Source organism: Esox lucius, chromosome 3, assembly GCF_011004845.1.
Source record: "Esox lucius isolate fEsoLuc1 chromosome 3, fEsoLuc1.pri, whole genome shotgun sequence".
NCBI lineage: Eukaryota > Metazoa > Chordata > Actinopteri > Esociformes > Esocidae > Esox > Esox lucius.
Genome location: NC_047571.1, coordinates 20,369,649 through 20,636,694, shown reverse-complemented (window position 1 = coordinate 20,636,694; position 267,046 = coordinate 20,369,649). Strand labels below are relative to the sequence as shown.

General features: G+C 43.2%; 6 protein-coding genes, 1 long non-coding RNA gene and 1 pseudogene across 16 annotated transcripts; 4 read left to right on the top strand and 4 right to left on the bottom strand.

The window, feature by feature from the left end:
• The first annotated feature begins 13,467 nt into the window (after positions 1 to 13,467).
• LOC105007213 (integrin alpha-6) lies at positions 13,468 to 49,782 on the top strand. Of its 3 annotated transcripts, none has more exons than XM_029118542.2 (25): positions 13,468 to 13,784; positions 22,747 to 22,874; positions 23,876 to 23,955; positions 24,103 to 24,361; positions 25,701 to 25,817; positions 26,311 to 26,521; positions 27,175 to 27,368; positions 27,593 to 27,809; positions 27,940 to 28,029; positions 28,170 to 28,231; positions 28,363 to 28,532; positions 42,860 to 42,991; positions 43,152 to 43,267; positions 43,351 to 43,501; positions 43,594 to 43,677; positions 43,759 to 43,838; positions 43,919 to 43,993; positions 44,113 to 44,215; positions 44,341 to 44,517; positions 44,674 to 44,775; positions 44,964 to 45,074; positions 47,281 to 47,379; positions 47,462 to 47,587; positions 47,728 to 47,807; positions 48,616 to 48,687. In XM_029118542.2, exons 1-24 carry the CDS (start codon positions 13,606 to 13,608, stop codon positions 47,800 to 47,802), a joined length of 3,138 nt encoding a protein of 1,045 aa, XP_028974375.2. In that variant the 5' UTR covers positions 13,468 to 13,605; the 3' UTR covers positions 47,803 to 47,807; positions 48,616 to 48,687. The 3 variants fall into 3 exon arrangements, with proteins under 3 accessions (XP_028974375.2, XP_028974374.2, XP_028974373.2); XM_029118541.2 differs by having other exon boundaries at positions 13,469 to 13,784; positions 47,728 to 47,830; positions 48,616 to 48,711; XM_029118540.2 differs by lacking the exon at positions 47,728 to 47,807 and having other exon boundaries at positions 13,469 to 13,784; positions 48,616 to 49,782.
• Positions 49,783 to 78,260: 28,478 nt separating this feature from the next.
• Positions 78,261 to 98,509, top strand: LOC105007219 (integrin alpha-6). Its single transcript, XM_029115370.2, has 22 exons — positions 78,261 to 78,752; positions 78,876 to 79,134; positions 80,124 to 80,240; positions 80,700 to 80,910; positions 81,564 to 81,757; positions 81,986 to 82,202; positions 82,333 to 82,422; positions 82,563 to 82,624; positions 82,756 to 82,925; positions 84,353 to 84,484; positions 84,645 to 84,760; positions 84,844 to 84,994; positions 85,087 to 85,170; positions 85,250 to 85,329; positions 85,410 to 85,484; positions 85,566 to 85,665; positions 85,972 to 86,148; positions 95,466 to 95,567; positions 96,421 to 96,531; positions 96,925 to 97,023; positions 97,106 to 97,231; positions 97,800 to 98,509. The coding sequence occupies exons 1-22, from the start codon at positions 78,708 to 78,710 to the stop codon at positions 97,818 to 97,820; spliced, it is 2,739 nt and encodes a 912-aa protein (XP_028971203.2). The 5' UTR covers positions 78,261 to 78,707; the 3' UTR covers positions 97,821 to 98,509.
• Positions 98,510 to 99,457: 948 nt separating this feature from the next.
• Positions 99,458 to 114,461, bottom strand: LOC105007214 (neurabin-1). 4 transcript variants are annotated; one of them, XM_034291591.1, is made up of 19 exons: positions 114,344 to 114,461; positions 110,627 to 112,677; positions 109,704 to 109,836; positions 109,428 to 109,548; positions 108,465 to 108,569; positions 108,292 to 108,388; positions 105,475 to 105,621; positions 105,330 to 105,383; positions 103,669 to 103,769; positions 103,423 to 103,551; positions 102,950 to 103,046; positions 102,797 to 102,869; positions 102,583 to 102,719; positions 102,053 to 102,300; positions 101,442 to 101,516; positions 100,965 to 101,166; positions 100,645 to 100,755; positions 100,216 to 100,401; positions 99,458 to 99,976 (listed from the first exon to the last, which is right to left on the bottom strand). In XM_034291591.1, the coding sequence occupies exons 2-19, from the start codon at positions 112,544 to 112,546 to the stop codon at positions 99,731 to 99,733; spliced, it is 4,182 nt and encodes a 1,393-aa protein (XP_034147482.1). In that variant the 5' UTR covers positions 112,547 to 112,677; positions 114,344 to 114,461; the 3' UTR covers positions 99,458 to 99,730. The 4 variants fall into 4 exon arrangements, with proteins under 4 accessions (XP_034147482.1, XP_012995325.2, XP_012995320.2 ...); XM_013139871.3 differs by having other exon boundaries at positions 114,340 to 114,457; XM_013139866.3 differs by lacking the exon at positions 114,344 to 114,461 and adding an exon at positions 113,521 to 113,922.
• Positions 114,462 to 120,093: 5,632 nt separating this feature from the next.
• LOC105007217 (rap guanine nucleotide exchange factor 4) lies at positions 120,094 to 147,283 on the top strand. 5 transcript variants are annotated; one of them, XM_013132867.3, is made up of 30 exons: positions 120,094 to 120,282; positions 128,069 to 128,211; positions 129,745 to 129,833; positions 131,697 to 131,843; positions 136,281 to 136,353; positions 136,781 to 136,845; positions 139,078 to 139,184; positions 139,278 to 139,399; positions 139,943 to 140,126; positions 140,377 to 140,461; positions 140,574 to 140,634; positions 140,722 to 140,798; positions 141,054 to 141,200; positions 141,287 to 141,467; positions 141,609 to 141,687; positions 141,989 to 142,139; positions 142,220 to 142,308; positions 142,433 to 142,457; positions 142,840 to 142,915; positions 142,993 to 143,139; positions 143,234 to 143,331; positions 143,978 to 144,103; positions 144,191 to 144,267; positions 144,694 to 144,795; positions 144,902 to 144,992; positions 145,092 to 145,142; positions 145,239 to 145,326; positions 145,429 to 145,493; positions 146,090 to 146,144; positions 146,227 to 147,283. In XM_013132867.3, the coding sequence occupies exons 1-30, from the start codon at positions 120,215 to 120,217 to the stop codon at positions 146,352 to 146,354; spliced, it is 2,997 nt and encodes a 998-aa protein (XP_012988321.1). In that variant the 5' UTR covers positions 120,094 to 120,214; the 3' UTR covers positions 146,355 to 147,283. The 5 variants fall into 5 exon arrangements, 4 of the variants coding, with proteins under 4 accessions (XP_012988321.1, XP_010864359.1, XP_019900887.1 ...); XM_010866057.4 differs by having other exon boundaries at positions 142,837 to 142,915; XM_020045328.2 differs by lacking the exons at positions 120,094 to 120,282; positions 128,069 to 128,211; positions 129,745 to 129,833; positions 131,697 to 131,843 and adding an exon at positions 135,656 to 135,852 and having other exon boundaries at positions 142,837 to 142,915.
• Positions 147,284 to 147,349: 66 nt separating this feature from the next.
• LOC105007216 lies at positions 147,350 to 152,346 on the bottom strand. Its single transcript, XR_827527.4, has 3 exons — positions 152,263 to 152,346; positions 151,388 to 151,521; positions 147,350 to 147,436 (listed from the first exon to the last, which is right to left on the bottom strand). It is a non-coding gene; the product is annotated as an uncharacterized LOC105007216 (long non-coding RNA).
• On the top strand, positions 147,694 to 158,403 carry LOC105007215 (mitogen-activated protein kinase kinase kinase 20-like). Its single transcript, XM_010866056.3, has 11 exons — positions 147,694 to 148,030; positions 148,821 to 148,908; positions 151,116 to 151,217; positions 151,828 to 151,893; positions 152,203 to 152,231; positions 152,334 to 152,471; positions 152,587 to 152,673; positions 154,445 to 154,519; positions 154,726 to 154,832; positions 156,938 to 157,076; positions 157,193 to 158,403. Exons 1-11 carry the CDS (start codon positions 147,872 to 147,874, stop codon positions 157,994 to 157,996), a joined length of 1,794 nt encoding a protein of 597 aa, XP_010864358.1. The 5' UTR covers positions 147,694 to 147,871; the 3' UTR covers positions 157,997 to 158,403.
• dnah9l (dynein, axonemal, heavy polypeptide 9 like) lies at positions 158,402 to 192,078 on the bottom strand. Its single transcript, XM_034289346.1, has 90 exons — positions 191,358 to 192,078; positions 190,598 to 190,756; positions 190,287 to 190,430; positions 189,970 to 190,160; positions 189,536 to 189,731; positions 189,368 to 189,467; positions 189,070 to 189,281; positions 187,799 to 188,032; positions 187,239 to 187,406; positions 186,773 to 186,889; positions 186,320 to 186,457; positions 186,075 to 186,199; positions 185,786 to 185,981; positions 185,484 to 185,588; positions 185,172 to 185,363; positions 184,879 to 185,079; positions 184,404 to 184,739; positions 184,185 to 184,318; positions 183,673 to 183,793; positions 183,133 to 183,302; positions 182,491 to 182,713; positions 182,259 to 182,375; positions 181,634 to 181,720; positions 181,337 to 181,495; positions 181,157 to 181,240; positions 180,885 to 181,043; positions 179,949 to 180,194; positions 179,513 to 179,737; positions 179,330 to 179,421; positions 178,992 to 179,118; positions 178,686 to 178,871; positions 178,482 to 178,607; positions 178,277 to 178,384; positions 178,013 to 178,144; positions 177,754 to 177,914; positions 177,411 to 177,567; positions 177,184 to 177,329; positions 176,623 to 176,739; positions 176,396 to 176,534; positions 176,223 to 176,315; positions 175,579 to 175,773; positions 175,421 to 175,498; positions 175,157 to 175,289; positions 174,926 to 175,056; positions 174,693 to 174,841; positions 174,434 to 174,584; positions 174,200 to 174,331; positions 173,837 to 174,010; positions 173,515 to 173,719; positions 173,113 to 173,278; positions 172,797 to 172,899; positions 172,416 to 172,553; positions 172,236 to 172,337; positions 172,004 to 172,165; positions 171,684 to 171,877; positions 171,378 to 171,540; positions 170,460 to 170,583; positions 169,978 to 170,120; positions 169,640 to 169,801; positions 169,299 to 169,358; positions 169,008 to 169,181; positions 168,768 to 168,914; positions 168,051 to 168,164; positions 167,479 to 167,622; positions 166,872 to 167,054; positions 166,647 to 166,652; positions 166,429 to 166,530; positions 166,154 to 166,288; positions 165,855 to 166,028; positions 165,592 to 165,724; positions 165,378 to 165,480; positions 165,160 to 165,282; positions 164,854 to 165,058; positions 164,519 to 164,683; positions 164,217 to 164,357; positions 163,828 to 163,998; positions 163,612 to 163,734; positions 163,340 to 163,533; positions 163,041 to 163,189; positions 162,807 to 162,934; positions 162,525 to 162,662; positions 162,117 to 162,206; positions 160,897 to 161,088; positions 160,637 to 160,756; positions 160,040 to 160,282; positions 159,778 to 159,960; positions 159,588 to 159,703; positions 159,364 to 159,476; positions 158,972 to 159,112; positions 158,402 to 158,888 (listed from the first exon to the last, which is right to left on the bottom strand). The coding sequence occupies exons 1-90, from the start codon at positions 191,454 to 191,456 to the stop codon at positions 158,641 to 158,643; spliced, it is 13,485 nt and encodes a 4,494-aa protein (XP_034145237.1). The 5' UTR covers positions 191,457 to 192,078; the 3' UTR covers positions 158,402 to 158,640.
• A 44,668-nt stretch (positions 192,079 to 236,746) lies between these two features.
• LOC105007597 lies at positions 236,747 to 237,482 on the bottom strand (annotated as a pseudogene).
• Between the last annotated feature and the right edge of the window lie 29,564 nt (positions 237,483 to 267,046).

Genomic DNA, 267,046 nt, shown 5'->3' with positions numbered 1-267,046 from the left:
ATTTAATCCAATGTTAGTTTTATTTAGTGCTAGAATGGTTCAATCAATCAATCAAAATGTATTTATAAAGCGCTTTTTACAACAGCAGTTGTCACAAAGTGCTTTACAGAGACACCCGGCCTTAAACCCCAAGGAGCAAACAACAGTAGTGTTGAATTTCAGTGGCTAGGAAAAACTCCCTAAGAAGGTTGTTTGTAAACCGTGTTGGTTCTGTTCAGTACTGTTGTTTCTATTTAAACTATGTTGGTTCCATTCAATGTCTTTCTGTGGTACCAGGTTTATGTAAGAGCCTTTTCTTTCAAATAGCAACATCCAGATCTGTACATGCTCAGACATGATAGGCTGTGAGGAATGTAGATGATATTAACAACACGTGTGACCGTCTCCTTGGGAATTAGCCTTTCTGCTCATCAGCACATCGCAGACAAATGTTGAAATATCAATCAGAAAGAAAGGAAAGAAAAAGGTGCAGTGGTCTCTTAATTTTTCTTCCAGGGCTGTATATCTGACACTTACAGTCCAGGATTTATCACATTAGTGTATGTGCCTGAGTGTGTCTAAATGTGTGGGTGTCTGTGTGCGTGTCAGTGTGTGTGTTGGCCCACCTGTGATGTCACACCTACCTGGGACTGCCTTACCCTAGAGCTCAGGAATCCGTGCTCTCCATGGCGACCTTTTGAATCCTTGGTTGTTGTGGTGACACTGCATTCTGGGAGATGTGTGCAGAGAGAGTGAGTGTGGACGTAGAGCCGTAGACAGGCTGTAGGGGGTTGCTGGGACGTGACTCGAGTGAGTGCAGAACATTTGGGCAGGTTGATGCAGGTGTGAGGGTCTGACCGTCGGCTGATACACCCTCAGTCACCACCTCCACCAGAACACACCACACATGAACAGCCAAGGCCAAGGGGAGTGCCCAGCTCGTTACCAGTGTGTGTTCCAGTTGTACTCTCTCAGTTAGGACCAAAGGAAAACAAGGAAAACAATTGTCTGGTCTTCACTTTAACAACAGGCTTTATCTGACACGGGGTTAGGTTCATAATTAGGCTTAGAATTTGGGTTAATTAGAATTAGGCATTGACGGTTAGGTTTAGGAATTGTGGTTAGATTTGAAGGTTTGGTTATTGTGTTTAGGTTATGGTTAGGTTTAGCATTAGGGCTGAGGTAAAATCTTTTTTTTTTGTGGTATTCATTGCCAGTCCTCACCTCGGTACTAAATCGTGTGTGTGTGTGTGTGTGAACACAAACAGAAGACAAGATAAATCCAGTTGACTGTTTCTGCCCACAGCGTTTATCCTGCAAAGAGTCTGTTTTAAGGGTGTGTCCAGACCACAGGGGTTGTCATTGGACCATTAGAAGTGAGAGTGTTGTCATTAGTGAGCTCAGAGTAAGTGCATCACAGTGAGTTACATAGGAGAGGAGACTGGAGTTATTACAGGGTGTGGTTAGAAACAGTGAAGATTTACTTGTTTGGAAAATAAGTTAGTCATAGATTTATGAAGGATTGGGTGGTGGGGGGCGCAAATATGAGGAAATGCACAAAAAACCCATGCAGAGCCACACATACAGACAATACATTTTCCTATCCCTGCAGTGACACCAATCCATTTAAATCCTATTTTCCCTGACCACTAAACCTACCTGTATTCCCTAACCAAACCCCCAAAACCAAACCTAACTACTAACCCTAAACCATTCCCAATTCTGACCCTAACCCCAATTCTAACATTAAACCCAATTGGACATTAGATCATAAACCTGTATCCCCTAACATTTTGGCTAAACTTAACTCATAAATAGTATCTGTTTATAGTATAGTATAGTTGACCCTTTACATATCCCCTTTATGAAAGTAGACAATGTATGTTCGCGTGCATGTAGTGTAATGTGTAAATTACCAGATCAGAGTCAAAGGAAGATACAGTTAAAAAAAATTGGAACTAGGGGAATTAACAGTTACCTTGTACTTATTTTTCTTACAGACATTTTGGAGAATAAAATAGAATGTAAAAAAAAAAATATATGTGATAGATTTGATAGTGACCTGCAAGTTGTAAAATACACTAAACAATGTGATTTGTATGGTCATTATATTATTATTTTTGGACATTCAATGGACATGTAAACAGCTTTTTGTTGTGTATTGAGAAGTGAAATCTAGCCTATAGTGGTTGAAATAATGATTGCATACCCAGTCGTCAAGGGAGAAGAGTAATTCAATTATTTATTGCATTATTTGATAGTCTATTGTTCATGATGTTACAGACTCGGTCTTCATACACCATGTCTTACAAACTCAATCTCATCTCAAAGAAACGTCCTGTCGTACCTCAGCTTTATTGACATCCCAACCTGCAATACGCATCCCAGTACTGTAAGCCCATTGGCTAATTACTGTCACGGTTTGAATGAACGTGACTTCCTGTGTACGGATAAACAGATGTTCTTTTGTTATCTAAAAAAAAAAAAAAAAAATACAGAAAATGCATGTCAAAACATTGATTTGCATTTTAATGAGTGAAATAAGTATTTGATCCCCTCTCAATCAGAAAGATTTCTGGCTCCGAGCTGTCTTTTATACAGGTAACGAGTTGAGAGTAGGAGCACATTTAAAGGGAGTGCTCCTAATCTCAGCTTGTTGCCTGCATAAAAGACACCTGTCCACAGAAGCAATCAATCAGATTCCAAGCTCTCCACCATGGCCAAGACCCAAGAGCTGTCTAAGGATGTCAGGGACAAGATTATAGACCTACATAAGGCTGGAATGGGCTACAAGACCATCGCCAAGCAGCTTGGTAAGAAGGTGACAACAGTTGGTGCGATAATTTGCAAATGGCAGAAACACGTTTCAGTCTCCCTCGGTCTGAGGCTCCATGCAAGATCTCACCTCGTGGAGTTGCTATGATCATGAGAACGGTGAGGAATCAGCCCAGAACTACACGGAAGGATCTTGTCAATGATCTCAAGGCAGCTGGAACCATAGTCACCAAGAAAACAATTGGTAACACTATGCCGTGAAGGACTGAAATCCTGCAGCGCCCGCAAGGTCCCCCTGCTCAAGAAAGCACATGTACAGGCCCGTCTGAAGTTTGCCAATGAAAATCTGAATGATTCAGAGGAGAACTGGGTGAAAGTGTTGTGGTCAGATAGGGGTTGAGGTCGTGTTTTGCATAGGGGTCGAAGACTTATTTCACTCATTAAAATGCAAATACATTTGTAAAAAAATTACATGCATTTTTCTGGATTTTTTTGTTGTTATTCTGTCTCACTGTTCAAATAAACCTACAATAAAAATGATGGACTGATCATTTCTTTGTCAGTGGACAAACGTAAAAAATCAGCATGGGATCAAAGAATTTTTTCCCTCACTGTAAATAGTAGACATGGGAGCCATACTGTGGTAGGTCAAAGGACAGTTGCTGTTTAATGCCTTAAGATTTTGCCAAAATGATTTAATATCAGACTGCCTGTCTATAAGTATGTTTTCTATGCAATAGCTCTTTTTGATTAGCAGTGCACAATGCAGCAGCTGGCAGGAGGCAGTTGGTAATTCTTGGGAAGTAATGTTAGCTAGCTTGTAATGAATTAGCTAGCTAAAATTTGGTGGAACATATTCAACGCTGTGTGTGCTGCACTGGTTACCAGCTTTCTTCACTTTGTGTCTATTTTGTCTGTTAATGTCTGTTAATATTAGGTTGGACTCGCTGGCTCAGCCACATCGTTAGATAGCATTGTAATTCCCATGACTGTCAAATTTCGCTAAGAAATGTACCTCATTGATCCACCAAACACTGTGGCTATGGAGCAATTGGTTTGTTGCGTGTCAAAATTACATTAACATATTACTATCTGTGTAGTCTAATAGCCATCAAATTTTTTATGTGTCAAATCAAAAGTGTTATAGAATGTTATGTGCTTTTAACTTAAGATAGCTTGCATTAGCGTTAGCATTTTACTTGAAAGTGGTCTTCAGAAACAAATTTGATATTTTTTGGATTGCTTTATTCTATATAACTATAATTACTTGTGGTTCTATTGAAATCAAATTTCAGTTCATGAAAATAATGAAATAGATAATGAACTAGACAAGCTAGCAAGCCAGCTATATAGCCCTATTGCCTAAAGGAACAGATCATATTGTGTCGATCCTGCACTATGGACATTTCGAGATTGTTCTAGAGCTGGACTTACCTGGGAGGGGACAATTATGCGGGTGGGACGTCCTGCTGCTAGGTGGCGCTCTGGGTGGGAGTTTTGGCAGAGAGTTAAGTAGTCTTGGGGTTCCTCAAGTTGTGTGAGTAGGTTCTGTGCACCTGCGACAAGCAATATTGTGTAAGCATCATCCTGATGTGTCCCGAGTGTGAGTATTCTGTCATTTAGTTTGGTGTATGCACCTTTGACTGGCTGTTGTTCAATCCACAAGGAAGGTACTTCTGAACAACAATAGCCTCAAAGCACAGTGATTTCGTGTTTAGTGTGTGTGTTTGTAGTTGTTGCCAGACAGAGTGCCATTGATAATAAGGGAAGGAAACCCTCTCCATGGTGCCTGGATGAATAGCAAATGGAGGAAATTGCAAACACAAAGGCTCGGAATCGTTACATGTTTCAAGGTTTCCTTGTTTTGGAATATATGGTTGATAACAGTCAGCTAGTATGCTTTCAGTGCAGGGATAGTGCAATTTTTTAAAACACATTTCACCACTATATAGCTACTCATTGTAAGTACTAAGTAGTGATGGCCATTCGAGGCTTCATTACCATTCTTCTAGCAACAGGATATTATGCTAGCAGCACTAACTCAGATTTTGTTTTTCAAAACAAAAGCCATCATTGAAATGTATAAGGCAATAGTTAATCTAGTCAGAACATTTTATGTTTAAAGTCCATTCCAATGTTGTTCTTGTCTGTTCTTTTTTACAGACTAGATTGTTTCTATAATGCCTTGTACATTTCAATGATGGCTTTTATTTTGAAAATCTGTGTTGCCAGCATAATATCCTGCTGCTAAAATAACCCTAATGAATCACTACTAACAAGTATTTTTCCATTCAGTATTCTAGTTTCCCTAACCCTAAACCACACACCAACCCATAATCTAAACCTAATCCAAAAACTAACCTGAACCCTAATTCCTAATCTTAACTTTTCATTGTTAATTTCACCTTATTCCTAAAAAGTAAAATGGAATTTCCCCTTTTCCTCACAGGGATGGACTAAGTGTGAATGTTCCTAGTTTTATTATCTTTACAGGAACATTTGGTCCCAATCAGGATAGTAAAACATGTACACACACATTTCTGTGTCCTTGTGGAAACCGAAGACCTAACTCCGACCAAGAAATCCAAGTTCCTGTTCCCTAACCCCAATAACCTAATCTTTATGCCTAAACATAACACCAACTCCTTACCCCTAATGCCTAAACCTTAAACCCTAATTCAATCACTGACCACCATTGTAAGTTTTACCCTAAACCTAAACCCTAAGCTAGAAATAGGCTTTTTTCTTGTAGGGATCAGCTAAAAAAAAAACATGTTCAGTAAACCACGATCACACACAGAACCTTGGCAGCTATGTGAGCAAGCAGATCCTATTCATTAGTGGTGTTTTGATTACTGTCAACAAAGTAATTGATGTCTCCTTGCTGTGTCACCCAGCAGAACATCCTGGGGATGGATACAACAGTGTTCATGTGTGCAGGTTTTACCACCATGGCATGAACAGAAATCCATTCAAGGATAGTAAAACAAGGAAGATTTGCTTTACTGTTAGGATTGGGTCGGGTTTAAGTGTTCGGGTTAAGGTTAGGTTTATGGGATACATTTTATTAGTGTTACGGTTAGGGTTCAGTAATTGTTAGGAGATTACGAAAATAGGAAATATTTTCCCCACAGCATGTGTGTATGCTTGTCAAAACTGCTTATTTTTGATAAAACCACTTTGACATGTCATTGTTGAACACAATGACACACACACTGCTGTCTTTTTGTTAACGTGTGTGTGTGATACAAACACTATACTGTACATTGTATTGTGGGGACCCACAAGGTTGTTCTATAGGTCTCCATGAGGGAAAAACTGTTTTAGGGAAAAACATTTGGGTTTGCTTGTTGGTTTAGGAATTATTGGGCAGGTTTATGTTCAGTGTTAAGCAATAGGGCTAGGTTAGGTTAAGGTATAACAGTTTGCTTGTTGGGGTTAAGATTTGGTTTAGATTGGGGTTAGGGGTTAGAAATAACATTTTGAATGGGAATAATATAGTAAAGCAGAAGATGTGGGTTAGGGTTCCCACACAATCTTCTGTGTGGGTATCTGAAACGTCCTACTTTCTCAGGACATATTCACCAAAATGTCATGACATTACACATCTTACACACCCCCACTACAGGAACTCTGAACTCAATTCTCTTGATTGAGACTACGTATGTGTTAAAGCATATCAGACTGAGACAATCTCATGTGATGGTCCGAGTACTACATGAAAACGGCATGAAAAACACTATTGTTATAGTGTTTGGTGTTAGCCTTTCCCCCAGTTTCCTCCACTTCTCCTGTATGATTTATGGTGAAACATGTTTTGCATACCTATCGATAAACTCCAAGGTAGCAACTTCCTCACACAGATACACAACATCTCAAATTCAATCTGACCTTTAAGACAGGTTAAGACAGTGACTATTGCAGTCGTCCAGGTAGGTAATATTTACTGTTTCTGTCTTCATTGGCCTGTTTTGGTCCTGTTTGTCATGCTTTTTGTATGGAGGCAGGACACGAGTGCAGAGGTTTTCAAGGGCAAACATAGTTTAATGAACAGAACTCCCCAAAAACACAGTTGTCGTAAGGAAACACACACACAAAACGACCAACAAGAAACTCTGGGGCAGGAGGAAATTATATAGGGACACAACAAGGGGCCTAACAAGGCACAGGTGTAAACAGTAGTACAAAAGGACAAGCAATGTTTGAAATCAAAAGACTAAAACCAAACAGAACAGTTCACCTTCACAAACAAAAGTAAAAACTAAACAGAACAAAAACAGAACCTAACAATGTTGTGCTGACCTCTGAATTTACAGAATGTACTCAATGTTCCATTCCTTTGAAAACACAAACATACTATTCTTTATTACAATTGTGAAAATGTTTTGGGACAAAAAAGTAAGTCGTCCCCAAAACTCCTAACCTTAACACCGAAATACTAAAATCGAATTGAAGTCCTACAGCTAAGACTCTGAGGGCTGGATCAGGCCCTCTATTTCAGTCTGTTCCGCGGTAGGTTTCGAGTGAACATTTTAATAAAATATTTTTAGGGGGGCGGGGGCGGGGGGGGGGGTTAAAAACATTCTTAAATGTGTAAAAAGTATGTCAAAATTATAAAAGACAAAGAAATGTATTAATTACTGCCATTTTCTGTCCCTCTCTTGAACTTCAACATTTCTGTGGCCCTCAAGCTAAAACCTTTGCCCACTCCTGCTCTAACCCATAATTTCAAGCCTAAAAGTGTAGTTTTTATAAGAGAGGTCTGGCCAGATGTCCTTATTTATCCATATTCTCCATGGGTTTCAATTATTTATTTATTTTATAGTTCTGGTGCTCATGAGTATAGTACAATATGTGTAAACACACACACACACACACACACACACACACACACACACACACACACACACACACACACACACACACACACACACCACTCTGAAATCTCCACACGGTTGCTTCCCAGCAGGCCATAACTCCACAACTAACAGAATAAACAAAGACAGGTTGCCCATAATGCTTTGCACTGGCAGCTAGTGCCTATTATTTAGATGGGACTCGGAATAGAACCACTCAGGGCTGTAGAGAGAAGGGGCGTCTTTGTGTGAGCGTGCAAGATATGTGTCAGAAGGGGATCACCCAAGGCACTAATGCCTAATGGTGACCCAATCTTACGTGTACACACCAGACCAAGGTTAAAAGCATTTGTATTTGAGCATCTGCTATGTCTATCTGTGTTTGTATTAACCATGTCTGTCTATCCAGGTATTAACCATGTATGTTTGTCTGTCTGTCTGTACATTAACCCTGTCTGTCTGTCCGACTGTCCCTGTATTAACCCTGTCTGTCTGTCACTGTATTAACCCTCTATGTATGTCTCTACTTTAACGCTGCCTGTTTGTCTGTCTCTCTCTACATTAACCCTGTTTGTCTGTCTTTGAATTCCTATAATATTCAGTGTTTAATCTTTGGTAACTGAGATGTGGCCTATAGGTGATGCCTGGTGGGTGTGTATGTGAATGAGTCTGTGTGTCTTTGTGTGTGTGGGTGGGTGCATGTATGCCTGCTGATCTGTGTCAGAACCTGTATGTGGGTGATGCTGTGTGTTCAAACGGTGCCCTCCGGCTGCTTCTTATTACAGTCCCATACAGAAACACACCCTGACAACAGAACTCTTTTGTAGTGCTGCAGGTGAGTTGGCCCAGGGCTGGGGATGGGCCGAATCCAGGTGTGGCTCGTGAAGGTGTGTGTGGAGAGAATGTGGAATGTAGCTTCAGGGGCTGTTTTTGTACTCCACGCGTTGCGGAGGAGTGAGCTTGAGTAGAAGGGGGAGGAGTAAAGGAAGTGGAAAAAAAGGGGTGGAGTTAAAGGATTCATTTTTAAATGTTTGAAGTCTAGCACTGTGATGACAGGGAACCTAGACACTCACGGTGTGCTTGGATCAAGGTGTGTGCTTTAAATTCTGGGGGAGTGAGGTGAATGCCATCTGAGTACAAAACACTCAGGGAATTAATTATTTTCTGCCCCACCCTTTTCTGCGAGGCAGTACTGCGAGATGTTATGTGTCATATAGATTAAGACAAGTGGGTACATTTCCTCATAGTGAGATGGAGAAAACCCCAAGGAGACAAGACTTTCTTCTCAGTCTCTCCTCAGTAAAATGTACCTTTTTTTATGAAACTCTTCTAATCAGACCCCGCCCAGATACAGAGGTGAAACAGCACTCGCTGTCTGCAATGTGCTACGTCTCATTAATGATTTGATTGAATACTGGCACTGTTCCTTTTTTTTATTCAACGGATGACTCATTTTTACTGTACAAGTAACAACTAGGCATGGGCCCTGACTCTACGCCATTATCTGGTCATACAGATTCACACCCGTGATTCATTTAAGGAACAACTAGGCATGGTCCCTTACTGTGTCATTATCTGGTCATACAGATTCATATCAGTGATTCATTCAAGGAAATTCAACTTAGAGAGCTATAAAATTTAAAAACTAAATCAAAATAACAAGTTCCAGTCTCTTGCTGTAGAGTTTGGGAGATACCAGAAGCCTTGGAAAGCAGCTACTTACTGTAATGTGAAGTGAAAGTGTTGGAGTGAGTGGATGAACTTAGATCATGACTTATAACACAAACATATCACCTCTTTATCTCTCCCAGTCATCTTCCTTCTGCTGTATGTGACTCTCTGTGTCTCCCACTGTATTTGCTCTGCCCCTCTCTCTGTTCCCCCTCTTCATCTCTGGCATGCGGGCAGTGACTCCGCTGTTTCAGGCCAGGACAAAGCCTGTGTTGTCCTGCTGCTGGGTACTGAGAACAGGCTTTGAGTCAGTGTCTCATGGAATGTCCTCAAAGCAATCTGGTGTGTGTGCGTGTGTGTGCGTGAGCGTGTGCATGTGTGCGTGTGCGCGCACGTGTGTGAGCATGTGTGCACGTGCGTGCGTGTGTGCGCGTGCACTTGTATGTCTGTGTGTGTGTGTGTGTGCGCATGCTTGATGTCCTTAAAGCAAAGGGCAGAAGTACAGTCTATCCCTCAGTCTCACACTCTGACTGATGTAATAGTGATGATGAGTCACCATGCTGGCGCACCCATTGACCAGTTAGGACACAGCACTGACTGAGATGATTGGCATACTAAGATCAAGCCTCTTTAAAGAACACACTGGTCTTTCCTTATCTTCATGTCCTGAATTGACTATGCCCTTCCCATGATTTCTAATATGTGTTGACTGCCAACCCCTCTATCTCTAGCCCAAGGCGGTGTGAGTCATCATGCTATTGTTGTCTGTAAGTCTTGGCACCACGTCCCCGGCCTGGCATCCCAGGGAAGCAGAATGGGATGTGTTTCCTCTCCAAAGAGGCATATAGAGCTGGAATGCCTTACCCAAGGTCATTGGTGACCAAACTGCCCTTTTAAAAAGTTGATATACAATTGCAGTTGCTTAACAGTTTGGAGTCTCCTTTGCTGTATTTTTCAAATGTTTTCAATAGTGTACAGGTCTGGACTGTAGGCAGGCCAGTTTAGCACCCAGACTTTTTTTCTACAGAGCCATGCTGTTGTGATACATGCAGAATGTGGTTCGGCATTGTCCTGCTGAAATAAGCAAGGCCTTCCCTGAAAAAGAAATTGTCTGGATGGCAGCATATGTTGCTCCAAAAGCTGTCTATGTTTTTCAGAATTAATGGTGCCTTAACAAATGTGCAAGTCATCCCTGCCATGTGCACAAATGCACCCCCATACCATCACAGATGCTGGCTTTTGCACTGTGTGCTGATAACACGCCGGATTGTTCCTCTCCTATTTAGCCCGGGGGATGCGGTGTCCATGATTCCCGAATACAATCTCAAATTTGATTAATCAGACCACAGGACAGTCTTGCACTTCACCTCAGTCCATCTTAAATGAGAAGGTGCTGGCGTTTCTGGATCTTGTTTATGTATGCTTTCTTTCTTTGCATGGTAGAGTTTTCACTTGCATTTGTGGATGCTGCGATGTACTGTGTTCACAGGCAATGGTTTTCAGAAGTGTTCCTGAGCCCATGCATTCATGTCCACTACAGAATTGTGTCTGTTTTTAATGCAGTGCCATCAGAGGATCCAAAGATCCCGGCCATCCAATATTGGTTTTCGCCCATGTCCCTTGCATACAGAGATTACTCCAGATTCTCTGAATCTTTTAATGATATTGTGGAGCATAAATGATGACATTTTACCCAGTGTCACAACTTTTATGGAAATGGGGTTGTATGTTGTACTTTAGTACACAACATTTGTAATAATGTAATATAAGTATACTAAAGTAGGAACTAAGTGGGTTCATTTTAAAACACTAAACTATACCTACATTGCTGTGAAAAAGTATTTGCACCATTCTTGATTTCTATTAATGTGTATTTGTCACATTGAATGGTATCAGATCCTCATACAAAATGTACGTCGAAGAGAACCCTAGTAAACACAAAATTCACTGTTGAAATTATAATGGTATTTATTTTAGGAAAATAATTATCCAACACCAAAAAAAGTGATTGCCCCCATGAACTAAACAACTGCTTTCACCACTTTTAGCAGCAACAAATGCAACCAAACACTTCCTATAATTGGAGATCAGTCTTTCACATCGCTGCAGAGAAATCCTGGCCCACTCTACTTTACTCTAATTTCAGAACTTTCTGGTAGAAAGCAGAATTCAATAATGGAAAGCCTTCAAGGCCCAAAACATCCCCACACCATCACACTACCACCACCATGTTTACATTACATTTTTGCTCAGTCTCTTTCTTATGGTAAAAAATGAACGCTAATCTTAGCTGAGCATAAAAAGAGGCCAGCAGTTCCTTAGATGTTGCCCTGGATTAGTTGCCACAGAGCCCTTGGAGGAATTTTGGTAGGCTGGCCATTCCTGGGAAGATTTACCACTTTTCCAAGTTTTCTCCATTTGGACATAATGTCTCACTGTGGTTTGCTGAAATCCCAGAGCCTTAGATATGGCTTTGTAGCTCTTTCCAGACTGATATATCTGAACAACGTTTTTTCTCATCTCTTCCAGAGTCACAGCATGGTGTGCTGCTTGTTGAGACCTTGTGACCTATTTCACATTGATGGTGAGGTTCTAGATTGAACAATTAAATATAATAATAATTTGTTGACCGAGTAACTAAGAGGGCAAACCTTTATTTTTTGGTGTTGGATAATGTTTTTCCTTAAAAAAAAAAAGTATTAGTTTACCACTGAAGTTTGTGTTTTCTCGGGTTCTCTGCATCTTATCTTACATTTTGCATGAATATTTAAAACTATTCAGTGTGACCTTTTTTATAGCGCTGTATTAATATTAAGTACTTAAATACTATTTTTATACTATTCAGTGTGACCCCGTTTCCAAAACCATTGGGACACTGTATCAATATTTTTCAATATCGCACATCCCTAATGGACAGTGGTTTAGAAAATAAAACACTTAAACTTAACTGATTTTATGACTTGGGTCTTCCACCTGAACCAGCAACAGACCAGCATTCTCCAGGTTGGACTAGGTACTGACTGGCTTTAAAAAAAAAATCTAACATCATTGAACACTATTTTGTAGATTACCTTGGAATTTCTGCTAGATTACCTTGGAATTTAAGCAGTTTTGTTTTCAGCCGGAAAGCTGGTGCCAGCTATTTGTGTTTTCTGGAGATACCGGCTTCTCAACTTCGCCATTCTTTCAATGTGCGTGATTATTGATCTGCTGACTCTGCAGACACACTTTCCATAAGTTGTCAGCATGCTGGTCTTGAAACCATGGCAACCCTTCCTGGTATGACCCATATTTATAATCCTGATAACCTCTAGTGATGAGATCCTGAAAACAGATGGAAAACATCTGATCCTGTGTCAGTTGTTATAACATACAGTGATTATATAGAAAGTCTACACCACAGTTGCGTCAGCATCTCCTAGTTTCATGATTTTTGTTTTTTATTTACTCACCATTGTTTTACAAAATAAATGTATTTCTTAAAAATACTAAACAACTCATAATTGGATTAGTTTGTAACCTTGTTTGTTAATAATTACAACTGTGTCTGTTATGATAGGTTTCTACCAGCTTTGCAATCCAAGATGGCCATATTTGAATATAGTAATTTACAAAACTTTACTTTTATTCCTTAGAAACTTAACTGAGTTTGACGGTTTGCTTCAGTTGTCATTCTGAAAGGGGAACATCCATCCCAGTTTCAGTTTTTTCTTGCAGAGGGCTGCAGGTTTTAGTCCTTTTGAAAGCTCATTGTTGGTCATGGTTGAGCATTTGCTTTGCAGTTCAGTATCTTAACCAACACAAAGAGCCTTCTGTAATTGAATTGCATGAAACTTTGAGGCATAGCCACAACATTTTAAAACGTTAAAGGGTGTGTCGACTTTCTAAAATCGCTGTACTTGCCCAAGGCTATAAAATAGTAAATCTAAATTGTGTTTGATTTTCATAATTCTACTGACTAACAAAAGCTAACCAGCTCAATTTCAATATTGTATGTTGCTTAACACTTCGGCTAATATTGCCACCGGCTGTAGAAAAGTACAATTTTAATTGTGTTCTGTTCATTCTAACAATGTCGACATGTTGAAAGTGGGATGGGTAGACGCTGCCTATTGCTCAACATCCCAGGTAAGAGAACTGAGATGGAAGGGAAAGGGAGAGTGGAGGAGGGGCGTCGCACAAGCTTCAAATGGTCACCATCCCAATCAAAGCTCGAGCGACTCAAAAATTACTGCACTTACGCCTGAGTTCTCTAATACCACGGACAAACCGACTGAGTTAACCGGAGTAATAACGGTTCTCACAATTAAATCATTTTTCCGCCATGGGAGATCGATTGCTACAATTCCTTTCTTTAATATCGCTTCTCTTTCTGCTGGAATGGACCCAAATATCGTCTTTCAACCTGGACACAGAAAACGTTATGATAAAGAAAGGGGACTCCGGGAGTCTTTTCGGCTACTCTCTCGCTATGCACCAACAATTACATCCTGATAAAAGAAAGTAAGTCTCCTTATTTTATAAATTGGTAGGCCTATGTGAAACTATAGATTTGTTTTATTGTGTTTCTCTTCCCTGCTGCGCGGTTACCCGCTTAACAGGTTGTTGTAGCAACTATTGTAGGTGACTTCTGAGGCTTGTAGATCTTTGCAGGAGTTATTGACTTCCTTCCAACCTTTAAAAAATCGATTTCACTCCATTTTCGGTTGTTTTGGAGGTGTACATTCCGTTATAGACATAACAGTATGTTATATTTCTATGTCAAGAAGTACTGGTGAGTTTTAGCATACCGCTTTCCGACGACTGCCCTATACTGCCCTGTACAATCCCTTCGCGCGCCGCCTATCTGATACAGGACATTCATTTGGCTAGTCATCTGACTCCAAACCATGTAGCCTACTTTACGGATTTATTCTAGTTCCAGACAGAAATGGCACATGGGCAGTTTAATCTAGTTAGGACAATTGAGTTATTTAGATAAGTTATATTCTATTTTGTTCAGCCATTCATGTCATGTGCACCTTATCCCTCGGGTCCTCAAAGTAGAATAAAAACAGGTCGTTACTGTACAGATTGAAACTGGGGTGTGGCATCATCAACCGGGATTTGGTAATCACTGATGGACATGTGGAGGGAGTCATACAACCCACCAATGGTTTTTGGTAATCTGAGCACCAGGTCATCATTGTTATTACCCACAAGTAGAGGAAGCCCATTGCCCTGGCAGTAGAAGCCTGTGGGGTGAGTTTGAACTGGGCCAGCTCTCTGACGATATTTTCTTTGATTTTACTCATGATCTCAATACAATTTCTGATTGCAACGTTAGAATGCAAGAAACTGTGTGCAAAGACTTTTGTAGACTACTTGGCCAAATCTTTTTGAAATTGTGTTTGTTAGGGAGTGCATGGCACATTTGGTTTTGCACATGCACAAAGTAGGCGTTTTTTAACAGAAAAATGCTAGAATGTACTACGATTTCCCAGTAGGATCTAGGTAGCTCATGTTTTGTTCTACCCCCTTCTTTTCTAGTTTCTGCCCACTTTACTTCACTAGGCTGAATTTAGAAAGGACAGCTTATGTTCTATCTGGGTTTAGTTCAAAACATCTTTGGTGTAATTGTGTCAGTCAGAGTCTCAGTGGTTTTAATTGGTAAGAACAAGTATACTTGATGTTACTGTTTAAAACCTGTAAATGCCTTATTTCCCAGACAGTCTAGTTAAGATGCTTCTGGCCAAGGGAACTTTGTGCAGTTGACTAAAATGCCCAGCAAAGTCTTGTCTACCAGTGGTAATCAAAGTGACACGCTTCTTCAGTCCTCTCATTTATATAATTCCTGGTTCCACTTCTCTACTTTTTCCTGGTTCCACTTCTCTACTTTTATCTACTGATTTGGGATCAGCTGTCTGTTCTCCAGACATATACTGTACCAACATAAGCTCAATGACAATTGATCCTTGAGCTTCTGTTATGGACAAACAGCTTGTGTTTAGAATAGATTTCCCACTTTTAGGTCTGGAATGTTATAATGTTAAGTCATTATACAATACAAGGCCTGTAACTTCTGAATCTGAACTGAACTTTACTGAAAACACAAGTAAACACGCACACACAGTTATGCTCTAGTTTGGACTGTGTCTGTATAAGAGGCATGTGGTGTGCAGCCCTGTGAGCTGTCAGGGGGTAGACAGCAACAAACATGTTCTAATTTACTGGGAGATTTATTTAATGAGTTCGCTCATGTAGATAACCTGACAGCAATCACAAATGGAAGTTGGACTCTGTCTCTTTTAATTCCTCACATTGCGAGAATAACAACACTGAATTAAATGGATGTTTTAGAGATTGGAGAACACTAGGAAAGATCCTAGACCATTTGTCACTGATGTCTCACTGATGGACTGCCAGTTTAAATTGAAACCATAGGAAGATGGCCACCGGAGACCTAGATGGCCACTGCTAAACGATTCTGTGGTTAATTAACCATTTATGTTTCCGATTTTAATTAGTACTTTTGTCATTGTTTTGCTGGAAAATCCACTCATGTTCAAGTTTCAGACTCTTGGCAAATTATACTTTATTTGTGCTAAAATATCCTGTGCTGGCGTGATTCGTTTGACCTAATGTAAGATGTTAACGTTTCCTATCCAGTAGTTTGGTCCAATAGTAGGACCATTGCAAAGTAAAGGCATATACACATTGATGGATGGGAGAGGAATGCCTTGTAATACTGATCCACCTGGAGGTTACATTTATAACACCATAGCTGATATTGCTGCCCTGGGGTTCAGCATGGCCAGTGACCTACATGACGAGTTCAGGACCCGGCAGGAAAACAACTCAGGCCAGTCGGTGTTCTGAATGTAGCCAGTAGACCTAACTCAAAAACAAATTCATGCAGCCAGAGGCTACATTTCTTACCTGCCTGTCTGCCACAGTATTACACATATCATTTCCTCTGGTGTGTGTGCATGTGGCATGAGCCCAAGGGTGTGTCACCTGGATGTGTTTCCGGCATCTAGGATATGTGTGAAAGGTGAGTCGTAGCCCTTTGCCACGCCCCACAGGTGTGCCCACTTAAGTGAGTTACAACCCCATGTCTCAAAGGTGTCTGAGAGTGTGTTTTAGATATCCGCGGGCAAGGGAGGGACCTCTGTGTGTGTATATGTCTGCATGCGTGAGAGAGGTCTTTCGGACAGCAGTCTTTGGACTCCGATTTGTCCCCCACATATCCCTCCCCCGAACATATTTCTACCTCTGCTCCCTAGCATTCAGATCAAGGCTAACTCAGGCTACCCAACATCAAAGGCTGTGGTACGGTGGAAGGATGTCTGAAGGAATGCCGACCTTGTAAATCACCTTTACAGCTGAACACCAAACAAGCTCTCATTCAGTTGCTGAACCTCTGCTGTCTGTCTTCCATACACACATCTGCTATTGTTTTAACTGGGCTCTGAGATAAAAAAAGAGAAAACACAGAGGGACTGCTTGAACTTGTCCGTTAGAAACCACACACATTTTTACCACTGTGTACACCTATGCGCAGGCACAAGAGGCGGTTGCTGTATCTTCAATACAGTCACAGGGTTAATGGGAAGGGCCAGTCATTCAATTTACCTGTGACTGTATAGCACAGGTGATACAGCACTGAATTAGGTGCCTTACTGATTTTATAAAACATTACCAACATATTAAAATAAAAGTTAAAAACATCTTGATTATACCATTCAATTCTTCCACTAGAAACATTTGTGATGTGATGTTGCCACAGACACAACCCAGTCATTAGTTCTTTTTGCAAAGTTGTCATTTGCATCTTTCTAACTCAGTCACATAAAAAAGAACTGAAATGACTAGGTGCATTTGCAGTGACTAACAGCTTTTCCACTGGTGTTATTTTTACAATGTATACAGCCAATTAAACATCAATGCCTGAACATAATATTGTCTCATTTGCAAAGTCAGTGCTGGTGACTCATGGTTTTCTGCTACAGTTAGGCTAGATTGCATTTTAGTTTATTTGTGTTAACTGTTGTAGTTTGAAAACAAACAATGGATAACATTATTGTCCCAGAGTTGTGCCAGTGTATCTATCCACTCAGCTGAAATATCTACAGCCTCATAAAGTTGGTGAACATTTGTTGTAATATTATACGGTTGGGTATTAACTATCAAATTTAATCTCTGCAAGCATAAAAAACATATAAAAACAGCACATTGAACGATGACCTCTGCTGGTGAACAGCCTGTTCATGGGTTCAAGAGAGTTGGTTAAAAGGTTCCCCAGTCCAGGAATGGCAACACGCTAGGCACATTTCCATCCTCTCTGTGAAACTTTGTGATATTTTCACCCAGTGATCATCCCGTGCCAGGACCTCAAATTCACAGAGGCAACTACAGCCATGAGTCTCTACAAGCTTTGAACATCTGCAACTTTGTCCCATTCCAAAATTGTAGTTGTGCAATTCAATCCCAAGTCCCAGGTCTCTTGCAAACCTGCTGAAGTTTTCTTCTAGGATTTCTTTTTACTTTTTCTGCATCTATTTTGCCCTTCACCAGTTTCCCAGGCCCCAACATGGAGAAGCATCCCCCTATCTTTATCATGCCACCACAATGCTTCACATTAGGGATGGTGTTCTCAGGATGATGTATGGTGTTGGTGTGTGGCCAAACTTAGCGCTTAGCGTTGATGCCAAAAAGCTCTACTTTGCTTTCAGTGGACCATAGAATCTTCTTCCACCCAGTCTCTCTCCCCAATGGCTTCTGGGAAACTCGAACAGAGATTTGATGTGTGTTTTCATTTTGCCAAACTCTCATGAAGGCCCCTTTTGTGAAACACCTGGGCTATTGTTGCAGTATGCACAGTCTCCCAGCTCAGACATGGAAGACTGGAACTCCTTTAGAGCTGCCATGGGTCTCTTGGTGGTCGTGCTGCCATGGGCCTCTTGGGGGTCGAGCTGCCATGGGCCTCTTGGTGGTCGTGCTGCCATGGGTCTCTTGGTGGTCGTGCTGCCATGGGTCTCTTGGTGGTCGTGCCTGTGCCCTTTGAGTCTGGATACTCAGTTTTGAGGACAGCTGGTTCTAGACTGATTCACAATTGTGCCTTATTTAAAACAGCAACAGATTTGATCTGCTGTGGTGGGAGAAAGCCGAGGATAGATGAATCATTTCTGGAGAACATATCGATATCATATCTCTGCCTTATTGGGCTCCTGTAGTCTGAGGTGTAGTAATTTGTAGCTGCTCCTAAGCGTTTGTGTGTTATCTGAATTTAATGAACACAGCCTTTTTCAGACTACAGAATGGGATACCTCTTCTTTCTGCCTATTCCCCTGACTTCCTGTCATTGTGTTTGCACGTGTTTATGTGTATGTATGGCAGGAGGCAATATAAAGGCAGGTGAACACACATTCACCTGGGCTGAATTTCATTTAGTTATCTTCATCACTTTAAAGGCTTTACCCAAAATATACCTAAATAAATGAATGTACTATAAGGGTTACACCTTGTGCCCTTTGCCGGGTCAGTATTTCAATGTCAAGTTCAAGTGTACATGTATTAATATACACGTAGTGTCACGATTCATGGAGATGGAGGCAAAAGCAGAGTTGAAGGGTCGCAGGAATGAGCTTTTAATAGAAACAAAAGGAAAACAAAACCGGAGTGCTGTGCACTGCAAAACATAAGAAGGAGACAGGAACACGAAACGTGACATGAACAAGACAATGACCGACCAGGACAGGGAGAAAATGGCTGAACGAAATACACAGACTAAAAAGGAGAACAGAAACAGGTGGGGGCTAAACACAGGTGAAAGGAATAAACCGATGAACTGAAACGAGAACAGGAAAGAACAGGAAGATCGCCTCACAAAAAGATCCAGGGTGTGTATGTTGTGTGTGCGTCTGAGCATGTCCCGTACATAGAGCATGTGTGTTTGTGTAATTCGCGCTACCATGCCGCCTTACTCACAAAACGTGTCCTCAATAAAATCTGCCTATGCAAAGACAGTTGATTAGCTTAGCTTAGCTCTAAGTGTCAGGGGAAGGCACATATTTTACACAATAAGTAGTCATGGCTAGATGTTATCTGAGTCCTGTCTACAACATTTAGTCTGGCTGGCCTCCCATGCAACCTATCTTCCTTATCTGTTTTACAATTCCAAAGTCCTCAAGAAATGTCTCACTCTTTCTCCTTGAGCCACAACACACTTGCGTATTGGTTTTTGGAGGGAGACAGGGATGGAGGACTTAAGGATAGATATTCCTGATTTCCATCAACTTGCAACATCCATTGAAGATCCATGCACATTGCACCAATCAGAAAGTGTTATTAGGTGCATTTGATAAATAAAAGACTTTGACGACTTTCTTCCTTCAACTACCATGAAGCAAAGCGGTTAGTTCCTACATTCACCCTGCTCACGTGTTGCTATGTCTGCTATATTTCCAAAATGTGTTTTTCAAGCCTTTTCATTTTATCTTAATCTGGCAACCGAGCCCTGCTTTAAGACTCACCCTGCCCGTTGCCATAGCTACTTGATAAACACAGACTTGAGGTAGAAAAATTATCTTTACCGAGTTGAATAGATAGTGTATATTTTTATAAAGATTTTAAAATGACATACAGTGCTTTTCGGAAGTATTCACCCCTTCAGTTTTTCCAAACTTGGTTACGTTACAGCCTCATTCTAAAATTGATTCAATAGATTAGTTTTTCGACATCAATGTACACACAATACGCCATAATGACTAACAAAAAAATATATAAAAAATGCACAGGCATTTTCAGGTCTCTCCAGAGATGTTCCATTGGGTTTAAGTCTGGGCTCTGGCTGTGCCCCACAAGGGATTTCACAGACCCAAAGTCACTTCATCATTGTCTTGTTGGAAGGTAAATCTTTGGGCTCTGGGGAAGGCTTTCATCAAGGATCTGTGTGTGCTTTGCTCCATTCATCTTTTCTTTAATCCTGACTATTCCCCCAGTCCCTGCTGCTGACAAACATCTTGACAGCATTGCTGCATGCTGCTACCACCATGAGGTTGATGAGTGGTTCCTGGTTTTCTCCAGATGTGACGCTCGGCAATTAGGCTAAGTCAGACAAACCATCAGGTTTTTGGTCAACTCCCTGATCAACGCCCTTCTCGTCGATTGCTAATTTTGGCCGTGTGGCCAGCTCTAGGACGAGAGTTGGATTTTTCACACATCTTCCATTTTAGAATAATAGAGGCCACTGTTCCTGGGGACCACGTTGTAGAAACCTCTCAGGGATGATCAGTGGAAACAGGATGCAGCTGAGCTTCATTTTGAGTTTGATGGGTCTAAATACTCATTTAAATTTGATATTTCTATTTTGTATTGTGTAATACATTTGAAAGAAATTCTAAAAAACATTTGTATGGGGGTATTGTGTGTATATTGATGACTGACATTTTTTAAATCCATTTTAGAATAAGGCTGTAACGTAACAATGTGAAAAAAGTTAAGGGGTCTGAATACTTTCAGAATGCACTTTAAGTACTTTATATCCTGGTAATGAAATTGTTGTTATCATGTAGACTGCTTTTTTTTAACTACCTAGCTGCCAATTGAAATTAAGCTAGCCAGCTAGATCCTGTCTAGCAAGAGCCTTGAAGTCTGGATTATGTAGTTGACATTAGTCTCAACAAATTTCTTCAACAAATTTCACATGTTGGTTTGCTAAAAAATGACTAACTATGAAATTGACAAACAATTTACAACACACACGTGTAAATCCTCTGTGTGTATATGTGTCCTTGAGCTTTCAATGAACCTGAAGCTCATCAATTGGTCTAGGATTTATTGCTCTCACTCTTCCCAGCCTTTTCTCTGCACACAACACTTACATTTCTTTGTAACAGAGTCTTCAGTCCACATTCTCTTTCTGTCCACCCTTTGGTGAATGGTGAATGTTTTTGCTGAGTTGCCATTCTGTCCTATCACAAAAGGGCTTTGACTGAGGGTGTGCACAGTGTGGGAGCAGCGGATTGGTTCAGGGTGTGTGGGCGTGTGACATTTCTGATATATGTTTGAAGGGAGACACATTGTGTCCTAGTGGAGAGGTTTCTGGCGGACGGATTGAACCAGGGTCTCTCTGAGTGACAGTGTGGAACTCCACTGTGGAACACATCTATTGGCTCCATGACAGCAGCTTCTGTTAATAAAGGCTGTGTGTTGTGTCTGAGTCTTTTGAAACTCTAGATTGACCAAGGACAGGGAGGGATATTTTAAATGACTATTAATATGTGTCAGTGGTTTTGTGATTGTTGCTGCCTAATCCTCAGGGCGCCTGTGTGTGTAATGGCAATGTGGTTTGTGTGTAATAGCAATGTGGTTTGTGCGAATATAGTAATGTGGTTTGTGTGTAATAGTAATGTGGTCTGTGTGTAATAGCAATGTGGTCAGTGTGTAATAGTAATGTGGTTTGTGTGTAATAGTAATGTGGTTTGTGTGTAATAGTAATGTGGTCTGTGTGTAATAGTAATGTGGTCAGTGTGTAATAGTAATGTGGTCAGTGTGTAATAGTAATGTGGTCAGTGTGTAATAGTAATGTGGTCTGTGTGTAACAGTAATGTGATCTGTGTGTAATAGTAATGTGGTCAGTGTGTAATAGTAATGTGGTCAGTGTGTAATAGTAATGTGGTCAGTGTGTAATAGTAATGTGGTCAGTGTGTAATAGTAATGTGGTCAGTGTGTAATAGTAATGTGGTCTGTGTGTAATAGTAATGTGGTCAGTGTGTAATAGTAATGTGGTCAGTGTGTAATAGTAATGTGGTCAGTGTGTAATAGTAATGTGGTCAGTGTGTAATAGTAATGTGGTCAGTGTGTAATAGTAATGTGGTCTGTGTGTAATAGTAATGTGGTCTGTGTGTAACAGTAATGTGGTCTGTGCGTAACAGTAATGTGGTCTGTGCGTAACAGTAATGTGGTCTGTGCGTAACAGTAATGTGGTCTGTGCGTAACAGTAATGTGGTCTGTGCGTAACAGTAATGTGGTCTGTGCGTAACAGTAATGTGGTCTGTGCGTAACAGTAATGTGGTCTGTGCGTAATAGTAATGTGGTCTGTGCGTAACAGTAATGTGGTCTGTGCGTAATAGTAATGTGGTCTGTGCGTAATAGTAATGTGGTCTGTGCGTAATAGTAATGTGGTCTGTGCGTAATAGTAATGTGATCTGTGCGTAATAGTAATGTGGTCTGTGCGTAATAGTAATGTGGTCTGTGCGTAATAGTAATGTGGTCTGTGCGTAATAGTAATGTGGTCTGTGCGTAATAGTAATGTGGTCTGTGTGTAATAGTAATGTGGTCTGTGCGTAACAGTAATGTGGTCTGTGCGTAACAGTAATGTGGTCTGTGCGTAACAGTAATGTGGTCTGTGCGTAATAGTAATGTGGTCTGTGCGTAATAGTAATGTGGTCTGTGTGTAATATTAATGTGGTTTCTGTTACAGGTTGCTAGTTGGTGCTCCAAAGGCCAAAGCTCTAAATGGCCAGAAGTCAAAGATCACAGGAGGACTCTACGACTGTGATTCCCCTTTAATTTCAACCAGCTGTAACCGATTGCAGTTTGACAACAGTGGTGGGTTCACTACTGAACACACAGACACACACGCACACAGACACACAGACACACACACACACACACACTTCCTATACTTGTGAGGGGTTTTTGGGACCAAAAGGCATTTTTGATCATCAATGAGTGTTTTTTGCCATCAATCCACACATAATTACCCATAATGACAAAGTAAAACAACATTCTAAAATAATCTTGCCAATTTATTTAAATAAAAACGGATGTACATAAATATTCAGACCCTTTACCCAGACACTCCAAACTAAGCTCAGATGTATCATGTTGTAATGAAGTACCCCACAGAAGTTGGTTTCATGCACAGGGCGCAGCAGGGATATCCAGAATCTAGATGGAAAAGGTCTGAGATGAGGGAGTATCTATTAAATAACTGTAAGCATAGGCTTGGTAGATTGCTCATAGAAACAACAATACCTCACAAAAGAAACAGTGCACGGAACTGAACTAAATGGTGGAGCTTATGGGAAACAGGTGAGTGTGAACAGGTGGTTAGGCACAAAGGCAAGTCCTATTTTTGCCAAAAACACGGTACTGCTCATTGCCTGGTACTGCTTAACACGATCCATACAGAGAAGCATGGTTGTGGGGGCATCATGCCATGTGGATTACTGCTGCATTACTTTTTTACACATCAAAGAACTGTGAATGTGAGTCTGTGTTTGTTATGAAAGAAGAGGGGTTGTTAAGGTGTTGGAAGATGCAGTGTTGATAGCGTCATGCAGAACTGTAGGCTGGGTAGGAAAACTAAACCAGTGGGATAGGCAGTCATAGTTTTGAAACTGGACAGGAAGACTAGGCCTCCAAAACCTTTTCATGATGGTGAGGTGAGTGTTACTAGTCTGTAGTTGTTCAGACAAGGACGCCTGTTAATTCAGGAGATGATGATAAGTAATGATTTAATGTGTGTGTAGAGGATGTGATGATGCAATTATTTTCTGTGTGGAGCGTGTGATGTAATGATGGTGTGTGTGTGTGTGTTTGTTTAGAGGACTTAGAGTCTGAGAGTAAGGAGAACCAATGGATGGGTGTAACAGTAAACAGCCAGGGACCAGGAGGGAAGATTGTGGTAAGTTTGTGCATTAATGCGTGTGGTTGTGTGTGTGTGTGTGTGTGTGTGTGTGTGTGTGTGCGTGTGTGTGCTTAAATGATTGGATTTCAACATGGCCTCTGATTGACAGCTCTGACATCCAATACCTTTCCTCCTGGTGCCCAGACATGTGCCCATCGCTACCAGCAACGTAAACGTGTGAACTCAGACGATGAGTCTCGTAATATCCTTGGCCGGTGTTACGTGCTGAGCCAGGACTTGACCATCAAACAAGAACCTGGTGATGGAGGCGACTGGAAGTTATGTGAAGGGCGTAAAGCTGGGCACGAGCTGTATGGCTCCTGTCAACAGGGAATGTCTGCCACCTTCACCCAAGACCCTTACTACCTGGTATTTGGAGTCCCTGGGGCATTCAACTGGAAAGGTAAGAGGATTCCTAAGGTTCAAAACCATCCTCCTCACTTACAGTAACTGTAAGCAATATGGTGGAAAGTAGATCATGTCCATCTGACCTCATCCTTGCAGATCAATGAGGTCTGGCTCAGAGGCTAGAGCAAGAGATCAGAGGTCAGAGATCAGAGGTCAGGGGAAGGTGAGGGAAGAAATGGTTAGTCCAGAATGTTCTATTATTATATTTCATACATTTTGTTGATGTTGTTTTAAGCATTTTCAGGCTCTATTTGACATGAAAGTGTGGACAGATAGATGAGAGAGTTGTGGGTCAGATTCAAATTCATGAATAAGCTGTGCATCATAACCAACAAGACCAACACATGGGAGTGGTCATCCTAGGCCAATAGTAAGGCCCCTCTTAGCCTTTATGATCCTGTCATTTGCAAAAGCCTACAAGGTAATCAAATTATTTCATGAAATTGTAGTGGTGCTTTTTAGGCTTTTAGACAATTTAAAAAATAAAATGTATTACATTGGTTTTGCTATTGTTTTCGGTAAAAATGTATTCTCAGATCCAAATCACTTTATTCACTTTTTATTTACTCTATAATTCATGGAATATCTTTATATTTTTAATGAAAACCTTGTGCTAACACCGTGTTCTTTTTACTTGTAAAGCACATTGGAGTGCATTTCAATGTAAGAATGGTGCTGTATAATTATTTGTAATTAGATAGGGTTCAGGTGGAATATTATAACATATGACCCCTTTATCGCACATCAATAATTTACCTATGTACCACAGTGACCTCTGGTGGTAGCAAATTATTAATAAATTATTTTGGGGGGGAATTTACACTAACCCTAACTAAAATATAAATGCAACATACAACAAGTATTTTCCTGAGGTACAATAACATATTTGTCATATAAGCCCTAATCAATGGATTTCTGGATATATATGCATCTATTATTCACAGATACTTAGAATTAAAGAGCACAAGGGGGATAAAGAAATTCAGTCAATGGAGCACTCTGTTCATCAACACAACACCATACCCCCACTAACATGGAGCACTCTGTTCATCAATACAACACCATACCCCCACTAACATGGAGCACTCTGTTCATCAATACAACACCATACCCCCACTAACATGGAGCACTCTGTTCATCAACACAACACCATACCCCCACTAACATGGAGCACTCTGTTCATCAACACAACACCATACCCCCACTAACATGGAGCACTCTGTTCATCAATACAACCCCATACCCCCACTAACATGGAGCACCCACTAACCTGTCTTTCTCAGGTTCTTATTTGGTTGTTGAGATTTCTTTTACCATCACTGTCCTTCCTTCAGGTGTGGTAAGAGTGGAAAACAGCAGTCTGTTGCAGTTGGGTATCTTCGATGACGGGCCCTATGAGTTGGGTGAGGATAACCCTGCCAAGATCCCTGTGCCTGATAGCAGCTACCTGGGTAGGTACCTCGTCCTTCTTTCAGTCCCTCCTCTGTGTTCAACTGTGCACTTTGTGACCAGCGGTTCCCAATCTGGCATTGAACAACTGTTTCAATTCACTTCCTTCTTCATATCACTCTATGTAGCCATAGTGAGACATGGTGCTCATCCATGAGGAATAGGCCAGAGAAAGGCACTGTTCAGAGAATCAGATCTATAGATGTCAACTTCCAACTAAGCGGGTTTGAACTGATCTGCATGATGGAGAGATCAGTGAATATTTACAGTACACATTGCTCATGTGTTGATAATGTGTTGGTGTAATGCCAAGTCCAGGTTCTTGTGTATTTCTGTTGGTTTCGGTCCCTTTGTGTTGTCATGCATGATCATTAAGACTAGAATGTGTATCCAACCTTTAATAAAGCACCAGCTCCTAATTTGAAGTATATCTGTATTCATGTGGGACATTAAGCTCCCGATACATTGATTGGCTAAATATATGTCTCCTGTCAGGCTTCTCTCTGGACTCAGGAAATGCCATTACTAAGAAGGACCAGCTGACAATAGTTGCCGGGGCTCCAAGAGCCAATCACAGTGGAGCAGTGGTGTTACTGAAGACTGTGTTGTCAACTAACTTACTGGAAAAGGAGTACATACTGGAAGGGGAGGGGCTAGCCTCATCATTTGGCTACGATCTGACTGTGGTGGATCTCAATGCAGATGGGTAAGAGATGACATGATGCTTGCTAAATCCCAGTGGATCCCTTCTGTTCCGCTCTTGGCCCTCCTTTTGTGTGCGATGCCTGCCTCCACTATTGTAACTGAGGATTACTTTTAAAATGACAGGAGCGAGCTGTTCCTTTGAATTACATGCTTATAATTATGTAGGTGTTTTATTAAGTGGGGCATGAATTGCATCTTTCAGTTGAAGTGTGACCCAAAGTTGATCACTAGGCAACACGTAACAATGGAAGTCATCCACATAGCAAGTTACAATGGAGTTCACTGCTATCAAGTCCAAAGGGCAGAGCGGCTGGTTTGGGATTTCACTGTCACTTTCACTGTAATTTCTCTCATTTCCCTTCTTCTTTTAATTAATAAGGTATATATACAACACATCCTATGTCCACCTGTCAGTAAAAAGGCAGTTTCATAATATTTACATTGGAGAATATTTTTGCAAGAAGCCACGAGAGTGTGTGGTTTATGGCCATTATACTATGGCTAAGTGCTGTTCATATGTATGATTGAACACGTAACACCTCAGTTTTAACATAGTTGTTGTCATACCTGTAGCATTCAGGTTGATATACCAGGGATATTATTCAGTGTGCTAATCACCCATCTTAACATATGCTTTTTTTAACCTATCTGTAGGTGGCAGGATATTGTGGTTGGAGCCCCTCAGTATTTTGAGAAGGACAAGAAGGTGGGTGGAGCTATTTATGTCTACATTAACAAGAATGGAGACTGGAATATGGTCAAGCCCACCAGGATAGACGGAACTGAGGACTCCATGTTTGGACTGGCTGTAGAAAACCTGGGAGATCTCAACATGGACAACTACAATGGTGATTTGTGTGTGTGTGTGTGTTGTTGTTGAGAAAAAGGGCAGAGTGCAGATGAGGTAAGTTGATCAGGTGATCCCAGAGGTTAAGGCCGCAAAAGTGTGTGTGTGAGATACTGGTTTCGCTATTCATGTAGGGACCCAAAGTCCCCAACCCCACAGTTTTTTTTATGTCTGTCTTTGTATGTGTGTAGACAGTGTGTGATCCTGTGATCCTCTCTCTGTTAGACATTGCTGTGGGAGCACCATACACTAAGGAGGGAGGGAAGGTGTTCATCTACCATGGCTCAGCTGATGGACTCATTACTACACCTACCCAGGTCTTGTCAGGGTCAGCAGGGACAAAATTGTTTGGTTATTCTCTAGCTGGTAACATGGACCTGGACATGAACTCCTACCCAGACCTGGCTGTAGGGTCTCTGTCAGACTCTGTGTTTGTCTACAGGTAACTATGGCAACAAGCTGTCTACTTGTCATCTACCCTACAATAATATTTATATATATTTCAACGATTCAAATGTTTTTGGTACCATGTCCTTGACCTTTACACCTTTGACCCTGTGATGTCATTTTAGGACCCGGTCCGTTATCAACATTGAGACAAATATTAGCACAACCCCTAATGAGATTGATCTAACTAAGAAAAACTGTGGCAACAGCATCTGGTGAGTGTGCTGTGTGTTGTTGATCAGCTACATCTGTTGACTGTGATTTGTGTGCTGTTTCATTTGCAGAATGTGGAAGACTTATGAACCATATCAACTAGCTGAAAAATGTAATAATAAATGTAAATGTGTGTTGTTAGTATGAACGTGGAAGCCTGCTTGTCATACACAGCCCTCCCTAAAACCTACAACCCTACACTGAGTAAGACAACACTTTATGTATCAGTTGTTAAATTCCTTTAATCTGCTTGTTATGGATCAGTATTCAAGTGTAGTGGTGCCCCTCCCTCTATAACACTCTCTTTCTCCATCTTGTTTTCTCCCTCTTTACAGGAGTGAAGTACGCCATTCAGGTTGAAGAGGAACGTAGGAAAAGGGGTCTACCTTCCAGAGTGACCATCTCCACAGATTCCATCAACGAACAAGACTTTAATGTCACTGGGGTTCTCAGTCTCACTGGACAGGGCAACATGAAGTGTGTCAGCGCCAAAGTCAAACTACTGGTACTACATAACTCACTTTACTAGTGTAGCCTACTACATACCTCACTTTACTAGTGTACTACATAACTCACTTTACTAGTGTAGCCTACTACATAACTCACTTTACTAGTGTAGCCTACTACATAACTCACTTTACTAGTGTAGCCTACTACATAACTCACTGTACTAGTGTACTACATAACTCACTTTACTAGTGTACTACATAACTCACTTTACTAGTTCAGCCTACTACATACCTCACTTTACTAGTTTAGCCTACTACATAACTCACTTTATTAGTGTACTACATAACTCACTTTACTAGTGTAGCCTACTACATAACTCACTTTACTAGTGTACTACATAACTCACTTTACTAGTGTACTACATAACTCACTTTACTAGTGTAGCCTACTACATAACTCACTTTATTAGTGTACTACATAACTCACTTTACTAGTGTAGCCACTACATAACTCACTTTACTAGTGTAGCCTACTACATACCTCACTTTACTAGTTCAGCCTACTACATAACTCACTTTACTAGTGTAGCCTACTACATAACTCACTTTATTAGTGTACTACATAACTCACTTTACTAGTGTAGCCTACTACATACCTCACTTTATTAGTGTACTACATAACTCACTTTACTAGTGTAGCCTACTACATTACTCACTTTACTAGTGTAGCCTACTCCATACCTCACTTTACTAGTTCAGCCTACTACATAACTCACTTTACTAGTGTAGCCTACTACATAACTCACTTTACTAGTGTACTACATAACTCACTTTACTATTGTAGCCTACTACATAACTCACTTTTCTAGTGTACTACATAAATCACTTTACTATTGTAGCCTACTACATAACTCACTTTACTATTGTAGCCTACTACATAACTCACTTTACTAGTGTACTACATAACTCACTTTACTAGTGTACTACATAACTCACTTTACTAGTGTAGCCTACTACATAACTCACTTTATTAGTGTACTACATAACTCACTTTACTAGTGTAGCCACTACATAACTCACTTTACTAGTGTAGCCTACTACATACCTCACTTTACTAGTTCAGCCTACTACATAACTCACTTTACTAGTGTAGCCTACTACATAACTCACTTTATTAGTGTACTACATAACTCACTTTACTAGTGTAGCCTACTACATACCTCACTTTATTAGTGTACTACATAACTCACTTTACTAGTGTAGCCTACTACATTACTCACTTTACTAGTGTAGCCTACTCCATACCTCACTTTACTAGTTCAGCCTACTACATAACTCACTTTACTAGTGTAGCCTACTACATAACTCACTTTACTAGTGTACTACATAACTCACTTTACTATTGTAGCCTACTACATAACTCACTTTTCTAGTGTACTACATAAATCACTTTACTATTGTAGCCTACTACATAACTCACTTTACTATTGTAGCCTACTACATAACTCACTTTTCTAGTGTACTACATAAATCACTTTACTATTGTAGCCTACTACATAACTCACTTTACTATTGTAGCCTACTACATAACTCACTTTACTAGTGTAGCCTACTACATAACTCACTTTACTAGTGTAGCCTACTACATAACTCACTTTACTAGTGTAGCCTACTACATAACTCACTTTACTAGTGTAGCCTACTACATAACTCACTTTACTAGTGTAGCCTACTACATAACTCACTTTACTAGTTCAGGCTACTACATAACTCACTTTACTAGTGTTGCCTACTACATAACTCACTTTACTAGTGTTGCCTACTACATACCTCACTTTACTAGTGTAGCTTACTACATACCTCACTTTACTAGTGTAGCTTACTACATACCTCACTTTACTAGTTCAGCCTACTACATAACTCACTTTACTATTGTAGCCTACTACATAACTCACTTTTCTAGTGTACTACATAAATCACTTTACTATTGTAGCCTACTACATAACTCACTTTACTATTGTAGCCTACTACATAACTCACTTTACTAGTGTAGCCTACTACATAACTCACTTTACTAGTGTAGCCTACTACATAACTCACTTTACTAGTGTAGCCTACTACATAACTCACTTTACTAGTGTACTACATAACTCACTTTACTAGTGTAGCCTACTACATACCTCACTTTATTAGTGTACTACATAACTCACTTTACTAGTGTAGCCTACTACATAACTCACTTTACTAGTGTAGCCTACTCCATACCTCACTTTACTAGTTCAGCCTACTACATAACTCACTTTACTAGTGTAGCCTACTACATAACTCACTTTATTAGTGTACTACATAACTCACTTTACTAGTGTAGCCTACTACATACCTCACTTTATTAGTGTACTACATAACTCACTTTACTAGTGTAGCCTACTACATTACTCACTTTACTAGTGTAGCCTACTCCATACCTCACTTTACTAGTTCAGCCTACTACATAACTCACTTTACTAGTGTAGCCTACTACATAACTCACTTTACTAGTGTACTACATAACTCACTTTACTATTGTAGCCTACTACATAACTCACTTTTCTAGTGTACTACATAAATCACTTTACTATTGTAGCCTACTACATAACTCACTTTACTATTGTAGCCTACTACATAACTCACTTTTCTAGTGTACTACATAAATCACTTTACTATTGTAGCCTACTACATAACTCACTTTACTATTGTAGCCTACTACATAACTCACTTTACTAGTGTAGCCTACTACATAACTCACTTTACTAGTGTAGCCTACTACATAACTCACTTTACTAGTGTACTACATAACTCACTTTACTAGTGTAGCCTACTACATAACTCACTTTACTAGTTCAGGCTACTACATAACTCACTTTACTTGTGTTGCCTACTACATAACTCACTTTACTAGTGTTGCCTACTACATACCTCACTTTACTAGTGTAGCTTACTACATACCTCACTTTACTAGTGTAGCTTACTACATACCTCACTTTACTAGTTCAGCCTACTACATAACTCACTTTACTAGTGTAGCCTACTATATAACTCACTTTATTAGTGTACTACATAACTCACTTTACTAGTGTAGCCTACTACATACCTCACTTTATTAGTGTACTACATAACTCACTTTACTAGTGTAGCCTACTACATAACTCACTTTACTAGTGTAGCCTACTCCATACCTCACTTTACTAGTTCAGCCTACTACATAACTCACTTTACTAGTGTAGCCTACTACATAACTCACTTTACTAGTGTACTACATAACTCACTTTACTATTGTAGCCTACTACATAACTCACTTTTCTAGTGTACTACATAAATCACTTTACTATTGTAGCCTACTACATAACTCACTTTACTAGTGTAGCCTACTACATACCTCACTTTATTAGTGTACTACATAACTCACTTTACTAGTGTAGCCTACTACATAACTCACTTTACTAGTGTAGCCTACTCCATACCTCACTTTACTAGTTCAGCCTACTACATAACTCACTTTACTAGTGTAGCCTACTACATAACTCACTTTATTAGTGTACTACATAACTCACTTTACTAGTGTAGCCTACTACATACCTCACTTTATTAGTGTACTACATAACTCACTTTACTAGTGTAGCCTACTACATTACTCACTTTACTAGTGTAGCCTACTTCATACCTCACTTTACTAGTTCAGCCTACTACATAACTCACTTTACTAGTGTAGCCTACTACATAACTCACTTTACTAGTGTACTACATAACTCACTTTACTATTGTAGCCTACTACATAACTCACTTTTCTAGTGTACTACATAAATCACTTTACTATTGTAGCCTACTACATAACTCACTTTACTATTGTAGCCTACTACATAACTCACTTTTCTAGTGTACTACATAAATCACTTTACTATTGTAGCCTACTACATAACTCACTTTACTATTGTAGCCTACTACATAACTCACTTTACTAGTGTAGCCTACTACATAACTCACTTTACTAGTGTAGCCTACTACATAACTCACTTTACTAGTGTAGCCTACTACATAACTCACTTTACTAGTGTACTACATAACTCACTTTACTAGTGTAGCCTACTACATAACTCACTTTACTAGTTCAGGCTACTACATAACTCACTTTACTAGTTCAGGCTACTACATAACTCACTTTACTAGTGTTGCCTACTACATACCTCACTTTACTAGTGTAGCTTACTACATACCTCACTTTACTAGTGTAGCTTACTACATACCTCACTTTACTAGTTCAGCCTACTACATAACTCACTTTACTAGTGTAGCCTACTACATAACTCACTTTATTAGTGTACTACATAACTCACTTTACTAGTGTAGCCTACTACATAACTCACTTTACTAGTGTAGCCTACTCCATACCTCACTTTACTAGTTCAGCCTACTACATAACTCACTTTACTAGTGTAGCCTACTACATAACTCACTTTACTAGTGTACTACATAACTCACTTTACTATTGTAGCCTACTACATAACTCACTTTTCTAGTGTACTACATAAATCACTTTACTATTGTAGCCTACTACATAACTCACTTTACTAGTGTAGCCTACTACATAACTCACTTTACTGGTGTAGCCTACTACATAACTCACTTTACTAGTGTAGCCTACTACATAACTCACTTTACTAGTGTACTACATGACTCACTTTACTAGTGTAGCCTACTACATAACTCACTTTACTGGTGTAGCCTACTACATAACTCACTTTACTAGTGTAGCCTACTACATAACTCACTTTACTAGTGTAGCCTACTACATAACTCACTTTACTAGTGTACTACATAACTCACTTTACTAGTGTAGCCTACTACATATCTCACTTTACTAGTGTACTACATAACTCACTTTACTAGTGTAGCCTACTACATATCTCACTTTACTAGTTCAGGCTACTACATAACTCACTTTACTAGTGTTGCCTACTACATAACTCACTTTACTAGTGTAGCCTACTACATAACTCACTTTACTAGTGTAGCCTACTACATAACTCACTTTACTAGTGTAGCCTACTACATAACTCACTTTACTAGTGTACTACATAACTCACTTTACTAGTGTAGCCTACTACATAACTCACTTTATTAGTGTACTACATAACTCACTTTACTAGTGTAGCCTACTACATACCTCACTTTACTAGTTCAGGCTACTACATAACTCACTTTACTAGTGTTGCCTACTACATAACTCACTTTACTAGTGTTGCCTACTACATAACTCACTTTACTAGTGTAGCTTACTACATACCTCACTTTACTAGTTCAGCCTACTACATAACTCACTTTACTAGTGTAGCCTACTACATAACTCACTTTATTAGTGTACTACATAACTCACTTTACTAGTGTAGCCTACTACATAACTCACTTTACTAGAAGCAGAAAGAAGCCCAAAATATTGTCACTCCTTAGGATTTAAACAGACAAGTTACATAGTGTGTCTTGCTTCTCTGGTGTCATTTTGTGAAGCCATAAGCAGATGTCTCTTTTTTACTGGCTATTTCTCCACGACCAACCAGCCCTCTGCAGCACTTGGCATGATCAGTAACTTGGCATAGAGAACACATGACTAGAATAGCTCTCCTTGCATCATTATACATACCACTACAGTACATAATCGTGACAGTTTTCATCCCATTCATGGACTCTTTTAATGGAGAAGTCCTGCTAGGTTGGTATCGGAACGTAACGACTTGTTTGTGTACTGCTTATTATACAATGTTGTCATATAATGAGGAATAAGGAGATATCCAGATTTTCATACCATAAACATTTTTACATTAAAAAAGAATGTGGGAATTTAAATATATATGTAATATTATCAAGATGTTTAAAGACTATGCAACTGTACCAAACCTCCCGTAAGAGAAAACTTGAGGGACGATTGTGAAAGCAAATGATGGAGAAAGCATGTTGATCAACTGCCACACAGATTCAACTTTTGGAAATCAACATACTGTAAGATAGTTTCAGCTTGCGCCATCCAACACCAATTCATTTAAACAGTGTTGGATGGTAGGACACCAATTACTGAGAGAAAAAATACCAGTCTGCGATTTGTTGCGATCTGTTGGGATTAAAAAATCGAAATCCTTCTGGGACAATCTCCCGTGGAATAAATTAGAGATTTTTGGTGAAGCACAATGTTGTGTAGCTGTAGCGTTTACTACGTGACGGGTGTTCAACAGCAATGTAACGCAGGTAACTAGGTGGGAGGTTCACTTACCTGATTAGAGCACGGGCCAGTCAAGAGTTGAAACGTGGACCAGTAAAATCCGCGTTTCAACTCCAGTACTGAATAAGCACGGGCTATAAGCGGGAGCGAGCATTGGTTTTGACATGTCTCGTCAGGAGAGGTGCGCCACCGGTAAGCTGTTGTTTCTCTACATTGAGCTACGTTTTAGGTTTATAACCTGCTATTTGTGGACTGATTAGCTGTTTGTGGAAAATCAATCCGTTTAAATAAAAAACCACAACGAGTCATAACAACGTGTCCTCTCCTGATGCCCTGTTCGGTGGGGAGATTCTTAAAGAACCGAACAGTTATAAACCGCGGCCCACTGCACTGGATCAAGTGCAGTGAAAATCAGCCACAGACTGCTTCATTAAGGAAGCTCAATCAACCCAGGATCAGTCGGCCTCTCATTTCTCTTCTGTGACTGACTCCCAAGTTTATCATTAATTAAACTGCCCGTTGATCAAGGTTAAAAGTGTGCACACGAAGTGACAGCTCTCCAGTCAACATAAAGGGATTTACAATGGCAGACTTGGAAAAGCTTAAAAGTGTGCGATCAAGAGCACAGGCTTCATTCACAAAAAGGTCTCATACTCTCACCAAATCGGGACTTTTGGAACCGATTGAAGTTCTCGAAGAATGGAAGATTTTCAGGGTGGACTTTTCTAAAGTCACAGATGCGGGACATGAGTATGCTGAAGCCCTGAGGGAGTCGACAGATAAAGAGGTTATAGATTCTGCAACCCAAATCGATGTAAAGACGGCAGAGTGTGAGAAAAGGTTCCTTGAGGTAAAGAAAGTCACCCAGGAAACCTTTTGGACCAGTTACGCAGGGGAAATTTTCTTCAGGCAGGCTGAAACCGCTGAGTCGGCTATCACTCAGGCAGAGGAAGAGGAAGTTAACCCTCGGACGCCAATCAAGGATCGCAGGCTAAGGAATAGAGGTCTTGAAGGAGAGGTCATCGAGCTCGGAGAAATGCTGGTAGAGTGGAAGGAGTTGGTTTCTGGTCCGAAGGCATTAGATCTCAGGACACGCCACAAGACACTGAAGAAGAGGGTCCTGGCACTGTCTGATAAACTGGAGGACGACGAAGCAGACCGAGTAAAGGGTAGAGAAAGAAACTTGGGAGATTATGGCAGCGCGGTTGGTGATCCGAGACCAGATGCTGCTTCTCTTTCTCTCCCTGACATGTCTGCTGATTTCAAGTTGAAGCCCAAACCGTACACGGGGGCATCAGACATGAACACCCGACCCCTTTTACAGCAAAGCAGCCCAGATAGGACCAAAGGAATCCTTAATTTCCAGCCTCAAATCAGCCTTGAAAGAGCACGGCTTCCCACTTTCTTAGGTGACATGAGGGACTATTATCGCTGGAAGACTGAGTGGTTGGACCTAGAAGAATTGGGTAACCCACAAGGTGTGGAATGTATAAAAAAGTTCCACTTATTAAATAGTCTCCACGAAAAGGTCAAGAAGGATCTCGTTCTATCTAGCTGTGAATCTGCCGACGATATGTTCAGGCTGCTGGACAGCAAATACGGGAACAAAGCGAAAATAGTCCTAATGATCACCAACGAGGTCCAGTCTCTTCCACCCGTCAAAGGAAACAATCCAAGAAGAACTATTGAATTGATCCAGGCTGTGGAAAGGGCACTGTGCAACCTCCAGATTCTTGGTGAAGAGGATGCTGTGAAGAACCGTGTTGTTGCTCAATCTCTTGAAAGCAAGCTTCCCAGTTCACTCAAGAAGGATTGGATTATCCACAAAACTGACCCAGCAAATAGGTTCTCTCCACGGCATCATTTTGATTGCCTTCTAGGATTCTTGAAGAAGCAGGAGGAGATTCTAGAAGAGTTGGATCAGTTGGAACCAAGCCCTGCAGATAAAGGCCCTGCGGAAAGGGGTGCTGCAGACTACTCAGATAAAAGAGGGAGGATGGCTTTCACAAAATCCACCGCAGGTCAGAAGGATGACTATCCCAGCTGTACTGTCTGTGGAGATGACTCCCATGCCGGCAAGCTATTTGCCTGCAAGGTCTTCAGAGAGCAAGATCTCTTAAGAAAAAGGGCCCATTTGAAGAAGCTAGGGTTGTGCTCCAAGTGTTTGCGGCCCCACCCCAAGGATGGGAAAGGATGCACACCCAGATACCTCTGCCCAAAAGTAGACTGTCGGAGAGGAGGGGTGTCGGACCACAATTACCTTCTGTGCCCAAAGCCACCGACTCCAAAGAAAGACCGCAGCAGTGAGGAGCAGAGTACCATAAAATTTGGAGGAAAGAAACTTGGCTTAACCAACAAACAAGAGGAGTTCCTGGCTGAGCTTACTCCAGAACAAAGAGAGCAATACAAGAATGCGTTCTCAAATAAGATCTCATCAACTGTATGCGGCAAGGCTGGAGATGGACTGCAAGAACATCCAGTGGTGATGATGCTGATGGAAGTAACGACAAACTCGGGTTGCCTTGTTGGCTCCCTAATCGACCTTGCATCTGACACCAATTATATCACAAATGAAACAGCTGATCACCTTGGACTGTGCGGTGAGAACATCAGGCTTATAGTCCATGGAGTTGGGGGGATGAAAAAGACTGTCTTGACCAAAAGATATTCCCTGCGGCTGAAGGTAAAGACATCCAAGGGAAAAGTGGCAGAGCATAGAATTCTCTGCTATGGCCTGGAAAACATTGCGGAGGTGACTCAATCAGTCACTGCCGAACAACTGCAGAAATTCTTCCCGGATGTACCCAGAGACGAACTTGTCCGTCCCACAAAGATTGACCTCCTTATCAGTCACCGGGAAGGTCGTCTTGTTCCCCAGCCAATCAAGATTGTGGAAGACCTCGTTCTCTGGGACGGCCCGCTGGGAAAGACTGTTGGGGGAACCCATCCCAATCTCATTGAGACAGTCGACCTGGCCGTGTACCGCTCTGAAACTCACCTAGCTAGGACCATGAGATCAGCCTCGATGGCGTATAAAGAGACCATCATACCTCAAGAAGATGAAAGACCTGAGTTTGTCCGGAGCACCGCAACAGCCAACAAAGAGGTCTTCGAGTGGTTCAGGTGGGACAGCATTGGAGCAGCTTGCAGTCCTCAATGTGGCGGCTGCAAGTGTGGTAGGTGCCCCCCTGGTGGAAAAGAAATGACCCTCAAGGAAGAGCGGGACCTGGAAAAGGTAAAAGAGTGCTTAACATACGTGCTGGCGGACAAACACAGCAACTCTCCCCACTGGGACGCAGCTTATCCCTGGAAGACAGACCTCACAAAACTGCCAGACAATCGGCAGGCAGTGGAGGCAACCTTCAAAAATACTGAGAAGCGTCTGGAGAAGGAACCTGTGTGGAAGGCTGCATACAAAAAACAAATACACGAAATGGTTTCAAGAGGGGCTGTTGCAAAACTCACAAGGGAGGAAATTGACAACTGGGAAGGACCTAAATGGTACATCAGCCATCTGGTTGCACCGAACCCTCACTCCTCCTCAACCCCTGTGAGAATTGTGTGGAATAGTAGCCAAGAATTCAGAGGCATAAGTCTAAATGATCTCCTTCACAAGGGTCCAGATGTACTCAATCCCATCAGAGGTGTCCTTCTGAGGTTTAGGAGTGGACTCCATGCTGCACTGGGTGACGTGAAAAAGATGTACAACTCAGTGTGGTTGAAAGATGATGAAGTTCACCTCCACCGCTTCCTCTGGAGAGACAACCCTGAGGACAACATTGAGGAGTTTGCAGTCGTCAGAGTCAACATCGGTGATAAACCTGCAGGATGTATCGCTCAAGTTGCAATGAAGGAGACAGCCAATCTTCCTCAGTTTGCTGATATGATTGAAGAACGGCGAGCTCTAACTGAGGACAGCTATGTGGATGATATCCTGACCTCTTACGATGACCTCAAGACGCTGGAAAGAATCACCAAAGGGGTGGAGGAGATTTTGAGAGCAGGAGGCTTCTTCCTCAAACCATGGGTTCTGTCACGCCAAAGTGGGAGGAGTGGATCCCCTACTGAGACAATTGTACCCAGGACCCTGGTACTGCCCAATCAAATGCATGATGGTGAGAATAAAGCACTTGGGGTCGGCTACGAACCTGAGACCGACAAGCTTCGGTTGCTGACTTCTATCAACTTCTCTAAGAAAAGAGGGAAAATGAGGACAGGAGTTAATCTGAGCATGGAGGATGTCAGGGAAGGAACACCAAATCCCCTTACCCGACGCATACTACTTTGCCAGATTGCCGCATTATATGACCCGGTTGGTCTTGCCTCACCAGCCAAGCAGAAGGGAGTGATGTTGGTACGAGAATCATTCCAGGAAGCTGGCAAGGACAGACCATCTAAAGACACATGGGATGCCCCTCTCTCACTAAAACTTCGAGAAGCCGCAATAACGCTCTTTGAAGAATTCGTGAGGCTTGGCCAGGTAAGGTTTGAGAGGAGCCTAACACCATCAGGAGCCATAGGCCCACCAACAGGGATCACGTTCTCAGATGGAAGTGAATCCTCCTATGGAGCTGTACTCTACCTGCGGTGGGAAACTCATGATAAAGTTGTTACGAAGTTGGTGGAATCCAAGGCTAAACTCACCCCTCTGGACCAAAAGGGAGATGTGATCAAGGCGGAACTCTGTGGCGCGGTCTTCGCTACCCGCCTAAAAAAGTATTTTGAGAAGCACTGCCGCATTAAAATAGACAAATGGATTCACTTTGTGGATAGCCAAACAATCCTGGCAGCCATCCAAAAGGACAGCTACGGCTTCCAGACCTTTTTCGCTAACCGAATCGGTGAGATTCAGAAAGCCGGACATGTAGAAGATTGGAGGTGGATTGAAGGCAGACGAAACATTGCTGACATACTTACCAGAGGTGCGACTCCTGAGGAACTTAACGAAGGGTCAAGGTGGCAGCAAGGCCCAGAGTTCCTGAAATTACCCAAGACGGACTGGCCTATGAAGATGGCCAGTGAGATTACACCCTCTGCAGCTGAAGATGTGGGAAAACTTCAGCGTAAAGCCTTCTCAGCAGTGGTCACCAGGGCCCAGTTAAAAGGAAGAACTGGCCTCAGTGGGCCTAATATCAAGGCGGACCTCAAGAAGGGGGACCTTAAGCACGATGGAGTCAACCAACCGACTTCACCAGCTGTCCCGAGTGCAACAGCAGCGACAGACAGACGGAGAAGGTCCTGGGCAGTTGGACTGGTGCGCCTTGTGGAACCTCAACGCTTCAGTTCTCTGTCCAAGCTGTGTGGTGCCATAGCCTGGACTCGACGGGCTTCAGAAACTTGGCTGGGAAAACGCCAGGTACCAGACTCCTCAAAGTGGGAGGCAAACCACTCTATCCTGTCTACTGAGGAGAGAGCGCAAGCCTTCAAAGACCTGGTCCTCGCAGCCCAAGATGGCAGTCAGTTCCTGGACTCAACACTAAATCGCTTGGTGGTCCACAAAGACGAGCGCACAGGAACCCTTCTTTGTGGAGGACGAATCCAGTCTTGGAAAGAAGATGGAACAGCTGTTCCTTTAATTCCGTTTCGTTCATGGCTTGCAACGCTACTGTCAAGAGAAGCTCATAACGAGAACCATGAAGGTGTTGCTGCCACGCTTCTGCGCACCAGGAGGAAAGCATGGATTGTGCAAGGTCGAAGAATAGTAAAGAAAGTTGCGAATGACTGTATTACATGTCGCAAACTGAAAGGGAAGATGTGCAAGCAGATGATGAGTGATCTGCCGCCAGAACGCTCACAGCGTGCTAACCCATTTGAGTACACCACACTTGACCTCTTTGGCCCCTTTGAAATCAAGGATGCTGTCAAGAAAAGAACAGGAAAAAAAGTGTGGGGCATAGTATTCTGTTGCATGGCATCAAGGGCAGTTCATGTGGACCTCGTTGACGACCAATCATCTGAGGGCTTTCTCCAAACTTACTCTCGCTTTGTGGCATTGAGAGGCCATCCCAGAAAGTTGTGGTCAGATAGGGGAACCAATTTTATTGGAGCTAAACCTGCCCTACAAGACTTACAGAGGTACTTGGCTACCTTACAGGAAGCATCCATAGAGGATAAAGCCGCCAAGAATGGGACAGTGTGGGCATGTAACTTTCATCCGGCTGACTCACCTCATCGCAACGGGGCTGCGGAAGCTGCAGTTAAGCTCATAAAAAGGGCTCTCACTAGCCTCGGAGGGACAACAAGCTCACTTACCTGGGGTGAACTCCAAACCCTCTTCTACCAGGCAGCTAACCTCACAAATGAAAGGCCGATTGACGCCAGGGCACAAGAACAGGAAGACTCTGTAGAGTACTTGACCCCCAATACTCTACTTCTCGGGAGAACCAGGCAAGGGGGAGATACAGGAGGAATTGATTTATACACCCATCCCTGGCGCCGTCTCAGAGCCATCCAGATTGGTGTGGATATGTTCTGGAAGAAGTGGAGCGAACTTGCTGGACCTAACCAATTCGTTCGACCAAAGTGGCACCGGATCCAAAGGAATGTAGCAGTCGGTGACATTGTTTGGATTGCTGATCAAAACGCACTGCGAGGGCAATTCCGGCTCGGACGGATCCAGGCCGTGTACCCTGACAAGAAATGACTTGTGAGAGATGCTGACGTTAAGACGTGTGTAGGCCTCCCTGCCTCCCTTATGGTTGGGCAATTTAGGAGGAACCCTCAGCAGCTGACGTCAGTCATCCTACGGAGAGACGTGAGGAGACTGGTAGTTTTCATCCCTGTGGAAGACCAGTAACTCCTAGACTGCGCTGCCTAAGCGCCCAGACCTCCAATACTGAAGGCATTACCTCAGGATCTTTCTCTCTTTATCTCTCTAGCTTTCTTTCTCTCCCTCGCTGGTTGGTACGTATCTATGCTGCCTTTGGCACCACTTGCACCATCGTTCATGAACAATGAAGAGCACATACCCTATGTGACCAAACCTGGCAGAATACCAGGGGAGATGTCTGGACGGGGTCCTATTCTTCATAATCAAGATGTGGAAAAAAAAAAAATTGTATGTAATGTTTCTCTGTGACCGTCTTAAATCACATGATCAGTCGGTCAAGTGGGAGGTGTAGCGTTTACTACGTCACGGGTGTTCAACAGCAATGTAACGCAGGTAACTAGGTGGGAGGTTAATTTACCTGATTAGAGCACGGGCCAGTCAAGAGTTGAAATGTGGACCAGTAAAATCCGCGTTTCAACTCCAGTACTGAATAAGCACGGGCTATAAGCAGGAGCGAGCATTGGTTTTGACATGTCTCGTCAGGAGAGATGCGCCACCGGTAAGCTGTTGTTTCTCTACATTGAGCTACGTTTTGTGGACTGATTAGCTGTTTGTGGAAAATCAATCAGTTTAAATAAAAAACCACAACGAGTCATAACAACGTGTCCTCTCCTGATGCCCCGTTCGGTGGGGAGATTCTTAAAGAACCGAACAGTAGCCGTTTGCATAAGAAGAGTGGGCCAAACTGTCAGTACAGTGGTGCAGGTAGCTCTTCCATGGCTATAGGAAGCTCTTGATTGCAGTTATTTTGGCAAAAGGCTGTGGAACCAAATATTGAGCCTAGGGTTTCAATTATTTTGTCAACACCATTTCTGTTTATTTTCTGGTTTAAATTGATATATTAGATTCTGAATCACAAACAAAGAGTATGTAATATTTACAGTAAAATAATGAATTGTGGAGACCAAATATGTTGGTCAATTTGAAACTTATTTTTAGATACAATGTGAGTTATTTGAAGAAGATTTTGGGCCACAGCTGTATAAAGTATATACACCTACTCAAGTACAAATGCATAACTCTCATGAACCATGAACATTATGGTAAGTACTGTATTAATATCTGCATCTATTGCATTAAATACTGCAGTATGCTACAGCAAAGACTACAATGTATAACACAAAAATACTGCAGTGAATACTATAGTATTCATATAGACACAATTAAAAACACTACAGTGAATATTATAGAAATATTATAATACTATTTAGTGCATAGTTGGTACCATGGATCTTGTGTCAGTAACTCTGGGTAAGAAGTCAATACAGTGGATCTCATATCAGTAACTCTGTGTCTGTCACCAACAGGAGAACATTAAGGACAAGCTCAGGGGAATCCCCGTCCAGGTTAATGTGGAGATAGAGAACCCCAAAAGAACAAGACGACAGATTCCAGGAATATCGCCCATTCTCAACCCCAAACCCCAAAAGCCTGTAATGGTATGGTAATATTATTGTAACAATATTATATAATAATTATGGTAGAGTATTAAATCAGTCTCCAATGTGTTAGATTTAGGTCAACTAAATATGAAATTGTGCCTGTTCTCTCTGTTCTAGCAGGAGTTTGTCTTAATTGCATGTTCTTCCATGTGTGCAGGTGAATTTCCGGAAAGAGGGCTGTGGCAGTGATAATGTGTGTCAGAGTAAATTAAAGCTCCAGCATCGCTTCTGCTACAAAGAACCCAACACGGATGAATTTAGTCCTTTAAAAGTGTGAGTATAACCCCTAAACCTAACCATTCATCACATGTCATTGGAATCAGTTCTGACATCATCATCTGCTGTTGTCTTTGCAGGACGGATAACGTGACAGTGGTTTCCCTTAGCGTCCAGAAAGACATCGCCCTGGAGATCACAGTGACCAATGAGAATGGAGATGATGCTCATGAGGCAACACTGGTTGCCTCCTTACCATCAACTCTCACCTACTCAGCCGACTACTCTGCAGTAAGTTCCACCAATCGTCTTCTACCTCTCTTTCTCCTCCTCCATCTGGCAGACTGGTACTGAGTTGTGATTGGTTGTTGGTATGATTGTAGGAAAGGCAGGTGATCTGTAAGGCCAATACTAACGGCTCTCAGGCAGTGTGTGACCTGGGGAACCCCTTCAAACGAAACTCATGGGTGAGACACCAAAATCTGATCACAATCGCTAAACAGTGTGCATGTGTGTAAATGCTAACCTGTGTGTGTGTGTGTGTTTAGGTGAAGTTTTACATCATCCTGAGTACAGCAGGCATTCCCCTGGACACCACAGACCTGGAGATAGACCTTCAACTAGGAACGTGAGTATACACTCCAACTCCCAGCAATGGCAGTACAACCACACTGACCATATTTGCTGATTTGACCTACGACTTTTCAGGACAAGTGTCCAGGACCCAGTCGAAGTCAAGGCCAAGGCTAAAGTGGAGATCGAGCTGCAACTCTCCCTCACAGGGTAGAACAAAATATTTTTTACTTTAATATATGTTCAAATGTTCTGTTACCTCCCAGCATCTGAGAATCAGCAAGGTTTTTGGTGTGTTTGTACTCACTGGGTGTTTCCTGTTTCCCAAGGCTGGCCAAGCCCTCCCAGGTCTATTTCTCTGGAGAGGCTAAAGGAGAGAGTGCCATGAAGACCGAAGGAGACGTCGGCAGTCTCATCGAGTTTGAGTTCAGGGTTAGTCTTTTTATTTCCATATTTTAGGAATCTTATCTTATAGGCATGTTCTTATCAAACAAGTGCATTTTGTATTTTACTGTAAACTGAACTTACCTTTCCTTTACCTGTCTTTTGATTGACAGATGATCAACCTGGGGAGGGCCCTGAAAACGTATGGCACCTCCTATCTGATTATCAATTGGCCAAAGGAGACAATGGAAGGGAAATGGATCTTGTACTTGATGAAGATGAACGCCCAAGGTCTTGGACAGATCACATGCTCCCCAGAGAGCGAGATAAACCCACACACACTCAAAGAGGTTAGCAAACACTTTACGCAATTTTGTCAATGTGTAGTCAAACTCCTTTGACATGCAGCCTTTCCCAATGCAGTTAACTCTGTTGATGGGTTCTCAAAGTGCTTACAAACAAACGCTTTGTTCCAAATAATAATATCTATGTAACTCTCTTTCCAGGAGTCTAGCAACTCCAGGAAGAGACGAGCCACCAAAGAGACCAAGCCGTCAGAAGGAACAATCTCAGCACTACTGAACAAAGAGAGAAAATCCGCTACTCTGGTAACAACTATCTTATACCCCTAAACTCAATGTTTATGTTGTTTTATTAGGTCATCAGGTCTCTTACCTCTACACTTTATCAATGTTTATATGTTGAGTTTTTAGGTCATCAACTCTTGCCCCTACACTTTTATAATTGTAATATGTTTATGTTTATTTACCAGCTTAACTATAACATGTGTTTACAGTCGTGTGGTGATGGGGCAAAGTGTGTTGAGATTCGTTGCCCTCTACATGATCTGGACAGTAATGCAGTCATCCTGCTCCGTTCTCGACTCTGGAACACCACATTCCTGGAGGTGAAACACACATACATGCGATTGTTTTACTGTATTGATGAAACACCTTAATTGCTATGCAAAGAATGTGCAACCTTGTTTCCAAAAAGGTTGGGACACTGTGTAAAATGTAAAGAAAACTAAATGCATTGATGTGCAAATCCTTTAAACACTATATTCAATAGAAAATAGTACAAAGACAACAAATGTTGAAAATGTTGAAACTGAGAAATGTTATTGTTTCTTGAGAAATAAATACCCACTTTAAATTTGATGCCAGCATCACATTTCAAAAAAGAACATCTCACTACTAATTAGGTTGATTGGCAACATCTCAGTAACATGATTGGGTATAAAAAGTGCATCCCAGAGAGGATGAGTCTTTTAGAAGTAAAGATGGGGAGGGGTTCATCACTCTGTGAAAGACTGTGCAGGCAAATAGTGCAACCAATTAAGAATAACGTTTCTCAATGTAAAATTGCAAAGAGTTTGGGGATCTCATGATCTACAGTATATAATATCATTAAAAGATTCAGTGAATCTGGAGAAATCTTTGTAGACAAAGGCCAAAAACCAATATTGGATGGCTGTGATCTTTGGGCCCTCAGGCGGCACTGCATTAAAAACAGACATGATTCTAGGAAACCAACAAGATCCAGAAACACCGCCACCTTCTCTGGGCCAGAGCTCCTTTTAGATGGACTAAGGTGAAGTGGAAAAATGCCCTGTGGTCTTATGAAACAAATGTGAAATAATTTGTGGGAATCCTTCACGCTACGTCCTCGGGACTAAAGAGGAGAGGGACCATCCGGCTTCTGATCAGGGCACAATTCAAAAGCCAGCATCTGTGATGGTATGGTGGGGCATTAGTGCACATGGCATGGGTGACTTGCATCTGTGAAGGCACCGTTAATGCTGAACAATATATACAGGTGCAACTTATGCTGCCATCCAGATTATGTCTTTTTCAGGGAAGGCCTTGCTTATTTCAGCAAGACAATGCCAAACTACATTCTGCACGTATTACAGCATGGCTCTGTAATAAACGAGTCTGGGTGCTAAACTGGCCTGGCTACAGTACAAATCTGTCACAAATTAAAAATATTTGGCGCATTATGAAACGAAGAATTTGACAAAGGAGTCTCCGAACTGTTGAGTAGCTGATATCCTATATCAAGCAAGAATGGGAAAACCTTTCACTTTCAAAACTACAACAATTGTTCTTGTCACAACCTCGGCTCAAAAGCCATGATAAAATGGGAGTCCACAAGTTGAATAGAAAGTAATCAAATAATTTATCAACTTCATTAACCAAAAAGAAAGGTCTATGAGGTGTGATATTCAGTATATCAGTAATATAGTGGGTTGATGAGTGGCATGATTGGTTGAATGTATGTGTTATATGAAGAGCAAAAGATTAACAAACAAAAGTCCAAAATAAGTTAAGTGCTACATGGAGCACTCTGTTTCTTTCCTTTCTTTGTCTGGGAAATACCAGCCACAGGTGCTCCCAATCAACAACAATGACCCTCTCAACTCTGCCTACTAAACTGCAAGGACTAGAACAGACACAGTAAGGCAGAGTGAGAGGGCCGTCACAGTCTCCTCAGTTCCCAAATGCTTACAGAGTGTTGTTATAAGAAGAGATGCAATACAGTGGTAAACATGCTCCTGTACTAACTATTGGGAAACATGTTTTTGGCATCAAATCCAAAATGGGCATGTATTTTTCCAAAAACTCAGTTTCAACATTTGATATGTTTTCTTTGTACTATTTTCAGTTAAGTACGGGGATAAATGTACATCATTGTATTCTGTTTCATTTGAATTTTACGCAACATCCCAACTTTTTTGAAAACAGGGTTGCATTTCCATTAACATAATTATATTTTTCCTAACCCTAAATAAACCCTAAATCTAACCTTAACCCACAAAACAATAACCTAACACCTAAACATTACTCTAAACATAACAATAACCCCCAAAACCATAATATCTAAACCTAACCCGTAATCCCTAAGATTAACTCTAATTCCAACCCTAAACCTCAATATAACCCTAAACCTAACCCCACAACAAAAATAGATTTGAATACTGGCAAAATGTCCTAACTTTTTGCAGATTTTACATGTTTTTTTGGTTCTCACAAGTGTAGGTGTACACACACACACACACACTTGATGTCTTTTCTGTGGGTCTCAATTTGTCCTTATACTTCCTTCAACAGGAGTACTCCGAGCTGAACTATCTGGAGGTGATAGTGACAGCCTCTCTCAAAGTGGACGGTATAGCTGAGAACATGATCCTGAAAAACACAGAGACACAGGTACTTCATCAGTTTTACATTGGAAACAGGAATATTTGACTGTGACTACCTATTAATTTTGATGGATGCGTTTTCTCCTCAGATGAAAGTAACAGTGTTCCCAGAGCGTCTTATGGCCCAATACGGGGGAACGCCCTGGTGGCCCATCTTGTTAGCCATCTTGTTAGGGCTGCTGATGCTTGGCCTGCTGGCCTTCCTGCTCTGGAAGGTAAGACTAAAGGAGCACCGATACATCTACAGCATCGCTGTCTGCAGTACATTATACTACACACGTATTAAAACACACAAACGTACAGACACATGCCCCTACGCACACACAAAAACACTAATGCAATTAATTATTTTTAGTGTGGCTTCTTCGGGAAAAACAAAGACGATGCCTCAGCCTCTGAGAAAGAGAGATTGACATCGTCTGACCCGTAAAGAGAGTGAGAGAGACGCTGTCTCGGGGGTAAACACATCTATACCCACCTGTACATCCCAGGGGGCACAGAGTGGCATGCAGGAGGGACGGGCGCGGTGCAGACTAACTCTGTATCGCTAGGGGCAACATGCTGTGGCTAATTGACAGGGTGGAAAGAGGCTCAGAGCTAAGAAATCAACTGCAATGCTGTTATGATGGAATGGGTAGAACTTGTTCCTTCTTTCCAACTGTTATTGAGTTATGGACTGTTGCATGGCTATGGGATGAATGCTTATTTTGGTAGAAAATCATGATGCCATATGTATGAATCAACAGTTCTCTTATTATGCCAAAGACCCTCTGGGTTGGATCTTTGTGTTCTTCATCTCTTTCTGGTGTCTGCTTCTGTGGTTGCTGTTGGAACTTCCTCCCTCTCAGCCTGGTTTTTAGGGTAGTGCTACTGTATTTCAGCTTTCTGCAGCAACGGCTCAGTATTTCCTCCTACTGTTCAATCATATCTGATCTTAATACACAGTTGTTAAACTCCTTCCATGGACTGTGATGTCAGCTGGTCTCTTGTTCTTGATTGGTTAAGGTCACTGATTAATGAGGAACTCCCCTCACCTGGTTTTCTAGGTCTTAAGTGAAAGAAAAAACAAAAACCAGCAGACAAATCTTCTCTCCATGAGATTTGTTTGGCACACTGCTTTTAAGCAATAGTTTCCCTCGCCACCAAACATTGTCCGATTTGATATAGTTTGATGTGAGGGTAAACTATTCCTTTAATGTTGTTAAAATGTTTAATAATTACAGTTTTTTGATTTTTCCAACAGTGGGGTTTTTTCAAACGCTCCAAGTATGACGACAGCGTTCCCAGTTACAATGCAGTGCGTATCAAAAATGAGGAGAATGATCATCTAGAAAGCCTGGAAAAGAAAGCTTGGATAACAAGCTGGAATAAAAACGAGAGTCACTCTTAACAATGGTGGAAAGCTGGAGCTCCCATTCCTACAGACATTCCCAGACACAGAATGTCCACCTAACATTCCATTGTCTTCCTCTGACCATACCTAGGCCTGAATCCAGTATGGACTTTTGATTGTACGTAGAAATACAAAGAACTATGTGGAAAAGCTTTGTGTACTTTAAAGACTGATGCTACAATAGCAGACTAGATACTCTAAGGTAAAATAAGACAGCCCTTTATTAAATTGTCCCTTTTTGAGGATCAATATAATTATTATTACTAAGTATTTGCTTGTCTTATTTCATCATGAAAGTGACATTCATGGTGACCACTGGTCAGATACAAACGCTTTTTGGGGTGTGTCCATTCTTCTTGCACATTCCGGTCAAGAACCCCAGTTTTCTCTTTTTGAACTCTGGACATTTTGTAAATGTACGCTTTTTGTTTAGGTTAGAACGTTTTGTATATTTGTGTGTATTTATTTTGTTTGTGGAGAATGTTACCTACACAATACTCCACTGGACAAATAAAGTTTTCCAGGAAGGTTTTTCAATGTATGGAAGGATGGATGCCTCAAAGCACACTGACCAATCATCTCCAAATAACTTGAATTAACATCTGTTAAATTTGACTCTCTTCAAGTTTGTGATTAAGTGTGCATTTTGCACATTAACTAGGGTCATTTTTAAGTTATAGTCCCTGCTACTTAATGGCTTTCTTATCCTATTTGTCTATATCATGTAAATGTTATCATGTACTTATCTATTAACATTATACAGAACTGAAAATATTGTGAACCTCTACATATGACACAATTGGTTTTTTATTTTTGAAATAGACCAGAGGAGTGAATCGAGGAATGACGTTTTAGTTCTCTTCTAGTCAGTTGTTCAATCTAGAAATCAAACATTCTAAAACAGGGCCCAGTCAATTCTCTAGATACATACATTTTCACAGTAACAGCTGTAGATTTTGTTGAAGTAACATGCCAAAAAAGCCATAACTTCATAAATGTTTTACATTGTGTATAAAATCATGTCTCTTTGTACTTTTTTTTAAAGTATTACATCAACTTTAATAGGCCTATTGCAGAAAGTATGACACACTGATTCAGGCATCATTAACAACACATTTTATTTTCTTTATCTAATGAAATGTTCATTGTAATTCACAAATGATTATTTTGTAAGCTACTGGAGGTGAATTGCAACAGCGTAGCATTCACACCAACTCTTCCACAATCCAATTACGTAAAGTATGTTTAAATTGGACATTCAGTGAACATGTACTGTAGTGCTGAAATTTATGAGAGGAATTGGATATTCAGCCATTATAAAACTTAATTGCGGTTCCATTTTTCTTTTGGTCAAACGGCTTATAAAAGCTGTAAAAACAGCATTAGTTGGTATTTTACAGATATTTCACAGTAATTTAAAAGCATAAATATTCCCCTACTTTTCTCAGTAGTGGCTTTCTCACATGAACAGTAATTGAGTGAACTGTGTAGAATGTTAGCAACCAAGTTCACTTGCCAGATGGAGAGGTTTCCCGCATAATTGGGCTATTTTTAATGACAGTGTGTGAGTAGGGTTGTATAGAAAAAATTGCGCTCAGGCAGTTTTATTGTGGAGTCTGTGGGTGATTAGGTAGTTTACAGTCAATGATGTTTGGCAACACTATTTCCACTAGCTCCGGTGCAACGTGGTCTCATGTATTGGTATCACATAGTAAACACCTGAGACAATACATTTATACATTACAATACATTATAATTTTACATTAGGTGCCATTTAATTAGAATGAATGTAATGTATGATAACATACAGTATCTCACAAAAGTGAGTACACCCCTCACATTTTTGTAAATATTTGATTATATCTTTTCGTGTGACAACACTGAAGAAATGACACTTTGCTACAATGTAAAGTAGTGAGTGTACAGCTTGTAGAATAGTGTACATTTGCTGTCCCCTGAAAATAACACAACACACGGCCATTAATGTCTAAACCGCTGGCAACAAAAGTGACCTCTTAAGTGAAAATATCCAAATTGGACTCAATGAGCCATTTTCCCTCCCTGGTGTCATGTGACTCGTTAGTGTTACAAGGTCTCAGGTGTGAATGGGGGAGCAGGTGTGTTAAATTTGGTGTAATCGTTCTCACACTCCCTCATACTGGTCACTGGAAGTTCAACATGGCACCTCATGACAAAGAACTCTCTGAGGATCTGAAAACAATAATTGTTGCTCTACATAAAGATGGCCTAGTCTATAAGAAGATTGCCAAGACCGGGAAACTGAGCTGCAGCACGTTGGCTAAGACAATGCAGTGGTTTGATGATTTAAAATTGTTTGAAGTAATTATTGGACACTATGTCAGCAACTCTCAATTTTCTAACATATCTAACAAAAGATATTTTAAAAAATGTAAACGTTAAAACCCACGACTGACATTAATCTCACAGAATGTACAGTGGGGAGTATAGTATATGATACACTGCCGATTTTGCAGGTTTTCCTACTTACAAATCATGTAGAGGTCTGTATTTTTTATCATAGGTACACTTCAACTGTAAGAGATGGAACCTAAAACAAAAATCCAGAAAAAAAACTTTTACATAATTAATTAGCATTTTAAGTATTTGATCACCTACGTTGGTAAGAATTCCAGCACTCACAGACCTGTTTGTTTTTCTTTAAGTAGCCCTCCTGTTCTCCACTCATTATCTGTATTAACTGCCTCGTTAGCTGTATAAAAGACACCTGTCCACACACTCAATCAAGCAGACTCCAACCTCTCCACGATGGCCAAGACCAGAGAGCTGTGTAAGGACATCAGGGATAAAATTGTAGACCTGCACAAGGCTGGGATGGGCTACAGGACAATAGGCAAGCAGCTTGGTGAGAAGGCAACAACTGTTGGAGCAATTATTAGAAAATGGAAGAAGTTCAAGATGACGGTCAATCTCTATTGGTCTGGGGGCTCCATGCAAGATCTCACCTTGTGGGGCATCAATGTTCATGAGGAAGGTGAGGGATCAGCTCAGAACTACACGGCAGAACCTGGTCAATAACCTGAAGAGAGTTGGGACCACAGTCTCAAAAAAAACATCAGTAACATACTACGCCGTCGTGGATTAAAATCCTGCAGCGCACGCAAGGTCCCCCTGCTCAAGCCAGCGCATGTCCAGGCCCCTCTGAAGTTTGCCAATGACCATCTGGATGATCCAGAGGAGGAATGGGAGAAGGTCATGTGGTCTGTTGAGACAAAAATAGAGCTTTTTGGTCTAAACTCCACTCGCTGTGTTTGGAGGAAGGAGAAGGATGAGTACAACCCCAAGAACACCATCCCAACCGTGAAGCATAGAGGTGGAAACATCATTCTTTGGGGATGCTTTTCTGCAAAGGGAACAGGACGACTCCACCGTATTGAGGGGAAGATGGATGGGGCCATGTTTCGCGAGATCTTGGCCAACAACCTCCCTTCCCTCAGTAAGAGCATTGAAGATGGGTCGTGGCTGGGTCTTCTAGCATGACAACGACCCGAAACACACAGCCAGGGCAATTAAGGAGTGGCTCCGTAATAAGCATCTCAAGGTCCTGGAGTGGCCTAGCCAGTCTCCAGACCTGAACCCAATAGAAAATCTTTGGAGGGAGCTGAAAGTCCGTATTGCCCAGCGACAGCCCCAAAACCTGAAGGATCTGGAGAAGGTCTGTATGGAGGAGTGGGCCAAAATCCCTGCTGCAGTGTGTGCAAACCTGGTCAAGAACTACAGGAAACGTATCATCTCTGTAATTGCAAACAACTCCATAACTCCAAAAGCCCTACTTTGATATTATATTTATTTGTGGGGAATTGGTAACATTGTACGTAAATCTGACAAATATATGTTACATTAGGGTATACTACAATCCCCCACCAAAACCAAAATAAAGTAGCAAAAAACATATGTTTCAAATCCTAATAAATCTAATAACTTAAACATTTACAAAGGTTAGGTATAACAGATTTAAGTATGTTTTGTTATCACAGTACTGGGGTTAAGGTTAGGGTTGAGGTTATGTAAGGTTAGATATCACAGTACTGCCGTTAAGTTTAGGCAAGGTTAGATATCACAGTACTGCCATTAAGGGTTAGGTAATGTTAGATATCACAGTACTGCCATTAAGGGTTAGGTAAGGTTGGATATCACAGTACTGCCATTAAGGGTTAGGTAAGGTTAGATATCACAGTACTGCCATTAAGGTTAGGAATAACAATACTGCTGTTAAGGTTAGGTAAGGTTAGATATCATACATAATGCTGGTGTTAGGGTTAAGGAAGGTTAGGTATCAGAGCACTGGCATTAAGGTTAGGTAAGGTTAGATATCATACATAATGCTGGTGTTAGGGTTAAGGAAGCACTGGCATTAAGGTTAGGTAAGTGACTAATATTTGTTCCCCCTCGGGACAGACTGCAGGGCACATTAGCACCATACCAACCATACCACTCCTAGAACGATGGAATATTGGTTTATCAAGAGAAAATTACAGAGAGTGGATTAAAATACATTAGCAAGAGTGTATTGTACTTGTTTCACTTTCATCATATTTATGTCTCAGTAAAATTATGTAAGGAAACCAAATTACCACCAGGTGGGATCCAAGTTCCCTAAAATTGAATCTTCTAGGTGTCCCTAGACTAACTCTGCAATCCTATAATATAGATTGAATTGTCTACGTGTCCCTAGACTAACTATACAATCCTATAATATAAAGTGAATCTTCTAGGTGTCCCTAGACTAACTATACAATCCTATAATATTAAGTGAATCTTCTAGGTGTCCTAATCCTAAATCTACAATCCTGTAATATACACTCACCTAAAGGATTATTAGGAACTCCTGTTCAATTTCTCATTAATGCAATTATCTAATCAACCAATCACATGGCAGTTGCTTCAATGCACTTAGGGGTGTGGTCCTGGTCAAGACAATCTCCTGAACTCCAAACTGAATGTCAGAATGGGAAAGAAAGGTGATTTAAGTAATTTTGAGCGTGGCATGGTTGTTGGTGCCAGACGGGCCTGTCTGAGTATTTCACAATCTGCTCAGTTAATGGGATTTTCACGCACAACCATTTCTAGGGTTTACAAAGAATGGTGTGAAAAGGGAAAAACATCCAGTATGCGGCAGTCCTGTGGGCAAAAATGCCTTGTTGATGCTAGAGGTCAGAAGAGAATGGGCCGACTGATTCCCAGCTGATAGAAGAGCAACTTTGACTGAAATAACCACTCGTTACAACCGAGGTATACAGCAAAGCATTTGTGAAGACACAACACGCACAACCTTGAGGCGGATGGGCTACAACAGCAGAAGACCCCACCGGGTACCACTCATCTCCACTACAAATAGGAAAAAGAGGCTACAATTTGCATAAGCTCACCAAAATTGGACAGTTGAAGACTGGAAGAATGTTGCCTGGTCTGATGAGTCTCAGTTTCTGTTGAGACATTCAGATGGTAGAGTCAGAATTTGGCTTAAACAGAATGAGAACATGGATCCATCATGCCTTGTTACCACTGTGCAGGCTGGTGGTGGTGGTGTAATGGTGTGGGGGATGTTATCTTGGCACACTTTAGGCCCCTTAGTGCCAATTGGGCATCGTTTAAATGCCACAGCGTACATGAGCATTGTTTCTGACCATGTCCATCCCTTTATGACCACCATGTACCCATCCTCTGATTCTACTTCCAGCAGGATAATGCACCATGTCACAAAGCTCGAATCATTTCAAATTGGTTTCTTGAACATGACAATGAGTTCACTGTACTGAAATGGCCCCCACAGTCACCAGATCTCAACCCAATAGAGCATCTTTGGGATGTGGTGGAATGGGAGCTTCGTGCCCTGGATGTGCATCCCACAAATCTCCATCGACTGCAAGATGCTATCCTATCAATATGGGCCAACATTTCTAAAGAATGCTTTCAGCACCTTGTTGAATCAATGCCACGTAGAATTAAGGCAGTTCTGAAGGTGTAAGGGGGTCAAACACAGTATTAGTATGGTGTTCCTAATAATCCTTTAGGTGAATGTATACTGATACAGATTCCAAATCCTCTAAAACCAAGACTCCAAATAAACATTCAAAACAAAAAGATTAATAAGTGAAATATAGTGTTTAAAAATACAAAATAACTGCTATAAATAATCCACACTGAACACCATACAAAATCTACCTATTCTATAATAAGAAGGAAACAAGGAAGGATCTATGGGCAAAACTGAGGATTTGTAAAACCATGATAAAAAATGACAAAAAAAGTTTTATTTCCGTCCAACTTGTGAAATTATTTGGATGGTTGCTGTGAAGGACTGAGAAAGCTGTATTTACATGAGCAGTTTAATTTAGAAAGACCTGGAGAAGAAGCTGTTTTGAAAAATCAATCAGAGACTGCATGTCAGAGCCTTATCATGTCAAAAAAGTTAAATCTTCATTGTGGAACAAAACTTTTTTTGTGGAACCATATATTTTCCAAATCCTCCACCATATTAAACAGTTGGCCACAGACATTGTGTGCTAAGGCATCCTCTGGGTTTCTCCAAACCAAACCTGTCCGGATGTAGGAAATAGACTGAAAGATGATTCATCCAAATAAATAATTGTTTCCACTGCTCATGGGTCCAGGGTTTGTGCTCCTTGTACCAAGTTATACATCTTTGTGCGTTGACCTTGAATATAAGATCAATGCACAGTTTTTGTTTAGACTGGGTCTGTGATGGTTCCTCCATATGGTGCTACATGCGGTCTCCCTCTCTGCCGTTCCACCTCACTGGCATACGCTCACAACACACACACTTCATTAGTTATGTGGTTATTTAAGTTCCTTGTTTGTCACTCACACCTCACGGTTATTGTGTCTGTATGTTGAGACCGTGTGATGTGGTTTTGCATTTAAGAAAAGACCAGACAAGCTGTTGATTCTGTGTTGTTACCTTTTGTTTTTGCCTCCTTTTTACGCGCTCGCTACCCTCGAACCTCCCAGGGTCACAGGGATCCTGTTGAGTGCATGGCCATGAGATGTAATGACTTTGAGTTTTGAACCCTTACTTTCCATGGCTCTGCTTGATTATCCGTGTTTCTCTGTCCAGGTTGCCAATGCATTTTTCCCCATGTTCGGGAATACGCTGTGATGATTTTTGAGCCTTGAATAATTTTGTAATCCTGCAACAAATGTTTGGCCTCAAGTGTTAATTGTCAGACCTGCAACAAGTGTTAATTGTCAGACCACTATTATTGGTCAAACAAATGTTTGTAAATTGGTAATCTATTTAAAGTGACCTCTGCAGCTGGGTTTGAAATTGTGCTTCAGTCATTTTCCATTATTTTGTCCACCCTTGTATGTTTTTACTTATTATCCCTAATCTGCCTAAATTTACACTGGTGTTGAATTACAGAGTGATATTGCAGTTTTATAGGCCTCATTGATGATCATGGTTGAGCGTTTGCTTTGCAATTCATTACTCCACTGAGGGAATGTAGAAAAACTGCAGAATTTGTACTGAAATTATTCGGTGAATAATTATAATTTGACACTGGTGGAGGCCCGGTTTGTAGTTTCAGTATATAATTTAATTTAACAAACATAAAATAAAAAGTATAAAGAATTGTAAATGAAATCCTACTTGGAATGCTTACAGCACTTAAGCTGTGACACAACAAACTTTGGTAAGTTTCAAGGGGATGTAAGATTTCTATCCCGGTAAATGTTGCTCTTGACTGTGTTTCATTAATTATAATTCTACTGAATTAGAATGCTGATTGTGGGCTAGCTAATTTCTGTATATTGCTCAACAACACCTCAGGTAAGACATCTAAAAGAGAAGGAGGGAGAAGGATTGTTGAGTAGGAGAGGCACAGCACAAGATTTAAGTGGGCAACATCTCAACTCAAAGCTCAGAGATAACGAGGTCTAGATGTGGGACAATCCAACTGAAAAAAAATATGCGTTCATTTTCACACAGACTTTTGCTGCTATGAAAGGGCGATTGATCCATCTACTTTTAGATTGTTTTAGACCAGCTGTCGTTTGCAAGAATATGCTATTGTATTAATACATGTATTTAATACTTAAGTTAGCTCCATCTCATTGCTGAACTTTAAAAAAATGTATGTCTAAGCCGAATATAATATAAATAACCCAAGATAGGCAAACAAGTATTTTTTTTCTAGGTGTGAAAATGTTGAACTGTTTAGATTCCTAATAAAGAATGATTCCCTTTCATTCTTTATTAGGAATCGCTTGACTGTGTGTGTGCATGCAATCCTAAATTCTCTGGAAGTCAATACATTCTGTTGAAATGTTACTGGCATCTAGGGCATGTGTGAACGGTGAATTAAACCCCTGTGCCATGCCCTACAGCTGTGCTACATTTCACCAAGTTGTGACTCAATATGCTGCCTTAAACACTATGAACCATCAGTCTCCACCCTTTCTGGGCGGGGCATCTCAAGTTCTGCACACTCTTAAATTGCATCTTACCTGGCAGGCCGCTCCTAGCAGGTGATGGGCAGTGGGTCAGTATCTGTCCCGTATCCACTGGTGGTAGTGCTCTGGGTGTGTGCCACCAAACCCCTGCAATTATCTAGAATGCCACGTCCGCCTGGTGTTCAACCAACTTAAGTTGTCACATATTACCCCGTTCCTCTGCCCACTCAACTGGCATCCGTTTAAAGCTCAGGTCCAGTACCAGTGTACGGAACAGCAAGGAGAGCTTCTACCTTCCTACCTTCTTGCGATACATGGCCCCATCCATCCTCCCCTCAATACGGTGCAATCGTCCTGTTCCCTTTGCAGAAAAGCATCCCCAAAGAATGATGTTTCCACCTCCATGCTTCACGGTTGGGATGGTGTTCTTGGGGTTGTACCTGTGTGGACAGGTGTCTTTTATACAGGTAATGAGTGGAGAACAGGAAGGCTTCTTAAAGAAAAACTAACAGGTCTGTGAGAGCCAGAATTCTTACTGGTTGGTAGGTGATCAAATACTTATGTCATGCAATAAAATGCAAATGAATTACTTAAAAATCACCTCAGGTAAGACATCTAAAAGAGAAGGAGGGGGAAGGATTGTTGAGAAGGAGAGGCACAGCACAAGATTTAAGTGGGCAACATCTCAACTCAAAGCTCAGAGATAACAAGATCTAGATGTGGGACAATCCAACTGAAAAATACTGGGAAAAATACACTTTTACTTGCACACAGACTTTTACCGCTATGAAAGGGCAATTGATCCAAGTACTATCATGTCTATTGCTTCTATTTCTTCTGGAAATGAGAGAAATATCGTCTTTCAACCTGGACACAGAAAACGTCATAATACAGAAAGGGGACTCTGGGAGTCTTTTCGGCTACTCTCTCGCTATGCACCAACAATTAAATCCTGTTGATAAAAGAAAGTAAGTCTCCCTGTTGTATAAATCAAATGTATTACTTGTGTGGTATTATTCTCTTTCCTGTCTTGGCTGCAGAGTTACCCTTTAAACAGGTTGCAACCATATATGCAACTTCTGAGGCTTGCAGATTCTTGTCAAGAGATATTGACCTTCTGACCTTTATTTGGAAACTCATGAGTTCTTTCCTATTACACTTGTTTTGATGGTCTATAATTATTATAGTTTCAGAATGGTTAACTATATTTTGTAAAACATGACTTTTAGACTGTTTTGGACCAGAATTGCAAGAATTGCAAGAATATGCAATTGTATTTATACATGTATTTAATACTTAAGTTAGCTCCATCTCATTGCTGAAGTTGTTAATTATTTTACTTGAAGCACCAATGTTTGCAAATAACATTTTGGATGTACACAGATTAATACAACTTTTAATTTTTTTTATGTCTAAGCCGAATATAATATAAATAACCCAAGATAGGCAAACAAGTATTTTTTTTTCTAGGTGCGAAAAAGTTGAACTGTTTAGATTCCTAATAAAGAATGATTCCCTTTCGGAAGCATTATAGCCTTGTTGAGGCCAGATTTTCTTTGGCCAGACTCTCCATTGTGGAAATAAAAATCTATATATTTTTACCAATTTTGAAGCTGGAGTGCACTTCAACTCTGGTTTGAGTTTTTCCAGGCCATATTTCATCCTCAGTACCATGAGAGAGAGGTGGATCGGCCACGGTACCCCTCTGCTCTAGGTCCTCACTTTACACATCTGTCTACTGAATACAATGTTATTCTCACAGACATTTATGACACAAATAGGCTCTAAAGCACAGATTTGTCTCTGGGGAATTCATCAAGGAACTGTCATATTTTCTCTAATTACTTGAGACTATAGTTTCTAGGTATTGTTCCAACAGTGTGAGACTGTACCCAGTTAATGTTCAGAATTTAGCTGGGAGAACTCAAACAAATCTGAATGTCTGAAGCTATACCTCTTACCTGCCTGTCTGCCTCAGTATTACACAAATTATTGTCTCAGCGGTTATAGGCGTTTGCGTGTGTACGTTCATATGTGTGTGTATGCGTGTGTGAGCCTCTGTTTTCTGGGAGTTATATCTCTTGACTGTGTGTGTGTGCATGCAATCCTAAATTCTCTGGAAGTCAATACATTCTGTTGAAATGTTACTGGCATCTAGGGCATGTGTGAACGGTGAATTAAACCCCTGTGCCATGCCCTACAGCTGTGCTACATTTCACCAAGTTGTGACTCAATATGCTGCCTTAAACACTATGAACCATCAGTCTCCACCCTTTCTGGGCGGGGCATCTCAAGTTCTGCACACTCTTAAATTGCATCTTACCTGGCAGGCCGCTCCTAGCAGGTGATGGGCAGTGGGTCAGTATCTGTCCCGTATCCACTGGTGGTAGTGCTCTGGGCGTGTGCCACCAAACCCCTGCAATAATCTAGAATGCCACATCCGCCTGGTGTTCAACCAACTTAAGTTGTCACATATTACCCCGTTCCTCTGCCCACTCAACTGGCGTCCGTTTAAAGCTCAGGTCCAGTACCAGTGTACGGAACAGCAAGGACAGCTTCTACCTTCCTACCTTCAGGCTATCCTCAAACCCTACATATTTACAAGTGCTCTTTACTTCTGGCCTCTCGGCTGTCCTGCTCCTATGGGAGGGTAGTGCCCCCTGTCCATTAACTCTTGTCTGTCCTTTCTCTATCCTGGAACCAGCTTCCCCTTGAGGCAGAATCTGTGGCCATTTTTAAGAAAGAAATGTAAGATGTAGGAAGTATTTACTACTGAGTTGTGATGTCCTCCCACCTAGCTATCTTACAATGTATGAACTAGCTACTGTAGAAGTTGCTCTAGAGAAGAGCTAAATTACTCGTAGTAATACGTAGTGGGATTGTGTATGTACAGTGGGGAGAACAAGTATTTGATACACTGCCGATTTTGCAGGTTTTCCCACTTACAAAGCATGTAGAAGTCTGTAATTTTTATCATAGGAACTCTTCAACTGTGAGTGACGGAATCTAAAACAAAAATCCAGAAAATCACATTGTATGATTTTTAAGTAATTAATTTGCATGACATTTTATTGCATGACATAAGTATTTGATACATTAGAAAAGCAGAACATAATATTTGGTACAGAAACATTTGTTTGCAATTACAGAGATGATACGTTTCCTGTAGTTCTTGACCAGGTTTGCACACACTGCAGCAGGGATTTTGGCCCACTCCTACATACAGACCTTCTCCAGATCCTTCATGTTTCGCGGCTGTCGCTGGGCAACACGGACTTTCAGCTCCCTCCAAAGATTTTCTATTGGGTTCAGGTCTGGAGACTGGCTAGGCCACTCCAGGACCTTGAGATGCTTATTACGGAGCCACTCATTAGTTGCCCTGGCTGTGTGTTTGTGGTCGTTGTCATGCTGGAATACCCAGCCACGACCCATCTTAAATGCTCTTACTGAGGGAAGGAGGTTGTTGGCCAAGCTCTTGTGATACATGGCCCCATCCATCCTCCCCTCAATACGGTGCAGTCGTCCTGTCCCCTTTGCAGAAAAGCATCCCCAAAGAATGATGTTTCCACCTCCATGCTTCAAGGTTGGGATGATGTTCTTGGGGTTGTTTTCCTACTTCTTCTTCCTCCAAACATGGTGAGTGGAGTTTAGACAAAAAATATCTATTTTTGTCTCATCAGACCACATAACCTTCTCCCATTCCTCCTCTGGATCATCCAGATGGTCATTGGCAGACTTCAGACGGGCCTGGACATGCGCTGGCTTGAGCAGGGGGACATTGTGTTGCGCTGCCGTATTTTAATCCATGCCGGCGTAGTGTGTTTTCTTTGAGACCAGAATATTGCAGCCCTGGTTTGTATTGATCACAAATGGCTTGTCCAGTCTGACTGTAATTTGTGTTAACTTTGGAACAATGTTTTATATATATAATTAACCTTAATAGTAATGTGGTCAGTGTGTAATAGTAATGTGGTCAGTGTGTAATAGTAATGTGGTGTGTAATAGTAATGTGGTCAGTGTGTAATAGTAATGTGGTGTGTAATAGTAATGTGGTCAGTGTGTAATAGTAATGTGGTCAGTGTGTAATAGTAATGTGGTCAGTGTGTATTGGATAATGTGGTCAGTGTGTAATTGTAATGTGGTCAGTGTGTATTGGATAATGTGGTCAGTGTGTAATAGTAATGTGGTCAGTGTGTATTGGATAATGTGGTCAGTGTGTAATAGTGATGTGGTTAGTGTGTAATAGTAATGTAGTCAGTGTGTAATAGTAATGTGGTCAGTGTGTAATAGTAATGTGGTCTGTGTGTAATAGTAATGTGGTCTGTGTGTATTGGATAATGTGGTCAGTGTGTAATTGTAATGTGGTCAGTGTGTATTGGATAATGTGGTCAGTGTGTAATAGTAATGTGGTCAGTGTGTATTGGATAATGTGGTCAGTGTGTAATAGTAATGTGGTTAGTGTGTAATAGTAATGTAGTCAGTGTGTAATAGTAATGTGGTCAGTGTGTAATAGTAATGTGGTCAGTGTGTAATAGTAATGTGGTCAGTGTGTAATAGTAATGTGGTCTGTGTGTAATAGTAATGTGGTCAGTGTGTAATAGTAATGTGGTCTGTGTGTAATAGTAATGTGGTCTGTGTGTAATAGTAATGTGGTCTGTGTGTAATAGTAATGTGGTCAGTGTGTAATAGTAATGTGGTCTGTGTATAATAGTAATGTGATCTGTGTGTAGTAGTAATGTGGTCTGTGTGTAATATTAATGTGGTTTCTGTTACAGGTTGCTAGTTGGTGCTCCAAAGGCCAAAGCTCTAAACGGCCAGAAGTCAAAGATCACAGGAGGACTCTACGACTGTGATTCTACTTTATCTTCATCCAGCTGTAACCGAGTGCAGTTCGACAACAGTGGTGGGTTCACTACTGAACAGACACACACAGTCACGCAGAAACACAGACACACACACACAGTCACACGCACACACACACACAGTCACACAGACACACGCACAAAAGATTATCTTTCTATCCTTGTGGGTACCTGAAACCTACGGGAGAGTACTATCACAACGATGAACGGGTGGGGACCCAAATGCGGACACAGAGGCAGAGGAGGGCGGTCCAAAGTATTTATTGAACAACCAGGCAGTGGGCAGGCTCGTAGTGGTGGACAGGCAGGGTTCGTTATCGGGCGTTCAGATGGTCGAAGGTACAGGAGTGGGCAGGCAGGCTCGTGGTAGGGGACAGGCAGGGTTTGTTGTCGGGCGGTCAGATGGTCGAAGGTACAGGATAGGGCAGGCAGGCTCGTGGTGGGGGACAGGCAGTGTTCGTTCTCGGGCGTTCGGATGGTCGAAGGTACAGGAGAGGGCAGGCAGGCTCGTAATCCGGAAAACAGGCAAGGGTCGTAACCGGGGAATAGAAGGACAGGTAGACTGGCTGATGAACACATAGAACGCTAGAAACGACTGTACGGGACAAGACGATCTGGCAACTGCCAAACAGAGAACAGGGTTTAAATACACGGGGCTAATAGGGAACCGGGAACACCTGGTGAGGGGCGGGGACAAAACAACAGGTGAAACACATCAGGGTGTGACAGAACCCCCCCCCCTACGGACGCCACCTGGCGGCCGACCCGGGCGCACACCCGGCTGACCGGGACACCGACGATGGAAGTCAGCGATGAGGCTCGGGTCGAGGATGTCCCTAGCCGGCACCCAGGAGCGCTCCTCCGGCCCGTAGCCGTCCCAGTCAACCAGGTATTGGAAGCCCCGGCCCCGGGCCCGAACCCCCAGGAGACGCCGAACAGAAAAGGTTGGGTGGCCGTCCACGAGACGGGGGAGAGGAGCAGGCCTAGGGAGAGGAGACAAAGGACAGTTAGTGACGGGTTTGATACGAGACACGTGAAAGGTCGGGTGGACACGGAGGGAGCGGGGCAACACTAAGCGAACAGCCGAACGGCTGATGACCCGAGAGATCTGAAAGGGCCCGATGAAGCGGGGAGACAGCTTGCGGCTCTCCACACGAAGGGGAAGGTCCCGGGCGGACAACCACACCCTCTGGCCAACACGGTAGCAGGGTGCTGGGGTCCTGCGGCGGTCGGCCTGTCGACGGTACCTGGCGTTGGTGCGCAGAAGGGCCGCACGGGCCCGCTTCCATGTCCGGCGACAGCGCCGAACGAAGAACTGGGCGGATGGAACCCCGACCTCCTCCTCCTGCTCCGGGAACAACGGAGGCTGGTAGCCCAGAGAGCACTCGAAGGGGGAGAGCCCAGTAGCGGAGGAGGGTAGGGTGTTGTGGGCATACTCAACCCATACCAGTTGCCGGCTCCATGTGGCGGGGTTGTGTGAAACCAGACACCGCAGCACCGTCTCCAGGTCCTGATTGGCCCTTTCCGATTGGCCGTTTGACTCGGGGTGAAAACCGGAGGAAAGACTGAGGGAAGAACCAATGAGGGTGCAGAAAGCCCTCCAGAACTGGGAAGTGAACTGAGGACCCCGATCGGAGACGACGTCAACCGGCAGACCGTGGATTCGGAAGACGTGCTGTACCATCAGTTGGGCCGTCTCCTTGGCCGATGGCAGCTTGGGCAGGGGGATGAAGTGTGCCGTTTTGGTGAACCGGTCCACCACCGTGAGGATAGCGGTGTTGCCGTCGGAAAGAGGCAGGCCCGTGACGAAGTCCAGGGAGATGTGTGACCATGGGCGACGAGGGACCGGAAGCGGTTGCAAGAGACCGGCTGGGGCTTGGCGTGACGTCTTGTTTTGGGCACACACCGTGCAGGCGGATACGAAAGCGGGGACGTCCACCCCCATGGTGGGCCACCAGAACCGTTGACGGAGGAAGGCCAAGGTCCGTCGGGCGCCGGGGTGGCAGGTAAGTGTCGAGGAGTGGCCCCATTCCAGGACTTTGGACCGGACATGGTCAGGCACAAACAAGCGGCCAGGCGGCCCCCCCCCAGGATCCGGATTTAGCCGTTGCGCATTCCGTACTGCCTCTTCCACCCCCCAAACCAACGACGTAGCCAGACAGGAGGCAGGAAGGATACGCTCAGGCTCTTGGTGGTCCGCAGCAGGCCCGAACACGCGGGAGAGCGCGTCCGGTTTGGTGTTCTTTGAGCCAGGCCGATAGGAGAGGGTGAATTGGAAGCGAGCAAAGAACAGGGCCCATCTGGCTTGGCGGGAATTGAGCCTCCGGGCCGAGCGCAGATACTCAAGGTTCTTGTGGTCAGTCCAAACGAGAAAGGGCTGTTCCGCCCCCTCCAGCCAATGTCTCCACTCCTCCAATGCAGCCTTGACCGCAAGCAATTCCCTGTTGCCCACGTCGTAGTTGGCCTCAGCAGGTGTCAGGCGGCGGGAGAGGTAAGCACAGGGGTGCAGTTTCTGGTCCTGGTCCGATCTCTGTGACAGAACGGCCCCTACACCGACGCTGGAGGCGTCCACCTCCACTACAAACTGCCGGGCCGGGTCCGGGTGAATCAGGATGGGGGCCGAGGTGAAGCGCTGCTTGAGGACCGCGAAGGCACGGGATGCTGCGGGGGACCATTGGAAGGCCACTTTAGTGGAGGTCAAGGCGGTGAGCGGGGCAGCCAACTCACTGTAACCCCGGATGAACCTCCGGTAGAAATTGGCAAAGCCAAGGAAGCGCTGTAGGTCCAGGCGTGAAGAGGGCTGTGGCCAATCCGTGACGGCTTGGACCTTGCCGGGGTCCATCCGGATGCTACCCGCAGCCACTATGTAGCCCAGGAAAGGAATGACGGAGCGGTGGAACTTGCACTTCTCAGCTTTAACGAAAAGACGGTTCTCCAATAACCGCTGAAGGACCTGTCGTACGTGGGAGGTGTGTTCCTGGGCAGAGCGGGAGTAAATCAAAATGTCATCCAGATACACGAAAACAAAGCGGTTAATCATGTCCCGGAGCACGTCGTTTACCAGAGCCTGAAAGACAGCCGGAGCGTTGGTCAGCCCAAACGGCATTACCAGGTATTCATAGTGTCCACTAGTGGTGTTGAACGCCGTCTTCCACTCATCTCCCTCTCTGATCCGTACCAGGTGGTAGGCATTGCGGAGGTCCAGCGTCGAGAAGATCGTGGCACCCTGGAGCATCTCGAATGCGGAGGCAAGCAGAGGGAGTGGATAACGGTTCTTCACCGTGATGTCATTCAGGCCCCGATAATCTATGCAGGGACGCAGGGTCTTATCCTTCTTGGCCACAAAGAAAAACCCCGCACCAGCAGAAGAGGAAGACGGTCGGATGATCCCGGCCCTGAGAGAAGTCCCCACATACTCCTCCATGGCCTTTGTTTCAGGTCCGGACAGGGAGTACAGGCGTCCACGGGGGGGCGACGTGCCTGGGTGGAGGTTTATGGCGCAGTCATATGGCCGGTGTGGTGGTAGGGAGGTGGCCCGGGCTTTGTCAAAAACCTCCTTTAAGTCCCAGTAGTCAGTTGGGACGGATGACAAATCGATGTCCGTGGACAGGGGGGTGGTCCTGGTCAGAACCTGTGGAGCGGCCTTCAGACAGTGTGCCAGACAAAAGGGGCTCCAACCTGTAACCGAGCCAGTAGTCCAGTCAATGTGGGGGTTGTGTTTCACAAGCCATGAGTGGCCTAACACTATGGGAACATTAGGGGAACGTAAGGGCAGGAACTGGATCTCCTCACTGTGGTTACCAGATAGGGTCAGGGTAACAGGAACTGATATCTCAGACACCCGCCCAATAGAGCGGCCGTCCAGGGCTGTGGCCTCTATGGGTGGGTGTAAGGGGCTTGAGGGGATGCCCAACTGCGCAAGAAGGGAGGTGTCAATAAAACAGTCATCAGCCCCGGAATCAATAAGAACATTGACACTCAGGGTTTGGGAACCCCAGATAACAGTGGCAGGAAAAGGAAAGCGCGCAGTGGGTGCCCACCGTGTCTTGGTCTGACTCACCCGTATCCCTGCTGTTACGGGTGAGCCCGTCCCTTTTGACGGACAGCTGGCGGCATAATGTCCTTGCCCTCCGCAGTAGAGACAGCTGTGACTGAGCATTCGGCGTTGACGCTCCTCCGGAGTCAGACGCGCCCTGCCCAACTGCATGGGCTCAGGTGTAGGGGCTTCGGTTAACCTCGTTGAGTATCGGAAGGACTCGGGTGGTGTCGTCAGACCCAGTGACGCTCCACCGCCCAGCCCGCCGGGATGCGGAAGTGCCTGGGCGGGTTGACGGTGTCCTCTCTCCCGGTCCCGTTCCCGCAGTCGGCAACCTATTCGAGTGGCCATGGACACGAGACCATCCAAACACGTGGGCACATCTCGGGCAGCAAGCTCGTCCTTGATGGGGTCACACAAGCCGCTGTAGAATGTGTCGAGTAGCGCCTCAGAACCCCACGAACACTCCGCTGCCAGGGTACGGAATCTGATGGCGTAATCCGGCACGCTACTGTTGCCCTGCCGGAGTCGTAGGAGCTGGCGTGCCGCTTCCCTGCCGGACAGAGGGGCATCGAAAACCTTCTTTACCTCCGCCGTAAAGGCTGCTAGGCTGTAACAGACGGGCAATTGTTGGTCCCAGATCGGCGTGGCCCAGGCTAAGGCCCGCCCGGACATCAAGGCAATAATGTAAGCAACCCGTGACTTCTCCGTAGGGAACAAGGATGGCTGGAGCTCGAAGATGCGCGAGCACTGGGACAGAAAAGGAACACAATAACTGGAGTCACCAGAGAACCGTTCGGGGGCAGGTAAGTATGGTTCCCTTTGGGGTATCGGGGGGGGCGTTGGGAAATCGGGAGTAGACGGGGCAGGAGGCAGGTGGGGAGCTACCTGTGCGGGCAGGGCCAGGGTTATTCTCTCTAGCCTTCGCAGCAGGCATTCGTTGGCCTCCTGTTGGCGCACTCTCTGCTCACGGAGTTCCTCAGCGATGCCGTGGAGTGCCTCCTCGTGTCGACCCACGACGACCCCTTGGCAGGCCACTGCGTTGTGTAGATGTTCCAACTCCGCTGGGTCCGACATGGCCAGATCGTTCTATCACAACGATGAACGGGTGGGGACCCAAATGCGGACACAGAGGCAGAGGAGGGCGGTCCAAAGTATTTATTGAACAACCAGGCAGTGGGCAGGCTCGTAGTGGTGGACAGGCAGGGTTCGTTATCGGGCGTTCAGATGGTCGAAGGTACAGGAGTGGGCAGGCAGGCTCGTGGTAGGGGACAGGCAGGGTTTGTTGTCGGGCGGTCAGATGGTCGAAGGTACAGGATAGGGCAGGCAGGCTCGTGGTGGGGGACAGGCAGTGTTCGTTCTCGGGCGTTCGGATGGTCGAAGGTACAGGAGAGGGCAGGCAGGCTCGTAATCCGGAAAACAGGCAAGGGTCGTAACCGGGGAATAGAAGGACAGGTAGACTGGCTGATGAACACATAGAACGCTAGAAACGACTGTACGGGACAAGACGATCTGGCAACTGCCAAACAGAGAACAGGGTTTAAATACACGGGGCTAATAGGGAACCGGGAACACCTGGTGAGGGGCGGGGACAAAACAACAGGTGAAACACATCAGGGTGTGACAAGTACACAATATATGATTAGGGATACCCAGATGTTGGAACTTCCTGAAATGAAAATGGATGACCATTCAGCCAAATATATTTCCTTAACGTATCCTGAGCCTTAATGTATCCTGAGTGACCCTTCACTAAATCCAAAATAATGCTTAATTTATCAATTGGAACAAGACATTTGCACAAAACAGTTAGTTAAATAACAAAGTTACAGTCAAGCCATGCATGCATATCATTGCATTCAAAGACCTTCTGGTAGGAGTATCTACCAGAAGATGCAAACAATGCGATTTTCTTTGGTCAATATTTTGTCAATATAATCTAGGGAAAATGGTGGGAATTTTTACTTTATTTTACATAACTGGATTATCATAATTTTTAAATACATAATCTTAATTTAGCCCTAATGCCTAAACCTAAACCTACTCTAACATTATGTACCCAAATGTATGTTTTCCATAAACCTTAAAATCTAACATATCTTTATGGGGACTTTATTTATAAAGCACATTTAAAACAACTGTCCTTGACCAAAGTGCGGTACAGGAGAAAATATCAAAGTATACAAAATATATGAAATTTGCAGGTAAGAAATTACGTAGATAAACATAACAAGACACAGTCAAAATAGCAGCACAGAAATGTAATGCCAGCTAACGCAGCTAAGATTAAAAGCCAGAGTAAAAAGCTGCGTCTTTAGCAATGATTTAAAAGTGTGTATAGTCCGGGCATTTCGAATATGCAGTGGTAGGCTATTCCAGAGGATGGGACCATCCACCGCGAAAGCTCGATCCCCTCCAGTTTTTAGCCTGGCTTTTGGGACAACTAGAAGTAACTGGTTAGATCACCTCAGTGCTCAAGCTGAGCATGACGATGTAAAAGTTCAGACAAATATAAAGGGGCCAAACCATTTAAAACCTTAAAGTCTAGTAGTGAAATGTAGCTTCTTTCAGCTAAGACTTTTGGCAAAGGTTAAGTTCTATCTTCCTCCGAGGGATTTTGAGAAAGTTATCCATGCATTTATTATGTCTCGGCTGGATACTGTAATTCCTTGTACCTGGGGGTAGATCAGAAAACCCTAAATCGGCTCCTGTTAGTACAAAATGCCGCCACTCGACTGCTTGTCTTAAGCATTAAAATCTTTAAATCAATCCTGAAACGAATAGAAAGCCAATGGAGGGAGGACAAAATTGGTGTTATGTGCCCCCATTTTCTTATACCGGCATTTTGGCCTCCCTCGGCTTCCTGTTTGTTTCAGGATTCCTAGGGAAACCTGGAATTTATCCTTCTTCCATTTTATTAGGGAACTGTGACAGTGAACAAAACAGGCAGGTGATCTGATATACAAATATCACACATTTCAGTGATGTGGACAAGTAAACCGTAAGACAACACAAGGCCCTTTTACATGTGTCGGACTAGTCACCGACTGAACGAGATTGAAGGAGTCTATAAGACTCGTAAAATCCTTGACCAAAGGCCAATTTTCACAGCAAACGCATATTTAAATCACTAACAATTAAAAAACTATCGTAATCCAACATAATCGCCGTAAAAAAGTCAGCGAAGTCCGTCATAAAATCCTTATTGACTTTAGGTGGCCGATACACCACCGCGCACAAAACGGTAAAAGGATGGTTGAACTCGAACAGTTGCAGTTCAAAACTAACAAAACTGTCAGAAGGAGTCTGCCGGCATTTGAAAGTGTAAGTGTAATACATATGCTAGCCCCCTGCCAGTTGTCCTAGGGGAGCTGAGGAAATTACACTGGAGGAAGAAGTTCGGAGAGAGGAATAAACTCACCAGCACGGAGCCAGGTCTCCGTCAAAAACAAGAAGTCCAGCTCACAAGTATAGTAAAAAAGTAATTGAGCGGTGTTGAAGTCTAACACTTCCCCGAGTTGGTTTGTTGGAAAGGAGAATAACACACCAGGAGTCAGGTCAATTACTGTACCGCATATTCCGTTTTATTACAAAAGCTTTTGGAGACAAGTGTCGCCGCACATTGTCTGAACATGTATCGTCATAACAGCATTATTTATACTTCAAACACGCCTAATAATGGGGGGCGTTAAGGTAGCCAAGCAGTGTGCCATTGGTCCAATTTATGTTCTATACCTTATTTGTGTACATGCAGCACAAGCGTCATATTTGTCCTTATGTCTTCAGGTTTGAAGTTCCTCAGTATGTGTGTGCGTTGTCCATCTGTGTCCTGTTTGCCTAAGACACCCAAGCTAAATCTACTTCCTCTTCCTAGCAACCGTCTAAATAAGATTTCCTGTTGTTCTACTTGCATCTTTCAGTTTCAGCATTTTGCTACAGACATTCAACATTTGGCCTTAATGCTTACAACAATTTATCAGCTTATACATTCAGTATATCCACAATTCCCCCTTTTGATCTCTCCCCAGAGAGATCACCCCTATTCGCCCAGCTCCAGTTCTCCCGGGTCGTGCTGTTCCAGTAGAGGCATCAGCATCCCCGGTGGCGGTCCTGGAGCCTTCTCAATGGCTGTAGAGATCACTCTCATATCGAGCCCTCTTATGCATGGGATACAACAACACCCACAAGTAACCATTATAGCACAAAATGTAGCAAGCGATAAAGGAACAGACATTATCAAACCTTTCCACTGGCCAAACATCGAGGTCATCCATTCCTCCAGCTGATTATCTACCCCATACCCCATGCTCGTATGCGACCCCTTGACATAGTCCAATTCAATGCCCCCAAATTTCCTCAAGCAGGTGTCCTCAGGTGAGGTCGAACCTCTTCGCTGGGGGAATGAAGACCCGATGCCAACCTGGGAAACCTGTAGCAACATACAACACACATCATTATTCCACCAATGTCCATGTACCACTTCATTCTATCATCATCTCCCCAGACCTTTCTCTGTAACCCTGTCATCTTGGTATGAGTGGTAGGAGCCACTCAGTGTCCTAAACCCCCTTTTGTTACAGTATTCTTCAGTTCCTTCCCCTAAAAGTCTATTCCCCTGGCGCCGTCCTTTGTCTCCTTCTCTCGCTCGTAGTCCCGCAGTATCCTGGGGTCCGCTCCAGGCACCGGTCCGGCTGGTTTTGGTCCTCCTTCCGTCCCCACTGGGGCAAGCTCCTCCTTCCCGGTTTGGATGAGGTCCGTCTGTGATCAACCTGGCTCCTGTGCTGGTGTACACTGGCTCCAATGGTACCACGTCTCCCCTTTCGTCCCTCAGGCGGACCGCAAGGCTCGTTCTCTCCACCACCTGATGAGGACCTGTCCACCTTGGCTCCGACCACTTTCGTTTGATGACCTTCAGCAGCACCCACTCCGCCTGTGGCAGGTTCTGGTCCAGCGGGTGCAGGTTCCTCCGTTCTCCAACTCTGTTGGTGAATTCTGAAACGAGAGCTCGCAATTCATCAAAATACACTCTGTGATCTTTGGGCCACTTTTCCCCTTCCGGGACCGCAGGCTGGTCCTGGAAACTGTCTCCCCGTCAGCAGCTCGTATGGGGTGAACCCAGTGGTCTGATTTAACGAGCATCGAATCATCATGAGTGCCAGTGGCAGTGCATCTACCCAGTTCAATTTAGTCTGTGCACATATCTTAGCCAACTTGTTTTTTAAATTTTGGTTCATCCTTTCTACCTTTCCCTGGGACTGTGGGTGGTATACAGTGCCAAAAGCATGTTTTAGGCCCAATAAGCTCTCTACCTTCTGTAAATCACTGTTCTTAAAGTGAGTCCCATTGTCTGACCTGATTTTCTCTGGGAAGCCGTGTCTGGGAATGTACTGGTTCACTAAACACTTGATCACTGTCTGACTGTCCTCCCTTCTTGCCGGCCAGGCTTCTGGCCACCCTGTGAACATGTCCACACACACTAACATCTAACAGCACCCCCTTACTGTTTCCCCCATATCCGTGTAGTCTATCACTATCTCTTGTCCAGGTCTCGTCGTCATGGGGAACGCCCCCATCTCAGGTTCAATCGTTGGTTTTGGATTGTGGTGAGTGCAGATGGTGCATGTCCTAGTGTAGTTGCGTACCATGTCTACCATAAACGGGTGCCGCCAGTGGCACAAGTTTCTTAAAATTTGAGCCGGCCCTACATGGCCCAACCCATGAGCTTCTGCAAATGTATCACCTCGCATGGCTGGTGGAAGTATTACTCTACTGTCTGGCCCTCTCCAGAGCCCTCTCGTCTCTGTTGCTCCTCTCTGTCGCCAAATTGTTTTCTCTTGTGGGGAAGACCCCTTTTGATGTCTCACTAGCTCGTCTCTCTCAGGGCCTTCTCCCCACCCCACTTCCTCTTCTGCTCTTACCATCATTACTCACGGAGTGTACCCTGCTGCCTGTTTCGCTGCTGTGTCTGCCACTTGATTTCCCTGAGCTACTGCACTATTTGAGCTATCGTGTCCTTTGCATTTTATGATTGCTACCTTTTCGGGCAGGTCCAGGGCCTCGGCTAGTTCTCTCATCTCCGCCTCGTGTTTAATCGGTTTGTCCCCTGCTGTTCTAAACCCAGCTTTTAACCACTGTCCTAGCTCCATGTGCGCTGCGCCTACCGCATATGCCGAATCTGTGTAAATGTTTACTCTCTTCCCCTTGGCCTGCCTGAGTGCCTCTATCACTGCTCTTACTTCTGCTCTCTGGGCTGACTGCAGCCCTTGAAGTCTCTCTGCTTTGACCGTGACTAGACCCTCTGGTGTTAGTTTCACCACCGCAAAGGCCGCCCTCAGCCCATCTTGGTCGTGTCTGAAACAACACCCATCAGTGAAGAGGTCCTCTGCCCCTTGGAGGGGTTCTGACTCCAGATCAGTTCGTGTCTACCTCTCCCTCACTACCTCTTGCGCGCACTCATGTGGTAGCCCTGTCCCCATCCGGTCTGCCATTTTTATCCCCACGTGTGTGAAAGTCAAATTTGGAGCCCCGAGAATTTTGCTTAGGTGTTGTTGCCTGAGGGAAGTCATAGTGAACATCTGTGAATTTACATATGCCACTACACTGTGTGTTGTAAGTATCTGAAGTTGATGTCCCATTACTATGAGTGCGCATTTTTTTATGAGTCTCGCCACCCCCGCTGCATGCTGTGTGCAGGTGGGGTGCCTTTTTTCGGTTTTGTCAAATCCTACACTTATGTACATAAGGATGTTTCTATCTCCCCCTTTTTTCTGAAACAGGACCCCGTTCATGACTTGTCCTGTTTCAGAAACATTTTGGGTTTTGTGTAGTCGGAAATTGCCAAATCAGCTGCGGTGGCCAGTTGTTGTTTCAGCATTCCCTGCTCTTTAACTAGTGCTCTAAGTGGCCCTGTGAGCCCTGAGTAGTTTGGGATGTAATTGCGGCTTTACCCCGTGAGCCCCAGGAATTATAGCATTTCCTGAACAGTAGTGGGTTTGGGATGGTGGAGGATGGTTGTGCGGTGTGCCGGTGAAAGCCCTGCTCCCTTCTGCAAGATTACTCTGCCCAGAAAGGAGACCTGTGTTCTTACCAGCTGTAGCTTTTCTTTCGACACCTTGAACCCTTTCTCAGCCAGTCTGGTGAGGACCGTCATTGTAGCTTGAATGCAGGTGGCCACAGTCGGGGCCGCCAGCAGCAGGTCATCTACGTACTGGACCAAAGTTACCCCTGTCGGCAGGCAGCATCCCTGCAGCGCTTCTCTCAGTACCTGGTTGAATATGCCAGGGGAAAGCGCGAACCCCTGTGGTAGTCTCGTGTATCGCCATTGTCGACCCTTATGTGTGAAAGAAAATATGTCACGAAGTTCCTCTGCTAGTGGGAGACAGAAAAAAGCATTAGCCAGGTCAATGCAGGTGAACCAATTTTCCCTCCCATGATCCCGGGTTATCTCCCTTCCTCTAAATATACCCAATCCCAAACCATGGGCCCCAGGTCTTTTGCTTGATGTTTAGGATGCAGGGCCAGTGACACATGCGGGACGGACTCCTCCGCCATCATGTACCACTGTTCCTGCTCGTCTGTCAACTGTACATCTGCCGCAACCCCTTCAGGGCCTACATATATGAATTTAGACCCGACCTGCCACGTGTCCCCACACACTACATCCCCAAACCCCTCTCTATACACCTCATCGCCCTGCCGATCATAAAATAGGGTTACATGTGGGGGGTCTGGCGGAGGAAAGTACGGATCCACGGCCTCCCCTTGAAGTACTGGGACAAAATGCCCTGTTTGTTTTGGCTCTTCCAGTACCAATAGTCCCCAATATATTTCCGCTATTTCACCCTTCACTGGTTGGACCAGGTACTGCCCTTTGCGTGTGGTTTCAGGTCCGCACACCGCCGATGTCCCGTCTGGTAACGTGACAGTTAGTCCATCTGGAGAACATAAGATATTAGCCCCCAGTTTTATCAACAAGTCTCTCCCCAATAAGTTCACTGGTGTGTTTGCCGACACCACTTACGGATGGCTGAGGGCCTGTTTACCCAGTATCGTTTAAGAGGAAATGTCACAGGCAAAGTCTGTCCCACCCCTTCAAACCCCACAACTTCCACTGTCTTGGAGGATAGTAGTCCTGTGGCGGGAGGGGCGGTGATGGTGGAAAAAGTGGCACCTGTGTCAACCAGAAAGGAGAAGTCCCTTCCGTCGACATTCAGGGACAACATAGGATCTGCCTTTCCCTCGCTGTCCCCTCCCCTCCCTGTAGACTGTGATTCCTGGTCCCACCCTCCGTCATAAGAGAGTGGGTACTGGCCAGGTGCACTAGGTGGTGGGACGGCGTGTGGGTTGGGAACTGGAGCTGCCCCTTGGTTTGGGTATCCTCTGCCCCTCCCAGCGTTCTGTGGGCACTCTTTGGACCAGTGGTTCAGGTCCCCACACGTAAAACAGGCTCCGTATGGGATTTGGGCTCCTGGAGCACCTCTGCCTCTACCCCGCCCCCTCCCCCTACCGTAACCTCCCCTCTGAGTCCCTGGTCGATAGGGCGTGGTGAATGCCCCCCGGCCACTGTGAGGTTGGGGTGCCCATGTGGGAACAGGGTATAAATTGGGTGTGTCAGGTTCTCCCGAGCCTAGGGCTGCCATTTGTCTATGTTTCTTTTTAAACTTGTTTGCCTTTACCTTGGCCTCCCCCAGCTGTAAGCGCAGCAGTTCCTCTTTTAGTTCCTCCATCTGTTTATCTTTTTCTGACTCCTCGTCTTTAGCCCTCTGTAAATGATGCACTACATGTCTTTCCCATATGTGTGATTCACTGCCCGGCAAGTCAGGATTTGCCATCATTGCCTCTTCTATTTTCTCTGGAAGTCCCTCTAAGACCGCCCTTCTAAACCACTCCTGCTGCAGACCTCTCTTCCCAGGGTGGTGCCCTGTGTGTTTGGCTCATGTTTCTTTACATGCTTCTAGATATTGTCTAGGGTGTTGGTCTTTTTCCCAAGGTAACTTGGGCATCGGGGCCCCAGCCGGCAAGGGAAATCGTTCCCTCAGGGCCGTGGCTATACGGCCGACCACCTGACTGAAAGGGGTGTCGTCAGGGCTCCGCCTAGTGGCGGCCCCTTTTTCAATCTCAGTCATAGCCTGGGCGGACATGGATCGGGCAGCTACTGCCCTCCAGTCCCCCAATGCCAACATTTGACCAGCTGTGAGTTTATCAAATTGTGCCAACCATAGTCCACCTCCCTCTCCCATCGGGGGTAATTTATCTACCATCGCCTGTACGTCTCCCAGCCCCAGTGGTTTATACCGTGCCTCGCCGCCTCCCACTCTAAAGAGAGACAGCTGAAACCCAGCGCAACTAGTTCCCCCTGCTTGTGATCGCGTATACATTTTATGTTGAGTCCTTTGGGCCGATTCTACTGCGTCATGGTGTAGTTTTTGTTCTGGTGGGGGCGAACGCGGCAGAGGTTCTACATCTACGTCTAACTCCCCCCAGTCTCTACGGTCTGATTCGGTGTCTTCATCTGAGTCAGTCCATCTCCCTACTGCTTTCCCCGTGAGTATCACCCGTCCTCTATGTGAATATCCCTTTTCCTGCTTATTTTTTGTCTTTCTCACTGTGTCACTCCCATCAGACCCCGACCCCGTGTCCTCACCTAACCTGCCTTTAGCACTGCCTTGCCTTTTCTTCCTGATTCCTTGAACCTCACTTTGTTTGTTTAGTTTCTTACTCCTCTCCTGATACGCTCCGTACTCTCTCTCTGCCCTTGCCATAAACGGTTTCACTTCCTCCTCAGTGTCTGTCTCGCTCTCTGACTCTGCCTTCCTACTCAACTTCCTCTTGTCTTGCTTCCCTGTGAACTGAGGTACAGGCTCGCTGTTCTCTGTGTCTAGGCTCAACTTTCCTTGTTCTGGTTACAGTGGTGCGGGCGGTGCACTAGGCGACACCGGGTCATCTTCATATGCTGGGGGTGCTATCTCTCCTTCCTTCCTCTCCTCCTTTTTCTCCTTGTTCAAATGCTCTACTCCCAGACACCACACTGGTAACTTACACCATTCTTTTCTATCATTTTCCCATGCCTTTTCCTCATCTTTATATCTCCCTATCTTGACCAAATTTGCTGTTTCCCTCTTGTCCCTAACTCTATCTCGATTCTTAGCACAATCCTTCTCTCTATCCCACAAAATTACATGTAATGGTCTCCTTTCATCCATCCTTAGTCCTGCCTCACTCACCACTTGTCGCAATTTCTCTTCTATCTTTCCCTTTTTTGTAATGACAGTTGTAGGCAGGACGAGTTGGGTCCATCCTGCCTACAACTGTCATTACATTTGCCACCTGTATTCCCAATTTCTTCCATCTCCCGGAAACTGGACCCCACCCATCGTCATCTACTTCTCTCTCAAACTCCCTGTCCATTTCCTTACTAGTGTTTATCTATATGTGAGATCCTATCTCACCCGTTATGTTCGAGGTGTCCCTATCTTCTTGGGCCGTTCACCCGACTGATTGTCAAGTCCCTTACTTACAATCTCCACCGTCCCCGTTGGGAGGTGGGGGGGGTAGTCAACCCGAGAACAAATACCAATTGCCTCACCCTCCTGAATTCAAACCAGTACCACTACGTTCTTCACAGGTTCACAATTTAGTTCACAGCCAATACGCAGATTTAGATATAACAGGCTCTGCTTACCTTTTTTATGATGCACCGGTGCTGGAACCTGTGAGTCCCGTATAGGTCAACTGGACCGAGTCGAATTCCTTCTCCTTTTTCCAATCCCGGACGAGCCCCCAAAATTGTTGAAGTCTAACACTTCCCCGAGTTGGTTTGTTGGAAAGGAGAATAACACACCAGGAGTCAGGTCAATTACTGTACCGCATATTCTGTTTTATTACAAAAGCTTTTGGAGACAAGTGTCGCCGCACAATGTCTGAACATGTATCGTCAAAACAGCATTATTTATATTTCAAACACACCTAATAATGGGGGGCGTTAAGGTAGCCAAGCAGTGTGCCATTGGTCCAATTTATGTTCTATACCTTATATGTGTACATGCAGCACAAGCGTCATATTTGCCCTTATGTCTTCAGGTTTGAAGTTCCTCAGTATGTGTGTGCGTTGTCCATCTGTGTCCTGTTTGCCTAAGACACCCAAGCTAAATCTACTTCCTCTTCCTAGCAACCGTCTAAATAAGATTTTCTGTTGTTCTACTTGCATCTTTCAGTTTCAGCATTTTGCTACAGATATTCAACATTTGGCCTTAATGCTTACAACAGTTTAACAGCTTATACATTTAGTATATCCACAGCAGGAACGTCTTAATTATTTGCTAGCGATCTATCATTAATCACAGCCATGCGGAGCACACACTCCCCACTGATCAGTGAATGGGCACGGTTCAGAGGGCGATCGGTTCCCATGATTCACGTCGCCTCTGCTGGCCCGTGTTCGCCGGATTGGGGAAGTCTCAGTAAACACGGAATGACAGGTCGGATCCAGCGACCTCTGAAATCCGGTAGACACCTGACTGCAGGAATACGGTAGCATCCACCGGCAGGATCAGTCGCATATGAGAACATTGGGTAAGCGTTTAGTCTCGCCAGCACACTTCCCCGCTTTCCCTGTCTCTTGAGGCGTTTCTTAAAACGATTTTTACGAGAGTAGGCACTGGATAGACGACGCAGGTCAGTACAGGTAATTTAGATGAGAAGGGAGGGAGATCTGTAACCTGCTCTCCCAAGTCGTGCTTTAGCAGCAGCAATTCAACTGTATCTCGGATGCTAAATAGAGCTTGGCGATCATAAATGAATAACGCAGAGACATTACAACGAAAATTCATAAAAACAAAGCAAAAGCTAACACAATACTAGGCTGACGATTCGCCACAAACACTGGCGCCATCTTGCTCGTGACTGTCACACACAAACACTCACACATGTTCAATCAACTTTCAACTCTTATTCTTAAAAGGAATGGTCTCTTAAGAATCATTACATATGATGCGTTCAAAGGATCATGTATAATACACAGCACATTAATTTAGAGTTAATGTACACATTCACAGATGTTCCAGTATATGCAACGGTCTTTGGAGGCAGCGAGATGGATAGTGTTGGAGGGCAGTATGGTGCAGCTACAGTATATAGTTAACAGTTTGGAGGGTTCATGTGTAGAACGTGGTCTTATTACTGTGTCTGGGAAATGTGGTCGGTTGTTAAGGATTATTCATGATGAACCTTTATTACCAAGAATTTCTGAACAGAATGTTGGCATCAGAATGGTGTCATCTGTAAATGTGAGTGATTTACAGATCTATTGATGGCCCCCAAAACTAGGCCTCCAAAACCTTTTCATGATGATGAGGTGAGTGTTACTGGTCTGTAGTCGTTCAGATAAGGACGCCTGTTAATTCAGGAGATGATGATAATAATGCTTAGTAATGATTTAATGTGTGTAGAGGATGTGATGATGCAATTATTTTCTGTGTAGAGGATGTGATGATGCAATTATTTTCTGTGTAGAGGATGTGATGTAATGATGGTGTGTTTGTGTGTGTGTCTGTGTAGAGGACTTGCAGACTGAGAGTAAGGAGAACCAATGGATGGGTGTAACAGTAAACAGCCAGGGACCAGGAGGGAAGATTGTGGTAAGTGTGTGTGTGTGTGGGCATGTGTGTGTGTGCGTGTGTATGTGTGCTTAAATTATTTGTTTTAAACATGGCCTCTGATTGACAGCTCTGACAACCAATACCTTTCCTCCTGGTGCCCAGACATGTGCCCATCGCTACCAGCAACGTAAACGTGTGAACTCAGACGATGAGTCTCGTTATATCCTTGGCCGGTGTTACGTGCTGAGCCAGGACTTGACCATCAAACAAGAACCTGGTGATGGAGGCGACTGGAAGTTATGTGAAGGGCGTAAAGCTGGGCACGAGCAGTATGGCTCCTGTCAACAGGGAATATCTGCCACCTTCACCCAAGACCCTTACTACCTGGTATTTGGAGTCCCTGGGGCATTCAACTGGAAAGGTAAGAGGATTCCTAAGGTTCAAAACCATCCTCCTCACTTACAGTAACTGTAAGCAATATGGTGGAAAGTAGATCATGTCCATCTGACCTCATCCTTGCAGATCAATGAGGTCTGGCTCAGAGGCTAGAGCAAGATATCAGAGGTCAGAGATCAGAGGTCAGGGGAAGGTGAGGGAAGAAATGGTTAGTCCAGGATGTTCTATTATTATATTTCATGAGGCCTACATTTTGAGGATATTTTTTTTGGCTTTCTCGTGCTCTGTTTGACATGAAACTCTGGAAAGATAGAGGAGAGAGTGGTTGCTGAAAGAGCTGTGGGTCAGATTCCAACTGGGGGCACACAGGCAACAATATAACACATGCCCCCTGTCCTTTTCAGGCTCCAGACATCCATTGGTAAGCCTTTTTAGTATAAATTCGCACCCTCACTGACACCTTCTCATTTAATGTCCAGGAGGGGATTTTCTTGGCTTTCTCCCTGGAAATCAAGCTGTACCTTGAGAGGATCTCCTCCTTTGAGGAGTTGAGTATGCATCTACTCTACCAGTAGTGATCCTCCTGAGTAAATTACACACGGTCAGGGGACTTTATTAAAGAAATTAGGTTGTCAGGGGATTCAGTTTACAAAAATAAGTTCTCTGTAATATTTATTGGATCTACATCCTGTGGCCTGTGTCAAATAAGAGATCAAATCAGCTCTCCGGGAGCACTATAAATCCCAGGACACTTTTTGTGTGAGTTTACCCGTTCTCTCCTTCCGTGTCTTACTGACTGCAATAGTTGATGCGTTATAATCCCCATGAATCTCTGTTCACCCAGACAACACCATTCATTAATTTTTTTCTGTGTAGATAAGTGGCATTTGGTTCACTTTTACTTACAGCTCAGCAAAACGTGATACAGTTTTTATCATGTGTGTAAAATGTTGTCTTTCTCAGGTTCTTATTTGGTTGTTGACATTTCTTTTACCATCACTGTCCTTCCTTCAGGTGTGGTAAGAGTGGAAAACAGCAGTCTGTTGCAGTTGGGTATCTTCGATGACGGGCCCTATGAGTTGGGTGAGGATAACCCTGCCGAGATCCCTGTGCCTGATAACAGCTACCTGGGTAGGTACCTCGTCCTTCTCTCAGTCCCTCCTCTGTGTGTTCAGCTGTGCAACTGTTTCAATTCACTTCCTTCTTCATATCACTCTATGTAGCCATAGTGAGACATGGAGCTCATCCATGAGGAATAGGCCAGAGAAAGGCACTGTTCAGAGAATCAGATCTATAGATGTCAACTTCCAACTAAGCGGGTTTGAACTGATCTGCATGATGGAGAGATCAGTGAATATTTACAGTACACATTGCTCATGTGTTGATAATGTGTTGGTGTAATGCCAAGTCCAGGTTCTTGTGTATTTCTGTTGGTTTCGGTCCCTTTGTGTTGTCATGCATGATCATTAAGACTAGAATGTGTATCCAACCTTTAATAAAGCACCAGCTCCTAATTTGAAGTATATCTGTATTCATGTGGGACATTAAGCTCCCGATACATTGATTGGCTAAATATATGTCTCCTGTCAGGCTTCTCTCTGGACTCAGGAAATGCCATTACTAAGAAGGACCAGCTGACAATAGTTGCCGGGGCTCCAAGAGCCAATCACAGTGGAGCAGTGGTGTTACTGAAGACTGTGTTGTCAACTAACTTACTGGAAAAGGAGTACATACTGGAAGGGGAGGGGCTAGCCTCATCATTTGGCTACGATCTGACTGTGGTGGATCTCAATGCAGATGGGTAAGAGATGACATGACGCTTGCTAAATCCCAGTGGATCCCTTCTGTTCCGCTCTTGGCCCTCCTTTTGTGTGCGATGCCTGCCTCCACTATTGTAACTGAGGATTACTTTTAAAATGACAGGAGCGAGCTGTTCCTTTGAATTACATGCTTATAATTATGTAGGTGTTTTATTAAGTGGGGCATGAATTGCATCTTTCAGTTGAAGTGTGACCCAAAGTTGATCACTAGGCAACACGTAACAATGGAAGTCATCCACATAGCAAGTTACAATGGAGTTCACTGCTATCAAGTCCAAAGGGCAGAGCGGCTGGTTTGGGATTTCACTGTCACTTTCACTGTAATTTCTCTCATTTCCCTTCTTCTTTTAATTAATAAGGTATATATACAACACATCCTATGTCCACCTGTCAGTAAAAAGGCAGTTTCATAATATTTACATTGGAGAATATTTTTGCAAGAAGCCACGAGAGTGTGTGGTTTATGGCCATTATACTATGGCTAAGTGCTGTTCATATGTATGATTGAACACGTAACACCTCAGTTTTAACATAGTTGTTGTCATACCTGTAGCATTCAGGTTGATATACCAGGGATATTATTCAGTGTGCTAATCACCCATCTTAACATATGCTTTTTTTAACCTATCTGTAGGTGGCAGGATATTGTGGTTGGAGCCCCTCAGTATTTTGAGAAGGACAAGAAGGTGGGTGGAGCTATTTATGTCTACATTAACAAGAATGGAGACTGGAATATGGTCAAGCCCACCAGGATAGACGGAACTGAGGACTCCATGTTTGGACTGGCTGTAGAAAACCTGGGAGATCTCAACATGGACAACTACAATGGTGATTTGTGTGTGTGTGTGTGTGTGTTGTTGTTGAGAAAAAGGGCAGAGTGCAGATGAGGTAAGTTGATCAGGTGATCCCAGAGGTTAAGGCCGCAAAAGTGTGTGTGTGAGATACTGGTTTCGCTATTCATGTAGGGACCCAAAGTCCCCAACCCCACAGTTTTTTTTATGTCTGTCTTTGTATGTGTGTAGACAGTGTGTGATCCTGTGATCCTCTCTCTGTTAGAAATTGCTGTGGGAGCACCATACACTAAGGAGGGAGGGAAGGTGTTCATCTACCATGGCTCAGCTGATGGACTCATTACTACACCTACCCAGGTCTTGTCAGGGTCAGCAGGGACAAAATTGTTTGGCTATTCTCTAGCTGGTAACATGGACCTGGACATGAACTCCTACCCAGACCTGGCTGTAGGGTCTCTGTCAGACTCTGTGTTTGTCTACAGGTAACTATGGCAACAAGCTGTCTACTTGTCATCTACCCTACAATAATATTTATATATATTTCAACGATTCAAATGTTTTTGGTACCATGTCCTTGACCTTTACACCTTTGACCCTGTGATGTCATTTTAGGACCCGGTCCGTTATCAACATTGAGACAAATATTAGCACAACCCCTAATGAGATTGATCTAACTAAGAAAAACTGTGGCAACAGCATCTGGTGAGTGTGCTGTGTGTTGTTGATCAGCTACATCTGTTGACTGTGATTTGTGTGCTGTTTCATTTGCAGAATGTGGAAGACTTATGAACCATATCAACTAGCTGAAAAATGTAATAATAAATGTAAATGTGTGTTGTTAGTATGAACGTGGAAGCCTGCTTGTCATACACAGCCCTCCCTAAAACCTACAACCCTACACTGAGTAAGACAACACTTTATGTATCAGTTGTTAAATTCCTTTAATCTGCTTGTTATGGATCAGTATTCAAGTGTAGTGGTGCCCCTCCCTCTATAACACTCTCTTTCTCCATCTTTTTTTCTCCCTCTTTACAGGAGTGAAGTACGCCATTCAGGTTGAAGAGGAACGTAGGAAAAGGGGTCTACCTTCCAGAGTGACCATCTCCACAGATTCCATCAACGAACAAGACTTTAATGTCACTGGGGTTCTCAGTCTCACTGGACAGGGCAACATGAAGTGTGTCAGCGCCAAAGTCAAACTACTGGTAGTACAAAAGAACTGACATTACTAAAATGGTATTCACTCTGGGACGTTTTCATATAATCATGAAAGATGAAATGAGTTTCTGCCACTGATAAACAAAAAGATTCTATGTCAAGATAAAAAATTAAATCTACAAATTGTTCTAAATTTATTACAAATACAAACGATTCACCCCCTTCACCCCCTTTAAACATTTGGCAGTAATTACAGCCAGGACTCTATTTGGTCTTGTCTTTACCAGCTTTGGACACAGCAATTTCTGCCATCTCTTCGCTCAACCTCCATCCATTTAGTGAACACATTTTCAACTATTTCCATATTCTCAATTTGATTGAGGTGCGAGCTTGACTTAGGTCACTCCAGGACATTTATGTTTTTGAGTTACTCCAGCGAGGTTTATACCGCACATTTGGGGTCATTGTCCTGCTGGAAGATAAATCTTCTCGCAAGTCCCAGGTCTCTTGCAGACTTCAGTAGTTAGTACTTTGCTGCATCCATTTTGCCTTCTGTCTTCACAGCCCCTAATACACAGAAGCATCGCTATAATATGAAGCTGACCTCTCCCATGAACTTAACACTGCTCATCATCCTGAGAACACATGCCCCACTGTACTACTGTGTCTTTTAAATGTTATTTTTAACTTTGAAATTAGGGGCTTTTTGTATTGATTAGTGTCAAAAACTTTGGAATAAATCTATTTTGATTTAATGTTGTAACCCAGTGAAGTATGGATAAGTCCGAGGGAGTGAATACTTTCAAAAGCCACTGTAAAAGAGAGTGGGGAAAATTAAACATTTCTTCCAGCCTAAATGTAGGTCATGTATAAGTCAGTACCATCCCACATTTTGTAAGTACAGTTTACAGTAGAATACTATATTACTGACAAGTATGATCTAGTATTCTGTTGTAAACTGTGGTATATGAAGATCAAGAACACTAATGGTAAATATTATATTAATATATATTATTTTAAATAAACACTACAGCATATTACATTATAAACTACAGTATAATACATTACATACTACTGTAAACTACAGTAAATAATACATTAATGAAACATTACACTGTACAACATACCGCATTACATAGTACAGAATACTACATTAAATACTACAGTATACTACACTAAATACTGCCATATATTCCATTAAATATTACAATATGCTACAGTATACTGCATTAAATACTACAGCATAGTGAACAACAATTACTACATTAAAATGTGCTAAAGCATTTGGTCCCTATAAGCATTTTATCATATAGGATCTTCTGTATGTCATCAGTAATATCTATGTTAGTACTATAGATCTCATATCCATAACAGAGTAATATCTAATTCAGTACTAAAGATCTCATTGTGGATACTATGGTTAGTAAGTCCTCTGTGGCTCTTGTATCAGTAACTCTGTGTCTGTCACCAACAGGAGAACATTAAGGACAAACTCAGGGGAATCTCCATCCAGGTTAATGTGGGGATAGAGAACTCCAAAAGAAAAAGACGACAGGTTCCAGGAATACCGCCCATTCTCAACCCCAAACCCCAAAAGCCTGTAATGGTATGGTAATATTATTGTAACAATATTATATAATAATTATGGTAGAGTATTAAGACAGTCTCCAATGTGTTAGATTTAGGTCAACTAAATATGAAATTGTGCCTGTTCTCTCTGTTCTAGCAGGAGTTTGTCTTAATTGCATGTTCTTCCATGTGTGCAGGTGAATTTCCGGAAAGAGGGCTGTGGCAGTGATAATGTGTGTCAGAGTAAATTAAAGCTCCAGCATCGCTTCTGCTACAAAGAACCCAACACGGATGAATTTAGTCCTTTAAAAGTGTGAGTATAACCCCTAAACCTAACCATTCATCACATGTCAATGGAATCAGTTCTGACATCATCATCTGCTGTTGTCTTTGCAGGATGGATAACGTGACAGTGGTTTCCCTTAGCGTCCAGAAAGACATCGCCCTGGAGATCACAGTGACCAATGAGAATGGAGATGATGCTCATGAGGCAACACTGGTTGCCTCCTTACAATCAACTCTCACCTACTCAGCCGACTACTCTGCAGTAAGTTCCACCAATCGTCTTCTACCTCTCTTTCTCCTCCTCCATCTGGCAGACTGGTACTGAGTTGTGATTGGTTGTTGGTATGATTGTAGGAAAGGCAAGTGATCTGTAAGGCCAATACTAACGGCTCTCAGGCAGTGTGTGACCTGGGGAACCCCTTCAAACGAAACTCAAGGGTGAGACACCAAAATCTGATCACAAGCGCTAAACAGTGTGCATGTGTGTAAATGCTAACCTGTGTGTGTGTGTGTTTAGGTGAAGTTGTACATCATCCTGAGTACAGCAGGCATTCCCCTGGACACCACAGACCTGGAGATAGACCTTCAACTAGGAACGTGAGTATACACTCCAACTCCCAGCAATGGCAGTACAACCACACTGACCATATTTGCTGATTTGACCTACGACCTTTCAGGACAAGTGTCCAGGACCCAGTCAAAGTCAAGGCCAAGGCTAAAGTGGAGATCGAGCTGCAACTCTCCCTCACAGGGTAAAACAAATATCCCAGCATCTGAGAATCAGCAAGATTTTGGGTGTGTTTGTACTTACTGGGTGTTTCCTGTTTCCCAAGGCTGGCCAAGCCCTCCCAGGTCTATTTCTCTGGAGAGACTAAAGGAGAGAGTGCCATGAAGACAGGAGACGTCGGCAGTCCCATTGAGTTTGAGTTCAGGGTTAGTCTTTTTATTAAAAATGTTTTTACATATTAATTTACATATTTGTACATAAATATTTTGTATCTTTTCGGCATGTTCCTATCAAACACGTCAGGGTTGCCTAGTGGTCAAGAGCATGGGTCTAGTAAGAAAAGGGTGCGGGTCCTGATCTTTTGCCAACAAGATAAAAAATTGTGTTGTTCTGTCCCTGAGCAAGACAGTTCCAAGTCATTGCTGTAAATATAATAAACCCCTGGTAAGAATGTGCATTCTAATTTTACTGTAAAGGGAACTCTCACCTTTCCTTTATCTGTCTTATAACAGATGATCAACCTGGGGAGGGCCCTGAAAATGTATGGCTCCTCCTTTCTGATTATCAATTGGCCGATGAAGACGATAGAGGGAAATTGGATCCTGTACTTGATGAAGATCAACTCCCAAGGTCTAGGCCAGATCACGTGCTCTCCAGAGAAAGAGATAAACCCGCTAAAACTAAAAGAGGTAGGCAAACATAAGCCCTTTTTTACATCCGCAGTGGTCACAAGTGTTACCACTTAACTGCAACTTACTAGATTCAATGTGCGGGCTCACAGTCCGTATCACCCCCATAGCTACTATGGATGAATACGAATACCGTTTGGCTCTGCTTTAATATTACTTATGTTAGTAAGCCTGACAAAATGAATGAGTACTGTAGTAGCAGCACACAATCTCACATGGCCAGCTAACATAAGGTGACCAGATTTCTGAAATGAAAACCGGGCAGTTTTCCAATGCGGCCGTCAATATATCATTAAAATATCCAATGTTATTATCTATTAAATAAAAAAAGGGGACAATTCAGTATAATGTATTTAATTTAACAGGCACACTATGATAGACAGAGAAAACAACTATATTACAGAAACACCACAGACATGACAGAACTGTCCGATCTGAACAGCCATTCAGTGGTACTGGTAGTCTGGGTAGAATAAGAACAAAAGAGAACATGAGCAAAATTTAAAAGACACAGTAGTACAGTGGGGCAAAAAAGTCAGCCACCAATTGTGCAAGTTCTCCCACTTAAAAAGATGAGAGAGGCCTGTAATTTTCATCATAGGTACACTTCAACTATAAAAATTCAGAAAATCATATTGTAGGATTTTTTATGAATTTATTGGTAAATTCCTCTGTAAAATAAGTATGGTCACCTATAAACAAGCAAGATTTCTGGCTCTCACAGACCTGTAACTTCTTCTTTAAGAGGCTCCTCTGTCCTCCACTCGTTACCTGTATTAATGGCACCTGTTTGAACTTGTTATCAGTATAAAAGACACCTGTCCACAACCTCAAACAGTCATACTCCAAACTCCACTATGTCCAAGACCAAAGAGCTGTCAAAGGACACCAGAAACAAAGTTGTAGACCTGCACCAGGCTGGGAAGACTGAATCTGCAATAGGTAAGCAGCTTGGTGTGAAGAAATCAACTGTGGGAGCAATTATAAGAAAATGGAAGACATACAAGACCACTGATATCTCCCTCGATCTGGGGCTCTATGCAAGATCTCACGCCGTGGGGTCAAAATGATCACAAGAACGGTGAGCAAAAATCCCAGAACCACACGGGGGGACCTAGTGAATGACCTGCAGAGAGTTGGGACCAAATGCTAGAGAGCATTTGGATGGTCCAGAAGAGGATTGGGAGAATGTCATATGGTCAGATGAAACCAAAATAGAACTTTTTGGTAAAAACTCAACTTGTCGTGTTTGGAGGAGAAGGAATGCTGAGTTGCATCCAAAGAACACCATACCTACTGTGAAGCATGGGGGTGGAAACATCATGCTTTTGGGCAGTTTTTCTGCAAAGGGACCAGGACGACTGATCCGTGTAAAGGAAAGAATGAATGGGACCGTGTATCATGAGATTTTGAGTGAAAACCTCCTTCCATCAGCAAGGGCATTGAAGATGAAACGTGGCTGGGTCTTTCAGCATGACAATGATCCCAAACACACCGCCCGGGCAACGAAGGAGTGGCTTCGTAAGAAGCATTTCAAGGTCCTGGAGTGGCCTAGCCAGTCACCAGATCTCAGCCCCATAGAAAATCTTTGGAGGGAGTTGAAAGTCCATGTTGCCCAGTGACAGCCCCAAAACATCACTGCTCTAGAGGAGATCTGCATGGAGGAATGGGCCAAAACAGTGTGTGAAAACCTTGTATAGACTTACAGAAAACGTTTGACCTCTGTCATTGCCAACAAAGGGTATATAACAAAGTATTGAGATTCACTTTTGTTATTGACCAAATACTTATTTTCCACCATAACTTACCAATAAATTCATTAAAATTCCTACAATGTGATTTTCTGGATTTCTTTTACTAATTTTGTCTCTCATAGTTGAAGTGTACCTATGATGAAAATTACAGGCCTCTCTCATCTTTTTGAGTGGGAGAACTTGCACAATTGGTGGCTGACTAAATACTTTTTTGCCCCACTGTGTATGTGAAATACTTCACAATATAATAAAGAAATATGATATTTAGTATATACTTAATATACTTACACCAATGTATTTTCGTCAGGATTGCTTGTGTCACTCTTACTTTTTCTCCTACAATCTTTCCCCACCTCTTTTTCCCTTTCCTTCCCTTTACCTTTCCACCTAACTCTTCTACACTCTCCTCGCTTCACTCTTTTGACTCCCTTAACTTATTCCTCCTCACTGTCTTCTCCTTCCTCAAATCATTAATAAATAGTACACTATTAAATACTTTGGTTAACAGATTCCCATTGCTTGCTTCATTTTTGTATTTAATCTCAAAAACACTGTTTGTAATAATAAATTGTCAGGCTGTGTAATCACATCTTTAATTACCTTTCCTCCTCTATCTCCTTCACTCATCTTCCTGTCCAGTCTTCCTCCTCACCTTCCTTTCCACTTTCTAACAAAAATCATTATGCTAATGTTATTCATGAAAATTTCAAAATATATTTTCACACTATTTATTATATTGCCAAACTATTAAAACTGTAACCTACAAATAAATATGATCATAATTGTGCATTAATTTAATAATCATATTACATGTTTACCTATGAACGTCTTTTAACCTAGCTACCATGACAGTAGCTAGCTAACTTGTACTAGCTAACCTATATCTGGGATCTTGTCCTTTCGGTCATGACCCAAAGCTCATGACCATAGGTGAGAGAAGGAACGTAGATTGACCGGTAAATCGAGAGCTTCGCCTTGCGGCTCAGCTCTTTCTTCACCACGACAGACCGATACATCGACTGCATTACTGCAGAAGTTGCACCGATCCGTCTGTCAATCTCCCGTTCCATCCTTCCCTCACTCGTGAACAAGACCCCTAGATACTTAAACTCCTCCACTTGAGGCAGGCACTCTCCACCAACCTGAAGTGGGCAAGCCACCCTTTTCCGACTGAGGACCATGGCCTCGGATTTGGAGGTACTGATTTTCATCCCCACCGCTTCACACTCGGCTGCAAACCGTCCCAGTGCATGCTGAAGGTCCTGGTTAGAAGGGGCCAACACGACAACATCATCTGCAAAGAGCAGAGACGAAATTGTGTGGTCCCCAAACCTGACACCCTCCGGCCCCTGGCTGCACCTAGAAATTCTGTCCATAAAAATTACGAACAGAACCGGCGACAAAGGGCAGCCCTGCCGGAGTCCAACATGCACTGGGAACAAGTCTGACTTACTGCCGGCAATGCGGACCAAGCTCCTGCTTCAGTCGTACAGGGACCTGACAGCCCTTAGCAAGGGACCCAGGACCCCATATTCCCGAAGCACCCTCCACAAGATGCCGCGAGGGACACAGTCGAATGCCTTCTCCAAATCCACAAAACACATGTGGATTGGTTGGGCAAACTCCCATGAACCCTCCAACACCCCGTAGAGGGTATAGAGCTGGTCCAGTGTTCCACGGCCCGGACGAAAACCACACTGTTCCTCCTGAATCCGAGGTTCTACTATCGACCGTATTCTCCTCTCCAGAACCCTGGCATAGACTTTCCTGGGGAGGCTGAGAAGTGTGATCCCCTATAGTTTGAACACACCCTCCGGTCCCACTTCTTAAAAAGAGAAGGATGGATATTTTGTATCCACGTTGTTCCAAATAAATCATTTCGGAGAATTTGTGTTTGTACATAAGTAAGCAAATCATAAGAGTCTGTGTATGAAAGTTGGATAGCTTGACTGGTATCTTATTAATTGAGAATGGGCATTGGGGCAAGAATGTAATACTTCCAAGTTTTTCAAAGATATAATACCTTTTAAGTCAACTCATTTTTAAGATCTGATTGAAAAGTGAAAAGTCCATTACTGCTATGCCCCCATCCTGAATTGTATTAGAAAATGTTTCCTGATTTTGTGAGGTCTCTTCCTCCATATGAAGTCGTTTGTCTAGATTGGAACAAGTTAATATTGGGATTTCTATTGACGTAAATAGATATGATGCTCATGAGAGGCCTTCATCTTTAGAAAGGAGAACTCTGCTATAAATAGAAAGATCTCTTGCAAGCCAAGAATCAAATTTGTTCATAATAGATTCATGTAGCACAGCGACATTCAATTCTGTCATCAACTTGTGGTTAAGACAAATTTTTATTCCATAGTAGGTAACTAAATCCTTAAAATGTTTCCCCCATATTTTACCAGATTGAGTGTTTTTAAAAACAATTCACATTTTGAGAGATTTAGTTTCAAACCTGAGCATTTTGAGAGTGGATTTTACTTTGGTTTAATTTTAAAAATATAGTGTTGTATCATCTGCCAATTGTGAGATTCTTATTTCTCTTCTGCTAATAGAAATTCCTTTGAATTAACTGTTTTGGACTAATACACACAATATTTGTGCTACAATTAGAAATAACAATGGTGAGGTGGGTCAGCCTTGACGCATGGCTTTATTCATGTAAAATCTAGGAGTTCCATGAGCCAATTTGACACAGCTATTTCCACCATTATAAAGAGTTTTCACCACTTAAGTGAAGTTATCACCAAATTTTAAGAGAAATATTGTATCATACATAAATCTGTGGCTCCCTGTGTCAAAAGCCTTTTAAAAGTCTAAAAACAGGCTTGAACTGTCATCTTCTAAAGTGTCAGAATAGTTCAAGTCCAAAACCAAACGTAAATTATTGACTATATGGCGTTCTTTCATGAAGACGGATTGGCATTCAGTGATTAATGTAGACAATTTATATTTTAGATGTTTCGCCACAATAGCTACGAGAATCTTGTAATCATTGTTTAATATAGTAATGGGACAACAATAATCAATCAGTAGAGGGTCTTTGTGAGGTTTTGGAATAAGTGTTAGAACGACTTGCCTCAGAAAAGGAGGGAGTTCAACACACTCCAAAGATTCTTCGAAAACAGCTAAAAGAAACTTGCCTAGTGGCTCAGAGAAAAGCTTATATAGTTCTGAGATCAAACCATCACAACCTGGGGATTTATTGTTCTTTAATTGGGTAATTCCATATTCAATCTCCCCAAGAGTTACATTCTGACAGCATATTTTGTTGTATTCTTCCTCAACAGTGTTTGGGAATCCAATAGAAGTGAACAGATGAGTCCATGACATTTAGAGATAACTGTGACATTCTCACTAATCTGTCCACCGACGTCAAGTATTTTCATTTCTTCATATTAACCCTTTGACGCGTACGATCACACCGGTGTGATAAAACATATTGTTATAACGCACCATTAGAACGTCTAGGTACGAGTGACGTAACAATCACTGGTCAGACCGCACCTTTATTTACTCACATTTAGCTCAGTATTTATAACTTAATTTCCTGATTGTAATTGTTTGAAGAACACACTATGATATTAACCAGGTAGCAAGTTCAAATCAGGACAAAAAGGGTTACTTACGTACCATGTTCTAAAATAAACGTAATACGTCTCACAAAAAAAGGAATTATATTAATGACTACTGTAGAGCATCTTACAATTTCCTGGAAGAGCTGAAAACTGGTCAAAATCATTGTGTAAAAACTTTCAAGATGCTATGCTACCCATTTGTGGGCGACGCTATGCTTGTTTATCAAGCAAAAATAAATAAAGGTGAGTAACTCTGAGACCTGATGGTCATTTACATTTGCCATCCTAGGAAAACTATGATTTGTCCCTCCCCAATATATCACTGTAAAAATAACTGTAATTTCAATAATATTTAAACACGCAATGAATGCACTTGGATATATTTTTAAGTTTCAAATGATTGACACCAACCGCCATTGGTTCACAATAGTTTGATCCAGTCCTGAGCAGTGGCACATCATGCAGATACTACATAACTACAGTGTGTGTGTGGGAATCTGAGGGTGGTGTTGGTGGCTGACTTTCAGTAACTAGTTCACAGAAAGGATATGCTAGAGATGTTACTTCTACCGCTCAATACAATAACACACATTTATAACCATCACCAATCTTTGTTTTTGCTGCACTGAATTACAGGTCACACTTTGTTAGCTAGTGCATAGCTGATGTTTGCTAGCTAGCTACAGTAAAACATCAACCAGTGTTTCCAGCTGTTTGAATTTGAGTCAATGAGAGAAGCTTGCAATGCAATGTATGTAGTGTTCCTTACCTGGCAAGGTGACTGTTCATGTCAACCGTCTGAACGGCACTCAATGCATGTAGCTAACGTTGGGTTAATCCAGTCAGTTTGTTTTTATATTGATTGGTAAGGTTCACACACAATGGCTCAATTGGCAGATCTAGTAGCGAACCGATGGCACAAATTAAAACAGTATTGCAGCATTACTTTTTTTTGTCCCATCAAGGATTGCTCTTGAGAAAAAAGCTCAACGTAATCTTCAAAAATACATTTTTGCACTGATCGTATTACTAATTGCAAGAATCGGAATCCATAATTTGTCAGAAACCTCAGAGTGCTTCTGAATAATTCATAAAATAAATGATTTACACACCACCTATTGCCTGATAGTTAGCGTGTTTTATTGATACAAGTAATGCAGTATCTTTTGTGCCCAGATCTATAGAAAAAGGACAACATTTTTAGGATTGGTCAATAATTAGATTTTTAACAGTTACTACCGGTAGAGGTTTGTTAATATAATTGAAATAAAAAATTAGATGCATAACTACTATGCAGCGTGGTATTTTTGGGAAGCTGCGGATGAAATGCATTGTGACGTCAAAAATTCTGGAACTCTGAGTGAGTACTGAAATCACGTGCAAAAAAACTCACACTGGGGGGTGATTAAGGGATATTTGAAACTCACGTGTAAAAAAGTTAAAGAAATATCTGCTATAATTCTCTCACAAAAGCCCATTTTGCTTTTTTTTCATATATCATATCTAATTGACTTTGCAATACTTAATTTTTCAGTGTCTTCTTGGCAAAAAATCTTTCTACCTAATTTTTCCCAATTTAGAACAAACAGAAAGTATTTAAAATTTAAGAAGTTCACACGATTTCCCAAAATGTCAATTTGAGTCTTTAAAGGTTGAGATAATAAGGATAATTTCCAGTTACCTTCTTCTATTTCCTTCTATTTGCACAGGCTGTATATTTAACCTGGATAATTAAATATACAGCCTGTCAAAACAGCAGGACAGACAGTGCAGGATTCAGTTAAAGATTCAAGCTCAGCTGAGATCAACCAAAAGTCAATTCTAGATTTGATTGCTCCACGTGTATTCATTCCTTTTTACCCTATGTCGATAAGATACAAACTTTTTCTAAAACCAATCATTATTTTTGTTTTAACCTAGGCGGGAACCTGTCCAATTGATAATCCATGACCATATTAAAGTCACAACCCAAAATAATTTTAGCTGAAGTATATTTTGACATCTATCTGTAAAGCATATAATATTTCTAGTAAATTATTATTACATGAATTTGAGCAATACCCATATATGTTGCATAACATTTTAAGAATGTAATCCAAGCAAATAATAAGAATAATCAAATGACCATTAGTATCCACTGAGGTAGTGAGAACCTTTCCTTTAAAATTATGATTGAGAACAGCAACCCCCGCTGAGTGACTGGAGCCATGTGCCATCCAAATGTCACCTCCCCACTGATTTTTCCATATTGTTGTGTCCTCTCGGCACAAATTATTTTCTTGCATAAAAATGAAATTAGCATTACTGTCTTTACAAAAATAAAAAGTGCTTTTAGTAACGCAGTTACTACATTAGTCATCATAACCAGAAAATATACCTCAGGAAGTTCTCAAAATTCACTATTAAGGTGTGAGTACCTCTGAAGATACCCGCTTTCGAGCTTCACCGATCCATGGCCATAGCCCCTCTCTGTTTTTTTTATTGGTCTGGGAAAGATCTTTGCCAAAGCGCAGCCTCTTCCCCCTTAGGAATGTGTGATTTCGTGCCAACCTCCAAAATTCGTCCCTCGCCGTGCGGAAGGCAAGAAGGATGATTTCAGGGCGGGCGTGCATAATGTTGGCATCCTTCCTTTCCGACCCAGTGTACGAAATTAATGGCCTGGTTCACAGCTTGGTCGGGGTCAATTCACTGAGAAATGTCAGCCAGATTTTGTTTGATATATTCCTCCTTTTCCTCTGGTAGTCCATACAGTTTTAAAGCCCATCTCAGCTTATAACGCTCTGCTTCAAGTAAGCTGATTCTTTATGTTTTTCATTACTTTCTCATGGCTGTTGCATAGTTCAGACTTTTTGTTCCGCTTTTTCAGAGCATCAATTTCACCAAAGGCAAAAGTTAAGGAGGTTTTCAGTTCTTCAATGCCTGATTCACCATCGTTTTAAGGTTCAGCTCTTTGGTTAATACCCGCCAAAATGTATGCTTAAATGTTTTCAAGAGACAGGACATTCCTTTCTTTAGTCCTATTAAGCCTACTAATGCAAGTTCTTGTCATTTAAAAAATAAATTTACATGTTTAAGTATTTTAAATACAAAAAATACAATCCCTCAAAGTATTTTGTTACAAATTAAATCTTATTATTTTCCATTCAGTTAAATACAAATTACAAATACATTATTTAAATTAATTATAGAGCAGATCATCTATCTATTTAATTAACTGTGACATTATAACACTAGCTAGTATCTCAAATGCTTGAAAAGCCGAGTTTTCCATAGCTGTTTTCTAAAACTAGCACGAGCAAATAGTTAGTAGAAGAAGAGTGAATGAAGTTACTACAAACCTGAGATGTCAATGGGTAGGTTTTCACTTTGCAATCTGTTTTTAACACAGTTAAACACAGTTAAAAACAGGGACATTTCCGGGGACAGCTCTACCTGTGGAGAAGCCACCAAAAACAGGGACTTTCCCTGGAAAACGGGGACGTCTGGTCACCCCAACAATCAACAAACATTACTTGGTTTTTACAGATCAGTAAAACAAGTAGCACTCAAAGAAAATGGAGTACACACAAGTTAAAAACTTTTGTGAAACAAGCAGTCACTATTTAAACCACACTCAGGGACAGCAAAAAAAAACCTGACTCTCTACCCAACCGAAGTAGGTTGGTCCTCCATGGGAACACACAAACCTCAGGCTACACCAAATAATAAATCCACTGAAAAGATTTGTCTTCAGTAAAGACCTAAAGATAGAGTCTGGGTCTCTCATTTTAATCAGCAGACCATTCCACAATAATGGAGCTTTATGGGGAAAATTCCTGCCTACAGCTGTTTGTTTAGAAACAGCAGATGCCTGCGTCTTGTGACCATTGCCTACTTGTAGGTATGAATGGCTGGACCAATTCACTCAATGATGTCAATGCCCAGTCAATCTTCTTGTCAAATAATATCTATGTAATTCACATTCAACAACTCTGTCCAGGAGTCTGGCAGCTCCAGGAAGAGACGAGCCATCAACGAGACCAACCAGTCAGAAGGAACAATCTCAGCACTACAGAACAAAGATAGGAAATCCGCTACTCTGGTAACACAACTATCTTATACCCCTAAACTCAATATTTGTATTATTAGGTCATCAAGTCTAACCCCTATATTTTATCAATGTTTGTATGTTGTGTTATTAGGTCAAGTCTTACCACTACACTTTATCAATGTTAATATGTTGTGTTAAGTCAACCCTTGCCCCTGCACTTTATCAATGTTTATATGTTGTATTATTAGGTCAAGGATTACCACTACACTTTATCAATGTTAATATGTTGTGTTAAGTCAACCCTTGCCCCTGCACTTTATCAATGTTTATATGTTGTGTTAAGTCAACCCTTGCCCCTACACTTTATCAATGTTTATATGTTTTGTTAAGTCAACCCTTGCTCCTACACTTTATCAATGTTAATATGTTGTATTATTAGGTCAAGGATTACCACTACACTTTATCAATGTTTATATGTTGTGTTAAGTCAACCCTTGCTCCTACACTTTATCAATGTTAATATGTTGTATTATTAGGTCAAGGATTACCACTACACTTTATCAATGTTTATATGTTTTGTTAAGTCAACCCTTGCTCCTACACTTTATCAATGTTAATATGTTGTATTATTAGGTCAAGGATTACCACTACACTTTATCAATGTTTATATGTTTTGTTAAGTCAACCCTTGCTCCTACACTTTATCAATGTTAATATGTTGTATTATTAGGTCAAGGATTACCACTACACTTTATCAATGTTTATATGTTGTGTTAAGTCAACCCTTGCCCCTACACTTTATCAATGTTTATATGTTGTGATTTTAGGTCATCAACTCTTGCCCCTACACTTTTATAATGTTAATATGTTTATTTACCAGCTTAACTATAACATGTGTTTACAGTCATGTGATAAAGGGGCAAAGTGTGTTGAGATTCGTTGCCCTCTACATGATCTGGACAGTAATGCCGTCATCCTGCTCCGTTCTCAACTCTGGAACAGCACATTCCTGAAGGTAAAACACACATACATGCGATTGTTTTACTATATTGATGAAACACCTTAATTGCCATACAAAAATGTATTTATAAAAAAAAAACATTATTCATAACCCTAAATAAACCCTAAACCTAACCTTAACCTCCAAACCAAAACGATAGCCTAATCCATAAACATAACTCAAACCATAACATCTAAACCTAACCCCTAATGCCTAAATGTAACTCCAAATCCAATCATAAATCTGAATATAACCCTAACCTAACCAATTTTTTTTTTTACAAATGAGGACTGGCAAAATGTCCTACCTGTTTTTTTGGGTTTAGGTACACACACACACACACACACACACACACAAACACACTTGATGTCTGTGGGTCTTAATCTGTCCCTAAACTTCCCTCAACAGGATTACTCCGAGCTGAACTATCTGGAGGTGATAGTGACAGCCTCTCTCAAAGTGGACGGTATAGCTGAGAACATGATCCTGAAAAACACAGAGACACAGGTACTTCATCAGTTTTACATTGGAAACAGGAATATTTGACTGTGACTACCTATTGATTTTGATGGATGCATTTTCTCCTCAGATGAAAGTAACAGTGTTCCCAGAGCGTTTTATGGCCCAATACGGGGGAACGCCCTGGTGGCCCATCGTGTTAGCCATCTTGTTAGGGCTGCTGATGCTTGGCCTGCTGGCTTTCCTGCTCTGGAAGGTAAGACTAAAGGAGCACAGATACATCTACAGCATCGCTGTCTGCAGTACATTATACTTAGGGCCCTGAGAAAATCGCAGATTATAATTTCTTTAATAAAAATCATGGCAGGTTTGTGGGTAAAGTATAATTTTTCATGAACTATGCACAGAGCTAATATAAAGTTACAGGAGGTACAGAAGAGCTTACCTTCGTGGCTATGCAATATCCTGTTGGATATTGCTTTGCATGATCGACTGCAGACATGTTTGAGCGCTAGTCATATAACAATAATGACTGTTCTATGCTGCAGAGTCAAAGTCACATAACACAAGGGCTACTGTATGTTTCAGTGCCATACACGGTACATATGTTACTGCAGAGTTTGTAGGTATAGTGTGTTAATATGAAATAACTTATAAGTGGAAATAGATAAAAATGCTGCATTTTTTAACACAATCAAAATAGAAAAAAATCAGTGTTTGGCTAATTTCACAATTTCCTCACATTACACAAAATCATGATTTTCTCAGGGCCTTGATACTACAGAAGTATTAATACACACACTAACGCTATTTATTCTTTTTAGAGGGGCTTCTTCAGAGAGTGAGAGAGACACTGTCTCGGGGGTAAACACATCTATACCCACCTGTACATGCCAGGGGCTCTGAGTAGCAAGCAGGAGGGACAGGCGCGGTGCAGACTAACTCTGTATCGCTAGGGGCAACATGCTATGGCTAATTGACAGGGTGGAAAGAGGCTCAGAGCTAAGAAATCAACTGCAATGCTGTTATGATGGAATGGGTATATATGGGTAATATGTTCCTTCTTTCCAACTGTTATTGAGTTATGGACTGTTGCATGGCTATGGGATGAATGCTTATTTTGGTAGAAAATCATGATGCCATATATATGAATCAACAGTTCTCTTATTACGCCAAAGACCCTCTGGGTTGGATCTTTATTTTTATTTTTTTAGCTTTATTTTGGCTATGTATCTGATCGATTTATTCTGATTAATCTAAATTATGATCACCAGCATGACTTGGATTGACACTTTCTTGTCCTTGTTTACACCAGAAATGTACTCCAAATGCAAATACAACACACAGAATCTCAACTAAACAATGACAGCTCTCTTGTGTATGACGCAAACAAACACAACTGCCTAAAAAGAGAAGGCTGCAAAGCCAATTGTCCAAATGGTTTAGTACATAGTCCTCCATTTAACTAATGTTTTATTTGTAAATTGTTCATCAGATGTGGATGAAAATGCCCTCAAATTAAAGCTTTACTTTAGCCCCATTGTCATTTTCTAATTTCAGTTCCAGAGTACTAAAGCTAAAAAAACAAAATATGTGTCACTGTCCATTCACTAATGGACGCTGTATCTTTTTCCTAATTTCAACATGGGTAACTGTTGTGAAATAATCCATCGGACACATTTTTGTTTCATTTTGTTGTATGGAAGTGATGCAGAGAAGTGAGTAGATAAATCAGTGTCCTCATCATTGTTACTAGAAGTTTTCAAAAAAGACGCAATCAATGCTATGGATGATGAATTTGTACAGTGACAGCGATTTACTTCAATTTAACATGACAAAAAATGCCATGACTTAGAATTTTCTATTTTCTTCTGTAAAACTTGAGATAATATTCCTTGCATTAGTTGTAATTCATTTCATTTTATGAAAACCATTTATTTTAAGTTGTAGCTCCACTCTCTCCTACGTGGGGAGAACCCATATGTCCACAACACCTACACCACTAGCCACAGCCAAAATCCAAGAAAGTCTGGTGAAACAAAACCTTATGATTTTTACCTGTCTTACACTTCAGGAACAACCGCCAACCCATTGCCAATGTTCTCCCAATTACAGTTTATTTGTAATTAATTGATGAAACTGTGAACAAGGTTAGTTTTGCAGAACAGCTGTAATGAGCCATATTTTTCAATTGTGCATACATCTCGATAGGGCAGGGAATTGCCAAGAACCTTAGAATTTGATACCAAGATATTTAGGTATCGCTGTGATAGTTTGCATAATGTCAAAAAGCCCTTTTTAAACAAAATTAAGTTGGCGGCACAATTAGCAAACCAGGTTGGGAACCAGCATTTTATAATCCCAATCTGTTAATTAGGTCCTTAAAAAGGGACATTCATGTCTATTCATACCCATGTAGTTTTCCCCATTATGAATATCATTGCTTTTTAGTAAAAAATAAAAGGCCGTATTTACAGTCAACTAGAAGATAAAACATTTATTTATGCAAATAAAACACTCAGAGCTTAAAATACAATCTAGTGCTTAAATTCTATCAACTGTATTACATTTATACAAAAGCCTGTACATAGCAAGATATATCTTTACAAAATAGATACAAATTATATTATGCCATTGGCTGTGAAGACACAGTAAGACTGATTTGTGCTGGTAGAGTAGTGCCTTTAGATAATCCTAGAAAGTTGACACTGAAGATAATTTGTGGTATAAGGGGTTGGAGTTCCGAGCCCAGACTTCAGCAGAGGGACTCTGTTCTGACCTTTTTACCAATATGCCTGGCTTCCATTCCCTCATTCCCTGTATTCAATCTCTCCTGCTTCTCCTTTTCGACACTCTCCTTCCTCTTATTTCTCTCTCTCAGTCTCTCCTCTTTCCTCCTGCTTTCTGTCTCCTTGCTCTTTTCTCTCTCCAGGGTCTTCCTCATCTCCTTCAGCCTTTTCTTTAAAGCAGCACGGTCACTTTGACTGCACACACCAAGAGCCTGAAAATGAGAAAACAAGTCACAGTGGGATGATCTATACTGTATGGAATTAAATTGATCTCTGTCTAGGGTTTAGTTTGCAATACTCTTCACTAGCTTAATTTCCTCCCCTCCTTTCGTCAACATTCACTGATTGGGCAGGAATATCAACAACTAGTTCAGTCCTTTTTAATGTAAAGGCAGGTAGTGAGGGAGGTTATCAGTACTGAGACACAGTGACTTCCTTTAGAACAACCTACCTTGAGTTTGTTGTTATCCAGACTGAGTAGTTGCAGCCCATCCACACCATTGGCTGTAAACTCTGCTGCGTACTGGTCCATGCTCATGCCCATCAACCACAGGCAAACCTGCTGATTGGTCCATTGGTCCAGGGGTCGGCTTTGACATTGATTACTGTCAACTTGGACAGAGTCATCGTCCAGAGTCTATACAGACACCCAAAACAACCAGTATGTTTATAATGAAACCTATTTTAAATCAACAAGGAACCAACAACCTAATCACATTCTGGGACATTTGGAAGTAAACGACAATCCAATGAGCGAGAAATAGGAGAAATCTTAATCAGGGCAGGCAAAAAAGTAGATCAGAAATCAGGTCAGGGACATGGAAGAGGGGAAGAGAGAGGTAGACCATGTGATTCAGAAGGAGGAAGACAACAGACTCACCTCTAAAGAGGAGAACGTGAGAGTTTGAGAGCGTGCAGACAGAGACAGATCCGATAGCATCCCTGATAGGAGGGCAGAGCTGGTACTGTCTGAGTCTGCGACATTCATTCTCTAGGATGACCAAAGACATTTGTGACCTACACACTCAGACATTAAAGTGCATGACAGCACACCCACATAACCAACCCCATACAGTCAAGATGGGGTAAAGGACCTTATTAAATGCAAGGCAACAAGCATACAGGCATACAAGTCAAGTCTCAAAGCTTGAGTGTGTTGAACGTCAATTAAGACAAGGCCTATGGTGAGCCCCTGCTTACCTGGCAGTCTCTTCTGCCCCCGGTGGTCATGTAGGGTAGACTGCAGCTGGAGACAGAGTGAAGCTTCTCTCTCTCCTTCTTCTCTCTCTCCCTTCCTCGTTCCCCAAACCAGGAGAACGGTAGGCAGGAAGGGATGGATGTGACAGAACCAGAGATTGACACACCACTGCTGGAGTCATCTACGAGGTCACCACATGATCCCCTGGGGAGAATTATTTTTTTGTCACATTATACTCCGTAAACCAGAGAGCCTGTAGTGCGTAAAAATTCCAGGAGGTCAGCAGTTTCTGAGAACCAGCCCATCTGGCACCAACAATCATATTGCAATCGGATCACACATCACCGATTGAACAACAACGAAAACGTTTCACCATGCCGGCATGCTTTATATGCCGGTGAGTGAATGTTTCTGGACGAGACACCATGCTGCCTTATTGACAACATCCACAATTTACCAGTTTCCTCTGCTTGTTTTACCTGAGGTCCTGGGACCTTCCTATGTTCTTCTCGTTGTCACTTTTCCGGCCTCTGCTCAGAGACTTGCGGAGGCCACTAGAGGGCAGAATAAGAGTTCAGAGGACTAGCAGAGTGGAAACAGGTTAGGGAACAGTGAGAGTTCAGGCTGGAATGCATGGCACAGATATTGGTTATTTGTGTAATTTTCATCACCAAGTGCCTGAAGGAAAAGGGGTACATATGAAATGAGCTTGTCATACTTCACAACTACTTACATTTCCATTTAAGTAATTTAGCTGACTATTAACTGCATACGTTCAGGACCCATAGTCTTTATTATTGGGGAGGAGAGGGAAATAAATAATTACATGGCCATGATGCAATGAGGGCCAGATTGGATCTTTATCCCAGACACAGTTGTCTACTCTTACGATAAATTCCATGAGATTTTTTAATTTCACAGGTAGTCAGAACAATGTCTTGTTCACTGTCCTGGGGCGTTGGGACTTCTATCTTTAGACCAGACAGAATTACCCCTCACTGACTAGGGCTGACCCCATTAACCTCAGAGTCAAGACAGTCTGAGTGCTGGCATGGCACTCTACTTCCAAAGGATCATGTGAGTGCCCTACCTGAAGTCAGGGAATTTCCTCTTCGATTTACATGTGGTGGAGCTGGTGTGGTCTTGAGGGGGGGACAGGCCGGGCTGTGGGGTGAGGAGAGTGGATGGGGGATGGGACTGGAGGGTGGGGGCAGACAGCGAAGAGGTGGAGTGTACACGATGACATCCTGCTGAGAGAGAACGTCCTGTCTCTCTGGGGGTCGACACGGTCAACGATTGGCTCTTCACCTCACAACTCGGTATCTGCTCATCTTCACTCTACATTGATAAAACATCAGTTGAGAGAATGTGTCTGATGAGGGTGTAATAGTGTGTCTGATGGGGGTGTAATAGTGTGTTCCTGAGTACCATAGTAAAACATGGAAAATCATCTGATGGGGTTAGAATTAGGGTTGAGTTAAACTAAAACTAATCCTTTAATGCCTAGACTAAGTTTACTGAGGTAACATTTTTAAAAGGTCCAAAATGGCCGGTCCTCAACTTGATCGTAAAACCTGTGTGTGTGTGTGTGTGTGGGGGGGGGGGTGGAATGTGTGTGACCTGTCTCCTGAAGGACCCTCGTAGTTTGTTTCGTGAGGGAGGATTTCTTTTTGCTTTCTGGGCCAGCTGGGCTCTGGCCCTATGAGCGCTGGTGTCTAACCGGCAGGTCACAGGCACTGCAATGCTCCAGTCTGCACCTGAAACACACACACACACACACAGTTGGCAGGCATAAAAACCACAGATACACACACAATATTGAGGGTTGTCTTACCTGAGGTAAATGAGGTGTCCAGTGATTGGTTGTCGCTTTCTGGAACTGTCTCCCCTCGCTCCAGGTGAGCTATCTGAACACATACAGTAGGTAACACCTTACTTCATAAAATCCTTCCAGTAGTCTTCAGTTGGCAGTGTCTGTCATTCTCACCCGTTTCTGAAGTCCCTCCACAGTTTCTCTGTTTCTCCTCTCACTCTCCTCCATCTCGCTTCTCAGCTCCTCCTCCCTCCGCTCACTCTGCTTCTCCCTACATGTGGGGCATTAGACACTGTTCTCCACTAGACTAGTCTTTGGGTTCAATGGCAGATTTTTCAACATAGAACAACATTATGTCATTGCCCTATCAGCTTAAAAAAAACATCTTGCATGGAGAACACTGAAGTTGTTTTTGGTGAGTACATTCCACAAGAGCCAACTTCGGCTTTGGCAAACTACCTTCACTAAAACCACTACAAGGTTTAGGCTGCAAACTTAGTGTTCTGGCATGACTGCCACATAATGTATGGCGATAACTGGAGAGGACCCAGACAAACACCTTGGTAAGATTAATTGAACAGGCAGGGAATAGCTGGAGGTATTCTTACAGCAAAAATGTTGACTGTTAACTGCTACCTATAGCTCACCTGTGTTGAAATTCCCTGAGTAGTCTCTTAGCCTTGCTGTATTTGACTTCCAGGCTGTCTAACTGGCTTTGAGTGTCAGACAGCCGTTGGTTAACAATCCTGCACAGAGCCTGGGCCTCCTGCCAGTACCTAGAATCATTACATTCATCATATTCTCCAATATCATCACAAACATCCCCACATGGAATTGGGATTTAAGTTCCAAGTGACTAATTCAATAGATATCATCATCATCATCATCCATACTTGTCTAATTTGTCAGCTTTCTCCTCTCCATCCTGGACACTCTGCTCCAGCTCAGCCAGACGACTCTCCCACAAGGCCTTCTGCTCCTCAGATACCCTCAGCTGGAGGACAAATGGACATAGACCAGTCTGGGCCCAATTCCAAACCAAACTATAGACTGGTGTGGTGAATGGGGCCTTATGACTAAACAGGGAATATTTATGGTTGACAAAATTAAACTCTGCTGACTTCACTTAGTCGGGGTGGGGAGGGGTTGCAGTTCGGTGTCCTGGGGATCTCATCGCTGCTTTTTGCGGATGATGTGGTCATGATGGCATCAACTGTCTGTGACCTTCAGCACTCACTGGACCGGTTCGCAGCCGAGTGCGAAGCGGTTGGGATGAGGATTAGCACCTCTAAATCTGAGGCCATGGTTCTCAGCAGGAAACCGATGGAGTGCCTTCTCCGGGTAGGGAATGAGGCGTTACCCCAAGTAAAGGAGTTCAAGTATCTCGGGGTCTTGTTCACGAGTGATGGGACAATGGAGCGGGAGATTGGCCGGAGAATTGGAGCAGCAGGGGCGGTATTGCATTCGCTTTACCGCACCGTGATGAAAAGAGAGCTGAGCCGGAAGGCAAAGCTCTCAATATACCGGTCAATTTTCCTTCCTACCCTCACCTATGGTCATGAAGGCTGGGTCATGACTGAAAGAACAAGATTGCGAGTACAAGCGGCTGAAATGGGTTTTCTCAGAAGGGTGGCTGGCTTCTCCCTTAGGGATAGGGTGAGAAGCTCAGCCATCCGTAAAGAACTTGGAGTAGAGCCGCTGCTCCTTTGCGTTGAAAGGAGCCAGTTGAGGTGGTTAGGGCATCTGGTAAGGATGCCCCCAGGACGTCTCCCTAGGGAGGTGTTCCAGGCACGTCCAGCTGGGAGGAGACCTCGGGGTAGGCCCAGGACTAGGGGGAGAGATGATATTTCGACACTGGCCTGGGAACGCCTCGGGATCCCCCAGTCAGAGCTGGCAAATGTGGCTCGGGAAAGGGAAGTTTGGGGTCCCCTGCTGGAGCTGCTGCCCCCGCGACCCGATACGGATAAGCAGATGAAGATGAGATGACTTCACTTAGTCTGTATCTAGCTAGCTAACATTATACTGCTTCTAAAGTAAAGTGACAATGATGACATAATATTTACTAACTATGTGCCTCCTCTAGAGATCGTATCATGTTTTCAAGAGCCTGTAAAACACTTCAGTGCCCATTAAGGATGCATTGAGAAGAATGCTGACCTGGAAATTGCCCCTAAATGAACAATACTGTGACAAAAAAAAAAGACAAAAAAAAACATGTACCAGATGTACCATTATATGGACCCCTGCTGGACACAGGACTGAGTTAGAGGACCAGGGAGAATTGTAAAAAAAAAATTTGATCATTTCTGCTTAGTTTCAAAACTTTCAAGGAATTCCTATTTCCTGTCTAACTTAAAGTAATTACTCATCCAAAACAAAAGAACAGGTAAAAGTTGGGGCTCCGCAACAATTTTGAAAAGACCGGACCCATCAAATCAGGTTTTACAGGAAACAACACAAGTCATATATTGAATCACATAGCGCTACATGGTAATGGACTGTTCCGTGATGTATGTTAGTGTGTGAGTTTGATACTCAGGTCAGTGTGACCTACCTTCTCCCGGGCAAAGCGGAGTTGGTCAGATTTGGTCCTGAGTTTTAACTGGAGCTGAGGGGAGACCATTTCACACATTACCACCAACGGCCATCTGTCAAAGACAACATCTAACACCAGAGACACACACAAACACACTTGACACCTCTTGGTATTTCAGGCAGAGCTGGGAAGTGTCCAAGCTGTTGATATCCTCTTCTTGTTGTCCGTTTTCATCCTCTGTAGGGAGGTCTTCCTCTACCTCACTCACCGAGCTCAACCCCACACCATCACAATTATCCACATTTGACACCTAAAACACACACAGTAAAACACCTCTGCTCGTTCAGTAATACATTATTATGCATTAACACATCTACCTCTACTCAATTAGCAACACTTCATGTTTTTTACCTTTATTTTGCTACGTCAGAATGGTAATAACAGCTTCTTGTTTATAGCAATGACAAGAAAACATTTATATTTTTTTACTTTGTCGGCTCAGGGATGTACAAAAACCTCTCTAGCCCCATATACTGAACCAGAAAAGGAAACGGGCAAGCCTAGTTTAGTCAGCCCACGATTAGAAGGAATGAATGTTGTTGTCCCTGGCTGGTTTAGATCCACAGCTTTCTAAGTGGCAAACTGTCTTTTACCATGATGCTATTTAAACAGCGAGAATGCAACGTTTTCCTCAGCCATTACATTTTTGCTGAAATAACGTGGACGACAGAACGTTTTACGGGACTACAGTGGGCTCTTTTACCAAGATTACTGTAGATGGCTAGCTAATAGCTATACAGCCTACCTATAATGAAAACAATGACTCCAATTACTCCATGGCTGGTCTGTTTCTTTAGAAAAAAAATATATATTTAAAAGGGCCACATAATACAATTATTCCTTTAAATATATGAGATTCATGGTATTACAGAGTGGATATATATTGTTGTGCGACAGCTGAAAAGTACAGAGTAGATAAATTAGCGGACTAGCGTACTCTTGTACAAAGATTACTGTAGATGGTCGTCCATACAATAACAGCTGAATAGCTAACCACTACACTATATGAACTACGAGGAAATCAAAAGCATTGGCTGAATATTTAGCTAAACACCATTAAGCATTGTGTTAAACTGACTAACATTTTTTATAAAGTTTACCTCTACCACAAATAGCATCAATGAACTGTATGGCTTTTATTAGCCAGTAATAGGCCTACTAGTACCTACTTACTACTTGGAATAGTCACAAGAATTGAGCAATTGCTTGCGAGACTGAAGACAAACTTTACACTACCAAATCTATTTAATTTCATGGCACAACAGCGTAAATTTTTCTTTCATTCGTGAATGACATCGATACAATAGCTATCAATATACACTCACTTAAAAGAATTATTAGTAACACCTATTCAATTTCTCAATAATGCAATTATCTTATCAACCAATCACATGGCAGTTGCTTCTATGCATTTAGGGGTGTGGTCCTGGTCAAGACAATCTCCTGAACTCCAAACTGAATGTCAGAATGGGAAAGAAAGGTGATTTAAGCAATTTTGAGTGTGGCATGGATGTTGGTGCCAGATGGGCCGGTCTGAGTATTTCACAATCTGCTCAGTTACTGGGATTTTCACGCACAACCATTTCTAGGGTATACAAAGAATGGTGTGAAAAGGGAAAAACATCCAGTATGCGGCAGTCCTGTGGGCGAAAATGCCTTGTTGATGCTAGAGGTCAGAGGAGAATGGGCCGACTGATTCAAGCTGATAGAAGAGCAACTTTGACTGAAATAACCACTCGTTACAACCGAGGTATGCAGCAAAGCATTTGTGAAGCCACAACACGCACAACCTTGAGGCGGATGGGCTACAACAGCAGAAGACCCACCGGGTACCACTCATCTCCACTACAAATAGGAAAAAGAGGCTACAATTTGCATGAGCTCACCAAAATTAGACAGTTGAAGACTGGAAGAATTTTGCCTGGTCTGATAAGTCTCGATTTCTGTTGAGACATTCAGATGGTAGAGTCAGAATTTGGCGTAAACAGAATGAGAACATTGATCCATTATGCCTTGTCATCACTGTGCAGGCTGGTGGTGGTGGTGTAATGGTGTGGGGGATGTTTTCTTGGCACAATTCAGGCCCCTTAGTGCCAATTGGGCATCGTTTAAATGCCACGGCCTACCTGAGCATTGTTTCTGACCATGTCCATCCCTTTATGACCACCATGTACCCATCCTCTGATGGTTACTTCCAGCAGGATAATGCACCATGTCACAAAGCTGGAATCATTTCAAATTGGTTTCTTGAACATGACAATGAGTTCACTGTACTGAAATGGCCCCCACAGTCACCAGATCTCAACCCAATAGAGCAACTTTGGGATGTGGTGGAACGGGAGCTTCGTGCCCTGGATGTGCATCCCACAAATCTCCATCAACTGCAAGATGCTATCCTATCAATATGGGCCAACAATTCATAAAGAATGCTTTCAGCACCTTGTTGAATCAATGCCACCTAGAATTAAGGCAGTTCTGAAAGCGACAGGGGGTCAAACACAGTATTAGTATGGTGTTCCTAATAATCCTTTAGTTGAGTGTAGGTGAAGATAACTGACTATTTCATAAAGTGAATGAATGAGAGAATTGTGGAAACTTTTACTGCGCAAAGGGTTGTGAGTTATTTTACCGTAAAAAGCATGCACAGATGCATACTTTGAAAATCCTCCAGAAATAGTCACAATATAACCGTAAACAGTTCTATTTCAGATTTATTATAACATAGCTACTACGGAGGTTGTAGCCAGCAATGTTTTTGTCTATCTTGAACAAATCCTAATGTATAATTTGTTCTGTCTACAGCGAGACTCTTACACCAGTCGCTTGCATGTCAGTCCGCTTCTCTAACAACTACACTATTCAACAAGGGGTAGTCAGTCTTCTTGGCCGGCTCAGCTTATGCGGTTCGGCAGAAACCTACCTTTATTGTAGGCGGATTCCTGTCCTGTTCCAGACTCTCAGTTATCAGACGAGCCACCTCACTCTTCGCCCCCTGCTTCTCCCGGCCAATCAAAAACCTGCAGTTAGGTATAATATCAAATCAGGAGTCTGCGTTAAGTGTCACCACCATTGTGCGCATGCGTGTTTGTATACCTGACAGTGCCAGATGTGTTCTTCAGCACAGTAGCAGCAAACAGCTGTGTGACTCCAACCAGACTGGTTCCATCTACCTCCACGATCTGGTCATTCACCTGGATACTGACACACACACACACACACACACACACACACACACACCTAGGATCAGCTTCCAGCTAACATTACACTCACATCCTAACTATTTCAATGGTATCTTTCCAGGCTCCCCAGGTGGCGCAGCCTCGACTGCTGTTAGCCCCATGGAAACCCCACGGGTGATATCAATTGTCCACATCTCCAATAGAGAGGCGAGGCCTCAACAGGACTTTTCTGCACAACGGCAACTCCTTCAGGATGTTAGAAATCGGCGGTTTCCCTATAGTGGTCAAATAATGTAGAACCTGTATCAAATCAAGGGAGAAGTTTGCTCAAGTTTATTGGAAAATTGCAACACAGATGTCATTCAGTGAACGTTCCATTATCTTCTCACTGTAATGTTAGTTGCCAGCTAGCCTATACATTAAGGGCATTTCTACATAGCAAAGATCATGTTTCCAAGACAGTAACCCCCATGCCAAATGGTCAATGTGAACATTCCTGGGGTTATCAGAGCGCATCCTACAGAGAGAGAATCTAAACAGAGAGGTTTCTGCTGTTCTCGTTATCTAGGCTCATTCACGTCCAATGAAACGTACATATTGTAATTGTTAATGCTCAGATTCCACAAGGAGGACTGGGCACCTGCAAAGCTAAACGACATAGTCAGGTGATGTATTCTACCCTTAAACCTGTTGACCCAGGTGACTTACTGTTTGGAAGAGCAGTGTGGGGGAAAAGCAGCATGGCTTGGCGTGGATGCATAGTAGGAAAGCTTTCCCTAACCCTAATTTTGCAATGAGACAGGACATGTAGATGCAATCAGATATGATGGGACACAAACAGACAGACAGACACCATGACCTCAGATTGGATGCTTACCGTCCGTCCTTTTGTGTAGCTCCGTTGTGTGTGATGGTCTTAACGAAGATTCCCAACTTCTCAAGCCCCATGTCAGCCCCCACGCCCATTCCAATGATACTGATCCCTAAACCCTCCTCTCCTACAGGAAGGCAGAGGGAAAACTGGTGAGACTGAGACTGAGGTGGATAAACGGACAGTATGTTACAACAGAGTGCGAGAAACACTGACTAAAGACATGAGATGAGTAGAATACATGGAGATGGACGTTGGGAGAGTGTTAAGAGGAAGACCAACCTTTCTCTACCTGGACAGGGAAGACATCCATCTGGTCCACCCTCTTCTCCAGTTCGTACTCAGCAGAGGCAGACACTGGGTCAACATCATCATTACGCCGGTCATAGTCTGCATTAGAGTAGGTGAGGAACACCTGAGAAAACACCAAATCCTCATTATGTCTCCTATGAAAGTGTGTGTGTGTCTCTCTCTCTCATCTTTGGTCCTCCAGGCCATCGTCCCTCCCTCTCTCCCCCTCTGCCATCTGTGATTACAGAAGCCTCACAATACTGTTTATCTTGTCAGATCCTCCAATGTGATGGGGTGTAACATGGGACTGAATGAACAAGCGGTGGCAGATGCTTAGTCTTAACATACACAGACACACTGCAAATCTATGTACTGTACAGCAATCTGTGGCTTTGAATGTCTTGGACAACAGTCCTGTAACAGTTTTGTGGACTTGTTCATTTGCCGGTTATTTAAATCCTGAACACAGACACAAACTGACCCAGTGAAATGTGTGCAATTCGAGTTGGCAGCAACATAAGGAAGGACGTGTCCAGGAGAATTTTACAACTTGACTGGTCATAATTAAGGCCCTAAAATAACATAACTTGAGAATATTAACACAGGGGAGCTAGCTAAAAAAGAACCTGGCTGGAGGAATGCTCTGCTATTGCTACAAAGTCAGGTGTTCTGACTTAATACCTCACAGACATTTTGAGATCTCGTCTCAGTCTTCCCTCAACTTGATACTCCATACATATTTCTACAGTTTGGATTTAAAAACCTCTCATCTAAGTTAATTGTTCTAGCCTTTTGATATTACCGTAACTACAGGACTAGTCCTTACTTCTGAATCACAGTGTGGTACACCATAATCAATCACAGTGTGGAAATAAGGAAATGTTTTTCTATTTTTAATAGATAATGCAGTTTACCTTAATTGGTGCTGTGGAGAATTTGATCTTCCTCCTCCTAGCAATATCATCCTCATCATCACCATTTTCTTGAGGAAGACCGGGAATCTCCTCACATTCAGTAGGGAGATGCTCCTCCGGACCTGGAGTTGGACAGCTGTCAGAGTCCTCTCCTGAATCGTCATGAAAACAATCCAAATCCAGTTCTCGGTCTTCCATGAAGGCCTGGTTTTCAGGGCCTGGGATAGGCGCAGACACGCTGTCCTCTTCATCAGCGCATCCCCTCCCTTCTCTCTTCTCTTCCTCCCCCTCTCTGGACTTCCCCCCTCTCCCCTCTCCTGGCTGCAATTTGGCCATCTTTTCTCCTTCTTCCTCTCCTCTCCTCTCACTATCCTCTTTACACAGGCCTTCACTCTCCTCAGCTTTGTCCTGCAGCCCTGCCTCAGCTCTTCGTTCCATCAGTAACCCTCGGTTCACTATATCATTTCCTCCCGGTGTCACCGCCTCTCTGTATTGTCCGTCTTCTCCCTCCATTTGCCCCTCCTTGTGTTGCACCTCCTGTGGATACATGCCTCTCTCTGACTCTTTTTCCTGCGCTTTCACCTCAGGAGCGTCAGTGAAACCCTCAACACACTCTCTTATCAAGGGTTCTACAATTCTGGGTTCTACTGGAGGTTCAACCGTTCTCTGTTCCACCATTTTCTGTTCTGATGTAGATTCTACAGGTTCCACTCTGATTTCTTCAAATACGTCATCAACCAGGCTCTTCTCATTGCACTCCTCCCTCCTGCGATTTTCCACATCCTTCTTGATGGTGTTCTCCTCCCCTTCATTCCCTTCACTCTCAGATGACTCATTCTTGACCTCCACTAGCTCCGCCCTAACAGTCTCAGCCCCTGACGCTTCCGTGTGGGACAAAGGGTCACCTTGGACCATGTAAAGGTCATTAGGGTCATTACACACAGACAAACTCCTATTGTCTGAAGGGTCAGCATTAGGACATCTAGGACCATAGAAGTCAGTCTGGTCAGAACAGAGGGACACTGGAGTGAGAGGACTGAGGGGGTTAGAAGGGCTAAATGGTGGGCTAAATGGGTTGGATGTGTGGGAGCCCACGGAGTCCTCACACACACTTCCATCTAATACCAGCCTGTTATCTGACGGGTCAGGTGTAGGACTTGGGCCATCAGAGGTTAATGTCTCACGGGAGAGATATTTTACAGGGTGTAGGGGCATAGGGCTAGTGTCCACTGATGAAGGGTATGTATGGATTTTTATGTAGGGAAGAGAAATGTGTGTATGCATTTGGATTGGTTTACCAGCCTCCATCGCTTTCCTCATCTCCACCTCTCCTTCACTTTCTGACGTGGACGTCAGCTCCTCTCTATCTAACCTACACCTAGCGCTCTCTCTCCCCAACCCCGCTCCCTCCCCTGACCCTCTACTACCTCTGCCAGGACTGACCTTTGAATTATGACCCACGCTGACAGTCTCAAACAACTTCCTGGTCACAGAGAATTTCTGAGCTAGAGCTGCTCGGTCCACCTCTGCCATATCCTCTGCCTTGGATGGTTTATCTAGCATAGATGGTTCAATGCAGGACACACGGCTTGGGAAAGTGCTGGGGCTGTTAGGGTGTTTCGACAGGACCTGAGACGACGGAGAAATTAGGTGCTGCTGGCTATCCATCTGGAGGAAGATGTTGTCTCTGATCTTCGTCCCTCTAGGGCTGACCGGCCTACCCCTTGTACCCTCCCCAGGGTCACTGCAAGGCCTTATGTGAGGGACTGCCAAAGGGCCAGGTGAGGGGATGGAAAGGGCCAGGGAAGTAGGTCTAAGCCTGGTCCCCGTGTCCAAGGAGCATTTGATAGTGTGGAAGTCAGACTTGTAGGCATTCCTGTGGGGGGAGGCGCTCCGGCCTTTATTGTCTGTCCGCATCATCTGGAGTGGGATGATGGCGGGGACGTATGACGCTGAGGTATATCTCACTGGACAGAAGAGTCAAATTATATTTGAAATTGCTCACTAGGTACCTCTGTTTTTAAATCCAGTTTGGCTTGGGATTCCACGGTCTACAGAAAAACACACAAGGAGACGTGAGTCAGTTAACAACATATAGGAATGGCAGTGGTGCTTTTGGCTTAAAGGTGCACCAGTCTGTTCATCAGACACCTCAGCCTTTTCATGGACACTACCTTTAATGTCTACTCAGTAAGGGTAACAGCCCCCAACACTCAATGTTAACATGATTCACTTACATAAGGAGCATATCTTGACTTGTATCAATGAGAGAAAATAGGTAACAAAATGTTTAATTGTTAAACACCTTCATAAGGTCAGGTAAGTGTCGGCCACACTTCCATGTTCATACAGCACTTAGACAAGAGGTGCACTGGTGTGGTTCAGACACCTGTGTATATAGTTGAGGAATAGTTGTAGTGGAATTGTTTTTCTATAGTTGACTGGATGCCCCTACAGCCTATACATTTGTGAAAATACATTATTCTTAAGTCTATCTTATTTGAAAAACGACTCTCTAATCTGAACAATATAAACCATACATTTCGATTACACTATTACAAGTGACAGTTCTTAAATTCAGCGTTGGGATTTGAATTCGTTTAACAGCTGGGAAACCTAGGGAATACGCAAAATGGCCTCTTGGCCTCTTATTAAAAGCAACTGTGCAGTTAGCTTGCTAACTTAACATAAAATCTGTAAAAAAAAATAAAATCATGCCATAACCATAATATATAAAAGTTGTACTAAAATTGAGATTGGGGAAAAACAAGGAAAAGCAAATTGCAACGGGGTTTGTAACATGCCTTTTTGCGAAGATGAAATACAACAACGCATTTAAAAGAAGTTACAATTGATTTATGTCTGTTATCAATTTCAATAGCATCAATATTCACCAGTATTGTCCCTGCGTCCACTGCTTTAAAATTTGAATTGTCCTCGCTTCAATCACAGTGAAAACGCTCAACTTGTCACTTTGCCACACCTAGTGCAATCAATTACCACGCGAAGACTCTTAAATGAACACCTGGCGCGTTACCAGAACCCTGCAAATAGAAGTGCGCGTACACGAAAGAATGTTCTGTCAGGTTGCAGTTGGTAGATTCTTCTGCCTGTAGTCCTGTCTCCATCCTGCAGGAACGTCTTTGAGAAGGACTTTGGCTGGCATAAGCCTGTATTCTCAGTATGCTAACAGAGGACAGATGGCGGCTCATGTCACTAAATACTGAAAGTGGATTATCTCACTGTAATCTTGTGGAAACTACCTCTGTGAACACTTAGGATACATAAGAGAGAGAACCGGGTGTAGGATACGAATTGTCCAGCATCTCCAAGAGGGAGGGAAGGCATCAGCAGGACGGACCAATGATAGGATACCAAAGTGGCAAGAATTAACACAAAATGAACTGCCTGTCCAGAAATGTTAGTGATAAAGCTGTGATTTAAAAATACATGAACTGGATGTTCATGTTCGCTCAATGTTCTGGTCCCACTGATTAGACATTATATGTTCCATGCCAACCTCTTAGCTAGTGAGTGTGGATAATTCAAGTGGAAATAACTATTAGTCTATCAATTAATATTATTATATAATCAGTCTATAAATCAATTACTGTCAGCCCATACATAATAGTTCCCTAAGTATTATTTCCACATTGAAAAGTACAGTACAGTGTTCACCATTCAGAAAAAGAGATGAAAGTGGAGAAGCTTACCTACAATGCGCCAGCAAGGCAGGCATGCATGCATCTACTCCTGGCAGGCGGAGAGTGAAGAGTCGAAGAGAACACTGGACTGTATTGGGGCTATGGTAAGTTCTGACCTGGATATGGACCATTCTCCCAGGTGGCACTGGGACCTAGATTATATAAATATCGCCCAATCACACAGCTACTGTACAGAGGGAGTTAAAGAGGGGGAGATAGGCTGAGGGATAATGAAGGGAGAAGAATATGGAGGTAGGGGGCAGAGACAGGGAGGAGGGAGGAAGAGCAGAGACAGATGGTGGTTGAGGAGCATTGTTCTCCACAAACCCATTCATACACTTACTGAGCCCTCCTGTAGTCGTCTGTTTGTCCCCTATCACTATCACTCCAGTCCCACACCTCCCTACATATCTCCCTGAGATGGTTGGAGTGTTCATGTTGGTTCAAGACCTTTTGGCCTTATGCCCTCAATTTGTTTCCTTCTGGGTTAACCTTGTGACATTGCTGTCCCACAGCAATGTCACAACGTAGTGATTGGTGCTTGGGTGCACATGTCGGGGGGGTAACAGGCTGTGGGAAATGATTGGTCAGTAGACTAAAGCAAATTAAAGCTATGCCTATTCCTGTAGGAGTTATTTGCAAATTTTTTATTGGCTAGTGAAGGCCAGGTTGGTCAAAGTCTTCCACCAGACTTTTGGCCAATTTGCACAGAAGTTTCTGGTAACAAGATTACTTCCGCCCCAACTGTTAAGTGAAAGAAGCAGTCAGTTAGAGCCCCCAGAAGTTAGTGGTAGTGATCATGAACACTAACCAGACTGGCTGAGCAGGTGCCCATGTGAATTTGTGTTTTTGTAATTTTAATAAATGCATACAATTAAATTCTTTCACTAGAAAATATAGTCTGGGCAAAATCTGGTTGTTTGTTCTTTTTTTCATGTTACCGCAGACGTGAACCAGTTATTAGTTATTTTTGCATAGTTGCAAACTAAACCACATAAATCTCGTCAAGTCAACATATTTGGTTAGTGGAGTTAATGGTAGGGTTAAAGGTTAGGGCTAGGGTTAAGCTTAGGATAAGGGTTGGGGTTAGGTATATGGCTATGGGATAGGGAACATAGATTTCTACGTTAGTGTTAAGTTTGAGGTCCCTACAAGGATAGAAATCCAAAAGTGTGTGTGTGTGAACTGTGGGACAGAGATTGGCAGCCAATCGTGACCCAGATGGAGCGCTCTTTTAGACAGCCATATTTAGAGTTTCTCACATCCACCAGGGTATCACACAGCTGACATATTTTGTTACTAGCACATACAAAAACACTCTTTATCAACACCCAAAGGCTGGAACACAAAAACACCTCTTATTAAACAGCCTTCTACAGGTTCTCTAAAACATACAGACTTACTGCCACCTACAGTTCAGAGATACATACTGCTGGTCTGGTGCACGTAAAGTGCTTTTAGTGAAGGTGATGTTTTTTTAAACAATGTGTTTTTGTTGGATCTTGGTGGTTTCAATAAGGTTACCATTAGACGTTTTGGCTGATTATTAGGTTTACATTTTCAATCAGTGTGGCTTCAGCCTTTGTAAAAACAAATGAACATTGTCCCTCAATGTATGATTTCCAATGAGGAAGCATTGGACATCACCAATAAGGATGAAATCAACATGTTAGTGAGGCAGCTCCCAAAATCTGCAAACAAGGCATTAACGTCATACGTAGCTTGAACCTGTCTGATTCCTTCAAATTTGCCTAACCGGGTGAGTACCGTGTATTGTAAGTAGGACACCTTTTGACTAGTTTGAAATTGGGGCAAATTAAACGATTTACTTTAAAAAGCTTTAATGTTTATTTAATTCTGCTTATTGTCCTATTCTCCAATACTCAGCCACTGTACAGACACACGTGCTTTCACGTGTACCGACACTTAGCACACACATGCATTCACTTCACATGTGCATGGATGCTCTCCGAAACACACATCAAGGCACCCTTCAGGGATCCACTGGATTAGGTGCAACTAACGGCTCTGACTAGCATGGAATCCCAGCGGACATATCTAGTCCGTCAGTGTGAGGTTGTGTGTGTTGCTGTTGTGTGTTTTCACCAGCCCTGCACACAGCCGCTCTTCCAATTACCAGGCCATTGCAGATAGTGCTTTGAGTTCCTCGTCGCGTGCTTTAAGTGTGCACGTCCGTGGGGACCTGAAATGGTCCAACCACACTGACAGCATGGCAAAATGGGGAGTGTAGTCAGAGGCAGAATCACTGCCTGGTAGGCCCACTGTGCCGCTTGATATCAAATGGCTATTATACAATTAGGTCCGGAAATAATTGGACACTGACACACGTTTTATTATTGTGGCGGTATACCCAAATATATTAAAGTTACATGAATAATGAATATGGACTTAGCGTGCAGTCTCTCAGCTTTAATTTGAGGGTGTTCACATCGCATCCGTCCTGTTGCTTCTTGATCTTAGTGCTGCTTTTGACACTATTGATCACTCCCTTCTCTTAGAAGGACTGGAAACCCATATTGGGCTACGTGGACATGTTCTAGCCTGGTTTAAATCTTATTTATCTGAAAGATATCAGTTTGTTAGTGTGGATGGCATATCCTCTGACAAGTCAAAGGTATGTTTTGGTGTTCCTCAAGTCTCGGTTCTGGGCCCATTATTGTTCTCACTATATATGCTGCCTCTGGGTGATGTAATCCGGAATCACAATGTCAACTTTCACTGTTATGCTGATGACACACAGTTATATATTTCAATGAAGCATGGAGAAGCCCTAAAATGAGCTACTTTGGAAGCATGCGTTTCAGATATTAGGAAGTGTATGACAGAGAACCTCAACGGCTGCATGGTTGTATCCCGAAAAACTGTAAGAAACATTGGCGTTACCCTTGACCCTAAAATCTCATTTGATATGTCTCTAGAGATGCTTATTTTCATCTTCGAAACACTGCAAAAATCTGAAACTTTTTATCAAAAACTGATGCAGAAAAACAAATCCATGCTTTTGTTACTTCTAGACTAGATTACTGCAATGCTCTACTTTCCGGTTACCCTGACAAATCAATAACTAAACTTCAATTAGTGCGGCACACGGCTGCTAGAATCCTAATTAGAACAAAAAGATGTGAACTCATTACTCCTGTACTAGCCTCTTTACATTGGCTGCCTGTTAGGGTTAGGGCTGATTTTAAGGTTTTATTGTTAACCTACAAATCTATACATGGACTTGCTCCTACTTACCTCGCTGAAATGAACCAGCTATACATGCCTACACATAACATACGATCGCAAGATGCGGGCCTTTTAATTGTACCTAGAATCTCTAAACAAACAGCCGGAGGCAGGGCCTTTACTCATAGAGCTCCTCAACTGTGGAATGATCTGCCAATTAAGGTTAGAAATGCAAACTCAGTGCAAACTTACAAGTGTCTACTAAAGTCTCATCTCTGTAGCACGGTCTATGATTAGGTGTAGCCTGGCCCAGGGGCGTGAAGGTGACCAGAAAGGCTTGATACTGTCCACCCTTGCTGTCTTGCCAGGTGGGCTCTCATCGCCATTGGGATGCCCTTCCTCCAATGACTCCTGGGGGTGGAGTCACTGGTTTGTTGTTGTCTCTCTGTTGCGCACTTGTGCAATTGGGCTGTACTCTGCTGGCAATACTCATTCAGGGTGGTTGCGATTGGTGGGTGTCCCTTCGGTTGATGCTTGGCAATGTGGGTGGATTGATTTTCTGCTTGTTGGGCCCTGTCAGGGGCCTCCCCCAGATAGGGCCACATTGTCACCGGTCCCCCATGTCTCAGTCCCAAGGCCTTACGCTGCTATATTATTGTGCTGAGGGAGTAGGGTCAATTCAACTTCTCTACTAAGTTCTCCCTTTCTCCACTATAAATTGTTGATATGAGGTATGCATTTTCTGAATTTTCCCAGTCTCCTACTGTTTTGTATTTAGGAGGGCATGAGGTCCTGGCCCACATCTGCTGAGTACCTGGCTTGGGGGACCCGTTGCTGTCCCTGTCCAGAGTCCTCCTGGTTGTGTTGCAGATCAAGACGATGCCTGACGATTTCAGCTGCCACTGTGCTGACACCCCCCCTCTCCCGTGTTGTCCCTGTCCTTGTCCATCTGGTCATGCTTCCGACCTGGACTAAGTTTAAATAGACTCTAGACTCAGCCCACATGTATTTATTAATTATTACAATTGTAATCTTAATATGTTCACCTGGCACAGCCTGAAGAGGACTGGTTACCCATTTGAGCCTGGGTCCTCTCTAGGTTTCTTCCAAAATGTTGGCATTCTTAGGGAGTTTTTCCTAGCCACTGAAATGCAACACTACTGTTGTGTTTATTAACGATGTGACAGAGGACAGAAGACAGAATTCTGAAGTGTATAGAGATATATTGTCTGCTCAGATTCAGCCAAATTCAGCAAAGTTGATTTGGATTCCATTTAGATTCTCAATTTGATCTTTTTGGTATATTCTACAATTTTTACAAATACTTTTATTTTAGAGTTATTCTATTTAATTGATCTGGTTCAAAGCTAATTTAAAACACTTAAGGACAACAAAAAGTATAAATTCAATGTAACACAATATAAAAATGAGGTAAATAAAAAGCGACATAAACTTGAGTAATACCTGAGCTAAGCTGAAGGGGAAGGCCAGACTGCCGTTTTGAGGATTTTTGAATGTGGGTATGTGATTCAGAATTGGGGATGGCAGTGGAAAGAGTTGCAGAGTGTAGTGCTAAATGCTCAAAACCTTATTGTGTGCAATCTTGTTTTGGGGATTATTAGTCCAGTCAGAGGAGCAGAGACAGCCAGAGTGTGAGTGTGGAGGAGGTCAGAGCCGTGTAGGGCTTTGTACAATGGGTGAAGTGTAGGATCTTGTAGGTAATGAAGAATTTGACTGGGAACCAAGCAGCGTGACCAGTACAGTTAAGGCATGCAACCAATACAACAATGTGTCTATTTCTTTCTCCATCCACCGCTATGAGAGCGACTTAAGGTCTCCTTCTGTTGCTCCCACTCCCCCCTAATCTCCTTATCCCTCTATGCAACGTTTTTCCTCATACCCTTTACCTCCTATTCTCCCATTCTCTCACCACATCCAAGCTAGCTAAAGCTCAAATACTTCCTGTTTCTTCCCCATCCCTCCTGTCGCCTTGGAACTTGTCGTCGTGGTGAAGACTATCCCCGGGGTGACAGCCCATCACAGCTCATTTTCCTAATCCACCGGTAGATTCACACGGTGTTTTACAGTAGAATACGATTGCAATTTGTAATTACATTTCAGCAGCTGTTCATTGCATTCATATGCAATAGTGCGCCTGAAAAATCATTGTTGGTATTCTGTATACAAGGTTATGAAACTAAAAAAATATTCTCACGGCAGACCTGTACGGTGATTGATGTTTGGTCAAGTGACTATTCTCCCTTCTTCCTTAATTTTTTTATGTTGTTTTAAATGGCATAATAAATGAAGAAAACATGATTTATTTAATAGTCTATCATTAACTCATACAGAGGTTTGTCAATCTGCATTCTTAATTTTTTACACATTTCGTTACCCGAAACCTTATTTATTATATCACCTTGAATATTATTATTTTATTATATAATTTGTTATAATAATGTTTTTGTGAAATCACTAAGACGTGTGTAATGCCCTGGCTGGGTAGCATCGTGTTTTCATGAATGTATTTGGGAACCCCAGCTCTAGGCAAACATCCCACAGGAGGGGCGGGGGCGCAAGCTCAGCTCGTAACGAGGACCGCACGGAAAACCACGCTGAAGCCGCCCTCCTGTAGCATCTCCAGTTTTTTATTATCACACAACCAACACTCTTAACACACCCATTCTAGGCAAAGATGGTCGCAGTGGAAACATCCCCTAACTCGTCTCCTTCGGCGGAATGGGTCAGCTGCCTGGATAAAAGGTGCGTAGAATGCATTCCCGCCTTTCGGTCATGGCATTCCCGTGACATTCTCAACAGCTGAAAAAAAAGAAATTCGGGTTTTAGTGATGCTCATAATAGCGTAATCAGTACCGAATTTGTGCTTGTGTGTGAGAGAAGCGCTTTGTTTTTGCGTTTCAAATATATTAGACATAACCTCGGTTGCACTGATGACGGACTGATGTCTAGTCTACCACTCATTAACATTCTCTGTCTATTTGCTTGTCGTTCAAAAAGACGTGGAAGGATCATGTCTTCTAGTTCACCGATAGGCTATATCCACCGCGCCACCGCGGCGTTGTCACATTTTATTGTCCTCTGCTTAGCACAACTCAGGCTATGCGGTATGTTTTTAGAGTAGACAGTCTGACTGTTGCCTAGGGAGAATGTTTGTGCCTTCAAAGAATATCCGTGTGTCGATTTGGTTTTATACCGGGCATCAGGCAGGCTCGCGATAATCCAGTCTCCTCATTGCAGGGTCATTTGTCAGCCGGCTTCTTGTGTGGACTGTCTACTGCCGGCCATTCAACGCGCACGCACGCAATTGCATATAAGAATTGGTGGCATCTGCAGGTTAATGTAGTTTGTACAGACCGCAGTTCAAAGATCCCATGAGTACATTAGCCTTGATTTGGTTGGGAATAAAGTATTAAAGGCTCGATGAAGAAAAAAAATGCAATATATTGAGAAAAAAATTCTACCATACACACACCCCGTTCCCACGTAGCATTGCCACATATGGTACAACCTAACCTCTAAACCCTACACAGGTAGTAGAGTACCATATGACGGTTTTCAACCATGTCTGCACCAATGATTGGCAAGGCATGACCCTGACCTTTTTTAACCAGCTCATGTTTAAAACATGAAACAACATTTTTTTTAAAACACAGCTGGAGTTGGAATTCACCACTTTGACATTGCTTCTATTCCAGCAATGTTGTGATCTACCCTTTTGCCCAGACTACTAGTCACTGCATCTTCTCTACTGTACAGTAGTTCTTTAAGTATCAGCATGTCTGCATAAGCCTTCTACTGTATACAGTAGAAAAGTGAAGCTAGCTTAGGCAACTGTATTGCAGATATGTTCTCTTGAATATACATTTACCTGAAATGTGCCTTAGTGTTACACGTCTCCAGGCTAATATTTATTCCTGTTGTCCTTTGTGCCTTCAATGTTTGCACTTGGGGGCACCAGTTCATTATTTGGTTGGACCCAAATAATTTTAGTAACTAACTGAATAACTAACTAACTGAATAACTAAAGCAGTCATTGCCATCCATTTCGGTTTGCCCATTAGACTATATACCGGGTACTTATGGGCAATTTTTGTTTGATAGAGATTAGTTACATACATCTTTATGTGTAATAATTTATATTATAGGCTAATTTGGGGTTCAATGCACTATAATGTGGAAATTCAAAACAGATTGACTAGTTTGCTTAATCTTAAATATAATGCCCACTGCTAGGATCTGTGTATTCATCCAGCAGTAAATGTGATGTCCTCCTGTTTTTCAGTTGTATTATGCTTTCACATGCTACAGAAAGCAGCATTTCTTACAATCCTATTAAGTTATATTTACTTTTCAATGTAACTTTCTTAAAATGTTGCTTATTGTTGTATCATCTGCCCACTTTGAGATGTCGAATGTGTGCTCATGACCAAGCCTACAATGCAGCAACACAGTTGTGTGTCTAACAAACAAATTGCCCAGCCCATCTGCTTTTTGCCAGAATTGCCAGACTGCTAGTCCACCCATGGAATATAATGATATGAAGTCAGAGCAATTAGAGCATAGAATACTGTAGGCCTTTTATCCATTAGGAAGGCTTAGGAAGGATTGTATTATTTTGTTTGATGTTTCATCGGTATGGATACAGGAGAATATAAAATAAAAACTCAGATCAATGCCGTACTGGCTCTGGCAGCAATGTATGTGACATGCTTTCACGCAAGCACGTGTACACATCTTAACATTCCTATTTCTATCCTCATTATAATGAGATGTCTACAGGTAACCATTGGCAACTTGATCTCGTTCTCTCTATTTTGTGATGCAGTCAGAAACAATAGAAAATCTTTGTGATGGGCATCATCAGGCTGCATCCTAAAAGTCTAAATTGGTGTCCTTTCCTTGGAATGCTCGCCGAGCATTTAGTGTCACCTGATGTCCTGTTCATTTAGATTTGTGGAAAGGCAGCCATGTTGCAATATTGAGATACAGTCCATATCTGTTTAATAGCCCACTGTTTTCATCCCATCCCCCAGATGGTGAAGATGAGGTTACAGTAGACATGATCCACACACACACACACACACACACATACACACACTTTACTAATCAATAAGCCCAGGCAGCCATGCTTACTCAGCTATCGGTTACTGACAGCTACTGCATGGGTGTGTGTCTGAGTGTGTGGACAGTAATAAGTGTTTTTATATCTTTTATATCTTATATAATGCTTTTATATCTGATCTGATGATAGTTAACTTGATTACAGCTGATCTGTACTACAGAAGGTGCCCACTGATTCAGGGCTTGACAGCAATCCAACAAAAATGGAGATGAAAACATATATATATATATATATATATATATATATATATATATATTAGCGTTAACTGCATTTAGGAAAAAAAAAAATGAATGAATTGGGAAAGCTATGCATTTTGATACAATAGTAAATACAGACATTGTGTTACGCTCTGGGGCTGCAATGTAGAGGAAGCTTCTAGAATCTAGATCGCCCTGTCCTCTTCGCTTTGCTTCTTGCTGATATGTACCACTGCTAGAATAGGTTAGCGATCTCTCACTGTGGCTCAGCTGTAATCAGAGCTGTGTGTGTTGTGATGATTTCACTGTAATACGAGGTAGCAAAGATGGCTTTCGGCGTAGAAAAAGAGATGAAATGGTGAGAGGGAATCAGGGCATTGAATAATGTGACTTTGAGGTGGAGGGTGATGTGAGCTGGTTTTAGACCACATCAGCTACAGAGAGAAACACATTGAAGTGGACAAGCATGATCCTGGAGGGAGAGATGGAGATCCATGTAGACAAAAAAGAGAGGTTGTAGAAGACTTTCTGCGTTCGAATTAAACAGGATAAGTTTGATTTGTTTTAATAGTTTTAACAGATCCAAAAGTGTAACAAACCAACTGTGGCCCTGCAGTGGCCAAGACTCAGAAATGTTATCAGCTAAAACCAGATCAGTAGTATATAGAATACTGTAGATAATAGACCTATGTTATTTTCAAGCAGTAACCCCTTAATTAGTAGGTTCATGTATGACCAGGTATGTATTTTAGTACATCTATGTTAAAATATGTTAATATGCCTGTATATTCTGTACTGTAGGTAAGTATTAACGGTTCTATGTATTAACGGTATAGGTATTAATGGGTCTAAGTATTAGCAGGTCTAGTTATTAGGGGGTCTGTGTATTAACGGGTCTATGTATTAACGGGTCTATGTATTAACGGGTCTATGTATTAATGGGTCTATGTATTAATGGGTCTATGTATTAACGGGTCTATGTATTAACGGGTCAAGGTATTAACGGGTCAAGGTATTAACGGGTCAAGGTATTAACGGGTCAAGGTATTAACGGGTCTATGTATTAACGGGTCTATGTATTAACAGGTCTGTGTTTAGAGGGTCTAGGTATTAGCAGGTCTATGTATTAACGGGTCTATGTATTAACGGGTCTATGTATTAACGGGTCTAGGTATTAACGGGTCTAGGTATTAACGGGTCTATGTATTAACGGGTCTATGTATTAACGGGTCTATGTATTAACGGGTCAAGGTATTAACGGGTCTATGTGTTAACGGGTCTGTGTTTAGAGGGTCTAGGTATTAGCAGGTCTATGTATTAACAGGTCTAGGTATTAACGGGTCTGTGTTTAGAGGGTCTATGTATTAACGGGTCTATGTATTAACAGGTCTATGTAGTAACAGGGTCTGTGTTTAGCGCGTCTAGGTATTAGCGGGTCTAAATATTAACGGGTCTATGTAGTAACAGGTCTGTGTTTAGCGGGTCTAGGTATTAGCAGGTCTATGTATTAATTGGTATAGGTATTAATGGGTCTATGTATTAAAGGGTATAGGTATTAGCGGGTCTAGGTATTAGCAGGTCTATGTATTAACGGGTCTATGTATTAACGGGTCTATGTATTAACGGGTCTATGTATTAACGGGTCTAGGTATTAACGGGTCTAGGTATTAACGGGTCTATGTATTAACGGGTCTATGTATTAACGGGTCAAGGTATTAACGGGTCTATGTGTTAACGGGTCTGTGCTTAGAGGGTCTAGGTATTAGCAGGTCTATGTATTAACAGGTCTAGGTATTAACGGGTCTGTGTTTAGAGGGTCTATGTATTAACGGGTCTATGTATTAACAGGTCTATGTAGTAACAGGGTCTGTGTTTAGCGCGTCTAGGTATTAGCGGGTCTAAATATTAACGGGTCTATGTAGTAACAGGTCTGTGTTTAGCGGGTCTAGGTATTAGCAGGTCTATGTATTAATTGGTATAGGTATTAATGGGTCTATGTATTAAAGGGTATAGGTATTAGCGGGTCTAGTTATTAGCAGGTCTAGTTATTAGCGGGTCTATATATTACCGGGTCTATGTATTACCAGGTCTATGTATTAACGAGTATAGGTATTAGCTGGTTGAGGTATTACCGGGTCTATGTTTTAACGGGTCTATGTATTACCGGGTCTATGTATTAACGGGTCTATGTATTACCGGGTCTATGTATTAATGGGTATAGGTATTAGCTGGTCTAGGTATTACCGGGTCTATGTATTAGCGGGTCTATGTAGTAGCAGATCTAGGTATTAGCGGGTCTATGTAGTAACAGGTCTAGGTATTAGTGGGTCTATGTAGCAACAGGTCTATGTATTAATAGGTCTGTGTATTAGCAGGTTTATGTATTACCAAGTCTATGTGCTATAAGGTCTATGTATCTGTACGTCTGTATTAAAATATATTAGTAGGTCTGTATCATTTGTTATGTAGATAAGTATTAGTAGGTCTATGTTTTTGCAAGTATATGCAATAACAGGTCTAAGTATTAACTGGTCTATGTACTAGTAGGTCTGTGTATTAGTAGGTCTGTGTATATGCAGGTCTATGTGCTAGTAGGTTTATGTATTAACTGGTCTATTTGTTAGCAGGTATATGTATTTACAGGTCTATGTACTACCAGGTCTATGCATTAACAGGTCTATGCATTAGCAAGTCTATGTAATATTAGGTATATGTATAAACAGGTCCATGTATTAGCTAGCTGGTCTATACATTAGCTGGTCTACAGTTACAGTGGCTAGAACAAGTATTTGATACACTGCCGATTTTGCAGGTTTTCCCACTTACAAAGCATGTAGAAGTCTGTCATTTCTATCATAGGTACACTTCAACTGTGAGTGTCGGAATCTAAAACAAAAATCCAGAAAATCACATTGTATGATTTTTTTAATAATTAATTTGCATTTTATTGCATAACATATACCTATAATACATATTCCTATTAATACCTAGACCTCTTAATACCTAGACCTGTTAATACCTAGACCCGCTAAACACATGACATAGTAATTGGAGACAATATATATACAGCTCTGGAAAAAATTGACCACTGCAAATTGAATGCTTCTGTTCCTCACTCAAAACCTGAAAGAAAAAGGTTTAGTGGTGTCTTAAATTTTTCCGGAGCTGTATATATATCAAAATATATTCAAATGACAGTTAAATAATGAATACAGGCTTAAAGTGCAGTCTCTCAGGTTTCATTTCAGGGTATTCATTTCCAAATTGGAGGAAGGGTTTAGGAATTACAGCTCTTTAATATGTAGCCCCCTCTTTTTCAAAGGAACAAAAGTAATTGGACAATAGACTCAAAAGCTGTTTCATTGGCAGGTGTCAGCTATTGCTTAATTATTTCTTCATCAATTAAGCAGGTAAAAGTTCTGGAGTTGATTCCAGGTGTGGCATTCACATTTAGAAGCTATTGCTGTGAACCCACAACATGCTGTAAAAGGAGCTCTCAATGCAAGTGAAACAGGCCATCCTTAGGCTGCAAAAAATAAATCTATCAGAGAGATAGCAGGAACATTAGGAGTGGGCAAATCAACAGTTATTTACATTCTGAGAAATAAAGAATGCACTGGTGAGCTCTACAACACTAAAAGGCCTGGAAGTTCATGGAAGACAACAGTGGTGGATGATCGTAGGATCCTTTCCATGGTAAAGAAAAACACTTTCACAACATCCAGCTAAGTGAAGAACACTCTCTGAAGTGTATAGGGATATATTGTCTCCTCAGATTCAGTTGATTGGACGGTGCTTCACTTTACCGATGGACAATGCCCCAAAACATACTGCATTTTTTTTTAAGGCAAAGAAGTGGAATATTCTACAGTGGACGAGTCAATCATCTCAAAATTATGAATATTGTGTCAGTGAGATGAGATGAGAGATGAGATGTGTCAGTGTCCAAATATTTCCAGACCTAATTGTATGTGTTAGCAGAAGGGAGATAGAGAGAACTAGAGAAAGATGGGAACAGACTGCTCTGTTTCTCTGAATGATTTAGTCTTTGCAGTTTTTCTTCACTTCAGAGACATCTTTAAGATTACATCTGGTGTGTGTGTGTGTTGAAGAGTGTCAGGAATAGCACTACAAACAATCTCTTCTATCCACAATCTGTATGCGTTCCGGAGCTTAAATGGCATACATACACTACCGTTCAAAAGTTTTGGGTCACTTAGAAATGTCCTTGTTTTCCAACATGTATGAAATTTGTTTGAATAGGAAATATAGCAAAATTAATAGGAAATATAGGCATTGACAAGGTTAGACATTAAGATTTTGAATTTAAATAATATTTGTGTCCTTCAAGTTGGATTGGTTTGATGGGCACTTACGTACCATATGGTCAAACTGCTCCCAGAACAGCTCAATAGGCTTGAGATCTAGTGACTGTGCTGCCATTCCATTATAGACAGAACACCAGCTGACTGCTTCTTTCCTAAATAGTTCTTGCATAGTTTGGTGCTGTGCTTTGGGTCATTGTCCTGTTGTGGAAGGAAATTGGCTCCAATCAAGCACCGTCCACAGAGTATGGCATGGTGTTGGAAAATGGAGTGATAGCCTTCGTTTTAATGAAGCTGCCAGTTGAGGAGCTGTGAGACGTCTTTTTCTCAAATTAGACACTCTAATGTATTTGTCTTGTTGCTCAGTGGGGCATCGGGGCCTCTCACTCCTCTTTCAATTCTGGTTAGAGACAGTTTGCGCTGTTCTGTGAAGGGAGTGGTATTTTACGAGATCTTCCTTTTCTTGTCAATTTCTGGCATGGAATAGTCTCCATTTCTCAGAACAACAATAGACTGACAAGTTTCAGAAGAAAGTTATTTGTTTCTGGCCATTTTGAGCCTGTAATCAAATGAAAAATTGCTGATGCTTCAGATATGCAACTAGTCTAAAGAAGGGCAGTTTTATTGCTTCTTTAACCAGCTTATAATTGCAAAAGGGTATGCTAACATAACTGCAAAAGGGGTTTCTAATGATTATGCTAACATGATTGCAAAAGGGTTTTCTAATGACTTGGATTAGCAAACACAACATGCCATTGGAACACAGGGCTGATGGTTGCTGATGGGCCTCTGTACACCTATGTAGATATTAAAAAGTTCCCAGCTACAACAGTCATTCACAATAATAACAATGTCTACACTGTATTTCCCACATTTCCCTGTAGGCCTGCGGAGCGTTCTGGAGAGGACGTGGATATTATCCTGACCAGACTAAAAGGAGTTAAAGCCTTCCGGAGATTCTGCCCCTCCCTGTTGCTGCAGATCTGCTCCTGTGCCTTCTACGAATACCTGGAGAAAGGCATCACCTGTAAGTATAGTGTACGCAAACAAACACTCCCTGGTCTGGACAAACGACTTTCCTGTCCCTTGTTGGCTTTATCAGAATAAATATCAATCTGATTTACTATTACTGTTACTACATTGGTTATGAATGGTGTTGCCAAAGCACTGGATGAAAAATCAGATTGGCTTTGTTTATTGACCTGTCAATGGCTGTTGATACCTTTGATCATGCCATTTTGATGAAGAAATTGACCTTGTTGGGCCTGCCTGTGGACACCTGCTTATGGTTTAAGAATAATCTTAGTGATGGAACCCAGGAAACTGATGGGGTTGAATAAAACGTTTCCAGTAGTTCACAAAGGAGTTACCCAGGGTTAAATGTTGGGTTGTATAAACAGTATTTGTAACTCTGTGGGAAACTGTCATTGTCAGTCTTATGCTGATGACCCGGTCCTGTACATTGCTGCCCTCTCACTTGCCCACACATTTGCATCCTTACAGTCTTATTTCCATCCGCTACAAAATTCCCTTTTAGATTTTCACCTGGGTGCTGTAAGAAAATAAAAAAGATACATTATTCTCTATGTCCCGAAGTCAGCATTTAGATGATTTAACACTCCTTTGAAGGTTATGTTATACCACAAGTTCCCTCCTATAAATACTTTCCAGGGATGTAAAGAAGCAAAGGGGTCAGAATTGATTTATTTTACAGAAACATATCATGTTTGTCTTCTCTGCATAGAATGGAAATTGTACCAGCCACTTTTATGTCAGTCCTACAATATGGCTTTAGCCTCAGTACTAAAACATCTAGATTCAGCTTTGCATTTTGGCTGGGACTTTCTGGTTTCCAGAAGTGCTAGACATTGGTTGATTTTGGTATGTAAGGGTTCAATAAAAAAGTATTTTAAGGCAAAAATACATTGGAAAATCAGCACTTATCAAAGTTGCTCTCATGACTGGTTAGTCTTAGATATACCACTGGTTAATTCAGTTAAATGTTGGACTGTCTTTCTATGCACAGACCTCTGTGACTCAGGGAGAGCAGGCTGGAGCTGGTGCAAGTGCAGTGTCATCTGGTTTTATTGTTCTCCCCCCACTAATATAATTTGTGAAATAAAGATTATCTACATGAAAATCAAATATTCCGTCACAGTGAAAACACAACATTTGTGAAACCCAGTCGATTGTGTTACCTACATTTTATGTGCTAAATGTCTGTCGCGGGGTTTAAAGTTGACCTTTTCTAACATATCCAAATACGTCTGGTTGGCTTGTGCAGTGGCTGTAGTGGGGGAAGAGAGCACAGTAACAGATGGGCTGCACTCACGCAAGCCAGACAAATACTAGATATTCATTATTATTTCCCTTTAATATTTGTACTGTATGTTTTTATGCTTTGTATGTGTGTCTTCATATGCTGTAACGCAGCTATTTGCTGTAAAAGAGACCTAGGTGTCAGTCTGTCACTTCTAAAAATAAAAGTAATAAAGAGTAATGTCTGCATCATTTAGACTTTTTATGAATGTTTATAAGCAGTTATGTACACTTTGTGTAGTGTTCCGCCAGGGTGATATAGGGACCAGCTGGTATGCAGTTCTGTCTGGCTCTTTGGACGTAAAGGTATCAGAGACTGCCAATCATCAGGTAAATCAGGACTGCTTCATACCTTTAACGACAGCTATGTGTGGCAGCTCTTTCTATTCCTGTGTGTGCCTTGTAGAGCAGTTATCTCTTTGTCTGATGTTCTGTGTTATCCATTCTCTTTTTAAGTTTCCGTCTGGACTTCCATTCTCTAATTCCAGTGCTGTAATCAGTGCTGTAATCTATTCCTAAAGTGTCTGTGTTCTCCCTATAGAGTTCTGTTTTGTGTCCTGTTCTACTTATGTAGTCCCATGCAGCCTTGTATAATGCTTTGAGTGCATTAGTTTCAATACACCACGCTAGGCTAGAAACCAGTGTGCTCCAGTTTTACCTCTAAGCAAAGCTGCTGCGTCTCAAATGTTCCACAGAGAATTGATCTTGTTACAGCGTGGCGGTTCAGAACAGACAGACTGACTGATGGGGGATATGTAGAGCAAGATTGGTTTTGTTGCTAGAATCTGAAATGTAAAACAAAAGATCCTGTTAAAAATCCCTGTGGCCGTTTAAGATCAGCAACAGAAATGTTGTTTTATGCATGTCTGTGGGTTTAGTCTGACCTAGTTCTGAAATGTCAATTATGCAAGTAGAATAGCTTTCCTTAGGATGATGTTAAGTTTGCTTTCTTAATCATAATGAGGAAGAGAGAGAGTTTGCATACAGTCATTTTGTATGTGTGATCTTGTCTGTGTGGTCAGATTATGGCCTTCCCTGGAGTAATCTGTTAACGGGAACATCTCTCCGAAAACCTATTACAAATGAATATATTAACATGTATTAACATATAGTATGCCTGTCATTTCCCCCTCTTACTAGGGGAACATGATCATATGATCCTCTGTATGTGGGGCACTAACCCTGCCAGAAAAGGCAGAAGAACAGCACGCTCTATTTGGCCATTCCGGGAAAAGACACAAGAATAGCACCTTCTCATCAAGTAGTAGGCTTTTAAATACTGGTCTCACATGGCATCAAGTAGGCTTTTAAATGCTGGCCTCATATGGCGTGTAGTAGGCTTTTAAATACTGGCCTCAAATGGTGTGAAGTAGGCTTTTAAATACTGGTCTCAAATGGAGTGAAGTAGGCTTTTAAATATTGACATCATATGGCATGTACAGTTGTAGGCTTTTAAATGCTCGCCTCATATGGCGTGTAGTAGGCTTTTAAATGCTGGCCTCATATGGCGTGTAGTAGGCTTTTAAATGCTGGCCTCATATGGCGTGTAGTAGGCATTTAAATACTGGCCTCAAATGGTGTGAAGTAGGCTTTTAAATACTGGCCTCAAATGGAGTGAAGTAGGCTTTTAAATACTGGCCTCATATGGCATGTACAGTTGTAGGCTTTTAAATGCTCGCCTCATATGGCGTGTAGTAGGCTTTTAAATGCTGGCCTCATATGGCGTGAAGTAGGCTTTTAAATACTGGCCTCAAATGGAGTGAAGTAGGCTTTTAAATACTGCATTATATGCCATGTACAGTTGTATGCTTTCAAATGCTCGCCTCATATGGCGTCAAGTAAGCTTTTATATACTGGCCACATATTGCATGAAGTAGGCTTTTAAATACTGGCCACATATTGCATGAAGTAGGCTTTTAAATACTGGCCACATATTGCATGAAGTAGGCTTTTAAATACTGGCCACATATTGCATGAAGTAGGCTTTTAAAAACTGGCCTCATATTGCATGTGCCCTTAGATAAACAGCTGGTCTGGTTCAAAGCATTGTTCTGTCTCTGTGTATTTAAATGTATCTATTGTAAATGTATGAGGTGGTTGTTCGTGTTCTCCAAATGCCCTTTATAGACAAAGAATGAATATAATGGAATCTAAATCAAGTGAATTGAGTGTGTTTTGTTTGCGTGTGTCTAGGATGCTGTCACTATCTGCACACTGGGAATTGGGACAGCATTTGGAGAGTCTATTCTGGATAATACACCTCGCCACGCCACCATCGTCAGCAGAGAGACCAGCGAACTGCTCCGCATCGAACAGAGAGAGTTCAAGAGTCTATGGGAGGTGAGAGAGGCTGTGATATCCATAAGATTGGAAACATATACAATTTACATTTTGAATTGTTCTTACTATAGCCACAGGAGGGCGGTCACTGTCAACCCCTGGTCTCCACTGTCGTGGACTGTTGTGTGTGAGTGTGTCCTTGTATCCTTGTAGTGTGCCGGAGGGCATTGAGATGACGAATGCTGCAACTGAACCAGTCATCATGTGTGTGGAAAACGTGTCTCTGAAGGGTTTAGAAGTAAGAGGAGTAGGGGCAGCATTGGGCAGAGAGATGTTTTGGATGTGTGCTAAGTGCACTCTCCACCTCTCTTTCACCAGCTCTCAGTTTTTCTGTCTCTACGGTATCTATTTTAGGAGGAGAGAGAAAAGAGATAAGCGAGAAGGATAGAAGAGAGAGCCTAAGGTGGTAGCTCTTAGAGTGGACATTAGTACCTCTGTGCTCTGATTTTGTGTGTGTGTGTGTGTGTCTGGCAGATGGATGGACGGTTGACAGATGAGCCAGAATACATTGAGTGCTTTTGGAAGTATTTGCACTATACGTTTATAAGTGAATAAATATATTTTGTTGCCACCCTTTACACAATACTCCAGAAAGTGAAAACATGTTATTAGCAATGTGGGCCAAATTAAACCTGAAATATATTCAGACCCTTTTCCATGTCACTCCAAATTTAGCTCAGATGCATCCTGTGTCCTTTGATCATAGTTGAGATGTCTCTTGAAATTTGTTAGAATCCACCCTTTGCAAATTCTATTCATTTGACATGATTTAAAAAGGCACACACCTGTCTCTAGAAGGTCCCGCAATTCACAGTGCTTGTTGGAGCAAAAAACAAATCCATCAACTCCAAGAAATGAAATCTCTGTAGAGATATCTGGGGAAGGTTCCACATAAAATAGTTGCTAAAGCATTGAAAGGTCCGAGGAGCCTACCTACATCATTGTAATATGGAAGAGGTTTGGAACCACCAAGACTGTTCCTAGTCTGTCACAAAGTGCTTATACAGATACCCAGCCTGAATCCTAAAAAAGCAAGAGACTACAAATTGATTCACCGTGGCTAGGAAAAACTCCCTAGTTGGGTCGGAACCTAGGAAGAAACCTAGAGAGAGCCAGTCCTCTTCTGGCTGTTCTGGGTAAAGATTATAAGACTCCTTTACCTATTTGCGCCACAATAATATTTTCCATGTTCAGATGACCTGCAGGTCCATAAATACAGATGGGCCGTATCCAGAGTCATTAGGCAGAATCCAGATCCACTGCACAACCAGGTGGACAAGGACAGGGACCACCAGGTGATTCAACTGGACATCAGACAAATTAGAGGGAGCATTCTTTGGTTCCATAAGGATACCTCCTCATTTAATTCAGGCTCACCCTAGTCCCAAATTTCAACATAGAAATGTAGGACTGAGACAGGACAGACTGACATAAGTCCCAAAATCCAACATATACATTTGGGATTGGCAGACTGGCCCTAATCCCCCAACACAAACTATTGCAGTGTTAAACTACCGGGTTTAGATGGGTTCCAAAGACACCGTGGCCCTGTCCAAAGATGACCAATAACAAGTCCTGGCCAGGCAGGCCTTTATGCTGCATGGAAGCCTCCTGGGTAAAAGGCAGAATGCCAAAACATACCAAAGAAGACTTTAAAGCTGTGATCACAGCTGAATGTGCTTCTACAAAGAACTGAATTAATGGTGAATACATATGTACATAAGATTAATAGTTTAATATATATATATATATATTTTTTTTTTTTAAATGTACACACATTGCTAAAAAATAAATAAATACTGAATACATCCCAATACATTCAGATATATATATATACACTCACCTAAAGGATTATTAGGAACACCTGTTCAATTTCTCATTAATGAAATTATCTAATCAACCAATCACATGGCAGTTGCTTCAATGCATGTAGGGGTGTGGTCCTGGTCAAGACAATCTCCTGAACTCCAAACTGAATGTCAGAATGGGAAAAAAAGGGGATTTAAGCAATTTTCAGCGTGGCATGGTTTTTGGTGCCAGGCGGGCCTGTCTGAGTATTTCACAATCTGCTCAGTTACTGGGATTTTCACGCACAACCATTTCTAGGGTTTACAAAGAATGGTGTGAAAAGGGAAAAACATCCAGTATACGGCAGTCCTGTGGGCAAAAATGCCTTGTTGATGCTAGAGGTCCGAGGAGAATGGGCCGACTGATTCAAGCTGATAGAAGAGCAACTTTGACTGAAATAACCACTCGTTACAACCGAGGTATGCAGCAAAGCATTTGTGAAGCCACAACACGCACAACCTTGAGGCGGATGGGCTACAACAGCAGAAGACCCCACCGGGTACCATTTATCTCCACTACAAATAGGAAAAAGAGGCTACAATTTGCATGAGCTCACCAAAATTGGACAGTTGAAGACTGGAAGAATGTTGCCTGGTCTGATGAGTCTCGATTTCTGTTGAGACATTCAGATGGTAGAGTCAGAACTTGGCGTAAACAGAATGAGAACATGGATCCATCATGCCTTGTTACCACTGTGCAGGCTGGTGGTGTAATGGTGTGGGGGATGTTTTCTTGGCACACTTTAGGCCCCTTAGTGCCAATTGGGCATCGTTTAAATGCCATGGCCTACCTGAGCATTGTTTCTGACCATGTCCATCCCTTTATGACCACCATGTACCCATCCTCTGATGGCTACTTCCAGCAGGATAATGCACCATGTCACAAAGCTCAAATTATTTCAAATTGGTTTCTTGAACATGACAATGAGTTCACTGTACTGAAATGGCCCCCACAGTCACCAGATCTCAACCCAATAGAGCATCTTTGGGATGTGGTGGAACGGGAGCTTCGTGCCCTGGATGTGCATCCCACAAATCTCCATCAGCTGCAAGATGCTATCCTATCAATATGGGCCAACATTTCTAAAGAATGCTTTCAGCACCTTGTTGAATCAATGCCACGTAGAATTAAGGCAGTTCTGAAGGTGTTCCTAATAATCCTTTAGGTGAGTGTGTATATATATAGTATTGGACACATTGTAATGTTTGTGGTATATTGGCAATTTACAACAAACTCTCTGTCTGTGCCTCTTTTTAGTGTAAACGCTGAAGTATTTATTAATAATAACAATCTTTGCTTGGTGATTGTGCCTTGGGACTTTTGTTTCTTCAGACTTCCTCTCACACACACTCACCTACTCTCACCTACTTTTCTCCACTTCGTTCTGTGTCCTCCCGGATAATTTCCCCCCTTGGTAAAGATGAACAAAAAAGGCTATGAAAAATTTGAATCAGCTTTATCTTGAACTCAGAATATGACAGAAACCATTGATTACTGCAAAACTGTACAGAAAGTCAATAAGTACATCATTATAAAGCATAGAAATGTTTCTGAACCCAATCTGAAAGAAGTATCTTCCCATATTCAAGTTTATGTGAATCATTAGACACTCTTGAGTTGTCAGCCACAACTTCATGTCACACAGGGTATAAATATCAGGTAGCACAGTTTCAGTGTCAGATTCAGCTGAAAAAGTATGACATTTGGTCATTGTAATTCTGGAGGGCACTGTACGTTCTATCATCCTCTTCTACTATTCTTTTATTACTATTATTTTTCTAGATCCTCCTACTTCTTGTCCTCAGCCACCTCTCCATTTCCCTCTCTACCTCTCTCTCTATCTCTCGCTCGCTTTCTATCTCTCTCTCGCTCGCTCTCTGTCCTAGTGAAAAGCTCTGATTGCCGTGGCAACCTGTTCTTGGTCGGGTGCTTGGCTTGTTTTGAGAGAGACGCTGAGAACTGGAGCACTCATTCAATAAGGACTGCGCGAGAGAGTGTGTGTATGTGTGTGTTAAGAGACCTCTGGTATACTGAGGATGCTAGCTTGTCCTTCGGGTTATGTGTGTGGATTACAGGAGCAAAGAGCACCTAGGGGCTCCTCTCAGTCGTAGAGTGTAGAAAACACCCTGGGTGAGTTAAGTCGCGTGTGATGTGGTGCCGGGTGAGTTCAGCTCGTTTGAAGTTATGCTACGCTCATTCGTGAAGTCAAACACCCAGTAACCTGATTGTTAGTTGTGTGTGTTGGTTGTGTGCTTTGACATACATTTTTTACTGTGTGTGTTGAACATTCTGGAAATAAAGCAATTGGCGGTATTAGCTTTTAAATCTGGATGTGAACATTAGGGAGTGACTGTCATTAACCGACCACACTGTGTATTACTCTGTTCTCATTGACCCTGGTTAGAATGCATGTGTGTGTGCTTGTGTTTGTTATGTAATGGAGGATGTTCCATATGTAAGTGGTCCCTGGCTAACCAAGGGCTTTGCTTTGAGGGAAGGGTGAACGTGTGTATGAATTCTTGTGCATGCGTAATAGTGGTAGTAGAGAATGAGATTATGAGTTCTGATGAAGCCTGTGTTGTGTTGTAGAAGTACCGTCAGTCTATGGCTGGACTCTTGGCTCCTCCATATGGAGCCATGGAGAGTGGATCCAACAATGACAGTGAGTATACGTACCATCAAGTTGTCTGTAGAATAACGGAATATTCAAATGTCCTATTCCACATCACCATGGTCCTTACTCCCTGCCTTCACTCAGCACTCCTTCACGCCGACCTGTCCTACCACGCCCCTCATCACCCGAATATTGTTCACCTGTGTTTGATTACCACCTGTACCGTGCTACCCTTTGTATTCTGTCTTGTCCTTAGTTCCTTTGTGAGGTATTGTTTGTTTCCAACAATCTCTTCTGTTTGCAACTCCTACTATTTCGCTAAGTGCATCAGACCTTTTGCTAAACCTTTATTTTCAACTGCCCGCCTTTTTGTTTTTGGATTTGTGGATTGAGTGTTTTATATGAAACATTATAGCGCTCTGTGCTTGGATCCTCATCCTGTGTCATATGTTTGTGACACTAATTCTTCCCTCAGGGCTGGCAGACAAAGACAGCCTAGGTTCGGATTCTCTCAGCCTCATGAACAAGTCTCTGAACAAGGTAAATATATTACTACACAACTAACCCCATACTACTGTCTATTTAAAATAGGCTATATACCTTGGAAAACTGTTAAACGAGATTGTGTGTATTCTGAAAGACAGCACAGTTTACACTTTTTTCAGAAATACATGAGGGAACTGAATCAACCCTCTGTAGTTATGTTAATGTGTGGTAATTCATGCTCACAGAAAAAGGTTACAACTGCCCAATTATGATATCCTTTGTAGTTCCAATCTGCAACTGATTAGGGTGTGTTTGTCTGTGTGTGTGTTTGTCTGTGTGTGTGTGTGTGTCTGTGTGTCTGCACAAGAGATATGTGCAGGTGTGTGAGAGTGTGATTGTGTTTTTCTCACCTTTCATTCATGTCTTTATCATCCCTGAAAGCAGTTGTGTGGTTGCTATGACTACTGGGAGTGATAATATAGGTTTGGTGGTTATTTACAGCTTAGTGAAGTACATAGTAAAAGAAGTCCCCAGGCTTATTATGTGTGGAGTTTTAAAAAAGCAACCTGCTACGAGCAACCTACTATGAATATCGCTTTAAGTCATTGTTGGTTTGACTGACAATGTGTGCAGCTCTCTCTCTGTAGGTAAGTGAGTTTAAGCCACAGTAAGAGGATAGTGAGGTCGAGCTACCGTGATAGGAAAGTAAGGTAAAACTACATTGACAGGAAAGTGAGGTAGAGCTGCAGTGATAGGAAAGTGAGGTGAAACTACAGTCATAGGAAAGTTGGGTAGAGCTGCAGTGAGAGGAAAGTGAGGTAAAACTACATAGATAGAAAAGTGAGGTAAAACTACAGTCATAGGAAAGGTGGGTAGAGCTGTAGTGAGGAAAGTGAGGTAAAACTACAGTCAGAGGAAAGGTGGGTAGAGCTGCAGTGAGAGGAATGTGAGGTAAAACAACAGTGGGATGAAAGGGAGGTAGAGCTGCAGTGAGAGGAAAGGGATGTTGAGCTGCAATGAGAGGAAAGTGAGGTAAAACTATAGTCATAGGAAAGGTGGGTAGAGCTGCAGTGAGGAAAGTGAGTAAAACTACAGTCATAGGAAAGTGAGGTAAAACTACAGTGAGAGGAAAGTGATGTAGAGCTGCAGTGAGAGGAAAGTGAGGTAGAGCTGCAATGAGAGGAAAGTGAGGTAAAACTACAGTGAGAGGAAAGTTAGGTACAGCTGCATTGAGAGGAAAGTGAGGTAAAACTACAGTCATGGGAAAGGTGGGTAGAGCTGCAGTGAGGAAATTGAGGTAAAACTACAGTCATAGGAAAGTGAGGTAAAACTACAGTGAGAAAAAGTCAGGTAGAGCTGCAGTTAGAGGAAATAAGGTAAATCTACAGTGACAGGAAACTGAGGTAAAACTACTTTGAGAGGAAAGTGAGCCAGAGATACAATACAGTGAGGCTTAAGAAACAAGGTCATACAGGTCCTCCTTCCTGAACAGCTAGATACAATTATTTTTTTTTTTTATAAAATTGGCAAACTAGGTAATTTCTCAAATTAAAATGAATAGATTATAGAAGCCCTATCAGTTTTTAGGTATGGAATATAGATTAAATGTGATATATTTGATTTGTGTGTGCGCCATTTTCTGACATCTCTGACATTAGGACATTAGGAAATACCACCCAGTCTGTGGTCTTCATCTCTAAATGAGCCAGCATCATAAGGTGCAATTTCTTTGAGTGGTCAGACTCTGATAGCTGTCACTAATGATGAAGTAGTCCTATCATCAGGGTCACCTGTCTGTGACAAAGTACTTCCATAGTGTTTTGAATGATGCACAGTAATCCCACAGGTCTGCTGTTTCCCTGTGTCTTGCCAGAGATGTCATAAAAGTAACATTGTAAAATATAATGTAAGAAATTGTACTGTAGCTGTGACGTGTTCTTCTAGAGTGAGTGACCTGAACAGAGAGAGACTGTCTAACAATTACTTTAAATGGGGCAGGACACAAGAAACATTTAGAGAGCGCATTCCTTAGATTTACAAAGGAAAAAGAGAACTATCCCTACTCCCCCGGCACAATAATATAGTGTTTGTGTAAAACATTGGTGCTGAGACGGGTGGGGGGGGGGGGGGGGTCCAGTGACACTGTGGCCCTATCCGATGTTAACCCCAGACAGGGCCCAACAGGCAGGAAGTCACTCCACCCACCTTTGCAGTTATTCCATGTTGGAGGCTGACGTCTCACTATGACTGTATGTAGCCATGCTAGCGTGTGATGTCCCTGTCTAGGTTCCATCAGAGAAGCTGCAGCGAGGGGGAAAGGTGATGCGGAACGCCATCCTCTCCAGAGCTCCCCACATGATCAGAGACAGGAAGTACCACCTCAAGACCTACAGGTGTGTGTGTGCGTGAGTGTGTGAATGTACGTGTATGTACCGTGTGTGTTGTGATTGGTGCAGACTCACAGTGTGTATTTGGGTGTGTTGCAGACAGTGTTGTGTGGGTACGGAGCTGGTGGATTGGCTGGTGCAGCAGAGTACCTGTGTCCACACCCGGTCCCATGCTGTGGGGATGTGGCAGGCTCTGCTGGAGGAGGGGGTCCTCAACCACGGTGAGAAAGCCAGGCCCTTTCCTCACAGGTAGAATCCCTTCCTCCTTCTGATTGGATATGACTAGTAAAGGGCAGGGTTTTTCAAACTTTTTTTGTGTCAAGGACCCCGAAGATATGAGCCACTAGGTGAGGACTCCCTATTTATGACACAAATGAGGTTTCCGAGAGCCAAATGTGGCTAACGAGCTACTAGATTAATTCCAGTGGTAATCCTGCCATTCTACACATTTTGCCACGGCTGTAGAAATGTTTATGTTACCTGAGCTGGGGACAGTTCTATCCTTTATGCAGTACGTTTTGGTGGGTGGGCTCCCGCCAGAAATAATCGGAATTAGGTTGTGCGCCCTCTGAAGCCCCGGCAGAAAAACGTCCCTGACTCCAAATCCCATGGAAAAATTTCACTAGAATTGTGGATAAACAGGAAATACAGGATTATATCAAATACATGTTCTTTAGATATCACATAACCAATAATGAATTTAGGGAAAAATAAATTACTGTGCTACATTAGATCAGTAATAATGACCCTGGGTGTGTCTCCAGTGGACCAGGAACTGGGTTTCCAGGATAAGTACCTCTTCTACCGCTTCCTTGACGACGAGGAGGAGGACACACCGTTGCCTAGCGAAGAGGAGAAGAGGGAGAGTGAGGAAGAGCTGCCTGAGACCATCCTCTTTCTCGCCCAGATAGGTCCAGATGCCCTGCTCAGGATGATACTTCGCAAACCGTCAGTATTACACAGACACACACACACACACACACACACACACACACACACACAGACACACTCATACAATCATACACATTTTAGAATGTCTTTCCTTATGCTTTTTTACTCGTGGGGATCGTGAACAGTTTCTGTTCATAGAATAGTAAAATGTGAACAAAAACACATACTATACACATGCGCACTAAACACTCAAACATTATATCCCAATTAAGTCACTTTGTATGGGATTGTTAATCTGTGTATCTAGTCCTGGTCAGAGGACAGGTGATGATCTGGAGATAATCTATGACGAGTTGCTTCACATCAAGGCCTTATCCCAGCTTTCCAACACTGTGAGTCTGGCTGACTGCTCACTGGCTGTAATGTTGCTGTGATGTTGCTCAAACGTTTCAGTCCTCTGGGCTTCTGTTAACATGTGCTGATCTGTAACCATCTTGCTTGCAGGTGAAGAGGGAGCTAGCGAGTGTCCTCATCTTTGAATCTCACGCCAAAGCTGGAACTGTGTGTAAGTCTATACGTGTGTGTGTGTGTGTGTGTGTGTGTATGTGTGTGTGTGTGTGTGTGTAATGACACGGTCGTGTTCTCCTTCCAGTGTTTAACCAAGGAGAAGAGGGGACATCATGGTACATCATCCAGAAGGGCTCCGTCAATGTGGTAATCTATGGCAAGGTAGGACTTCTGAGTGCTGTCATCTATTTTATTAATGAAAATGGTTTAACTTCACTTACATTTTGGGCCAACAATAGCTTAGATACAGTAGTTATAATAACACAAAATGAAAAAATTATTATGACCCAAATAAGTCATCTCACTGAGTGACTAGCTTAAGGCTCTCTGAACTCACACACACACACACAGTTTGATTGGTCACAGTGTTCATTCATGCACTGTGTGTGTGTGTGTTTTTTAACCTTGTGTCACCAGGGTGTAGTGTGCATGCTACATGAGGGAGATGACTTTGGGAAGCTGGCACTGGTGACAGACTCTCCGCGTGCTGCCTCCATCGTCCTCAGAGAAGACAACTGTCATTTCCTCCGAGTGGACAAAGAGGACTTCAACAGGATACTCAGGGTAGAGCTTTATGCACTGTACAGTACTACACTTAAAGCCATTGAGTGTAACGTTGCCTTACTCCATTGTAATTCACTTGGCTTTAGGATGTGGAGGCTAATACGGTGCGTCTGAAGGAGCATGAACAGGCTGTGTTGGTCCTAGAGAAGAGTCCCAGAGCCTCCACTCTGGGAAACATCAAGTACACTGTGATGTCTGGAACCCCAGAGAAGATTCTGGACCATTTCCTGGAGACGATGAGGATGGACACACACCACTCTGACCCAGGTACAACACATACACACACACACACACACACACAAGGCTGGTACTATATGGGAACAGTGAATGAATGTATTTTGTGTGATACTATTCTGTTTCTTCCTGTCTTTTTTTTCTCTTTCTTTCACTACTGTCCCTTCCTCTCAGACCCTGCGGTGGATGACTTTGTCCTCATGCACTGTGTCTTCATGCCTAACAGCCAGCTCTGCCAACTGCTCATGGCACAATATCCTTTTCTCCTTTAAACTCTTCTCCTTTTCTCTTTTCCCTCTCTTTTTCTCTCCCTTCAGGTTCTCTTTTCAATTCTGTAGCCTAGGTTACATGGTGACAGTTGAGTTAAAGTAGTGTTAAATCTTTAACCCTTTGTGAACCTACCATCATGTGAAGGTTAAAGTAGTGTTAAATCTTTAACCCTTTGTGAACCTACCATCATGGGAAGGTTATAGTAGTGTTAAATCTTTAACCCTTTGTGAACCTACCATCATGGGAAGGTTGTAGTAGTGTTAAATCTTTAACCCTTTGTGAACCTACCATGCGGTGTCCCCGCCGGGCTCGGAGCAGGAGCGGATGGAATATGCTGTGACCTGTAAGAGACGCGTTCTTAACCTGGCCATGCGCTGGGCTGCAGTACATACGTACTACCTACAGGAGGAGCCAGCGGCGCTCACATTCCTGGAGGTAAACACAAAGGGGTGCACAAATGGACGCACAAACACACACCTAAATCTTGTCCTCTGAGTGTGACTGTCTCCCTCTAGGAGCTGTATGGGAGTGTGTCCAATGACTCACGGATCCTCAGAGCTCTGAAAGACTTTGTACCTGATCTGGAGAAGGTCGTCAAACTACAGTGTGTAAACCCTGACCTCTAGCCCCCACTATAACCCTAACCACCTCACCCTGATCCTCGGACCTAACCAGTTTAAAAACAATGCTCTAATACATGCACATCTTCTCTTTCTTCTATTATTCAGTTCAGGAGAGGCCAAGCTAAGAAAGGTATGCAGAATGTGTTGGAGTGGAGAGGGTGTATTTGAAGGGGTGTGCTGTGTGTCATTGAATCATTGTGTATATACAGATCCAGTAAAGGTTTGGATGCACCGACTCATTTAAGGGTATTTCTTTCATTTTTATATTTTGCACATTGTAGAATATTAGTGAAGACATCAAAACTAGGAAAGTACACATATGGAATCATGTAGTAACCTAAAATGTGTTAAGCAGATCAAAATATGCAGATCATATTGTCGATTCTTCAAAGTAGCCACTCTTTGCCTTGATGACAGCTTTTGCAAACTCTTTGCATTCTCTCAGCTAGCTTCATGAGGTAATTACCTGGGATTTTATGGTCCAACTCATTTATGTATATCTGTTTCAGCAGAAGGTCCTTCTCAGACAGTTCAGCAATGGAGACGAGAGATTAGCAAAGAAACAACCCATCAGGAACAGTGATGACAGTAAGTGAGCGTGTGAAAGAATGCGCTTTCTTATATCTATCATCAAGACTCTATAAAACTTGAGTGTGTGTGTGTAGTCCTGTTGAAGGTGTACTGCAGTGACCACACCTACACAACCATCCGGGTTGCTGTGGCAGCCACAGGGAGGGAGGTGACCAGTGCCGTGGGCGACAAACTGGCCTCCAATGAGGACCTGCTTTTGGTCCATCTTAGCTCTGCGGGTGGTGAGGAGACACATCTATCAATAGACACATTGACCGGGATTCTAGAATGTTCATGTAGAGTTTATATTGCTACCTGTGTGTTGTCCTGTCACAGAGAAACATGTGCTGAAACCCAGCGACGTGTCCGTTTTCTCCACTCTGAGCATCAATGGACGTATGTTCGCCTGTCCTAGAGACCAGCTCAATGCTCTGGTGAGACACTCAGGAATTGGAACTGAACACTGTTGTCCTCCCAGGCCTCATAGAGAAGTTGTTGTCTGTCAGTCCCCTTAACCATGCATCATAGAGATGTTGTTGTCTGTCAGACCCCTTAACCATGCATCATAGAGATGTTGTTGTCTGTCAGTCCCCTTAACCATGCATCATAGAGATGTTGTTTTCTGTCAGACCCCTCAACCAAGCATCATAGAGATGTTGTTTTCTGTCAGACCCCTCAACCAAGCATCATAGAGATGTTGTTGTCTGTCAGACCCCTCAACCATGCATCATAGAGATGTTGTTGTCTGTCAGACCCCTCAACCAAGCATCATAGAGATGTTGTTGTCTGTCAGACCCCTCAACCAAGCATCATAGAGATGTTGTTTTCTGTCAGACCCCTCAACCAAGCATCATAGAGATGTTGTTGTCTGTCAGACCCCTCAACCATGCATCATAGAGATGTTGTTGTCTGTCAGACCCCTTAACCATGCATCATAGAGATGTTGTTGTCTGTCAGACCCCTTAACCATGCATCATAGAGATGTTGTTGTCTGTCAGTCCCCTTAACCATGCATCATAGAGATGTTGTTGTCTGTCAGTCTCCTTAACCATGCATCATAGAGATGTTGTTGTCTGTCAGACCCCTCTCCCAGACCAGGAGGGACCGTCGGCTGGTTCCATGTCCAGTTTTGAGCTGATGAGTTCTAAAGACCTGGCCTACCAGATGACCCTGTTTGACTGGGAGCTCTTCAGCTGTGTACACGAGGTACAGACACTGGCTAAACACCGTGTTAGTCTTTAACTCTCCACGCACCTGAACCCTAATCCGTGCTTCACCCTCCTCGCCTCGCAGCACGAGCTGTTGTACCACACGTTTGGTCGTCTCAGCTTCAGGAGAACCACGGCCAACCTGGACCTGTTCATTCGCAGGTCTGTTTCATTTCGTTTAGCAATCTTTTGGGGGCATGTATATTTTGTTGAGGACCTAAAGCAGGGAATTGAACCCAGGTCTCCAGTGGGGAGAGTGGTTGCATGTCAGAAGTGTTACCAGCTCTACATGGCAGGTTGGAGTTTAATCAAACATCACTCCTGAAAAACTTCTGTACCATTTCACCAGGTAGGTTGTAGGTTGCAGTATGTTATCTGATTGTGATGTGTGTGTGGTCAAGTTCAACCAGGTGTTGTCTGATTGTGATGTGTGTGTGTGTGTGTGTGTGTGTGTGTGGTCAGGTTCAACCAGGTGTGGTCTGATTGTGATGTGTGTGGTCAGGTTCAACCAGGGGTTATCTGATAGTGATGTGTGTGTATGTGGTCAAGTTCAACCAGGGGTTATCTGATTGTGATGTGTGTGGTCAGGTTCAACCAGGTTCAGCTGTGGGTGGTGACAGAGGTATGTCTGTGCGGCCAGCTCAGCAAACGGGTTCAGCTGCTCAAGAAGTTCATCAAGATCGCTGCTCAGTGAGTGTTCACACATTGAACCTGCAGATGATCATACCGACCCAGCACATCAGGGCTGGTACTGACACTTTTCAGCAATCCCTCATCATAGTGTTGTTTTCTCTAGCTGTCGGGAGTTTAAGAACCTGAACTCATTCTTTGCCATCATCATGGGAATGAGCAACCCTGCTGTCAGCCGACTGACCCAGACCTGGGAGGTAAGCCACACAGATGACAGATACCTTTAAAATTCTACCTGAACCACAGATGTCCTAAAACAATACCACTTGATCCTCTATCCCCCTCTGTGATGGCAGAAACTGCCCAGCAAGTTTAAGAAGTTCTACGCTGAGTTTGAGAGCATGATGGTATGTTGGCAAATAATGTGCGTTGTTTCCATTTAACCCTTAAATGGACCGTAAAGTTTTTGACCTTTGAACTGTGATATGTGTGTGTGTTTCCAGGACCCATCCAGGAACCACCGTGCATACCGGCTGACTGTCACCAAAATAGAACCACCAATCATCCCCTTCATGCCCCTCCTCCTCAAAGGTAAGTTGCACCAGCCAGGATGAATGGACATGCAAAACAGTTGTGCAACGAAATAATCACTGAAGGTTGTCGTTTCTAAAGCGTGCTTTTACAATTTCCCAGACATGACTTTCAGTCACGAAGGAAACAAGACGTTCATAGACAACATGGTGAACTTTGAAAAGATGGTGAGTATACAGGCCATAAGAAATTGTGTCAACTGTTTAAATAGTGTAATCATGACACTAATTATAGAATTATTGCAAAGTTAAAGAAACGTTACTACTTCATTCAAAGTAAAAAATAATATTTATTCAGAAAATGAACACATTTAATTGAATAACTGTAGGTAGGTATATGTGGAACTTGTAAAGTGAAAAGTAGGGCTTCCAGGTGGTGCAGCAGTCTGAGGTGATTTTGGCATTACTAGATTACCACCAGACTACAGTCTCGCTCTGAGACAAATTAGCAAGCATTAATCCAGGAGGAGAGGCGTTTCCCTGAGATCTGCTGGTCTCTTTGGAATGTGAATGGGTTGGATGAGCAGCTTGAAATTAGTAGAATGGAATGGGCACAGGTGCCTAGGAGGAAGACATGACACTATATTCAACTCTCCCAAATCTGTTGGGTGTTGTTGCAATGAGACAGGACTGTTGATAATTATGGATATGACAATATTGGGGGAGAAACACATAAATACAAGAAACCCAGTATCGACAAGTGCATAGAATAATGTTCCAACGTCTGTCTGACATATGGCACTGCCTGTCGATGTGTTTTCCAGCGGATGATCGCTAACACCATCCGGGCCGTGAGACACTGCAGGAGTCAGCCGTTCAGTAAGCATCTGATCTATCATATAACAACAGACCCATAACAACAGACATTAACAATACACCTCTGTCTCTGTCCCTCTTTCAGACCCTGACGTCTGTCAGCCCAATAAGAACCATGCTGAGGTGAGGGGTTACGTGAGGAAGCTGTGTGTGATTGACAACCAGCGGACCCTAACAACGCTCTCCTATAGGCTAGAACCCCGCAGGACCTGAGACCTCAGCCCACCCACCATCGCAATGATTACACATGTGATATGCTGAACCATGAGCCCTTTCAGGGTTTTTTTGTTGTCCAGAAACACCTGCTCAGTCCACCGAGCAACCCAGGAACCCCCATCATATTTCAGCAAAAAGATGATAAGAACGAGAAGTAATCACCTTTTCAAAAGGAATAGATTTGCTGGGTAGGTTTCTTCATTCTTTTGACCTCCCCCCAGGTTATAATTGGATATTGAAGTTTTGGTAGAAAGGTAACAAGAGACATTAACATTCCCACAAAAATGTGAAGACCTCTGCTCCATGACATCATGAACTCAGCGTCTGTGTGAGATCTCAAGAATTCTTAATTGCTATGACATCACATGGCTTTAACTGGCTTCTATTATATCTGACAGTATGGAAACTCACCTCTGTGACATCACAGGACAGATGGCTACAGAGAACTCTCTATGTTAAATGTAGGGTTACTGTAAATGTAGATAGAACACTGCAAGTACTTAAAAAGTAACTAAAAAAATCCAATATTTTTAGTGATAATCAGTGTCCCTTATTGTAAGATGTAAAAAATATGAAGAAAGAATATTGTGCTGGTTTTACAAATACCATGATCTATTACATAAAGCGTTATAGAAAGACAACCCCCCTAGCACTAAAATACCAGTGTTAAGCACTGTTCTTAAATCTGTCCTCAAAATGTTGTTTATTTTTGCATTAAAGCACAACTCATGTAGCATATTGTTATTCATGTTGAATCGGTTGTCTTCTTCAGTTTTTCTTAAACTTTTGTAAATGTGGGTGCAGTATATTTGCCTTGTTTCCTAGCTCTTGTTTTACCTCAGGACCTCGTTATGATGTCAGTGTGTTGAGAGCGTGTCTGTCCAAACTGTAAATAAAATATCTGATAAAATAATCAAAACATTTGATGCTGGCAGTGCGTATTGTTTATTTGGGGTAAGTTGTCTCCCTGAAACTGATATCCCCCTGGCTGTCCCAAGTAGATGATGTCATCAGGGTAATTCCTGGTTGGTGGTGTCACCATGGTGATCCAAGAATGGTGATGTCACTGTCCCCTGTTCCTGTTGAGTGAGTGAGACAGACTAGAGAGTCAATCTGTGTGTGTGGGTGTGTGTTGTAAAGTGTTTTATATAGAAGCAGTGATCCCATGCATACCCTGGATGCCAGTATCCATATTTAAACTGACGGGCTAGCACAATGTGCTTTCTTTATCAAATGTGTGTTCTGTAGTTTCACCACAGTGTGGCGCCACATCACCTGGCCTGAATGAGAGTGTGATCGAGTTCTGACTACATTTTGCTATCAGTTCTCTCGCTCTCTCTCTGTTCTCTCATTCTGCTCTCGCTATTTTCATTCTCTTCCTCTTTCAGAGTCCACTCTGCTGTCGCGTGTATGTGATCAAATTGATTCTCCCTACTACCCTCTGTTTGCTCTGTTTACTCGGAGCGGTCATCTTCAAGAGTGTGTGTTTGTGTGTGTGTGTGCGTCAGTATGCCATGTCGTCTCTGAGTTCGTCGTTTGTCCAGATAAAATATGACGACCTGCGGTTCTATGAGAACTGTGGAGGGGGCAGCTTTGGGAGTGTGTACAGAGCACACTGGATATCTCAGGATAAAGAGGTGGCTGTGAAGAAACTACTCAAGATTGAGACTGAGGTAAGACAAACACACACACACACACACACACACTTGAAGAAGAGTGTTTGGAGATTTGGTATTGGAGTATGAACCTGTCACATTTTGGTTTGATTTAGTCTGCTCTCTGCTTGTCTCTGTGGCGTGTCACGGTCATAGCGCTCTTTTCAAACGGTGGCTTTGTCAATGAACAAAACACTTTCTTGCCACCTCCCAGTACAAAGTTGTGTCCCAGTATCAATTTATTCCGGATGCAGCAGAACTCCTGATGACCTGGCCGTGACACTCATAATAGCCCTGATTTCCTCCCTTGAGGCCTGAATAACTGTTGGCACATATATTCTGGCATGGCCTGGGTTGTTGCCAAGCCCACACACACAAACACACACACACGTGCGCTTGCAAACAGACAGGCATTAATTCCCATTCGGCACAAATTTCATTTTGTGAGACTTGGTGTTAGATTAGAAAACAGTGGGATTCTGTAACAGTCTCATTTTACATGATAGTCTAGCGGGAGGTTGATAAAAATTGTTTGTGTTCTAGATATGGCCTGTTAGTAAGTTGATTGATTGCGTGTTTTCCATGTTGACGCTGTGTTGCTAGGTGCTCTGACCCTAACCTTAGTCTGTGAAACAATTCATACAGTACACAGTCGCAAGGCAGAAAGAGATTCTGTACAACCCCTCAGATTCCTCATCAATTTGCATGTCATAGAATTAGGAATGGAAGTACTGTTAATTTTAAATGTTAGCATGATCGCCTAAGTTAGGTGCTGTACATAAGCTGTCCTTCTCTCTCTCCATCCCAGGCTGAGATCCTGAGTAGTCTAAGTCATAAGAACATCATACAGTTCTATGGAGCCGTGCTGGAGGCCCCCAACTATGGCATCGTCACGGGTCAGTGTTCCACCGTGTTCCCTCAAACATGACCATGGATCTAGAACAACAGGTCCCTGCCTGGCCTGTGTTTGTGTGGGTCTGCTGAGCTTCCTGGCAGGACATTTGTAACTTAACCCAGGATGTTGTTGTGTCCACTTCATGTGTTGAGATAAGCTCTGTGACAGCCCTGCCTATTATAATGACTTAAAGAACCTCCTAACCTGTGTGTGTGTGTGTGTGTGTGTTTGTGTGTTTGTGTGTGTGTGTGGGTTAGGTCTTACTGAACGAATGGGCACCAAATGTCCCAATGAGTATAGTAAAACCAGAAAAAATTTACCTCATTGGGACCTTTTGCCGGTCCCCGTGAGGCAAAAGTCAATTTCCGGCTCAGGGTTTAGGTTTAGGGTCAAACTTACAATTGATTTTATAGTTAGAGTTGGGGTTTCTTTAAGGTCCAGGCGTTGTTGGTTAAGTTTAGGGTTAAGGTTAGGCATTACATCTAGGTAAAGTTTAGGCATAAATGTTACTTTATAGAGGTTAAGGTTAGGGTTAAGGTTAGGGTTAAGTTTAGGGTTAGATTAGGGTTAGGTTAAGGTTAGGGTTAGGTTAAGGGTTAGGTTTAGGGTTAAGTTTAGGGCAAGGGAGCATGCAATTAAATTTTTCTGGTCCCCATGAGGGTAGCTGTACAAACTTGTGTGTGTGTGTGTGAGTTAGTCTATGGTGCTAAGCTGTTTTTGACGTTTCTCAAGTCGTTGTGATAAATGAGTTCAGGTTGAGAGTGACACCTGGATGACTGTTGGACCAGCTCAAACCTGTTTTCTGTGTATTCATGTTGTGTGTTTTGTGTGTATCTGCATGGTTTCGTAAATTATTTTCTAAAAGTAATTACAGTTACTTTTTACCTGTCCAAAAATGTATCAGTAATGTAACTTGGAAAGACTAACATAATCTGATTAATTTACCTATTAATAGGTATTAAAGGAAAATAGCTATATTTTACTTTTTGGGTTGGGTATGTTTTGTAACCCATGGAATATTTTATATTCATATTTATGTAGCTGTAAACTATGCATTATTGACATTATTGAGGTTCACCTTGCTGCCTGATGCTAACACATCTTTCTTTGTCAAACATTGAAATACATTTCCTATCTTATAGTATAACCAGCCCCAAACCAGACCACGTCTAAATAAAAAATACACAAACATCAATAAAACTAGGTAGGATGAACTATTCTTCACCAAGATGTATCCTTAGTAGATTGATATGTTTAATTTTATTTAATAATTAAAAAATTATTGATACTCTGTTGAATGCCAAGCGATACTAAAGAAAATAAAACCCTAATCGGGATATGCACAGTATATATAACCTGGTCAATAATCTGGTCATACAAGCCCACCTTTTCACAGTATATATAACCTGGTCAATAATCTGGTCATACAAGCCCACCTTTTCACAGTATATATAACCTGGTCAATAATCTGGTCATACAAGCCCACCTTTTCACAGTATATATAACCTGGTCAATAATCTGGTCATACAAGCCCACCTTTTCACAATATATACAACCTGGTCAGTAATCTGGTCATACAAGCCTGCTTTTTCACAGTATATATAACCTGGTCAATAATCTGGTCATGCAAGCCCGCCTTTTCACAGTATATATAACCTGGTCAATAATCTGGTCATACAAGCCCACCTTTTCACAATATATACAACCTGGTCAGTAATGTGGTCATGCAAGCCTGCTTTTTCACAGTATATATAACCTGGTCAATAATCTGGTCATGCAAGCCCGCCTTTTCACAGTATGTATAACCTGGTCAATAATCTGATCATGCAAGCCCGCCTTTTCTCCAATGCTGATCATTGATCAACAATCAAGTGCACAACTTTCAATTAATAAGATGATATGTCTTTTTTTGTATTTCACACACATCCTTTAATCAAATTAGTTATCTATTTTTTCAAATCTGATTAAATATTCTTTCAACAAAAAAACACTAAGGCCACAAGAGTAGCTACAAATGTCAAATGTACAAAGACGACAAAATCTGTCAAAAACGAATTTCTATACTGAAATACACGGGTCATTTCCAGTGTTCAAATGGATGGTTTTGTAAAGTAAATCAGGTGTAAAATGAGGTAAACTCTACACTGGAATAGTACTTTAATAAAACATGTATAATCTTAATTATTTACAGTGTGTTATCATCTACAGAGTATGCGGGCGGAGGTTCTCTCTATGACTACCTCTCCAGTAAACAGAGTGAGGAGATGGACATGGAACAAATAATGACCTGGGCCATGGAGATAGCAAAAGGTGAGGACAGACAGTTATACCAGTGTCATTACCCACAGGGCACATCATGCTATTTCATGGACGTTGATTCAAATGATTTCAACCCACTTGAAAAGAGGTTTGTGGAATTCCAATATGATTCAAATTTAGTATTGCTTTTTGTGTGGATTTTGCTTGTGCGTTTTGCTTACCCCCGTCTGCCACTGTTCATCGATGTGCCAGGCTGAGGATGTCGTGACCACGTCTCTTAGTTACACGATGGAGGAGAGGAAAGGAGCAGCTCTTCTACTTGTCAGCAAAAGTCTTCTGTTGTCCAGCTGAAAGACTGCATTTTAGATTACGGAAACAACAGATGTTGTGGGTGTTTGATTCATCAGTCATGGTTGCATATCATTTGCTTTGTTAAACCTACCCTTTGGAGTAAAACTTCCAATGGACACCTAGGTTACATTTTATAATACGTTGACACATTTGAAGAAAAAAGTGTAACGCTGATGTTTGAGAAGGCAGTAGGAGCAAAAAGATTTATGACTTGATTGGAGGCTGGTAGACATTGTTTAGCGGTGTTGTAACATTTTGCTGGTCTATTATTGGTTCATGGCAGAGGATGTTTAATTTTTATGTCCAATAGGAATGCACTATCTTCACTCAGAAGCCCCAATCAAAGTAATTCACAGAGACCTCAAGTCACGAAACGGTAACCAAGTGCACACACAAATGCACACAAACACCCATACACACACACAAATGCACACAAACACCCATACACACACACAAATGCACACAAACACCCATACACACACACAAATGCACACACACACCCATACACACACACAAATGCACACAAACACCCATACACACACACAAATGCACACACACAGACACTCTCTCACACACACTGAAACCTCATTACCGCTGCTTTTCAGATGTGAATTAACATTGTTATGAGAAAGCTGGTAGAAAGAATAGCGGAATTTCTGACTAATCTCTGTGTGTCTCAATGCAGTGGTGCTGACAACAGACAAGGTGCTCAAGGTGCGGTAGTCTCACAGTTTTTTGTACCTACCACTTCTCCATACTGGAACATTCTGTGGCTGCGTGTCTCAATGCCCTCTCCCTGTCTGGTACGTTGGCCAGATCTGCGATTTTGGAGCGTCTAAGTTCCAGTCCCACACGACCCACATGACTGTTGTGGGCACCTTCCCCTGGATGGCTCCTGAGGTCATACAGAGTCTGCCTGTGTCAGAAACCTGCGACACGTACTCCTACGGCGTGGTGAGTTTGAGTGCGCGGGGGCGAAAAGGCGTCGCGTTTCAGCACAGCATACAGTTTGTTGGTCAGAAAGCTCTGGCGCATGTGTGATCTGGCTAATTACTATATGTGCTACCAGGTGCTCTGGGAGATGCTGACACGGGAGGTACCTTTCAAAGGCTTTGAGGGGCTGCAGGTGGCTTGGCTGGTGGTGGAGAAACAAGAGGTACCCACACACACACAACCAAAGACGCATTGCTCTGAGTCAGAACTAGATTCAAGTGGCTACTTTTCACTCACAAGACAATCTGTATAGGCACTTTCAAACATAACACAAACTACACACTCAGATCAAACATGGAATAAACTATATACACAATAAACCAATTACACACAATAAACCAACTAGACACTCTAAACACACTAAACCAACTGCAAACATGAAACACACTGAACCAGCTACACACTTGGAGTTGGAGTAACAATGTGATGCTCTCATGCTTTCCGCTGAGGGGAGGGTATTTTTAGGGCTGATGTCAGCCCTCTGCTCTTGTAAGGCATGGATACTCTGCTGTGGAGTAAGGCCAGGTTCTGGAGGGTTTTACTGTGTCTGAGTGTATGTGTGTATAGAAGGGGGTTCTATGACTAAATGTTGCTGGGAAAATTTTTATAACAGTTGTATTCCCACTAGAGAGAACTCTTTCCATTTCCCCTGCCCCTCTCCAATAACCTCCTGTTGCTTTGTACAGCCCATTCCCCTCTTTGCTATACATCAACTAATGGTTTACTGACCAGGGACTGAGCACTCTCTAACACTACATTAATTGATTGATTACTTACCAGGGTCTGAACATTCTCTAAGACTACATTTAACTGATGTGTTACTGACCAGGGACTGAACACTCTCTAAGACTACATTTAACTGATGGGTTACTGACCAGGGACTGAACACTCTCTAAGACTACATTTAACTGATGGGTTACTGACCAGGGACTGAACACTCTCTAACACTAACTGATCGGCAGGGTTGGGTGGGTTACTTTTTAAATGTTATTTGTTACAGTTACGAAGTAATGAAACATTTTGATTACTCAAACTCAGTACTGAGTTACTTTGAGATTTACCCGTGCAAACGTAACCGGCGATTATTAGGGCCACCAGCGATGCAAATGAAAGAAATAAACTGTGATTATACACAAGCACTCTTAGCTTAATGTCGTCAGCAGCCAATGATAACCAATGAACACCATTTTCTGAGATGCAAAGCAAGCAGAATCACATGGCCTACCTGTATGTAGTAATCCCTTAACTGATGGGTTACTGACCAGGGACTGAACACTCTCTAACTCTACATTAACTGATGGGTTACTGACCAGGGACTGAACACTCTCTAACTCTACATTAACTGATGGGTTACTGACCAGGGACTGAACACTCTCTAACTCTACATTAACTGATGGGTTACTGACCAGGGACTGAACACTCTCCAACGCAACCTTAACTGATTGGTTACTGGTTCAACTCCCTTCTGGTCACAGACAGCCCTTCCTGTTACCTCTACCTCAACTGTTATATGCTTATCTCAGTCGTGCCCTATTTTTATTGTCTGGTCAAGAAACAGTCAACCCACCATTTTGAGTAGGATAGAATTTTTCCCTCAGCAACTCTCAACCGTCTCATCCTAATTAATAGACTCAGTAACCTAGGGTTTCATAAATCTAGGTTTCCATCGAGGACCTCGTTTGAAACCTATTTCTCTGATAACATAGAAATGCACATAACATCTAAGGTATTGCAGTCTAAACCTCTGGCTGTATCTATGGTTCCTCAAGGTTTGATCCTGTTCTCTTTGTATAATAATAATGTTGAGCTTGCTGATGATAATTCTCTCTCCTCTACCTTCATGGAGACACTAGCCATGTTGCCTTAGTTGTGTATATTCCTATGAGTGGTCTATGAATGTATGAGATTCCTCTGTGCGTGTGTGTACGTTCCAGAGGCTGACCATACCCACCAGTTGCCCGCCGAGCTTTGCTGACCTAATGAGGAAGTGCTGGCAGGCCGACCCAAAGGTGAGAGGACAAAGGTCAGGGCCACCCACACAATAATATCCAATCATTTAGAATCCAGATCCTGCTCCCGCTGGAGTTGGACACCCCAGCAGCTGGTCACCACACCATCAATGAAGTCCTAATGTGCTTACAGTGTGCACGCTACAATTCAAAATAAGGCGTTGCTGAAACGTTGCAGTTGACTTGTCTGTCTGTGTGTTCTCCAGGAGCGTCCAGTGTTTAAGCAGGTTTTGGGGACTCTGGAGACCATGTCTAAAGACAGCAGACTACCAGACCAGTGTAACTCCTTCCTACACAACAAGGACCAGTGGAGGTACACTAACTGGTTCAACCAGTTGTCTTTATCACGTATGAAAACTATGGTAACAGTGGCTCTCAAAAGGATTCAGCTCCCTCAGATTTCTCTTGATTTTCTTCGTGTTACAACATGAAATCACCATGGATTTAATCAGGTTTTTTTGGGACCGTCCATAATGTGGAAAGGGAAAAATAATAACCGCAAATTGTTTTAAATTAATTACAAATGTGAAACTGAAAATAATTGATTAGATAAGTGTTCACCCCTTGAATGAACTGTGGTTCAACCAGTTGTCTTTAGAAGTCACGTAATCCGATGAATCTGTGTGCAAGGACGGTCTTAAACAAGCTTGTCTTTGGGCCCACCGTTGGTTAGTGTCATTTCTACATCATGAAGACAAAGGAACCTTCACATCAAATCCAGAATAAGGTTATTTTCAAAGCACCAACCAGGGGTAGGATATAAGAATGTTTCCAAAGCATTGAATGTCCCCTGAGCACAGAGAAGTCCATTATTAAGAAGGTTTGAGAATATGGCACAACTGTTAATCTGTCTAGAACAGGTGTCCTCAAAAACTGAGCATGTGGGTGAGAAGGGCACCAATCAGTGAGACCGTCAAGAGGCCTGTGGCAACTCAGGAGTTCCAGTCTAGAGAGAAGGCAAAATAGATGCAGCAACATCCAGGGAAATCTTGAAAGTAGACCTGCTAAGTCTGCAAGAGACCCGACACTTGGGAGAAGATTTATCTTCCAGCAAGACCCTGATTAAATTGTTGTCTCCAGAGGTGCAAACCAATTATTGAATAAATGGGTTGAATTCTTAAACAATCAATTATTTTCTGTTTTGTATTTTAAATTAATTCAATTGTTTTTCTTTGACATTGAGGACTTTCGCTTGTTGATCTGTGGCAAGAGATTCAGGAAATCCATTTTGATTTCATGTTGTAACACAATAAAATGAAGAAAAAGTTCAAGATGGCTGAATACTTATTGTGAGACAGGTTATGTTCAGTAACCTAAACCTAACCCTAGGCAATCAACTTTATTGTCCTTATTTGGGTAACTAAGTAAACGTGTGAGAGCCCTTGTTGGGGCTGTGTTTCAGATGTGTGTGTTATGTATATTATATACAGGTGATACATTAAGCACAGTCTAGATTGTTTAAGCTCTATCTCTGCAGCCCAACATCGGAGAGAGAGCAGGTCTCATAACCTAACCAGAGGCCCCAGTGTGTGTAAGTGTGTGTCTCAGGAGGGAAGCTGAATGCATGACCCTGCTGGCTCGTTGGCTTTGGTCTATAATAAGACTCCCTGGAAACTATCCATGTAGGAGATTTCTCTGCTTAACCAGTTTCCACCAGAGAGAGAGAGAGAGAGAGAGAGAGAGAGAGAGGAAGACGAAGAGTTCACAAAAGAAAGATATGAGGGCAGCTAGAAGTCAAGTGTAGGAAAAACAGGGAAGGGGGCTGTTGTGAGGAAAGAGGCAGAAATGTAGAAGGCTCTTGTGGAATATAGAACACTGAGCAGCATGGGAGAAAGAGAAAGTAGAGAGAAAGAGGAGGAGTGAAGAAGAGGGAGAGGTGGTGGAGGAGAGGGAAATGAAAAGGGGGAGGGTGACAGATTCAGTTCGTGTTTGACATGAGTGTGGCAAGATAATCAATTATGAGGGAAGTTGGAGAATGGGTGGAAAGATCTGGTGTAGAGAGGTGTAGAGAGGGGGTGGGGCTGGAGGTTTAGTAATAGTGGGATGGTAAATGTTGTAAAGAGGGGCCTTGAGAAAAAGTGAGATAGAAAAAGAGTGGGGCAGGGGTTGGAGGGAGGGAGGAGTTTATGGGAAGGGGGAGGGAAATATGTCTGGGCCAGATGTCTATGTATATTTAGGTGCTGTGAGAGCTGTGTTTGCCCCCCCTCACCCCCCCCCCCCCCCCAGACCCCAGAGAGAGGTAGGGAGGAAGACAGAGCATTAAGTTATGTCCCTTCATATCAGGCTAAATAGTGCCACATGCTGGAATAAATAGGAAGTACGACACAACTGTCAGGTTTCAGTTTAGTTTAACCAGAGAAGAATGGAAGTGAAGGGACATGGGCATAATGAGGAGCCATAGCTGTGCTCTCTTTGTAGGTGTGAGATAGATGCCACGCTGGAAAGGTTGAGGAGACTGGAGAGAGACCTGAGTACCAAGGAGAAGGAGCTGGAGGAGAGAGAGAGGAGACTCCGACTGTGGGAGCAGAGACTGATGGAGAGGTCCAATGTCCCCCCGGTGACTAGTGATTCCCTCACACACACTCATGTACAGTGGTCCTCATGTGTAGTGTCAAGGCCCTGCGTCCTGCGGTTCAGGAACCAGTTCAGTGAATCATCTTTCCTTTCTTTCAGTTCTTCTCCCCCATGGCTTCAGCCATCACCTCAGACTCGTTCTTCCGCTCTCAGTCTCAGGAGTCCAACAGCTCCAAACTCTCCTGCCTCATCAGAACCCTGAGCAACGGGGAGAGGGCCGGGGACGGAGGTTTAGGGGGCTTCCAGTCCATAATGAGGGGCTTCTCAAGCGGCCTGGGTGAAGCCGATGGGGATGGAGGGATTGACGTAGCCTGGGGGGAGAGAGAGAAGGAGAGGGGAACAGACGCACTGATCAATGGGGGGCGGCTACAGGTCATGCTGAAGGGTTTCCAGGGCGGGATTGGAGAGTTAGAGGGGGAGACCGAGAGAGAGGAGATGGGATGGGGGGAGAGTGGGAGAAAAGAGGGATGGAGAGAAGTAACGAAGGAGGAAAGGGTGTTGGACGGGGGAAGTTTAGAGGGCGGGAGAATCCAGTCCATGTTCAGGGAGCTGAGTGGAGGTAGTATGGGCGGCTTCGGAGACATGATCTCCCTGGACGACATTGTGGGGATAGAGAGGATAGGGGACATGAATATGGACATCGGGGAGATGGGTGACCTGGGGATCATAGGGGTCAGAGATGATATAGCCAATGTTTTAAGTCACAAGGTCAGGAGTGAGTTAGGAGTCAGAGGTCATGGGGTGAGGTCAGGAGTACAGGTGAGCATGCGGACAACGTCCAATCAGAACTCTTCGAAAACGTGCAGCGTGCGACAAGGATCCAAAATCAATATGGCCGCCACTGCCGCGGCCCTGGACGTGAACATGATGGAACTGGGCTGGTCCGATGACGACAGTGACTAGCACACCACAGGATACAGGATAACATCTTGTGTTGTCATTCATTTCTTTTTTTTATTGAAGACAATTGTACACCTCCCTTTTGTGAAGACTGAAGGTTTTACTGTCCCGAAGTATTGTGTGAATTTCCTCCTGTCATTTAGTTCTGGTGTATTGAACATTTTAAACGTGGAACTGATGTGCCATATTAACAAGTGTTGCATAGACCACTTGAAGACCACCCCTTTGTAGAGGCTAGGACTACGGAAACAGTACCAACCAATGTCTTCTGCTTTTAGACCATTGATACAGTTGATTTGTCTAAAAACTAAGCTTTGAATTAATGACTTCTTACTGTGATCAAATGTGTGAAACTATTTTGCAGCTCTCGTCTGTATATTGTCTTGTTTTTCAATAAATTCAGAAAGATTCATTTTCTTTTTATTTATCATCATATGGAGAAGATAAGAATTTCATATAGTTAATAGTCCACAAATCTCTTCCACCTTTAATTAGCAGCATCCATTCCGGTTTGAAAGATGACAGTGACCCAAGTAGCTGACCTATAGTAACATTTTTCAACATTGACCAAACACACTGAACAACAAAAGAAAACATTGAAGCGGAGGTTGTGTAGAGCAGCACACTGTCCTTCCTGCCCCGACCTCTCACACACTAAGCAGCAGAGCCACCCCGGCCAAGACCCACTTGGCAGGTCTCTCTCTGGTCTTGAGACTGAAGGTCCAGACGTAGGTGGTTCCTCTCAGCTTGGTCTTGTACAGCGGACACTCGTAGATGTTCCGCGTCTCCTGTCTGTCGTTAGGTACTGCTCGGACGGAAATGACCGGCATGGGGGGGGTTAGCTCCTTCAGACAGGCCTCTGTGATCACCCCGCCTTGAATGTCCCACCTCGCACCTTGACGAGGAAGAGGAGGGTAAAGATGATGACATTTTAACCAGTAGGTACGTGTGCGTTAACAGGGAGGAGTGTGTTGGTACCTTCCATGTATAGTCCATACACATACGCTCCCTCTCTGGCAGGCTGGTTAAACTCTTCCTTAAACTTCTTAGTCACGTCCACAGTCAGGTGCATTTTGTCTAACGGCCATTCATTCTTGCGAGCTAAAGACTGCATCACCGCTGGAGGGAAAGAAGGTAGTTGAGGAAATCCTTCCACTGTACAGACAGGACTATGAAAACCTTTTCAGCAGGGGTCCTATTTTTTCCACAAGAAAAAAAAATTCAACACTACTGTTGTTTGCTCCTTGGGGTTTAAGGCCAGATGTTTTGTAAAACCAATTTGTGACAACTGATATAAAAAGGGCTTTATAAATAAAACTGATTGACTGAGTTTGGAATTGGTCTGTGTGCGGGGGGGGGGGGGGTGCAACCTGTAAGAAAGGACTGTGGGTTAAAGAGTCCAGAGAGCCAGACCACGCAGGGCAGAGTCAAGTCCTGTGTCCAGCTGTCCAGCTCTCTACAGCGCAGTAACACATCACTGTACCTGATCAACACACGGACACACAGAGCACGGCAACACATCAGAGCAGCTTCACAGAGGATAAGAGAGGATAATAATGTACACACAGTGACAGAGGAAGCGCCAGAGACTGACCACTGGGCCAGGCTGTATGTGGAGGGGTAGGCCAGTTTGGTCCAGGTGTCCGGGACGTTATCCAAGAACAGAGCCGACTGTAGCTGCTCCATCTCTGAGGAGATGGCTAATTCACCCTGAGAGAGAGGACACCAACATCAGAGCGCTTCTATCAGTGCTAGTCTCATGTCCAGGCTGACCCATGACCCACCTTCAGCCCAAGGTCCAGCTCCTTGAGTGAGCGTCGGATCTCGTAGAGGAGCGTGTTCATACGTTCGCACTCCTGGAAGCAGACCACGATGTACGGGGATCGCTCCGTCGTCTTCGACGTGATGTCTGACATGTTGTATTCCTCCGGAAGCTTCTCCAGCACCTCGTCCAGGATGGTCTTCACCTGCAGGGAGGGAGGGAATGTGTGTGTCCAGTGTTTGTGTGGCTTTGTCTGGTATGAATACCCCCGGTGTGGTTCTCACCTTCTCTTCCACGGTCTGGGAAGCCCCCTCACCCATCACTGAGTCAGGTGACTGCAGCCCCAGCAGCGTGTGGAAGAGATTATCGGAGGTCACCGTCAGAAACTCGATCTCCGCGTTGGGGTGTAACCCATAATGCACTGGGCTCTCGTGGGGAAGCATCTCATTTATGTAGCTGTGGTAGCCCTGGTAGTCCAGGTTGGAAGGAACCACAAAGCCAGGAGCCAGAGATAAATTCCTGTCAAACTAGTGGGAAACAGGAAATTAAGGATGTAGCTTTTTTTTTTTTAAAACACATTATTATTACAATTGTAACACACACATGCACGCACACACACGCACACACACACGTTTGTTTGCAATCCTTTATATGTTTTTTTTTTATTCAGATTTTTAAATAACTGATTCAAGGAGACACATTGGAAACAGGCTTTAAAACTGTGCCCTGATGATACATTAAAAAGAGATCATCATTTAAAACAGTAGGGCAATGGTTTAAAATAGCCATGAATAGACTGGCTAAAAAAGGTTTTACTATCTTTGTGAGGACCTCCGGTCCTGTCGTTGCACCTGGATCACAGACACACAACAAACGGACACCTGGTTGGGTTGCATGTATTCCTCCAGGTAGGTTCTGCAGAGTCGTCTGTCCCAGTCATCTGTGATATGTCCTCCATACATGATCTCACCAAACAGATAGCGCAGGTCCTCCCACGGCACCTATACACACACAGGCCATTATGCAATCACAGAAACCATGAAGCGACTCATCACGTCTCTCGCTAACACGAACATCATCATCACCACCATAATTATCATAATCTCCATGCCGACAACATAATAAGCCAGTAGACAGGGACCTGAGAGTTGGCCTCCAGGTAGTTGTAAAGGACATTGACGGAGATGGTGAGGTCCCCAGTGTTAAAGGGGTACTTCCGATTCCAACCCTGGGGACCGAACTTGCGCCTCTCAGCCACACAGGCATGGAAGTAACACAGAGAGAACAGGATGGTCTTAAACTCCTGCTCTCTGCTGCACTGGTCCAATATGTCCTGCAAAGAAAGAAAGAGATAGTGAAGTTAGGGGAGGAGAAAAGGACTACAGGTGCAATATTATCGGTGCATGTTACTGGTAGCTGGTATTACTGATAACACTGACATAGAAGAGGCAACACCCTCCACACAGACAATCCACAGTAAATTACATGAAGGAAATCACAACCGCATATTGATTTTATTTTGAGATTTTGGTAGAATATGAGGCACTGTTGGACTGTCTAAAAATGTCCACCTTTATGGAACAAATTACAGAGGTTATTAAAAAACATGAATACAATTATTGTAACATTTTTTAGAGTGCTTGCTTCAAATCTTTGAACGGTTCATTTGGTCTGTAAACATAGCAGTAATCTGCTTTGCCAAAGAACTCAGAGTTTGTTTAATTGGGCAACAGCACACATTCCCTGAAGATTTGTGCCTTGTTTAAATATGTTTTGTGAAGTCCAGCCAGGCTTTTCTTGTGTTTTAGCAGTACGGTCTTACTTCCTACCATTGAACCCTTCTTGGTAAAGTGTGCAGTGGATAGTGTGGGCTAAAACCCTCCTTTAGGTCAGCTTGTAGATTTTTAGCAGCTACAGTGGGGAGAACAAGTACTTGATACACTGCCGATTTTGCAGGTTTTCCTACTTAAAAAGCATGTAGTGTACCTATGATAAAAATTACAGACTTCTACATGCTTTGTAATAAGGAAAACCTGCAAAATCGGCAGTGTATCAAATACTTGTTCTCCCCAATGTACATATTCCCTTAACATCTTGTGTTGTGTACTTTTTCTCTCACTACAAACACAGCAAGGTATGGGATCTTGATATATTAGTGTTTTTCAAATTTTTTAATTTACAATGAAGGTTTATGGACAGTGACAAATTACGAGTTTGGATTTGAAATGATAAAAATACTAGAGTTAAAGTGAAGACTTCAAGCATTCATTTTGAGGGTATTCTCCTCCCTACTGGAGGAACCAGTTAGAAATAACAGGCCGTTTTGCACACGGTCCCTCGTGCCCCAGCACCTGGTGATACCTGGTCAAAGTTGTCCAGAGCAGCATGGAGGTTGGCATGCATTCCGGTCGGAGGCTCGTTGGTGATCTTGATGGCATTCTCCAGGATGCCCTGAGGGAGGAAAATCACACACTTTCCAAATAATAAAACACACACTGTGTGGTTATGAAAACATTCATATTTTGGTTGAACAGAAGTAGGACTAGAAGTTCTCACAAAGATAGTAAAATTCAAAATCTGATCTAAGTAGGACCAATTGCCTAAGTCAGTGAAAATGTAAATGTCTCTTCAAGGAAAATGTAAATGTCTCTTCAAGGTTTAGTGGTAGGCATTAGGGCAAGGTTAAATTTAGGCAGGACAGTTTGTTACTGATGTTATGGGTTTAGGGTTAGGGTTAGGTGTTAAGAGAACATAGATTTTTCGGAGTACCTGAGGGATGATGTGCTCCTGCGGTGTAGGGGCTGGTTCAGCACTCATAAACACTCTGTAGTCCTGGTGACTGCCCTCACAGCAGCGTTCCAGAAGATTCTCCAATGAGCCCAGCCAGCGAGCAACTAGATGAATGTTCTAACAGAGATAGACATTCGTGGGACATAGCATATATTATACAACACCTACCAAAATGAAAAATAGATTGAGGAAAAAAGAAATGAACGGATGAACAAATTAATACATTTTATTCATCTGTCAGGAGTAGTTGGGCAGCCATACCTGAAGGATAACCCAGTGTCCCTCCTTAGCAGCCTTCTCCATGGCAACTTCAGCTACAGCCTCCTGCCCCTGTCCCAGAGACACATTGTGGAGTTTTCCCAGATCAATGGTGAAGCCCAACTTCCTGCCTGTTAACACGGAATCAATAGTTTCTCAATGTGTGTGTGTGTGTGTGTGAAAGAGACATTTAATGTTTAACTGATGTTGACTCTACAGAACGTTTGTTAGTGTTACCTAGTGACTCAACATCTTTGAGTGGGTCAACTCCAGGAGAAAGGATGAAGAAGACGGGAGAGGCTGGACCACTCTCTCTGAAGGACTTAGAAAACTCGGTCTTCCTACCCTCTGTATACTTGACCCCCAACTTCTCCTCCACAAAGTTCCTACAGACAGACAGATTGTTTATTTGCCAGAGACACGAGTAAGGTAACAAAGACGATGAGACCAGGGAAAGAGGAGAGGAAGGTCTGGGCATAAAGAAAAGTGGTTGAGAAAGGGAGTGAATCTTTTCGTGGGTGTGTGTATGTGGTCACCTGACAGCATAGGTCATCCTATCGGATCTGAGTGCCCTCATCATGATCAGTTTCTGGAGGGAAGTCTTCGTCTTCCACTCCTGAGGAAACTTCTCTTTCTCAGGACATTCGGACTCCACCACCTTTTTCCAGCGTTTTGGGGAGCCCTCGATATCCCGGTCCAAACCACGGAATTCCTCTGTGAAACTCATTGTCTAGACAACGGGGGGGAATACTGAAAATCTTTGGAAGTGTGTGTGTTTAATAGTGCACGTGTGTGTCTGTGTGCTTACCTTAATGGCGCTCCAGGCCTGGCTGGAGAGGAAGTCTACAGGAGAGGTGTAGCTGTGGTCGATGTTGAAGCGGAGCAGGAAATCAAGTTCTCGTGCATCAATCTCCTTACTCATCAGCAACAACTGAGGTCATGGAACACCCTTTTAGAACTAGGACACACACACACAGAGTCCCCCTTACACCCCCCCACCACCACCACCACCATACACACACACCTGAAAGGTGAGCTGAGCTGTGAAGGTCAGTTTGTCTCTCTCAAACAGACCTCTGCTGATGTAGTTGAAGGTGGAGTAGGTGATACCATCTATCAGAGTGTTGACTCTGCTCCTCACGTCCTCACAAACCTCCGCCTGCTTCACTGCCTTGTGGAACACCACATTAAAGGCCTACAGGGACAGGGGAACCGAAAGAATGATCAGCAGCCTGTAACAGCTAGTGCACCACCGCCAGTATGGATACCGTCTAAACAACAATGGTTACGACATTCTCACTGGCTGCACGACATCTTTTGATGAATGATGCTAAGCAAAAAGTGTTATCCTGTCTATATCTAGCTGAAGAAATAGGTTAAGAAATAATAACCTGTTTAAATGTAAAAGGTTACCTTGAGTGAGAACTGGTACATAGGGTTGATCTTGCTGAGGTCGTTCATGATGAAGTAGAGAAGAGAGGATCTGACCGCTACAGGACGATAGTGTTCCCTGGCCTCGTTGATCTTCACCTCGTTCACCTTCGCCTCCAGAACCTAAAACCCAAAATAGTATACTATCAGTAGCAGGAGATACAGTATAGCACAGTTCAGCTGTTTATGTTTAATTTCTTTTCTTTAACCCCTAAGTATCTGCCATTTTTGCCTTTTTTCTCACGCACGCACACACGCACGTACGCATGCACGTACGCACGCACCTTCATCTCGATTTCTGCAGCCGTGTGCTTGGTGGTCTCTAGTTTTTCAACCAAGACGTTATCTCCCAGGAAGTTGCTCTCAGCAGCGGAGAGACGTCCTAGCAGCTCATCTTCCAGCAGCTTCAGCTCGATCTTAAACAGGTTCTGCTGCTTAGTCAGGTCACTCTGCAACCATAACACAGATATTACCAAACCAAAACACAACCAGTAGAAAACCACCTTCATCTCTATGTTCAGGCATCATTTTCTGACCAGAAGATGGCCGTATGAGGTCAAGAAGGGAGAAGCTGAGAGACCCAGTTCAGACAGGGGAAAGCGCCAATCATCCGTCCCACCTTGAGGTGTTCCAGGTCGGGTCTCTCCAGATTGACCACCTGGGCGAGCAGCTGGTCCTCCAGGCCGTCTCTTGTCACTGTGAAATTGATTAGGGTTGTCTGGGCCTGGATCTCAGGTTTATAGTGGGGGTTAGCCAGCTTAGTGTGGAGGATCAGTCTGAATGCTGGGTTGAACAAACACTCTTTATCCCCCACCTTTATACAACTGGGAGAGGGATGGGCAGTAGGGGAGAGAGGCAGGAGTTAGTGCTCTGTCTTATCTATTATCTTTCATGAAGATGATGATGATGTGGGTTTGTGTGTTACCTGCCCTTCTTGATGGTGTGTCGTCCCAGTAGAGGGTCTATGACTGGGTCGATGGACTCCTCCAGATTCTCTATGAGAACAGTGTCTCCTGTCACCACGGCCTGCTCTATGACATCCACATACCTGGGGATTTGGGCGACAGATTTTGGCAACCTGTTCAGGAGATGGAATTAGGATGGAGGGATGACAGAGGAAAGGGAGAAGAACGGTGATCTCACCCTTTCTGTCCCAGGCTGACCACCTTGAGGTTGTTGCCATAGTGAATCTTGATCCACTTGATGCCCTGCAGCTGGGGGTCGATAAGAAGAGGCCAGCGTTCACCTAGGTCACACAAACAAGTAGGGAACATCCGTTCAGGTTGCCAGTGCTAGATGTTTAGCATGGATATTCAAAACATACAGGGCTAAAGCAGAAATCATTCTTCCCGCGCACAATTGGTGAGGATGGTGCCGTTCTGAGTGGACATCTTGTCACCCGGCAACCCCTCGTTGTTCCACTGAGCCACGGTAGCATCATCAGTCACCATAACAACTGGATCCAGCCCCTCGGTCATGGGGATGGGGGTCTAACAGAGGAAGGAGGAGAGAGGTCAGTCACCATAACAACTGGATCCAGACCCTCGGTCAATGGGGATGGGGGTCTAACAGAGAAAAAATTGGAAGAGGAGAGGAAATTAGAAGAGTGGACAGACGGACCTTCTGGCCACGCAGGAAGGGCATCCAGAGGTTCTCCAGGAGTTCCCTACGATACTTCTTAGAGAAGGACCCAGCGTAGGAGATGAAGGCTGCAGTCAGCAGAATGTCTCCACACAGAGTCTCCTCCTGCTCATGGTACCCGGCTACAGAGTGGGCCCAACGCACATTCTCTGACTGCAACACAGACACACAAAGATATTGTCCATCCGGTCGAAAAGGTTCCCGTTAATGTTTGGAAGCTTTCTGAAGTGACACGACAACAAACGAACCGAGCTCCAAATGCTCAGTCAGTCACACACCTCAAGTCCTTTGACCAGGCGATTGGCCAGTTCAATGGTCTTGTTGGTGCGGTTCACCTCGTCCTGACAGCGAAGCTTCTCAGACGTCGCCTTCTCAAACGCAGCTGTCAGAGTGTCCAAGCTGCTGTCCAGCTCCTACAAAGTTAGGAAAAAAAGAGAGGATCTGTGAGACAGAGATAGAACCAGAGATGAAGAGAGTAGGAGAAAGAGTGAACAAAAGGAGAGAAAGGAGAGAGGGAAACAAAGGTGGAACGAGAGGAGAGGAATAGACTCACGGCTAGTTTCTTTCTAATGGCTTCTAGTTTGTCTGCAGCCTCTGCCAGATCAGCATTAGCCTGAGACAGACAGAGCTTCTTCCCCTCGACCTCACAGAACACCTAGGGAGGAGACTCACATGGCAACAATCCCAGCACAGACACATGCTATCACCTTGACAGTAGAAACATTCACCGGGGTAACGGTTTGGAGAAACTCAGGGCGGACAGGTACTTACATACATCTACGAGCAGCATTAGGAGAGGAGGGGAAAGGACACTGTGAGAAGAATGACAGGGGCTAAACAACACCTAGTCTTCCACAGCTTTGCTTCGGCATATCGAACGAGTGCTTGGTTAATATATATATATATGTTTAGTTATTACTGCGTGTCTGTGCGTATTAGTTTGTGTGTGTACTGTAAATCTGGTATATATATGTGTGTGTGTGTGTGTGTGTGTACCTCATGAAAGCGTATGATGTTAATGACCCAGGCACAGAGGCCAGCGGCGGCGGAGGACTTGAGTCTGACAAACTCAGGGTTGAACTCTGGGTCACTGAGGTACTCATCTCTGACACACTTCACCGTCGCCTCTGGGATGTGCTCCTTGTCAAAGTTCACAAGCGCCTGCAGGAAGTCATCCACCTGGGCAGACGGGTACGGAGATGGAACATACTGGGAATCCCAAACCAGTGTCTCTGCCATACACTCTCCATCTGAGTGACCTACACTGTCATGTGTTGCTGAGGGAACTGAGTGATTTCCAGAGAGTGGCAAGGGGATCAGTAAAGTTAGAAAGGATACAACTTATGTTCCACTTTTAATGAATAAAGCATGCATTTAGTTCAAATATACAAATACCTCTTATTGTTTAGGAAGAAATACATTTTAGTAACAATTACAGGTATTTTGTCCTTTACATGTGGCTTGTAGAACTGCACATTTACTGGAGGTCTGATTAGCCCCTCCACCCTTTTCCCTCATAACCTAGTTAGAGGTTTCAAGACGAGCAGACTGACAGACACCGCACCTGTGGAACAAGTTCCCTGGACACACAGACAACACTGACCTTGCTCATGACTACTTTGGCAGCTTTCCAGCTGCGGTCCTTGGGTATTTTACCATGAGGAGCCAATAGCACCAGGACAGCAGCCGACACGTTAGTTACTATGACTGGAGGGTTGGGGAACGTCCTCAGCTCGGTCAGGTTTAGCTAGGAGGAGGTCAGCAGCAGTTACCATACATTACAGAGGTCATGTATTAGGTTAGATGTTGCCCAATTGAGGTCTGGGTTACCTGCCTGGAGAGTTTAATGTGTGTGTGTGTGTGTTACCCAGTTGAGGGCTGGGTTAGCTGTCTGGAGAGTTTAATGTGTGTGTGTGTTACCCAGTTGAGGTCTGGGTTAGCTGCCTGGAGAGTTTAATGTGTGTGTGTTACCCAACTGAGGGCTGGGTTAGCTGCCTGGAGAGTTTAATGTGTGTGTGTGTTACCCAGTTGAGGTCTGGGTTAGCTGCCTGGAGAGTTTAATGTGTGTGTGTGTTACCCAACTGAGGGCTGGGTTAGTTGTCTGGAGAGTTTAATGTGTGTGTTACCCAACTGAGGGCTGGGTTAGTTGTCTGGAGAGTTTAATGTGTGCGTTACCCTGTTGAGTGTATTCAGGGCTGCGTTAGCTGCCTGGAGAGCTGGTTCAGCCTTAGCCAGGTCTTCTTCACTCTGCTGTTGCTGCATGGTCACCTCAGCCTGGATGGCTTCTACCTGTGGAGAACCAAACTGACAGACGTCACCCAGCTCCATCCAAAATTCAATAACTGAAAGAGTTGATGATAACTGAAAGGGTTAATAATGGATGAAAGAGTTGATAATGGAAATGGGGTAGAGGGTTGTGTTGATAATGGATGGAAGAGTTGATGATGGACCTGGGGTAAAGGCTTGGGTTGATAATGGATGAATGAGTTGATGATGGACCTGAGGTTAAGGCTTGGGTTGATAATGGATGAATGAGTTGAAGATGGACCTGGGGTTAAGGCTTGGGTTGATAATGGATGAATGAGTTGATGATGGACCTGAGGTTAAGGCTTGGGTTGATAATGGATGCAGGCCCTACAGTTAGTCCTTTCACTTGAGATTGTTTGAGGAATACATTTTGCAGGCAATCAATTTTAAGTGTGGGCCTGAATCGCTGGTGAATGTGGCCCTAGCAGCAAAAAAGTGTTTGACAACCCAGCGTAACACACTTACCAGTTACATATTAACATTTTTGAAATTACACAACAAAAACGTAATAACCCACCAATTACAGCCAATATCGGTACGATCTCTAAATCCTGCTGAAACTGATCAACACACATGAACACCTACCCTTCGTTCCTCTGCATCAGCCACAGCCCTTTCCTGGTTCAGTCTGTCTGTCTGCTGGCCGATCTTGGCGATCAGAGCCTCTGTGTCCATGTTCCTCTGCCACAGCTCCACCTCCTGCGTTGCTAACTTAGCCTTCAGATCCTCCACCTGAGAAAAGCCGTTGACAGGGATGGAAGGAGTGAAGAGAGAGGAAGAAAGGGATCGTGTGTGTGCTTGAGACCGGCTGTGAGTCTAACTAACCTGTGAGGCTGTGGTCAGTAGTTTCTGCAGGCCATTCTCCAGTCTGTCTACCTTCTGGCTCAGCTCTCTGCGTTTTGCCCCAAGCAGGTTACTGTACAGCTTAATAAACTCCAGGAAGCTCTTGGGGGTGGTGTAGTTGAAGTGCTTCTCATTCTGCTGGTACTTCACACTCACCTAGAACAACACATTAAGACAACATACTTTCAATACATTATTCAAATGATCTGTCACATGATTCACTACTCAAATAATCATAAGTATAAAATTCCAGTGATTTTATCAGTCACTCACCTCATTAACACTGGTATGGGCATAGGAGATGAACTCACTGATGGAGGCACGTACATCTGGCTAAAGAGGTCAGAGAAGAAACAAGAAACATGGCTGCAGTCAGGAACCATCATCCAATGTGTGTGTGTGTGTTGTCAGTGACCACCATCCACTGCCAGGCCATAGACAGTAACCATCATCCAATGTGTGTGTAGTCAATAAACATCATCCACTGCCAAGCCGTAGCCAGTAACCATCATCCACTGTGTGAGTGTTTTCAGTAACCATCATCCACTGCCAGGCTGTAGCCAGTAACCGTCATCAATTGTGTGTATCTGATGTGTCTTCGGTCTGGTGTTTACCTCCAGGCCAGGTATCTTCTCTATGAAGGAGATGCTGACAGAATGTAGAGCCAGCTGAGGCCAGGAATGGAACCAGTCTATGGCCGTACAGTTGACCAGGGCTGGGAATTTCCGAGCACGGGTACGCAGAGTGAACCCTACCGGGGAGAAACACAAGACCACCTGGAGGACAGAGAAAGGAGGAGGGAGAGACTATTAGCCTATTTCTTGCAGATAGCAGCACATCTTCTGCTCTAGGAAATAAATATTTCAGCCTGTATTTAAAACATAGCACAGTATTTCTTATAAAGTCCTGTTGTAAACTGAGTGATGGATGTCACTGAGCCCAGCAACCAGACCTTAAGTTGTCGTCGTATCCTCTCAATGAAGAAAAGCCAGCAGTTGTCTCTGTCATCCATCAGGCCCAGGCCTCTCAGCTCCATACGGATGGATGTCACGATCATATCCACTTCCTCCTCACTGAACAGGTCTGGGATGTCCCCTAGGAGATAGGGTGCACACTTACACACTCCTTCGCACAGGTCTGGAATGATTGGAGTGTTCATGTGCGGTGTTGTGAGTGTTGAGGTGTGATGTTGGTGCATGTTGAGGTCTAATGTTGGTGCATGTTGAGATGTGATATTGGTACGAGTTGGGGTGTGGTTTCGGTATGTGTTTAGGTGCGGTGTTGGTGAGTGTTGAGGTATGGTGTCGGTGTTTGTTGAGGCGTGGTGTCGGCGTTTGTTGAGGTGTGGTGTCGGTGTTTGTTGAGGTGTGACATTGATACGAGTTGGGGTGTGGTGTCGGTATGTGTTGAGCTGTGGTGTTGGTGCATCTGTACCTGATGCCAGCATGTCATTGATGAGGACCAGGAAGCGTTCGTCAGGGATCTGAGCGTCTGTGTGAAGGAAGACTGTCCCAATATTCTTCACCCCCACCTTGATGTACAGTGCTGCAATATCACTCTACAGAGATGAAAAGAGAGGGAGAGACACAGTGAGAGACACAGTGAGAGACACAGGGAGAGACACAGGGAGAGACAGAGAGACACAGGGAGAGACACAGGGAGAGACAGAGAGACACAGGGAGAGACACAGGGAGAGACAGAGAGACACAGGGAGAGACACAGGGAGAGACACAGGGAGAGACAGAGAGACACAGGGAGAGACACAGGGAGAGACACAGGGAGAGACACAGGGAGAGACAGAGAGACACAGGGAGAGACACAGGGAGAGACACAGGGAGAGACAGAGAGACACAGGGAGAGACACAGGGAGAGACAGAGAGACAGGGAGAGACACAGGGAGAGACAGAGAGACACAGGGAGAGACACAGGGAGAGACAGAGAGACACAGGGAGAGACACAGGGAGAGACACAGGGAGAGACACAGGGAGAGACAGAGAGACACAGGGAGAGACACAGGGAGAGACAGAGAGACACAGGGAGAGACACAGGGAGAGACAGAGGGAGAGACAGAGAGACACAGGGAGAGACAGAGAGACAGGGAGAGACAGAGAGACAGGGAGAGACACAGGGAGAGACAGAGAGACAGGGAGAGACACAGGGAGAGACAGAGAGACACAGGGAGAGACACAGGGAGAGACACAGTGAGAGACACAGTGAGAGACAGAGAGAGAGACAGAGAGAGACACAGGGAGAGACACAGGGAGAGACACAGGGAGAGACACAGGGAGAGAGAGGTTCCTAACTTTCCATCCAGTCTACTGTATACAGCTGTGTGTGGTGGACACATCCTACCCGTAGGTCATGTATTCCATAGCCGTTCCTCAGTGTGATCTGGAACACCTCCAGGGTACTTATGAAGGCCGCCAAGCGACACAGACTCTGCTTCCCACTGCCCCCCACCCCCACCAGCAGGGCGTTTCCATGGGGAGCCTCCAGGATACGACTGATTCGACATCTGCAGACAGACACAGGAACTTTGTCTTTGGGGGTCACACATTCACATGTATTTCACCTGTGATCAATAGTCCTGCGGGTAAACAAAACTTGTGTTTGGAGGGAACAGAGGCAGCCAGGCAGGTGTGTGTCCGGGAATCTCACACATGTTGAATGGCCTCCTCAAACAGCACCAGGTTCATGACGGCATGCAGCTCGTTGTAGTGTTCCAGGGCATCAGCCAGGGTCTTGTACAGCTTGTCCCAGTGTGACACCTGGTGGTACTTGGGCTCCCCCAACCCATGGGCAAAATGAGAAAACACCAAGGGCTGGTGGATGAAGACAGACTCGTCTATTCCCTGGAAGTGGAGGGGGGGGTTGAGAAAGATGCTGCACTTCCAGCAAGTGTTTATGTGAAGGCCATTTTAACCACTTGACTCTAAGCGCTCTGAGACAGAGAGACAAAGCCTAAATATGTCATGCACCTCAAAGTATCTCTTGCCAGTGTCCAGCAGGATCTTGTTGAAGAGTTCCACATCCTTCTCCTCCATCAGTTTGTCAGAGTAGACCCTGGAAGACTCATGGAGCCACAGGTGGACCAGGTCGATGGGGTAACGCACACACTCCGGCAGAGCAAACAGGATACCCTGCAGAGGAACGGGAGCTAGGAATACTTACGCTGGTGATTGGGATTATTAACGGTCTGTCTGTGCTAACCTGGAAGATGTTGGAGAGGTCCCTCAGGTTGAAGATATAGTGAAAGCGTATGGCTGTGGGGAAGAAGTTCTGACTGATCTTCTGATGGAGACAGATGACTGCCTGAGTGAACAGAAAGACGAGAATGGATGGAGGGAGTACATTAACGGACAGACAGAGAGACAGACAGAAAGTCAGTACCTGTATGAGTGTTCCAACAGAGCGAGAGACGCCGTAGCTGAAGCCCCCCTGAATGAAGTGGGCTGACAAGATGCTAGTGTAGATGGTGGCTAATGCCTCAGCGCTAGGGAAATGAACTGCAAACACTGAGAAATGCCTCTGAGGAGAGAAAGAGTGGTTAGTCTGTGTGTGTTACTATTGTCTAGAGTTGACAGTTTGTGTGTGTGTTACTGTTGTCTAGAGTTGACAGTGTGTGTGTGTGTGTTACTGTTGTCTAGAGTTGACAGTGTGTGTGTTACTGTTGTCTAGAGGTGACTGTGTGTGTGTGTGTTACTGTTGTCTAGAGTTGACAGTGTGTGTGTTACTGTTGTCTAGAGGTAACTGTGTGTGTGTGTGTGTTACCTGTAGTCTGGGGTGGACTGAGAAGCTCCCCGCTGTGGGATTCATACAGGTGATGTACTGACAGTTATGGATCTCTTTCAGGGCCAGCCTCTGTCTGTCGTACCTGCAGGACCCCCCCCACCCCACACACTTATTGGAATCTCTATCCTAAGTGTGAACACAAAGTTATTTTTATTACCTCAACCCTTAACCTAACCCTAAACAGAAATCTAACCTTAACCACATAAACATAACTTAACCCCAACCCTAAGTGTGATCCCTAACCAATCCCCTGTGTTACCATCCTGGTGGAGATCTCTGCACAGTGTCCTGTTACCAGTGGTTGTAGTCCAGGTGCTGGCGTATGAGTGTGTGAGGTTGGACAGTGCCGTACAGGTCCACCTCTGGCATGTTGAGGTCATCAATAAAATAGATGAGCTTCTTGGTTCCAGGAGGAGCATAGTTACGCCCGGCCTTCTTCTCCAGGGGCTTCTCCAACACACCTACAACGGTCACACGCACGTGCGCGCAAACACACACACACACACACACACACACCCGATCTCATTACTTTACTGTAGACAGAAGACCAAATCCTCAGTAAAACACACAACGAGTGAAGTACCAGACCAGAGACAGGCCTGGTTAAATTCCTGGTTTCTATCTGAGGAGAGGGTCAGGTAACTGAAATGGAACCAGGCCGGTATAACCCTAGCTACAGGACTGCTCAGGGACTGACGCTGGAGCATGGCCGAGGTGGTGTAGTAGTTGAAGGGGACTTTAGCCACCATGTAGTCCTCCTTGAGCTGGGCTACTTTATCAGAGACCAGGATGGTCTTCCCCACTCCAGCGTTCCCCACCAACATCACAGGCTTCCCCTTCTGAAGCAGCAGGTCTATGAGGTATGTCAGACAGGTGGTCTCGGCAGAGTGGACCAGCACCGTCTGGCAACACACACACACACACACACATACGTTTGATATGAAGGCACACCAGTGAATCCTAGTCATGAAGATGATATTCTCATGCGGTTAGACTCAGGTGCCAGAACGTGTAGAGACCTGTAATGGGACATCGGGCTCTAGTTCAAACTGGGGCGTCCGCTCACTCCAGGGAGTGAACTTCTTAGTGTCTGAGTCTATGAAGTAGTCGAACACTGTGCCCTGTGAAGGGAACTTCACTGCTCTCATCTCCTTGGACCACCAACGGCTGAACTCGGCACGATGGTCTATCAGCTGGGGAAGACATGAGATGAACAGAGGAATCTAGTGGCAGAGGCAGACTTATACGATATGCTGGCACTGACAGTGAGCATACACACATTTTATGAATCTCTGTCCTTTTTATTCTAAAAATGAAATTCAAATCATCCATTTTTTGGTCCTTAAAACGTAGTGTGATAAATCGTGAACTCGCACACTCACATGGTCCTGGAACAGAGCACCTCCAAAAGCCCAGACACAGGCAAAGACAAAGTAGATCTCATAGAGTTCTCTGGGAGAGTCAGGAGGCGTGTTGTCTTCTGTCAGCAGGCAGTCCAACAAGGAACACAGTGTCTGATTGGATAAAAGAGAGAACACTGCTTCTGATTGGAAAGCGGACTGAGAACACTGGGTTTGATTGGACAACAGAAGACATGCTGTTTTTCTGTGAGTTACCTGCACCATGCTGTTCTCGGGTATAGGAGTGATGGTCTTCAGGTTACAGCGGACCTGCTCCAGGCAATATGGGACATACTTGTCAAACAGAATGGTAAGATTGGCTCGCTCCGATTGGGCCTCCCGGGTGTCAATCCAACTTGTCACATAGCTGGAGGCAAACACCATCCAGGGAGGAAAGACAGGACCTTCATTACAACGTGTACAAAGGGTTATTATTTGTAAAACAGTGTATGTGTATGAATGTGTGTGTACTGACGAGCTCCAGCCCAGGTCTTGTGGGTTGACATAGAGTATCCCAGCACGGGACACAGTGGCAGGGGTGGCAGCTCTCAGATGACTGATCTCAAACAGCAGACGCATGGAGGGAGACAGACTGATACGCTCATTACTGGCCAAGGTTAACACCTGCAGAGACAAGGATTGGGGTACAGTGTTACCTCAGAAAACATGGAAGAGACACACACACACACACACACACACACACAGTACCTTGTTATCGTCCATGACAGTGTTGAGGGATTCTATCCACATGGGGTCTATGTCTCCATCCAAAACAATCCACTTGGGTCCTTCATGGCCAACCTGCCTTGTCAGCTCCCTCATAGTAAAGGAGAACAGGCCTAAAATAGAGGGCAGAAGTCAACTTTTGACCAGGTGATTTCAAACCATCAGGCATTTCTGCATGTATTACTGAGTGTTTTCATGTGTGTGCTCACAGACCGTCCTTCCATTCCCTGGTCGCAGGGTGCAGGAAACCAAACAGCTCGTCCGTGGTCACAGCTTTAGGGTTAATGTCGTGCCACACAGGCTTCAACCTCAGGTTGGCATAGGTTCTGTGGAGGGTCTTCAAGATCTGAGCACCAGTGACCGCATGTTAACAACCTCAAAGGCAGAACGCTGTCACATGCCACTTCAGAGTAGAGAGGCCAATGATTTAATACCTGTTGGCTTTGTTTTGGATGAATGCGTTTGTTGTGAGTTTACCTGACTCTTCCCAGTCCCAGCTCCTCCCACTACAAACACAGAATGTCTGACAGCCAGAAGCTCCTCCAACTGTGTCACCTGGTGATATAAAACATACGGAATATAATTATAAAGGCAAACGGTGTTCAGTGCTTTCCATGCATTTTCATTCATGCTACCTTGAGTATGAAGTTTTCCTCAGGCTGTAGATGTAGTTGACCGACTGACTGTCGTACAGCGGCCTCCAGCTCTGGGTCTCTCTTCCTGGGGACATCCAGCAGGGGAAACAGGTCACTGATCAGACCCAGGAATATAGGGACATCACTGGTCACTATCTTAGGAAGGTTAAAGTCCCTTAACGCTCGCATCAGGACCTAAATAGACAGACAGGAATACAGGGACATTTACCAGGACCAGATACGGGGTCATTATCATGACAAAAAATACAGAACCATTATCATCATCAGAAACAGACAGGAATATAAGGACATTATGACAAGCAATACAGAACCATTATCATGATCAGAAACAGGAAGGAATATAAGGACATTATGACAAGCAGTACAGAACCATTATCATGATCAGAATCAGGCAGGAATGAAGGACATTATCTTAATCAGAAACAGACAGGAATATAAGGACATTATGACAAGGAATACAGAACCATTATCATGATCAGAAACAGGCAGGAATATAAGACCATTATCATGATCAGAAACAGGCAGGAATATAAGACCATTATCATGATCAGAAACAGACAGGAATATAGGGACATTATCAGCGTTATGGGATAGAAACAGAGACCTGGTTAACCGTGTGTTACCTGTTCCTCTGGTCTGCTCCTGTCCTCTCTCTTCAGTGATCCAGCAACCACCAGCACTGACTTGATGGCCCTCAGGCCCCAGTCATAGTGGTCCTACAACACATGAGCAGTATTACCTACCGTAGCATTAGAGTGTTTTGTAAGTGTGTTAGCGTGTGCGTGCGCGCACGTACCTGTTTAGAGAGCAGCTCCTTGCAGAGCGTGTACAGGCTGATAAATTTGCGTGCGAGAATGCGAGCGTCGATGAATCCCTCAGCCACCAGCATGATCTCACAGATCAACTCAAAATCAGGGATCACCATGGCACACGGCCTAGGTTGGAGAGGATTAATCAGGTTGAAGGAAGACAGAGGGTTGATGAGCATTTCAGTGTGTGTGTGTGCGTGTGTTTGTGTGTCACCTGAACAAGGCCTTGAGGTTCTCCGGCAGTTCGGTTCTGCCAGCGTAGCCTGGGTTCAGAGTGATAAAGATCCCTACTGTTGGCCTCAGCTCAATCTCCTCCCCGAGGAAAAGGAACCTAACAGGAACACAAACAATTCTACCTTAATAAAAGCTTAGATTTCTCTCCTGTTTGAAGTTTAACATCAAGTTGATGAACGGATATCTCTTTACCGAGGTGTCCAATGACTCTGTAGGGCAATCTACATGCTTTTCAAGTTCCCTAACTCGCGTTGCCTATAATTACAACCCTGGATATGTCGGGTCCTGTTCATAGCATTTAGAATGCCGTAGTATGCGCTCACGCTGCCATAAACAATACTGTTTAATGCTGTCCTACTGAAAGGTGAATTCCTCTTCCTGGGTCACTGTCAAAATACTTGACATTTTACTGTATTCAACCATGAAACCTGTCTGTAGCGGACTCCTCAACACTGCAGGGCCTTAGACTGCTGCGCCAGCCGGGAGAACCCCAGCTTTTTAACTTCTGTGTAGGATTGGTTGGCTTGCTGGGAACCCCCACCTCTGTCTTCTGTTCCGGATGGCGTCCTGGATGGTTTTCACCTGCACGGCCACCACAGACAGCACCTCCACAGAGATCCGGTTGAACTCATCAAAACAGCCCCACACGCCTGTCTGGGCCAGGCCCTTATATATGTTCCCTATGGACTGCAGAAGCCGGGGGCAAATGTATGGGTATTTTAGACAAACACAGGTTATTATACCAAAAACACAGTATCCCCACCCCACCTTGTAGTCCATCTGCTCGGAGCAGTTGAACACGTAGACCATGATGCCCAGGGAGCGGCCCAGGTCCTTGGTGGTTTCCGTCTTCCCGGTGCCCGCTGGACCAGACGGGGCGCCACTCATCGTCAGGTGCAGAGACTGGGTCAAAGTTATATAACACCTGCGGAGGAAGAAGAAGAGGAGGAGAAAGAATTTGGAATGAGTGAATCATGAGTGAATCATGAGTGAATCATGAGTGAATCATGAGTGAATCATGAGTGAATCATGAGTGAATCGCAGAGACCAGAGCAACGCTCCCTTCCCACTTGATGTAGCAGATGGAGAAAGGGTGTGTGTGTGTGTGTACCTGTCAGTCAGTGGAGTGATGACCAGTCTGTTGGTATTCCCCAGGTACTCATATGAGTACTGGAACTGAGCGTCACAGATGTTGACGTAACAGTGTTTGGTCACATCATCCCAGCGGTGACGCAGCTGGGAGAGCCATGCAAACGCCTGTCCTGTCACCACCTAGGAAACCCAACCCCCAACGTCATCTCAGAGCAGTGGTTACGTAACGGGCAATGGCGTTCAGAGATTTTCCCTACAAGAGTGACGTGTCACCTCACCTTCTGCGCTATGAGTTTGGCGACCACGTCGCGAGCGTGCACGTCAATGGTGCATAGGGTCATGACCTTCTGTCTGTCGCCAGGGCTCAGATCTCCTAGTAGCATGTGTATCAGGGAGTTCAGCTGGGTGACCTGACCACAACCATTACACGACACACAAACCCAAATAAATTAAAAGCACCATCATGGCACCTCCATCTCTCACCGGGGATCAGACGATGGGCACAAGAGGTCACCTGAGTGATCTGTAACAGGTGTGAATACCTGTTTTCTGTTGTAGTCTTTCAGGGCGGTCTCAAAGCCCTCCTCCACCCTCTCAAAGGCGATGCCTACGTCTGTCGCCCACCACACCTGACTGCCTGTCAGACCAACCTGGACAGAGGAGAACACACACTGAGGACGCAGGCCCATTCCTGTGTCCAGATATCTGGAACTAGAGCCTGTTTGGGAGTGTAGTTTGGTGGATTACCTGTGCCGGGTAGTCAAACAGCCACTGGTCTCTGGGTTTGTCCTCATAAGCAGAGACAGCTTCCTGGATCTCCTTCCGGACAGTAGAACGCATGGTTCTCTCCAGTTCACTCAGCCAGCACTCTGCCTACTCACACACAAACAGGCATTTCAGATAGGAACAAATGTTCACACACACACACACACACACAGACAGAGTTCCCACCTGACCCCTGCAGATGCAGGGTTCGGAGAAGGATACGTACTCCCCCTCTCGACTATACATTCCTATGGCAACCGCCTCCCGTTCATCATCCTCTCCCTCTTTCTTCTCCCCCTCTCCCCCTCCCTCCGAATCTTGGAAGTGAAGATCTGCCACATTATCAAACAGCTTCAACAGGTGCCTGGTAACCTGTGTCACACACACACACACACATCATCCTCTTCATCATTATTTTGACCGCCATCCTCATCTTCCCATCCTATTTACTGCAGTATAATGTTCATTTATGTTAACACTAGTGTTGTTGACCTCTTTGGGTTGTGTCCCTTTGGAGACGATTTCCAGCAGGTCTGTGGCAGAGACAAAGTAGAAGCGAGGGAAGGTCAGTCTCTTGGTTTCCAGATACTCAGCCAGGGCCTTCTCACACACCGACAACCTGGGGGAACATGACAAAGGTAAGTAAACACACAGACACACACAAATATATAATTATATTGAGATACATATTCTTAGGCATCCTTTGCTTTATTGGTGTGCAAAATGTCCCCAGAAGACAAACTGTCCTTGCTTAACTTTCTTTTCTGATCATTCCAAGAGGAAATTAAAACCTGCAGAACACACACACACACAAGCAAGCACACACACGCCTTTGCTGTAGAGTCTCCAGCTTCTCCAGGAAGCCAGGGTGGTTGGTGACCTCCACCACGTTACTGGTCTGGACAACCTCTGACATCATGTCCTGTTCCATCACACAGACAATCATATCGTTAACCGCTTCACAGTGGTGTAACACGGTAAACATCGGTTCTACCGCAGAGTGTGGCTGTCACCTGGAAGTCTGAGTGTATGCTCTGGAATCGCTCGGCATCATGGGCCAGCTGAGAGCGGATGTCATGGCTGTTGGTGAAGATGCTGTTGAGGTGGGCCCATGTCCTCTGGACAGACATCCAGGAGGAGATGACCAGGTCAGCCACCATCAGTCGCTTCTGCCAGCCGCTCACCTCCGTCTGGAAGTACTCCACATACTTACTCATCAGGATGTTCTGCAGCTGGACCTGGGAGGGGAAGACAAAGACGAACACGTAGTTGTACTGTAGTTATAGAACACAGGGTTTCAAAGGAGTTTTAAGAGTTGCTTTAATGACTTTTGGGGTGGATATAATAGTGTTTTCAACACGGATCACTTGGAATGACACTGAATGAGCAGACAGAGGGATTTATATCTATATGGGGAAATCTGTATTGGGTATTTGGGTGGTAGGTCACCTGGTTGTCTTCCAGTGTCTCAATCAGGTTTTCGTCTGACTTAAGCAGTGGAGTTCCAGTACTGGGGTGTTTCTCATAAGACAGGGCCATCCCACTCCATGTCTGACCGATCTCAGCCAGCACCTTTTCTATGGCCATCTCCTTGACAGCCTTGTCCACTATGTTTTTCACCTCGTCCTCCACTCTGTGGAGCTGCAACTCCAGGAGGTCTCCCAAAGTGGTTCCATCCCACATCACAAACTGCACCTGGGGTCAGAGGTCAACAGCCAATGAAAGCGATTGTCATTTCTCTCTGACACTAGACTTTTAAAGGGGGACAATGAGAGTGCGAGTGAGGAAGGTGTGTGGAGAGAGTGCAGGAGGGGAAAGGACAGACGGTTGTACCCCAGTGGTGACCATCAACAGGAGAGGAGAAGAGAGACGGTTGTACCCCAGTGGTGACCATCAGCAGGAGGGGAGAAGAGAGACGGTTGTACCCCAGTGGTGACCATCAGCAGGAGGGGAGAAGAGAGACGGTTGTACCCCAGTGGTGACCATTAACAGGAGGGGAGAAGAGAGACGGTTGTACCCCAGTGGTAGATATCAACAAGAGGGGAGAAGAGAGACGGTTGTACCCCAGTGGTGACCATCAGCAGGAGGGGAGAAGAGAGACGGTTGTACCCCAGTGGTGACCATCAGCAGGAGGGGAGAAGAGAGACGGTTGTACCCCAGTGGTGACCATCAGCAGGAGGGGAGAAGAGAGACGGTTGTACCCCAGTGGTGACCATCAACAGGAGGGGAGAAGAGAGACGGTTGTACCCCAGTGGTAGACATCAACAGGAGGGGAGAAGAGAGACGGTTGTACCCCAGTGGTGACCATCAACAGGAGGGGAGAAGAGAGACGGTTGTACCCCAGTGGTGACCATCAACAGGAGGGGAGAAGAGAGACGGTTGTACCCCAGTGGTGGACATGAGTTGTTGCCAGTGTCTTTCCCTGACAGCAGGGTTCTGCAGCTCATTGACGGCTCTGAGAGACGTCAGTAGGTTCTTGACCGTCGACTCCAGACCCAGATACACATCCCACACACGCACCTCCTTATCCAGGGTCTTCATTTCCTACACACACACACACACACACACCGTATATAATGTACACACGCCCAAGAAATATAACGGCCTCAGATTTCAAGCTCTCAGATTAAGGATGTATTAGGATGACCACACAGCACCTTGGCGAACCTCCTCAGTTCAGTGTCCATTTGCTCCACGTTGATCTGTTTCCACGGTGTCTTAGTCCAGTCCTCTATACTGGTCTGGGTTACACAAGACAAAACCATCTGGTGAGCATGGGCCCGAGAGTCACTACGGAACTACACTCTCATCAGCAACACTTAGAGCTGCTTTTGCACCTTGACGAAGATGACCATGTCCCAGACGGCTTTGACCAGGATGATGTCGGAGCGACACTGGCGAAGCTGCTTGTAGTCCGGGAAACTGACCTCAAACAGATCGGCGGTGTCCTGGAGCTTCTGCATCTCTGCCTCCAGCACCGCCACGACCCGGTTAGACTGTATACAGACAGAAACGTTTCAAACGCAACCCTGCTTATAGCTGCAGTTTCTCAGGTCAAAGCTCCCAAATTCTCCCACGATGCCCTGTAAGTCTTTGTCCTTCAACCTCCTACATTATGCAGACGAGCTACTGACCTTATCAATTAGCCTGTAAGGCTCATCTGTGTCAATTCTGAAGATGACCTCGTGGCGAAACAGCTCTCGGAACTCATGCTGCTTGATCTGAAACATTATACATCTGCGATTATAACTGGAGGTCTGGGCTATACAGTATATGTACATGCAGTAGAAACTGTATAAATACAGCATGCTTTAATTTTTCTTTTATAATTTCCAACAACCATAACCAGCTTGATAACTGTACATTTTCTATCAGTTACCAAAAATGAAGGCATTTAAAATACGCCTTCACAGGTCCCAAGACTTGGTTTGTCCAATGACACAATCATAGGTCCTAATGAATTGGTGAACCACGGTTCACCCACCCCAAAAAAGTTTGATATATACACACCTAATTCTTTCCGACATACGGTGCAGACAGAGGAGGCGCCAGCAGGCAGTGAATAGGATATCTGACCCACAGAAGTGGTGGTCAGGTCAGGGTTTATATAACATGTATAATTCAGAAGAGCAGCCAGATCAGTTGCTTTGCTAAGCTCCCTCTATGGGCTCTGCATTATAGTATTATGTGTGCCTTTGTGAGTGTGACATATTACACCCCTGACACACAACTTCACTGGACACAAACACACACACACACCTCAAAGCGGACACATTTCCTGCGTATGACGGAGACCTCGTTGGACTGCAGAGGGGCGACCTCGTGTTTCACTGTAAACGCAACCTTCTTTAGACTCTTCCACTTCTCTGGCAGTTCCTGCACAGGTTATAAGACCTTATAAAGCATCGCAGGCATCCTAGAATGACCATGGGTGTCATGTGCGTATCTGTGGGTGTATCTGCGTGTGTGTGTGTGTGTGTGTACGGTCTACCTCCAGCTGTGTATAAACCCTCTCTGGTAGCTGCTGTCCGTAGGTCTTGAGTAAGTTTGAGGTGGACTTGAGGGGTTTGAAATGTTGCTCGTCACTGATCTGTCTGTCCCGCATCGCCATCAGATAACCCATCATTTCTACCAGACCAGCATAGTCCCCGTCCGACACCTTCTTAGACAGACCTGTGGATGTGTCCTGGACAAACGAGGCCAAGTCCATCACACTGGGAAAAAGACAGATGAAGACAGACAGTTAAACAGGGGATATCGGGTATGTTGGAAAAGAGAGACACGTTTATACCTGGGTGTGTGTGTGTGTGTACTGATCTGCACTCAGTGGCCGAATGACAAGCTACACAGATCTAGAACCAGGTTGGACCCGTTTTCCTCCAGAACAGCCTGAATTAGACAGGGCAAAAATCCCACAAGGTATAGGGAAAGTTCCATGAGGATACTGCCCCATGTTGATACTCGGTCATTCTTAGCGGTCACTCGTTTTGCCTATAGCTTCAATTTCAGTAACTGGATGCCTCAATGACCTGATCTATATAGCAAACCATTAACATGTATCTAATAAACTGGCCACTGTGTGTGTGTGTGTGTGTGTGTGTGTGTGTGATGTTGATCTGTCTGTGTGTGTCACCTCTGATTGACATGGTTGAGGAGGTGCTCTTTAAACATCCAGCTCCACCTCTTGATAACATTCATCAGAGCCAGTTTAAAGGGTTTGATGTCCAGCTGTAGCCAGCCATAGAACACCTTCTTGTCATCCAATTTACTAACCCGCACATACAGAGACTCAAACAGGCTGATCTGGAACACAAAAACATTAAAAACCACTCAAACAGACTGACCTAGAAGGCAAATATTACAGGTTCTTACCTGTTCTTTATAGTTGTCCAGTGTGGGCGGGTTCTTACCTGTTCTTTGAAGTTGTCCAGTGTGGTTGGGTTCTTACCAGTTCTTTTGAAGGTGTCCAGTGTTTGGGTTCTTACCTGTTCTTTAAAGGTGTCCAGTGTGGGTGGGTTCTTACCTGTTCTTTAAAGTTGTCCAGTGCGGGCGGGTTCTTACCTGTTCTTTGAAGTTGTCCAGTGCGGGCGGGTTCTTACCTGTTCTTTGAAGTTGTCCAGTGCGGGCGGGTTCTTACCTGTTCTTTGAAGTTGTCCAGTGTTTGGGTTCTTACCTGTTCTTTGAAGTTGTCCAGTGTGGGCGGGTTCTTGGTCAGTTCATAATCTGCATAGAGCTCAGCCTCCTCTGTGCTCAGGACATGACCATACAGAAGAAACTGTCTCATAAACTCTGACCTAAAATCACATCACAAATACTGTATCAGGATCCAGAATAAGACCTACAATCACATTTAAATACTGTATCAGGATCCAGAATAAGACCTACAATCACATTTAAATACTGTATCAGGATCCAGAATAAGACCTACAATCACATTTAAATACTGTATCAGGATCCAGAATAAGACCTACAATCACATTTAAATACTGTATCAGGATCCAGAATAAGACCTACAATCACATTTAAATACTGTATCAGGATCCAGAATAAGACACATTCCACATTTTCAATAGTAGTAGATCCAGAATAAGACCTACTTCACTTTCATAATACTGTATTAGTATCCAGAATAAGACCTACTTTACATTTATAGTACTAATTAGAATACAGAGTAAGGAATCTGACCTGTCATCTGTCCAGAGGTAGCGGTAACTGGCAAATGACCCCTGGTATTCCCTGACCTTAGAGATGGTAGATCGAGCACGACCTCTGATGACCTGGCATAGGTCTGATAGGTCAACCATCCCATCTATGTCAGGCTAGTGCAAGGGGTCAGAAGTCAGTAGTGAAAGGTTAAAAAGTTCATTGCAATGTTTCTGAAATTGTGTGCGTAATCCGTTCTACCTGATAGTTGTCCATCTGTTTATGCTTGGCCACCCGGGGTATAAATGACGCCATCCTGGTGATGTCCCTCACCATCTTGTCAATTATATCATAGAAGTTGCTCTTGTGACTAATATCCAGGGAGGGTTCGAAGGTCATCTCATTGGTGTTGAGGACCAGCTGGATCTCAAAGAGTGGGGCAATGGGGAGGTCTGGGTCAGTGTTGTCGATTAGGTACTGTAGGGAACAGCGTACTGCACTGGAGAACCCTGCAAGAACCATGCTGTCTACATACTCAGTGTAAGACCTCCACTCTGCACAGTCTGGGTCTGAGACCCCTAACAGAGACCGGTTCTCCTGAGGGACAGAGCATGGGGGAGGGGGAGAAAGAGATACATCAAACAAGGTCATGTCATTTGTCTTTAGTTACAGTATGTGTGTGTGAATGACTGTACAGGTTTTGCGATCATGTATGTATATATGTGTGTGTGTGTACCTGTAACAGTGTGTGTATCTGTTCCCCTGTGTTGGTGATGAGTGTGTACTGTCTGCGGATACTCTCCTCCATGTCAGCGAGGATGAGGAGGGTAGAACCCCTGGTCTTCCTGGTGATGAAGGCCTGGTGACTAAACTTCCCCATCAGAGCCTGAATGGACTCAACATTAGCCTTGCTGGACTGGACCCTAGAGGACACATCCTGTATCGAAGACAGAGATGAATGGAGAGATGTGGGACTCGGTGAGAAGGGATGTATGAAGAAAAAAAACACAGTGTGTGTGTGTGTGTTACCTGCACCAGGTCTCGCGTTGTCTTGATGTATTCCCATAAGTCATCCCTACTCCAGGTCAGTTCTCGGAGGGCGGGATCTAGCTGCCGCCTGGTCCCGCCCATCTCATCCTTAACCAATCCCAGCTCCACAGCCAGGATGGTGCTGTGCAGGCGGTTGTACCAATGGGTTATCAGGGCCAAGGTCTGGGTGTACTGCAAGAACCACATTACAGTAATATAACACACTCCAGAACATGTGTGTGTGTGTGTGTGTGTGTGTGTGCGCGTTTAGGAGACGGAACCATTGGCTCAGTACATTTCTACAACACCCACCATGCAGAGTGTCTCTTGTTTGGAGTAGAGGTGTAGCGCAGCTTCAGGGATGCTGTGGCTCTTCAGCATGTCCAGGTACTTGACCTCCCTCAGCACTGAGGTCAGCTAGGAGAGACAGAGTCACACTGAATGCAGCACAATGTCTCCGGCAGCAGGCTAGGATCACACTGAAGACGGGGGTTAGTGATCAGGGAATGGAGACTTGGAGATTTAGCGGTACAGGTTAGCATCATTGGTTGGGAGTTGGTTGAGGGGGTCAAATCCTCTGAGCAGGTAGGGATCAGGGCACCAGGACGACTTACTGCAGGGCTGAAGTTGACCTGGAACAGACCCGTCTCCACGTCTGCAGTGAGTAGGGGTTCCTGGAGGTGTGTGTTACAGAGGTCCTCCAACCCCTCTGTCCACACGGAGAATAGCTCTTCATCGTGCTGGTCTAGTACCTCTAGAACCCGTTCACACTTCTGGAGAACATCCTGTGCCTCAGCAGAATGCAGCGGCCTGGGAGATGGACAGGAATACAGAATTACAGAGAGAAGCCGTGAGACTGGATGTGTGCGTGTATATGTGTGTGTGTGTGTAGACCAGACCTACATGTGAATGAGATGGTTGAGGTTGTTGCGGTTTAACAGGATGCGGTCACGTAGCTCCTGCGACCACTTCAGGTTCCCCGCCACTGGCGGCATGTTCTTATGGAGAACCACACAGCCCGACCGCACCTGGAACACACACACACACACACAAAGAACCGCTCTGGAACTGGAGAGAAAAGCATCTCACAAAACCTCCCTCCATCTTATACCTCCCCTCCTCTCGCCTCCAATTCCCTCTCCTCTCACCAGCTCCTTCTGTTGATCCAGGATGAGCTGACATTGGTCAATCTCTGTGTTGAACATGCCCAGCAGGGTGCTATAGTTTGGGGAGAACAGCTGGTTGATCCTGGGTCTCTCCAGCAGGGTCCCGAAGATCTGGAGGAGCTGGAGGAGTACAAACACATAGAGAAAACCGGCAGTCACACAAACAAACGGAAAACAGTCGGTCACACATACAAAACAGAAAACACTTAAGGCTTGTTCACATAATGAGAGAAGAAAATTCTAGATGGACTTATCCTATTTTGCATAATCATTATTGTGTGCGTGCTACACAGGAACTTGATAGAATTCCGAGACGGTTGTCTTCACGCCTACAAAACTCAGGGGATCACTATTGAAAATGTGGTGCACGCTACCTTGGAAGGTGGTGTGTCGAGCTATCGATATCAGCAACATTATTTTCCAGGAGTGTCTCACCTTGAAGGCAGACTCCAGGCCTTTGGAGTGCTGGAATGCCAGGTTGAGAACGGCTCCAAGTCTTTGGTCAAAGTCCCTGTTCTGCTCCATGAAACCCCTGTAGTCCATCAGGAAGTCCTAAACACACCAGCAAAAAACATCACACACTATGAGTGGTTAAATATAGTTGTAACTGTTTATTTTAGTCCATCTGGTGGTATCAGTTAACCAGCTCTATTCACCTGTTTAGTGTAATCCATCTGGTGGTATCAGTTAACCAGCTCTATTTACCTGCTTAATGTAATCCATCTGGTGGTATCAGTTAACCAGCTCTATTCACCTGTTTAGTGTAATCCATCTGGTGGTATCAGTTAACCAGCTCTATTCACCTGTTTAGTGTAATCCATCTAGTGGTACTAGTTAACCAGCTCTATTTACCTGTTTAGTATAATCCATCTGGTGGTATTAGTTAACCAGCTCTATTTACCTGTTTAGTGTAATCCAGTGGGTCGTATTTGCTCTCCCTCAGAGTTCTCCAGCTGTCATGGAACTCCTCGTTCATAGTGAACACCATCTCACTGAGCATCTTCCCTCGCACCCCTCCCAGCTCCACCTTCTCCAGCTTCAGGAAGTCCAGCGCTGATACAAACAGCTCCTGACAGATCCATGAATTGATAAATCGATAGATGAAGGGATTTCATTTGTAATAGTTATTTAGACATGGACAATGTCCAACAAGAACAAGTGTTGCGTTGTACCCGATTTAAGTAATAGCTCATCTCCATTCATAGTTGTGGTAGATGAAAACAGACAATAAACATTATACAATGGGTCAACATTCTTGATTTAGGACATATTGAACGCACTGTACACAGTAGACAGAAAACTGAAGTCAATACATTAAACATCAAATTGTGGCTGTTGAACCAGATTCAGTTCAGATGGAAAAAACAAAAACACAGTAAAAATGAAAATAAGTCTAACATTGCACATGGATGGATAAATGTACGGATTTATCAAACGCAGGATGCACACACAAATACACACCTCGATCATGAGCAGCCTCTCCAGGATGCGGTCAGTCCTGTGGAAGACGAGTGTGGATGGGAAGTCCCAGTGTTGGACCTTCTCCCCGAGGCGGTAGTACTGGGGGATTCGCAGGCGGTGTGTGTGGAACAGACACTTAAAGCTCTGCAGAACACTGATGGTCACCTGGACCCTCTCTACGCCCTCCTCCAGCTCCATCTTAAACAACTCTTCTGGGATCAGATATGCCACTGTCTGGAGACACACACACTCACAGGTGATACACAAAATAGACAGCACACACACAAACATGTAACACACATTTCAGAATGCTCACACACACACACACTTTTTTTTTTTTTTATCCTTGTGGAGACCTGAGACCTAATCCAGTAATCAATTTTTCCCTTTCCTGGACCTAAACCAAATCCTACACCTTAACCTAACCCTAACCATATCTTCCTCCTAACTATAACCTGAATAACTCCACATGTATTCCTAAACACATATCAATAAAGCCATAACCCTAACCAACACATATCAATAAAGCCATTACCCTAACCAACACATATCAATAAAGCCATAACCCTAACCAACACATATCAATAAAGCCATTACCCTAACCAACACATATCAATAAAGCCATTACCCTAACCAACACATATAAATAAAGCCATAACCCTAACCAACACATATCAATAAAGCCATAACCCTAACCAACACACATCAATAAAGCCATAACCCTAACCAACACATATCAATAAAGCCATAACCCTAACCAACACACATCAATAAAGCCATAACCCTAACCAACACATATCAATAAAGCCATAACCCTAACCAACACACATCAATAAAGCCATAACCCTAACCAACACATATCAATAAAGCCATTACCCTAACCAACACATATCAATAAAGCCATTACCCTAACCAACACATATCAATAAAGCCATTACCCTAACCAACACATATCAATAAAGCCATAACCCTAACCAACACACATCAATAAAACCATAACCCTAACCAACACACATCAATAAAACCATAACCCTAACCCTAGCCAGTAATGCCTAAACCTAAAAGCAACACCAATAGTAACACTAAGACAATGTTTTGTTTTTTCCCTACACCTAACCCCTGAGCCAGAAATCCCATTTTCCCAAATGGGGACTTGCTAAATGGGGACTTCTCCGACTTTTGTGCACCTATGGGGATATCAGGTGCATACCGTAGAAACAAACCACACTCAAACACACAAGTAACACAAAAAAATGACATCATACACACACCTTCTCTATGAGTAAGTTGCAGAACTCCTGCAGGAGGACCACCATGCGTTGAGGGCAGCAGTAGTACCGGGAGCGACTCCAGATAAGACACAGTGTGTGGAAGAGAGGAGGCAACAGCATCTCTACCTGGGTGAAACTCCTCTCTTCCAAACTACTAATCAGTCTCCTCAGTGGTCTTAGGAACAGGTCAATGTCCTCAGCCTCCAGGACCGCTAGGAGAGACACACAGCTGGCTCAGTGATGATCAGGAGAAGGATGTTAATAAAAGACTATGTTTCTGATCTTTTCTTCTGTCTACCCTGGTTGACTTTGAGGCAGATGTTGTTGAAGGAGTCATAGTAACTGCTGTTTATCCTCCTCAGAATCTCCATCATCTGTGCCACCTTAGGGTCCTGGATCTGAAAGAGCACAGACACTTAGAGAGAAAAAACTCAGACGCACTCCCACAGCCTCTATTACAGGCTACCTGCGAATGGATGCCTAGCAGGTTGTCTCTCTGAGTGGCCCAGAAGTGGAGCTCTGCTGTGGGGCCTGGGTGCGCCCCCTGCTGCAGCACCAGGCCGGAGTCTCTCTTCAGAACGCTCCAGATCTGACCAGACCACTGGATCACCAAGGTCTCTATGGAGTACAGCAGAGCCCGGTCCACCAGCCAGCCAGTGGAGCTGGGGGCAGAAGTTACCACCACGTACACAAGCTTTAACACACAAGCACACATATGCACATACATACACACAGATCCCCCACTGTCCTGACACACACACTGACCTGACCGTTACGTTCTGGGACTGAGCTCTCTACACACACACTGACCTGACCGTTACGTCCTGGGGCTGAGCTCTCTCCACACACACTGACTTGACCAAAACATTCTGGGGCTAAGCTCTCTCCACACACACTGACCTGACCGTTACGTCCTGGGGCTGAGCTCTCTCCACACACAGTGGGAGTGGCAGCAGGGTGCGTCCCTCTGCCCTGCCTCTCAGGGTCACCACACTGCTTCTCAGCTGCTCCAGGTGGCGGTGGATGTCCTCAGACACCACCCGGGGCCACCCTCCGTGGTTCAGGGAGTTAGACAACACCGAGACCAGAATCTAACACCGCGACCATTCAGAGTTAGAGACAAAGGACTGATACCAGCACCAACACAACCACACAGACCCACAGCCACATCTTGCCCCCAACCAGGCACACAAACCCACCTCTCCCCTTTCCCTCACCTCAGAGATTAGTAGTGGCATGTGCTCCATGGGGTGTCCAGAGACCTCCCCCAGCCACAGCTGAGTCCTGTAGCCCTGTCTAGAGATTTTCAGAACCCCCTTCTTCAGCACACACAGTAGCTTAGTCTTCCATGGGCCGGATGTCTTCAAAGAGGCAAACATAGTGGGAATGCTTTCTGTTGTATTGAAAGCACTAGAAATAAGTGGCAACTTATTTCAACAAGAGAGTTGTTAGATGGGTGTACATCACAACTGGCAATGCCTTAACAGCCTAATTCCAAGCCGCAATAGTTTTCCACACTGTGTCTCACCTGTGCATCCCCAGCATGTAGTGTTCCCCCAGGGCCAGTGAAGAGCAGTAGTCTGTCACTCCAGACATGGTCCAGGAAGTCCAGTAGAATCTTCTGGTTCTCCTCTGCCCCAATGAAACGGTTCCATTTGTCTGTCTTTACACGCAGAATGCAGAACACCTGGAAATGTTGTATTAGATGTTTTTTGCTGTCTGCTTTGCGAACATAGGATGCTGGCAGGAAGTTAGACATAGGGCTTCTTTATTGCAGGCTTTATGAAATTAAATACTTACACACATACTAAAATTCAACTACCAATACAAATACATAAACGTTACACACCGTATAGTACACTGTACATTGTCCCAAATTAAGTTAGCAAGCTAGCCTAACAGTGAAAATGGTCCAACTAGCATTATCCATATTGAATGTAATTCTCAAAAACTACTTCTCAAATGAGCTACCGCAGATGCGTATTTTCATCGTCTTCTCAATCAGACGTCTTTTCAACGTCTTCTCAATAAGAATGACGCATTTTCAACGTCTTGGGCTAGTAGGACTTAATCCTGCTGATACTATGCGGTCGAATTATTTAACTTGAAGCACTTTTTAACAATCCCATGAGTTTCCAACGTACACTTTAACTCAGCCTGTCTCAATCTGCCTCTTCACAGCAAGGTACGATTAAAAGAAACACCAGCAATTTCATACTTAATTCTCATTGTATTGTGTTTTTCTGTGTTTGTGATATGGTATATCCATATGTATACTGTAGGTGTACCTGCTCCCGGATAAAATCAACCCTCTCATCTGCCAACGCTGCCACTGTCTTGGTGTCTTGGGGAACGCGCACCCCTACATTAGTGCTGCCCTCGGTCATGGGTCTGGAAGGGAGGTTGGATTTTAGTAGAGAAAGGCTACAGTATTAAGTCTGCATCGGTGACGGACCAAGGGAAGGTTAGAGTGAGAGTACTGTAGCTAGCTGAGAGAGATATGGAGAGAAGGACTGAACGACACTGCGACCCGTGGACAAAAGACAACAAGCACAATCAAGACAAAATTTAAAGCGTAGGCTGCCATAGTTTACCTACCTTGAAAACGAATGCTAACGCAAAAGTAAATAACGTTTAACGCCCAGATCAACCCAGTTCCAGCAACTGTGAAACACTCAAAGTTGAATATCCATGTATGTAGACCTAAGAGGATAGTCGATTAGAGCCTCTAAGTTCTGATGACAGGCGAGGAGGTAAGCTGATACCAGACCAGGAGAGCCTGGCACCTGATACCACGGCAACCCAAGGGGACATATCTCAGTGCACTTTCCACCTGCCACAGCCGGATGGAACAGCAGCCCCCATGGGACCTGTTTTCAGACACTGACACACACTATTCTCACCACATGAGGGCAGTGTGGGATAACGTTTAGCAGAAGTGTCTTAGCTGTAGTCCAAAGTGACCCGAACCATGAAATCCTATTAGATATGATACAGCATTTATGGAAAAACAAGGGAAATTCTGACATTTTTATAACTGTGTTGCTTAAAATACCATGATTCTGATTAACCTTTTAAAGCATACCCATCTTGGCTGGGACTGTAAGACATAGATAAAATAAAGAAATCATATGAGATGGGAAGATTGTGGATGATAATGCTATCAGTGATCATTGGCATTTGAGTCAGAATCTACTGTTGTTTTTTAGAAACTATAGATAAATGTAGCTCATTGGTCCCAAGGCAATGCAACGTTTTAAACCTCTGGTTATCCACAGAAGCCCAGTGTTAATCCACAGTATTCCTGGATAAAATGAAACATATTTATTATGTGGACCTTTTCACTTGCTATTGGACATGTGGCCTTATAATTAATGCCTCTATTTTATCAGTCTGTAGTCACTTAACTCATTGAAGTTTAGGTAAAGAGAAACAAATATCTAAATTTCATGCTGGGTATACATATGGCCATATTTTATGAACCAATTAAACATTTTTAACTTATTTTCATGAAGAACTGCGCTTTGCTGTTTTTCTGCCACATTGGTTGTAATAACCAGAACAATATTTGTTTGTTACATTTAAATTCTCTGTGTGTATGATTCTGGAGCTGCACTGTTGCTAAAGCCATTTCACAGTGCAGATAGACAGACCACTGCTGCCCATCTCTCTGACCTCATACCCAATGTCACAGCCTGTCCTCTGGGACCACTGGAGAGAACGAGGGAGAGGGGGATAGGGGGTGGACACTGAAGGGGGGAAAGATAGCTAGCTATCTCTCGGCATACAGATGAGAGAGTCCAGAGAGATGCAGAGAGAGAGCGAGAAAGAGAGATGGAGGGAGGGACCAGAGGAAAACAACACAGATGAATGAAGAACTAGATGCTGTGGCTGCTGTCGATAATCATTTTAACTCATCCATTTTGCTTGACTCTACGGATGTGTTCAGTGGTGTCCGTGACCGTCAACCTCATCCTCAACAAGTGCCTCAGTAAATCATCCAAAACAATGTCGTTCTCTGGTCATCATCATCATCACAGTCATCCATCCATCGTTGGCAATAATGGTAATCTGAGTCTTAAGGTACAGCAATCACATTATAGCACCACAATATTCTTTTTTAATTAATCCAGCAAGGCTGATGTGTGTTTTAGCTGCTTGTATCTGTGAGTGTGAGGACTGCAGCAGAGTGGAACCAGGCGGGCAGAATAGTAGAATCAGGCAGGGGAGGATAGTGGAATCAGGTGGGGCAGAGCAGTGGAACCAGGCGGTGCGAATAGTGGAACCAGGCGGGACAGAATAGTGGAACCAGGTGGGGCTGAATGTTGGAACCAGGCACAACAGAATAGTAGGACCAGGTGGGCAGAATAGTGGAACCAGGCAGGGCAGAATAGTGGAACCAGGCGGTGCGAATAGTGGAACCAGGCGGGACAGAATAGTGGAACCAGGTGGGGCTGAATGTTGGAACCAGGCACGACAGAATAGTAGGACCAGGTGGGCAGGATGGTGGAACCAGGCAGGGCAGAATAGTGGAACCAGTCAGGGCATCATTTCCATGTTGATGTTAATGTTAGTCCTCTTTGCTGTTCTCTCCACTTATTTCCTCATCTCTCTGTCCCTCTCTGCACACTATCTTCGTAGTTGCCATGGCTACCTAGCGCCTCGCAAGCGGACTGCTCCTCATCAGCCCTGAGCTCCTGGCCTCCCTCACAATCCTCCCTTCCCTCATTACTCCCCCTCTCTTCTACACAACCACTCCTCTTTCAATTTTCTATGGAGATTTGTTGCATTTTTCTGTCTCTCTCGCAGTCCTCACAGCCCATATGTGTTGGAAAATACTTCCTCACTGAGAAAGCATTGTGACGAAGAAGCGGAATGGGTTGGTGAAATGGGTAAACAAAAGTTTGATCTTTGACTCCTGTGGAGTTTGATACAATTTGGCAAGAATGTAATTGTGAATTAGACATAATGAAATTAGGAAACCAGAAAAACAATTCTTCTCTGCATGTTTTTTGAAGTTACAATGAGCATGTTCTTGAATAAGTCTGCATACATGCTTTGAATTGTTTCTCTTACCTGTTGAAGGTCCTGCTTTGTAAGTGGACACCACACTTTGCTACTGTATTCTTTGATTGTTTCTTTTAGACATTTTAGATATTTTAATGGGTTTGAACCAGATCCAGAATGTCTATTTTCATTGATGTTTAATGGAATAGAAAGCCCTTCTTGCAATGTTTTCAGTTCATACTCGCCTTGGTTGAAGTTCCCTCTGGAACAATTTCTTGTCGCAAATATGTGTAGGTGGCTTTGTGTCTCCCTTTTATACGCTTTGTTTCTAGTTCTCCTATTCTCATTCTCTCTCTTTCTTCACTCCAGGGCCATTTTTATCTTATCAAGGCTGCTTGGCACTCCAGGGAAAACGGTTACTTTGGAGCTATACTCCTGAGAGAAAGAGTTACTCACAAAGGGTCGGAAAGGGAGTGAGGGGAAAATGAAATGTGACAGAGAGGAAGAATGATGGACACACACCCAGGCATATACTTGCACGCTCACACATACGCACCCACACACACACGCACACACGCACACCCACACCCACACACACACGCACGCGCACACACACACACGCACACACACATGCACACACACACGCAAACACGCACACGCACACACACACGCACATGCACACACGCACACACACAAACACACACACAATGGGCAGCCTGCCTCCTGTTGCTGGCTGAGTTGCCATGGTGAGACTGGTCAGTTGGACACCCCTATCCGCAGAGAGCAGGTTTGTGTGTCTATGTCTGTGTGTGTGCATGTGAGCATGTGTGTGTCCGCGTGTGAGTGCACGTGTGTGTGTGTTTGTGTGCGTGCGTGCGTGCTGGTGTGTCCAGATGGTGCTGACCAGCCGTCCCTCGCTATAAGAACAGAGTAAATGGAGCGATTACTGTAACGCCAAACACACATCTGTCCCATGCCTTTAGGCATTCCCACCACAGTTCTGTCTTCAGCTGGGTCACTTCCAGCCCAGTTCACAGCCTCGGACTAATACCACTGCCAGTGGGGTTTCGTTGTCTTTACGCCATATGGATGCATCAGAGCTTAATGTACGTCAACAACCATGCATGTTTACATTTCACACGTGTAGCGCTAAATTAGTGTGGTTAGCATTAGTGCGTTTTCAGTGTGCTATTCAGACACTGCTGTAGAGACTGACCATCCCTTCAGGATAAGGGATTCTGTGAATTGGACCAATCGCAGCAGAGAACTGTGAAATCACTTCAATAAGCCCACATGTGCTTCTACAGCCCCATAGAAAGACACTCTTTACCAATCACTGCCCTTTAACTGCATTAACTGGTTCAATCCAGCACTATGTCAACACGCTTTTCCTTCATCAGTACATTATTTTTGTGACAGATTGGCAAAATCATTGCAAATTACCATGCTAAGTGTCAGAATTGCCAAGTCCAGCAAGTCGGTCCACATATCACAATGAAACACCATTCTGGAGGAACAGCATAGAGACTGGAGATTTAGTCCTCGCTGGTTTTGTCCGTTCATGAAGCTGACAGTAGACCTCTCTCTCCTATCCTGACCTCGATTATTTCCTCATCTCTCATCTCCCCATCTCTTCACCACTCCTCTCTGCATCTCCATAACTCCTCTTTCATCTCCCCATCTCTTCACCACTCCTCTCTGCATCTCCATAACTCCTCTTTCATCTCTCCATCTCTTCACCACTCCTCTCTGCATCTCCATAACTCATCTCTCATCTCTCCATCTCTTCACCACTCCTCTCTGCATCTCCATAACTCATCTCTCCATCTCTTCACCACTCCTCTCTGCATCTCCATAACTCATCTCTCATCTCTCCATCTCTTCACCACTCCTCTCTGCATCTCCATAACTCATCTCTTATCTTTCCATCTCTTCACCACTCCTCTCAGCATCTCCATAACTCCCATCTCTCCATTTCTCATCTCTCCATCTCTCATCTCTTTCATTCCTGTTTTAAGTCAGCCGACAGGTCAAAGGAAGGGACCCTTTGAACACAAGGGGTTGTGTGTGTCTTGTGCTTCTTTAAGGGAGGAAACAAAAGCAAAAAGCAAAAGTCACTGTAAGCTTTTCTTTATCAAACCGCTCAGTGATATTTGAGAGCCCTACCTGATTATGCAGGACAGGGTTAGACAAGGGCTAGAAAGCGGTGACAATTTAAAAGTGTGTGTGTGTGTGTGTGTGTGGGAGTACAGTGCAGACCTGCTGCGGCTGTATGAAGAACTGCTTCCCCGGAATTGCTGAGTTCCTGCTGACAGCTAGTTGTGTAAGGAATCATGAACACGCTGAAACATTTCCACTGATAAAGGTGCTATTAGATGAAACATTGCACATATTTTTTTCTTAAATAAAGAGTGATAGCATTGTTCTATGTTTCTTAAATATAGAGTGATAGCATTGTTCTATGTTTCTTAAATAAAGAGTGATCGCATTGTTCTATGTTTCTTAAATCAAGATTGATTGCATTGTTCTATGTTTCTTAAATCAAGAGTGATAGCATTGTTCTATGTTTCTTAAATCAAGAGTGATAGCATTGTTCTATGTTTCTTAAATATAGAGTGATAGCATTGTTCTATGTTTCTTAAATCAAGATTGATTGCATTGTTCTATGTTTCTTAAATCAAGAGTGATAGCATTGTTCTATGTTTCTTAAATCAAGAGTGATAGCATTGTTCTATGTTTCTTAAATAGTGATAGCACTTTTCTGTGTTTCTTAAATAAAGAGTGATAGCATTATTCTATGTCTCTTAAATAAAGAGTGATAGCATTGTTCTATGTTTCTTAAAAATAGAGTGATAGCATTGTTCTATGTTTCTTAAAAATAGAGTGATAGCATTGTTCTATGTCTCTTAAATAGTGATAGCACTTTTCTGTGTTTCTTAAATAAAGAGTGATAGCATTGTTCTATGTTTCTTAAATCAAGAGTGATACCATTGTTCTGTGTTTCTTAGATAATGATTGATAGCATTGTTTTATGTTTCTTAAATAAAGAGTGATAGCATTGTTCAACTTTTCTTAAATAAAGAGTGATAGCATTGTTCTATGTTTCTTAAATAAAGAGTGATAGCATTGTCCTACGTTTCTTAAATAAAGAATGATAGCATTGTTCTGTGTTTCTTAAATAAAGAGTCATAGCATTGTTCTATGTTTCTTAAATAAAGAGTGAAGGCATCTCTACCATTAAAGGATCAGTATGTATAATTTATTCTCCATGGGGAAGCTAGGTGAATTGAATTGAACAGTTCAAATTAAACCAATTCGCCCCAATTCAGTAAGGTAAAGTTAGTTTTATAATAGTTTGTCTACATACGAAAAACAGAAACCAAATATCCATCAGTTTTCTATGATAAAACTAACTTGCACTTGTAGCAGCACTTGCACTTGCTGCTAGTTTGTTGCAACCTGGTTTCAGGGCAAGACATTACACATATACAGTGGATATAAAAAGTCTACACACCCCTGTTAAAATGCCAGGTTCTTGTAATGTAAAAGAATGAGACAAAGATAAATCATGTCAAAACTTTTTCCACCTTCATTGTGACCTATAACGTGAACAATTCAATTAAAAAACAAACTGAAATCTTTGAGAAAAAACAAAAAAACAAAAACACAATAACCTGGTTGCATAAGTGTGCACACCCTTAAACTAGTACTTTGTTGAAGCACCTTTTGATTTTATTACAGCACTCAGTCTTTTTGGGAAGGAGTCTATTAGCATGGCACATCTTGACGTGGCAATATTTGCCCACTGTTCTTTCCAAAAGTGCTCCAAATCTGTCAGATTGCGAGGACATCTCCTGTGCACAGCCCTCTTCAGATCACCCCACAGATATTCAATTGGATTCAGGTCTGGGCTCTTGTTGGGTCATTTCAATCTTCTGGTGAAGCCATGCTTTTGTGGATTTGGATGTGTGCTTTGGGTTGTTGTGGATCTTGAATGCACACCATCGTTTCTGTTGAAGAAATGCTATGAAACACCATCATTCCACTACTACTGCGGATATAATATTATGGACCTTTCCGTATATACAAACACAATATAAAAACATTTTATGAAATGGCCTTTTAATGTCCATGTGGTTTCCCCTTCACTTTCTTTTAGGCTTGCTGTGTAGAGAATGTCAAGCCTTTCACGATGCACAGTAGAGACAGCACTGAGTGGATGATCCAGGGTTGAATTGAAATTTTTCGAGAGCCTTTGTTTCGAAGCACAACCGCAGTTACGCTCTTCACCAGACAGTGGAGCTCTTTATCAGGCTGTGATCTCTCTCGCCACAAACCCCTAACCAACTCCCATCCCCTGGGCACTCCGTGTAGATGTGATGAGGGCTGGTAGGGATGGCAAGAACTCACACCTTTCAACTCCTTTCAGATCTATACCAGCGCCCAGGGGCTGTAGGGTAGCGGTTGACTTGGAATTGGACTCAACATCACTTTGCCTTGCAGTGTTGGGAATACTCCTTGACTTAGTCATGGATTTAAACGTTGGCTGCTGTACTATCATCTAGCCATTTGACAAAGAGTTTATTGATCGGCGGTGTAATGTGTGCAGGAGGAGTCATCGATATCAGCGGAGTGTTATAGCGGAGTGTTGGAGGAGTCAGCTATATCAGTAGAGTGTTTGAGGAGTCATCTATATCAGTGGAGTGTTTGAGGAGTCATCTATATCAGTGGAGTGTTAAGGAGTCATCTATATCAGTGGAGTGTTTGAGGAGTCATCTATATCAGTGGAGTGTTTGAGGAGTCATCTATATCAGTGGAGTGTTTGAGGAGTCATCTATATCAGTGGAGTGTTTGAGGAGTCATCTATATCAGTGGAGTGTTAAGGAGTCATCTATATCAGTGGAGTGTTTGAGGAGTCATCTATATCAGTGGAGTGTTAAGGAGTCATCTCTATAGAGTATATACTCTAAAATATATAATCTCAACTCTGTCAAAATGACCTCTGACCTACCAGGTGTGGGTGAGTTCATCGGTGTTATCTGTGTGCGTGTATGGCAGTCGCGGTGCGTACTTCAGCGTCGGACTCCACCAACAGTGTGTGTTGGCCCGCTTCCCTCCCTTCCCTCTGTTGCTGTTCACCCTTCCCGTGCCCCCGTGCCACCAGCACACACACACGATTAGGTGAACCACAGGGGTTAGGCCTAATGACAAACACAGGCTGATTGTACACACAAACACCCAAACAACCCAAATGAAATATAGATTTCCCCCATGCTCTCCTTTCTAGTCTGCCTTTCACTGATTGTTTAGTGTGTGATTGTGTGCGCGTGTGTATGTGTGTTTATGTGTGTGGGGGGTGGGGGGGGGGTAGTAATCTGGTTCTGTGTGATTGGTTGGTAAACAGAAAGAGGCGAATGAAAGAGTGAGATTGGATGGTTGGTTTGGCTGGTTACTGCTAAGGACACACTCTCCCTGGAGGAATGTGTGTGTGTGTGTGTGTGTGTGTGTGTGGAGCTGGTAAATCTTGAAAAGACACTCATCTAATCAGTTCTTCATTCAGCTCCATGATAGATGGTTGAGCCCTATCCTCAGTATTGTGTCTCTAGGAGACTGCTTGTGTTCAGTCATCGTGTGGCTGTGCGACTTCCTGTGTGTGTGTGTGTGTGTGTGTGTGTGTGTAAGCATCTATAAATAAAAGTGTTTTGTTTGTGTTTTTGTTTGTGTGTGAGCTTCTGAAGGTAAGTGGCTGTCGTATAATGGTATCGCTGATTGCCTTCATGCCCCCATACCCACACACACACACACACACACATACACAAACACACACACATTCTGAATGTCTGATTTGTCTGTCGTAATGGAATGCAAGGTTTCCTAACAGGCTTTTAGGGGTGGTGATGGATGGATGGAGAGAGGGAGGAGAAATGAAGGAGAGAGGTGTCAATAAGCTCATCAGCCTGATCCTGTTCAGACTGCTCCTGCTAATTCACACCAACATGTACAGATACACACACACTGAGGCTGCAGGAGAAAAACACTCCTCTGTAGCCAGGTTGCTGCTGATGTCTTCACCTTGGCTGCTGTTTTAATGTAGCATTTTATTTCTGCTGTTTGTTTGTGTGAGTGTGTGTAATATGTTGTATGTACAACTCAACTGATATTTTGAAATATTTTCAGTTGCCAAATGTTATATGACAAAGCAAAGAAGACGGTACCATCTCAAGCACATACCATTTATACAGTGGTAACATACAGTAACTCTTACCTCCAAGGCTCTCTGTCTATTTATCTCCCTTTGTGTTTCTCTTTCTCCCTCTACCATTCTTCTTTCACTGTTTTCTCCGTCTCTCTCTCTCTCTTCTTCGTCCTCTCTTCACTTTCCCCCCTCTCACTCTCACTCCTCTTCGTCAGTCCAACCTCCTCCAGTTCCAGGTTCTCAGACTCTTATTCACATTCAACTGTAATTAGAAGATAATAATTTGTTTCCCAATCCCATTTACATGTCTGTAATTAGTGAGGAAGGTAAACCATTAGAATATGATCCATAATTCATTGTTGACTCTCGTTCATTAGTGGAGCTGCTACGCAATGAATGTTTAATAGTTTCCACTCGGCTGTGTGTGTGTTTTTCTTTTAGGACTTTGAGTGGAGTCAGGCTCCGATGGTTCATTTGGGAATTCAGAAATTCCCCAACAGGATGTTTGTGTGAAAATTAGGAATGCAACTAACCAACCTGAAAACGTGTGTATGCGTGTCATGTGTGTATATGTGTGTGTGCGCGTGTCTGCGTGCATCTGTCTATGTGCGTGAGCATATGTGTCTATGTGTGTGAGTGTGTGCGAGTGTCATGTTTGTGTGTTTATGATCTCTCCTCCTCCAGAGAGTGAATAAGGCAGCTGTTATCAGTTCCTCACAGAGACCTTCCATCAATACACCCCCTACTGCCAATCAGTCTGCATTGTGTCCTAGACCTCATTTAAATGGCCAATTCTCCTGTGCTTAACGTGTGTGTGTGTGTGTGTGTGTGTGTGTGTGTGTGTGTATGTCTGTATTTGTGTGTGTGTGTGTTTTTGAGAGAACTCTGCACCCTACCCCGTCGGTGTGGTAAAGACTTGATGAGGTCTCTTCAGTGCTCTGAGGAGTTCCCTCCTCTTTGAGAAGTTCTTGCAATCCAAACGTGTCAAGGTTACCAGCCGTTACTCTTACTGAAAACACAGAGTGATCCCACGATCCAGAGCATGGATGAGCCCCAGAGGGTTCTCCTTCCCTGCCAGACCTGTAAGACACTGGTGTGTAAAGAAACAACCGCCATGAATGACATCCTAATGGGGAGGCATCGTTTCCACCATTAGTGTTTCATTAGCCACTGTGGAGTAGAAGGGCTACAACTTGCTATGTGAGGTCACTGAAATGCCCAGAAAAACACAACAGTGCTCATCTGGTATACAGGGAGGGAGAGAATAGAAAGTGAGATAGCGAGATTGGGGGGATGAAGTGAATAGAAATATATACTCCACTGGCTTGCTGCATTGATGTTAATGCTGCCTGTGATTCTTAATCATATTAATTCTCCTGAACAATGGCCACTTCATCACACTGCCTTAGAGTCACTTAGTGGCCCTCACATCCAGGCTTTTATAAGCAACGCAAACACTGGACATCTTGAAAATGACTGCAGCGAACCGTCACCTTCATCTCTATTCCCGTCTTTCTCTCTACATTTCTCACTTTTTAGATTCCTCCTCTCTCTTTCTCTTTTGTATTTCTTCTATCTCTTTCTGAACCCTTTTGTGTTGTGGATTTGACAGTGGTTTGTGGATTATTTCCACAAAGTGATTCCACTCTCCCTACTTTCTGTATCTCATCCTTATACACGTAAACACATACTCAAGCACAATGTTGTGAGCCTTTAGGATTAAACCGGGCCTAAATATAAATCCACCATGAACCAGCTTAGATTGTGTTTGCATCGTTGACATATAGCCTCTTCCTATAATGTAGACACTATGCTCCTGCTATCTACTGCTGACAGAACCTGTCCGTCCACCACCGCTGCTTCCTGAGACACATCAGTGGAATGAGCCTCATAAGCCTGGTTGTTGCACAGACTTTAATTTTCTCAGCCGACTTGTACAGAAACTATAGCTTCACTTGCACGCAAACAAACGCACAAACACACACACGCAAGTGCGCACGCAGGCACACAAACAAACACACACACACAAGAACACACGTGGACACGCACGTACACGCAGATCCCCCAAACCATTAGAGACCTGTTGGCAGACATCTTTCATGCTGAGGTTGATACATGGAGGAAAAGTAATAATGTGAGGCTTACAGGGATTTATCATTTTATACCCCGTCTCCAACTGACAGATACACACTTTCATAATGCTGCTCTCGACCTCTGTCTCATGCACATACACACACACACACAGTTTATGATCCGTCTGTACGTGACGAATAGACTCATTTTCTCAGCGCTCTGATGACATTTCCTGTCGAAGGTCAAACTGTCGGTTTGATTTAGAGGTGAACCACTAAAAACAGGATAAAGGAGGAAGAAAGACACAGAAAGACAGAGAGAGAGAAAGATGGAGAGAAAGAAAGAGTGGGAAAGAAACAGAAACAGAGAAAGAGACAGACATAGAGGGAAAGAAAGAGAAACAGTGTGAATGGCCACAACGACAGTACAAACCCATGGAGTTTGCTTAACAGCACTGGCTCTGTGAACGTATGCTTTGGTCAAATTACATGAAAACAAAGGTCTCTGACTATGCAAACTTGTAGTCGGTTTGGAGTCAAAATGAGAATGCTGGGCAGATTTTTTTTTTATAAAATAGTGTAGTGGATCTTTAATGTAATGAGTTATTTGTCTTCCACTGGTCTGGGGTTCATGTCTACAACAATATGAACTGTACCCAGTACCAGGATATTTTGGCCAAAATCCTGGTTGTCTCTGCCAGGACGCTTAATCTTGTCTTACTGCAAGTCAATGACCCCAATCACTTATCACCACAAATATTTGGGTAATTGCCCACCAAATCTAAATTTTGCAATGGCCATCTCATTCTTGACTCCCCCAAAAATCAGTTTTAATTTAAGAGGGTAGTCGATAAGCAAAGACTAAAATATTTCCTGTATATAGGAATTTGTCCTCTAGGCTCAGATAAAATTCAAAAGAAATTACTCAAAGTTATTTGTGGGGAGGGTCCATAAAGTACTGAAAAATCTACTTGTGGAAATTCATTTGTAAAATGGAAAATTGCATTATGTTACAGTATTTACTCTATGTAGCCTTTTTTGCTTATCTTCATAAAGGGTATCAATAATTTCGGCTGCATTTAAAATATCAATCTCTGTACTCCAGCACAGATTTGAAATCAGACAGTGACTATAAGACTAAAGTGCAGACTGTCAGATTTGAGGGTATGTTCCTCCTGACAGCACCTTTTATACATAGTGCCCCAAATGAAGGGTACCAAAAGTATTTACAGAATTGGCTTCACTGCTGTTTTATTAGCCAGGTGTGTTTGTATGCATTGTTAGTGCAGCACAGGAGACCTGTCAATGTCTACTCATGATTCTAGGTTTCGCATGTGAAGTCTGTTTGTCACCAATGAGGTGTCAATGAAGGTCAAGAAATCGATCACAATTGGTCAAAACTAGAGTTTTGTACATGAGGAAGAAGAAAAAAGAACCTAGTAGTCCAACAAAGACCACTAAAGTGGATGACCGAAGACATGTAATGAAGACAAAAACCCTAACAGTCCAACAAATCAGGAACACTTTCCAGGAAGTTGGCATCAATGTGTCACAGACTACCATTTACACAGAAGAGCAAACCACTATATATTAATGGACAGCCTGGTTACAGTTTGACAAAACCTTCCTAAAATTGTTTGAAAAATATTTATGGACAAACATGTCCAAGGATGGAACCAAATACATGCATTCTCATTTACTTATACAAAATGCTCTCTATTATGTAGACAATTTTAGCCTTTTAAGTACATTAATGAAAACCACATATAAGCAAGTTATATTTTACGTGTTAACCGGTTAATACCTATGGAAAATACCAAGAGTTCCACCACAAGTTTTAATTGGGCCATGTCTGTAAACACTACTGGTGCTCAAAGACCAACACCGTGTTGGATTAAATGTTTTAACATGATTTTATCCACCAACGTCAATACAATTGTTTTTAAACGCACAGTTGGTGGCTGACCCCCTGATTTATAGAGGGGAATAACTGAAAGCTTTCAAATCTTTGATGATGAAGATTTGCATAGATTTCATGAATACATGTGATGTATGCAATCAATAACACATGTAAATCACTCTGGATAGCAGCATCAGTTAATGAGGCTCAGCAATGAAGAAAAAATAGTTAGTTCACATGAAACGACATTGGAGATTAGAGCTGTAGAGATTTTTTTTTAAACTGGTGTAGATGGTGAGACATCATTTGTGAGTTACATAAATTTACCTGTTTAAGAGTTTAACCACTGATTAGCTGTTTAAGATTCAATCCATTGATTTGAGCGACCAAATGATTTTCAGCTCTTGTTCAGACAGTAATGATGATGATGAAGAACATCCTCTATGGGGTCTATAGTGTCTATAGTGAGTATCAGCCTTTAAACCCTGAAAATAGGAACTGTATCTAATGTTTCCAGATGTTTATTTTTGTTTTGTTAACTCTTTTGTTAACTCTATCCTACGAGGAAGGTCAGCTGGGGAAAAGTGGTGTATTTGCTTAGTTAGATGTTTCTTGCTTATTTCAGCAAGACAATGCCAAACCACATTCTGCACGTATTACAGCAACATGGCTTTGTAGTAAGAGTCTGGGTGCTAAACTGGCCTGCAGTCCAGACCTGTCACCCATTGCAAACATTTGACACATTATGAAATGAAACACACGACAAAGGAGACCTCAACTGTTGAGCAGCTGAAATCCTAAATCAAGCAAGAATGGGAAAGATTTCACTTTCAAAACTACAGTAAGTGTACTGGCATATTGGCCATCAAGAAATATATAGCAAGAAAATGCCACCAGACTCAGTGGATGACGCTTCACAATGCAGCAGGACAATGACCCAAAACATGCCGTCAACGCAACCAAGGATTTCATCAGGGGTTTTAGACTTAGAAAGTCAATCTCCTTATATGAGTCTTATTGAACGTGCATTTCAGTTGCTGTAGAGGAGACTGAAGTCAGAAACTCCCTCAAAACAATCAACAGCATCTCAAAGGATGACACCACGAGTTTGGGGACGTCAGCATTGCATGCGAGGGATTTTATTTTTAATAAAGAGTTATTAAGCAATACATTTTTGCTGTTTTATGAATTACAATTGCTTGTTCATGCTTTCTCCAAGGCCCCATTTATAAGCCAGACTTAGTTTTTCACTGCTTGTTAGAGCTCAATCCATCTGATGACCATTATCCTCATCCAGGCCTTTATCTCAGCCTGTCTGGAGTATTTCTAATGCCCTCTTCATCGGACCTCTGCCAAGTGTTTGAGAATGCTTCAGTATGTCCAGAACTATGCTGTATGTGTGTCCTACACCTCCCCATGAGAACACACCTCTCCAGTGTCCTCATCCTCCACTCACTCCCCATGCGCACTGACTTTAAAGTCCTGGTTCACAACAACCAGACTATACACCACTGTCTGACCTCATCCTTACTCCCCATGCGCACTGACTTTAAAGTCCTGGTTCACAACAACCGGACTATACACCACTGTCTGACCTCATCCTTACTCCCCATGCGCACTGACTTTAAAGTCCTGGTTCACAACAACCAGACTATACACCACTGTCTGACCTCATCCTTACTCCCCATGCGCACTGACTTTAAAGTCCTGGTTCATAACAACCAGACTATACACCACTGTCTGACCTCATCCTCACTCCCCATGCGCACTGACTTTAAAGTCCTGGTTCACAACAACCAGACTATACACCGCGAAAACATTAGGATAGTATTTGTCAGCTAGACACTAAGACACTCATCTGTATTCTAATGACATTTCTACATTTCAGTCATTTAGCTGACTCTCTTATCCAGAGTGACTAGCAGTAAGTGAATACATTTTAAAAAGGCTTGGTGAAACAACCACACAGTTTAGCAGTAAGTGTCTTATAATCAATCTGGCAGTTATAGGCAAAGGTCTGTGTAGAAAGAACCAACATAATAATGATAAACATAATAAGTTAATAAAAGACAACAGACAGAGGTGGTGGCTGTGGAACTATTTTAATTACTTTGTGAAAAGGCGAGTTGTCAGATGTTTTTTGAAGATAGACAGAGACTCTGCAATCCAAGGGAAGCTAGTTCCACCACTGAAGGTGCCAGGACAGAAGGGGGGGAAATCGGATGCTATGGTTCACAGTATCGAAGGCAGCGGATGGATCATGTAGGATGAGAACCGAGGAGAGATGGTCAGTTTGGGCAGTGCGAAGAGTTTCCTTTACTTAGAGGAGAGCAGTCCCAGTGGAGTGGCCTGTTTTGAATCCTGACTGGTTAGGGTCGAAGAGATTGTTCTGAGAGTAAAATCAGCACATTTAAAGGTCTTGGAAAGGAAAGACAGGAGGGATACCGGCGTGTAGATATTGACACCCGAGGGGTCAAGTGTTGCTCTTTGTAAGAGGGGCACTACCCTGGACTTGAAGTCCACTGGGACACAGCCAGTGCTCAGCAAAGAGCTGATGGGGGAGGTGAGGAATGTGAGAAGGAGGTCTTCTGAGATAGACTGGAGTAGGGAGGTGGGGATGGGGTCAGGAGGGCATGATGTTGGGGGGCCAGCCGTCACTAGCTGCAGGATATCATCTGGTGAGAGCTGGGAAAATGTGAATGCTTGAGCAAGTTCTGTGGGTGTGTGACCAATGGACCCGCAAGGCTGTGAGTGACACACCTGTGTGGCTTTCAGAAAGGTGAGAGGTGTTCCCGAGGGGTCCTGACAGAGACAAAGCTTCAATATTTCAGTCAATTATATTTTTGCTAAATTATTGAGCAGGAGAAAATAAATATTTTTTCATTCCGATTTTTTTCTTCGACCAATATTCACTCAGTTTTTAGAATTTATTTTTGTACAGCATTTTTCATATATACAGCTCTGGAAAAAATGAAGAGACCACTGCACCTTTTTCTTTCCTTTCCAGAAAAGTTGAAAAGGAAGGTTTTGAGTGAGGAACAGAAGTGTTCAATTTGCAGTGGCCTTTTCATTTTAACCCTTCTGTTCCTCACTCAAAACCTTCCTTTTCGACTTTTTTGGAAAGGAAAGAAAAAGGTGCAGCCGTCTCGTAATTTCTTCCGGAGCTGAATTTACCAGCAACTTGATCTGCAATCAAGCAGGTAGACTTTTGACAGGGACACCTAGGAGTCATCGGGCCTGGTAGTCCTGACGTGGGTGTCCAGGGGCTCATGTCCTCTTATGGTGAAACAGGACACCAGGATAGTTAGAGAGAGCATCCCTTGGATTCAAAAGGATACCTGAGGACACGTTTCAGAATGACCCACTGACACAATATTATAGCAACATGAAACTATGTTCTGAGACAGGGGGCTCCAGAGACTCTGTGTCTCAATCTGAAGGTAAACCCGGATAGAGCCCACCAGACAGGAAGTAACTCCACCCACTTCGCCAAGCATCAGACCAAAAGGGACTCCAACCAAACACAACCACCCTGAGATAAAGTGACAACCATATATTCATGCCAATTGGCACCTATTGAATTGATTTTTGAGAGAATGACAGAGACGGAAAGGGTGACTACCCAATCTATATTACATTTCCTATCAGACCCAAAAACCGTGATCTTGTGTGTCTGCCTGTTTGTGTGCATGACATTATCAAAGCAGATGAGTGCGTGTGTGAAAGCGCAATGGTGTCTTAACATTGTATGGCAATTATACTATCCCCAGAAATAAAGATATTCTAGATATTAGCCTGTGTTGAACCAGACCCATGAAAACACAATGGCATTATAATAAATCTGTACCACACAACTATTAAACCTGGCAGCTCTGCCTGTTTAACTCTGCTCCTCACTCCGGAATAGCATCACAATATAACTTCTGTGTCCTTGGGGATCTTCTGTTGTGTGATGTATCCAACAAGAGAATGGTTTCAGGGGAAATGTCCAAGGACATTTATAAGGAGAATGAATGAGACGAAGAGCAGGAACTTGCATAGGTAATAAACTGCTTGTGGTATTGACGCATGCAAGCTTTTATGGCTGTTTAGAGTGAAATGTGTATAGCTGCGCGCGGTGATCTCATGTTGAAGAAGTGCTCTCTGCACTCTGGTGCGAATGAGCAGAGATGGAGGTACACGGAGAAACAGGAGGAGTGGGAGGCCTGTATTCATCCTGTCAGGGTGAAAAGAGGTTAAACGTCAATGAAAGTGATGCGTGTTTATGCATTAAGTGGAGTTCATCCCTCACAGACATTGGCTTTCAACAACTTCCTCTCCTTTCTGTTTCTCATCTTTCCATCCCTTTTCTCCTCTCCCTCCTCCCCCCATCTCCTCATCTACTTACACTTTCTATTACCTCATGGTCTCCTGCCCTTCCCCCTTTCTCTCTCCCCCCTCTCTCTCCCTCTTCTCCCATCCTCTCTCGAAGTATTTCCCCGGTCTGTAGCTCTACCAAACTCCAAACTACTGGCTCACCTGCATCCCATTGAATTAGTGCAAACCGACTTTTTTAGAAGAAAAAGGGGCCATTGATCGGAGCACCAGGGAGAACACGCAAAAAAAGAGAAAGGAGAAGAGAGAGAGAGAAGGAAAGTATTCCTGAAGGAAAGTATTGACTTTCTGAAACTCTGAGACTCGACAAAGCTCTGTAAATGAAACTTACTGAAACATCCCACCACATGCTCCCTTTCTCCAATCAGCAGGGATAAATCAATGGAATGTTTTATTCTTTTAATTCCCTCTGACGGCACCCTGTGTTCCTACGCCAGCGGAAAACCAAGTAGATTAACACAAACACAGTTAGTGCGTTGGTCTGAGTGTGTGTTTGTGTCTGGATTTATCACTGTGTAATAGCCAACCTCTCAGTCTGCTGTACTTTTGGCAAACAAATGACTGCTCTTTATAAGGTTACGAGTGTGTCACAGTAAAATCCTTCCTTACGTTCGACGGCAAACACACTATATTCACTTTGCAAATTGATTCATTTGCAGATCCATCCGAAGAGATGGGCCGCTGCTGTTTATGGCTAAATGTAATGAATGTGCAGTTTCCATTCTGACATTGACAGGCTCTAAGTGCAGTGTCTGGGTGCAGAATGGACTCAATGGAAAAGTGAATTAATGCAGAATATATCATCCTCTGTTTTTCTGGCCACTTATAACAACAAAAATAACTTGTTAAAGATCCCTCACCACGTTCCAGAGCCTAAATATCCTGCTAGTAAATCAGTGGAACTACAGCATTTGAAGGGTTCTTCAGTCAAACAGCCATTTTGGTAACAACAACATATTTAGTGATTTCATTACAATGTTGTCTTTTACTTCCTTAACCCATACATTTCTCTTCATTTATATATCTTCATTGTTGTTTTCTTTTCTTCCTTGTGTATATATTTCTGGTGTAATCAGACACTTTAGATTGTGTGTGTGTTTCCCAGTCTCGGCTGACCTAGGTGTTCATTAAGAATGGATAAATGGGACATTTATACAAGGCTCTCCTTCTTTACAAGCAGTTCAGCTTAGAGGAAATCTCTCTTCCTTCTCTATCTCTCCCTCTCTCTGTCCCTCTGTCCTTCACCATCCCTCCGTCTTGCCTTCTATCTCGCACTATCTCCTCCCTCTTCTCCCTCCCTCAGTCCCTCCCTCCCTTATATTTGCATACGTGATGTGCCATTTGTTGTTGATTCTATAATGACAGTATGTACCATAAAAGCCAAGTAAACATATTAGCCCACAGCATTGGGTCATTTCTTTTCTTAGTAAAGAGGACCGACTTATTCTCTGCCGTATCTACATAGAATAACAATAAAATACACAAAGCAAACAAATCACTGCAAAAACAGCAATTTAAAAAACTGCACATTGTATGATGTAATAGCATTGTATGATGTAATAGCATTGTATGATGTATTGTCATTCTTAAGTACTTAATCACACGGATCCCCTCTTCCCTTGCAAATATGTAGAGGTGACATCTTTAATGCATGAATAAGGACTGATTGCAAATATACATTTTTGTACATGACCTACCTGTCGAAAAGAGCAGACCTCCATTGTACATGTGAGAAGAACGTCGTCTGAGCTAAAACACCTGTCCATAGGCAGAAATCCTGGGGGGGAGGATTTCCACCATCCTGGGGAAAACTATGATTTGTCCCCACAAATATATCACTGTAAACATTACTATGTCATTTCAATAATATTAATAAGACACAGTGAAAGCACTTTGTAAATGTAAAAAGTATTGTACAAACATGTCGGTTCATACATGTTCTATCTTTACTTACACTTGTATTGTAGTAAGTCTTTCTGTTTGCAAAGAACCTAGGTTAGTGATAGACACTTTATAGTGTTTTTAAGTTTCAGTAGATTGCGTTCCCCCCAACCTTTGCTCACAATGGTTTGATCCACTGCCCTCCCAAGCCCTCAGCAGTGGCACATCCTGCAGGTATAATGCACGTGTGGGAATCTGACAGTCTGTCATTGGTGGTTGATTTTTGCTAAGTAGTTCAAACAGAGGATCTGTTAGACATTTCTTCTCCCACTCAACCCTCATGCTTCCCATAGTAGGCCTCGTTACATGTCAATGAGCTCTTTTACTAACTCTTTATAATCAGTGCATCTTTGGTGGAATCTTTTTTTGTACAAGCTCCTGGACTAATGTAAGCTTCCTTCTCAGTCATAGTTTTTAGAAAACAAATTACACTTCAGATTTTTTGAATTTTTTTACGAATTACACTATCTCTTATGGTTAATTCATGTTAGCTTACAATTTGTGGAAGTTCATGTTAGGAGACATAAAGACACTAATGCTCAACTGTTATATTAACAAAACCATAGACCATGTGCTTGTTGTCAGACTTATCTTTACCACCTTGTTGTTTTGCACCCCCCAACTGTTCATTTCAAGGGGCAGCAAATAGTATTTTCTGGCTCTATCGTTTTAATTAATATATTTTAAATGCTTGTGTGTGGAGTTTCGGGTACTCTAGACTCTTTAAGGTAACGGACACGTATTGGACAATTGCCCAATTCATTGACACGGCGGCGATTGGCTACAGTGCGTCCTTTCCGGATACAAATGGGGTGATTACAGCTGCTGTATGGAGCGGCACATGAAGAGAATGAGGAGCCTACTGGACGAGGGTGACGACTCGCCACCCACTCCTGGAAACACCATTGATCGATGGGCCTTTCTTCCCACCTCACAAAGGGAAGTAAAACCGTTCAATTGAATTGAGCATAGTATTGCGATAGATTCTCGTATTCAAGTATACTGTAGGCTGTGGATTCCCTGTGGGCCATCCCCACTTTATGTGTTACAGGTTGTAGTTGTCGAAGGGTGATACAGCGAAGTAATAGTGTGAGGGTGACATGACTACTCACTCTGGCCTGCTTCCTGGAGTATGAGTGGCGAGATTGGATTGCATCCTTTTTTTCGTCCACTACTGCGTCTGAGTATTTGAAACTGGACTGAGTCTTGGATATTTGATCGGAAACTATAGTTCTTTATATTTCCCTTTGACTGATTTAATCTTGGCCCCTCTATGGGCCTGTCTTACTCTATGGGCCTGTCTTCCTCTATGGGCCTGTCTTCCTCTATGGGCCAGTCTACCTCTATGGGCCAGTCTACCTCTATGGACCAGTCTACCTCTATGGGCCTGTCTACCTCTATGGGCCAGTCTACCTCTATGGGCCAGTCTACCTCTATGGGCCTGTCTACCTCTATGGGCCTGTCTACCTCTATGGGCCAGTCTACCTCTATGGGCCTGTCTACCTCTATGGGCCAGTCTACCTCTATGGGCCAATCTACCTCTGTGCGCCTGTCTACCTCTATGGGCCAGTCTACCTCTATGGGCCAATCTATCTCTATGGGCCAATCTACCTCTGTGTGCCTGTCTAACTCTATGGGCCAATCTATCTCTATGGGCCTGTCTACCTCTGTGGGCCAATGTAACTCTATGGGTCCATCTAACACTTTGTCTTTGCTCTACTCTCCACCTCTTACCTGGTCTGTTCTTGTAAATAACAACTCAGAGGTGACCTCTTTTATGCATGAACAAGGAGTGATTGCTGATTGAACAATTGTGCAAATTTGTTTTGTACACATGAAGAAGAGTTTCACATTCAAGGTTATAGTTTGTATCAACTGTCACCAAATGTTTCAAACTTGTTTAACGTGATTTAATCAACTGAGTTTTGCCAGGTTGTTTTGTAGATAGTTGTTTATTCTGTTTGGCAGAAATATGCTTCTAATTGGCATTGTGTGTGAAAGCAATGACAAACTGCTTTGTGAAATATAAACACTGCTGTGCTCATTAGGTTATAATGGAGATCAACTGAGTTCAAAATCTGAGAAAGTCACAGACTTATTATAACCCAAAAACTGTATATATAAAAACATACCCTTAAAAATGACATCCTGGTTTTTGTACCGTGAACTCATCTAAACACTTGATAGCAAATCCACGATGCAAATGTTTAGAGAAAAAATCTAAACTGCTTCAGCTGCAAATAAAAACACTGTGAGAGACAGTGTGAGACATTGTGGCTGTGACACAGGTGGAATGTAATTTTGTGTGTGTGTGTGTGTGTGTGTATGTGTGTGTGTGTGTGTGTGTGTATGACACTGCAGCCCTTATCTCTAGGTAGACCACAGCGCCTTAGTGGATACTGATAGAGGGACACACACCTTCACATTGACACAGGAGGAATAAGCAGCGTGTCTAATGTGGAGGTTATTTCATCTGCTGATTTCCAGGGGGAGAGATACACAGTGATTCTGATTCGCCTTAACGCAAAGCATGTAACAGTCAAAGGCTTCATAAACAACTGGTGGAAACTAAAACAGTGAAATGAGTCATTACTTTCCAGACAACGCAGGCCTGAATCGATCAGCTGGGGCTTTCTCTCTTTATTTCCGTGCTTCCTCCCCTGACGTTGCTTTCTCTCGATTCTTTTTTCTCCCCTACACACCCTTTCCCCAGTGCTACAATTTCTCCCTTCCCAGGCTACTCAAAGCTCCTCTGTGACCATGAAGAGGACTTTCATTCTGTAAAATGGATGCATAGAAGGATCCTGTGAAACCCAATCCTTTATTATATATGTTGTAATGACCATGTTGTTCTTTCCTCAATGTGATAACTGAAGTTTGAACAGTACTTCACATTTTAATCTTTAATAATTACATGTAAAGTACACTTTGTGAAGGTGACCAACAATTGTATGACAAAATGAAACTGTTGTTTATCAGCGTTATCTTACACTCAATATGAGAGAAAAATTGTAATTTGTATCTCCCCAAAACACGAGACACAATTATTGGCATGCCTGGGAATTCTTATGGACCAAATCTGATAGAAAATATAAATCAATGGGAAGAGATTTCTAAGTGCATCAGAATAACTGAATTATTGACACAGGTGACACAGATCAAACTCCCTTTGTCATCTATCTGCTTGGGGATGATAAAAGAACACACAAATGAAACGAAACAGAAGGTTGTTGACCTTAATAAATTAGGCAATAGCTGTTAAAAATATCACCCATCTCCACTCTTAGGGTAATAATTAAGGAGTATAAATCAACTGATGCTGTGACAAACCTATCTGTGGCTACCCAAGTTTATTTTGCCACACGCACAGCAAGGAAAATGGTTCAAATGATACAGAAATTGTGCCAAGATGATTGTTGGAGAACGACAGAATTTTGTTAAATCTTTCACGTCTCTAAGTCGCAAAAACTACAATTACATAATCTACATGCAAACAAGCTCTTTAGACATCTTCGCAGGAGACGGCCAAGACAAGGCGTCAAGACATCTGATCATTGGAACCGGTTCCAATCACATTTAACAAACGCCATGCACTGATGTCTTGATGAGAGCGGAGACTTTTTCTGGCTAGAACTCCACAAACTTTTTTGCTTGGCAGGGGTGACTAATTGCAGTTTTGGTGCCTTGGTAGTTCCAAGATTCAACCACTTTCTGTAAATCTCCAAAACTGTGAACTGCTTCACTCTGTATCTCCTTAACATTAAAGATATGTAGTCATTGAACTGTCACCGTCTGTCAGTCTGGTTTTGTATTTAGACTTTACACAGCACTTCTCATTCTTTTTCCATCTTGTCTCTCCATTCCTGTATAGGAGATCAATGGTCTGGATGAGCTTAGGGCTTCTCTCAAGTCAAGTATTGTTCTCTCAGCGTTGTCTTGTCTTCCCCTGGGCCGGACCACACGCCTGCCTGCCTGTCTCCTGTCTAGCCCCAATCAATTACACACACACCAATCAATTACACACACACTCAGCACACAGGTACCCACTGAATGCATGGTAATTATCCAATCTTCTCAGTGGTCACGCCTCAGTGTGTGTGTGTGTGTGTGTGTATGGGCCCTGTCTTGGCCTAGCTCTGGTAAGGTTGAAGGGTGTAGGAAGGCAACGCCCATCTGAGATTCACCCGTCAATGTACATAATCATCAACTAAGCAAGTGTCTGCACATTGCTGCGTGCTTCTGAGTGGGAGGAGGGCCGTGTGTGCTGGATGTTTATTTGATGTGTCGAGCGTGTGTGTGTTGGAGGAGCTGCGGCGTCGGGTTAATAACTACCTGCTTATCACTCTGATTTTCTACCTTATCACGCTGTGATCCTACTGGCCCTTCCCGCTCGCTGCTGTGTGAGGGCACCCAGAATCCACCTAGTCATCTCAATCCTCCTCTGTTTCAGCAAACCTCCTAACGTGCCGGTGACCCAGTCTGTCTGAATGAAAGAGAGATTGATGAGAGTCATAGAAACCCTCTGCGTCTCCATCCGAATCTGCCTCTGGGGCGAGAGGACCCACTGAGCCACATTGATGAGAGTGAATGGGGATCAGAAGGCATAGGTTGCACTGTGTATGACGCCGGAATCAGGAAGAAAGCTTCAGGTGGACGCGTGTCTCTGTCTGTACGGTGTTCTGTGTGTTTTCATGGACAGGCACCCAATGCTAACTGCCCCCAGTTCCACCTACAATCTGGAATGCACAACAGTTTGAGATGTGTAATCAGGAAGGTGGGGGGAATTTTTGTAGGACTTCCTTTCCGTCTCTTTGCTGTTGATTGGAATATTCCGGCATCTTTGGGTTTGCGTGTGTGTGTCTGAGAGAGAAAGAGAGAGAGAGAGAATGTTGTGTGCTACATCAATTTTGACCGCCTGATTGCAGTCCGCTCATGCAGGTGTGCTCATGCATGTCTGCTCATGCATGTCTGCTCATGCATGTCTGCTCATGCAGGTCTGCTCATGCAGGTCTGGTCATGCAGGTCTGCTCATGCAGGTCTGCTCATGCATAAAACCCATCTGAGTGTCACAGACAACTGTCCTCCCAATCTCGGTGTCATTAGCACACGCCAGAGCCAGGTCATTAAAAAGTACCAAACAGTAGAAGCTCTCTGATTGGTTATTTGACCTTTAAAGGGTAATTGGCACTTTTAAAAAATGAATAAAAACTCAGTGGAAAGCATGACCCGTTTTACTGGCTACAATAAACCAAAACAATAAAATATGTTTCTCCATAAAACCAGGAGCCAGGTTATTGGAAAGGACTCTTAAAATGTTTGAAAGTGGAAAGAACAGGGGAATGTTTTTTATTTTCCCCTCTCTGTGATACCCTCAGAAATAGTTATCATAGTAATCATAAAAACACACCCATCTATGTTAGAATACCAACATAAAGTATAACTTTAGGAGCTACTCCAATTCTAACCCCTTAGGTTTTTTCAAAACTGATTGCTATTCCAGTCCCTGCCCAGCAGAAGGGAACGGGAGATTTACACAACATTTTATGAAGATTTTACTGGCTGAAGCATAAAAGTCATACCATGAAAGTGTGACTTTGAACAGCAACATTTTGAATTCCTCCCTGAACCAAAACTATTGTCACATCAAAGAAAGCCTGTGTTTTTCCCGTGCCTCTGAAATGGCTGCTGTTAAAGGAGTACAAGTGGAGCGATGTGAGAATGGTAAGTGGAGGGGATTGAGGTAAAATGGTTTGGAAGCTCTGTAGAACTATGTGGAGGAGGTGACAGAGAGAAGGAAGTTGCATGAGGAGGAGAAACGTTGGAGAGGATATTGAGCAAGCAGAGATGAGAGGAGCATGAAGAGGAATTGTGAGTAGAAGGAGGAGGGATTAAGAAATCTGAGTTATAGAGGGAAGACTGCAGGAGAGGAAAGATGGGGAAAGACTGGTAATGGAGATGGAAAGGTGGAGTAAGACTACTACTGGAGAAATGCTGTGAGTCCAGTGATGTAAGAATGGAGAGGTAGAGTAAAACTAAAGATGGAAAGATCAGGTGGAGAGGTAGGGTAAAACTAAAGATGGAAAGATCAGGTGGAGAGGTAGAGTAAAACTAGAGATGGAAAGATCAGGTGGAGAGGTAGAATAAAACTAAAGATGGAAAGATCAGGTGGAGAGGTAGAGTAAAACTAAAGATGGAAAGATCAGGTGGAGAGGTAGAGTAAAACTAAAGATGGAAAGATCAGGTGGAGAGGTAGAGTAAAACTAAAGATGGAAAGATCAGGTGGAGAGGTAGAGTAAAACTAAAGATGGAAAGATCAGGTGGAGAGGTAGAGTAAAACTAAAGATGGAAAGATCAGGTGGAGAGGTAGAGTAAAACTAGAGATGGAAAGATCAGGTGGAGAGGTAGAGTAAAAATAAAGATGGAAAGATCAGGTGGAGAGGTAGAGTAAAACTAAAGATGGAAAGATCAGGTGGAGAGGTAGAGTAAAACTAAAGATGGAAAGATCAGGTGGAGAGGTAGAGTAAAACTAAAGATGGAAAGATCAGGTGGAGAGGTAGAGTAAAACTAGGAATGGAGGGACCAGGAGAGGTAACGTAAGACTAGAGATGAGAGATGAGGTGGAAAGGTAGAGTAAGACTTGGGATGGAGAGATCAGGAGAGGTAGAGTAAGACTAGAGTGGAGCGTTCAGATGGAGAGGTAGAGTAAGACTTGGGATGGAGAGATCAGGAGAGGTAGAGTAAGACTAGAGATGGATAGATCAGGTGGAGAGGTAGAGTAAGACTTGGGATGGAGAGATCAGGTGGAGAGGTAGAGTAACACCTGGGATGAGAAATCAGGTGGAGAGGTAGAGTAAGACTTGGGATGGAGGGATCAGGTGGAGAGGTAGAGTAAGACTTGGGATGGAGGGATCAGGTGGAGAGGTAGAGTAAGACTTGGGATGAGAGATCAGGTGGAGAGGTAGAGTAAGACTTGGGATGAGAGATCAGGTGGAGAGGTAGAGTAACACCTGGGATGGAGCGATCAGGTGGAGAGGTAGAGTAAGACTTGGGATGAGAGATCAGGTGGAGAGGTAGAGTAAGACTTGGGATGAGAGATCAGGTGGAGAGGTAGAGTAAGACTTGGGATGAGAGATCAGGTGGAGAGGTAGAGTAAGACTTGGGATGAGAGATCAGGTGGAGAGGTAGAGTAAGACTTGGGATGGAGGGATCAGGTGGAGAGGTAGAGTAAGACAAGTGATGCTATCAAGTCCAGTTCCACTCCCTTTTGTCATTGCGACCCTCTAATCAGAGGCTGATTTAGACCAGGAACACCAGGTGGGTGCAATTAATGATGAGATCAAACGGAAAAGCCTCTGGACCTCATAGGGGAAGAGTTGAATACCTCTGGTTTGTTTTATGAACTCACCACCTGTGTTTACTAATACACCCTATCTGGGGCTCTTTTAATATCCTGATAGCAAACATCATCATCATCGATGGCCAATGTGGTAATTCAGTATCATTACTGAACATGACTGTCTGTGGACATTAGACACACAACATTACACCAATTGCTGCCGGCACCAAATGGGCTGGAAAACTAGATACCATTCCGGCTCCATCACTCACCCCAGGCTAGAGGAAATCCACAGGAAAGGGACAAAGGGGTTGAATGTAGCCACAGATGGAGCATGAAGAAAAACAGGGATCCTGTCGTTTGTTTTGGGTTCTGGCGGACTGCTTTCAGAATGACCTTACAGGATGAGGCAAGTCTTGAGTTGCGCCCTGAAAAAAAATGACATGGTAGCTTTCTGGTGAACCCCCGTGTGTGTGCATTCCACTGGTATCTCAACGCAGGTGAATCCCTTTCCCACACAACATCTGAATGCAAAGCACGCACGTCTATCTCTGTTTGCTTGTGAAAGTAACATCGGTGACAGAGGGGATGATGGGAAAAACCAACCTACGACTGACAGACACACTGGCTAAATTAATTTATTGTTTTAAGGGTGTGAGCCTTCTACCTCTCTTCTCCTCCTTGACAAACACATCCCATTCTTCCTCCGTGTCTGACATTGAGAGGATAATGCCATTATATCCTCATTTTTCACTTAACATACTCTGTGTTGGGTATTTGTGTCACATGACAGTTTGAGAAATGAACTAATCCACACTCATAAAAAAGCAAAGGGGGAGAGGAATGTGTGTGTGTGTGTAAGCCACAGCTAACTTTTGACTTGGTCCCCTGCAACTTATTACCGACTGTGTAAGTTAATTCAACAGTTTTGATTGTTCTTTACGTTATGGTGGGTTGATAGTTCGCTTTGATATTCATCTTGTTCGGTTTGCTGCTATTGTCTGGTACCAAACATGAGTCTCTCCAGTAGTGTAAATTAGGGAGAATAAGAAGCTTGTTGAGTGAGTTCGTTAGCTTGATTAAGTGCGCCCATATGCTCTAGTCACTGTAGAGAGAGACAGCAAAGCACCACAGCATGACAACAGCCCTGAATAACAATTTGAATACACTCATTTGGTTTTCTTCAAAGTGCAATTAATAGGCGGTTCTCCCTCTCTCACTGATATATTTAAGCAATAAAGAACAACAGGTGTGCTATATGGTCAACATACCACCGCTAAGATTTGTTAGGCAGAATGCTTAGTGGAGTGGCTGGACACAACGCTTAGCCCATGGTATATTGGTTATATACCACATCCCTGTTTCTTATTGCGTTTATAAACCGGTTGTCAACACAGTTAGAGAAGTTAAAGGTGTGATTTGATCACATACCATCATATACAAACATATTTTAAAAGATGTGGTCTCATATACCCTGGCTCTCAACCAATCAGCATTCAGGATTTGAAGGACCTGGTTTGGTAGCACTTTATTAGAAGGGGTGTGCATAAGAGTGACATCACACTGTCATGATACTGTCATAACCATGACATGACACATGAAGGAATCATTTTGAACGTCTATGAATGTTGATATTAGGTGTCATTTGGTTGATTATATCATTTTTTATGCAAGGTTGACATTGTTTGGGATGTCTTTGTTATGAAAACTTGACATTAACTGAGACAACATAACCTGTCGGTGTCTTTTTATGACATGACAGTAATCAAGACAACATAACCTGTCATAAACACAGGCCTAATTATCAAACTTGAAGAAACTATTTAGCCAGTATTCTGTCTGCCATAAAATGAACTTTGCTGATCCTGAGACTGGTGCTCATACTCAGCATATTGAGCATGCATGGCAGAAATACAAATTGGAAATATGGAGTCATAAAGGTAATCGCACTCTTGAGTCACTGAAGATTCACCTCAAAATGATAGTGGCCCCATTGGTTAGCGATATGCCATTATAATGGTGTCTAGGGCAGGCTTTTCCATGATGTGAAAATCAAGTTAATATCAACGTTTTTACAGGAACATAGTTTGTACTGTAATTTTGTTAATGTTGATGTGGGACATCCATTATTGTAACTAGTGGTTTGCATGAACAATAGGCTATTTAATATACATTATTCAAGAGATAATATACATAATCCAATTTGTTAATATGATTACAGTGTGGTAACCATTAAAGGTGGACTGTGAAGGACACTTTTATATTGAAGGACACTTACTAAGGGTGGCCTATAGGGGGCAGTTTGACGTGGTCCTGTTGCGTTGGGACTGTTAACGATCAAAACACCAACACGTTCTCGTAACTCTTCAAGGAAAACCCATGTCTTTCTCATCATTTATCTTGTTTTCCTGGTCGGTAAAGTATAAAAGTACACTGGACCTTTCGATACATTTTGATAGCTTGCCTGTTAAAGTGTATGTAGAGGGTTGGAATAGTGTGGTCATTGTATGACTATGACACAGACCCATGTCTATGTAAAATGCTGTGACGGTGGTGCATTCCTTTGGAAAAAAACAAATTTGTTACTGTACTGAATAGTTTTTTCAAAAACAACACTCCTGACAATATCCCTAGGAGTCATCTAATTTAATTTTGTAAATGTAATGTTTAGGAATTTTGCAATTGTTGCACTGTAAGGGTTAGCGATTAGCTAGTTCCTTGTTCCTTGTTGTTAGCTGGTTTCAGTTGGTTATTAGCTGGCTCCAGTTAGCTGTATGCTAGCTCCAGTCATGTGTTTGTCAGTTCTGGGTAGCACTTTGCTAACTTGCTCAGCTGTGTTCTATTTGTGTTAACATGAAGGTAATTTGTTAAACTATCACTATCTAGCCTACTTTATAAATAATATTTTCAATGTGATTATATTATGAATAGTTTATATTACTTAGGCTATTTATCATGCAAAAACTAGGTATTATACATGAATGGATGTCCTTTATCAACCTTAACAAATTACAGTACTGTGTTCTTGCAAATAATGACATGAATATATGTCCTGTGTCAATGTAACACTACACTCTGTTTGTTAATGCATTTGTAAACCATTAATAAAGTAAGGGTTATCATTGTTAACCATTTGTTCATGTCTTGTTCATCATTGTTCATCATTGTCTGTTCAAGGTAACTACTGCATTTGTTAATGATTGTTCATGTACCCTTATCGGAAAGTGTTACCAAAGTAGGATTGTTTAAATATTATCTTTTTTTTAGGAAAAGTTTGTTTTGCATAAACAATAAAAGAAAGGTATTGCTTTTGTTAAGGTATTTAAAAGCATTTGACAGACTTAATTACATATTCATGACACTGTTATGAAAGTCTTTGACAGTGTTATAACATGTCATGACATTTTTATGACAAGTCCAAAGTGTACCACTGTACTTGAGGGCAAGAAAAATATTAAGGACACTGTTAAAATGGTCTCATGACAACAAATGTCAAAACCAACCACAAAACCTAACACATAAAGGTAAGTAGTTTCTTCAAGTTTGATAATCAGGCCTGCTATGGCATGTTTATGGCAGGTATTGTTTCTGACTAACTGCGCCACAGCTTGGTTTGGCGTTTGCTCTGTAGCTGACTGGAAGGCCCTGCAGCGGGTGGTGGAAACCGCCCACCACATCACTGGTACTCAGCTCCCGGCCATCGTAGACCTCCAGCACAAGCTGTGTCTGCACAGGGTGTGTGGCATCATCAAGGACCCTTCACATCCATGCCACAAACTGCCCTCCTTCCATCAGGCAGGTGGTACAGGTCTCTTCGTTCCCACACCAGCAGGCTCAGGAACCCTTTCCATCTGCTGTAACCCTGCTGAATTCCATGACCCATCACTAAACATATCCCCCTTTGTACTGGACTCTGACACTGCCTTGCAAAGTCTGAAGTTTTTCAGTTGTTACAGGTCTACCCCAGGAACCTCATTGCTGCTCTTCCTGCATTTCAGTTGCACATGCTACCCTACTCCTTCAATTTCATTGTACTGTACTTGTTCAATAACAATAAAGGTGAATCTAATCTAATGTTGTCGTGGTTAATGTCAAGTTGTCATAACAAAGACATTGACAGGATATTTTGTCTTAGTTAATGTTGAGTTGTCATAAAAGAAAACAAACAATGTCAACCAAGCATAAAAAATGACATAATCCACTGAATGACACCTAATGACAACATTCATAAACGTTCATAATGATTCTTCCATCATGTCATGTCATCGTGTCATGTCATGGCTATGATAGTATCATGACAATGTCATGTCACCCTTATAAATATATAGTTATCTGTCATCTGTTTTTCTCCTTCTGTCAGTATATCTATCCATCTCTCACTATATATATATATATATATATCTGTTGTTTTCTCTTGTTCCTTCTGTCTCTTTTCGGACATTCTTTCAATCTCTCTTCTTCCCCCTTCTGTGCTGTCTGACATGCTTCGCCCCATGTCACTTTTCTGCTCTCCACCTATTCTCCACCTTCTCTTTCAGTCCTCCACCTGTTCTCTTTTTGACCTCCACCTATCCGACGTCATTTTCCCCCTCAGTTTGGGAGAAGTGTACACATTTAACCTGTTTTCTATAGTCGCTCCCTCTATTCTTCATCTATTTCTTCATCCCTCTCTCTTCTCTCTCTATCTCTACCACTCCCACTCTCTCTGTCCGCTCATTTCCACACATTGAGCTGGTGAAATTAACCTTTCAGAGAAACAATATCATTACAAGCCTGGATGAATATCGCTGTGTTAGCGCTCGCGTGAGTCTGCCATTCCACAGGGAAAACATCAATGCTGCCTTTTGTTTTATCCTCTTGTCTTAGATTACCATTTGTTTTATTAATGTTATGGTAATCACCTTTCTCTCCTCTGTCGTCCCCCTGCCCAGGAATGAAGGAAGGCTCAGAGGACACCCACTGATCTGTGTGCCTCTGGAGACCTGCACGGCTCTGCCAGTTTCCACCGTGTCAATCTTTTATGAATACAGCTGGAGGAAACAAGCAGCTAAGGGGCCGCCGGAGACAACGAGGCAACAGTGGGCTTGGAAATGGAGGAAAATCACTCTAGCAAAGGGGCTTAGTTTATTATTCAGATATTTACCCAGACCTTTTTCCACATTCAGAGAGCTGAACAAAATGCCTTAGGCTTTACAAAATGCAGAATTACAGTCTTAGGAATGATTATGTACAAAGGTGATGTAGCGTGGAGGTTCAGAGGACCCTCCTCCGGGGCCACCAGCCGTTGCATGTACTTGAACTATTCCGTAACCATCTGACTCAATTCATCAACCAGTCATCAAGACCTTGATTAGGCGAAGGACATGAGCTAATTCCCAGTCTCAACTAAACAGTTGAATGTTTGGCGGCGTCCCGAGGAGGGGATTGATGGACGCTGGTGTGGCGATTGTTCTCCCCCCTGCGGTGTCGCTGTGTGGTAGGAGATGCATTTGCTGTACAGACTGGTTGCACCACTGCACTGGCCAAGTGTGTGTGTTTACCACTCTATTTGAAGTAGTCCCTCACCTGCAGTAGACAGCCTATAAAATATTAATTAAGACGCAGTAGCAAGGCTGTGTGCTCGGCCTGCTGAACAGCACGTCTGCGTCTGCTAGTTTGTGTGTGTGTGTGTGTGTGTGAGGCCTAATGATTATGTCTGTTTGAAGCAAGGAGAGACTTCCTTATCGTCACCTCTGCTCTCTGTCCTGACCTGTCTTCCCAACTCACCCTCCCTCTACATGTCTGTGCTTCCTCCTCCCCTGTCTTTCCTCTCTCAGTCTCTCTCCCTCTCTCCCTTTCTTCTATTCTCTCATTCTCTATATTCACGGTTGTTCCACCCATTTCCCTGCCTTACTTTATCCTGATTCAAGTCCACCTGTAGTAAATTAAATTGACTGGGCACGTCTGGGAATTGCACACGCCTACATAAAGTCCCACAGATGACAGGGCATGTCAGAGCAGAAACCAAGCCATGAGGCTCTGATACAGGCACAGATCGATCGGTGGAAGGGTACCAGAAATGTCAGCAGCACTGAAGTCCCCCATGAAGACAATGGCTTAAATAGAATAACTTTCACACCTCCAGCTCTTTCCAGAGCTGGCTACCCAGCCAAACTGGACAATTAGAGTAGGGCCTTGGTGAGGGACGTGACCAAGTACCTGATGGCCACTCTGACAGAGTTTCAGAGATCCTGTGTGTGACTGAAGAACCTTCCAGAAGTATGACACTCTCTGCAGCACTTCACCAATCAGGCCTTAATTATACAGACAGAAGCAACTCTATAGAAGGCACATGACAGCTGCTGAGAATAATGAGAGAAAATCCCCAATACTGGTGTGCCAAGCCTGTAACGTCATATCCAAGAAGAATCAAGGCTGTAATCACTGCCAAAGGTGCTTCAACAAAGTATTGAAGTGGTGGTGGGGGGGGGGGGTAATGTAAATTAGCATTTATAAAAAAATGTAGATTGATGACAAAAAAAAAATTGAAATTGTGAAGCGGTCTGAATACTTTCCTAATGCCCTGTACACGCACACTTTACATTCAGGCTGAAGCCCAGCTAATGCATCCTGTACTTTTATTTTGGAGTGTGTGTGTATGTGTGTGTGTGTTTGTGTGTGATTGTATACACACAGATCCATGTTTCCCTTTCGGTCTGGAGCCGAGGATTCCCATGGTGCTGAGGGTCAAATCACGGTCACAAGCTTCTGGCATCTACTTATGGGAGAAGTTTGGTGGGGGGGGGGGGGGGTGATTAAAGATTCTCAGATTTACTCCAAGTAAATAACTGTATGCAGGCATATTGATTTCCCTCTATTGCATGATTATGGACAGTATGATTGTAGCACCTCCTGCTGTACCTAATGGGAAAAATCTCATTCTACACTAAAATTGTTTGTTACCCCAAAAGAAAATACACAATACCATGAAATTGTATTTTACCTCTCAACCCAGATAATATGAAATAAACAGTTTGAACCTTATCGTACTCAGTAGTTGACATTACTCTAAAATTTCAGTCCATCTACTGGAAACTGAATCTTTATCTCCAGCGTACCCTCCACACAGAGCACCCACTGGGATGGGCTCTTCATTTTAAAGCACAGAAGTTCTAAGCACAGAATAGAACAAGCACAGAACAGAACCCCATTTAAAAACCAGTTGAAGCTCTTTACAGAAAAGATGACAAAAAAAAAGTCAAATGACCCACTGGAATGGAATTCCTGATAAAAACTTTACAAAAATAAATAAAACAGGACCTTTGGTCTTTGTAATACTGAAATCAAGTCTGAGCATTCAGTCAGCAACTTTGCATTACCGTGATAGAATCTGTTTAACAAAAGTAGCACGAAGAACGCACCTCACATGACATAACGCCAACAGTACTCAACATTCTCTTGAGTTAACAATGTCCTTTCATGTGGGTTACACTTGACATATGCTCATGGAGTGCTTTTACTCACTGATGAAGCAACAGTTCAGAGGTTAGGATCATCAGCAGTGTGTACAGTATGTGTGTTTGTGTGCGTGTGTGTGAGAGAGAGACCAAACCCCCTGACCCAGTTAAAGGGAAGACAGAGGGGAAAGATAAAGGGGAAGGACAAATGTAGGAGTGAGGGAGAGAGAGAGAGAAGAGTGGCATAAAGAGAGAGAGAGAGAGAGAGAGAGAGAGGGAGAGAGAGAGAGAGAGAGAGAGAGAGAGAGAGAGGGAGAGAGAGAGAAGAGTGGCATAAAAAGAAAGAGAGAGAGAGAGAGAGAGAGAGAGAAGAGGGACAGAGAGAAAGAGAGAAGAGAGAAAAGAGGGTAATGGGTTTTGCATGGTTCCTCTCTGTCTAAAAATGGAAGCAGACTCTCTTAAACCACACCCACCCATACACACACTCATACACACACAGTACTATGTTCATAAGTTTCATGATTTAGTCATAAAGCCCCCAGAGCCCACTCCAGTCACTCTCTCTCTCACACACACACACATAAACACATACTCTCTCTTTCTTCCATCCTGTCTGTGTTTTTCAACCGATTCTACCCAAAATGCCCCTCCTTGGGAAATATTCGCTGCGGGATCACAGTGAATATTGTGTGTGTGTGTGTGTGTGTGTAAGTCTGTGAACACAGTGTTAATATGAGGTTCTTGTTCTGTCAGTCAGTTTAAACGCGTTCCAGTCTGGTGCTCTTACAGGTGTCCTCTTTCTCTTTGCATTGAAATGAAGACAAGGTGAAAGAGGAGGAGTGATCCATCTCTTCTGTCATGCTCACCTGTTTCCAAGCACTAAACACAATGAGAGCAGATTGATCACTGAAATGGAAGGCACCATCAGTGATGCAGCACACTGCCCTGAACGCACACACACACTCACACACACACTCATAAACACAAAGAGATTTTCAAACTGCCCAGATAAGCACAATCAATGTCATGGAATTATCTTCCCTGCATTCAAATAATGACCTTATCTATTTATTCCTGTTGGCTTTGTGAATTTGATCAGATTAGATATGATTGTCTCACCAGATAACTGAATATTGAACGCTTTTGCAACAAAAGATGCCAGAAATGTTTGACTTGTGTCTGTGCTTGATGAAGTAGCCTATTTTAGCTGTATACAATGTTACCTTATTACCTACGATATGACTTAACCTAACTACACTTTTGTCTGTTCAATCCCTACTGCCTTACTACTGCGATAACCAGGCATTCTGAGCCCAGTTGCACTGTACCTGTTAGTTGGCGCCCAGTGGAGTGAAACAGGCTGCAGTGCTCTCTGTCCCGAGGATCAGCGAGGTATTGTATCTTTCATAGCTCTTAGGTCAGTGGCCTCCATGTGGATTCTGCTGCTGTTGAGGTTGGATATTTAATCATTCCAGTAGCTGGTGGTGTATTGGGCTCTGACAGTGTCTGGGGCTGTGAGGGTGGGAGAAGAGCTATTGGGGATTGGGGCAATGTGTTCTCCATATTAAAACCATTTTCACCAGTCTGAGAAAGATGCAAGGATTCTGCCTTCTCAACTCCTCTCGCTGTACAGTACCTATTTGCCCCTAACGCTCAAGGCAATTCATAAAACTAGTTTGGCCTATGCATGTATTACACCCTCAAAGCTCTTTCTCAACCCCTCCATCCCTCTCTCTGGGTATTACTCTGGTTTCTTGCCTGCTAATTCCTAGTGAAGGCAGCTTTGACCCTCCATCTCACTGTTTGAGTCACCCAGGGCAGACAGAGTGAGAGACAAAGAGAGCGAAAGACAGAGAGACAGAGGCAGACAAAGAGACAATAACCAAACAAAATTGAGAGACAGAATGAGACAGTTACACACACTCACACACAGGGAGAGAGACAAACAAACACAGAGACAGTGAGAGAGAGAGAGAGAGAGAGAGAGAGAGAGAGAGAGAGAAAAGTAGCAGAAATAGTTATATGAATAATGTATCAGAGAACCTGTGTTATATGAATATAAATCCCCTGCAATCTAACTGTTTGATAGAACCCCCATACTAACACCACCATCTCACAAGTGCCTGGAAGGATAACCTACTACATCTATGGGTAACAGGAAGGATAACTTACTAAATCTATGGATAACAGGAAGTGTAATTTACAAAATCTATGGGTAACAGAAAGGGTAACTTCCTGAATCTATGGATAACAGGGAGGATAAATTACTAAATATATGGGTAACAGGAAGGATAACATACATTACCTAAGTGTAAGAGGAATTCACATTTGCTTATTCTGTAGACCACTAGATGATTTTTACTCTATATCCGGGCCTTGAAATAGACTCTCATATTAATTATGATGTGATTTCCTGCTCTATAGCTCACATTTTCAGCAATTAGTGGGGCTTTCATACTGCCAAATAGGAATACATTGCAAAACATGCAACATAAAAAAAAGCACAAAAATAGTTGAAAATGCTTAAATAATGCATCAATCTGCCAGTTCAGTAAAAGAAAATCCTGCATCTTACCAGAAATTCTGAAAACAAGGTAAACAGTCAATATTCAGACACAACAACAAATTTGAACAGCAAATAAAACCAGTCTTGTTGAGACAAATCCCATTAGAATTATGATTAATTAGAGTATGCAAAATAAACAACACTAAGAGGAAAATAAGTCATAGTAATGTTGTCATGAAATCTCTTCATCAGCTGTAAATGCACATCACCAGTGTTACTGTGCCAGTGAATCAAACACCTCGATTTCTCCCAAAAGAGCTGCTTGCCGAGCAATTAATACTAAGGATACTAAATCAAGTAAATACTAAGTCAAGTAAATCAATTTCCAAAACCCAACCACTTTAGGTTGTCATTTGTTTTGTGTACACTCACTTTAGATAGACAAGGCTCCAGGTCTTGACTCTGGTAAAGGTCCTTGGGTCCAGGTCCCCAGACAAGGTCCCTGGGGGTTAATCACAGTGTGTGTCCCAGCCTTATCTGTCCTGTGCGGGAGGCCAATTGGTAGTGCCATCTCTGGAGAACCAGGGGAGCTATGGCGAGTCAGGCCCGGCAAGAGCTGCTATTACAATATGTTTGGTACTCTGCCTGCCAACTGCTGAGCTCTAATTAAATACACACAGTCAAACACACACACACACACACACACACACACAGAGGTGAACACACACATGACCACAAGCACACGCAGTTGAACGCACACACATTGTCTTTTCTGCGCTGCCTGTGAACTGCGAAGCTCTTATTAAACATTGATCTGCAAGCTGTTTTGTGTCACTGCTTCACTACGGAATTCATTAGCTTGTCGCCACGCACCACTGTGCCTCCTCTGCCCCAACACCCACCCACACACACACACACACACACACACACACCTGCAAGCCAATCCAACCTGTCTGATAAAACAACAGCTTTCCATTTGGAATGTTTGAGATGTAAACAAACACACCCTCAGCCGGGAGGAGGAAGATGGAGGTGGAGGAGGAGAGGAGGAGAGGAAAGAGGAGTGAGAGAATGGATGTCTCCCTCAGGTTTTCTCTCTGTTTGATGCCTCAAACAGCAGAGGACCATGTGACTCACTTCCCCTCACCTCTCTTCCTCCTCAGCCCTCTCAACCTTCTCCTCCTCTTCTTTACAGTGGTGGATATGCAGTTTGGATTATCAGATAAGCAAATAACAGGTTTTCAAGATTTTTTTATGCATGGGAACAGTGGCAGACCCAATCTGAATCCATGAAATACAGACACAACCCTAACTGTCTCAAAGTCTGACAAAGGAAAGTACAGTAAGCCTGTCAGCCCATTTCCACAGATTTCATGTTTTACTCTGATTGCCTTGATCAATTTAGCAAGACAGCAAACGTTTGTCTGTCTCTGTTTATGAGCATTTCAGTTGCAGATGTACCTTCACTTTGCCTTCTTGCACATTTAGTGTTGCCACTTGTACTTGCATTTGGCTCCATTGCACATTTATACAACCCACTTGTAACATACATTATTCCTAATACTTGTAAATACTTGTACATTTTCTGCCCTCTTCTATTTGCACTTCTGGTTACAGTAGAGGCTAACTCCAATTCGCTGTACTGTACTTGTACTGTAGTAGAATCCAATCTAATCTAATACGTCTGTCAGTGTGTACCTATCTGTGTGTCTGTATGTGTCATGCTAGATACTTGATTAGTATTTACAGCTTTCTACTCCATTTCTGTGTTAAGCAGATGTTCAAAGAGTAGTCCCAATATTGTGCAACTGCAGAAAGTCACTTCAGTTTCTCCTTAAATATATTCTAGTATTGTCTCAACATTGATGTGTTTTCCTTCATAAGTCATTGTTGGAGAGCCTGTCAAAGTGTGCAGCACTGTTGCTTAGGGAGTGAGGTACAGTGGGCCTGTATGTCACTGGGTATTACTCTTTGAATTTAGGATCAAAATGATCTTAGGCTCATTTGGCCACAAAACCTTTATTCACATTACAACTGGGTCACTCTCATGCTTTCAGATGGTATCTAGTAACAGCTTCACTCCTGCCATCCTCCAATACATCCCGGTTTTAAGCCCGAGGTTTAGATATGATTGATCGATGCAGTATTTCTCCACTCCCAGACACTGAACTCTCTAGCTCCTTCGTGGAGTTAGCCTGTCTGTGGCTTCTCTCACAAGTCTTCTTCTTGATTGAGCACATGGTTTTTGAGGGCCATTTCTTGGCAGTGCCTGGTTTGTGTGATCCAGTGACAAGGTCATTGTTCTCTCTTTTCTTTCCTCCGTGTTATCATTCGTGTAGCTTCAACAGCACAGGGGTTTAATACTTATGCAAGCAACATATTGCATTTTTTCGCTTGCAAATATCTCCCAACAGCCATACAATAATGTCACCATACAGAAATGTAATTTAAATGTTTATTTATTTTTATACATTTTGAGCAGAATGACACTGCAATATACTGTACTATTTGTATTTCAATGAAATTGGAAAATTGGTCAGAGGTTGGAATCCTTACAGCAAAGCACTGGATATTAAATATATAGTATTTATTAGAGAAGATTTTGAATGTTCGAATCAAAATTGCATTTGCAATATTGGTTTCCTTGCCCTGAAGCAGTCTTTGGTGAATGTTTGACAGTATTCTATGCTATGGTTTATTTTCCTGGCACAGTTCCCAAAAGGTATGCTAATAGGATATTCTGGTACCAATATTAGCATATTCCTTGCATCATATCCAAATCACCCAAAAGTATCTTATAACTTGTAAATGATAACATGCACACATGCTCTCATTACTTCATAAATATTTTGCTAGCGTGGCTAAAGTATAAGTTAATCTGCATAATGTAATTAGTTTTAAAGTTACTATATACTGATAGAACCACTCTTTCTGGACCCTTAAGGTTCAATTATAGTATGTACATGAACCATGGGAGATAATACAAATATTCCTTTCATACCGAGCCAAAATGCTACCAGTTTGACCTGACCAGAATAGACGGCTCACTGGCCTACTGAACAAGCCAACGACCCGTTTTCGAAGGAGATTTTTGGAAAGGTCAGGTAAATGTAGGTGGTATGTGTTTTTTTTTGTGGGAGAAATCATTATTTCACAAAGTTCTATCAAGTCACATTAATGGAAAGACAGCGATGTATCCCTCTGATGCTGCCCTCGCGCTAGCTCCAACCTGCTCTCCCTCAAAGAGAGAGAGTTCTGTGAACAGAAAGACAGTCCAACAATTACTTCAAGAGATTTATGAACATAGACACATTTGTGATATTCAGAGTTATTCCCCTATTGCCTGATCTCCAGCAGAGCCAGGTCTTATTGAGTTTTTTAGGGGGAGAATGATTATCACCAGGCCAGGATGAATCTCCAGCGGACACATAGAATCGATGACAGCAGGAGTTCACTTTGTTCTCCATCTATTGTGTCAGTTCCATCTATTGTGTCAGTTCCATCTATTTTGTCAGTTCCATCTATTGTGTCAGTTCCATCTATTGTGTCAGTTCCATCTACTGTGTCAGTTCCATATACTGTGTCAGTTCCATCTACTGTGTCAGTTCCATCTACTGTGTCAGTTCCATCTATTGTGTCAGTTCCATCTATTTAGTCAGTTCCATCTACTGTGTCAGTTCCATCTACTGTGTCAGTTCCATCTATTGTGTCAGTTCCATCTATTGTGTCAGTTCCATATACTGTATGAGTTCCATCTATTGTGTCAGTTCCATCTACTGTGTCAGTTCCATCTACTGTGTCAGTTCCATGTACTGTGTCAGTTCCATCTAATGTGTCAGTTCCATCTATTGTGCCAATTCCATCTACTCCGTCAGTTTCTTGGTTTCTGGTGTTAATTTTTTGGACAGGGTGATTTGTGGTACATTTGATTCTGTGGAGGTTGTTCGTAAAATTGTCTGTTTTCGTTGGAATAATTAATCATTGCTTTTTGACATCTTTAGTTGTGAGAGGTTTAGAACTCCATTCTACTCCGACATAAATACGTTAAACCCAATAATGCAGAAACCTTTGAAAGTTTCAGTAAACAAGGAGACATTTATCCCTTTCAATATGCCCTTTTGGGTCCTGCTCTGGTAAAAATAAATCACAGCCTACCTCTGAACTGAGGTAATCAACTAAGACAGTAACTAAAATAGGAGATAACCATGCAGAACCATTTCAAACAGTAAGTGTCTGGCTTTTAGGGACAGCTTGGAAAAACTGGAGCAGAACTGGCCAAAATCGGAACCTTTGGAGATATGATGGCATGTTGCCTTGTTAATGTCCAAAGAAAACAAGCAGTCTGTGTCCATTTCTCTTGAAATCTGGAACATCCACTTGTTAGTGAGCCAGCAGAGGGTAAAGTAATATCAACTGTGGCAGAATCCTTCTGTGGTGCCAGCTGACAGTTAAATGCACAGTACACATCCAAATGAGGGAGGAGGATAAAGTTTTCAACAAAGCAGATCAGTTGATGTGTGAATAATGAATAGATAGTTTGAAGTCATGCTACCTAAAGCAAAATTAATCCATGTTATTCTAACTGTCAAGTTCGTTAAGACAAAGCAATAATGTTGTACTTTTAGATGCTAGTTACATGTACCTAATTTCAAATGTCAATGAAATGAAATCCCATCCACACTTTTCATGGTAACTACTGTGATGGAGAGAGACCCAGATAACAGACACATTGTAGGTGGCCAGGGCCCTGGAGGGGTTTATGTTAAGGTTAGTTAAAGCAGTACAAGTTAAGGGGAACACCGGATGACCTCCTGGTGGCGGTTTGGGAGGAATGCGGGTGGTCGATGCTTAGGCGTGCTCTACAACTCCCTCCCTTGGCTTTGTTCCTCCTTGGTAGTGATGGAGCAGCATGGCAGCATGTTTCTGCTGCCAAATTTGTTTTGGGGGTGTTGGTACAATGCTGATACAACACGCAGGGGTGCATTCACCACACTATCCTTTACAATACTTTAAATTGATTGAAATTCATTTATTTCCTTAATGGTATTGTATTATGTTCTTGAAACTGTAAGGGAACAAAATAGAAGTGACAGAGGAGAATGGAGAGTGGATGAGATAAGGGAACAGATGCAATCGAAGACTCTAATTCTCTTTGAAACAAATCTCTTATCTAATGTATCACTTTGTTCATACTGTGCTTTAATTCCTGCTGAAATAAATGAATTCTGGTCAATAAGAACAAACAGGATGATGGCTGATTGAGTCTTTAGGGCTCTGTTCCATTGTTCTCTAACTTATCTGTGTGTATCTTTAGTGGTGTGTTCTTAATATGCATGCAGGTGTGTTTAAGTGTGTTTGTAATGTCTGTGGTGTACCGGAACTGATGACTGTTTATATGGTATAACAGGACTGATGACTGTCTCTGTGGTGTAACAGGACTGATGACTGTCTCGGTGGTGTAACAGGACTGATGACTGTCTCTGTGGTGTAACGGTACTAGTGACTGTCTCTGTGGTGTAACGGCCCTTTTGATTGTCTCTGTGGTGTAACAGTACTATTGACTGTTTCTGTGGTGTAACTGTACTAGTGACTCTCTGTGGTGTAACGGTACTACTGAATGTCTCTGTGGTGTATCAGTACAATTGACTGTCTCTGTGGTGTAACAGTACTATTGACTGTCTTTGTGGTGTAACAGTACTAGTGACTGTATCTGTGGTGTAACGGTACTATTGAATGTCGCTATGATGTAACAGTACTATTGACTGTCTCTGTGGTGTAACAGTACTATTGAAAGTCTTTGTGGTGTAACAGTACTAGTGACTGTATCTGTGGTGTAACGGTACTATTGAATGTCTCTATGATGTAACAGTACTATTGACTGTCTCTGTGGTGTAACGGTACTATTTACTGTCTCTGTGGTGTAACGGTACTATTTACTGTCTCTGTGGTGTAACGGTACTACTGAATGTCTCTGTGGTGTAACAGTACTATTGTCACTCTCTGTGGTGTAACGGTACAATTTACTGTCTCTGTGGTGTAACGGTACAACTAAATGTCTCTGTGGTGTAACAGTACTATTGACTGTCTCTGTGGTGTAATGGTACTAGTGACTGTATCTGTGGTGTAATGGTACTATTGAATGTTTCTATGATGTAACAGTACTATTGACTGTCTCTGTGGTGTAACAGTACTATTGACTGTCTCCATGGTGTAACGGAACTATTTACTGTCTATGTGGTGTAACAGTACTACTGAATGTCTCTGTGGTGTAACAGTACTATTGAGTGTCTCTGTGGTGTAACGGTACTATTTACTGTCTCTGTGGTGTAACAGTACTACTGAATGTCTTTGTGGTGTAACAGTACTATTTACTGTCTCTGTGGTGTAACGGTACTACTGAATATCTCTGTGGTGTAACAGTACTATTGACTGTCTCTGTGGTGTAATTGTACTATTGACTGTCTCTGTGGTGTATCAGTACAATTGACTGTCTCTGTGGTGTAACAGTACTATTGACTGTCTTTGTGGTGTAACAGTACTAGTGACTGTCTCTGTGATGTAACGGTACTATTGAATGTCTCTATGATGTAACAGTACTATTGAATGTCTCTATGATGTAACAGTACTATTGACTGTCTCTGTGGTGTAACAGTACTATTGACTGTCTCTGTGGTGTAACGGTACTACTGAATGTTTTAGTTCAAATCCCTGCAGGGTTTGTTCTCTAAAGCTTTACAGCTTCTTGTTCAAGCAAAAAAATATCCAGTGGTTCAGTGAGAACAACTTTCGACATCACACACAACGTTCCAAACAGAGCTGCACTACACCACACTCAAACACTCTAGCTGTTCCAAGCTTAGTGGCTCAATATGTAGTCATTGGAATTATTGCATTAATGTTTTAGCATTTAACTGTGAATGGATCTGTAGTAGCAGTATGTGATAATCCACAAATCCAAAGGCTGTGGGAAAATATGTGGGGTTAGCTAGATCCTGGCCCCTTTCATTCAGAGCTGTGATTGTTTCGGAGTGATGTGTGTTAGAGACATGGACGCACAACATACAGACCCTGGCAGATTTGCACAGTCATAGGATCGTAATTCCATATAAGCCTAAAGCTAGCACTGGAAAATTATTCCTTTTTGTGAAATAGTCAAAGGCAGCTTTTATGATTTCGAGGCCCAACACAGAGGCTAGTCAGAGGCCATAACATTAGGATAGGTCAGGCACATGTGCAAATAGACCCCAGGGGAGACTAGAGCCCATTGCCTTTTCTCCTCAGACTCAAAAAGTGTCCTCTTGACTGTATTTAATAATTAGCTGTGACGCGCGCCCCAGTGTTAGTTGGTTTCATTGCTCTTGAGTGAGCCCTCTGGTGCAGTACCGAGTGCGTCATGCCCTGTCACCTGCCTGTTCTTGTTACCTCACTCCCAGATATTCTCTTGATTACTTTCTGTGTATTTAACCTGTGCCCTCTGTTGTTTGTTGCATCTCTTTTCCTGTGTGTTTCCTAGTCTCCTCCGCTTGCCCACCTGTGAACTGATCTCCAGCCTGCCCTGACTACAATCCAGCTTACCGTCTGCCCGCCTGAATCGCCGATACACCTGGTACCGACGGACTGTCTGTCCCCAACCAAGAGTCTACCTTTGGTCTGTCTGTGCCTTATTACAGCCGAACCTCAATTAAATCTTGCAGCGCCGAAACCACACAGAGTCTGTGTCTGCATTTGGGTCTAGCCCCAGAGCCCTTACAGAGTGCATGTGGATGAGCATACGAATGCTAACCCTGTAGACTGCTGTAAACAGTTTAAGGTAAACTTTTTTTGTCTTAATTACAAATGCACCGTAGACCTTGGCACCTTTAGGCTATATGTTTGTCTATAGGCTACTAGCCTACTTCTAAGCAAGCCGGTCTAACAAATTATCATTAACGATATATAATATTACCTCCTTGTCATGCAGAATAACTTTAATTTAAAATGCACTTGGAAAGTATTCAGAACACTTAAGTTTTTCCTACATTTGTGACATTAAAGACTTATTATAAAAAGGATTAAATTGAGACCCACCACTGGTGTTCCTGGCCAAGGGGATCTGTTTTGAAGTAATCTGACCATTGCACCGCCTGGAGTCGTTAGGCATCCACACTTTGATTGGAACCAGAACTATTTATGGTCACATTACATTAAAAACCCCATTAAAAACCTGTGGTTTGAGTTCCAGAGGGATTAACCATTACAATTGGCAAAGGCATTCATTGCATCTTATTTAAAGCACTAAAAACACTTTACCATAATTGTATTCATGTTTCTAATGACCTGTGTAATTTGTTCCATAAAGCTGGACATTTTTAGACAGTCCAGCAGTGCCCCATGTTCTACCAGAGTCTCAAAATAGTTTAAATGCATCAATGGTTAAAGAATAAATACAAAACACCAGATGTTGTAGGTAATATGCAGATTCCTTATTTGAATCAATGTGACTGGTTCCGACAAGGTCATGAGAACCATTGGGTTCCACAGAATCCTGTTCCTCCAGACACATATATAAATCAACATGACTTCACCATGGAGATCCGATACTGTTTGCTGCAGAACTGTCCATTCCTTTCCCTACAGTGAGGGAACATAGGGGTTTAGTTCACAGTCAAAGGGCCCGAGATGCAGGTTGTGTGTTCATGATCTGAGCCCTAGTGACCACTAAAGGCTGCCTCTAACCCTCCAGTGGCAGACCGTGCACACATCAGACAGTCAACGGTTAGTGGATCGTACGCTGCCAGCTCAGTCCTTTGCTGTCATCGTTATAGATGTGGGTTCTTGGCTCACATATTAACCCTTCACATTTATCAATTATATCTTCCCATCCAAGCTCACCCTACAACCACCCCCAACCCTCCCTGGCCCAGGCCCAGTCACTGACTTCTGTACAGATTGAACAGGTCCCCTTTCTGATTCTTCAGATCAGCAAACACCTTGCAGAAGAAGCTAGGGTTGGTGTTTATCAGGAGCATGTCGCCACTGTGCTTATTGATGGTGGACATACAGCGCGTCCAGAATGTCTGCCTGCAGGCCTCCACCAGGAAGGGTCTCACGGGGGAGCCCGTCTCGCTGCCCATGTAGGAGCAGGTTACGTACATTGCAGGTGAGCACCACAATATGAAGCTTGTGCAAAGTGGCCACCTCGGAGGAGACCACCTCACGGCACAGCATGTAGAGGAAGACCAGGCTGGAAGGGTTGATGCTGCTCTGCCTCTGATAGTGGTGATCCAGGAGGTACTGGTCCACCAGCTGCAGCCACATCACCAGGTCCATGGAGGACAGGACCTGGATCAGGGGCAGCGCTGGCACAGGAACTCAGGCAGCAGTTTCTGGGGCCATGTTGGTGTTGGTCACTTGGGCCTTCTCGACTGTAGAGGTGGCATTGTTGGAGCTGTTGTCCAGGGTTGAGCAGTTGTTCAAGATGGTCTGGTCCTGGGTGCTTTTCAACGGCTTTGTCTCCACGTTCTCATTACTGAGATGGGTGATGTTCTTTTGGTTGGTGTTGTCATTAGCCTGGGCGTTTTTGGAGCTCTTCTTTATCGTCCATTTCCATGGTGAATAGCGCTTCAAGGTCTTGTCTTTGGTGTTCTTCCTGGTCTGGACTTCCATTAAGTTACCAACCGATACTACAGCCGTCTTAATATTGGAGATGGATGTTGTTGATTCCATGGTCGGTAGTGCCTGTGGTAAAGAAAGTGCTTCGATATTAGGGCAATTAAATCCATAGTATCAGCTCAGTATGCCTAGCTAGATGGGCAAAAACGCCATCCTGAATGGACTAGATTACCAATATACTGCACTGCTTGGACCGAAGACCATAGCAGTCAAAATAATTCTCCATATCGGCAATAGATAACTCAACATACATTTCCAAAATGGCTTTTAACAGTATTTGTTGATATTAATCCGTTTTACAATAGTGTTTGTAAACCTGAGTAATATAGCCTAAAATGTAACATAAAAAACAATGAAACAAGTGTAATTATACTTACTGATTTCAAGTAGGTCTGAGGAACTTTCAAAATATATTTATATGTTTTTTCATAATTACGTAAAGAGAACCTGTGAAGCTGTAGTCTGTTTAAACAGCAATTATAATTATGTTATCAATACTGTAATAAACAAACTACTGGGCTTGCCACCGAGGCAAGTTTGTCTATACAATAGGTTTCATAGGCCACTAGCCTACTCGTAAACAATCTAGTTAGCAAATTATTGTTAACGATAGATAATGTTAACTGCTTTGTCAACTTTAAAATATTTATTCAATGTCTGAAGCATTAGGTTTTGCCTCAGTTATGTTATAGTCATCCCCTTTTTGCCAGACCGCGGAAGAGCAGCCATCACTTAATGACAGCGCTAATTCCATGTTAAATAGCGTAGTGGTTAGAGTAGGGCACTTCCACGCACAGAGACCGGTGTTCGATCCTGGACAGACTTAAATTATGCATTAGGATTTGTTCAGGATAGTTTGAAACTTCACTGGCTACAGCCTTCATTGGCTACATTGTAGTAAGCCTAAAATAAATATTATTTCAGTGCATATTGCAGCTTTTCAACACTGCTTAATGGTGTCTAGCTAAATTTTCAAACTTGATGTAAATGCGTGACAAAATAATGTTGAGAAGCTATACCAACACCCAACAAATTATGCATCTACGTAATAGTAAGCCAAAAAGTAAACTGTTTACGGTTATATTGCGACTTACTGGTGGATTTTTGAAGTTCGGGGCAGAACATGCTTCTAGTGTTCTTGTGGTAATCTCCCACATCTATATATGTTCCAATTTGTGTCTCCCAGAAATATGCACAACAATATCTATCCACTCAGTAATACTATGAATCTCATATATTTAAGAGAATAATTGTATTACGTGACCCTTTTATACTGCTATTGAAACTTAATGACACAATGTTTTCAAGTGTCATATTTTTTCGGCATGTCATTGATTATTTAGCATTTTGATTATGGTTTCTTTTCCTCTCTGGGTAATGCTCAAAAACATGTTACAGAAGTGATACAGCTGTAGATGTAGGCTACTATATTTCTCAATTATACATTTTTGTGAATAACAAAATTATACAGTACATGAAAACAGGAGGATGTTTGAAACCCCAAACTCAAGGGGCTTATGTATCAAACAATTCAGAGTAGGAGTGTTGCTCAGTGTATCAAGATCTTGTTTATAATGACCTGAAGGCTTAGGCCTAATCTGCATTTGTAATTGTCAGGGAAGGTGGGACACAAACAGAATGAGGTGAAATTTTTCCAACTTGTGCAGTGCTTTTCCATACGGTATCAGAAACGGAAGTTGATGTACCACCAAAGAAGAGCTAATATGTGGCTTTCAACCACTGTATGTGTTTATGGGTTCGCAGGAAATGCTGCAAAATGTTTGTAGTAGCCTACAAGATCAAAGCTCAAGACTTAGGCTAAATATTTGAGATGGACATTTCCTAGACCCAGTTGGTAAAAAAGTTAAGGAACATTTTTGTGGAAAATAAATATTCATATTATTCATTTAATCTAGTACAGTGAAACCTAATTTGAGGAAACTCCTGCTCGACACCTTGCTAGACACAAAAACAAGTAGGCTTTCATCCGTCTTTGCGATACTGGTTATGATGATGAGGAAAATTGATTGCTATGTCTTTGTAAATTGATTGCAATGTTTGCATTAAAGTACAGTAATTCTATGCTGTGCCTGGTGTGAACAAGGCTGTAGGAAGGTGACGCTGAAGATGAACACTGTTGTGAAGGCTGCTCTTCTCTTAACAAAGACCAAACCTGACTCATTCAGCAGCCCTGTCAGTCGCATACAATATAGATGAGTGTACAGCCTGGAATTCTTGCTAATAACAGTGTGTGTGTGTGTTTGTGTGTGTGTGTCTGTAGGTATTACAATTTGTATGTGTATGCAGATACAGTATCTGTGCCCGGTTGTGTGTGCGCGTGTTTGTGAGTCACCAAGCCGAATTAGATTTGGTTAGCCGAGGTGTGGAGAAGAGACTTATGGAGGAATTTTTGCACCGAGACTCATAAATAGTTTACCCACCCAGAGCAGATTCATCAGGTAGCGTAAGGGATAAATTATATTTCTCCTCTCGCGGCCCCCACTTCCCTCTCCTCCAGAAGGGAGGGATTGAATAAAAGATGAGTAATCCTGAAGCTTAGGGGGTTTATACCTGCCGACGCTCATGCAACTCTGATGTAAGAGAGAGATAGGGCCGCCACTGAACACACTGTTACTGATCATATCACCTTCAGGAGCTGTGGATGATGTGGGATGAGCTCTTATTGATGCTAAGGAAAAAACAGTTTTCACCGTCAGGGGCCATTGTCACACACACCAAACACACACATTGTATCTGCACATACTGTATGTACACATGCATTCACACAAACACACATTAGACACTACAGACATTATAGTTTACAATACAATCACAGACAGGCTCATGCAGCTGTTCACCCAACCTGCCCACTCAAACTGACCGATGGCCCAGTAAGAGAGGGGATTGGACGTGACTGTTACTTTTCTTCATCCAATGAGGTGCCAGCAACGTTTATTTCCCAGAATCTGAATTCCCCTCTGCCTTTCCAAATACCCTGATGACGTTTCTGGAACACACAGAATGGCACTTAGGCACTTTGGGCTGTGGGTTGGTATTTTGTTGTTGTATTTCCCCATGGTGATCAATGAAGTATTTATCTATCTATATATCATCTCTGTCACTGAGAATAGACCCAACGCTCCATCACCATAGTGACGGTCTGGACCGGGCCCCCGAGAGACAGACATTTGAGAAATTGCCTATTATGCTGTGTTGGAGAGGGATGGTGGGATGGAAGAAGTGTGTGCTCCCCATGTAAACCCTCCTCCATCTCCACCTGTTGGTATGTGTATGTGTGTGTGTGTGTCTTTGTGTGTATCTGTCCGTGTGTGTGTCTGGTTTCCTCTGGTGTAAACTCTCCTTTTTCCATTTGTTGGCATGAATTATATATCAGTGTTGTCATGGGATCAGAGAGGAGGGCTTCTCAGGGGCTAAAAACCCCACTCACACACCTGAACCTCCTCTCTGCTGCTCCCCTCGTCTGTCCTCCTCCCCTCCTCTTTCTGGTCCTCTCCTCCTCAAGCCCCCCAGTAAACGATGGTGTACCAGGTGTTGCTTAGCCATGGTTGGGGGTGCGCTGTCGGGCTGTTAGTGGGCTACCACCATATCGACTGGCCTCAGTTAAACAAGGAGCCTCAAACAGGGGCCTGCCTGCATAACTGTCAGTGGTCTGGTGAGTGCCTGCATAACCGTCAGTGTTCTGGTGAGTGCCTGCATAACCGTCAGTGTTCTGGTGAGTGCCTGCATAACCGTCAGTGTTCTGGTGAGTGCCTACATAACCTTCAGTGTTCTGGTGAGTGCCTGCATAACCGTCAGTGTTCTGGTGAGTGCCTGCATAACCGTCAGTGTTCTGGTGAGTGCCTACATAACCTTCAGTGTTCTGGTGAGTGCCTGCATAACCGTCAGTGTTCTGGTGAGTGCCTACATAACCTTCAGTGTTCTGGTGAGTGCCTACATAACCTTCAGTGTTCTGGTGAGTGCCTACATAACCGTCAGTGTTCTGGTGAGTACCTGCATAACCGTCAGTGTTCTGGTGAGTGCCTGCATAACCTTCAGTGTTCTGGTGAGTGCCTGCATAACCGTCAGTGTTCTGGTGAGTGCCTGCATAACCGTCAGTGTTCTGGTGAGTGCCTGCATAACCGTCAGTGTTCTGGTAAGTGCCTGCATAACCGTCAGTGTTCTGGTGAGTGCCTACATAACCTTCAGTGTTCTGGTGAGTGCCTGCATAACCGTCAGTGTTCTGGTGAGTGCCTACATAACCGTCAGTGTTCTGGTGAGTGCCTACATAACCGTCAGTGTTCTGGTGAGTGCCTGCATAACCGTCAGTGTTCTGGTAAGTGCCTGCATAACCGTCAGTGTTCTGGTGAGTGCCTACATAACCGTCAGTGTTCTGGTGAGTGCCTACATAACCGTCAGTGTTCTGGTGAGTGCCTACATAACCGTCAGTGTTCTGGTGAGTGCCTGCATAACCGTCAGTGTTCTGGTAAGTGCCTGCATAACCGTCAGTGTTCTGGTGAGTGCCTACATAACCTTCAGTGTTCTGGTGAGTGCCTGCATAACCGTCAGTGTTCTGGTGAGTGCCTACATAACCGTCAGTGTTCTGGTGAGTGCCTACATAACCGTCAGTGTTCTGGTGAGTGCCTGCATAACCGTCAGTGTTCTGGTAAGTGCCTGCATAACCGTCAGTGTTCTGGTGAGTGCCTACATAACCTTCAGTGTTCTGGTGAGTGCCTGCATAACCGTCAGTGTTCTGGTGAGTGCCTACATAACCTTCAGTGTTCTGGTGAGTGCCTACATAACCGTCAGTGTTCTGGTGAGTGCCTGCATAACCGTCAGTGTTCTGGTAAGTGCCTGCATAACCGTCAGTGTTCTGGTGAGTGCCTACATAACCGTCAGTGTTCTGGTGAGTGCCTACATAACCGTCAGTGTTCTGGTGAGTGCCTACATAACCGTCAGTGTTCTGGTGAGTGCCTGCATAACCTTCAGTGTTCTGGTGAGTGCCTGCATAACCTTCAGTGTTCTGGTGAGTGCCTGCATAACCGTCAGTGTTCTGGTGAGTGCCTGCATAACGTTCGGTGTTCTGGTGAGTGCCTACATAACCGTCAGTGTTCTGGTGAGAGCCTACATAACCGTCAGTGTTCTGGTGAGTGCCTGCATAACGTTCGGTGTTCTGGTGAGTGCCTGCATAACCTTCAGTGTTCTGGTGAGTGCCTACATAACCGTCAGTGTTCTGGTGAGAGCCTACATAACCGTCAGTGTTCTGGTGAGTACCTTCATAACCGTCAGTGTTCTGGTGAGTACCTTCATAACCGTCAGTGTTCTGGTGAGTGCCTGCTGGCTGGAAATTGATAATGGGAAAAAAAGTGGGAGTCATTATCCACAAGGGTTGTTTGAAAGCATAGGTGCTCTGATCTTCGTTCACACTCCCCAACTTCTCTCCTTTTCTCCCCCTGGGGTCTTCCATCTCTTTGGTCTCTCAGGCATTCACTCATTCCTATAGCGAGTTGTTCTTCCCGTCATTGGGTTCTCTTTATAGATCTCTCTGGAGAGCAGAAGTGGGTTTTCATTATCCTGCAAGTCAATCTCCATCAGGGTGTCCTCTGCTCTCTTAAACACACACTCACGCACACCCACACACACTCCTCTCTCTTTTCTCTATTGGTTGGATCTATTCGTTTTAATGCCATTACTGTGTTAGCTGGGGCTCAGATGCTGCATATAACCAGGTGTGTGTGTGTGTGTGTGTGTGTTCAAGACAGAGAGATCCATTCCCATGGCCTGGCTGACACCACAGAGCTTGGTGCTGATAGATACAGATTGGTAGACCTGCAGGTGGACGAATACAAAGCAGAGACCAACACCCACCTCAGAGGAAACTGATGCTGAATCTTAATGCTAAAGGTCTGCAGTATAGGGGACACATTGTAATGCACCTCACATCACTGTTTCTGCAGCCTGGCTGATGGAAGGTAGTGACTCTTAATGGCTGAGTATAAACTATGTCTGTCCCTACCAAGTTCTTATTGGCAACACCTGAAATTGGCAAAGCAAAAAAAATAAATGTTTCACTGGAGAGAGGCTTATCCCCTATTTTCCCTATCCCTTAACAATGACCATGACCTAGCAATGACCTCAATAATCTTTCACCTAACCCTAAACCTAGCCCCTCATGAATAAAACTAACACCATCCCCAATTCTAACAAGAGAATGTTTTACCCTAAATGCTTCTTTTCAGAAGAAGCATGATTTATCTTTCTTAGACTTCTGGTACCCAAATTTAGAATCGGTCCACGCATGGTAAAATCTGGATCTCTCTTTCACACAACACACACACACACACACACACTGTACTTCTGTGTGGTGTGATGGGACCTTCACTGATGTATGTGCCCGTATTCGAGAGGGCAGCCTGTACTTTACCCCTCAGAGAGCCTTTTGGTTTAGCATTTAGATTGGGCTGATCAGAGAGGAGTGTGTGTGTTTGTGTGTTGATCCATGTTTAATAGCTCTTGGAGGAGGCTCTAGCCTTGGGCTTTGAGATTCTGTAGAGACCTTGTTAAGCAGTGAGCCGGGGTCACACAAAGTGACACATTCATGTTTTATAGAGCCCCTCCAGCCGCTATACACTGGAACAGAAGCACGGCCATGTTGGCTCTTTACTACTAGGGGTGTGCAGAGTGCTCTGGAAAAAAAAGCGAAATTTTGTTACAGATATGAGGACTGCGCAGGATATGAGTATGATACGATTATTATATGACAATTGTTTAATGTGATAATCAGTCATTGGAGAAGGTTGCTTAGAGCCGTGTGGAATGCTGAGCGCTCATCACGTGTGTTCATCAGAATTCCTTGGATAGACCGCCATTAAGATGCCTATTCTTAGACAGTGAGCATTTGTATTAGTACTAATACACATTCATACACAAAAATGTCAGTTTCTCTCCCTAGCAAACACAGGGTTGAAGCTGCTCTCCCTCCCTTCCCCAGACCGGCATACATCGGCAGCTCCCCAGTCTTCACTCCTCTCAGGGTTCTGCTTTCTCTCCGGTACAACAAAATATGATCAAATCATCTGTAGTTTGTAAGCTATTACTTCCTTCGCCCCGGTATTGTTTCTTTGTGTATGCTGATTACTGAAGGAGTGTCTGCAGCTATGTGCGCTGTGTTCTATTTTTACTAATCCCAGATGTTTTTTTCAAAAGACTATTGGAGGATGAAGATTATTAAAGGATGAAATGACATATGTAGACGTTATGCTGATTGTCCAAATGTTTTGGCATATTTAAGGTGTTTTCCCCCTCTCCGAAGTGAAACAGCAGAGGGGGGGGTGGGTGGGTGCGATGAGGGGAAATAACAGTAGCAGGCAGCCATGCATTAATCATTTCCATGTTTTGTTAATATAATGGCAAAATATATGTGAATTTGCTATTTGAACATTGTTGAGTGTTTTTAAACCATAAACAAGTGAAGGAACATCGGAGTCGCACTCATAAGTGATCTGGGTGATGGTGTAATAGTGCACAGTTGAGATATAGGCTTTACCACTATTGAAAACCTATTTATGGTGCACTTCCTTGTTTTCCAATCACGACTAAATATGACAATGAGTATCAATTGTGATGAACAGATAGGAGTCACAAGTATGGCACACCCCCTATTTACTACCACCTCCAAAACAAATGGGTCTTGGTACCCTCAACCAAAGGAAGAGGTGCATTTGAAATGCTCGGTCTTTTCTAGTAAAGCATTACAGTACATATCAAGGTTGCTTAGTGTCTTTACCTTCAACTTGATATGAATGAAACATTTCAAGACACAAGGCTCTTAGCACCAAGGTCTCGGTCCTTGTACTGAATGATTCATGAAGGCTGTGGTGACCACATAGTCCGCCACATTCTGACAGGGTGAGGATTGAAAAGGTTAAATGTATGTACGCCTGGCTGTCCATTATACTGTATGACAGCAGAAGAAGGGAAATGGTAATGACACATTTTGACCCCCTATGTCATGTAGACACCGTCAGTCAGTCCTTCCCCCAGACACGCATGCAGGACCAGAGAGATTGAGACTACTCACAGTTAACAGTTTCCCCAAATGTAGTAATCTTTTCTCTATAAGAGGTATGCATAGGTATGAGTTGATTTTTTTTACCTGTGCTGCTATGGTTTTGACTTATCACCTACTTTAACGATCTGTTTTATTTTGAAAGCCGCATAGCATGTATTGGGGAGGCTGCTATGTGAATAATTAGTGTTTGGGTGGGAAGGCTCTAATGTCATTGGTTCGTGTGTGAATGGGAATGCTGCAATGTCATTGGTTAGTGTGTGGGTGGGAAGGCTGCAATATCATTGGTTAGTGTATGAATGGGAAGTCTGCAATATCATTGGTTAGTGTATAAATGGGAAGGCTGCAATGTCATTGGTTAGTGTATGAATGGGAAGGCTGTAATGTCATTGGTTAGTGTATGAATGGGAAGGCTGCAATGTCATTGGTTAGTGTATAAGTGGGGTAACATTGTTTTTCACCTCACTTTCCCCTGAGTTCAAATGGAGTTCACAATCTCCTCTATGCCACTTTAAGGTCTTTAAGAGTGAGTGTGTGTTCACAGGATTTGACTGTTCTTGTGTGTGTATTTGTGTACATGTTCATGTGTGCGCAAGTGTGTGTTTTGTATGTTTGCAATAAGTGACAAACATATAATAGAAAAATTTTAGTTAAACATACATTAAACATACAGTAATACTAGTAGCCATAATTCTGCAGTAGTAGTAGTTTAAAGGGTGACACGTGTCATTTGTTGCCAATGAATGTTATATTTCTATTTAATGTCATTACATCAGTTAAGGGTGTCTTGACTGGTTAATTAAAGTATCTAATGTGTTGACTGGTTTATTAAGGTATCTAGTTTGTTGACTAGTTAATTAAGGTATCTTGTGTGTTGACTAGTTAATTAAGGTATCTTGTGTATTGACTAGTTAATTAAGGTATATTGTGTGTTGACTAGTTAATTAAGGTATCTTGTCTGTTGACTAGTTAATTAAGGTATCTAGTGTGTGTGTGTGTGTGTGTGTGTGTGTGTGCTGGTGGTCTCTTCTTTCTGGTGCCCATTCAGATCCTGCTATATAGCCCTGTTATTCACCATGGCACGCCTCGGGACAGAATATACACATTCTCCTGGCGCACCACAATGTATTGATGTGTATAAAATGTCAGCCATTCTGGCGTAATATGTGTGCAATGTGGATATGGAAATGGTGCCTGGCAGAACGACCTGTGCAGCCGGACTGATAAGAGGTGAAGCTAAAGCATTTAACACACATGACATTAGTACTGTATGTCTGCCAGGGAGTGTGGGTGTTTGCATGTGTGTGTATGTGTGAATAATTCAGCTCAGAGGTGAGTTGCTGGTCATGGCATCCCAGAGTTCCATAGTGCCAAGGCTGTGAGACACACAAAAACATTTTAGATAGCAGACACACACACACACATGCATTTGTTTTACTGTCCCTGTGGGAACCATTGCAATGATTCTCTACTCAAACACTGGCAAACTGAGCGTCTGATGTAAATTAAAATGGCCGTGTTTTCAATCCGTCAGTTATTTAAGATGTACATGACCCATCCCCTGGAATAGATGAAAATAATCTGAAACACTGTTATTCACCCCCAAAAAAAAGCATTCATGACCCAATTGCTAGGAACCAATTGCTTACATTTCAGACATATCCTGAGCCTAAAATCTGTTTTTATCATGGGGACTTAAATATGCAGGGATCATTGCTCTCCACAAGTATGGTTATACCTGTACATATGCGCGCACACACGCTACACACACACAAGCGCAACACACACCTACACACACACGACTGAGGCGGTTTGTCATGATTTATGTGATGCCACCTTGCAGGCAGCCTCTCTAAGTGTATTTGACAGTCTGTCCCGGCCAGGCCAGCCAGCAGTAACACAGCAATGAGCTGCTTTATATCAATGTCTTCATCATGACAAACAAACATGCTGTCATTTGGCCTCTTTTCTCTTGAATGAGAGGCTTCCCTCTCCGTCTGTCTCAAACTCCCTCTCCCTGTTTATTTCTGTCTTATTTGTCCTGACTAAATCTGTCATTCTCTTTTTTAACTCTTTCTACATCTTCCTTCTTCTCTCTACTGTCTGTCTGTCTGTCTCTTGCACCCCTTATTTCTCTTGTCTCTGTCATTCACTCTGTTTTTGTCTCTTCCTCCCTCTCTCTCCCTCCTCTCCCTTCGCTCTCCCCTCTTCTCTCACTCTTGCTCTTTCTCCCCGCTCCTTTTCTCTCTGTCTGGCTGTCTGTGTGGTGACAGGGAGCCTGTAGGAGGGCAACATTATGATGGGTGAACTCAGCTGTCAAGTCCTTCTCTCTGGAAATCTCTCTAACCACCATTACAGTGTCTGTGTTTGGGTGAAATCTTTCAGTAAGAATAGCTCACACCATCATCCCTCCTAGTCACAGCTCTGTTAGTGTCAACCTTTACTGCACATTCACACACACAGTGATCTATATCAGGCTGAAGCCAGAGGCTAGCTACCCTACACTGGACCGGGAGGGAGGGAGGGACATGGTGTGACCCACCAGGGAGGGAGGGAGGGAGGAGAGGGGGGACAGAGGGACATGGGTCATCCATGAAAAGCAATCTTCTCCAGCGTGCCAAGCAAGCAATCAGAGGTGAGAACTTTCATGCTGGTCTGTTACAAAACCAAACTGCAGTCCAATCAAGACCCTGGTCTTCCACGAGACGGTTTTGGACAGTGTGTGCTGAAATCCTTGGGTTGTGTGTAAACCCACAGTTCCATCAGTTGCACGAAGTGGCTGGTCTCACAGCATCAAGCAGGTGGTGAACCCAGATGTGGTTATCCAGGACTGTGAACTAGCGTTGCGATGCTGGTTGAACATACTATCACATTGTTTAAAATGATGGTAAATGCAGCTGGTGGCAAAGATATTAAATGATTTTTAATATCTTAAAGAGCTCTGGTAGACATTCTTGGAATCAGCAGGCCAAAACCTGAGGCATCTGTGTCATTGTGACTGAGTTACATATTACTTTACAGTGGAGTGGCTTTTTCATCTCCCCGTGGCAAGGTGCGCCTGTATAATGTTCATTCTGCTCAGTCAGCTTCTGGAAATGCCACACCGGTCCAGTGGGTAGATTATATTTGCATAGAAGAAACGTTACTGTAACCAAGAGATTTGAACACATTTGTGGATAAACATTGAAATACATTGTGTGTTGAAATTTTGTTTCATAGAAACATGGGATCAAGACTTGACACTTTTTAATTTCTTTATTTTTGGTTCAGCGTAGATTATATGCTGTGCGCTGTAGATCAGAGAAGTCATTACATCTAATGTTCTCTAACTTGTTGAATTTCACCAAGATGCGCTACAAAAAAAGATTGGAAACCACTTCAGTAAAATAAAGTAGAAGAAGAGAGCACCATAAAACAGAAGACTAGTGAGCACAATAGAGTAGAAGAAAAGTGAGTACTTTAGAATTGAGAGTACAGAGGAGAGTAGATAGCAGCTCCTGTCCTCCCCTTTCCCTGCCTGATCTATAGGCCAGACTTGTGTAAATGACAGAGCAAACTCAATCTGTTTCCTATGAGAAGACTGTGTGTGTGTTTGTGTGTGTGTGTGTGCATGTGTGTGTGTGTGAATGACACGGTTGCATACGTGTATAGACGTATATACGGTCGCATACGCGGTGGTATGCACATTAGGTCGTTTCAATAGCTTATTAAAGTCCCTTTTCACCTGCCATAGCATGTGTGTGTGTGTGTGTGTGTGTGTAATGAGACCTACGTCTGAAATATGAAGCTGCTCTCAGCAGCACAATATTAAAGCAATATTACAACAATCAGATGTTAATTGAATCAGGAATTTGACTCTGTGTGTTCTCACTGAACTGTGTGTCTGAAGGAGAAAAAGGGGAATGTGGTGGAGAAAGCGAGGAGAACAAAATATAGAGAGAGGAGGTGGGGGAGAAAGACAGGTGGCTTGGTAACAGCACAGGAGAAAAGTGTAAAAAATTTGTATAACTGGAATTTCGCTTTGGCGTGTGTTTGTAGAAGTGTGTGTAATAAGTGTCAGTCTCTCACAATGTGTGTATATATGTGTGAAATAGGAGAATACATGGCACAACCTGACCTTTTCCTTAATTGCTTGGTTTGGATTCTGTCTCTCCTCATTTCATGGGTGACAGGAAGGGATGCAATGACCCAATTGTCTCTGACACACATACTGACTGTGTGGCTGTAATACAGCACTCCCACACATCCACACCTGTATATACACACCTGGACATACACACCTGTATATACACACCTGGACATACACACCTGTATATACACACCTGGACATACACAGCTGTATATACACACCTGGACATACACACCTGTATATACACACCTGGACATCCACCCCTGTATATACACACCTGGACATACACACCTGTATATACACACCTGGACATCCACCCCTGTATATAAACACCTGGACATACACACCTGTATATACACACCTGGACATCCACCCCTGTATATAAACACCTGGACATACACACCTGTATATACACACCTGGACATCCACCCCTGTATATACACACCTGGACATACACACCTGTATATGCACACCTGGACTCACACATCTGTATATACACACCTGGACATACACACCTGTATATACACACCTGGACATCCACCCCTGTATAAACACACCTGGACATACACACCTGTATATACACACCTGGACATACACACCTGTATAAACACACCTGGACATACACACCTGTATATACACACCTGGACATACACACCTGTATATACACACCTGGACATCCACCCCTGTATATACACACCTGTATATACACACCTGGACTCACACATCTGTATATACACACCTGGACATACACACCTGTATATATACACCTGGACATACACACCTGTATATACACACCTGTACATACTCACCTGTATACACACGCCTGGACAAACTCACCTGTATACACACGCCTGGACATACACACCTGTATATACACAGCTGGACATACACATTTGTATATACACACCTGGACAAACTCACCTGTATATACACAGCTGGACATACACATCTGTATATACACACCTGGACAAACTCACCTGTATATACACACCTGGACATACACAGCTGGACATACACACGTGTGTTTGTAGAAGTGTGTGTGAAAAGTGTCAGTCTCTCACAATGTGTGTATATATGTGTGAAATAGGAGAATACATGGCACAACCTGACCTTTTCCTTAATTGCTTGGTTTGGATTCTGTCTTCTCCTCATTTCATGGATGACAGGAAGGGATGCAATGTCCCAATTAGCCTTTCGCCGAGCCCCGCCCCCTTAGTTACTGTTGCTACGTCCGACAAACAAATGGTCAAACACGACCAGCGCGACAGATTGCCATGACGGGCAGAAGTATACCCGTGCGTGTCAGTGACCTTTTTTGGAGCAATACCTCCAGATCGAGGCAAAAGGGGTTACAGTAGTATTCAAAATATAAAAATACGCAATGAAGGAGACACGACTACTATCGAGGCTAATGCTTACCGGTCTCAAGCGAAATCTGAGAAACCCCATGACCTGTACCTCAAATGCAACCAGCACAGCCTTGGGGACCAGTCATGCTCTTGCACTGCCGGGTAAGTTCTCTTTCATATGTTATGGTCTATTATTGTCTATTGCGAGTAGCTATTTTGTTAAAACACCTGGGTATGTTAGCTAGCTAAACCTACATGTGCATCAAAGCCATTCAAAGCTAAATAAAATGTTTCTGTTGTTTTGAGAATAGCAGTTTTGAGAATCAGAATGTTTTATTTCCATTGTTGATGAACAGAATTCACAAATAGGAAATTGCTTTGGCTTAAAAGGTGCATAACAGATAATATAATAAAATGAAATAGATAAAACAAAATATGGCTAAAATATGGCTAAAGCTAAAGGGCTCGTTAAACTTAGCTTAGAGAGTTGGTTAACATTCTGACAATGATATCCATGGTAATCATATCTTTGGTCCAATTTATGTTCTTACCTCTAGTTAGTAGATCTAGACAACACGATAACTAGTTAGCTGGTAGTCTTACCTTTGAGCAGACATATATGCTTCGTAATGTTCGACACATTTAACTGGGAGTGGGGCCGTCCACACTGTTTGATCCATTGTAGGCACTGCTCACATTGTGTTTTCGGCTTTGGGAATGGAAAGAACACAACTCCTCCAGACAATCTCTCGGGGTATCTAGTGTTGTAATACACCCCTGGACGTACACACCTGTATATACACACCTGGACATACACACCTGTATATACACACTTGGACATACACACCTGTATAAACACACCTGGACATACACACCTGTATATACACAGCTGGACAAACTCACCTGTACATACACACCTGGACTTACACACCTGTATATACACACCTGGACATCCACCCCTGTATATACACACCTGGACATACACACCTGTATATACACACCTGGACATCCACCCCTGTATATAAACACCTGGACATACACACCTGTATATACACACCTGGACATCCACCCCTGTATATAAACACCTGGACATACACACCTGTATATACACACCTGGACATCCACCCCTGTATATACACACCTGGACATACACACCTGTATATGCACACCTGGACTCACACATCTGTATATACACACCTGGACATACACACCTGTATATACACACCTGGACATCCACCCCTGTATAAACACACCTGGACATACACACCTGTATATACACACCTGGACATACACACCTGTATAAACACACCTGGACATACACACCTGTATATACACACCTGGACATACACACCTGTATATACACACCTGGACATCCACCCCTGTATATACACACCTGTATATACACACCTGGACTCACACATCTGTATATACACACCTGGACATACACACCTGTATATATACACCTGGACATACACACCTGTATATACACACCTGGACATACTCACCTGTATACACACGCCTGGACAAACTCACCTGTATACACACGCCTGGACATACACACCTGTATATACACAGCTGGACATACACATTTGTATATACACACCTGGACAAACTCACCTGTATATACACAGCTGGACATACACATCTGTATATACACACCTGGACAAACTCACCTGTATATACACACCTGGACATACACAGCTGGACATACACACGTGTGTTTGTAGAAGTGTGTGTGAAAAGTGTCAGTCTCTCACAATGTGTGTATATATGTGTGAAATAGGAGAATACATGGCACAACCTGACCTTTTCCTTAATTGCTTGGTTTGGATTCTGTCTTCTCCTCATTTCATGGATGACAGGAAGGGATGCAATGTCCCAATTAGCCTTTCGCCGAGCCCCGCCCCCTTAGTTACTGTTGCTACGTCCGACAAACAAATGGTCAAACACGACCAGCGCGACAGATTGCCATGACGGGCAGAAGTATACCCGTGCGTGTCAGTGACCTTTTTTGGAGCAATACCTCCAGATCGAGGCAAAAGGGGTTACAGTAGTATTCAAAATATAAAAATACGCAATGAAGGAGACACGACTACTATCGAGGCTAATGCTTACCGGTCTCAAGCGAAATCTGAGAAACCCCATGACCTGTACCTCAAATGCAACCAGCACAGCCTTGGGGACCAGTCATGCTCTTGCACTGCCGGGTAAGTTCTCTTTCATATGTTATGGTCTATTATTGTCTATTGCGAGTAGCTATTTTGTTAAAACACCTGGGTATGTTAGCTAGCTAAACCTACATGTGCATCAAAGCCATTCAAAGCTAAATAAAATGTTTCTGTTGTTTTGAGAATAGCAGTTTTGAGAATCAGAATGTTTTATTTCCATTGTTGATGAACAGAATTCACAAATAGGAAATTGCTTTGGCTTAAAAGGTGCATAACAGATAATATAATAAAATGAAATAGATAAAACAAAATATGGCTAAAATATGGCTAAAGCTAAAGGGCTCGTTAAACTTAGCTTAGAGAGTTGGTTAACATTCTGACAATGATATCCATGGTAATCATATCTTTGGTCCAATTTATGTTCTTACCTCTAGTTAGTAGATCTAGACAACACGATAACTAGTTAGCTGGTAGTCTTACCTTTGAGCAGACATATATGCTTCGTAATGTTCGACACATTTAACTGGGAGTGGGGCCGTCCACACTGTTTGATCCATTGTAGGCACTGCTCACATTGTGTTTTCGGCTTTGGGAATGGAAAGAACACAACTCCTCCAGACAATCTCTCGGGGTATCTAGTGTTGTAATACACCCCTGGACGTACACACCTGTATATACACACCTGGACATACACACCTGTATATACACACTTGGACATACACACCTGTATAAACACACCTGGACATACACACCTGTATATACACAGCTGGACAAACTCACCTGTACATACACACCTGGACTTACACACCTGTATATACACAAATGGGCATACACATCTGTAAATACACACCTGGAAAATGCACACCTGTATATACACACCTGTATACACACACCTGGAGATACACACCTATATATACACACCTGGACATACACACCTGTATACACTCATCTGGACATACACACCTGTATATACACACCAGGGCATACACACCTGGACATACACAATAGGTGAGTTACGCACCTGGACATACACACCTGGACATACTCACCTGGACATACACACCTGGACATACGCACCTGGACATACTCACCTGGACATACACACCTGGACATTCACACCTGTATACACGCAACTGGACATCCACACCTGTATATACGCACCTGGACATCCACACCTGTATATACTCACCTGGACATTCACACCTGGAGATACAATCTTGCACATACACTCCTGCACATACACCACACTTATCAATTTGTTCTGAGAAAATACACATCACTACTTTAATAATCTTCAGATATAATATATTGAAGAACAATGAATAACAGAATTCTCTTTTTGAGTCATAATACTGTTTTTTATGAGGAAAGTGAGGAAAACTGAAACATGAACAAAAGAAAAGTAATCAGTTTCCACATGACATTGTGAAGGCTGCAAGCTCGTGTTTGACCTTCGAGGAAAGTCTCTTGTAGTGTAGACTCAATGCAGTTTCTACCAAAAGCCTCACCATGGTAACATGGTGGTGATTGAAGACGACTGTAAGAGCCCTTCTTTCATCTGTCCACACATTGTTCAATCAGACAGGAGGGACTTTTCATTGTACTGTTTAAACACAGGTACGTATCTACAGAGGGAGGGAGGTTTGGTTAGATGAGATGTTTGCGAGTGACTTAGTGTGAGACAGAACAGAAAACGCTTGTGTGTGTATGTGGGATTACTTGTTTACAATATGCAAGGGTGTGTGTGTATGATGGTGATGGAGAACTGCTTTTATTTTTGACATGCGCACACAGAGACACACACACACACACACACACACCTCTCTGACAGTCTAATTGTCATGTATACTGTGTCCCCGGCTGGATTTAGCGTCGTGATATCCCTAATTGAATTGAAAAGCAGAAGGGAAGAGGGAGCGAATGAGGTGGGATGATGGAGGAGGGGGTGAAAACGCCGAAAGAGGGAAATAAAAATTGAACCGATTTTTCTTTAGTGTGCAGTAAAATGGCCCGGTGCAGTTGAATAATGCATGGAGAGATGGATAGGTCTGCCTTAGTTAAGATGAGTTTGAATGCTGATGCACTGTTCTCCATTTGCTCGGCAGAACACGGAACTACATCTGTTTTCTCTCTTGCTTGCCCCCTGCTTTGTCCTGTCCCTCTCTCGTGCTCTTTCTCGCTCCTCCTCTATACTCTCTCAATGCTTTGCAGCTCTGTGCGTCTTACTGTCCTGCTCCCTATATGCTTAAGTGATCACGCTGATTACGTCCCTGATGTCATGGCTGTCTGGGCTCGTCATCAGGTGTTAGGTTGAGTCTTGTGTCTCTAATGTAGGGGTTGCACAGAAAGAGAGAGGTGGCGGGATTTTTATAATAAAAGCTCTGCATGTATAATTAATGTGATTTATAATGAGGTGATGTCAATGGAATGGAGAAGAGGAGGACAGGAGAGAAGAAGAAGAATGGACAGGAGTAGTGATGAAGGAAAGAAGAGGAAATAGAAAAGAAGAGCACTGGAAAGGAGATCACTGGAGAGAAGATAGAGGAGATAGAGATGAAAGAGACACAAGAGGAGATGATTACCTGCCATAAGAATTTATTTCTCAAGGATTCTTTCCAATGCAAAGTCCACAAGGCAGGAGGCAAATCTGATCTGTCTTTATTAATCACAGGCTGGATGAAGACTGCACCTGCTTCACACTACAGAGGTCCTCACAGCCACAGAGAGACCAGTTACCCCTCTGTCACCTTCACCTGTTCCCTGTCCTTTTTAACCTCAGAGCCCGCCTCAACGACACCTGCTTGTTTCCAGATATCTTACCACACCCCATCCCAGCTGATGTCACGATTTAAGGCCTCTTACATTCCCAAATTTGATTGGAGGAATTGCCTTGGGTGACTTAATATGTCAATTAAGATAAAAGAATATTGGTGGTTGTATCCAAGGTTCTGTTTTTATAATAATTTGTAGAAGCACCCTGAAATACTTTAGTTGGCCTTTCAAGCTGACCAGGGTGTTGGAGGGCTAGTCCTACAGGTATTGTAAGTAATCAATCATTTAAGTCACTCTCGATAAGATATACAAGACCATCCTAAGTAGAGGTAAGCGTTTATCAAAGTGTCGGCTATTTGTGACTCAATGCTGCTAGTAGCAAGGAGTAACTAGACTGTTTTTGGAATGCTCAGCTAAAGACAGGTTTTGTCTGAGAGACGGTGTTGTGTGGGTTGAAGAGAGGAGAGACGTGTTGTATGGGTTGAAGAGAGGAGGGACGTGTTGTATGGGTTGAAGAGAGGAGAGACGTGTTGTATGGGTTGAAAAGAGGAGAGATGTGTTGTATGGGTTGAAGAGAGGAGAGACGTGTTGTGTGGGTTGAAGAGAGGAGAGACGTGTTGTATGGGTTGAAGAGAGGGGAGACATGTTGTATGGGTTGAAGAGAGGAGAGACATGTTGTATGGGTTGAAGAGAGGGGAGACGTGTTGTATGGGTTGAAGAGAGGAGAGACGTGTTGTATGGGTTGAAGAGAGGGGAGACGTGTTGTATGGGTTGAAGAGAGGAGAGACATGTTGTATGGGTTGAAGAGAGGGGAGACGTGTTGTATGGGTTGAAGAGAGGAGAGACGTGTTGTATGGGTTGAAGAGAGGAAAGACGTGTTGTATGGGTTGAAGAGAGGAGAGACGTGTTGTATGGGTTGAAGAGAGGAGAGACGTGTTGTATGGGTTGAAGAGAGGAGAGACGTGTTGTATGCGTTGAAGAGAGGAGAGACGTGTTGTATGGGTTGAAGAGAGGGGAGACGTGTTGTATGGGTTGAAGAGGGGAGAGATGGTGTTACGTCCCTCCTTTCATTGGCTCGTTAAGGAGACACGCAACTGCCTGCACCTAGACACATTGGGGCAGGAAAATGTGTGGTGGAGCAAGCACCAACAACAACAACAACCAAACACCCAAGTATACAACAATATAAAAATTCAGACCAGGTGATAAAAGCAACATCCGTGGTGTTTATTATAGTAACACGCAGACACAGAACAACAGGGAGAAAAATACACAGAGAGAGGATTACCATTCAGGGTAAGGAGAACAGCCTGGGCGAGTGCTGTCAAAGTAACAAAATGATGAGAAGGTCCCTAGTCTTCCCTACACCTATATCCAGCCAATCACAAGCTAAACCCTGTAGCAGTAACCTGACTGCTACTATTAACCAAGGGACAGCCAGTCGCTTCTTACCTGGTGTATATAACAACAGGTTATCTGTAAACCCTAAGGTGTCTTACCTAGCCATTCTCCAACGACAGTGCAAACCCAATAAGTTATAACATAACATAACATAACATAACATAACGCGCGCACACACAGACAGCATTACAGCCCTCTCATCCACACCCAAATGAAATGGTCCTTTTATGCTGGAAGGGTTGATGAACCACACCCAGCTCATCAGCACCGACGCAGCACACCAGAGAGGGATATAGAGGGAGGTAGACACAAGACGGGGGGTATGAAGAGGGGAGAGATGGGGGGGTGAAGAGAGTGGAGAGATGGGGGGGGTGAAGAGAGGGGAGAGATGGGGGGGTGAAGAGAGGGGAGAGATGGGGGGGTGAAGAGGGGAGAGATGGGGGGGTGAAGAGAGGGGAGAGATGGGGGGGTGACTTTAAGTTGCTCTGAATAAGAATGCCAACTTAATTACAAAACAATACTTAAAAAATAAGATTAGGATCACAGAGAAGATTCATGTAGTTTTCAGCTTGATTTGATTCAGCGTTTTCAACTGAAGTGTGATTATGCTTAATTGCCACAATTAAAACATGAACACAGAAATTTGCAGAAACAGTTTCCTATTCTTGTGATTCCCTGCCTGTTGTGAAGAGGCTGTTGAGCTTTAGTAAGTCTTTGTTCCATTAAATGTACCTATCTACAGAGCTTCAGTAAACAAACACAATGGAGAGGGAAAGGTGCAGGGATTGGGATAATGTGCAAAATGTTGGGAAGCTGAATTCAGATGTACTTTAAGGAAGCAGAATTCAGATGTACAGTAGGGAAGTGGAATTCAGATTTAGGGAACTGGAATTGAAATGTAAGGAAGTGGAATTCAGATTTAGGGAACTGGAATTCCTAAATCAGGGCTGTACTTGGTAATGGACATGCAATAAGGTTTAAAGGTTATCCTCTCCTACCAGATGTGAACTCAAAAGATAGCTTAAAACAACTTATTTAGTTCTGACCAGTGCAAATAAAGAAAAGGAAACAAGAAGAGGCAATGGGAGAGAGGAACTAGGTTGACACCATTGAGATGTAGCCTGGGGCTTCGCTCTGAGAGAGGCCCACCATATTGTTTAGTTACACAGGGGCCAAATCAGTAGAATAAAGGCCTGATTATCACGCCTCATTTAGGGAGTTGCTGAGAACACACACATACACACAAACACTGCTGATAGATGTTGTGTACTTGGCGCCCTCAATCACCAGACAGATTAATTAAAGGAAACAGTCTAATTAGTGTAATTAAAGGAATAACAGATAGGCTCGTTTAGAGGGAAGGGACAGAGACAAACAACAACACATCCCTTTGCTCTAGGTTGTCATTCACCACACACACACACACACACACACACACACACACACACACACCTGATCTTAACCCCTTAATTCTACATCAAATTCAACCCTGTTCACTCCTTTTGGGGACGGCCAAAATGTCCCCACAAGACTGAATGTTTTTCTTGTGTATTATCTGCTGCAAAGCTGTACAGAGACCCCGAATAATGTGCCCATTGCCTTAATGCACAGAACACACAAAAACACACGTGTGTATAACACACACAAAACAAATAGTAAAAAAAGTACATTGTTAATGTAATTCCATAACGAGCAGCCTATTCATGACTATTGGGGAATAGAGCTTTCTATAATTGACATGCTTTAAAATTTCAGCTTCCCTGTAACTGAAATCATTTGTAATGGAGCTTGTGATCAAAAGATCTTATGGCGCATTTCTTTCATTTTATGTTTTTTTTCCTCTCTATGAATGTGTTTGGTGACTCCAATTAAAATCTGAATCCTCCGTATGTTTGTCCTCGGCCACTTCCTAGTTTCTTAGCTTTGCAATGATATCAGAGATAGCTTAGTATTAATAATATTTTGCCCTTCACGACTATCCACAAAGACAGTGAATTTTCTTTTGTCGTTTATCAGCTTGATTTCACACTAAAAATATGTGACCAATCTAAGCTTACATTTCCAAGAAATACATAGTTTATTGGCACCCCCGCCTTTTATACTTTGTGCCCCCTCCGTTTTGCCAAGATAACAGTCCTGAGTCCATGAATCCATACAAAATCTTTCCAGATCCTTCAGAGTCCTTGATCCTTGCTTGGGGTCTCCTCTTCTGCTTACCCCATAGGCTTTTAACGGGATTAAGGTCAGGGGACAGAGATGGCAATTGAGTTAGCTTGATTTATCAATGATACATTTTTGTGTGGATCTAGACAAATTCTTTGTATTATTGCCTCTCTGGGCGATACAAAGATGACCAAGTTTCCGACATTTTTGGTCAAAAGTTTCCTGGACATTCCATGTATCCTCACAAGGTGTCCAGGGCTTTTGGAACCAAAACATCTCACAACATCACATGTCCATCACCATACATCACAGTAGGGAGTAGGTTTGTTCTGCGTGACAAACTCCATGTGCTCAAGTCTATCTTGTTGAGAGTAGAGGTGATGTCTGACTTGGTGACCGTTAGATTCAACTTCTGCCGTTCTCAAACCTCTGCAGTTCTCCAACTGTCATCCTTGGATAATTAACACATTGTTAACAAACAAGGTACGGTAAACATGTGTGTGGCATCTTCCAGGTAGGTCCGTAGCAGCTCCACCTAATTTAAATATTTCTGAATGTATGTAGCTCAGAAGCCCTTGTTTCATTTGAGTGTTGGTGGGGACTGTGGAAGGGATTGTGGTGGGGACTGTGGAGGGGACTGTGGGGACTGTGGGGACTGTGGAGGGGACTGTGGGGACTGTGGAGGGGACTGTGGTGGGGACTGTGGTGACTGTGGAGGGGACTGAGGTGGGGATTGTGGTGGGGACTGTGGGGACTGTGGAGGGGACTGTGGTGGGGACTGTGGGGACTGTGCAGGGGACTGTGGGGACTGTGGAGGGGACTGTGGAGGGGACTGTGGAGGGGACTGTGGGGACTGTGGGGACAGTGGACGGGACTGTGGGGACTGTGGAGGGGACTGTGGGGACTGTGGGGACTGTGGAGGGGACTGTGGAGGGGACTGTGGGGACTGTGGAGGGGACTGTGGGGACTGTGGAGGGGACTGTGGGGATTGTGGAGGGGACTGTGGGGACTGTGGTGGGGACGGTGGGGACTGTGGAGGGGACTGTGGGGACTGTGGGGACTGTGGAGGGGACTGTGGAGGGGACTGTGGAGGGGACTGTGGGGACTGTGGGGGGATTGTATAACAAATGTCACCTTAGGAGGGGATAGTCTTTTGGAAAAAAGGGACATAATCTGTCTTTTCTTTACTGCTGGGATTCAATCAAACCCTTGTAATCCTGTCAGGCCCATAGGCAGGTTTCTTCTCTCAATAAGAACTCTGGATTAAAATTATTCACGTACAGCTCCAGAAAAAATTAAAAGACCACTGCAATTTTTACTTTCCTTTCCAAAAAAGTTGAAAAGGAAGGATTTGAGCGAGGAACAGAAGGGTTCAAATTAAGAGACCACTGCAAATTGAACGCTTCTGTACCTCACTCAAAACTAACCTTTTTTGGAAGGAAAGAAAATGGTGCAGTGGTTTCTTCTTTTTTTTCCAGAGTTTTATATTGTGTTGGTTTCTTGTGTCCCAGGGTCAGGGAAGTTATGACCAAACTGATTTCCTGCCCGTCTTTTTGATTTGAAATGCTCAACAAAGGGTGGTGTTTTTTTTATAATGCTGGGGCTTTCTACAGCATGGATAATGTGCTCCTTTGTGCCTGCATGAAGAATGACCATATTAGACGCCATAAGAATGCAACTCACACTTTTAAAGACACAGAACCAAACTGTTACTCACACACTGACTTCTTGTCACGCTGGATAAGAGCACCTAACAAATAACTCAAATGCTCTAGTCTTCTGTAAAGGTTACTATTATTCTCAGCACACGCGCACACACACGCACACGGGCACACTGAAACACACACACTGACAGTTGTGTACTATGAGCTAGCTGAATGTGATTAATAACATTATGGATGACATTTAGGTTTGGACCCCCTGGGCAGGTGATAACAATCATTTATCTAAATGCTGACTCTGGCCAGATCTCATCATCCCAGTGTATATGTGAGCTGAAAGCTGAATCTGTCACAGTAGAGTGGAAAAGATGAACTGGCAGATCTATCAAGACTCTACTACAGCTGCCTTTGAATACACCAGACAAGATTCACAAGAAATCCTTGTAAAAATCAATGCAATAAAAACACTTTCTATGGAAAATAGGCTGCTCAGTTTCCACAGGAAACTACCGGCACTCAGTTGTTTTTATCAAGCATGCAAATGTGTGCACAACGTCTTTGCTCTGAAATGGCTGTTGCCATTTGCTAAATCGATGTGGAACTTTCACAAGCAAAGAGGGGAAGGTGATTTTTCTGGTGTAATTCTGAAAGAACTTCAAGCTCTACGGTTACTGTCACCAACATCACCATGACAAAAAGGCTCGGAATCTGCCACAGATCTTAAATATCTGTGTCTAAAAGATCCAGTTTCAAGGTGTTAACCTAAAGTTCTGTTCCATTTCTCTCCTTCTTGTGCTTTCTTTGAGGAAAGTTTTGAGTGGATTCAGAAGTGTAAAACACACAAGCAGATTCCTTACAGATGTACCATATGCACGGTGTTTTGCCTTTCTTTAGTGGTTTGTAAATGGAGAGGGAGTATTTTTAGCTAAATCCCTGCAGCCTATCTTGTGTTTCTCCCTTCCTCACCTTTTCACATTCTTCTCCTTCTCCCGCCCCTCATTTCCCTGTTTCCCCCTATCTCCTATCCTCGCTCCCCTTCTCTGTCTTTGTCTCTCATTTTCTCCATCCTATCTCACCCTTGCCCCTTCCTCCTCTCTCGTTCTGATTCTCCTGATGGTGTTGCGGTCATCCATTATTGATACAGTCACTGTACCGTCTGCCCCACCCTCTGTCGCATTCTCCCTCAGCCTGCCCTACTTCCCAAACTCTCAGGAGCGTCTCTCTCTTTCTCTCTCACACACACACACACACACCTGCACAAAACCAGAGGAAAGTGAAGATACAGCTCAAGGTTGATGGATCCGGTGAGAGAGGACAGCAGAAACGTCCTTACATTTCATTCATTTACCAGACATTCTTATCCAAAGCCAATGTCACAGTTGGTGGATTTGTCGATAGGTGTAGTGGCTTTAGGGACAGTGTTAAACTTTGATTCAATGCACGAGTAGGAGAGCCGTCCAGTAGATACTGAACCCAGGTCATCTGTATGTTTCAAGACCGTGATAGCCCCATGAGCTGAGTTGTATTCTCCAGAAGCTAATTGGAAAGGCTCAGAGATGGAAATTCAACACTATGGGTCTTCATCATGCTTTCATAGCAACCGTTTTACTACCTGCTTTGACGCTGAAGTTGTTAGGGAAATGTTTTCCAAGAGTGCTGGTACTTTTTGTCTGTCCAGTAACAATGATTTGCTGAAGGCTTCCATTGGGTTTGAGCTCTAGACCATCTGGTTTTGACTTTTGCCACCATTCCTCATAATGTGATGTGTCTCTGCTTGGGACATGGTCCTGCTGCCCTTGTCCATTCCCAATTTCTGCGTCCCTGATTCCTACTGCACCCAGTTACTCTCGGGAGGCAGACTGTGTTCCTGCTGAAGTTGGAAGATAGCATTATTGCCCCTGCCCTTAAAAGTGATATCCGATTTCATGGACTCGCCTCAGCTTTTGGGAAGCCACCCAGTTTTGCTGTGGTGTCCCCTCCCTGCTTCGTTCCAGGGTCAAGGAACCTCTGGCACCAAAGAGGTGCAGGGGGCAAAGCGTGTTTTATCTTCCGTACAGGCGTCAGACGCACAGTGGTGGGTCAAGCTAGAAGAGGAAGAGCATGTGTGTTACAGACTACACCCACAGCAGGGTTCAAATGTACAGGAGGAAGTCAGCAGATGCCAATTTAAGCAGGTGCCCAGTAGAAAGCAGCACTGATACACTTTGTTGTGCTTAAGGCATGGTGAGAGAAGCAATGTTTTAGAGCAAGGGCCACATTCACTCTCTCTCTCTCTTTGTCTCTCACACTCACACAAACACACAGACAAATAAATAGTAATGGCAAAACTACAAATCACTGTATCTTTATAAACAATATTCTCATTCAGTGTACACACACGCATGCTGGGGACACACATAGATAACTACATTGGATAAGCATCATCAACACCTTAACCTGCAGAACGAATGGCTTTGTCACAATGTTCAGGTATTAGCTTCCTCCTGCCGCCTTGTAAAGTAGAGATTACATCGCTATGGCAGCTGGAGATGAGATGCCAAGCAATGGAATGGGATAGAGCGAGAGCGGAAGGTAGAGAAATAAAAAAAAGGAGATTACCAGGGAGGAATGAACACAAAGGGAGAATATTTGATTCTTCCTATTGTGTTGTTTCATGTCTGAAAACATGGACGTTGATATGTCAGGATGGATAAAGGGTACACCAAAATACAATGTAAGAATGCAAACTGAGGGAAGTACTGAGAACCGTTTTTATCTTTGTTTTATTTCAGGCTTTTTGTTCTCCTACAATTGGTTCATTATTTGTTATCCTGTTTTGTGTGGCATTTACTCTTTCTGGTTGTCTGTTGAAATGTCCTGTTACATTTCATTTGAGACAGGCAATTCTGGTACTTCTACACAAACTGTAGCCTGTATGTCTTTTTGTCAGAAATGCGTCTCTTAAGCTTGTCTGAAATTATATTTATTTGTGAATATACACTACTGTTCAGAATTTGGTGTCACATAGAAATGCCCTTTTATTTATAAGATTTTTAATTTCTGTTTTCATTAAAATAACATAAAATTGATCAGAAATACAGTGTAGACATTGTTAATGTTCTACATGACTATTGTAGCAGGAGATGGCTGATTCCTTTAATGGAATTTCTACATAGACGTACAGAGGCCCATTATCAGAAACCATCAGTCCTGTGTTCCAATGGTACATTGTGTTTGCTAATCCAAATGTATCATTTTAAAAGTCTAATTGATCATAAAAAAAACATTTCGCAATTATGTTAGCACAGGTGAAAACGGTTGTGCTGAATAATGAAGCAGTAAAACTGGCCTTGTTTAGACTAGTTGAGTATCTGGAGTATCAGCAATTGTGGGTTCAATTACAGGCTCAAAATTGACAGAAACAAAGAAGTTTCTTCCGAACCTCATCAGTCAATTCTTCTTCTGAGAAATGAAGACTATTTCATGTGATAAATTGCCAAGAAACTGAAGATCTTGTACAACGATGTGTACTACTTCCTTCACAGAACAGTGCAAACTGGATCTAACCAGAATACAAAGAGGAGTGGGAGGCCCCGGTGCACAACTGAGCAAGAGGACTAATACATTAGAGTGTCTAGATTGAGAAACAGACGCCTCACAGGTCCTCAACTGGCAGCTTCATTCAATAGTACCCACAAAACACCAGTCTCAATGTCAACAGTGAAGAGGCGACTCTGGGATGCTGGCCTTCTTGGCAGAGTTGTGAAAAAAAAGCTGTATCTCACACTGGCCAATAAAATTAAAAGATTAAAAAAAAATGACAAAGAAGACCATACAAATGCAGACCAAATGAAAAGATGCTGGAGGAGTGCTTGACGCCAACTGTCAGGCATGGTGGAGGCAATGTGATGGTCTGGTGGTGGTAAAGTGGGAGATTTGTACAGGGTAAAAGTGATCATGAAGAAAGAAGGCTATCACTCCATTTGGCAATGCCATGCCATACCCTGTTGATGACACTTGATTGGAGCCAATTTCCTCCTACAACAGGACAATGACCCAAAGCACAGCTCCAAACTATGCAAGAACTATTTAGAGAAGAAGCAGTCAGCTGGTATTCTGTCTATAATGGAGTGGCCAGCACAGTCACTAGATCTGAACCCTATTGAGCTGTCGTGGGAGCAGCTTGACTGTATTTTATGTTAAAGTGCCCATCGAGCCAATCCAACTTTTGGGAGATGTTTCAGGAAGTCATGGAGTCTCTTCAGATTGCCTTAAACATTTTGACTACTAGAATGTCAAAGGTCTGCAAGGCTGTAATTGCTGCAAATGGAGGATTCTTTGACAAAAGCAAATTTTGAACTACATATTTATTATTTCAATTAAAAATCATTATTTCTATCCTCATCAATTACTATATTTCCTATTTATTTTGCTGTATTTCCTGTTCAAATTTCATGTATGTTTTCACGGAAAACAAAGACATTTCTAAGTGACCACAAGCTTTTTAATGGTAGTGTAAATTTTGTGTGTGTTTGGGGTTTTTTCTTTTATCCTTGTATAGGGACAATAGCAAGCATTTGTATATCCTTGCAATATTTTAAATATTGATGACACATTTGAGAGAATTGAAAGACAATGTGAGGAATTAGGACTAAGGTAGATAATAGCGGATGTGTACACACACTCAGACACACACTCCTTCTTGTAATTGCTCTGCTCATTGCCCTTAGGCAGCATGAGGGGACATATCAAACATTATTCTGGATGGTAATGTGTCTCTGCCTCGTCGTTTTAACTTATGACAGCTGAAATTGAGCTCTGTCGAAAAACACGATGCGTGCTAAATTCCCCGGAGGTGGTTGTGAGGAGCGCATCGGAACACTGACCTTCCTTCTAACATGCTCGGATAATGAGGTTTGGGAATGACAGCCTTCCTGAAAGGTGTACGGTTTCCTTCTCCCCCAACCTGCTTGCCCGTTCATGCCAGTGACTGCATTAATGCAACGATGTTGGTCGATATGGCCGACTTGAATTGGCCGAGTGAACGCTGGCTGTTTGCCAACACTCTGAACGTCGGATGTTGTCAGACCTCAACAGCACCCTAATGCCACAATGGGACAGATAGGCTGAATCCAGTTTCAACATTTTAAGGGCTCCATGACATCAACAGTACTCAGCATGCTGAGTACAGGCTCAACCTACCATGCTGCCTCCAAGACCAATCGTCACCTAGGTCATCACGGTCTCAAATGTTAAAGATCATCGTCAGAGAACAAGGGCGACTCCAAACCTTTGTGTCTGTGTGTGTTAGGTGTGTCTGTGTGTGTTAGGTGTGTCTGTGTGTGTTAGAGAGAGACTGAAAGAAATAATGTGCGGTTGTTGTGAGAATAGTTACCCATGTCTCTCTTTCTGGGAAGCTACTGAGTGTGACTGACACAAATATTAATCACAGCACACCCCAGGCCTTCTGCAAATTAAAACACCCGCTCTGTTTTACAAAACGAAAAGGCTGATGTGAGGGGAGGGGCTGTTTCATTAGAGCAGGGAAACTGTGTCTATTCCATTTAAAAGGTTCGTTTTATTCTAAGAATTGCACTGTGTTTGCCAAGTCCATTAAATTCTGTGATGAGGAAATGTTGGGACTGTGTTAATAACCTGTTTAGTGCTGTTTCAGCCTTTTCGACCCATTATTATACAGTAGTGTAACATCCGTTGGGGGTTTTAAATAGTAATATGTGAAATGCAGCACCACCAACCATACTGGTTCTTCTGCCTGATATTTCTTCATTAACAGCAGGTTTATGAGCATATGGATCAAAATCTTGAGGATTTTAGAGGATTTAATTTTCACAAATCAGGGGATCTGAAAAA

Excerpts from the sequence above, each read along its gene's own strand:
- LOC105007217 (XM_010866057.4), top strand. The coding sequence starts at position 120,215 with ATGGTCGCAGTGGAAACATCCCCTAACTCGTCTCCTTCGGCGGAATGG. Across the intron at positions 142,309-142,432 it reads GAGAAGGTCGTCAAACTACA|TTCAGGAGAGGCCAAGCTAA; the intron begins GTGTGTAAACCC and ends TCTATTATTCAG. Across the intron at positions 145,143-145,238 it reads CTGAGTTTGAGAGCATGATG|GACCCATCCAGGAACCACCG; the intron begins GTATGTTGGCAA and ends GTGTGTTTCCAG.
- LOC105007214 (XM_034291591.1), bottom strand. The coding sequence starts at position 112,546 with ATGATGCGGACAGACAATAAAGGCCGGAGCGCCTCCCCCCACAGGAAT. Across the intron at positions 103,552-103,668 it reads AAAGCTGACAAATTAGACAA|GTACTGGCAGGAGGCCCAGG; the intron begins GTATGGATGATG and ends TAATGATTCTAG. Across the intron at positions 99,977-100,215 it reads TGGATAACAACAAACTCAAG|GCTCTTGGTGTGTGCAGTCA; the intron begins GTAGGTTGTTCT and ends TCTCATTTTCAG.
- LOC105007219 (XM_029115370.2), top strand. The coding sequence starts at position 78,708 with ATGGGTGTAACAGTAAACAGCCAGGGACCAGGAGGGAAGATTGTG. Across the intron at positions 82,423-82,562 it reads AACTGTGGCAACAGCATCTG|TATGAACGTGGAAGCCTGCT; the intron begins GTGAGTGTGCTG and ends GTGTGTTGTTAG. Across the intron at positions 84,485-84,644 it reads AACCCCAAAAGCCTGTAATG|GTGAATTTCCGGAAAGAGGG; the intron begins GTATGGTAATAT and ends CCATGTGTGCAG.
- dnah9l (XM_034289346.1), bottom strand. The coding sequence starts at position 191,456 with ATGACCGAGGGCAGCACTAATGTAGGGGTGCGCGTTCCCCAAGACACC. Across the intron at positions 181,241-181,336 it reads ACATGGTCATCTTCGTCAAG|ACCAGTATAGAGGACTGGAC; the intron begins GTGCAAAAGCAG and ends TGTGTAACCCAG. Across the intron at positions 165,059-165,159 it reads CACACCATCAAGAAGGGCAG|TTGTATAAAGGTGGGGGATA; the intron begins GTAACACACAAA and ends TCCCTCTCCCAG.
- LOC105007213 (XM_029118540.2), top strand. The coding sequence starts at position 13,606 with ATGGGAGATCGATTGCTACAATTCCTTTCTTTAATATCGCTTCTCTTT. Across the intron at positions 28,533-42,859 it reads GCGCCAAAGTCAAACTACTG|GAGAACATTAAGGACAAGCT; the intron begins GTACTACATAAC and ends TGTCACCAACAG. Across the intron at positions 47,380-47,461 it reads TGAAAAACACAGAGACACAG|ATGAAAGTAACAGTGTTCCC; the intron begins GTACTTCATCAG and ends TTTTCTCCTCAG.
- LOC105007215 (XM_010866056.3), top strand. The coding sequence starts at position 147,872 with ATGTCGTCTCTGAGTTCGTCGTTTGTCCAGATAAAATATGACGACCTG. Across the intron at positions 152,232-152,333 it reads CAACAGACAAGGTGCTCAAG|ATCTGCGATTTTGGAGCGTC; the intron begins GTGCGGTAGTCT and ends TACGTTGGCCAG. Across the intron at positions 152,472-152,586 it reads ACACGTACTCCTACGGCGTG|GTGCTCTGGGAGATGCTGAC; the intron begins GTGAGTTTGAGT and ends ATGTGCTACCAG.